A 241,354-nucleotide genomic window follows, 5' to 3' on the forward strand; every position below is an offset into this window, starting at 1 on the left:
CATGGAAAGTAGAAATGGCCCAAAGGAACTGTATACACACTTACTATGAGTTACCTGGAAAGTTAACCCCATCTCCCAACACATACCTACAACCTGACTTTTGTTTTTCACTCTTCTGTTACTCTGCCTGAAATTCTTCCAGTTAGAGATTCATTTGAGATTTTTAACTTTGTGTGTTAAAACATTTCTCTTAAGAGCATGTCCACTAATTTTCTACCACCTCCACCTCCCCAAAAACCCACTGATATTCATGGTCATACACTAAAGAACGTGCCTCTGACGAAGTCCAGCAGAGAAGATACAGCACACTGTGGAGCAAAACAAATCGGAAACTGGCAGACTGAGGAGGGCACAAAGAACAGTTTTCACTTTAACCTCATCAGCCCTGCCCCTGTGACACAGCTCTCTGCCAAGAGAAACCTTACAGCCTGCAGTTTCCCCAGGGAGGGGAGGGAGAAGATGTGAGGGAACACATGGCTCCCCTAGCCCTGCAGGATGCTGTCAGAGAGAACCCTCTTTCTAGTCCCACCCAGAATACTGAGATGTACTGCGCAGCCGGGGAGTGGACTGCACCTGGCCTGACAGCACCCAGGGCTCTCAGAGGGCAGTACAACCAACGTGGACCATGGAAACCACAGCATAGCCTCCATTAGGAATCTGCCCGTGAGCCACTAGAAGTGGCTTGCCCGCAGACCACCCCCACTGATGGTCCATGGTGCACACCACTCTCAGTGCCATATGTCATCCCACCCCGTGGCCTGCCACCAGCACACGAGGAGGGCAACACGAGTAAGCTTCTGGGAGTGGCTAGCGGACGTGTGCAGAAAGCAGTCCCGTTCTCCCGGACTGGGAGAGATCACACAGATTCAGTCAGCACTGCCCTAGAGAGAGCAAACAAAAGGGAGATTCACCACCCCGTGTGGCTTCACAGGATCAAGAAAAGGCCTTAAAGTTTGTATGACACTGTCTTGGAGTAGGAAACAAATAACGCCAACCATGGAGATGATTTAAAGCCTGAATGTGTCTGGATCTGAGCTATGTATTCACTGCAGACTCTGGCAAAAACGCTTTTTTTCTTTCACTGCTTCAATTCTCACCTAAGTATGATGAAGTGTTCAAACTTGCAGGAACTGCATCCTCTCTCTGGCTTCCAACTTGACTTAAGAAGAGGTAAGCTAATAATTTAGAAGCATGCTTCTTTCTGACTCCACGATCAGGCATGGAGGAAACGGACCAATCAAGAGTTGCCTTCTGCACAGGACCTGGCGGTATTATGAGGGAGAGAAAGAATCACGGCCATTGACACTGTGGGCTACGATACTAACCTTTGTTCAGATGGCTTTTTTTTTTTTAAAGCTTTTATTTATTTATTTGACAGAGATCACAAGTAGGCAGAGAGAGGGGAAGGGAAGCAGGCTCCCCAGTGAGCAGAGAGCCCGATGCGGGACTCGATCCCAGGACCCTGGGATCATGACCCGAGCCAAAGGCAGAGGCTTTAACCCACTGAGCCACCCAGGCGCCCCTGTTCAGATGTTTTTAAACTGAATTTAATCCAAAGACTTTCCCAGTAAGAAGAAGCCAGTTAGGGGCACTTGGGTGGCTCGGTCGGTTAAGTGGCTGCCTTCGGCTCAGGTCATGATCCCAGGATCTTGGGATCGAGCCCCACATCAGTCTCCCTGCTCAGCGGAGAGCCTGCTTCTCCCTCTGCCTCTGCCTGCTGCTCTGCTTACTTGTGCTATCTCTCTGTCAAATAAATAAAATCTTAAAAAAGAAAAAGCCAGTTAGCAAATAACTAACAACCATTAACTCCACTAAAAGTAACTACTCTCACTGTGCCAATTGCTGATTCTGTCCCTTGCTAGGAAGACTTCAAGAGGCCTTGAAAGGAGCCTACCATTGAGCAGGGGTGGGGGAATGAGGGAATTAAATATTTACTCAATTTGTTTCATTCCATTGATTTTTGTATAACACTAGAGAACTTTTTTAAAAAGAAGGTTGTGGTTAGCAACGTTTAATTCAGTTACGCATGAACAAGGGGCAGGGATGTTGGTAGCACATCATCTCTTCATTAGCCATTAGTCCAAATGCCTTTGTGCAATCTACTAATAATAGTAAAGGGGCTGATACATGCATATAAAAACTTTAACATATGTCTCAAAAAGAAAGATTTTCATTATAATGATAACAAAAGATCACAAGTCCAAGAATATATTGAATTATCTTTGAACAGAGTCTTATTAAGAGAGACATATAAGCAGAAGGAAGCAGTATGTTCTAAAATAATCAGATATATGCTTTGTGGGTTTTTTTCACAAATCAATTTATAAATTTATAAATCATAAAGCTTAAATGAAAATGAGTAAGTAGCAGTAGCAAAAAAAAAAAAAAGGCTACTACTTGATCATTGACATACTACCTACCATATTGTTATCTTTCTTTTTCTTTAAGATTTTATTTATTTGTCAGAGAGAAAGAGAGAGCACAAGCAGCAGGCGTGGCAGGCAGAAGGAGAAGCAGGCTCCCCGCTTAGCAAGGATCCCAGGAGCTTGGGATCATGACCTGAGCTGAAGGCAGACACTTAACCAATTGAGCCACCTAGGTGTCTCCATACCACTGGTTATTTTAAGAGATGCTGCCACTAAGCTCTGTTCCCTCTTCTGTGAGAGAAAAGCAGTTTTGGTAGGGCTAGAAGGGAGAGACTGGGTAAGGTTTAGGACAAAATGCACTTAAGGTACTAAGGAGCTCTAGGTAACTAAAGGTCCCATGAGGGCCCTGGGTAGTGTTCATACCAAGTAGGAGTGAGCCAAAGCCAAAAAGCTTATTTTGAAATTGTCTTAAAAATGCCTAGGAAAATGGGAAGAAGCTTTCTACTTCCTCCTAGTGATGCATACTTGTTTTCCTTAAATGTCCAAATTTAGGTTCCTGGTAAAGAAGCTCCTTTATACAAGTGCAAACCAACCATGTAGCAAAAACACAAACATACATAAACTATAATTTGTTGTCTGAGGTGGGAATGCTTTTGTTTTTAATTTCATGTCAAGGAGCTCCCTTATGCCTGTGTGTGCATACGTTTACGTGATTTTGCGGACACTAAGCAAAAGCTAGAGCCTCAATTTACTTTCCATATCTTGTCCTTTCTCTGATAAACCCATTCCTTAGCTTTCCCTCTCCCCATCCCTCTCCAGATGGTTAATACCTCTCATAAAAAGGGAGCTGGTATTATTATTTGGACTTGTTGCTTGATTGTACATTTACCCAAAGACGACAGAGTTTTAGATCTGAAGCAGGCATTTTACGTCTAGATGCAAAGAAAAGGCTAAAATAATTCATATCCAGCCATCTACAAGTAAATGGACAATAGTTGGGGCGAAGAGGAGCCATGAAAGGTACATCAGAAACAATGAATGCAGAGTTCTTACCCAGGGCTTGGTCCTCTACGTTCAGCTAACACTTAGGGAAATAGTGATTCAGCAATGCAATGGGTCTTACTAGCCACTTACAGAAAGGACCCTGCCATACCTTGACCTCTATTAGGAAGACCTCTCCCAGCGATTCAACTGACAGAGATGACCACATTTTTGGTTTGCGGGGCATTGGGTTAGGGTGTTTGTTTAAAAATTTATTTTTAGGTAATTGCTACACCTAGTGTGGGGCTCAAACTTAATAGCTCTGGGGGTCAAGGGTCACATGCTCTGCCGACTAAGCCAGCCAGGGGCCCCTTGGAGTGTTTTTTTAATCTATCTGTTACCTATCTATCTATGATTTTATTTATTTGAGAGAAAACAAGCAGGGAGAGGATTAGAGGGAGAAGCAGGCTCCCCACTGAGCAGGGACCCTGATGTGGGGCTCCATCACAGGACCCTAGGATCATAACCTGAGCCAAAGGCAGATGCTTAACTGAACCACCCAGGTGCCCCAGGGTGTTTGTTTTAATCAATCGTCTTTGAGATTTGGTAATGTATTCTTTTGTTTCCTCTGTTAATTTTTATCTCAAGGTTATGGGTTGTCTAATAGGTATTTGAATGCATCCTCTTCAATAAGAGAAGTATTATAAAGTATTAGATCTAGTTGGAATTACTATTATTATTATTATTATTATTATTATTATTATTTTTAAGAAAACTTCACTGGAGTTGTTGAGCTCTCTGGAACCTTTGATCCACCATTTATATCACCAGTTTTGTGGGAAGGGCATTTTAATTTCCACTTGCCCTTGAACTTTAGGAGACAACATACATAATTTGGAGAATGTATATTCATTTCAACAGAAGTGGTAAACTACTTTAATTTTTACTTAATGAAGTTTTATTAACTCTGGATTTTGATAGATGAAGAAAACAGATTTTTTGGTTTTAAATACCAAATTGCTTTTTTTTTCCCCCCTAGGATGTTAATACTGATACCAAGCTATGTATAATTTAATGAAATTTAGTTCCCTTTTATAACCTAAATGCTGCTATTAGTTTTCTTGGTGTTGAACATAATCCAAAGTAGAGTTGTCATTACTCAAGAGAAGAAGAGGAAAAAAAGAACTTACCCCAAGTCAGTTTTCAGTTATCTGAACATCTAGCTTGTGATCTCTCCTTCCTTTTCTTTATATTTTTAGCCATTTTAAATCCCCTCCTTCCCTCAGGTGGGGCCAGGAAAGAAACTGTGCGAAGTAAGTTCAAACCACTGCTAACATTTGACCAACAAGAGAAGACTTGTTTTTTAAAGATTTTTATTCATTTATTTGAGAGAGAGAGAGTATGAACAGAGGGGGGGGGAGAGGGAGAGGGAGAACAAGGCTCCTCACTGAGCAAGGAGCCCTATGTGGGACCTAACTCCAGGACCCTGGGATTATAATCTGAGCTGAAAGCAGATGCTTAACCCACTGAGCCACCCAGGCACTCAGGAAGGCTTGTTTTTTTAATTGAATTTCAGTTGTTGGTTGCGTTGTCTATCATAAAATTAAGAGCCTGCAAATATACAGGGTCTTCATTATGTCCTTAGAGCACTTTTAACAGATCATCAACATGGTCGCAATACCTCATAACTGCATTAAATGTGGGTATATCCTAGCATATATGAAATTGAGTAGAATATTCTTCACATCAAAACCACAATGAGATATCACCTCACACCAGTCAGAATGGCTAAAATTAACCAGTCAGGAAATGACAGATGCTGGTGAGGATGCAGAGAAAGGGGAACCCTCCTACACTGTTGGTGGGAATGCAAGTTGGTGCAACCACTCTGGAAAACAGCATGGAGGTTCCTCAAAATGTTGAAAATAGAACTACCCTATGACCCAGCAATTGCACTGCTGGGTATTTACCCTAAAGATACAAACGTAGTGATCTGAAGGGGCACGTGCACCCGAATGTTTATAGCAGCAATGTCTACAATAGCCAAACTATGGAAAGAACCTAGATGTCCATCAACAGACGAATGGATAAAGAAGATGTGGTATATATACACAATGGAATACTATGCAGCCATCAAAAGAAATGAAATCTTGCCATTTGCGATGACGTGGATGGAACTAGAGGGTATCATGCTTAGCGAAATAAGTCAATCGGAGAAAGACAACTATCATATGATCTCCCTGATATGAGGGATAGGAGATGCAACATGGGGGGTTAAGGGGATAGGAGAAGAGTAAATGAAATAAGATGGAATTGGGAGGGAGACAAACCATAAGTGACTCTTAATCTCACAAAACAAACTGAGGGTTGATGGGGGGAGGGGGGCTTGGGAGGGGGGTGGGATTATGGACACTGGGGAGGGTATGTGCTATGGTGAGTGCTGTGAAGTGTGTAAACCTGGTGATTCACAGACCTGTACCCCTGGGGATAAAAATATATGTTTATAAAAAATAAAATTAATAAAATTAAAAAAAAAAAACATTTTTCAAAAAAAAAAAAAAAAAAAGAATATTCTTCACATCCATTAAAATAAGCTACTATGAACCAGAAGGTAAAATGAGCTAGCTGGCTTGAGGTTTACGTTAGCTGTGACAAGAAAGTCAACTTACTTTTATTTATTTTTAAAGGTTTTATTTACGTATTGGAGGGAGAGAGAGAAGCAAACTCCCTGCCAAGCAGAGAGCCCATCACGAGGACCCTGGGATCATGACCTGAGCCAAAAGCAGACTGAGTGGCTTAATGGACAGAGCCCTCCAGGGATCCCAGTCAACTTGCTTTTTAATGTATACTGTTTTTCTCTCAAACTGACAACTTGAGTTATTCAAGTTTAAAACAGCAAAGCTATCACTGTGTGTTTTCTGTATCCCCCAGAGTGGTCCATGTTAGGAATTTTAACTGCCTTGGTTAGAATGGAGCCATTTGCACTTTTCCATTTCAAAGCCCTTTGGGGAAAAGTTGCAAAATAAGGGATAAAAAAGGTAGGCTTTTTTTTTTTTCTTTTAAAGATAACCAACATGCATTTTAAATCTGTTCTTGTTCTGCTTCTTCCTTTAAACAACTTTCCCTCCTCCCTCCCCCAACCCAATTCACCCCCACCTGCGCCCTTCACACACAATCTGGGCATCAGAAAATAGGTTCCAAACACAGGGAGAAAGGTCCAACTGCATCTTCCTGCTGAGCAGGCCTGGGGCCAGTATGAAAAAAGGCAGATAATGGGGAAATAGCAAAACTTCTAGAACTTAGCAGTCAGGGCTTTTGCTAAGCAAAGATCAGAGTCCCTGAACTTTACTTTCCTGGATTTGGTTTGATTCTTCAAACTCAAAACTGGGTTTTTTGAGGGCTTAGCAAGAAGCAGAGTGGCAGAAGTTAGCACTGTGAGGCAAGCCCTTCCACTCAGCGGGAGCCGAGGGCTTCAGAGGACCGCCTCTGGATGCTGGAGCAGGGAAAGGGACTTGGAACAGGAGTTAGGACTGAGAAAAAGTTGCGGCTGTATTCAGGTCTGTCCCTCTCGAAACACTGCAAGTGGGCTCAGTGGTTCCTGGAAATAAAGTACAAGGTATTTCATTAGTGTGTTTGGTAGAGAATTTGGAAGATTCACATTTGCCAATGTGAGAAGCTTATTACCTCAAGTCCTTAGCTAGTTCCCCAGAGTCACCTGACAAAGCAGATGGCAAGGTGACCCAACAGATTAGAGACGTCACTTTAGATGACAAACTGTGACAGCACCTGTGGTTCAGCCTCTCACAGGCAGCTCTGGGGTTTGGGGCTCTTGGGGGAAGAACATGAGAATTCATTGCTGTCCCCACTAGCTGCATTTCTTTTCATTTGACTCGTCACTTAAGTCTAGTCCAGGTCACAAATGGTTTGAGGTTTACTCCCAGCACATTCCTCCGTATAGGGAGACCTCGGGGAAGGATTAGATGAAATCTTAAAAAATCAGAAAACAAAGCCAAAAGAGATGGTTGCTCAGCAAAAGCAGAATTGTGACTGTGGAAAACATGGGAGGGAAGGACAGCAGGCATTGTGCTATTGGGGGGCAGGGGGAGTTGTGGCGTTAAAAGAAGCTGACACCCTCTGCGGTTGCTGTCTGAGAGCTCAGCTGAGATTTAAAAGGTCAAGGATCCAATTAAGGACATCAAAAACCCATGGTCATCACCAGTTAGTGGTCTGGTTCTCTAAGAGTAGTGTTAGAGTCGTTAGTTCCCAGCATTTTCCCAGAAATACGGAGGAAACAAATGAGGTTTTGTTTTGTGGTGATAGTAGAATGATAAAGTATGACTTTTTAAAGTGCCCAATAAGGCAGCTGGTATGATAGTAGCTGACAGAATTCTTAGGTTATTTCCATGCTTAGAATATAAGAGAAGTAGAGCCATCATGGTTGAGAAGCAGGGTTCCAGAGAATAATCCTCCTACTGTCAAGGTGGGTGAGATGTGGTATGGGAAGTACCTGGCCAATTGAAATGACCCGGAGTCTCAATTCCAGGCAAGGGCAGAAATAGTTTTAGAAAGCATTTTCATATGTTCATTTTCTTTGTTATTGAAAATATCCTGTAAAGATGTATAGTGCAGTTGGTATTACATATAATTTCCAGTTGAGTAAACTGGCCCAGAGAGATTGACTAACTTGTTTGAAGTTACACAGCTGAAAGAAGTAAAGCTGTCCTAGATGCCCTGTCTTCTCATCTCTAGTCTAGTGGATTCTCAACAAGACATCTAAGACTCTCAAAGTATTCTTGTGAATCAAATGGAGAAATGTGATGTAACTAGAACATTTAGGCTGCTTGCTAGCAATTTGAAGAACATTGATGAATGATGAATAAATCTGTGGCATCTGCAAAGAAAATCTTTATTGGCAAGCCACAGGGCTCTGTCTTTGGCCTTTGTCTCCTAAGCAATTTTATCTTCCACTTGAGTGAAGACAAAGATGATACACTTATTAAATCTGTGGATGCCATAAAGCAATGAGAATATTAGATGACAAAAAAGTAAAGTATCTTGGGATATAAAATATCTTGGTAGGATGAGGGTGGGGAAGGTGGACTAGACCCAAAAGGAGAGATTTAGTTAGATAAGTGAGAAATTCAGTATTTAGAGGGGGAAATATAAACATAGTTGGGGTAGGGGCTCCTGGTTGGTTCAGTAGTAAAGCATGTGACTCTTGGTCTTGGGGTTGTGAGCTCAAGCCCCATGCTGGGGGGTAGAGATTACTTAAACTGACAAACATAGGATAAGGAAGACATGGTTCCACAGTTGGGAAATGACCCAGGGGACAAACCTATTGTTGGTCATCAATGTGAGCAGACTTCCAGAAAGGTCCACAGACATTAGAAGTGGCACTGACAGAACATTGAAATAGTATACATGAGATAGACAAGGAAGTCTGAAAATGGCACTGCCTGATAGGAAAATTAGCAATAGTGTAGAGGTAACAGAGACTGGATGTCTCAAATTTGCCCAAACCACAACTACAGTATTGCTTCCAGTTCTGGGCACCACCCTTGGAGGAACCTGAGCTACCTGGAAGGTGTTCAGAAGATGATGATGAGGGTGATGACAATCTTCAAACCTCACCAGGGGTGGAAATAGTTTCCCAGGGGAAGAAAAGCATTCACTGAACAGAACTCATATTTTATCAGCTTAATTGAAACATAATTTATGTATAGTAAAGTACATCCATTTAGGGGCACCTGTGTGGTGCAGGGGAGTGAGTGTCTGTCTGACTTGGTTTTGGCTCAGGTCATAATCTCAGGGTCTTGAGATTGAGCCCCGTGTTGGGCTCCACGCTTGGTGCAGAGTCTGCTTGAGATTCTCTCTCACCTTCTTCCTCTGTTCCTCCCCACCCCCTCCACCCCCAGTCCCTCTCTCTCTTAAAAATAAACTAATTAATCTTTTTTCTTTTTCTTAAAGTACCTCCATTTAAAATATGTGGTTTGATGAGTTTTGACATTTGTATATACCCATGAAAGCACTAGCACATTAAAGATGGGAACATTTTCGTTACTCCCCAAAGGTTCTTCATACTTCTTTGTAGTTCATTATCTCTTTACCCCACGTCCAGGCAACCACTGATCTCCTTTCTGTCACTACAGGTTAATGAAGATTTTCTGGAATTTTATATAGTAAATAGAATAGAAAAGGACAACTCTTGTGACTGGCTTCTCTAACTCAGCATGAAGCTTTTGAGTTCATACATCTTGCTTATCTCTCAAGAGTTCACTGCTGAGTAGTATTCCCTTGTATGGATGTACCACATGTTTTGCTTCTGTTTGTGGACATGTGGGTTGTTTCCAGTTTTTGGCTATTATGAACAAAGCTGTTATGAACATTCATGTTACAAGTTTCTGTGGACAAATGTTTTCATTGCTTTTGGGTAGCTACCAGGAGTGGAATGGCTGCTTATATTGGACATACAGTTCCATTAGGAACTGAATGAATAAGAGAGGTTCCCAGATGCCATGGAGCTCATATTCTACTTAAGGGAAGGAGTCAGTAGAACATGTAAACAGGATAAGTTTAGAAAGTGATTACAGGGGCACCTGGGTGGCTCAGTGGGTTAAGCCTCTGCCTTCGGCTCAGGTCATGATCCCAGGGTCCTGGGATCGAGCCCCACATCAGGTTCTCTGCTCCGCGGGGAGCCTGCTTTCTCCTCTCTCTCTGCCTGCCTCTCTGCCTGCTTGTGATCTCTGTCTGTCAAATAAATAAATAAAATCTTAAAAAAAAAAAAAGAAAGTGATTACTGGTAAAAGGACAATAAAACAGAGTAGGTGAAGAGTGACTCAGAAGGATCTCTCTTAACTAGAACGACAAGAAAAGATCTCTCTGTAAAGGTGACACAGGAGTTGAACTGAGTTCTGAATGTTGGGGAGAAAGCAGTGTGAAGATCTGGGGGAGGGGCGCCTGGGTGGCTCAGTGGGTTGGGCCTCTGCCTTCGGCTCAGGTCATGATCCCAGGTCCTGGGTTCGAGCCCCACATCGGGCTTTCTGCTCAGCGGGGAGCCTGCTTCCTCCTCTCTCTCTGCCTGCCTCTCTGCCTGCCTCTCTGCCTACTTGTGATTTCTCTCTGTCAAATAAATAAATAAAAATCTTAAAAAAAAAATCTGGGGGAGTGCATTCCAGGAACTGGGACCTGCCAGCCCAAAGTCTTTGGGAAATGTAAGATGGATGAATTAAGGGTGTAATAGTTGTCTCCAGACACCTGGCAAATAATCAGGAAGAAAAGAGATTATACTTATTCTCTGAAATGTCAGTCATAAATATAACCAACGAGTGAATGTTAGATGGAAAAGAGTTTTGGTTTCGTCTAACCTTTTAATAGTGGGACATTGAGGGATTGGAAAATGATCAACTTCTAAGTTCTTTTTGGTGGTTGTTGAGTTTGTTTGTTTTTTTTACCTTTCTTTATAAACACATTTCCTACGAATGTGAATAACAACTACGACTAGATGGAACTGAAACCAAACTTGTGCCTTTGGTCTCTCAAAGCAAATTATTGAGGAAATACAAATCCAGATTATAAACAAACTGTAGTAATTTGCACTAATTTGTAAGGCAATTGATTTCTTTTTCCTATTAAGTCTGAGTTTAACAATAGGCACTCAGAAAACATTCAAGTATTCCTTGAAAGGCTGGGGTAGGAAAGATGTGTTCTCTTCCTTCAGTCAAATGACATCTTCTATAATCAGTGTATACAAAGCGTGAGCACATGTTAAAAATAAACATGAGGGGGATTCTTCAGCACTTACCTGCTTCTGTCCATTTAAAAGTAGTATCTGTCCATTTAAAAGTAGTAAGAGTCTTCCTTCTATTTCTATTTTTTGGAACAGTTTCAGGAGAATAGGAATTAGTTCTCTTTAAATGTTTGGTAGAATTCCCCCGGGAAGCCGTCTGGCCCTGGGCTTTTGTTTGTTTGGAGATTTTTGATGACTGTTTCAATCTCCTCACTGGTTATGGGTCATAACCAGTATGGTCATACCCGGGGGAATTCTACCAAACATTTAAAGAAGAACTAATTCCTATTCTCCTGAAACTGTTCCAAAAAATAGAAATAGAAGGAAAACTTCCAAACTCATTTGATGAAGCCAGCATCACCTTGATCCCAAAACCAGACAAGGATCCCAACAAAAAAGAGAACTACAGACCAATATCCTTGATGAACACAGATGCAAAAATTCTCGCCAAAATACTAGCCAATAGGATTCAACAGTACATTAAAAGGATTATTCACCACGACCAAGTGGGATTTATTCCAGGGCTGCAAGGTTGGTTCAACATCTGCAAATCAATCAATGTGATACAACACATTAATAAAAGAAAGAACAAGAACCATATGATACTCTCCATAGATGCTGAAAAAGCATTTGACAAAGTACAGCATCCCTTCCTGATCAAAACTCTTCAAAGTGTAGGGATAGAGGGCACATACCTCAATATTATCAAAGCCATCTATGAAAAACCCACCGCAAATATCATTCTCAATGGAGAAAAACTGAAAGCTTTTCCGCTAAGGTCAGGAACACGGCAGGGATGTCCGTTATCACCACTGCTATTCAACATAGTACTAGAAGTCCTAGCCTCAGCAATCAGACAATAAAGGAAATTAAAGGCATCCAAATCGGCAAAGAAGAAGTCAAACTATCACTCTTCGCAGATGATATGATACTATATGTGGAAAACCCAAAAGACTCCACTCCAAAACTGCTAGAACTTGTACAGGAATTCAGTCAAGTGTCAGGATATAAAATCAATGCACAGAAATCAGTTGCATTTCTCTACACCAACAACAAGACAGAAGAAAGAGAAATTAAGGAGTCCATCCCATTTACAATTGCACCCAAAACTATAAGATACCTAGGAATAAACCTAACCAAAGAGACTAAGAATCTATACTCAGAAAACTATAAAGTACTCATGAAAGAAATTGAGGAAGACACAAAGAAATGGAAAACTGTTCCATGCTCCTGGATTGGAAGAATAAATATTGTGAAAATGTCTATGCTACCTAAAGCAATCTACACATTTAATGCAATTCCTATCAAAGTACCATCCATTTTTTTTCAAAGAAATGGAACAAATAATCCTAAAATTTATATGGAACCAGAAAGACCTCGAATAGCCAAAAGAATATTGAAAAAGAAAGCCAAAGTTGGTGGCATCACAATTCCGGACTTCAAGCTCTATTACAAAGCTGTCATCATCAAGACAGCATGGTACTGGCACAAAAACAGACACATAGATCAATGGAACAGAATAGAGAGCCCAGAAATGGACCCTCAACTCTATGGTCAACTCATCTTCGACAAAGCAGGAAAGAATGTCCACTGGAAAAAAGACAGCCTCTTCAATAAATGGTGTTGGGAAAATTGGACAGCCACATGCAGAAAAATGAAATTGGATCATTTCCTTACACCACACACGAAAATAGACTCAAAATGGATGAAGGATCTCAATGTGAGAAAGGAATCCATCAAAATCCTCGAGGAGAACACAGGCAGCAACCTCTTCGACCTCAGCCGCAGCAACATCTTCCTAGGAACATCACCAAAGGCAAGGGAAGCAAGGGCAAAAACGAACTTTTGGGATTTTATCAAGATCAAAAGCTTTTGCACAGCAAAGGAAACAGTTAATAAAACCAAAAGACAACTGACAGAATGGGAGAAGATATTTGCAAATGACATATCAGATAAAGGGCTAGTGTCCAAAATCTATAAAGAATTTAGCAAACTCAACACCCAAAGAACAAATAATCCAATCAAGAAATGGGCAGAGGACATGAACAGACATTTCTGCAAAGAAGACATCCAGATGGCCAACAGACACATGAAAAAGTGCTCCATATCACTCGGCATCAGGGAAATACAAATCAAAACCACCATGAGATATCACCTCACACCAGTCAGAATGGCTAAAATTAACAAGTCAGGAAATGACAGATGCTGGCGAGGATGCGGAGAAAGGGGAACCCTCCTACACTGTTGGTGGGAATGCAAGCTGGTGCAACCACTCTGGAAAACAGCATGGAGGTTCCTCAAAATGTTGAAAATAGAACTACCCTATGACCCAGCAATTGCACTGCTGGGTATTTACCCTAAAGATACAAACGTAGTGATCCGAAGGGGCACGTGCACCCGAATGTTTATAGCAGCAATGTCTACAATAGCCAAACTATGGAAAGAACCTAGATGTCCATCAACAGACGAATGGATAAAGAAGAAGTGGTATATATACACAATGGAATACTATGCAGCCATCAAAAGAAAGGAAATCTTGCCATTTGCGACGACGTGGATGGAACTAGAGGGTATCATGCTTAGCGAAATAAGTCAATCGGAGAAAGACAACTATCATATGATCTCCCTGATATGAGGGAGAGGAGATGCAACATGGGGGGTTGAGGGGGTAGGAGAAGAGTAAATGAAACAAGATGGGATTGGGAGGGAGACAAACCATAAGTGACTCTTAATCTCACAAAACAAACTGAGGGTTGATGGGGGGAGGGGGTTGGGAGAGGGGGGTGGGGTTATGGATATTGGGGAGGGTATGTGCTATGGTAAAAAAAAAAAAAAAAAAAAGTAGTAAGAGTGATTTCAAATGATACCCACCAGGGTTTTAACCCAGATAAAACATGCAATTGTACAACTGGAAAGTGTGTTAGAGGACTAAGTTATATCATTAATTATAATTATTGTGCAATCTTAAGGACAATAAAGCAACAGAAAGAGGAGGAGGAGGAAAAGGAGGAAGAAGGAGAGAGAGAAGGAGAAGGAATAAACATCGCACCGTCAAGAAACTGCTGCTTTCGTTCTTCCATGATCTCCTTCAGCCCTTGCCTATAAGCTTCTGGAATTGCCAGGTCAGGCATAATTTTCATACTATAAAACTTCGTGGCATTTTAACTCAATAAAACATATCATTAATTAACAGTTTCTTATGTAAAAGAGTAGTATATGTAGGGTGATTAGCCGAGGAACTTATTGGCAGTTTTCATGCCATGGGAGGGGCACAAAATGGATAGGAGTGACACACAACTCCCCAAGAAGGGGTCCTCAAGCTGTTGTCTGTGGTTGCCTGTCACCTCCAGGGAATGTGGTGTGGGCTACTTTCTAGCCCTTGTCATCCTCAAGGTCCTCAATTTGTACCAGAAGACGGGTCATTTACTAGGAGCAGAGCATGGCTGTTCTTCATGAAGTTGTCAGGAAATATAATCTTTATTGAGATTTCATCATATTCACCCTTTCAACGTACGCCCCTCAATGGTTTTAGTGCATTTACAGAGTTGTGCAACCATCACCGCTATCTAATTCCAGAATGTTTTAATAACCCCAAGAAGATATCCCTTATCCATTAATAAGGGATTTCTTCTTGTGGTAATTAGCAGTCCATTAGCCGTCACTTCTCATTCTTTCCATCTCTGACTATTCTACTCTCTGTCTCTATGGATCTGCCTATTCTGGAAATCTCACATAAGTGGAATGATACAGCACGTGTCTTTTGTGATTGGCCTTTCACTTTGCATAAGGTTCATTCGTGTTATAGCATGTGTCTGTACTTTCCTCCTTTTTATGGCTGAATACTATTCCATTGTATGGATATACTAGTGAGTGTAATCTTGAACTCACTGTCATTCTGCATTTAGCAACAATAAGGTAGGCCCTTGGAAAATGGGTGAAATACTCAATATATTGTGAGGACAAACACTGGAATTGTGCTGTAAGGGCAAGCAATGAAATGAAAGCTATCTACTCAGGCTATCAAATATAGTCATAAATCACACATCTCTAAAAGTGTGATTCACTCAAACTTGCAAAAACAATATAAATTTTATATATAAAATGTATAATTGTTAGTTTTATTTCCCAGACAGAATTCAAAACCTTTTCCTCCCCACCCCAAATATTATTTACTACGAAATATTTGTTCTTGTTTTAAGTGGATTTCCTTTAATAAAACTTTTATTTCCAATTCTAGTTCTCTCCAATTTCAAGGACCCAAATGCTAACAGTGATTGTTTCTAGGTGGTGAGCTTATGAGTGATTTTAATTTCCTCTTTTCATTTGTCGCTGTTTCCCTCAATAGACATGCTTTGTATTTTGTAAATAAGAGGGGGAAGGAAAAAAAAATAGGCTGAGAGAAACAATTACGGAAGTTCTTCTGCAAGATGTGCAGTCTGTTTTCCCAGAGTGTATTCTTTGACTAAGCCAGAGGGTGGGTTGCATTTATTTTGGTATCCCAACCTGTGTTAAAGCGTATTCTAAGAATATCCTCATTTAAGTTGCTGCATTTATTGAAGGATATCATTGGGACTGTCATTTACTACATTGTAAAGGATCCTCTTTATAAACATCTGTAGGAGAAACATCTCTCTCTCTCTCTTTTTAAAGATTTTATTTATTTATTTGAGAGAGAGAGAGAGAGAACATGAGTGAGGGGAGGAGCAGAGGAAGACTCTCCCTCCCTCGGACTTCCTGCTGAGCAGGGAGTCCAAGGTGCTTGGGACTCAATCCTGGGACCCTGGGATCATGACCTGAGCCGAAGGCAGACAGTTAACTGACTGAGCCACCCAGGTATGCCTGTCATTAAGTGTCTTATGAGGGCACCTGGGTGGCTCAGTTTAAGTCTCCAATTCTTGATTTCAGCTCAGGTCATGATCTCAGGCTTGTGAGATCGAGGCCCGTGTCAGGCTCCGCGCTCAGTGCAGTCTGCTTGTCCCTCTCGCTCTGCTTCTCTTTGCTCTCTCTCTCTCAAAGAAATAAATCTTTTTAAAAAACTGTCTCTTATGGTTTGCCTCCCCCTCTCTCTTTCTCTCCTTTTTCCCCCTTCCCACATGTCATCTGTTTTGTTCCCTAAACTCCTCATATGAGTGAAATTATATGGTATTTGTCTTTCTCTTACTGGCTTATTTCGCTTAGAATAATACTCTCTAACTCCATCCATATATTTTTTAAAGATTTTATTTATTTATTTATTTGAGAGAGAGACAGTGAGAGAGAGCATGAGCGAGGAGAAGGTCAGAGGGAGAAGCAGACTCCTCACGGAGCTGGGAGCCCGACGCGGGACTCGATCCCTGGACTCCGGGATCACGACCTGAGCCGAAGGCAGTCATCCAACCAACTGAGCCACCCAGGCGTCCCTAACTCCATCCATATTGTTGCAAATGGTAAGATCTCATGTTTATGATGGCTGAGTAATCTCTCAATGCATATATAGGCAGTGGAATATTACATATAGATAATATATATACATATATATGTGTATATATATTGTGTATATATACTACATCTTTATCCATTCATTAGCTGATGGACACTTGGGCTCTTTCCATAGTTTGGTTATTGTTGATAATGCTGCTATAAACATCGGGTGCATGTACCCCCACAAATCTGTATATTTGTCTCCTTTCCATAAATACCTACTATTGCAATTGCTGGATTACAAGACAATTCTTTTTTTTTTTTTAAAAGATTTATTTATTTATTTATTTGACAGATCACAAGCAGGCAGAGAGGCAGGCAGAGAGAGAGAGAGAGAGAGGGAAGCAGGCTCCCTGCTGAGCAGAGAGCCCAATGTGGGGCTCGATCCCAGGACCCTGAGACCATGACCTGAGCTGAAAGCAGAGGCTTTAATCCACTGAACCACCCAGGCGCCCCGACAATTCTATTTTTAACTTTTTGAGGCACCTACATACTGTTTTACAGAGTGGCTACACCAGGTTGGATTCCTACCAACAGTGTAAGAGCGTTTCCCTTTCTCTGCATCCTTGCCAACCTCTGCTGTTTCCTGTGTTGTTAATTTTAGACCTTCTGACAGGTGTGAGGTGGTGTCTCATCATGGTTTTGATTGGTATTTCCCTGATGATGAGTGATGTTGAACATGTTTTCATGTGTTGGCCATCTGGATGTCTTTTGAAAAATGTCTATTCATGTCTTCTGCCCATTTCTTAACTGGATTATTTTTGTGTGTGTGTTGAGTTTGGTAAGTTCTTTATAGATTTTGGATTCTAATACTTTATCAGATATGTAGTTTGCAAATATCTTCTCCCATTCCATAGGCTGCTTTTTAGTTTTGTTGACAGTTTCCTTAGCTGTACAGAAGCTTTTTATCTTGATGAAGACCCAGTAGTTCATTTTTGCTTTTGTTTCCCTGCCTCTGGCAGTATGTCTGGTAAGAAGTTTCTATAGTCGTGATCAAAGAGGTTGCTGCCTCTGTTTTCCTCTAGTATTCTGATGGTTTCTTACCTCAGATTAAGGTCTTTTCAACCATTTTGAATTTATTTTTGTATCTGGTGTAAGAAAGTGGTCCACTTTCATTCTTCTGCATGTTGCTGTCCAGTTTTTCCAACACCATTTGTTGAAAAGGCTGTCTTTGGGTGCCTGGGTGGCTCAGTGGGTTAAGCCTCTGCCTTCGGCTCAGGTCATGATCTCAGGGTCCTGGGATCGAGTCCCGCATCGGGCTCTCTGCTCACTGCTTCCCCCTTTCTCTCTGCCTGCCTCTCTGCCTACTTGTGATTTCTCTCTCTGTGTGTCTAATAAGTAAATAAATCTTTAAAAAAAAAAAAAGAAAGAAAAGGCTGTCTTTTTCCAGTGGATTTTTTAAAAGATTTTATTTACTTATTTGACACACAGACAGAAATCACAAGTAGGCAGAGACGCAGGCAGAGAGAGAGGGGGAAGCAGGCTCTCTGCTGAGCAGACAGCCCGATGCGGGACTCGATTCCAGGACCCTGAGATCATGACCTGAGCTGAAGGCAGAGGCTTAACCCACTGAGCCGCCCAGGCACCCAAGTGGATATTTTTTCTTCTTTTGTTGAAGATTAGTTGACCATATAATTGTGGGTTCATTTCTGGGTTTTCTATTCTGTTCCATTGATCTATGTATGTTTTTGTGCTGATATCATACTGTCTTGATGACTACAGCTTTGTAATATAACTTGAATCCAGAATTGTGATACCTCCCGTTTTGCTTTCCTTTTTCAAGATTGCTTTGGCTATTCTATTTGGGGTCAGTTCACACATTTAAAGTGTATGGCCTTTATAATATTCACAGAGTTGTGCAACTATGACTGCAATCAATTTTATAAAAATTTTCATTGTCCCAAAAGAAATCACCTCCCTGGAGCCATTGACCTCCAACTTCTCTCTCCTTTGCCAGTTCTAGACAGCTACTAATCACTTTGCTTTCTATCAGTTTGCCTAATCTGGATGTTCCATATAAACAGCGATACAACACGTGATGTTTGTGACTGCCTCTTTCACTTCGCATAATGTTTCTGAGGTTCATCCACTCTGTACAATATATCTGTCCTTCATTAGTTTTTTTGTCAAATAACATTCAGTTGTATGGGTTTACCCCATTTTACTTATCTTCATTTGTTGATGAACATTTGGATTGTTTTCACCATTCAGCTATTGTGAACAATGTGGCTTTGAACATTCATGCACTTGTATTTGTTTGAATACCTGTTTTTAATTCTTTGGGTTCTATACCTAGGAGTGGGACAAATGAATGCTGATCATATGGTTATTTCTGTGTTTAACTTTTTATGACATCTCCAAACTATTTCCATAGCAGCTATACTATTTTATATTCCCACCAGCAATGAACAAGTGTTCCAATTTCCTACATTTCTTTCTTTTTTTTTTTTTTTAAAGATTTTATTTATTTATTTGACAGAGAGAGATCACAAGCAGGCAGAGAGGCAGGTAGAGAGAGAGGAGGAAGCAGGCTCCCTGCCGAGCAGAGAGCCCGATGTGGGGCTCGATCCCAGGACCCTGAGATCATGACCTGAGCCGAAGGCAGCGGCTTAACCCACTGAGCCACCCAGGCGCCCCAATTTCCTACATTTCCACCAACATATGTTATCTTCTGTTTTCTGAAAAGATTTATTTATTTGAGGGGGGGAGGGGCAGAGAGAGAGGGAGAAAAGCTCAAGTAGACTCCCTGCTGAGCGCAGAGCCCGACATAGGGCTTGATCCCACAACCCCAAGATCATGACCTGAGCTGAAACCAAGAGCCAGATGCTGAATGGACTGAGCCACCCATGTGCCCTCCATTTTTATTATAGCCATTCTAACAGATATGAAATGCTTCTTCTTTGTGTATTTTTGGGATGCTTTTTATTTCATCTGCCAACAAAAAGGGATACTTCTTTGTCAGTAAATAAGAGGTTGTCATAATGCTGTTTTTAGGCAGATTAGCTTTTCATTGTGATTTTGATTTGCATTTCCCTGATGACCAGTAACGTTAAGCATCATTTCATACACTTATGGATTTGTCTATCTTCCTTGGAGAAATGTCTGTTCAGATCCTTTCCTCATTTTTAAATTGGGTCATTTGTCTTTTTTTACTTAGCTATAAAGGTTTTTTGTTTTTTTTTTTAATATAGTCTAGATACACAAGTCCCTATTAGTACATGACTTGCAGATATTTTCTTGTATTCTGTGAGTTGTCTTTTAGTTTCTTAATGATGTCCTTTGAAGTACTAAAACTTTAAATTTTGATGAAGTCCAATTTATCAATTTTTTTCTTTTGTTATGTTTGGTGTCATATCTAAGAAACCATCATCTAGGGGTGCCTGGGTGGCTCAGTGGGTTAAAGCCTCTGCCTTTGGCTCAGGTCATGGTCTCAGGGTCCTGGGATCAAGACTCGCATTGGGCTCTCTGCTTAGCGGGGGAGCCTGCTTCCATCTTTCTCTCTGCCTGCCTCTCTGCCTGCTTGTGATCTCTCTCTCTGTCAGATAAATAAATAAATAATCTTAAAAAAATAATAAACATTGCTTTCTCAAAAGGCTTAAAAAAACAAAAAAAGCAGTGTGTAGAGCTTAGAGAGAAGGAACAGTGCATGCAAAGGCCCAGAGCCTGGAGCAAGGCTCATCTGTTACAGGAACTAGAGAAGGCCAGCCTGGCTGGAGGGTAGTGAGCAAGAGAGAATGGCAGCAGAGGGCAGTGAGCAAGAGAGAATGGCATCTAAGATTAGTGGGAAGCCAGATTATGTTCGGCTCTTTTAAGCAACTCTATTGGTTTGCTAGAGCTTGTAGGATACGTGTTTTGTTCCCTATATCACTAAGCAATTAACTCAGTTCTGAACTGTTTACCTGGAGTAAACACCACCAGATCCTACAGGTTCAGGGCTCAGTCCTATGAGACTGCCCAATCCCTTCATCCTCTAGATGCCAACTGCCAAAGTCCAAGTGGTCACCTGTGCTTCTGACCAACGTGACTATAGATCGGAGGTTTGAATGACCCCCTCCTTCGGTTCGATTAATTTAGAGTGGCTAGAGTGGCTCATAGAACTTAAAGAAACATTTTACTGACTAGAACACTGGTTGACCAGGAAAGCATATCACTCAGGAACAGTCAGATGGGAGAGATGTGTAGGGCAAGGTATGGGGGTAGGGCACGGAGAGTGCCTGCTGTCCGGGTGTTCCACTCTTCCCAAATCTCCACATGTTCATCAAACTGGAAGCTCTCTGAACATGGTCCTTTTGAGGTTTTATGTAGACTTCATTACTTAGGCACGATTGATTGAACCATTGGCTGTTGGCATCATTTTAACTTAATTACTTCTTTAAAGGCCTATCTTCAAATACAGTTACATTATGAAATACTGGGGTATTAAAACACAAGAAAACAGGCCCCAAATGGAATGCTTGTGCTAAGCCTCACATCACCAAACCAAGACTTAATTACAATTTCATCTCTCTCAGAAATGGAAATTTAGACCAATCAGGAATTGCCTGATCAGCACTAGTTAGGTGATTTGCTTGATAGGCACCCCCTCCCCTATTGCCATCCTCTAAAGGAAAGTAACCTTGTAACAACCAACTGCCTTAATGCCTAGTATAACCTCCTTGTTCCTGCTCCCTTGTGGCTATGAAAGTAATTTTGTGCAGCAACTCGGGATTCTTTTCTATCTTCTAGATTGGATGCTGCCCAATTTGAGTTGATTTTTGCTTATATAAACTCAAAAAAATTTTTTTTAAAGATTTTATTTATTTATTTGACAGAGAGAGATCACAAGTAGGCAGAGAGGCAGGCAGAGAGAGAGGTGGAGGCAGGCTCCTTGCGGAGCAGAGAGCCCAACGCGGGGCTCGATCCCAGGACCCTGGGATCACGACCTGAGCCGAAGGCAGCGGCTTAACCCACTGAGCCACCCAGGCGCCCCTATAAACTCAAAATTTTTAATATGCCTCAGCTTATCTCTTAACAGGGGGTTAGGGCTTCAACATATGAATTTTGGGGAGCACAGTTCAGTCCATGACAGCATAACTGTAAGGATTTCAGATTTGCACTTAAGAGCAGTGGAAAACCATTGAAGAGTTTGAGGCAGGGGCTATGCTGAAAGGGATGTAACAGATGGTTCTAGATAATAATTTTTTGCCAACAAAAGTGTTTTTTTTTGCTCAAGGCATCGATGTGTTCAGTCAAAAATGCAAACTGAATGGTTCTCCTGGCATAAGGTTCGGTGAATATGTGACAATGTTACAAGTGGCTAATGGGTATAATTTAGAGGTCTGCTGAGTGGAATTTAATAGTCTCAGGAAAGGCTATCATTTTACTGATGAAAAGGCATGTTCCTTTGCCCTATACTCTTTCTTCTTTTTCCTATCTTGGAAAAGGATACAATACCTGGAGATGCAGCAGCCATCTTGGAACCATGAGGATGAAGGTTTATGCCAAGGATATAGAGCAGGCACATAGAGGGAGCTTGGTTTTCAGATGACACCTTTGAGCAGCTATGTAAGGTCTAGTTAGACTCCCCCCTACACTTTTTGCTATGTGAGAACAATCCCCTGCTTGTTTAAACCACTGTGGTAGGAATTCCTGTTACAGCTGAATGCACTCCTGATACAGAGAGCTGGACCAGAAGAAGGAATGCCAGCGTGGAGGCCTGGACCAGAGTCTAGACCAGAGATAACAAGGACTTGGATTAGAATGGCAGACTGAGAGCAAAGTGGACAAATTCCAGATACGAGGTGCATTGCCTGAGCAGCCCCCATGTGGACACCAAGGATTTTCCTTTACTTATTCAGGGCCATGAGCCCAAACGTGCTTTATTTGGTCTTCTCTTAAAGTCTCATATCATGTGCAACCTCAGAAAACATTTTTGGTGCACCTATTTTGTGCTGCTCTTCTAGTTTTGAGGCATTTTTCCCTGGCTACTCAAACGTACATTGACCAATTCTTCCTGGGAAGTCAGTGGTTTTCAAACTTTATTCCATAATCCACAGTAGTAAATATATTTTCTATCATGGCCAGAACACACGTAACTGGAAAAAAAGAGATATATATATATAACTTTCTATCACACATACATACATATATGTGTATCATACATACATACATACATACATACAGATATATAGCTGAAAAAGAAGCTTTACAAAGCAATAATCAAAATATGTGCCACACACTCTATTCTATTAAATTAAAAAAAAAAAGATTCTGGTCATATACACCACCCACTAAATTTGCTTTCATGATCCAATGAGGAGTCAAGAATCATAGTTTGAAAACTTGATCTAAATTATTCATTCTTTACCACCTAATGACATCTCTTGCATTGGTATCTGACTTTTCATGCCACTGTCTTGTCTTACCATCTGAACCAAAACCTTGTTTTTGTCTCTGTCCGTCAAGAGCCAGGCAATATGGAATTTGTGGGCGCCTGGGTGGCTCAGCGGGTTAAGCCGCTGCCTTCGGCTCAGGTCATGATCTCGGGGTCCTGGGATCGAGTCCCGCATCGGGCTCTCTGCTCGGCAGGGAGCCTGCTTCCCTTCCTCTCTCTCTGCCTGCCTCTCTGCCTACTTGTGATCTCTGTCTGTCAGGTAAATAAATAGAATCTTAAAAAAAAAAAAAAAAAAAAAAGAGCCAGGCAATATGGGATTTGGGATCTCCTTGATACTATAAACATGATAAGCCATTCTTTCCATTTGTCAGGGGTTGGGTAGGGTATAGAATTTAAGGAAAACAGGAAAGTCTCGTTCCCAACAAATGCTTCGGGCTGCTGTCCACATTTCTCTTCATTAATCTCCCTCCGTTTAGGACTCAATATTGTGATTATATCAAACCTTGGATTTTTGGTGACTTTCAGAGTATTGAATGCATGGATTAGTTGGTTTGGTAAGGTGACGCACCCTAAATGGCTAGCAGGATAAAGCTGGGGCAGAAGGGTATTCCTCTAACTGGGAGACTTCAAGAAAACTAAGAGAAAAAGGCCGTGGCAAGGAGACAGGGGTGGGGACGTTTGTGGGCAAGTTTGTCACACTATCCTTGGAGTGGCCCATCTGTGCTTGAAGCATTGGAGCCACCAAAGGCTTGGGAGGTCTGGGGAGGTTTCCTGGAACATGTGTCCTTGCACAAGCTAGTGACCACGAGACAGAAAACAACCCTATTTCTTGAGCAAAGTTCACTCTTCCTGTCTCATTTTCTCTGTATTTACTGTCTTCATTTATTAACAGGAGACATGCCTGTCTCCTTGGCTTCTGAGTACCCCCACTCTGTGGGTGGGGAATGGAAATCTCAGACTTGGCATTCCGGGCTCACAGGAGCAAGACCTGGCAGGCAGGCTGTTGCTTCCTGTCCCTTTGGCTCAAGGGAGGGTCCAGCTGCTCTTGGGAGAGCCATCATTTGTTGCCTGCTAAGAAATTGCTTTTCCAATAAAAAGAACAAGGCAGCTTTAATTTGGCAATCTGGAAGAGGCTCTAAGATACACTGATGAGTGAAAAAAGTCAAGTGTAGACAGTGTGTATAATATGCTAGCTAACCTCAGGGGGAGAAGATGGGAGGATATGTATTAGTAAATGCATATTTGCATTTTTGTAGAATACCTCTGGAAGAATACACAGCAGGCTAGAGCTGGTCTGTTTGAGGAGAACTGGGTGACTGGGACATAGGCATGGGAGAGACTAATTTTTTATGTATATCCTTTCTGCATTTTGAATCTTTTACCACGTACATGTTTTAACCTATTCAAATAAATTATTTCCAATCAAAGCAATCTATGCAGCCTGAAAGTGATAGTTATGAAACATGTAAACATGTATGATAACACATTTATTTATTTATTTATTTATTTAAAGATTTTTATTTGTTTATTTCACAGACAGATCACAAGTAGGCAGAGAGGCAGGGAGAGAGAGAGAGAGAGAGAGAGAGAGAGGAGGAGGAGGCAGGCTCCCTGCTGAGCAGAGAGCCCGATGCGGGACTTGATCCCAGGACTCTGGGATCATGACCTGAGCCGAAGGCAGAGGCTTTAACCACTGAGCCACCCAGGCGCCCATGATAACACATTTAAAGTATCATTTTAAATTAACCATTATGTGTACGTATAAAACAAACAAAAGTAACAATAAGCAGACTCCCTGTGTATTTAGAAAAAGACTGAAAGGAGATACACCATAGGTTTAATGGGGGTTTCTGAAACTATAGGCATTTGCTCTTTTTTCCATTATTTCCAACTTTTCTTGTATCTTTTATTTTATAATGGCAAAAAAATAAACATTATTTATATATATATAAATATATATTATATTACTTATATATTATTGGTACGTCTGTACTTATTGACATTTTGTTACTTGTTTTATGGTTATAACTGAGCAAATAAATTGTTTTTCCTTGCAAGGTTGCAGCAACGAAGCTGTCCGAGGGCTGACCTGTCCCCATGGTCTTGACTTTCCTCGTGGCATGAAGGGTTCCACCTGGACTAGGAGGAGGCTGAGGTGAGAGGCAGAGGGCAGGGTCAAACAAAGAAAAAGACAGGAAGATTTCAGCTGCCTTCCGCCTGAGGGACTCTCTTCACCTTCATCACCTTGACCCAGTGTGGGAGAGTCAGGGGCTCCTGGCTCTCTACACACATACTTCTTAAATCTCTCTCCGTCAACAGTGCTCTCACTCCTAGGATCACTGACTTCTCTAAGTTCTTTGTAGTTCCTAGCTCATACTTTCCTACGTAACTTCTATACGTAGGCCTAGCAGTGTCTGCTTTGATTCTCCACCTCTGGGTGGGTCTCCACCTGTAGGTCTGTCCTTGCCTGTGCTAAAAGTCCTAGCTTCGATGGCCTCCTGTTACCACCTGCCTCCTAGGCACCTAGTACATTCAGTGGGTTTGAATAGTTCATGCAGCTCCCCCTCTCCCAACAACCCTACTGCCTGCCGTGTACTCTTCTTCTGTTAACAGCACTCTCACCCACCCAGGGGTCTCACGGCCCACCAGCTTTAAAGTCTCCCAGCCTTTTGTCCAAGCCATCATTTTATTTATTTATTTATTTTTGAATAGTTTATTTCTTTATTTGACACACACACACACACAGATCACAAGTAGTCAGAGAGGCAGGCTGAGAGAAAGGAGGAAGCAGGCTCCTCACTGAGCAGAGCCCGATGCAGACCTCGATCCCAGGACCCTGGGATCATGATGCGAGCCGAACGAAGGCAAAGGCTTTAACCCACTGAGCCACCCAGGCGCCCCATCATTTTCTTTTTTATTCATTTTTAATTTTTAAGTAGGCTCTATGCCCAACGTTGGGGCTTGAACTCATGAGATGAAGAGTCGCATGTTCTACCAACTGAGCCTTCCAGCACCCCATCCTATCCATCATTTCAAAATGAAAGTCTCACCAAGCAGCTCTCCTACTTAAATATTCCCAGCAGAGCTCCATCCACATAAAATCCAAATTTCTGGTGTGGTAAAACAGGTTCTTCAGAGTATGTTCCCAGCTTGCCTCTCTGGCCATGTCCCCTACCACTGCCTAAGTTATCCCAGCCTTCACCTTCTTAATGTTCCTTAAACAAAATACATTCTCTCCAGCTCTGTACATGCTGTTTCTAATACTTAGTGATCTCCTATTCAACCTCATAGAATTACCTGAATTATCACCTCCTCGCTGAAGCCTTCCCAGCTTCCCCAGGAGGTCTCTGCAATTCCCTTCTCTCTGTGCTTTGTCTAGGCCTTAACCCTTAATTCTTGCCACTACCCAAGAAAAAGCGTTGTGTAGTATTCTTTTCCATATCCCCCGAGCCTTCCCTGCAAAATGCCCAGCACACAGTAGGGGCTCAAAACCTTGAATGGATTAATAATAGGTTTGCATTTTTTCCGTATTGCTGGTATGTTATTCTGGTCCTCACATGTTGTCTAATCACTGCGTGAGACAGAGCTGTGGCCAAGAGAAGCCATTAGGAAACAAAAGTTTCCCTCACCAGTTTCTCTGGCTTTTCCCCTCAAGCACTTCCCCCTTATCTCTTCATCGGCAGACTGGTCAGTGTGGGTGGTGGTATGCATAATAAAACACCTATGCCTTTGATTTGATTCTGTTCTTAATTTTCATCCTCGTTCAACGCTGTTCTTTGTCAAGTTTTAATAAATAAGTGTGAATCCCCCTTGGCATCAGACAGCAAGTGGAGCAGGAGAACCGTGTTACGGAGGAAAGGGGAGTGTGAAAATTGTGCTGTAAGGGAGATGCCTATCAGACTCTTGGAAGAGAGCGGCCCACCCCCACCCTCTGGCTTTGATCTCCAGGGCTCCATTAGAACAAGGTATTAGCTTTAACCAGCTCTTTGTTTCTATGCCAGGAATGTATGCCAAGGGGTCCTACTTAGAAGTAATAAAAAATAACAACAACAAATTGTTGTCAGAGTCAGACACATCACTACCTTATGAGAAGGGCCCTTATCTAGCAGAGATAAGAGGCAGCAGCAACTTTGGCTGTGATCTAGAAAGGGGGGAGGAGGTAATCCCTGAGCTCCCCCTGGAGCCACAGCCCCTATGGACCAGAGAAGACCCAGACCCAGGGCTTCTCCAGGATGGCTGCTATCACCATTCCTCCTCAGTGGGAGACCATGGTGTAGGCAGGGTGGGGACCGTGGGGTGGGAGCCACCATCCCAGAAGTGAACAATGCCAGTATACAAAAGGGCACTCCCCATCTCTAATCACTCCTGGGGTCCTCACCTCCCCCGCCCCCACGCCCCCAGCGCACACACTCATGGTCAGAGGCATGTGCTCTTTGAGTCACCTTCTAATTCTGCTTCACTGTCTGTGGCAGGCTCAAGTACCAGGTTGCCATAGTGGTCCACTGTGCCACTGTGGTCCAATCTAACATATATTCTACACTTATCTCTACGCACATACATGGAGTGGGAGAGAGAAAATGAGAGTAATATTAATTTTTCTTAACCCAAGATAACCCTTCAGCAGACAAACCACACCGATGTCCAAAGAACATGTCTTTTCTAGCCCAGCAAAGACCAGCGCTGCTTGAGCTTCCTCTTTCATTCCTAAACATCTGACGATTCATCCCTTCTAACTACCTCCATTTCCTCATTACAAATCCTACTCATCTCTTTGTAGTGTGGCCCCTCCCCCATGTCTTTCCTGAGAAGACACCAAGACTCCTCAATCTTCTCAGACCCTATCCTGTTTTCCTCTGGGAGAATAGTAGTGCCAGTCACAGAACAAGGAGATCAGGGAAGACGGTCTCTCATTTATTGGCTGTGAAACCTTGGCCACCTTTGCCCCTTTTGGGCACATCTTCTCCCCCTCCCCTGCCTATCATCTAAGGAGTTGCCAAGGTTCCACTGAGTCCAGCTCCTTGGGATCTCTCCAGCCTCCACCAGCCCTCTTCATCCTCACTGCCCCAATAGAGCACAAAAGTGGGAGCGGCCATGCAGTTATCTGTCAATCCCAGCTTTAAACCACGACTTTCTTCCTGTCTGCATTAACATAGCATCGAGTTGCTATGACAATTATCACAAGCTGAGTGCCTTGAAACAACAGAAATGTATTGTCTCATAGTTCTGGAGGCTAGAAGTCCAAAATCAAGGTGTTGGCTGAATAGTTTCCTTTTAGAGGCTCTTAAGGAGGAACTGTTCCATGCCCTTCTCCCAGCTTCTGGTAGTTGCCAGCCTTCCTGGGCATTCCTTGGTTTGTAGACGCAACCCTCCAGTGTCCGCTGTTGTCTTCACAGGGCGCTCTCCTCCGTGTGTGTGGAGAGCTCTGTGTCTGTTTTCTCATAAAGACAACCGTCATTGGATTTAGGGCCCACTCTCCTGCAGTATGACTTCATCTTAACCAATTACATCTGCAAAGAGCCTATTTCCAAATATGGTCACGTTCTGAGGTTCCTGCGGACCCTGTTCATCCCAGTGCACACTTTTTCCAGCTGTTTCATCTCACTCCACCCACACTTTCTCTTTGTCCCCCAAGGGACCTCCAGTTTCACTGTCTCCCGACTTCTGTGTCAGTCTTCTGTTGACCTCCGACTTTTCCACGCAGATTTGACCGCACAGTTGATGACCTGAACCTCACTGCCCCTTCTTGCAACTTTCTGTTGCAAGAGTACTCTGTACTCTGCCTCCACGGGGACACACAGGCTTCTCTCACTTGCTGAAGGAAAGGCATCCCATGAGGACTCTGGGGGCAGCCAGATCTTCCGCACCAATCAGCAGTCTTCAGTGATTCTTGCAAAATCTCGCCTCTCTCCCCAAACCCCACCTGACTGACACTTCTTTGGTCTCAGAAATGGACTCCCCACTTCATTGAGAAAATTGAAACACGGAGCCTCAAGGACCTGTACAGCCCGCTCCCTCTCTGTTTTACCTACATTTTCAACTGATCTCACCTCCTCTCTCCATGTCATGCGGTGATCTGGCCCCTCTGCTCAGGCCAGTCCAGGCCCTTTACAGCCCCTCTGGGAGCTTGGGCCTTCAGCCATCCCAGCTCTCTCCCTCAGCCTACACCCCTGCTCAAGTCATGTGGGTCCAAGAACATGCACCCTCCTCTCTCCGATCCTCTTTCTCTCTAGTTAATGCCTTCTCTCTCTCTCTCTCTTCTCCGTATACCTCCCCCGACTCCCAGAGTCTCTCTCTCTCATTAGCTAAGCTGCTTGAATAATAGTGTCTGTGGTCTACACACGGCCTCCCTTCCCGTTTCCTCAGATGCCATTTGTTTCATGGAGTATCCCCAGGCCCCTCAGCAGGATGTGGTCACTCCTCCCTCCCTCCCTCCCTCCCTCCTCTGAAACCCAAAGCTCTGTTTGTCCCTGTCTTGTTTGGTGTCATCCTGCCTTCCAGATTCAGAGCAGGATGAGTGTTCCAGGCACTGGTTCACTCTTTGTGGCACACATAAATGCTATGAAGGCAGTTGGTTCTGGGCCACACTGTGTTCCTCTAGGCCCAGTTAAAATGTTCCTTTTCCTCTGTGTGGCCGGAGAAATGGAGTGGGCCTCATGGGCTGAGGGAGACAGAAACGAAACAGAACAAGTAAACACACCCCGTTTCCCAGGATGTCCTCCCTGGGGCTGCCACTGCTGCTGCCTTCCATGTGGTTACTTGGGCAGGGGAAGCAGGAAGGGGGCTGAGAAGGCCGCACTCCGGTTGGTGCCAATACTCCGCTTACCTTCCTTCTGACCTGAGGTACATGCGTGCAAGCTGGTACAGGAAGCATGCATTTCCCCTCACGTGCAGCTTTGTGGGCCCAGACTTTGCCAGCCCACCTGCAGAGCACAGCAGTGGGACACCCTCTTCTCTCCACATCCAGGTCTCTGCAGTATTCTCTGGGGCCATAGTCCCCACCGATCATTAAACACATACCACACACCACACGTGAGGCTCAGAGGTCCATGTCTCATATACCACTTCCTCTAGTCCTCACAGCAACCCAGTGAGGTAGGTACTCTTCCCATTTTACAGATGAGACATTAAGACATAAAGAGGTTAAGTAACTTGCCTAGAGTCCTGCCGTGGTTCGTGGCAGAACACTCCCCAAGCCCCTGCCTGGATGAGGCCAGAGCCCACTCTAGTATCAACTACTCCAGCCGGCCTTCTGTTCTCCGAAGGTCAGCCTTGTTCTCAATTTTCACCTGATCTCACACCTAATGTTTCGGGGTGCCCTTACAAGGTGTGAGCTGCCTGAAGGACACAATTCTGCCTCTTCCCCTGTGGCTCGCGGATGAGCTCTCTTCCATTACCCACCATAGAAAAATGAGGGGTGTAGGTGGAGGGGAGAGTGATTAAAAGGAGGGTGACAGATCTGAGCTCTTATGAGATTCTGTCCTACTTAACTAAGGACAGGATTGGGGCTATGTTCTTTCCATTTTCTTATCTCTAGAGCCCATGACTACGTGCTGAGTGAGGAAAGAAACTTTTACTCTTGATCAAAATCTACAAGCAGATGCATTTGCCTGGTGGTGAAAGGCATGGCGGGTGCCAATCCCCATCTTGACGCTCTCCCGCGGCATTATTGGAATACCCCGCAACAAGGCACAGCCCAGTAGTGCTCTGGGCTGGCGAAGTCTTTGAAGTCCCTTGTCAGAGACCGGGAGATGGTTTCGACATAGAGCAAGTTTTCATGAAGATTTAATGTGATAATTTGGATTAAAACCTGGCACGATCTACATTAAAAAGGAAGTGTTTAGTAAAGTAACAAAACATATGGGTGCCTGGGTGGCTCAGTTGGTTAAGCAGCTGCCTTTGGGTCAGGTCATGATCCCGGAGTCCTGGGATTGAGTCCCTCATTGGACTCCAGCTCCATGGGGAGTCTGCTTCTCCCTCTGACCTTCTCCCTTCTCATGCTCTCTTACTGTCTCTCAAATAAATAAATAAAAGTCTTTAAAAAAAAAAAAAAAAGAAGGTAACGAAACATAGTGACTTGGCTAATTTTCCAAAATGGTATCCAAATAAATGATGCAAGGGGATAGTGAGTATGTGTGCCACTGGGGCTGGCCATTTTACCTTCAGGTTCCTGCCACCTTACAGCTCTCTACTGTACTCAGAATAAAACTCAGCTGCCTCATCTGACCTGAGGCCCTTCTCTCTCTGCCTCCATGGTAGATCTCATCTCCTACCCTTTCCATCTCCAGACGCTGGATGGGGGAGCAGGCCAGAACATTTTGTCCAAGGAGCTCTGTGCATGCTTCAGGACTGATCTGAAGTGTCATCTCCTTCCCTGGCACCCAGCAGGATCCTTGTTTGTCTTTCCCTTTCTTTTTTTTTTTTTTTTAACACTAAGACTGCTTGACAAATAGAAGCGCAATAAATAGTTGTTGAACATATGTACAAGGGAATTGGACCATTGCCACTTTTCTTGGCTATTTTTTATTTTTGTTTTTATTTATTTTTAAAGTTTCTAGTATAATTAACATACAGTATTATATTAGTTTCAGGTGTACAATATAGTGGTTCAACAATTCTGTGTGTTACTCAGTACTCATAATGTTAAGTGTGTGCTTTTGATCTCCTTCATCTATTTTACCCGCTCCCCCCACCCACTTCCCTTCTGGTAACATCAGTTTGTTCTCTATGGTTAAGAATCTTTTTTTTTGTCTCTTTTTTTCTTTGTTCATTTGTTTTGTTTCTTAAATTCCCATATGAGTGAAATCAGGTATTTGTCTTTGTCTGATTGCTTTATTTCACTTAGCATTATACCCTTTAGATCCATCTATGTTGTTGCAAGTCATAAGATTTCATTCTTTTTTATGTCTGAGTAATATGTCTGAGTAATATGGCTGTATACACACACACACACACACCACATTTTCTGTACCCATTCATCTATCCATGGACATTTGGGTTGTTTCCATAATTTGTCTATTGTAAATAAATAAAGATACAATAAACATAGGGGTGCATATATCTTCTCAAATTAGTGTTTTTGTATTCTTTGGGTGACCCAACCATCCAAATGATAATAGAGGGGAAGGGTCATGCAAAGCAGAGAGGATGAAGTAAACTAGGGAAGGACCAGGTTCATGAGGCAGTGGAAGGTCCTTCTCTTCTGTCCAGGGAAGGGTGTGGAGGTGGGGCCAACTGCACGTCTTGCTGCGCTCAGGTGGAGGCCAAGCTACTGGTTTCATCAACCTGTTCTATTGTTTTTTATTTTTATTTTTATTTTATTTTTTTAGTTTCTATTTAATTTATTTCTGCTCTAATCTTTATTATTTTCTTCTTTCTGCTGGTTTTGGGTTTTGTTTGTTCTTTTTCTAACTCCTTTAGGCATGAGGTTAGGTTGTTTATTTGAGATTTTTCTTGTTTCTTGAAGTAGGCCTCCATTGTCATAAGCTTCCCTCTTAGAACTGCTTTTGCTGCATCCCAAAGATTTTAGACCATTGTGTTTTCATTTTCATTTTTCTCCACATAGTTTTTGATTTGCACTTTGATTTCCTGGTTGACCCATCCACTGTTTAGTAGCACATTATTTAACCTCCATATATTTGTGTTCTTTCCAGATTTTTCCTTGTGGTTGATTTCTAGTTTCATAGTGTTGTGGTTGGACAGGAAGGATGCTATGACTTCCATCTTTTTGAATATGTTGAGACTTGTTTTGTGGCCTAACGTGTGATCTATTCTGGAGAATGTTCCATGTACACTTGAAGAAAATGTGTATCCTGATGTTTGAGGATGGAATGTTCTGAATCTATCCGTTAGATCCATTTGGTCCAATGCGTCATTCAAAGTCACTGGTTCCTTGTTGATTTTCTGTTTGGATGATCTGTCCATTGATTTAAGTGGGGTGTTATTATATTACTATCAGTTACTTCCTTTATGTTTGTTATTAGCTGCTCTATGTGATTAGGTGCTCCTGTGTTGGTTGCATAAATATTTTTAATTGTTATATCTTCTTGTTAGGTTGTTCTCTTTATGGCTATAATGGAGTCCTTCTTTGTCTTTTTTTACAGTGTTTGTTTTAGTCTATTTTGTCTGATATAAGTATTGTTACCTTGGCTCTCTTTTCACTGCCATTTGCATGATAAATGCTTTTCCATTCCTTCACCTTCAATCTGCATGTTGTCTTTAGGTCTGAACTGAGTATCTCATAGGCAGCATATAGGTGGGTTTTGCTTTTTTTTTTTTTTTTTTTTTTTTCAGATAGTGTTGGTTTAATTTAATGAAATCTTTGTCACACAGTATTTTTAATAAAATGCCTTTTTTTTACATTTTTTTGTTTTGTTTTGTTTTATTTTTATTTTTTATAAACATATAATATATTTTTATCCCCAGGGGTACAGGTCTGTGAATCGCCAGGTTTACACACTTCGCAGCACTCACCATAGCACATACCCTCCCCAATGTGGGTTTTGCTTTTTATCCATTCCATCACCCTATGTCTTTTGATTGGAGTGCTTAGTCCATTTACATTCAAAGCAATTATTGGTAGGTCTGTACTTATTGCCATTTTGTTACTTGTTTTATGGTTATTTTTTATAGCTCTCTGTTACTTTCTTTTTTTTTTTTTTAAAGATTTTATTTATTTATTTGACAGAGAGAAATCACAAGTAGGCAGAGAGGCAGGCAGAGAGAGAGGAGGAAGCAGGCTCCCTGCTGAGCAGAAAGCCCAATGTGGGGCTTGAACCCAGGACCTGGGATCATGACCTGAGCCGAAGGCAGCGGCCTAACCCACTGAGCCACCCAGGCGCCCCTCTCTGTTACTTTCTTGTTCTTTTTTTCTCACAGTTTGCTGGCTTTCTTTAGTGATATACTTGGATTCTTTTCTCTTTATTTTTTGCATGTCTATTACTGATTTTTGATTATTACTGGATTTTTTTTTTTTTGGTTACCATTAGGTTTATGTTTATTATCTAATGAATAAAACAGTGTATATTAAGTTGATGGTCACTTAAGTTTGAACCCATTCTAAAAGCACTAAATTTTTACTCCTTTCCCCAGCATTTTAGGTATATGGTATTGTTCATCCTGTTAATTTGTGAATCCCTTGACTGATTTTTATAGATACACTTAATTCTACTGCTTTTATAGAGACACTTTAACTGTATAGATACACTTAATTCTACTGCTTTTGTGCTTTCTACTTTTCTTACTCCTGCATATAGTCTTGCAGTCAAAAAACCCTTTAACATTTCTTGCAGAGCTTATTTAGTGGTGATGAATTCCTTTAACTTTTGTTTGTTTGGGAAATTTTTTATCTCTTTTCTATTCTCAGTGATAGCATTGCTGGATAGAGTATTCTTGGTTGCAAGTTTTTTCTTTCAGCACTTTGAATATCCCATTTCATGCCCTTCTGGCCTGCAAAGTTTCCACTGAAAAATCAGTTGATGGCACTATTGGGTTTCCCTTGTATGTAACTATCTTTTTTCTCTTGGTGTTTTAAAAATTCTCTCTTTAACTCTCTCTCTCTCTTTTTTTTTTCTCCTGCCATTTCAATTACTATGTGTCTTGGTGTAGACTTCCTTGGGTTGATTTTTTTTTTTTTAAGATTTTATTTATTTATTTGACAGAGAGAGATCACAAGTAGACAAAGAGGCAGGCGGAGAGGGAGAGAGGGAAGCAGGCTCCCTGCTGAGCAAAGAGCCCGATGCGGGACTCGATCCCAGGACCCTGAGATCATGACCTGAGCCGAAGGCAGCGGCTTAACCCACTGAGCCACCCAGGCGCCCGCTTGGGTTGATTTTATTGAGAGATCTCTGTGCATCCTGGATCTGGATATTTGTTTTCTTCCCCAGATTCAGGAAGTTTTCAGCTATTATTTCTGCAAATACATTTTTTGCCTCCTTTCCTTCCTTTTCTCTTTCTGGGATCTCTAAAATGTGAATGTTATTACTCCTGATGGTGGTATTGAGTTTTCTTAATCTGTTTTCTATTTTTATGTTTTATTATTCCTTTCCCTCTCTCCTGTTCTTGATTACTTTCCATTACTGTATCTTCCAGGTTACTGATCCTTTCTTCTGCTTCCTCTAATCTACTCTTTATTCACGGTAGTGTACTTTAAATTTTAGTTATTAAGTTCTTTATCTCTGATCAATTCTTTTTTATCATTTTCTATCTCTTTGTTTAGGATCTCGCTGAGGTCCTCCATTCTTTTCTGAAGTCCTGTGAGTACTTTTATGACCATTATTTTAAATTCTCTATCAGGCGTATTACTTATCTTCTTTTCATTTAGCTCTCTTTCTGTTTCTGTGATTTTGTCCTGTTCTTTCATTTGAACATTCTTATGTCACCTCATTTTGTCTAACCCTGTGTCTGTTTTTCTGTGTTAGGAAAGTCAGCTGTGTCTCCTGCTCTCAAAAGTAGTGGCTTTATGATGAAAAGGTCCTATCGCGTCCTGCAGTGCAATGTCCCCTGTTCAGCAGAACCTGGTGCTTTAGAGGGGTCTCCTTTGTGTGCTGTATGCATCCTACTATTGTGGCTGAGCTGCATTTGCCTTCAGTCTAGTCATCTGCAATGGCTCTCTTTGCCTTGTGGGCAGGGTTTATTCCTTGTGTTGTATGTGTGTGTTATCTTCCTCTCTCCCTGGGGCAGGAGTCAATTTGGGATGATGCCAACCCTTGTTGGGGCATTTGCACACTTCCATGTTTGTGGGGCAGCTTTGGATGGACTCCTACCAGGAGTGTGGTGGAGGGGGAAGTCTACAGAGAATGCAGGGGCAGAATGTGCAATATTAGCAACGTTTGCACTGGTCAGCTATGAGAGGAGGCTGGTGCTGAACAGGGCTGGTACTGGGAGAGTGTGGGGGTGGGACACCCTGTTCGCAGAGAGTGTTGGTATTTGTGCTGTGCTGATATACACAGGTGTCCTTGTATCTGAGCTGGGTGTGAGGAGGGAAATGATGTTTGCCAACTCCTTTGTTCTTGGAGAAATCTCCCAAAGATCCCTGCTCCTCTAACACAGGCCCCCAGATTAGCAAACAAATCTCCCTCCCATACACCCCAGGCATCTCTCAAACCGCTGCTTCTGTGCTCTATCTCAGAAGAGTTGTTTGTTGTGCGATCTCTTTAAGGGTGGGGATTCAGTTTCCTATTGCCCTCTGATTGTCCCAGAGCCAAGCCTGCTGATTTTTAAATTTCCAAGTGTTAAGCCTCACTGATTGTAAGAACTCACAAAGTTAGGTCCCTCTGGCTTTCAGAGCCAAATGTTACAGCAGTTTGCCTTCCCAGTGTGGATCCCCCATGCTGGGGTAGGACCTGCTCCTCTCCCCTCTCTGTGGCCAGTAGGTTCTTCCCTCCTGTGAGAGTTCCATAGGTCCATTTGGCTCCTGACTATATCTCCACCCTTCTTACCCTTTTCAGTATGGCCTTCTCTCTCCATTTAGCTGTGAAGAGTGAATTTTGCCAGTCGTTGAGTCATATTATGGGTTATTTACACTGATGTGGATGTTATCCAGGTGTATCCATGGGATGAGGTGAGGCTAGGATCCTCCTATTGTGCCATCTTCCCCATAAGTTGACCATTGCCATGTTAGATGGGAAAGGTGCACCTTGTTTTCTTGGGGTCTTATCTGTCTTCAGGGCTGTTTTCAAGGTGAAACCATGCAAAGTTTTAAAATCTTGAGGTGACCTGGAAGTATGTAAAAAAAAATAGAAAAAAAAAAAAGACTTTCTGTTTGTGAGACTAATAGATAATTTCTTTTTTTTTTTTTAAGATTTTATTTATTTATTTGACAGACAGAGATCACAAGTAGGCAGAGAGGCAGGCAGAGAGAGAGAGAGAGGGAAGCAGGCTCCCTGCTGAGCAGAGAGCCCGATGCGGGACTCGATCCCAGGACCCCGAGACCATGACCCGAGCCGAAGGCAGCGGCTTAACCCACTGAGCCACCCAGGCGCCCCTAATAGATAATTTCTTGAACTCTTTTAGCAATCCTTAGACAAAATCCACTTCCTGATTCTGTGTGTTGATCTCACCTTGAGCACTAATTGCACATCAGCTTAGCTTGTGGTTTCCACCATTGTTTTCTGGGTTTCTTGACTTGTTACTTTCTGGGTTTCTAAATTTAACAAGGAAAACCTAGGTTTTTTTTTTTTTTTGTTGTTGTTGTTTTTAAATATATTTTTTTAAAGATTTTATTTATTTATTTGACAGAGAGAGATCACAAGTAGACAGAGAGGCAGGCAAAGAGAGAGAGAGAGAGAGAGGGAAGCAGGCTCCCTGCCGAGCAGAGAGCCCGACGCAGGACTCCATCCCAGGACCCTGAGATCATGACCTGAGCTGAAGGCAGCGGCTTAACCCACTGAGCCACCTAGGTGCCCAGGAAAACCTAGTTTCACAACTCTTTACTCCAATTAAAATTATTCTTCAATAGTAGTAAGATAAGGGACAAGAATTTGTATTATAATCCAGTTGCCAAACTTTTTTTTTTTCAAACTCTTTATAAGAGTTGGTCAGTTTTAAAAACAGGTAGACTGACCCATAGTGTCCCCTCACTTAGAGATTGAAAGCTAATGGCAAGGGTCCTGGCCAAAGAACAAAGGTAGGAGTTTTAGGGACTTCTGGGGAACTGAGGTTTGCCCCTGAGCATAATTAGGAAGAGTTGTTCCACAGGAGAGAAAAAAAATGAGTAGGAACCAGAAAGCTTTTCTAAGGGAAAAAAGAGTTAAGGAGAAAAGTGAATGTTTGCCAATCCTATGAAAACCGAAAATGGCACAGACCAGAGATATGAGGTCTTCTCTACTCATTCACCCCTTCATTTTCTCCTGCATTTACTCATCCATTCAATGAATGTTTGGTGCATCGTGCAGACACTAAACTAAGTCCCAGGAGATGAAAGGATGAATGAGTCCCAGTGCTTGACTTCGAATAGGTCACACCATTCACACTACATGACCAAATGATATGGTGTTTGTGACAGTGGCTTGTATATGACACAACACTAAAATGTGTTGGTTATCCTATCAATGCTTTATACAGTGACTGGCAAGGAGCAGATGCTCAAAAATGGTTGTTGAGTGAATGAAGAAAGCAGGGGATTGAAACAATAGCTCTGATATGTGAGAACTGGAGATTGTCATGGCTGGAAACTAAAAAGGGGATTGCGTGATTCAGAAAAACGCCAAACAGGGCTCCTTGATTATTCCCAAGACAGGGAACTCTGTGTTCTGATCCCTCCTCTTCTTATAACTATGTGACCTTGGGTGACTTAATCTTTCTGGGGTTGAGTCAGGGAGTGCAATCAAATATTAGACTACCACTTTTGATGTGCTTTATATGTGAATTGGGCTCCATCCTAAAGTTTGTTAAAGAAAGTAGCTAGAGTTAAAATAATACATTACTGATTCTCAGTTGCAAATCCCTTCAGAACTCATGGAAGAAAACAGATAAAACTGTTGAACAAACATTTCGTTTTCTGTGTAGGAATGTGGTCATCTCAAATGGGAACCACTGGTTAAATTATAACCTTACGCTGGTGCTTACGTTAGCTTCTGTCTTTCACCCGTTGACCTTCAGGAAGCTGCAATGAGGATTTAGTATGTAATTTGGACATTACTTAGCTAGTCAAGTTTTGAGACTTACTAGTTTTGAGAGATTTATAATTGTCCCAAATTAACTCCCTCAATTTTTTTTTTATTTTTTAAAAGATTTTTATTTATTTATTTGACAGAGAGAGGAAGACGGACGGAGAGGAAGGCAGAGAGAGAGAGAGAGAGGGAAGCAGGCTTCTTGCTGAGCAGAGAGCCCGATGTGGGGCTCGATCCCAGGACTCCGAGATCATGACCTGAGCCGAAGGCAGCGGCTTAACCCACTGAGCCACCCAGGCGCCCCTCCCTCAATTTTTTATATCATTAAGTGACCATTAGCGGATATAAATATAATAAATAGAAAGTTTTCAAAGGCTGTTTGACCATCAAAGCCCACATCATTCTTAATTTGTGCCAGATTAGGGAAGAACTCCCAGCATGAAATGTGGCCAGAAACCACAGTGCAGAGAAGTTTAACAGTTCTTCAGTTCCAGAATGAGTCAGAGAGGAGCCAAAATTTCATCTTACAATCTCATAAATGCTTTATGACTACAATTATTACTGGCAGCTATCAGGTGGAATAGGCATGCACTAACTACAATTGTGGAAATTGAGTAGTACTTCTAAGTTTTTCAACTAAGAGATCATTCAGACAGTAAATTTATCATAAGTGGTAAGGATCTATTTCCCATGAAAACATTTTGATATATTTCATTATATGATAAATAAGTGTTCACTACTGAAAAATGAGAAAATGTGGATAAACAAAACCCTCAAAATCCTATCCTGAAGGGAAAAACAAACATATACTTTTAAAAATAAAAGAAAGGAATTATGCTATTTGTAACTGGAAAGATATTCACAACATAAGATCAGAAGTCTAATTCATATTCCTGTGCTAGAACGAGCACCTGGAAAGGAGTGGAAGTAGAGGCTGACTTTTTTTTTTTAATATAAATTATAACTACATGGGGGTGCCTGGGTGGCTCAGCTGGTTAGGTATATGACTCTTGATTTTGGCTCAGGTCATGATCTTGAGGTCATGGGACTGAGCCCTATGTTGGCCATGGAGCTTGCTTAAGATTCTCTCTCTCCCTCTGCCCCTCTCCACCTCTTTAAAAAAATTATAAATACAAAGGAAAATGAAAACTTTGGAAAAAAAATACTGATCTTAAGGCACATTTTTAGTATGTCACTTCATATTATATTTGTATGGTGTTATTTGAGGCCAGAGAACTTGAGTTCCTATTTCTTGTGCTTACTCCTCAAAATGTTTTTTGAATTGTTTGCTCAGTGGTAATGTTCAGTGACCCACTCAATCTATTGAGTATAGTGGTCTTTATTATAATCAAGAACCTAGCATGGAAACCCTCCTACCCTCTTGGTGGGAATGCAAGCTGGTGCAGCCACTCTGGAAAACAGTATGGAGGTTCCTCAAAAAGTTGAAAATAGAGCTACCCTATGACCCAGCAATTGCACTACCGGGTATTTACCCTAAAGATATAAATATAGTGATCTGAAGGGGCACGTGCACTCCAATGTTTATAGCAGCAATGTCCACAATAGCCAAACTATGGAAAGAGCCTAGATGTCCATCAACAGATGAATGGATAAAGAAGATGATATACATACATATATATATATATATATATATATACGCAATGGAATATTATGCAGCCATCAAAAACCCCCAACTCTTGCCATTTGCAATGATGTAGATGAAACATGCAAGGTGGAATAAGTCAACCAGAGAAAGACAATTATCATATGATCTCACTGATGTGAGGAATTGGAGAAATAAGACAGAGGATCATAGGGGAAGGGAGGGGAAGAATGAAATAAGACTAAACCAGAGAGGGAGACAAACCATAAGAGACTCTTAATCTCATGAAACAAACTGAGGGTTGCTGGAGTGGAGGGAGGTGGGAGGGATGGAGTGACTGGGTGATGGACATTGGGGAGGGTATATGTTATGGTGAGTGCTGTGAGTTGTATAAAACTGATGAATCACAGACCTGTACCCCTGAAACAAATAATACATTATATGTTAATTAAAAAATAAAAATTAAATTAAAAAAAAAAAAAAAGATCCGAGCTTGCTAGGAATCAGCCTGGCATAGTGCTTTGTGGTCTTTGGTGTACTAATGAATGTTTGCTGAATAAATGAATATTTGTGTGTAAATAATGGTTTCAGTCATTTGAGAAGACAAGCCTAGGATGCTGAACTCATATAAAATTCATAGGTCTTATCTTAACAAACTTCAAAGCATTGTTTTCTTAAGAGACTTGATCGACCGATTTTAAGCTTTACTACAAAGCTGTGATCACCAAGACGGCATGGTACTGGCACAAAAACAGACACATAGACCAATGGAACAGAGTAGAGAGCCCAGATGTAGACTTGCAACTCTATGGTCAAATAATATTTGGCAAAGCAGGAAAAAATATACAGTGGAAAAAAGACAGTCTCTTCAATAAATGGTGCTGGAAAGATTGGATAGCTGTGTATAGAAGAATGAAACTTGACCATTCTCTTACACCATACACAAAGATAAACTTGCAATGAATAAAAGGCCTCAAGGTGAGGCAGGAATCTATCAAAATCATAGAGGAGAACATAGGCAGTAACCTCTTTGACATTGGCCACAGTAACTTCTTTCAAGACATGTCTCCAAAGGCAAAGGAAACAAGAGCGACAATGAACTTTTGGGACTTCATCAAGATCAAAATCTTCTGCACAGCAAAGGAAATAGTCAACAAAACAAAGAGGTAATCCACAGAATGGGAGAAGATATTTGCAAATGAAACTACAGACAAAGGGCTGATATCCAAGATCTATAGAGAAGAACTCAAACTCAACACAAAACAGATAACCATGTCAAAAAATGGGCAGAAGACATGAACAGACACTTCCTCAAAGAAGACATACAAATGGCTAACAGACACATTAAAAATATTCATCATCATTAGCCATCAGGGAGATTCCAATCAAAACCACATTGAGATACCACCTTACATGAGTTAGAATGGCCAAAATTAACAAGACAGTAAACAAGTGTTGGAGAGGTTGTGGAGAACGGGGAACCCTCTTACACTGTTGGTGGGAATACAAGTTGGTGCAGCCACTTTGGAAAACAGTGTGGAGATTTCTTAAGAAATTCAAAATAGAGCTACCGTATGACCGTGCAATTGTACTACTGGGCACCCCAAAGATACAGATGTAGTGAAAAGAAGGGCCATCTGTACCCCAGTGTCCACAGAGCAGCAATGTCCACAGTAGCCAAACTATGGAAAGAGCCAAGATGCCCTTCAACAGATGAATGGATAAAGAAGATGTGGTCTGTATATACAAGGGAGTATTATACCTCCATCAGAAAGGATGAATACCCAATTTTTGTATCAACCTGGATGGGACTGGAGGAGATTATGCTGAGTGAAATAAGTCAAGCAGAGAGAGAGTCAAGTATCATATGGTTTCACTTACTCTTGGAGCATAAGGAATAACATGGAGGGCATTAGGAGAAGGAAAGGAAAAGTGAATTGGGGGAATCGGAGGGGGAGACGAAGCATGAGAGACTGTGGACTCTGAGAAACAAACTGAGGGTTTTGGAAGGGAGGGGGGTGGGAGGATGGCTGAGCCTGGTGGTATTAAGGAGGGCACATACTGCATGGAGCACTGGGTATGGTGTATAAACAATAAATCTTGGAACACCGAAAAAAGATGAAATACAATTAAGATGTTTAAAAAAAAGACTTTATTTTTAAGTAATCTCTACACCCAATGTAGAGCTTGAGCTCACAACTCTGAGATTAAGAGTCTCATGCTTCATCAACTAGCCTGCCACTACCCCTAATGTGGGCATTCTTATATAGCATTGGTGGGAGTGTAAATTGGTGAAGTTGCTTTAGAAATTTAGCAGTGTCACAGACTTGTACCCCTGGGGCAGAAAATACATTATATGTTAATAAAAATGATTAATTAAAAAAATTCACCTTACTTAGATTTCTGACCCTATAGATATGTGCCTGTGGGTGATGTGTATCGTGTCTTGCCATAGGATTTAATGATCATTACAATGACTCACATTACTGAGCATTTATTTTGTGTCATTTACTCTGCTGAGACATTTATGTTCATTTCCCCCATTTAATCCTATTAAAAAATAAACTGAGTGAAAATAAATATCACTCAGTATTTAAAATAATTTAGCAATGTATTAAGAGCCTTAAAGTATTCATATGCTTTTGCCAGAAATCCCACATCTAGAACTTTATCCTAAAAAATTTTCAGAGGGCGCCTGGGTGGCTCAGTGGGTTAAAGCCTCTGCCTTCGGCTCAGGTCATGATCCCAGGTCCTAGGTTCGAGCCCCGCATCGGGCTTCTGCTCAGCAGGGAGCCTGCTTCCTCCTCCCTCTCTGCCTGCCTCTCTGACTACTTGTGATCTCTGCCTGTCAAATAAATAAATAAAATCTTAAAAAAAATTTTTCAGAGATGCAGACAAAAATTTGTGTGTAAGGATGTTTACTGGAGTATTATTTATAATAGTGAAAACCTGAAATAACTAAAATGTGCAGTAATAGGATATGATTAAATAAATTATAGTCCATCCCTATAGAACACTTTATAGCCACCAAACATCATATTTTTGAAGAATATTTTTTAAAGTTTTGTTTGTTTACTTTAGAGAGAGTTTGAGTGAACACAAGCAAGAGAGGGAGAGAGAATCTCAAGTAGAATCCATGCTAAGCATGGAGCCCGATGTGGAGCTTGATCCCACAACCCTGAGATCACATCCTGAGCTGAAGCCAAGAGTCAGTCACTCAACTAACTGGGCCACCCAGGTGACCCAAAGAATATTTAATAATATGGGAAATTATTTGTGATATGAGGGTTAAGTGAAGAAAATGCAGGATATAAAATTGTGCTTTATGATGTATATTAGTTTACTAGGATTTCCATAACAAAATATCGCAATCTGGGGTGGCCAAAAACCACAAAATTTTCTTACAGGTCTGGAAGCTAGAAGTCAAGATCAAGGTGTAAACAGGCTTGGTTTCTTTTGAGGCCATTCTCTTTGGCTGTCAAATGATTCCCTTCTCTTCTGTCTTCACATTGACCTTTTGTTGGTGTCTCTCATTGTATGTCCTAATCTCTTCTTAGAAAAACACCAGTTAGGGATGCCTGGGTATCCCAGTCGGTTAAGCTTCTCTGACACTTGGTTTCTGTTCAGGTCAAGATCTCAGGGTAGTGAGATTGAGCCCCACATTGGGCTCTGCACTCTGTTTGTAGTCTGCTTGGGCTTGTCTCTCTCCCTCTTCCTCTGCCCCTCCCATTCGTATTCTCTTCTCTCTCTCTCTAAAATAAACAAATAAATCTTAAAAAAAAAAAAAGAGGGGGTCCTGGGTGGTTTAGTTGGTTAAGTGTCTGCCTTTGGCTCAGGTCATGGTCTCCATGTTCTGGGATCAAGTTCTGTGTTGGGCTCCCTGCTCAGGGGGGAGTCTTTCTCTCTCTCTCTCTCTCTGCCCCTCCTGTGTTTACCCCCATTCGTGCTCTCTCTCTCCCTCAAATAAATAAATAAGTAAATAAAATCTTTAAAAAAGAAGTTTACCTATTAAAAAAAGAAAGAAAGAAAAATGCCAGTTAGGTTGTATTAGGGTCTGCTCTAATTACCTCATTCTAACTTAATTTCCTTTTTATAGATCCTATCTCCAAATAGTCATGTTTGAAGGTATTGGGGATTAGAGCTCCAACATATGAATTTTGAGGGGCACAATTTAGTCCACAAAGCTGTAATTCTGATTTATTGAAAAAATGCAGGGGGAAAAAAAAAAGACTAGAAGGACATAAAGTGGACCTCTGGCTTTGTGAGCAATGCTGAAAATTTTTAATATATGATAATTAGTAAATAGCTTTGCTGACACACAAATCTGAGTCACATGTAGTAAGAGCCCCTGTTTAGTAAGTGACTCTAGCTCCCCACTGGGCATCATCAACTCATCAGGCTTCTTTATGTTTCACTCATCATCTTGGATGTAGCAATTTTCATTAAGGGTCAAAAGAGTCTCTTAAAATTTTTTGGTTATGCTAAACCTATATATATATATATATTTTAAAGATTTTATTTATTTATTTGAGAGAGAGACAGTGAGAGAGAGCATGAGCAAGGAGAAGGTCAAAGGGAGAAGCAGACTCCCCATGGAGCTGGGAGCCCAATGCGGGACTCGATCCCGGGACTCCGGGATCATGACCTGAGCTGAAGGCAGTTGTCCAACCAACTGAGCCACCCAGGTGTCCCCTAAACCTATATTTTATAGAGGAAATATTCTAAAAGGAATTTATAGAACTGACAGAATCTCCTATAAGTACATAAATTATAAAAAAATTAAGGGTTAAGAGAGGTTATTTGAGTGGTACAATAATAAATTGTCTTAATTTCATTGTTTTTTTTTTTATGGTGTTTGCTATAATGAGCATGTATTACTTTTATAATTAGGAAACAAACTCATGTTGTTAAAAAAATGTTGAAAAATTTCTACTCCAAAGTGTGGGATGAGACTTGATATCCTCAATTTCATGCTTTGTGATTATTTAAAAGAAATTAAAAAAAAATTCTCTTCAATTTGGTTCAACAAATATTTGTTGTGCACCTATGTTGTGTTTGGTGCTGCAGGTGAAAGCTTCATGAGCTGATTTGACGTGTCTGAAAATTCTTACTCTAGTGAAGGAGATGGGAAATCACTGAATCAATGAATGCTTCCCAGAGGTGACTTCCATTTTAGAGTTGAGCCTTGAATGTCAAGTAAAATCTCACCATTCAGAAATGGGGAAAGGAAATAATTTCAAAAGCAGGGTCTGCAGGATGTCAGGCATAGAGGGGTTTATACCCGTTTTTTTAAAGGAGCTGGTTTTAAGCCTGGAGAATAGAGTTGGGGCAGAGATAGTCTAGAGGAAGAATTGGTAGAGGCAGAGATTTTGGCAGCAAGACATTTTGGTGGTCCATGTGAAATGATAAGAAATCATTAGGGAGCAGAGGGGGCCAGTCAGAAGACCTTCCGGAGCTGGAATTGGCAGGATTGTATTTGTGGGAACTAGGTGTAGGGGAGGGAGAGTCCTTCTACCCTTCAAGTTCCTCCAGCTGGAATAAGAATTCAATTTACATGAAAGAGATTAACAGGAGAAAGAAAGCTGTTTTATAATGTGGACATGGAGGCCGAATAATGAAATTGAAACCCAAAGAAATGACCAAGCCAGGCAGTTTTTACACATTTTAGACAAAGAGAGAATACATTTCCGAGGAATTTATAGGCTAAGGAAAACACATGTTTGGGATTTTTAATTAGAAAGGAATTCTAAGTGGAATTTGGGCTAAGGTAGTGGATTAGTAAAAAGTAACAAGGTTTTCTTTTATGGCTTCTCAACTTTAATGTCCCTATCTCTGGTAATAAGGATTTTAAAAAAATATTTATTTGTTTATTTTACTTCTTAGTATAGGGAGGATATTTTTCATATGGGAGATTTATTTCCTACTTTCAGGAAGACAGAGGGGGGTCTGAGTGTGCTTGTACCACTGTTTCCTAAGTAGCCTCAATTCAAAATAATCAATATGCCCTGGGGGTACATGTGGGAGCAACCTGCCCTAGACCCCTATCTAGGGTAGAGGTATATAAAGGAGAAGCCCTAGTTTATTAGCCTAGATTTGGGAGGATTAGGGGCATTCTAGGAGAGGAGGAGATGAGGGGATTTTTTTTTAAATCATTTTTTAAAATTTATTTTCAGCATAACAGTATTCATTGTTTTTTGTACCACACCCAGTGCTCCATGCAATCTGTGCCCTCTCTAATACCCACCACCTGGTTCCCCCAACCTCCCACCCCCCCACCTCTTCAAACCCTTCAGATTGTTTTTCAGAGTCCATAGTATCTCATTGTTCACCTCCCCTTCCAATTTCCCCCAACTCCCTTCTCCTAACTCCCCATGTCCTCCATGCTATTTGTTATGCTCCACAAATAAGTGAAACCATATGATAATTGACTCTCTCTGCTTGACTTATTTCACTCAGCATAATCTCTTCCAGTCCCGTCCATGTTGCTACAAAAGTTGGGTATTCATCCTTTCTGATGGAGGCATAATACTCCATAGTGTATATGGACCACATGTTCCTTATCCATTTGTCCGTTGAAGGGCATCTTGGTTCTTTCCACAGTTTGGCAACTGTGGCCATTGCTGCTATAAACATTGGGGTACAGATGGCCCTTCTTTTCACTACATCTGTATCTTTGGGGTAAATACCCAGTAGTGCTATTGCAGGGTCATAGGGAAGTTCTATTTTTAATTTCTTGAGGAATCTCCACACTGTTCTCCAAAGTGGATGCACCAACTTGCATTCCCACCAACAGTGTAAGAGGGTTCCCCTTTCTCCACATCCTCTCCAACACTTGTTGTTTACTGTCTTGTTGATTTTGGCTGTTCTAACTGGTGTAAGGTGATATCTCAATGTGGTTTTAATTTGAATCTCCCTGATGGCTAGTGATGATGAACATTTTTTCATGTGTCTGTTAGCCATTTGTATGTCTACATTGGAGAAGTGTCTGTTCATATCTTCTCCCCATTTTTTGATAGGATTATCTGTTTTGTGTGTGTTGAGTTTGAGGAGTTCTTTATAGATCCTGGATATCAATCTTTTGTCTGTAGTTTCATTTGCAAATATATTCTCCCATTCTGTGGGTTGCCTCTTTGTTTTCTTGACAATTGAGGGGATTTTTAAAAGAGGTGAGGAAGTGGAGGTCAGAGAGTTAATTCAGTGTCATTTATAAAGTGCAGTTTTAAGCATTAAAACCCTCATTTATCATTTGTATAAGTCAATGTTGAAGAATCTCTGTGCATGCATTTTTTTTTAAAGATTTTATTTATTTATTTGACAGAGAGAAATCACAAGTAGGCAGAGAAGCAGGCAGAGAGAGAGGAGGAAGCAGGCTCCCTGCTGAGCAGAAGTCCGATGCAGGGCTTGAACCCAGGACCTGGGATCATGACCTGAGCCGAAGGCAGCGGCTTAACCCACTGAGCCACCCAGGCGCCCTGTGCATGCATTTTTTTTTTTTAACATTTTATTTATGTATTTGACAGACAGAGATCACAAGTAGGCAGAGAGGCAGGCAGAGAGAGAGGAGGAAGCAAGCTCTCCACGGAGCAGAGAGCCCGATGCGGGGCTCGATTCCAGGACCCTGGGATCATGACCTGAGCCGAAGGCAGAGGCTTTAACCCACTGAGCCACCCAGGCGCCCCATTATGCATGCATTTTTAATCAAAGCATTCACAAAAAGATTTCTAGATCACATATCTGTGTATATGTATTTAGATTTGATTTTATTGTAGCATTTCCCAACTTCCTACCAAAGATTCCCAACATCCTACCAAACAATCACCATAATAGTACTATTCCTATCTTATGATTTGAACAATAGAGACAAATGATTATGTGTTAGAACTTGTCCATAGTTACTAAGGCAGTCCAAAGCTACTGTTGGCTACTAGATTTAGAACAGTAATTAAAATAGTAATTAAAATGGCATCAAAGCAGGTATTATGTGCCAGATTATATAGAACATAACTGGAAATCCATGACCACATAATTTAGTACTTTCATATTTAGTTTATTCAATTCTACTAGATGTTTCAGGAGCATTTATGTTGAACCGTACTAGATAGAGAATATTTTTTGGAGAGTGGAAAGTGTTAATATTTAGCTAAAAAATGAGACCCTCCTAAATAGGAAAGAATGACATTTCCGGCTAGAGTGAGGAGTCAAGTAAGGATATTTTATTTTTAAAAAAATTTTTAATTTTTAATTAACATATAATGTATTATTAGCCCCAGGGGTACAGGTCTGTGAATCGCCAGGTTTATACTTCACAGCACTCACCATAGCACATACCTTCCCCAATGTCCATAACCCAGCCACCCTCTCCCTACCCCCTTCCCCCCAGCAACCCTTTGTGAGATTAAGTCTCTTACGGCTTGTCTCCCTCCTATCCCATCTTGTTTCATTTATTCCTTTAAGTAAGGATATTTTAATAAATAGTTTATAAATAATAAGCTTAATATAAACTACAGATGAAAAGACCTAACTGCGAAGTTACTGCTGCCATTTAGAGTTAAAGAACAATTATATTGTTTTGTGTTTTATAAATTCTTTTATCTCATGATCACAAAATGTTTAATAAATAGGAACTCATTAAGGCATACCATTATTAGGAGGTAGTTATACATAAACAGTTCCATATTTTCAGATGGAGAAGGTTTTGAAACAAGAGGTCAATCCAATAATACGATGTGAGTTGGTGGCGGGTGTAGACATAGAAATAGAATGTACTTTCTCTTCACTGGCAAGTCTTTGCTTCATTGGCTTGGCTCCCTGTTCATCAGGGAGTCTGCTTCTCCCTCTGCTTCTCCCTCTGTGCCCCCTCACCCCCTGCCCATGCTCTCTTTCTCAAATAAATAAATAAAATCTTTTAAAAAAATTAGAAGTAAAAACTTTCTTGTAAAAAACATTGAGACAGGAAAATCTGATTCAAGTTTCCCCCTTTGCTTTAGAAAAAAAAATGCCAAACATAAACTTGCCAGATTTAATAATAAGATTTTAACCCAGAATCTAATTGGGGGCCCAGAATATCTTTTTAAAGAGCATCGAAACCTAAAATAACTTTTGATTTTTAATGCTTAAGGCACTTTATTATTATTATTTTTTAAAATTATTTAATTATTTTTATTTTTAAATTTTTAAAAAGATTTTTATTTATTTGACAGAGATCACATGTAGGCAGAGAGGCAGGCAGAGTGGGAGGAAGGGAGGCAGGCACCCCGCTGAGCAGTGAGCCCGATGCGTGGCTCGATCCCAGGATCCTGGGATCATGACCTGAGCTGAAGGCAGAGGCTTTATCACACTGAGTTACCCAGGCACCCCAGCACTTTATTATTTTTAAAATGTTTTGTTTGATTATTTCATTTCACATCATGAGATCTTCTTTTCTTTCACCAACTTAGAAATTTGAGAAAGGCAAAACAGTGGAGATGAAGGCAAAGCCGATCTGCGGCTTAACTATACTGGAAATTCTGTTTATATTGGTAATCTTCAGTATATGCCCTTCACTCAGACCATACTCTAGAGGAATAATTTGTCTTTGTGTAAATGAGCTAATAGTTCCAAGCAGATCAAGTTACTAATGAGAGAGAGATTTTGTATTAATTTTTTAAATTCAAGTATAATTGATATATAATATCCTACTGGTTTCAGGTGTGCATTGTAATGATTGAATATTAGTATGCATTATGAATGACCTCTACCATATGTCTTGTTACCATCTGTCACCATACAGTTATTATAATATTATTCCCTATGCTGTACATTACATCCCCATGGTTATATTATAACTGGAAGTTTGCACCTCTTAATGCCCCCTATACCTATATCACCCATTCTCCAACTCCTAACCTGTGCCCCACTCTGTAATTAATAGTATGTTTCTCCTATCTATGAGTCTGTTTCTGTTTTGTTTGTTATTTTTTATTTAGGTTCCACATAAATTAAAATAATAGAATAATATTCTTTGTCTGTGTGACTTATTTCACTTGGCACAATACCCTCTAGGTCCATCTATGTTGCAAATGGCAAGATTCATTCTTTTCCATGGCTGAGTAATATTCTATGACATGTATGTATGCATTCATCTACTGATGGACAGTTAGGTTGCTTCCATATCTTTTTTAAAATTTATTTTTTTATATATATTTTTAAAAGATTTTATTTATTTGTCAGAGAGAGAGAGAGAGAGAAAGCTAGAGAGAGAGAGAGAGAGAGAGAGAGAGCGCACAAGCAGGGGGAGCAGCAGGAAGAGGAAGAAGCAGGGAGCCCAATGTGGGACTTGATCCCAGGGCTCTGGGATCATGACCTGAGCCACCCAGCCATCCCTAGGTTGCTTCCATATCTTGACTATTGTAAATAATGTGCATTACATAGGGATGCATATATATCTCTTTGAATGTTTTTGTTTTCCTTGGATAAATACTTAGAAGTGAATTGCTAGATTGCATGATAGTTCTATTTAAAAAAAAATTTTTTTTGAGAAGCTTCCATACTGTTTTCCAGAGTGGCTGCACCAATTTATGTTCCCACCAATAGTGCACAGGGATTCCCTTTTCTCCACATCCTTGCCAACATCTGTTATTTCTTATGTTGTTGATTTTAGCAATTTTGACAGGTGTGAGATAATAGCTCATTGTGGTTTTGATTTGCATTTCCTTGATTAGTGATGTTGACCATGTTTCATTGTCTGTCGACCATCTGTATATCTTCATTGGAAAATGTATATTCAAGTCCTTTGCCCATTTTTATTTTTATTTTTATTTTTTTTAAGATTTTATTCATTTATTTGACAGAGAGAGAGATCATAAGCAGGCAGAGGCAGGCAGAGAGAGAGGAGGAAGCAGGCTCCCTGATGAGCAGAGAGCCCAATGCGGAGCTCCATCCCAGGACCCTGGGAACATGATCTGAGCCGAAGGCAGAGGCTTAACCCACTGAGCCACACAGATGTCCCCCTTTGCCCACTTTTAAATTGTTTTTTTTTTTTTTAATTTTTTAAAAGATTTTATTTATTTATTTGACAGAGGCACAGAGAGGGAAAAAACATAAGCAGGGGGAGTGGGAGAGGGAGAAGCAGGCCTCCCTCTCAGGGAGCCCAGCGTGGGGCTCGGTCCCAGGACCCTGGGATCATGACCTGAGCCGAAGGCAGACACTTAACAACTGAGCCTTTTAAAAAAATTTTAATGTGTATGAATTCTTTATATATTTTGGATATTAACCCCTTTGTGGATGTATGATTTGCAAATATCTTGTTCCACTCAGCAGGGTGCCTTTCATTTTGTTGATGGTTTATTTTGGTGTGCAAAGGTTTTCAGTTCAATGTGATTTTGTTTATTTTAGCTTTTGTTGCCTTGCCTGAGGAGACAGGTAAAAAAAATATATATTGTTAAAACTAATGTCAAAGAACTTACTGCCTATGTTTTCTTCTAGGAGTTTTATGATTTCAGGTGTTATATTTGAATCTTAAATCTATTTGAACTTATTTTTGTTTGTGGTATAAGATAGTGGTCCAGTTTTATTCTTTCGTATGTAGCTGTTCGGTTTTCCCAACACCATTTATTGAAAAGATTGTCTTTCCTCTCTTGTATATTCTTACCTCCTTTGTCATAGATTAGTTGACCCTATGTGCATGAGTTTATTTCTGGGATTTCTATTCTATTCTATTGATCTATGTGCTTGTTTTTGTGCCAGTATCCCACTATTTTGATTACTATAGCTTCATAGTATTGTTTGAAATTAGGGAGATTTGTGCTTCTTTTTTCAAGATTGCTTGGGCTATTCAGGATCTTTTGTGGCACCATACAAATTTTAGGATTATTTGTTCTAGTTCTATGAAAAATGTCATTGGTATTTTGATGGAGATTGCATTGAATCTGTAGTTTGCTTTGGGTAGTATTGTCATGTTAACAATATTATTTCTTCCTTTCCATGAACATGGAATATCTTTCCATTTATTTGTGTTGTAGAACTTATATTGGATTTTGTAAATGATGCCTTTTGTGAGTGGGGGAAAGTATAACTGGTGGAAAATAAATTTCTCTTTTAAGGAATAAGTAACATAATAGTTGAGGACAAGGATGTCTAAGCTCCCAAATTTCAATGTTTTCATATTTTAATTTCCTGACCTGATATATTTGTGATTAAATAAAAGTTATATTTATAAATATAAATATGTAAACATCCATTTAAATTGATTCCAATAAAGTGTTGGAATTGAGAAGTCACTAGAAGGAGTCATTGATGTCATCAATAGTAATAATAATGATAGTAACTACTAACATTTTTTTTTTTTAAAGATTTTATTTATTTATTTGTCATAGAGAGAGAAGCGAGAGTGAGCACAGGCAGACAGAGTGGCAGGCAGAGGCAGAGGGAGAAGCAGGCTCCCTGCCAAGCAAGGAGCCCGATGTGGGACTCGATCCCAGGACGCCGGGATCATGACCTGAGCCGAAGGCAGCTGCTTAACCAACTGAGCCACCCAGGCGTCCCTAACTACTAACATTTCATAAGAGTTTGCTGTGTGCCAGGCACTAAGTGGCTTGTCGGCATTAACTTTTAATCCTTTAAGTCTTAGTTATTCCTAAATCAATCCCTGTGAAAAATGTCAAACTTTAATCTGAAAATAAAGCATACCCTATAAGGCTTAGAAATAATGTTATATAGACTATATATATAACAATCATATATAAAGTGAAACTTAAAAATAAACTGTATTGGGATGCCTAGGTGGCTCAGTTGGTTAAGGGTCTACCTTGGGCTCAGGTTGTCATCCAGGGTCCTGGGATCGAGTCTGGCATCAGGCTTCTTGCTCAGCTGGGAGTCTGATTCTCCCTCTGCCTCTCTCTCTCTCTCTATTTCCCTCCCCTTCTCTCTAACAAATAAATAAAATCTTTTAAAAAATAAACTGTATCATGTTTAAAAATTGTTATGTACATGTATACATATTTTTACAAGAATGGGATCATGATACATAAACTTAAAAAATAAACTATAGGGGCTTCTGGCTGATTCAGTTGGTAGAGCATGTGACTCTTGATCTCAGGGTTGTAAATTCAAGCCCCATGTTGAGCCTAGAGCTTACTTAAAAAATAATTAAAGAGCAAATTTTATTTTTAGAACAGTTTTAGATTTATAGAAAAATTGCAAAGATAATAGAGTCCCCCACCTCTTTACCCAGTTTCTCCTATTATTAACATCTTAATTTATATTCCGCATTTGTTACAGTTAATGAGCCAATATTAATAATTTATTTTATTTTATTCAGATTTCCATATTTTTTACCTAATGTCCTTTTTCTGTTCCAGGATCATGTCTAGGATGCCACATTTCATTTAGTCCTCATGCTGTCTTTAGCTCCTCTTGGATCTGACAGTTTCTCAGACCTCCCTTATTTTTGATGACCTTAACAGTGTTAAGAAGTACTGGTCTGGTATTTTGCAGAATGTTCCTCAATTGGGACTTGTCTCATTTTTAAAAAAGGATTTTATTTATTTATTTGAGAGAGAGAGTGAGTGTGAGCATGAGCAGGAATAGGGGCAGAAGGAGAGGGAGAAGCAGACTCCTCGCTGAGAAGGGAGCTTGACATGGGGCTCCATCCCAGGACTCTGGGATGAGCTGAAGTCAGACTCTTAACCAACTGAGCCACCCAGGTCCCCCTAATTTTTTTTGAGAGAGAGAGGAAGAGAGAGAGCGCTCTCGTGCCTGAAGGAGCAGGGGAAGGGGCAGAGAGAATCTTAAGCAGGTTCCAAGCCCAGCACAGAGCCTGATCAGGCACTCAATCTCACAATCCTGAGATCACGATCTGAGCTGACATCAAGAGTTTGAGGCTTAATCAGCTGAGCCACCCAAGGGCCCTTGTCTAATTTTTTTTAACGATTAGACTGGGATTATGGGTTTTGAGAGGGAAGGCTTAATATACTTAATCATTTATTTTTAACAGTATTGACTCATGGATATATTTATTTTATATTATGTGTTATAATCCATACCCTTTTTTATGATGTGCTTTCTTTGCTAAATAAAAAAGTGGATAACTTTCAAAGTCAACAGAGGTAAACAACACAACCTCTAGAGATCGTGTAGTATGCATTTAATCAACCAGCCACTGACGCGTATCTTCGCTTCCACTTTTTCCTTATTTAACAATGCTGGTTTAACATCCTTGTGCATTCATTTTTGTGCACTTGTATGACTAATCTTATCCTAACTCCATCTCCAAGACACATTGTATTTGAGCTATGACCCCTGTTCTTCAAGCACACCCTGCTTTCCACAGCTTAGGCAATTTTCTGTACCTAGAATGCTCTTCCCCTATCTTTGCCCACTCAAGTTCCCTGTTTGATTCTGGGCTCAGCTCCATGGCCACTTGCTGTAGAAGCTCTTCTGCTGTATTTTGAAGAGAATTTTATGGTTTCATCTCACTTCTCTTTGTTGTATATGTATTATAATACCATCCGAGCCTCCTATTCTATCCCAGGATTTCCTATTATTTTATTAACAGGTAGAGGAAGAAATACCAACAATCACACTTATACTCCACCGTAGTACAAAATAACTAGTCTATTTTGACTCTGAAGTGGAGAATCTGAGTAGCTGAGAAATTTAGAAGTGAGCTCAATATTGCACGGCTATTTTTCCTTTCTTTCACATACATTGCTGCTGCATGCTTCAGGGAGACAGAAGAGTTGAATATACGTGCTCATTTTTGTTTAAAGTGAAAACAACTGTGCTGCAGTTTAAAAGTAATGTTTTCCAGCTGTCTGTCAAAAATGTTATCTGCATCTAACAAAATGGGCATCTTTAATGTGCCGGTATTTATAGGAAATTGTGTATGAAAGCAGGAGAAATGAAATAATTCAGTAAGTCCTCTTCTGACTGGTGGCATTACGTAGCTTATGTATTATAATTAGTAAGGAGAGGTGTATGCCAAAAAGCAAAACAAAAACAAAACAAAGACGCAATGTTAGTTTGGTTGTGAAGCTGTCAGTGAGCTAAGGCTAAAGAAGCTCCCGTGCTACTGTGTGATGACACACCCAGCCTGTACCTAGGAGGATTCGGGCCCCTTCCGTTAATACTTTGCGGCGATAACCTACACATCCGTGACCCCCCACGGGGTAGGAGGAGGCCTTGCCGCAGGCGCGCGCGCAGAGACCGCCACCCGCGGGCACCTGGGTCTTGGCTCCTCCGGGCGGCTGGGCCCCGCCTCTGCTCTCCTGAAGCCCAATCATCTGGAGAATCCGGGGCACGTCCCGCTCCGGCCACGCCCCCAGCCGGCGGGGCGGGGGGCGTCTTTAAGAGCCCGCTGGCGGGCCGCGGTCGCCGTGGGGGGTGCGGGGCTGTGGACAAGAGGCCCGAGTCCCGAGGCTGTGAAGTGCTCGCTCTCCTCCGCCTTCCTCCTCGCGGCAGCCTCCGCGCCCTGCGCCGCCGGCCCACCGGGGGTTCCACCGCCCTCGCCTCGGCCTCACCAGCCCGCCGGCTCGGCGCTCGGCAGCTCCTCCGCGAGCCCGCCGGCAACTCGCACCCCTCTCGCGCTCCCCTGGCGCCCGAGGGGGCCGCCTGGGGCCATGGTGCCCTTCCCCGAGGAGCCCGCCGCCGCGCGGGGGACGAGCGAGGCGCAGCCGCCGGGCGCTGCGCCCACCGTGGGGGTCGCTCCGCTGCCCGGCCCGGGACCCTCGGACGGCCCCGAGGCGTCCGTGGAGAAGGTGGAGGTAGAGCTGAGCGGGCCCGCGGGCGCTGAGCCCCCGCAGCCTCCCGAGGGCGGCTGGGGCTGGCTGGTGATGCTTGCCGCCATGTGGTGCAATGGGTCGGTGTTCGGCATCCAGAACGCCTGCGGGGTGCTCTTCGTGGCCATGCTGAAGACCTTCGGGTCCAAGGACGATGACAAGATGGTCTTCAAGACAGGTGAGGCGCGGAGCCCGCCGCGCCAGCCGGGAGTGGGGGGAGAGCGGGCACGGGGCCCCAGAGCGCACCCGGCGAGTGGAGCGTGTGTCGGCGCCCGCGTGTGCGCCTGGGTGGGTGCCTGTGTGCGCGAGGGTGTGAGAGGTGGGTCTGTCCCGCTGCGAACGCAGCCTGCCGCTCCGGGGGCCCCGGTGTGCCTGGCTTTGTATTGAATCCAGATGTGGGGACGGTGTGTTTGGAAACAAGTCGCAGAACTTACTTGCCCAGATCTAAGAGGAGGGTTTAAGCGTCTTCGGTATACTTCCCTCTTAATTTTTGAAAACAAACAGAGCCTTTCAAACCCAGCAACATCGCACTGGGATTTTTACGGTCTCCCATGTGGCCAAGACCGTTGGGTTTTCGTTCATCTGCCTCCAGGGCTGTCAAGAGGGTGTGTGTGTGTGTGTGTGTGTGTTGAGGGAGGCAGGGTTGGCGGGATTAAAGAGATTTATTCCAAGGTCACGGTGAGTTCCGAAGGGAGCCCTGGAAGAGTCAAGGTTTCATGTTTTTTTTTTTTTTTTTTTTGGGGGGGGGGGGTGCATTGTGTGCTAAATATAGAAAGCATAGGGGGCAGCCAGATCAGGGACTGGGAGGAGGAAGGTGAGGGGTTGCCCTTTCCTGTTATGTTCTTTGTCGTATTTAACCATATATGAGACTGGATGAAAAAGCGCAGACTCAACATTTTTTCCCCTCCAGAGCGTTATTATGTGATCTATTGACTGATAGGCAAAAAACAAGTCCAAGTGCCTTTGTATGAACTCTTCTACATACGTTATTTAATGGTAGCTTGCGATGCAGGTGTTACCAACCCTATTTAGGTGAGCAAACTGAAGGTAGGTAAAAATAGTGTCTTGGTGAATAGCAGAATGGAGATAGAACACACATCTTATGACTTAAAGGGCTAAGTGATTTCCATTACTAAATAAGGCTCCTCCCTGCCATTGGGGAAACTTTATATGATTGATATATATATTTTTTAACCTTAATATTCTGTTTTTACAGTGAATATTCCTTAGGTCTTTAGTGTACATGCAGGGAACATGCAAGACTGTTTTAACAAATTCTAAGGCAGAGGTAATGTTGGGAGTTTTAAAACCTTATATAAATTAGTGTTACATGTATCATTCTGCAGCTTGCTTTTCTTCTACTCTGCATTGTTTGCAGTTTATCCACAGAACACCTCAATTGGGCTGATAGCTTAAATTCTTACGTTTTAACTCAAGGTTTTCCATTGTATGGATGTATATTATACTTTACTAATGCATTCTCCCTTTAATAACCATTTAGATTACTTCCTGACTTAATAGCTGCAATGAATATGCTTGTACATTGTCTCTTTGCACATGTGATAATATACCATATTTAACCCGGAATTTCTGTTCCTTAAATAGCTCTTAAATTAACTGTGTTACACAGGTCACAGTGTTAGAAATGTAATGTCCTGTATTTATTTATTTTATTTATTTATTTATTTTTAAAAGATTTTATTTATTTATTTATTTGACAGACAGAGATCACAAGTAGTCAGAGAGGCAGGCAGAGAGAGAGGAGGAAGCAGGCTCCCCACTGAGCAGAGAGCCCGACGTGGGGCTTGATCCCAGGACCCTGGGATCATGACCGGAGCGGAAGGCAGAGGCTTTAACCCACTGAGCCACCCAGGCGCCCCTCCTGTATTTATTTTTAATGGAAGGCAGGTGTTATAAAGTTTAGCAGAATTGATATGCATATGCAGCATTGAGCAAAAATAATTTTTTTATATGAGCATTGGGCATCTGATAAGGAAAAGCTCAAGGAGGCAGAATTGATACTCAACATTTAAAAACTGGTTTCTTCAGCATTTAGCATATTCTTGCCTGGGTTTGCAGATTTTTAATGCAGTTGAAACAACAACAGTCTTTTGTTTACCAGTGTTCTTGCAAACTCAGGTGTGTAGTTCATTTGCTTTCTGTGGGTTTTTTCTCCTATCTTCATTTTATGAGAGTGACCGTGTGAGTGAGTGAGCAACTGCTGGGGAAAGACGGTAGTTTTGCCGGGGATCTGAGTTTTAACAGTGTTGAAGCCTCTACCTACTTTTCACAACCCCAGAGTTCTTGCTGGCGACAGTATCCCAGTACTGGCCAGGTGAGGGTGAGGGAGGGGACAGGAACCTGTTCTCTTGAATTTTTGGAATTCCACCTTGTCATGTTTGTGTATGTGTGGGTGTATATTGTATAGTAACACAGGTAAGCCAGTTAAATACTGAAGATCTTTGTGTTTATCTGCATGACTGTGGTGTATGGCTGTGCCCTTGCACAAAGGTACCCACCCAGAGCACAGTCCCTTGGTGACTGGGAACCAGCTTGTGCTCTGGGTGCCCGCCTGTGTACTTGTAATGGTTCTGTATAACACAGCAGCTAGATTGAACAGTGACTTTTACTTGGATGCTATGCTATACAGAGCTGACAATTGAAAAAATTTTAAGGTCTAAGGAAGAAAAAAGATTTAACCTTATCTGTAGAAAAAAAAAATGGTAACATGATTTTCTTTAAGCCAGTTAATACTGAGACCTGTCCCCCCACCCCCAACACACGTGTTTTATAAAGTCCATCCTTCACAGCAGACACTGAAGTGTTTGAGAAAACCTGAAGTCTGCCTGTTGAGGCTTTTTCATTTTGATATTCTGATGCTGAGTCATCCGTGATTAAACATATGCAGGCTTCAAGTACAGTGCCCAAAATATCTGAATTGTTTGAGGCTTTTATTTTTCAAAAAGTTTTGGTCCATTATCTGTTACCTTATTCGTGATTGGTAATCCCAGCATTAGCGACCACTTAATTTTGTTTTCCTGTTTTCATCGGCTTCTTCCTGGTGATGAGCCCAAGGATGCATAGGAAAGTAGTGGTGGAAAGTGAATCTAGGTTTCTAAATGATGGTTCACTTTTCTTGAGAACTAACTATGTGCCAGGCCCAGTGCAAAACACCTCTAGGCATTCCTATTTAAACTTTACTGCAACTCCATGATACAGGGTTAATTTAATATCTTTGCATATGTGGAAACTCCGGCTTACAGAGTAAGCAGTGGAGCCAGGATTCGACCTCGGGTTTATCTGACTCCAGAAACTGGGTTTTTAATGTTTGATCCTTTGCACTGGCATGTTAACATTCTGTTAATCCAGCTTTGTTTATTTTGTTGATTTAATTCAAGCATTAGGAATTGAGTACCATACCAGGAATTCTAGGATTAGAAAAGAAGTCTGAAAGACAAGGGTCCCTGTTTCTTGGTCTTCCTTTGCTGTCAACAAAGTATTGCCAATTGTTAATGTCTCACTGAAATAGGTTTTTGTAGAGGGAGTTCCAGTGAGAAACAAGATAATTTCAAATGGCATTCCGCAGAAGTATGGGGTTTCTTTTGAAGAACCACATTCCTTTAGACTGATCCATGGTAGGATGTTTCCAGACAGAACTGGAAAGGAGATTTTCTCAGGCTTACTTCTTTCAGGGCTATCTTTTTTAGTTTGAGAGAGCGCGCAAGAGAGAGCTCCCAGAGGGAGAGGGAGAAGGGGACTCAACCACTGAGTGGAGAACCCGATGCAGGGCTCCATCCCAGCGTGCCCGAATGGTGACCTCTGTGAAGGCAGAGGCTTAACTGACTGAGCCACCCAGGCGGCCTTCTTCAGGGCTATCTTAACTCTTCCAATGCAACTGATGATCTACCCAAAACTTCTCAGGAAAGTCCCTGAAGAAATTCATTCACACTAAGATATAGGTTAATTTATGCACCTTCATGTTACTCCTTATTCATTCTACAAAAGTTTACCAAGTTTCTGATACTCTCTGTGGTGGGCACTGGAGATGGTAACGGAGAGAAACAAGGTCAGCAGTTCCCAAGGATTTTTTGATCTGCTGTGGGATACAAATGAGTAAACAGAATATTTCCCTGAGGCCTTTGCGATTTAGCAGGACTAAATCTTATTTTAAAAAGCTGAAATTCTGGGGCGCCTGGGTGGCTCGGTGGTTAAAGCCTCTGCCTTCGGCTCAGGTCATGATCCCAGGGTCCTGGGATCGAGCCCCGCATCGGGCTCTCTGCTCAGCGGGGAGCCTGCTTCCTCCTCTCTCTCTCTGCCTGCCTCTCCGCCTGCCTCTCCGCCTACTTGTGATTTCTGTCTGTCAAATAAATAAATAAAATCTTAAAAAAAAAAAAAAAGCTGAAATTCTAAGGAAATTCCTGTGAACGGTGGGGGCTGGGAAGGCATTTGATGTTTGATAGCCTCTTTCTCTGTGGTAATAAAACTTACTTTGTGAATTTAGGACTCTGGAAAAGGGAAGCAAGCTGAGCTACAAGTTAGGCAGGAGAATGAAAAATGTTGAGTCCCTCACAGTCCCACTATGTTATCCTCGCTGCCAGAGATGGGATGCTCAGAACTGTGCCTCACAGTTCCTCTGCATCAGAGGGCACAGACAGAACTGGAGCGGTCTCTTTTCAGTTAATCTTTTACCTGTTCACATGTGTACAGGTAAACCAGATGCTTCTTTAACCGGAGTGGTATTTTCCCTTAGAAATCACAAGTGTGCTGGATATTGGAAAGCACATATTTAGTTCCTTCATGGAACTGATAAAGAATTAAGAGTTCTTTTATCTTCAGATACAGCGCTGTGGACGCTCTGGGATCTTATTAGGGTATTAATCTAGTTTACTTATCTGCTTTCTTCCTGGAGAAAGAAATAGTTTAATGGTATATTCACTTTTAAAATATGTTTATTTAAAACAAGTATGTTTTCAGAATCAGTGTTTAGGGTAGTTAATGATATCCTTTTGAAGATACTATGTCTTTGTGGTCCAGACTCTTGGTCAAGTAGACTCTTGTTTCTTTCAGTAATTTCCAAATTGTGTTCTTTAATAGCCTTTCTTTAAAGTGGAGGTCTGTGGTTAAAGATGTTTGGGAAATACTGCATGTTATCCTCCCTTCTTGGGTATTTAAAGTACAAATCAAGGTATTAAAATTCGGTAGTTTTAAAGAAAAGCAGATTATCAAACCAGTCCCCAAAGGGAGGCTCTCTGGCTATGATCTTTAATGCTACTCTGCCCTCCCATATGGCGGTGGATTGCTCTTCAGAGAGTTACAATCACGATGTAAGATTTTCAGTAACATTTAGGGAGCAGTGCATCTTGTAACATCTCTCAATATAGTTCTACTGGCACCTTTGAAACTTCAAGTCAGTTCATGCTCTTGAAGGTTTTAAAAAAAATAAAAAGTTTTCACGTTTACAGTTCTGCCGATATTTACATGCTATAGTTTTTTGCTACACCTAAACTTATAGGAGGTTGATTATAGTTCAGAACTGAACTGCTCGGTCTGGCCTTTGTGCTAAGGGTCCCTTTATGTGGGGGCGGGGGGTGGAGGGAGAGCTGCCTGGATAACTAATTATTTCTATATCCTAGGATGGTTTTTAGTCATGGTGTTTTGTTGAGCTGGTTATGGTGAATGAATAATCTGGTTCATGGTCTAATACATCTTTGACTCTAAGAAAATGTCTGTTATTTGCACTGGAAGAGGCTGAAAAACCAGGATAACTCACTTATGGCTGTTGTGCTTGAATCTCCTCTGTTCTCCTCCATCTTAAAACATCCAGTCTTATATTCCATGTAAATTTGCCTAGACTGCCTGTTACGGTAGGTCATTAGATCACAAAAGTGGTTTCAGGATTTTGGAATAAATAAAGAAATGAGTATGGTGTGAGCATTTTGTACTCCCATTTCCAGAATGTTTCTGAATTCAGAGCAAGATGGAACAGTGTGAGTAGGATATAATGAATTTTGATCAAATGCAATAATGAGTATTCCTGTGGTTTATCATGGAACTTTTATCAATAAAATTAACTGCTCAAAGAACAAAATCAGTCAAAAATAAAAATGTACCAGAACTACTTCAGGAGGGGTTTTGAGGTATCTTTTAGGATAAATTGTACTCTGAACTCCTGTTGTGATTTGTTGTTTCTTTTTGTACGGGTTCTTGTCGAATCCATATTGGAGTTCCTTGAGGCTTCATCCTAGGCCGAGTACTTGGCTTCACTTTTCTTAGCTTTCTTGGGTGTCCCACATACCCATTTCTCCAGCCACTCTGCTGGGGTTGTTATTTCCAAATTTCTTCTGTGTTCATGACCCCTGTTTATTGGATCTGGACAGTTCCATTTGGATACACAGGTATCTCATAATCAAAATGAATAAAGATAAAAATAAAGAGCCTTTTTTAGCCAACCCACACAATCCTCTTCTGCCACCAAAAACAGTAGCCACTTGCAAATAAACCTGCCCTTTCTTCTGAATTCTCTCCGTGTGTGACACCTCTGGTTGAATTCATCTTAATTTCTTATTTCTCCCTTTTCCTAATTTTGTTAAATTAGACAAAGTCCTTTTTACATTTATCTCCTTAATGCCTCATAAATCAATCCCCTTTCTTTCCTTTAGTGCTGTCTTAATTCATGCCTTCATTAATGCCTCAATTATTGTCATAATGCTTTAACTGATCTCCCTGTTCTCAGTTACACACTTGAGTGATTTCTCTAAAACATAGGATTATATCCTGTTTAGAGGGAGCAGTGATACTCATTACACTATACACCAGAGGCCTTCAAGTTCTGGTCCTTTCCTGATCCATTAGCATTGCCTCTCACCTCTCTATCTTGTTCTTTGTGCTCTGGCCAAGCTGAAAGCCTTGTACTTTTCAGAACTTACCCCGCTATCTCTTGCCTCTCACCTTTAGTGTGCCCCTCCTCTCTTCAGTGTGGTTGTTAATCCTTGGTAAGAGTCTGATGAAATTGTTGGCCATTTTAGTCTTTTTCTCACAGCCATGGGACAAAACAGTGATTTTATACAACTGTTGTTACATTTTTGATGCACTTGGAACATTGGGGGGGTGGCATGAATTCAAATGATTTACGAGTTATGATTAAAGTGGAAGACAGAGGGGTGCCTGGCTGGCTCAGTCAGTCAGAGGGGTGCCTGGCTGGCTCATCAAGCATGTGACTCTTGATCTCTGGTGGTGAGGTTGATCCCCATGTTGGAGTTAGAGATTACTTAAACAAAACAAAGCAAAAATACCCCCCAAAACAAGAAACAAAAACAAACTTGAAAGTGGAAGAGAGAGAACCTAATTGCAACCTATTCTAATCTACCATTCTGTGAATGGCATTTTTTTTTTTTTTTAAGATTTATTTATTTATTTGACAGAGAGAGACAGAGGGAGAGGGAACACAGCAGGGGGAATGGGAGAGAGAGAAGCAGGCTTCCTGCAAATCAGGGAGGCAGATGCGGGTCTGGATCCTAGGACTCTGGGATCATGACCTGAGCCTGAGGCAGACGGTTAACGACTGAGCCACCCAGGTGCCCCTCTGAATGGCATTTTAAAGGTAATTCATAGTTAAATGATAATTTGCATAGTCCTTTATCATAAATAGCTTTCATATGCATTCATACATATTCATACATTGTTTTTTAGAGTACTCTTGTAGTGTGCTGTTACCTCCATTTATAGATAACAAAGTTAGAACTTGTACAGTTTAGGGTTGTGGCACATAATATCACTCTATACATCTATTTTGTTGAATTTAAGAGCGTCTTTTCAGCTGGGTAAAAATTTGTACTTGTGTTAAAGTTGTCCTGAACTGTAGAACCCTGCCTTTTTTTTCTTCTCCCTTGAAACTATTTTCTGCATATTAACCTATATATTCTCTAGAACCTTAATAATATCTTTTACCCAAGTTATCAGAAATCCTGGGAAGTTGCTCTTGGAATAGAATTCTATTTAGAGTTATTACAGTCCAATTAGCGATCTGATCTCATATTCAAATTAAACAAACCTTAACAAAAACAAACTCCCAAACACTCCTTGAGCAGTTGGCTCACCACAGCTCTGAGCCCCAGCCTAGTGTGGTGCCACTCATGAACCGTGGTGTTTTTCTTGGCCGTGATTCCGAATGAGCAATTCCAGCACTCCTGAGGAGCTGTGCAAACCCACCACAAAAGAGGCAGCCCCTCTGAGCCTGGAGTGATGGAGGGAAGCAGTGCTTTCACATATACATGTACCAAATGTGTGTGAGCATACTTTTCTTTGCTAAGGTATCTTCAGTAACAGCAGAAATAACTCCCCACCTTGCCTATAGGACCTAGTGCTAAAGGAGCGGAGGAAATGACATGCCTTATTTCCAAGTTGAAGTCTTTTTTTCATTTTTCTTTTTAGTTATGGGGATACATGTGAACTAATGCACATGGACCAAAGCTGGGTTTCTGCTTAAATTAAGTCTGGAGAGGTGTATGGGTCTGAGAAGGCAGCATAGTTTCCCTCCACTGGGAGGAGCATCTCAGAAGTTCCAGAGAGGTCATTTAGTTTGGTTTTTTTTTTTTTTTTTTTAAGATTTTATTTATTTATTTGACAGAGTTCACAAGTAGGCAGAGAGGCAGGCAGAGAGAGAGGGGGAAGCAGGCTCCCTGCTGAAAAGAGAGCCCGACGAAGGGCTCGATCCCAGGACCCTGGGATCATGACCTGAGCTGAAGGCAGATGCCCAACTGACTGAGCCACCCAGGTGCTCCAAGGCACATTTAGTTTAAAAAAGCATAGTCAAGATTCTAATTTTGTATTTAAAAAACAAAATAATCCTGATTATTTTCATTATGCAACTAAAAGGAAAGTGGCAAAATCTTGGCTGGTGGATAAATACAGAAACATACCTTTATCTTCTGAATATTAGGGTTCTCACTTGAAGGGTTAGGTACCCTTGGAGGTGTGCATTAAAGTTTTCAAGGATTATGTGACCTCTGTGTTTATCAAGAGGGAACAAAGTTGATCAGAAATGCTGCTCTCCCATAGGAAGGAGAATCACTGACTAGAGCTTAAGCATCGGTCTGTTGTTCAGTTATTACTTTTTTTTTTTTTTTTTTTTTGCTAAAGACTAAATTACATCAACAGTGTTCTGTATGCATTCAGGGAGTTAAAATTTATTCTTGTGACCGACTTTGAATCCAAAACCAATTCTGAGCTAGGCTTTATAAAAGCAGAAAACCACTACTCATTTAAATGGAGATATTTCTTGACTCTTCTGAGTAGATTGGTTTTAATGCCGAAGTCTGGTGACTTTTTAATAGTAAAAATCTTTTCATCTTGGTTAATTATCCTTTTTATTAGTTTTGACTTCATGTTCCAGTTTTCAAATGGCAGCATCTCAAAGGATACACATTTGTCAATAGTTGTCTAAACAATGACATTCCACAAAGTTAATTGATGTTTTAGTGCAAATGGGGGCAGAACGTTGCCATTGTTCTATACTAATGTAACACTCAAATTCTGGCAGCAATACCCCCAACACCATAGTTCCCCTGAGTGCCGTGTTTTTAGATTGCTTACTTTCTGTTGGTTTATCTGTGGCTTCTAAGTTTTCCATGTTGAACAGGTGTTACTTTTATAATAAATTAATTTTAAAAATAATTCATGATTAGCATTAGAAATATTAACTTTCATGACTATAATAGTAAACTTGCCCTAAGAATAAGTTGTTTTGGAGGAATAAATGATAGATGTATAGAGTTTTAGCTGTGCGTGTTAGATTTTTGTCTCTTTCTACTCAGAGAAAAATGTTAATTATGGAATAGGTTGCAAATGGAAAGCCAAGGAATACCAAACTAACTCTTTTACTTTAAATTTATAACAGATACTTACACACAAATGTTCTTGCATATGTATAGATGTCATTAGTACAGAGCCACAGTCTCTTATCTGACACTCTTGGGGCCATATATCTTTGGGGTTCAGATTTTTTTGGACTTTAAAAAAGTAAACTGTGACATACATCTCAATTTTTTAACACCGTACAGGGGAATGTGAGGCGGCACCCTGTAATCAAATACATTGATATTTCTGCAGCAAAATCTATGGGTATTCAGAGCAAGTGGACAAATAAAGACTATAAATAGTCTCATGTCAGTTCAGATTATATTTTGCTTCCAAGTGGGTGTTGATACCATCTTATAAAAAACTTTTGTTTTCTGTTTCTCAGTGAACATTCTTTTTTTTTTTTTTAAGATTTTATTTATTTGATAGAGATCACAAGTAGGCAGAGAGGCAGACAGAGAGAGAGGAAGGGAAGTAGGCTCCCCACTGAGCAGAGAGCCCGATGCGGGGCTCGATCCCAGGAACCTGGGATCATGACCTGAGCCGAAGGCAGAGGCTTTAACCCACTGAGCCACCCAGGTGCCCCCTCAGTGAACATTCTTAAGGTACATTTTTCTACAGCACATAGTATACCTACTGCAGGTTTTCAGTAAGTGTGGCCTTCTGCCATACTGCTCTATCCTAGATTACTAACCAGGCCTCCTTTGCTGGATGTTTGAATTGCAGGCAGTGTTACGCAATATAAGTATCCTATCTGTATACATCTTTGAACAAAGAAATTGTTTTTTTCCTCCCTTGGATTGCTCCCTTGGGGTACATGTCCAAAAGTGAGATTACTGGTTCAAAGGGTATGAACAATTTTATAACACTTGTTACACATTGGCAGATTGTTCTTTAGAAAACTTAAAGCAGTTTACTGTGCGCCAGCAAATATGTTGGCTTCCTGAACACCCTAACAATGTTAAGTTTTATTTTTGTTAATATTTGCTAATTTGATAAGTGTCAATGCTATTTTTAAAAATTAACTTTAGGGGCGCCTGGGTGGCTCAGTGGGTTAAGCCGCTGCCTTCGGCTCAGGTCATGATCTCGGAGTCCTGGGATCGAGCCCCGCATCGGGCTCTCTGCTCTCTAGGGGAGCCTGCTTCCTCCTCTCTCTCTGCCTGCCTCTCTGCCTGCTTGTGATCTCTCTGTCAAATAAAAAAAAAAAGAAAAAATCTTAAAAATTAACTTTAAATTATATTTTGTCGCTTTTAGGGCTATGTGTTTTCCCAGGTTTTGAGCCCTTTAAAAACAGCAAAATGACCTGAATGGCCTGAATGCAATGACAATTGCATATTAAATCTGGAAATACAAGGGGACACATACCAGTGAATATGTTAGAGTAAATTTGTTACCACAAGTGGGAATACCAGGAAGACATGAGAGTATACTTGTTTTTAGATTCTCACCTGCCACACCTAGCAGGTAGGGCACACCCTTGTTCCCATTCCTCTGCTCTTAGCACAGGTGTTGATCAAGGCCTTCTTTTGGGGTTAAAAGTGGGAATGGAAATGAACCATCTGGAGACTCAGCTAGAAGGACTTCCTGACTCTTCAGGGTGACTCCTCATCCTTCAGAGGATCAAGTCTGCAAGAGCAGCCCTGTCTCATTCTGTGTGCTGTCGTCCTCCTCCGCCTCCTCCAGACCCAGCCAGTTCAGTTGAAAATAGCTTTAATTAATTAATTTGGGTGTACATGTACTTAAGAATGTTTTCCTTTTATTTATTTTTAAAAATTTTCATTTAATAAATTTTCATTTATTGAGCACAAACTATGTAGTAGGGTCGTGCAGGAAATGAATAAATTTGATGTATTCCATACACATGAGAGATTATGAGAGGAGGCAAAAACGTAAATAACTCTAAAGCAATATGCTATACCTGTTAAATGCAGTATGAATAAAATAGAGGGTTTTAGAGGAAGGCAAAATGACTCCTGAGCTGATCAGGCAAGGTTGCATGGAGATAGAGCTTTTGAGTTTGGCTTTAAAGTATCTGTAGACTTGGGACGCCTGGGTGGCTCAGTTGGTTAAGCAGCTGCTTTCGGCTCAGGTCATGATCCCAGAGTCCTGGGATCGAGTCCCACATCCGGCTCCTTGCTCAGCAGGGAGCCTGCTTCTCCCTCTGCCTCTGCCTGCCACTCTATCTGCCTGTGCTCACTCTTGCTCTCTCTCTCTCTCTGACAAATAAATAAATAAAATCTTTAAAAAATAAAGTATCTGTAGACTTGATTTCAGATTTCTCAGGAAGAGGTATTTCAGGTAGAATATGAGGCCCAGGCAAGGGCTAGGAAGGCAGCCTACTAATGGATGTTTTACTGTGCTTTATTCTATATTGTAACTTGTTTTATCTACCCAATAATTATGTGATAAAACTGCTATAATGATTGTCATGTTTTAGATAGGCAGCTAAGGCTAGTGAGCAGTGGGGGCTGGGTTTGTATCAGGACCCACTGGACTCTTTATGCCTGAGTACACACTGGACTTATTAAGTGAATGCAAGGGGTTTGGTTTGCCTATAGCCAGGATATGTGTGTAAGGAAAGTCACAGAAGGGAAGGCTGGAAAGGAATGGTGGAGCTAGGGAATGGAAGGTTTGTATGGTGAGTTAAGAAGTTTGGATGTGATTTAATAGAGAGGCAATGGGGAGATATTGAAGGGGTCTGAAGTAGTGCCTTAAAAAGATGTGACTGGGTTGCAGAGGGAAAGAAAGAGTGAGCTCCAATTATAAAGTTGTTGGGTGAGGTTTGAGGCACAGTAGTTGAAATGGGAAAGAGGGGACAGATGTGAAACACTTTAAAGGACTGCCTGAGGAAATTTTAGTAAATGTAGGGTGTGGACAGTGACGTGGAAGCAGAGATGATGCCTGCATCTGGAATCTGCATTTAAGACTTTTTGAACTGGGAGCCCCACATTTTCATTCCATACCGGCGCTACAGATTACATAGACAGCTGTGGATGGTGCCATTGTCAAGACCAGGGGCACAAGGAGGAGGAACTGATGGGGAAAGACTGACTCAGACCTTCGCCTGTTAAATGGCAGCAGGATATCATGGGATGATGTCAAGCAGGTAACTGGAAGCGCAAACCCGGAGCTTCAGAGTGAAGTGAAGCTGGAGATAGAGCTTTGGATGGAGCACGTGTCTTTAAGGGGAACATGACGTAGTAAGAGAAGCCTAGAGAAGCCTAGAAATTCTGTCTCAAGCAGACCTGGGGGTTGCTCCTAAGGAGTTTAGTTAGTGTCCACTGAAATCATCATATTTAAAAGTAACAAAACTTTGGGATGCCCGGGTGGCTTATTTGGTTAGAGGGTCTGTCTTCAACTCAGGCCATGATCCCAGGGTCCTGGATTCGAGTCCTGTATCGGGCTCACCGGCTGGGCAGAGAGCCTGCTTTTCCCTCTACCTGCTGCTCCCATTGTCTGTATTCTTTCTCTGTCTCTCTCTCTCTCTCTCTGACAAATAAATTCTTTTTAAAAAAATTTTTTTTAAAAAAAGAACAAAACTTCATTGCTTTGAAAATTCTAGCATTTAGAGTTCTCTTATTCAGATCTGCAACTTCCCAAAGGTCAGAATTGTATTATTATCATTGTCTTAAGTTTCCCAAAGTGTAGTCCTAAGACTTATTTTTTTCCCCTGTTGTCTCTAAGGCTATTGGCATTTACTCTTTCTTTGATCTGTGATGAATTAAGCCAGTCTTTAAGTCCTGTTTTCAAGATGTTCTAGACCAAGAGACTATGAGAATAGCTTAGAATAGTTCTAATCAATTTATGTATTTCAAATTTAAGTATAAAGTATTGACAGTGGTAGAAAACCCGTTCAACAGGCAGATGTTATCTTGTAGATCTGTCTTCACAGCTACTGAGTCAGCTACTTCATTTACAATTCATGATGAAAACAGCTCTTTTCAGCGTAGGCTCGCTTTTTAAAAAATTGTCTAGGGAAACTAGGAAACTAGTATAAATGAATTTAAGTTCTCTGACTAGGAGTAGGGTCGAATATTGCACAGTTTGTTAAGAAACAGGACTGACTCTTGCGATTCTGTCACACTAGACGTCTGAGGTTTGGCTGGGGAGGAGGAGGTGTCCTCCTGTGCTCGCTGGCTAGGAATGGAGTTGGGCCTCATTCGGGTGATAACCGGCCGTCCGGCTACACCCAGGTATATTTTGCCTTCATCTTGTGTCACATAGCATAGCAGCAAGACTCCAGCAAGATAATAGAAGGTCAGCGTACTTTCGGATGCATCCAGTGCCTCCAATAGGTCAAACAGTATTGTCATTGAGCAGCTGGCACGGAGCCCACACGTGGGCATGTGTGTTGACTCACGTGCTCTGCTGTAATCTCTCAGAACCCGGGTCCTGAATTGCTCTCTTGTGATTCAAGCCCAGCTGAAGGTGCTGGAAGTGCAGTGACCCTGGTGGAAGAACCTGTAAGCACAGGGGGCGGATGAAAGGGAACGGATAGTTGTGTAAGAAGAGGCTATCTGCCTTTTTGGATAAGACACTCTTACCTTTCCAGTAACTGTTCTGTTTTTAATGTCATTTGGCTTCATTTACAAGGTCTGTATTAAAGCTCATGTCTGCGTGGAAGCAGTCTTGTGACCGTGCTTGTCTCCTGTTGTGCTCCCGGGGATGAACTGAAATACGGCTTTGCTGACAAGTACATTTGGTATCTAGTGGTTATGGAGAGGGGAGGAAAAGGGAAGTCCGGCGAAAGCACTTTTCCCCCACAGTTTGATAAACAGAAGCCATGTAGTCTTGTAAATCCCATGGCAACACACCAGGCAGAAAAAAGACTTGCTAATAGCAAAGGTCAGGATTCACAAAAGAGCAATGTAGGTTTTTGGTATTGACTTCAAAACACAGTTTTCTGTAACTTCGCATTCATTTGTTACATGTATGCGGTTATAGTTTTGTATATATGGTAGTTGCTTTTCGTAACTTTGATCAGGAAACAGATGAGTCACTTAAATCAAAAGGCAGACCATTATTCTTTTTGGGAAAAAAAATGTAGTAAAAGTAATGCTTGATCCAATTAATCAGTCTTCTTCCTCTAATTCATCATGATAACTTCAGGTGTCTGGTGGCAACTGAGAATGGGTTATGGAAAAATGTCAAGCCATTGTAATCCCCATTATTTATGGTCACTTAAGAGGATAAATTAATCATTGGTCACTAATCTTTGGATAATTACTCTATTTAGTTGGAAATATCCTTAATTTTTTGGAAAGCAAGTCAGTGAGTTAGTAGAACTGTCAAAATTGATCAGCTTTTTAAAGCCTAATAATAAGTGAATGGAAGCTAGTTGCCTGCAACCCTTTCTCTCCTGCACTGTAGAATGATCATTCTAAAACTCTGGACAGTGAAAATGGAACAACAGGAAAATATATTAATATACTACCTTATGATTTTCGGGTGGGCATTCAGAGCCTGTTAGTTGAGGATTAACATAGTTGCCATAACAGGTAAAGTCTTGTGACCTGTGTATTTGGTTTTCGTTATTAGAATTAGGTAAGTTAATTACATTATAACATTGGCTTGGATATAGGTTGTTAGGAAGTGAGTCTTTTAGGGACAGCAATTCCGTTTACTTGTGCATTGAGTAAATATTTTGAAGGAGTCAGCTTGTTTAAGTATTGTATTAGATGCTAGGGATGGGGATGGGAATAAAAAAAGCTATACATTTCAGTCCCAAAGGAATAAAAAAAAAAAGGGAGGAGGAAGTCTTAGCCTTCTGTTTTTAGCATGGGTACAGTGCCTCAAATGCAGACTAGTATTCACTTTTTGGAGTTTGAGGTCATCATTCTTGAGGTTCCCAAAGAATCTTTCAGAGTAAGTGAGGTTGTTATGCAGATGGATTCAGCCATATTTCTTATTTATCACAATCAAAATAATGCCATTTTGATGATAAAATTCACCTGCATTTGTTACAAATTGTTGTTTTTATAAGGTTTCTGGAAACAAAACAGAATTTTGCTAAGTGTTGTTTCCAGTCACTAGAGAAGGATTTGTGTCATTAATGAGAAACCTAAGACTATATGTGGAACTGACTGACTAGAACCAAAATATAAGTTAGGACTTTAGAAAACAATTGCAGGTTTAGAAATCTTAATAAGGACACATTTTAGAAGGCTCATTTAAAAAAAAAAAGATTTATTTATTTTAGAGAGTGTGAGAGCATGGGAAAGGGGCGAAGGGAGAGAGAGAATCTCAAGCAGACTCTTCGGTGAGCACAGAACCCAAAGTGGGGCTCAGTCTCATGACCCTGAGATCATTACCTGAACCAAAATCAAGAGTCAGATGCTTAACCTACTGAGCCACACAGGTGCCCTGGCTCAGTTAATTTTTAAAATCCAACTTTATTGAGGGATAATTTAATATAAAATTTAGCAATCTTTAAGAAAGATTTATTTATTTATTTGACAGAGAGAGACACAGCGAGAGAGGGAACATAAGCAGGGGGAGGGACAAAGGGAGAAGCAGACTTCCTGCTGAGCAGAGAGCCCAATGTGGGGCTGAATTCCAGGACTGGGATCATGACCTGAGCTGAAGGCAGACTGTTAATGACTGAGCCCTAAATTCAGCAATTTTAAGGCTAGAATTTGATGAGTTCTGACAAATGCATACAGTCGTGAACCACCATCACAATCACAATTGAGCCTTTCCCTCACCCCCAAGATGTTCTCTTGTGTCTCTTTCCAGTCAGTCTTCCCTTTTACCCTGGCCCCTGGCCACTGCTGATGTGCTTTCTGTCACTGTGGTGTTGCCTGCCCTAAAATTTTGTATAAACAGACTCATACAGTATTGTTTCTTTGTCTCTTGTGCTCACTCAGCATGATGGTTTTGAAGATTCACCCATGTTGTCGCATATATTAGTAGTTCATTTCTTTTTATTGCTGTGTAGTGTTCCTTTGTATGCCTATACTACAATTTTTTATCCATTCACATCTTTTTAAAAAATATTTTATTTATTTGGGTGGGAGGGGGAGAGAGAGAGAGAGAGAGAGAGCAAGCACAAGCAGGGGGAGCAGCAGGCAGAGGGAGAAGCAGGCTCTCTGCTGAGCAGGGAATGGGATGCAGACTCAATCTCAGGACCCTGAGATCATGACCCAAGTGTAAGGCAGATACTTAAATGACTGAGCCACCCAGGTGTCCCTCCACTCACATCTCGATGGACGTTTGGGTTGTTTCTAGTTTTTGCCTGTTATGAATAGTGCTGTTTTGAACATTTATGTGTAGTTACCTATGTTTTCATGTCTCCTGTGCACCTTATTTTAATTTAAATCTTGTTCTGTATACTTATCTGTACTTTTAAATTTCACAAGAGGATGATATTTATTTTATTATTTTAATTAAAAGAAATTGTGATTGAAGGAGGAGGAGAAACAGTGAGTGGAGGACTCTGGAAAGACTAATTTTTCACTTGGGTAATTGGGTGATTGGTGGTATTCCCAATCAAGAGAGTCAAATATGGCTGAAATTTACTTTCTTTTTTTTTTTAAAGATTTATTTATTTTTTAGAGAGCGAGTAAGTGATTGTGAGTGGGTGTGCCAGAGCAGGGGAAGAGCAGAGGGAGAGAGAGAAGCAGACTCCCTGCTGAGTGTGGCGCCCAACCAGGACTCCATCCCAGACCCTGAAATCATAACCTGAGCCAAAATCAGGAGTTGGATGCTTAACTGACTGAGCCACCAAAGCACCCCTGAAATTTCCTATTTTTGAAAAAGACTGAAGAGGGCCTATTGAAATGAGTCTTGGGAAATCACTGATGACTTGGCTTGGTGGGTGGAGGTGAATGGGGCTTGATTAGTTTGTGGAGCAGTGAATGGGGAGTAGAGAAGGGGGTGCGGGGTGAGAAGTGATAAGAGGAGAAATAGGGTGGTAGCTAGAGGAGGATTAGCATCAGGGGAGGTTAATAATTAACTTTACAAAGGATGGGAGTAGCTTGAGGAGAGGGATCCCGCAGAGAGGGAGATGAAGTTACCGAGGGCTAACGAGTAGAAGAAGGGTCCTGAGCAAGTCAGTTAAGGAATCCAAGCACTGATGGTGGTGGTGGGGGGGGTTTGGCAGGGGTGCCACCGATTCAGGGCCTGGAGAGAAGACAGTAAAAACAGGAGCAGATGGAGGTAGGATTGCTGAGGATCAGGAAGCTGAGGGGGTATTTGTTTTCTCTGGGAAGTTATTTAAGTGTCACCTGTTGCGGTAGAGGAGCAGATCTGAAGAGAGTGGCAGAGGTTTGGGAGCTGAGTAGTGAGAAGAAAAAGGAATGATAACAGCTCTGAGAACTCAGCCAAGATTGGAAAAAGTGAATTTGTGGTGAAGCTGGTTTCTGAGATTGTGGCTTTTTCTCCACCCGGCCCCACCCCCGACCCCGACTGGCTCTGCAGCCTGATAAGTGCCCGGGAGGGTGAACTGAACAATTGATACAAAGTCAGAAGGATCAAAGCAAAGTAATTTTACATTTTTGTTCTGTTTTCAGCTCTATGCTGTGTGGCTCCCTCTTCTCTTTACCTTTTATACGCCTCATGTTTTTGGTGAAGTTGACCAAACATTTAACAACCAAATGTAGTTTTTTAAATTGTGATAAAATTTATGTAACATAAAATTGTACAGTTGAGTTGTATTAAGTATATTCACTATGTTGTGTACCCATCACTGTCCTACAATTTTAATTTGAGGCATGGCTTTGTAATTTCTTTTCCTCCCTTTCTATTACTCCTGATCTGTAAATTCAACATAGTCCTTTACTGGAGACAGCATTTGTATTTTTGAGATTGAGATATTCATAATAATAGGTACTGAGGTTAACTTTGGCAGGTGCCGTGCAAGGCCCAAATTGTGGCATTAGCTTTCTCAATATTTCGTTGTAATTACTTGTTAATGTCCATCTACCTTACTAGGCTTGTGAGGTCCGTGAGTGCAGAGGCTATCTGTCTGTGTCTTATTTACAGTTACATCTGTACTGCCTGGCTCAGTGCTTGGCACATAGTACGCATTCAGTGGAGTTTTTGAGCACATGAAAGTCCTTCACCGAAAGAATTTATTTCAGTTTAGTAAATTCTTTCTGAATGCTTCCTATAAAGTAGGCAAAACTTGTATTCACACTTTAATACAGATTATAGGGCATGCCACATTCCAATGTCTAGTTAATTAGTAGAAATCAAAAAGGGTTTATATTTGCAATTTCACCTTGGAAGGTATTAGAGAAGCTTGTGCATTAAACAAATGGTTGTACAGAATTGGCAGCAATAATCCCAAAGCTTGAAGGCTGTAGGTTAATTAGGATAACTTGACAGAAAGTGAGTTAATCAAATCTGAGAGTTGAAAGAATGTTCCAATAATTTATGTTCACACACACTTCAGGTATATCAGCAGGTAACAGGAACTTTAGTTGCAGAATAGTCCAAAACAGTGGAATGCCAGTGGATTTTACGGCTTGTGGTAATGTTTTGGAGAAAGAAAACCTATAAAATTGTTTGGGGCTGTTTGGTACTATTACTCTGTATGAAATAAAAAACACTAGAGTTTAAAATATTGTCTTCATTAAAGATAATGTATAGCTAATGTATTAAGAAACTAAGAATTATATTTTTATAGTTTCATTTATTAATGGATTCAGTAATACTTTTTATTTAAGAAATATGCACAAATATATGGGGATTTCTCTGTTAACTGGTATTAGATAAAAATCATTATTTCCACCAACTGGCTTATGTTTAAATGGATGTAAAGGGGCAAAAAACACATATAAGAATTAATTAGCAATATGATAACATATTTATAAGAATAATCACAATATGTCCTCTGATTCTGAAAGGTAAGGACTCTGTGTTTGTGTGTAGAAAACCCCACTGAGGTCCTTTTTAAAAAAAAAAAAAATCTGCCTCCAGTAAGGTATTTTGGATCCTATGGAAGGAATAAAGAAAAGCTAGTGGAGTTCTAGTTCTATTATTTTCTTACCCTTTTTTCACTCTCAATAAGCTGAAACTGGAGTTTGGTTTTAGGAACAGTAATGGAAATTTTCTTATGTACCATCAGCAAAATCTAATCCTGAGTGATTACTAAGGTTTTTCAGTGTGTGCGTGTCTGTGTGTGTGTGCATGCGTGTGTAGGAAGCAGACAGACCGACAAAAGACACAGGTCTTTGGAATGGACTTCTCCACTTAAGTAATAGAGCAGGCAGTGGGGGGAGAGGCGGCTGGGGGGGGGGGGAGGGGCAGGGAGGAGCCGAATCCCAGGAAAGGAAGCCTCAGGCTCCAGACTTGGTTGTGTAAGTGCTGCTCTGTTTCTTCCTCACTGAGGCCTGCTGGGTCCCCATACTGGTGTTCTGCCCGCTTTGTGTGGGGGAGAGAGGAGCCGGCTGTGTGAAGGTGGGATCTGGGGGTCTTAGTGCCTGCAAGGCTGACGGGAGCAGGTTGCATCTCCAGCTGGGCTCTGGGGCAACAGTAGCACAAACATCTAGGGAAGACATTCTCCTGTCATCATTTTTATTCCTGAGTCATCATGTTTACTTACTCAGATGTCTGGTGTTGCCAGTTACTCAGAAATCAAGCAAGCAACTTCTTCTGTTGGTCTTCTTTCCTTCCTTCTTTTCTTACTTCTGTCTTGTCTGTTACTCCTTTCCTTTATGTTACTCAAGCAGGCGCATTTAAACACAGAGGTTACCATTTCCACCAGCAAGCATTTCCTCCTTACCTCGTTGACTTCTAATCCTGCGGTGTGTGATGGTGAATTAAGACATTTAAAGATGTTGCATTCATGTAATAACATTGGTGAATCTCGAGAATATAGTACTGAGTGAAAATGTGAAGTTGTAGAATGGTTAATATGATATCATCTACATTTCATTTAAAAACGTGTAAAACTACTACATTTCGTAGAATCTAAAACACTATCAATGCTAAGATGCACCACTATTTTAATACACTGAATTTATTGATTGTAAGATACATCCTAATTTTATAGATATTTAATATGAGAAAATGCATCTTAGAATTGAAGAAATAAGGTAGGTAGATTTATTTTATTTTATTTTTTAAAGATTTTATTTATTTGACAGAGATCAGGAAAGAGCACAAGCAGGGGGAAGAGTGGAGGGAGAGGGAGAGGCAGACTTCCTGTTGATTGGGGAGCCCAAAGCAGGGCTCAACCCCAGGACCATGGGATCATGACCTGAGCTGAAGGCAGATACTTAACTATCTGAGCCACCCAGGTGCCAAGGAGATATATTTTATTAAAATGGACTTATATAATAAAAATATAAAAACATGCATAGAGGAGCACCTGGGTGGCTCAGCTGGTTAAGTGTCTACTTTCGTCTCAGGTCAGGATCCTGGGGTCCTGGAGTTGAGCCCCACATCAGGCTCTTTACTCAGCGGGGGAGCCTGTTTCTCCCTCTCCTTCTTCCCCCCCTTCTTGCTCTCTCCCACTCTCAAATAGTAAATAAAATCTTAAACAAAACCCATGCATAGAAATGATATATAGCCAATTCAGGATGTAGTTTTTGAAGGGAAGGATGTAGAGGAGGGCTACAAGGGACTTGAACCCTATAAATTATTTTCTAAAATCTAAAGCAAATATTGCAAGAAACTAAGATTAGACAAGGCTGGTTGGTGAATTCCTATACTTTTCTGTATGCTGTGTTTCATAATGAAAATTATATATTTAAAAGCTACGTAAAAAGCAAGTTGCAAACGTCTTTATATAGTGGATCCTATTTTATCTTCTAGCAATATTTGATTTTGTGTTCTTTCAGGCTTTTTTCTGTGTCTGTCATACCGTCGCAGGTTTTGTTGTTGCTGCTGCTGTTATGGGAAGGCTGGGACATGTTACATTTCCATTTTTCTGTATGAATTAAGAGACCTACTATGTGTTGTTTTAGTAATGATAAAAAGGGCAAAGTTTTTTTTTTTTTTTTAAGATTTTTATTTATTTATTTGACAGACAGAGATCACAATAGGCAGAGAGGCAGGCAGAGAGAGAGGAGGAAGCAGGCTCCCTGCTGAGCAGAGAACCGGATGCGGGGCTCGATCCCAGGACCCTGGGATCATGACCTGAGCCGAAGGCAGAGGCTTTAACCCACTGGCCACCCAGGCGCCCCGAAAGGGGCAAAGTTTTTAATGCTAAAGATGTCACAGAATGAATAGGATTGGCTGGCATTAGTTCTTGGTGTTAAGAAAATATTTCCATTTTTTGTTTCTTTGAAGCCATTTTTCAGGTTGCTCCCTTACTCTTTCTTAGTCATAAGATGTCTAGAGAGGTCAAGTCTTGAGAATATGAATTGTACAAATTGAACAAAAGTAAGTATGTCAAGACGGCTGGCTGGCTCAGCTGGTGGAGCATAAGCACTTGGTCTGGAAGTTGTGAGTTTCTAGTCCCATGTTGGGTATAGACCTTACTTAAAAAAAAATACTATCATGCCTAGAAATCTGATAGACTTTTAAAATAGGGTCATGAAGCTCATGAACTCCTTTTATCCTTTTACTGAAACCTAAAAAGTGTTTCAGTTTTGCCCTGCTACTACCAGATGAAAGGACTGCAGTAGGATGTTTGCTTGTTATGTCCCAAGCAGTGAGGAATCTAGGGGGTGAAAGGGATGTTGTTTGATCACATTACCTTTAAGGGTCCTTAACCTTCTACATCCATTAAAAAGGAATGTTTTTCATATCCTGTAATATTAGTATCACACTTAGGTATTTAATAGTCTTTATTGTTTGATTAAAATAAAATTTGGCAAGATCTGGAAAAAAAAAAAAGGTGCCAAATATAGTCATACCATTTGACCTGAAATCTCATTCCCTAGGGTCTTGCCTAATGACTCATGAGAAAGAAAAAGCTCTACGCATAAAGAGCTCCATTATACTATTACTGTAAAAAAGTAAACCTTCAGAGTCTATTTGAATGTTCCTAAATCCAGAAATGGCTTGATAAATGATGACAGTCTGTTTTATGGATTATATTACAACTATAAATGATAATGATTGCTATGTAGCAACATAGGAAATGTTTGGTGAAACGAGCAGATATACCGTGCTATGACTCTAGAAATGTACAAGAACATGAACAAAGATGAAGAGAATATGGAAAATCAAAAACAAAAAAATAGTTCTATTAAAATGGCAGAATTTTGAGTGGATTTCGCCCCTCACCATTTGTTTGAAAAAAAAAAAAAAAAGTACTTATTTTTGAGAGGGAGCCAGATCCTTTAAAGAAAAATTTGAATTTCTCTTTAAGAAAATGGCAGATGGTAGGTTGGAGGATACTAGAAAACTAAAAGTCGTGGCCCTTTTGAAGATAAAACTAAAACATTTTAAACCGAGTTTGCGTTTGCACTGCACATATTGATTATTTAATTTTGTCTTTTCAAAGTAAGTTGGCGTAGTGCAATTGTGTGGAAATCAGAATAATGAAGAGGATTGGTAAAAAGAAGTGGGAGGATCAAAGCCAATGTGACTAGCTTATTCTTTTGGACTACCAAATAAACCAAATTTTTGGACTGTCTGCTTTAGTCAATATTTGGTTATTTGCTTTGAAGCTATTTGTGTGCAATAATGCCATTAACATCCTCATGAGAGCTGCAGTCTGACGCTGAGAAGGTAGAATCATAACTAATTTTATCATTTATATAGAAACTGAACCTTTTGAATGACAACCGTTTCTTTTCTCTGTACGTCTTGTTTTTGATTTTTACATAACCATGGACTTCTAGTGACCAAAAAGTCCCATAATTAATTCGCAGTTAAATCATCTTGCCATCATAGGTAGACTGGGCCTGGTGATGACTGAAGAGAGGACAGAAGAGACTAATAGACTAAAAAAGTTTTAGACCTTCAGGGCCTTGCTAACCAGTTAATCCAGCTTCTTTGTTTTATAGGTAAATAAGTAAGTACCAGGGAGGCAGCAATGAACCTATATCTTAGGATTTCAAATCTAATGCCCTTTCTCTTGTACTGCAAGGAGAAGAGAAGGCAAAGGGAGAGCAGAGCCAAATTATTGACATTTTAGAGGCTACTTTTTCCAAAAGGACAGAACTATGGACTTGATGTTGTTATTGTCTTAAGATACAGTTTTTACAAAAACTAGCACCCCAAAACAAAAATAGGTAAAATACATGAACAGACAGTTCACCAAAGAAATATAATAAAAAACAAAGCAAACAAACAAAAAGAAATATAATAAACATGAAAAAATATGCAACATAATTGGATATAAGTAACAAATGTGCATTGCTACCTCAAGGTAAAAAATTTACTTACAAACTTCATTAAGACTATTGGCTTTATTATTATTTTTTTTAAAGATTTTATTTATTTATTTGACAGAGAGAGAGATCACAAGTAGACAGAGAGGCAGGCAGAGAGAGGGGAAGGGAAGCAGGCTCCCTGCTGAGCAGAGAGCCCGATGCGGGACTCGATCCCAGGACCCTGAGATCATGACCTGAGCTGAAGGCAGCGGCTTAACCCACTGAGCCACCCAGGCGCCCAAGACTATTGGCTTTAAAGGGCTTTTTGTTGGCAATCTAATTTTAGGAAATGTAATTATAATGGAAAAAACTGCAGTGCAAATGGTGAAAGATGAAGACAACCTGGTCAATAAATTTCATGAAAGCTATGGTAGCTTTAAACCTGTTTTTACTCATTCATTTGATCCTATCTGGCATCCATAGATGAATGACTGCAGGTGGTGTTTACAGACAGTGCACCACTGGGAAGGAAGCTGTGAAAAGCTCAAAGCAGTTGAGACTAAGTATTGGCACCTAATTTTCTTTTCCTTCTGTGCCCTGTGCAAAAAGAGGAGCTGGTTCAGATCTGACTAAAGGAATGCCCTCATCCCCATTCAGAAGATTACTGCAGGGTCCCAGGACAAGAAGGCCAGGGAAAGAGAATCCTCAAAATAGGAAAGGGGCCAAAGAAGTATAGTTACTGGAGAGTGCCCTGCTGAAGACAGGGTTTGCACTGTGCTGTAACTCTGTAACAGGTATGGTTCTGTGAAGCCAGGTAAGGGGACTGAGTGGCTTATCTGTCCTTGGTAACCATGTGCCACATCTCTGAACAGACCTTATCATCTGGCCTAAACCAGTCCAGGAGTTCTGATAATAGCTCCCCTCAAATCCCATTTGGAAGTAAGCAGGGTAAAAGTAATAAATGTTTGGTGTTGTTTTTTAATTAAATTCTGTATTTTAGAGGTGGGCCCAATCAGACCATACAGAAATGCCTCATTCTTTTTCATCTTCTGTAGCAACAGTGGGCAAATGGTCTTTGTAAAGGGCCACAGGGTAAATATTTTAGTGTAGGCCAAACGATCTCTTTCACAACTCCTCAGCTGTGCTGTTGTAGCGGAACAGCAGCCATATACAATGTGTAAATGAATACGTGAGACTGTGTTTCAATAAAACTTTATTAGACACTGACATTAAATTTTACGTAATAGTTTGTTGCGTGTTCTTCTTTTGATTTTTTTTTTTTCCCTCCTGCCCTTTGACTATGCAAAAACCATTTTTAGCTTTAGGGCTGTGTAAAAACACCCAGCAGGCCAGATTTGGTCTGTAGGCAATGGTTTGTTTATTGCTGCTCTATAGCAGCACTGCTAATAGAAATCTAATTTGAGTGGAAATAAAACAAGCCATTTACGTAAATCAAGATCTTCAAGTAGCCACATTTTAAAGAGTAGACACACAGGTAAAATTAATACTGTATTTTAATATATCTCAATGCTGGGGTGCCTGGGTGGCTCAGTGGGTTAAGCCGCTGCCTTCGGCTCGGGTCATGATCTCAGGGTGCTGGGATCGAGCCCCGCATCGGGCTCTCTGCTCGGCAGGGAGCCTGCTTCCTCCTCTCTCTCTGCCTGCCTCTCTGCCTGCTTGTGATCTCTCCTGTCAAATAAATAAATAAAATCTTTAAAAAAAATATATATATATATATATATATATATCTCAATGCTATTTCAATATGTAATCAATGTAACAAATTACTAGTGAGATATTCTACGTTCTTTTTTTTTCATATGAAATCTTTGAAATTCTTTGTGTTTTACTATATGTGCTGCCGAAGCGAGCACTCTTTGTGTTTTACATTTATAGCACATTCCAATTTAAATGCTTGATAATGATCTTGTATTTAGATTCCTTAAAATGTTCAGTTGGGAAAAATGGATTCACATACATAATTTGTTCCAAGCGGCTTAAAAATTTTCTGGGAACTGAATTGAATATTAGGTTTAAGTGCTCAGTATCTACTTCTATAGTGCAGCTCTGCAGTGTTCCACTGTATGGATGTCCCATAATTAACTGGTTCCTATTGATGGACCATAAATGGTTTCCAGTCTTTTGCTTTTACAATGTTATAATGAATATTTTTTGTACACACAAATTATTATTATTATTTTTAAGATTTTATTTATTTATTTGACAGAGATCACAAGTAGGCAGAGAGGCAGGCAGAGAGAGAGAGGGGAAAGCAGGCTCCCTGCTGAGCAGAGAGCCCGATGCAGGGCTCGATCCCAGGACCCCGAGATCATGACCTGAGCCGAAGGCGGAGGCTTAATGCACTGAGCCACCCAGATGCCCCTATACACACAAATTATTAACATATATTGGTACATTTGTAGATACATTCTTTTTTTTTTTTTAAAGATTTTATTTATTTATTTGACAGACAGAGATCACAAGTAGGCAGAGAAGCAGGCAGAGAGAGAGGGGGAAGCAGGCTCCCTGCTGAGCAGACAGCCTGATGCGGGGCTCGATCCCAGGACCCTGGGATCATGACCTGAGCTGAAGGCAGAGGCTTTAACCCACTGAGCCACCCAGGCACCCTGTAGATACATTCTTAAAGTGAAAGTTCTGGGTCAAAGTATATATACATTTTTTTCACTTTTTTTTTTTTTTTAAAGATTTTATTCGTTTATTTGTCAGAGAGAGAGAGAGAGAGCACAAACGAGGGAGCAGCAGGCAGAAGGAGAAGCAGGCTCCCTGCCAAGCTGGGAGCCCCATGTGGGACTCTATCCCCTGGGATCATGATCTGAGCAAAGGCAGACACTTAGCCGCCTGAGCCACCCAGGCATCCCTACATTTTTTCACTTTTAAAAACTTTAAAAAAAAAGATTTTAGTTCTATATTTGACAGAGAGACAGTGAAAGAGGGAACACAGTGGGGGAGTGGGAGAGGGAGAAGCAGGCTTCCTGCTGAGCAGGGAGCCTAATGTGGGGCTTGATCCCAGGACCCTGGGATCAAGACCTGAGCTGAAGGCAGCCACTTAATGACTAAGCCACCCAGGTGCCCCTGAAAGCTTTTTATTTGGCAATAAGATTGTGAGAATAAAGATAGTATAAAAATACCTGTAAACCCTTTATCACTTCCTAACATTTTTATTTCATTTGCATTACCATTTGTGCATACTTGTACACTCTTTCTGATGTGTGTGTGTGTGTGTGTGTACATACATGACATATATGTGAGAAAAAAAATTTTTCCCAAACCATTTAAGTTGGAAAAAAAAATAAGTCGCATATATTATGGCCTTTTCCTTCTAAATGCTTAAGTAATATTTCCTCAAAATATTCTCTTATATAACTACAATAAGTTATCAACTTCGGTAGATTGAGCATGGCTACAGTACGCTTTTTTAATATATATAATCCATATTCCAGTTTTGTCGTTTGACCCAATAATACCGTTTGGTCTATACTCTTTCTTTCTTTCTTTCTTTCTTTTTTTAAGATTTTTATTTACTTAGACAAAGAGAGAATGACCGGTGGGGAGGGGCAGAGGTTGTGGGGTAGGGGGAGAGAGAGAGAGAGAGAGAGGCAGACTGTTCGCTGAGCAGAAAGCCCGATGCAGGTTTTCGATCCCAGGACCTGGAGATCATGACCTGAGCTGAAGGCAGATGCTTAACAGGCTGAGCCACTCAGGTGCCCTGCTCTACACTTCTGATTTTAATAAAGATTACGATATTATCTCTATATTACCACTTTACGTTTCCGAAAGTAGTACTTGAGAATGCATTGTGCCCTCGACTTCAACACAATTATGTTCACAGTTTTTGGCACTCTGTTAGGGAAAGAATGGTATTTCATTATACCTTGCATTTCTCTTATTATGGTTGAGGATTTTCTCTTGTTTGTAAAGTTTCACTTATTTGTATTTCCTTTTAGTGAACTGTTGGGCTGGCGTTGGTGGTATAGTGGTGAGCATAGCTGCCTTCCTTTTAGTGAACTGTTATATCCTTTATTTTTCTACTGGGATGTTAGTTTTCTTTATAGATTAGCAGGAATTCCTAATTTATTGAGAATCTCAGCCATTTGTCAGCGGTATGAGTTGCAAATACTTTTGCCAGTTTGTTGTTTGTTTTTTGTTTTTGTTTATGGCATTTGTTGTTGCTGTTTGTTTCTATTTGGGGCATTTTGAAAGCATGATGCACTGGGGGGATGCACTGTGAGTATTTTGTACTTAGAGTTCAAAATCAAATCCACAAGTGTGCTTAGGATATCAGTAGAGCAGTAAGAAGGGAGGAGGCAGGCTTTCACCTCTCAGTATAAAGGGTGAGTAAACCAAATAAATTGGGACATACTGATTTTGGACTTCAATAACTATTACTACCTCATGGTTCCATGGCCGTTCACTCTGGCTCTCAAAAAAAACACAAGAAACAAACAAAAAAAACCCCCACACAAAAACCAGTTATGAATGTATTTAATGTTGTTTGGAACTTGATCATATCCAGGCCTTACCTAGGACTTGGGATTTTGGAAACTAAATAACATTGCATAGGAGACCTATGACCTTGCTGGTTTGGAGATTATGTTACTGGCAGGATTTCTGGTCTTTACTTTTATCATTTTGGATGTTTCCTTCAAATATTTTATGTATCCAAACACATAATTTTTATGGTAAAGGAATTTTTAAAAGCCAGTTAGGGGCAGTTTTTATTTATTTACTTATTTTTCAGGACTTTATTTATTTAAGAGAGAGAGCATAAGCATGAGTGGGGGGCAGGGAGGGGCAGAAGGAGATGCAGACTCCCCACTGAGCAGGGGGCCCAGTGTGGGCTCCACCCCAGGATCCTGGGATCATGACATGAGTAGAAGGCAAATGTTTAACTGACTGAGCCTCCCAGGTGCCCCAGGTGCAGTTTTTAAATATGAAGTTGGTTTAAACCATTAAGTAGTATTAATGGGGATAGCCATCATAGATACTAATTTAAAATATTTAGAAATATGAAAAACTTGCTCATAACTGTAATGCCTGCATCTATTTCTACAAAAGCTAATTTGCACATGTCTTCCTGTTAAAGAATCACATTGGTATTCAGACAAACATGCTGACATTGTTCTTCCAACATCCCTAGTTTGGGTCATGAAGAATTTTTTCCATTTCTTTTTTCTCTGTGTGTAATACTTTTTTCAAATTCTTAGATAAATAATCAAGACGTTTTCCTCTGGGTCTACTTATAAGTCATAGATATATGTCCTGTGTGAAAAGGGCTCATCAGTAGTGTTTAAAAATAAACATAAGCACCCAAAAATGGGTGGTGGAAGAGAGGTGGAAGTTGACTAATGTCAGTTTTCCTACATGTCACTGTTTTAGAGATTTAACTTGGTTTATGGACTAGTATAGAACCTGATAACTCTGGCAGCCTTTGCTGTTTCAAAATGTTCTTGTATAGTTTCTACACAATATAAATTTCACACCTTAAATGGAAGTAAAGTAAAATGTCATTTGGGATCTGTTATTGTGTGCCTATCTCTAGTCTAGAATTATTAAAAAGAAAAAGCAGACATGATGATTTTGGATTTGTATCTTAGATTTATCAGACATAATAACATTTCAAATTGCTATAAACCTTTCTTTTTTTCTTTTGATTTTATTTATTTGTCAGAGAGAGAGAGAGGCAGAAGCAGACAGAGGGAGATGCAGGCTCCCTCCTCAGCAGGGAGCCTGATGTGGAACTCGATCCCAGAACTCGGGGATCATGACTTGAGCCGAAGGCAGCTGCTTAACTGACTAAGTCACCCAGGCATCCCGCTATAAACCTTTTTCTTTTTCTTTCTTTCTTTTTTTTTTTTTTTTAGGAAGGTTAACTGTTTCTTTAGTTATCTTGTTGTGAACTGGTAATTAGTTTCCCGACTGGCACCTACCCATGGACCACTCACTTTAAGCATGGTTTCAGTGATTTTTTAACTTATGCTGGGCACCAACAGGTAGTAGAGATTATTTGACAGCCTTGTGACAAAGAAGATGAACATCATGTTATAGTGCTGATTTTTAGTACTTGAACAAGAGATTGGGGTTGTCTCAGTCACCGCAGAGTAGTTAATGTGTTTTGTTTGTTTGTTTGTTTGTTTTAAGAATTGGCAGTATCTTACGGTGTCAAGGTTATTTTTACTCTCTAGAACTTTGGTGTAAAATGAGGTACTCTGAAATAAAGCTTACTTTATGGGGAATACTTTTTAAAATGTGTGTGGATATGAGGCAAGTAGGAATTTTATTTCCCTAATGAAAAAATAGTGTTTTGTCAAATATTTCTGTTCATCTGTTTCTTTATTCATACATTCAAAATGTATTTGGAATGTTTATTACCAAGTGATTTTGGAATATACAATAAATATAACCTTCAGTTTAAAAATTTTTAAACATTTTAAGATTTTAATACATTTTATTTAATCCAATGTATCTAATATATTTCAACCTTAATTTAAAAAATTGAGATTTTTTTTTTGTACTAAGTCTTTTAAATCCAGTGCATATTTTACACTTAGACTCAATTCTGACTAGCCACTTTTCAAGTGCTCAATTACCACATGTGGCTAGTAGCTACTATACTGGACCATGTAACTCTAAAATTCCACTTCCATGAGTGTACCTGGCAATTCTCCATTAAACAGGTAGGGCCCATCAGACAGAGGTGTTACTATATATTTATTTTAAGCCTCTGTATTCCCAATCAAGGTCCTGAGAACAATTTTGAAGAAGAAAAGGCTTAGGAGGTTTTAGCCAGAGTGAGCACTCCCTTTATTTATTTATTTATTTTTTTAAAGATTTTATTTATTTATTTATTTGACAGAGAGAGAGCACAAGCAGGCAGAGAGGCAGGCAGAGAGAGAGGAGGAGGAAGCAGGCTCCCCGCTGAGCAGAGAGCCCGATGCGGGGCTCGATCCCAGGACCCTGAGATCATGACCTGAGCCGAAGGCAGCGGCCTAACCCACTGAGCCACCCAGGCACCCCTGAGCACTCCCTTTAAATGCCAGACCTAGACAATTAACCCTAAGTTGATCCCAAACTTGCTTTTAACAAGCACAGACCCACAGTGCCTCACAGTCAGACATGTACAATACAACTGGCTTCTTAAAACTCCAGGTTAAATGAGCCAAGATTCAAAATGACCTATAAAATATAGCACACATGCTTCCCGCCTGGTATTGGAGGATTGGAGGTAGCATGGCTACCCCATCGGCCTAGATTAGCTTAGTTCTTTGGCCACCAGCTTTATCAAGATTTTGTTGTGTTTCAAAGCACATGGTTTTTAGAAAAATTCTGTGTTACTCTATTTCCATTTAAAGCATAATTTCAAGAAGCTTTGTAGAAAGCTACAGATTAACCTCCTTCACCTTTGATTTTCATGTTACAGTAGAGAACACAGCAAGCCCAGCGTCCTGGGCATACAGCCCATGTAGTCATGCAGGACTCCATGCTCGGAAGGATCCTGTGATTGGTTTAATGCTTTGCAATCAGCATCTTGAAGTTCTTCATTTTATGTTTGATCTTGTTTTGTAAATGAAGTATGATGGGACAACGGAGCCTGTGCTGGAGGCCTTGGCTCATGTACAGTTCTGCCTTTCTACCTCCCTTGGCCCTGTTCTGCTTCCCTTTCCCAGCCACTGCCCCCGTCTGCTGCCACCCTTCACATGGAGCGGTAACCGGGTCATATTAGGGAGGAGGAGGCCCATGTTCTGCTGTTGCTCTCTAGCTTCTGCTGGGGCCTGGGCTTAGGGAGGCCCTAAGGCTTAGGGAGGGCTGGAGTCAGGGGCCCACATCTCATAGTGTTGTGGGGAGTGGGGAGTGCCAACCCCGCCCCAGGCTAGCAGCACAGTGGCACATTTGGTGGGCTGGTCCCTAGCTTACCCCCAGTCTAGGTATCTATGTCCAGGTGTGAAGGTTTAAAAATCTGTGGACAACCCTTGCCATGGATTCTGGTGGCTTGTCCATGGGCAGGGGAAATACTTGCTTTATTTGCCCTCAGTCTGGTAGGTGGTCTGAAGGGAAAACCCAGCAGCCATCAGGCCTGAGCATATACCTCAGCCCCCCTCCCCAGGCTCTTAAAGGTCTGAACTTTTCCCTTGAGTATTTTTGTGTCCAAAGGAGTGCTCCATTGGGTCGGCTAAATGCCTGGGCACTCTCTCCTATTCCTTCCAACCTTATTTTTTTTTTAAGATTTTATTTATTATTTGACAGACAGAGATCACAAGTAGGCAGAGAGGCAGGCAGAGAGAGAGGAAGGGAAGCAGGCTCGCTGCTGAGCAGAGAGCCTGATGCTGGACTCGATCCCAGGGACCTGGGATCATGACCTGAACTGAACTGAGCCACCCAGGTGTCCCCCTTCCAACCTTCTTGTGTCTAGCTTCAATTTGTCTCTTCTGGCTAGCTTGAGGTACCCCTCTGGGAGCAAGCTATGAACTGTAAATTGTGTAATTTCAGTGATTCTGCACGAGTTTAATGCGTTTTTTTTTTTTTTTTTTAATTTTATTTATTTATGTGACCGACAGAGATCACAAGGAGGCAGAGAGGCAGGCGGAGAGAGAGGGGGAAGCAGGCTCTCCACCGAGCAGAGAGCATGATGCGGGGCTCGATCCCAGGACCCTGAGATCATGACCTGAGCTGAAGGCAGAGGCTTAACCCACTGAGCCACCCAGGCGCCCCGAGTTTAATGCTCTTATATTTGCATTTAAGAGTAGCATTGCATAGCATAATGATAATGGCAAAATCCATGCTAATAATCACACATTTTAATTTTTCTTTTCTGTGATTGTACAGTGTCAGTGGCCTCTCTTAATATGTTTCAGATAGAAAGATAAGCTCTCTACAAGTTGGGTCATACAAATATACATGAAATCTGATGTGTGATAAACTGGACCTGTGAGGCTTTTTGGTCAGAAGAGTAATCTCACTCAGCTTATTATATTTTTACTATATACAGTATATTCTGACAGAACACATCTTTATTAAGCATGTGGTTTTTATGTGAACATGCAATGCCAGGAATGATCTCTGCTCTGAACTGAGTTTCTTTCCTGTCCCTATGCTTGTCCGCTTCCTAATCTCCGACTTCAGGAACCCATGGGTTTTTTGACTATGGCTTGCCCTTTATTTTTGCCTGTGAGTCCCCTGGCCTTGAAGACATGGCCCTTCATTCATTCATTCCTCTCACTGACAGCATCCTGTGTCTTGCTCTTGTTTGTCCTGAACTTGGACCTGACTCTGTCCTTGGGCTTTAGTCTAGTCTGCTTCTCATCATTCCCTAGAAACTCAGCTTGGCTCCATAGACAAGGAGATGCTTTGGGATTTTTTTTTTTTTTTTGATGCTTTGGGATTTTAAAGATGAAACCCAATAGGCTGTCAGAAAGGCATTCAGTTCTGGCAGGACTGGGTCACTGAGTTTCCAGGCAAGAGAAACTTTAATGCTTGGACCGTGCACCATCGAGAACTCCTTCCTCCACAGTGGGCTGGCTGGGGCAGAACTCTGGCCTTTTATCTCCCTGTGCTCTTTGAAGTGTCCAGGGCATGACTGAGATCCTTTAAGTGCAGGTTTTCCATGCCGACCTAGCACCTGGTTTAGGTAAGGACTCTCGTTACTCAGTTTTTATCAAGTTCTTATCACACTCTACACAACTCCTGCTTCCTTCTTCCCCAGAGAAAACTGGTGGGTTCTCTTTCAGGCTCTTGTACATGGCTGGAGGCCACCCTCAGTTGCCGGCTGTCACCCATCTCCTGGGAGAATGGTGGTGAGTGTAATCACTAGATGTTGCTGCTGGTATTTTATTTACCCCCAGCTCGTCATTACTGATTTGGAAAGTAAACATTGTCTCACCTGTTCATGGCATAATACTTTTATACTTCTTTTCACTCACATGTTGCTATTAACTTTCCTTCTGAGAAGATCAACATGGTCTTGGAGCCTAGTGTGATCAGGATCTTATTACTCCCCATGTATGTTTTTGTCATCAGGTGCTTCTTTGGACTCTAGCCCATACCTTCCACTTGTCACCATCCTGTCAGGCCGCTCTCTGCCTGGTTCTTAGTAACGTTGCTTTTGGAGTTTTATTTCTTCATCCTACTTACTTTTACCTTCCCTGTCAAATATAATTCTGTCACGAGCAAGTGGGCCTGATGAGCCTGGTGAAAGGGCCACAGCCCACCATGTTTTGATGCTTGCAAGGAAGTCTCTTCAGATTACTACAGCGTAAAAGAATCCTTTCCCTTTGCTTATTGGATCAATTATTTATTTACTTGTGTAATTCATGTGCATGCTCAGGGATGTGTTAGTGTAGCTCTAAGACTGTGGCTCCCTCTGGAGAAGGATCTGTGTCTGATACTAGCCTCCTTCCTCAGGGTCTAATGTAGTGACTGAAATCAGGGAGACCTGCTGGCTGAGGTACACTGCTCCTTCAGTTATTTAATTCACACTTTGAGCCGTGGATCCAGGAGGTAATCTTTGTCTGATTCTGCTGTTTTCCAATAGACTAATAACCAGTAAAAGTTCCTGAATATTCTAGTGTAGGTCTAAGGGGCAAATAGTAGTCTGAATTGGAGCCCCTCATCAGAGAGAGTTTTCCAAGGGTGCTGGATTTGAGTCTTTGTCCTCGTTCTGTCGAGGAGTCACTGCTGTGACTCTCAGCTTGAGGGGGGGTGTTTTCTCACCTAAAAACCTTCCTGAAGGAGGCACTGGTAGTTGTCAGTACAAGAGCAGTAGAGTTAGCATTATGTTACCATTAGGGAGACACTGGCTGAAATCCCACCCTCTTCTCCTTTTCCCCTTTCAACCTCCAAGAAGTCCCAGAGTTGGGGTCAGGACTGGATCAGAAGAAGCAGGAAAGTAGGACAGTCAGAGGTGGGCTCCAGTTCTCTACTCCAGGGCATGTTGAGAGGCTGCATGAAGAGCAAACCAAGCCCTCTGAGATCTGAAGAGAAAATTGCCCTAAATCCAAGATAATTTCATTTTAAGACCTAAGATGGAGGAGTTCTTGATTTTAAGTGGGCTTTTTAGTTGTCAATGGTAAGTAAACCTTGAGCGACGGGATTGGCCATAGAAATACAAAGGACCCCATGCTTTCAACTCTTCTTCAGTTAGGGCCTTTTATCTCTTTGTTCTGAACCTAATTATTTGGGTTGGTTGATGGCTGAGAAATGGACTTGTGTACTTCTAGTTTGGAAAAAATTAATTTTTAATTTTCCCCCAACAGAGTGCTTTTCTTTCACTGAATTCCTAAAATTTTATTCTGGCTTAGGTTATTGAATAGGAATGAGAGAGTATAGCAATTTTTAGTGTGATCTTTAATATGATGTAAAAATCTCTGAAAACTTGAAGTAGAAAATGTCCTTTATAGACTTTCTATAGGAAAAATAAATGTTTAGAAACTCTGCTTATCAAGAGTTTGTTTTTCCTACCTCTGCAATTTTATCCATTAATGACTATCAGAGTTCAAGTTCAGTTCATTGCACAGTATTTGGAAATTTTCCTCACTGTTAATTAAGAAGACTTTGAATCATAAGTACTGATGGCTAAGTGGCACATTCATTAAAGATAGTCATACTTTAACCTTAGTACATGTTATACTGGGAAGAGGAAATAAAGTTAGAAAAATATTTTATTAAAGTACCTTAAATTTTATTAATAAAACTAATTTTAACCCTGAGTTTCATTTTTGTTTCTAAATTCCTCAACTAGACCTAAATGGGTCATGAAATCTGCAGACTTATTTTAGTTCAAAGATCTTTTTGCTTCTATAACCACACTAAAAAGCATATCAGCATTAAAAGCAGTTTTATTAAATTATAGATAAGTTTTAGATCATCTCCAGGGCTAACGGGAGTAGTTTGAGGTGAATCTTTGTAGAAATGGTAGTACGCTTTGATAAATATATATGTGTAAGGAGTGGTTATCACTTACCTCCCATGAAATTTCTGGAAAAGGGGGGCACATTTACAGTAAGATGTTATGATTAAGACTTATTGAAAAACCTGGGGCACCTGGGTGGCTCAGTTGTTAGGTGTCTGCCTTTGGCTCAGGTCATGATCCCGGGGTCCTGAGATTGAGTCCTGCACTGGGCTCCTCACTCAGCGGGAAGCTGATTCTCCCTCTCCCATTCCCCCTACTTGTGTTCCCTCTCTTGCTGTGTCTCTGTCAAATAAATAAAAATAAAATCTTTAAAATATATATATTGACTATTGAAAAAGCTGTCTGACTTGATGAGTTCTCCAAAAACTACTCTCTCCATGTCTCATCAGACTGTTGTTGAAATCTCTTTGCTTCTGTTCAGTTTTTCCAGGCAGTCTGAATAATGAAGTGGAATTTCTTGGGTATTTCTGTGGTTAAATAAGTATTTCCTACAACTCTCTCTATTCTGAATATCAGTAAAACATTACATGTATACTGTATATTTGCTGTTAGAATTGCAGTCAGTTGCTCTATAACAAATGTAAAATCTGTTTACACTTTCTGATGTGTTTTTCCATAAATAACACCCCTAATCTTAACTTTACCAACATGTAGGATGGTGGTATTATTATTCTCCTCACTGTATAGGTGAGGAAACTGAGGCTCAGATTGACTAGATCAAACAGGAGTTACCTGAAAACTAGATCTTTGGACTCCAAACACGTGTTCCTTCTGCTACTCCATGCTGAATACTGTTGTATACTGATTTACATTATGAATTCTTAGTGAAGACAGTCACGGCAATTAGTAACTTGAATCAGTAGCGGCTATGTTTCAGACACAGGCATGTGTATATTTTATGGTAGCTGTTTATATGTATGTAATATTTGTCTTAAATGTCAGAATTAGAATCAGTAGTGACTTTTTAAAATTATTTATTTATTTAAAAATTTTATTTATTTTTAGAGACTGTGCACGGTGGGTGGAGAGGGGCAGAGGAAGAGGGAAAGAGAGAATCTCAAGCAGACTCCCCATTGAGCGCAGAGCCCCTTGTAGGGCTTGACCTCACAACTCTAAGATCGTGACCTGAGCAGAAATAAAGAGTTGGATGCTCAACTGACTGAGCCACCCAGGCACCCCAGTGGTGCCTTATTTTTGGATTTATAGTTGAGAATACTTACTATTTTAGTGGGAATTATGTTGAAGTCCTAGAGTAAGAGATGTTAAGATTTTGAAGACCATTCAAATCCATGTTCCAAATTGGGTGTTATCTCACTTTTGTTTTTTTTCATGTGATGCGTGAGGAGCCTATGTGCTGGTATTTGCTTATAAAGCTAAGGCTGACTTCACCAAGAGTATTTTCTTAGTGTTTATATGTCTTCTTTTTGGTGCGAATATTTTGGTTAGCTTCTTCCCATGCTTCTCATATTTGTGTAGTTGCAGCTGAAGGATTGATGGACATAGCATGCATTGACTTACACTGAAATATATCTAGAGTGTCAGATTTACGCTAGTACTACCAGCTGTGCCAGAGATGAAGTGTGAGATTAAAGAATTTTATTGCTTATTATTTTTTTTACCTAGGTAGATTCATGTTAGGCCGTCTGTGACTATTTTAGGATACTGTACTACATTGCATAGCTCTTCATACTTTTTAATCTGTTTTTTAGTTTTATCTTAATTTTTATTTATTTATTTTTAAAAGATTTTTTTAAATTTATTTATTCGACAGAGAGAGATCACAAGCAGTCAGAGAGGCAGGCAGAGAGAGAGGGAGAAGCAGGCTCCCTGCCGAGCAGAGAGCCCGATGCAGTGCTCAATCTCAGGACCCTGGGATCATGACCTGAGCCGAAGGCAGAGGCCCCAACCCACTGAGCCACCCAGGTGCCCCTAATCTGTTTTTTAATGTTTACTCCTCACAATAAACCTGTTAAGCCAAGTGAGATGACATGGTTGTTATCATATTACAAATGAAGAAATATGACTTAAAGTATAGCACCATGGTTAAGAATATAAGCTTTTGTATTTTTATATATTTTATGAATGAGACTGGAACTGTGGCCTTGCCAATACTACCGGAGTGACTTCATAACAAGTTACTCTTTCTAAGCCTTGGTATTCCAGTCTGTAAAATGGGGTATCTTGTAAGCTTGCTGGAGAGCTTAAATAAGAATAATGGGTAGACATGTTCAGAATCAATAAATATGAGGCAGCATTATCATCTTCAGAGGTTATTATTCATTTATTTAACTCAACAAAAATTGAGAGCCCCTTTCCTGTGCCAGTCACTGGGCTAGGCATCAGGTACTTGGTGGTGAACTAGACACATATGGTCCTTACTCTAATAGAATTTACGTTTTAGTGGTAGAAATGGCAAATGAGTCAATAAGAATTTCATGGAGTGACAAGAACTTTGAGGAAGGTAAAATGGGACAATGCTTAAAAGGGGCATTCTTTGTTGGGAAATCCTATTGGAGAAAGTAGCATTTGGTCTGAGACCCAAGTGGCCATAGCCATGTGTAGATCCGGGAAAACAGTTTTCCAGGAAGAGGAAGACAAATGCAAAGGCTGCGGGGCAGGCTGAGGGTGGCCCAGGACAGAAAGACGCCGTCCAGTATGGAGAGGCAGAGGGCTGGGTTGTGTAGGGTTTGTGAGCCAGGGACCAGAGCTTGGGTTTCTTGTAATTGTTGAGTTTTTGAGCAGGGGAGGGGTATGTTCAGTTTTGGGCAAGCATTAGGGAAGTGTTATGAAAGAAAGGAATAGATGAAACCTTTCTGTCTCCCTGTAGTTTAGAGTCTTCTGTGTCTGAAAAGAGCACATAGCACATCACAGAGAGCACGGCACCGGTTCCTGCTGGCGCACTCCTAATCTGATAATGGATACTATTTATCATGTATTCTCACAGCAGGCGTCTCTCAAGTGACATCATGGTTTTTATCGATGAAGCTGCTTCTCTACGAGTCTGAAGGGCATTGAGGGTGGAGACCGTTTGGGGGGAGCTGGTAGAAAGGCTGTTTCTGAGCACTGGCTCTGAAACCGAGGTTAGGAGGCAGGAGGGAAGCATAAAGCAAGACCCTGTTGTGCCTGGACAAGAGGGAAGCGGTTTCAGCTGTGGCTCGTTGCGGGGGCCCGGGTAGGTCTGCGCTGGCGGGGCCACGTGTCTCCCGGGCTCTGTGAGAAGCCAGGCAGTGCAGCCCAGATGCTGGCGCCTTGGTTCTGTAGCCCGAGACTGTTGGCAGTTTTCCCATCTCCTCTGAGGCCAAAAGGGGCAGCGACGATGTGTTTTCTTCTTAGGACAAGGTTCTCGTCCCTTGGGAGTTTATTTCTTTGAATCATTCCATCAGCTTAGCCACGATAATTGATCAGTTAACATAATCATATGTAATTATTATGGTGGCTAACATTTATTGAGTACTTACTAAGAGTTAGTTATAAGCTCTTTTACTTACTTTATTCTATTACTCCTTAAACCCTCTGAGGTAGGTGCTGCTAAACTTGCATTTTTACTGATGAGGAAAATGAGGCACAGAGAGGTTAAGTAATCTATGTGTGGTCCCAGAGCAGGTCACAGAAGCTCAGGGCTCAAAGCTGTGCTTAATTTTAGAGTAGACATGGTATTCTCAATTTCTTCATCACTCTTTTACATATTTAAGCTATTTACTGATTATTTAGTGGTCTGATAAGAGGGGGTGACCCTCTTCTACTGGAGAATGTAGCCTACTTGATGAAAATGATACCAGTTGGTTTTAAGGAAGTTAATTTCATAGCACCACACTGTAAACCTTTCTATTTTGAAGAATTTCACCTGCATACCATAAGAAGTGACATGCATTTAGGAAAGCTATCTTTTTTTTAAAAGCTTTTATTTGTTTATTTGACAGAGAGAGAGATCACAAGTAGGCAGAGGCAGGCAGAGAGAGAGAGAGGGAAGCAGGCTCCCCGCTAAGCAGGGAGCCTGATTCGGGGCTCGATCCCATGACCCCGAGATCATGACCCAGACCGAAGGCAGACACTTAACCATCTGAGCCATCCAGATGCCCCTAGGAAGGCTATTTATTAAGAAATTAATACCTCTTTTTCTTCAGAAGAGGATGTGTTGTCCCTTATAGAATGGGGCTTGCCAGTGACACATTGTGATTATTATCTCTTTAGTAGTTTTTTTCTTTTTGAAAGAGAGAGAGAGCAAGAGTGCATGCTTGAGCGGGCAGGGAGGGGTATCGAAGGGGCAGAGGGAGAGAATCTCCATGCTGGACGTGGAGCCTGCTGTGGGCTTGATCTCACAACCCTGAGATTCCGACCTGAACCGGAATCAAAAGTTGGATGCTGAGCTGACTGAGCCACCCAGGTGCCCCATGTTTAGTGGTTTTTAACTGCACAGACAATATAATAAAAAAAAAATTATAAATCAAGAAAAATCTTTACCTCAACAAATAAACTGTTTTTAACTTTTCATGTGTCCTTCCAGCTCTTGTTTATATATAATTTGTACATAGTTGTACAGTATTAATTTTTCACTTAATGTTATATTATAATGGGTTTTTAAGTTAGGCAGTCTCTCTAGTAAAGATGAGAAGACTGGAATATGAAAGGGTGTAAGGCGTTCATAATCAGTTGGGGACAGTGCCCACCAAGCAGCCACGTCAGGTTTGGAGCTGGCCTTGTAAGGAGCAGCTGTGTGTTTGGACCTTGGAAAGTCTTCATCTTTCCACCCAGTCTGTCAGCCTTCCAAGAAAGCCAGGGGAGAAATGGAAAAATACAGTGATTTGGAGCCCATGTGAAACTAACAAGCTGGTTGAGTTCAGTGTTGGAAGAGGAAAAACAGTCCCTACCTGATACGCACGTACTTTAGATGACGGCAAAACTTTAGTGGCTAGGGACTGCATTATAGTTTGTCGAAACCACCAGTATTTTGCTCTTTTCAGTGGCTTTAATAGTTACTTATTGGTTACAAATCTAAGTTTTATCAGAGTGGAACCACAGAGTACTTAACAACTATTATTGTAGTGATAAAGCTGGTATTTGTACTTAAGTTCAGTTTAATTCACAGTGGTTTTTAACTTGGAAATCTGTGTAACTGTAGACGAGCCACATGCCACATGTATTCAGAGACCCCCATGGTCCAACTCTAAACAAAAAGGGTGGAATCCCGTATTCACAATCTTTACTGATAGCCCCGCTATCTGAACTGGCCTTTTTCTCTTTGCTCCTGGATGTGACAAGAGGTAACTTGAGTGAAAGGCAATGGGACAAAGTAGAAATCCTGTTAAACCTGTTTGGAGAAGCCTGAGACAGTTCGTAGAGATACTTGTTTACTCTTTTCTCCTTTATAAAATAAGGAAAAGTCATTATTCATTATTCATTATTATAATTGATAATATTATCAAATTCATTATTATTATGATTTTTTGGCTCTTGCACATTTGATTTGATCTGATTGAAGTCCTCTTACATAGCAGATCTCTGGGAGATTTCCAAAATGAGAATTCCAAAGTCGGGTTTTAAAGATTTTTTTTTAAAAGATTATTTATTTATTTATTTGACAGAGAGAGAGAGAGAGAGCGAGAGAGAGCGAGCGAGAGATCACAAGTAGGGAGAGAGGCAGGCAGAGAGAGGGGGAAGCGGGCTCCCTGCTCAGCAGAGAGCCCAATGTGGGGCTCGATCCCAGCACCCTGGGATCATGACCTGAGCTGAAGGCAGAGGCTTCACCCACTGAGCCACCCAGGCACCCCCCAAAGTCGGGTTTTATTGTTAAGTTCAGGCCATTACAATTTAACGATGGCTGTAGTTGAGTTATGAACTGGGATATTTCATTATACGGCACATCATTTTATCCCAATGTATGGTTTACTTTGAAACATTTCTTTGTGTATTCTCTAAGATGTCCCCCACCCCGCCACTTTTGTCCTAACACAAAATTGAGGCCAGTGTCGGCCCTGAGTATGTATATAGGTCAGGGGGAATGCGTTCTAGATGAAATGCCACCGCAGTGGAGTTCGCACAGTTTGATTTCCGGGGCAGCCAGTCTTCCTGTTACATGCACATGAAGTCTTTCTTCTCTACTACGGAAACTTATTCATGTGACAGCCTTCAGTGAACCTGTTCACTGGCATATGGCCTTTTCCTTTGTGTTTACTTTTAAACAGTGACTAGAAAAAACCATTTTTTCACGAGCTGTTCTTTCTTTGGAGGCTGTTTTTGGAGGCTCTAGTTGAATGACTGCTGTTGTACTGTCCGCACCAGACATCCTGCTGTGTGCGCTGGAGAGGCCGTGTGGCTTGGTAGACACTACATCAGCCCTCGGGCAGGCTGCAGCCCCACCGGGCACGAGGGCTGCTCACGCTTTGCTGCCACTGTTTGTCTGGTAGCTCTGCTTCTGCACACACTCCCCGCTCGCCTCCCTGGGCCCCAGACTTGGGTTCCACTTAGCCATCGTCCGTCCTCGCACCTGCCCACCTCGGCTCTGACAGGATCCATGATGATAGTAAAGGACCTTTTCCCCGCAAGAGTCACCTGTTTTTTAACAGGGAGTGATGTGTAGCAGTTAAGAGCATGATCCAAACTGTCTGTGTCTGAATCCTGGCTGGGTTCCTTACCAGCTGTGCAATCTCAAGTAACTTACTCGACCTCCATGTGCCTTGGCTTCCTTAGGTGGAAAGGGTGTGCTTATGATGCCCTCCTCACAGGACTGTAAAGAGGGTTAAATGAGTTAATATTTATGAAACATTTAGGACTGTGTCTAGCATATGGTGAACATTATATAAACATAAAGCAAAATACTTTCTCCCTATTTATAAAAGAAATACGCTAACATAGAAAACTTGGAGAATTTTATATTCCTTAGTAAGACTTAGAATGGATAAATGGGTAGTCAGGATGGCAGAAGTGCACTGCAGGCAGAGAGGTGTGGGGTGACAAGGAGCCGAGACAGAATCTGGTCTTTGAACTCCTAGACTGGTTGTCTTATTCATCACGACGATTTGCTTATTTCTCCCAATTTCTAGATGTTTCTTCCACCTTTGATAAATTAATAAATTTGATATATTTGACAAATATATCTTAAGCGAGCTGGCCTTGAGCTAGTGCCTTACTTAACTAGCTCTGTGGCCTTTTGGAGAGTTACTTAATCTTTGCAAGCCTCAGTTTTCCTGCCAGTGAAATGGAGTCAGTACTCCCTGTCTGGCAAAGTTGCTGCGAGGATTAAATAACATATGTATGGACAGCCCTTGGCCCTACGCCTGGCCTACTGGAGTGTCATTTGGATGTTCCTTCCTCTTTCCCAGTTCTTTTGACCATATTGGAAGTAATGTATCTAGAAGGTCCTTAGTTGCCTGAGGGAGTGAGGATCCTGGAGAGTTGTATGGCTTGACTCACATCCTCCAAAAGCTGAATTCACATAGGAACAAAGTGAGCAAAATGACTCCACTTCACCCATACTTTATACCAAGTTAGTCAGATTTACACTGTCCACCAGGGTCACACATATTGTGACCTTCTGCGATGCTGTTTCCTTTTCCTTCTTTCTTTCACTGTGAAATATAACCTATAAGTAGAATGGTGTAAACAGCCCTATAAAAGATAATTATGAGCACCTCATGAAGAAACAGAACATTGCCAACCCAGAAGTACAAATGGAGTCCTACAAACTTCATGTCTAAAAACTGTTAAAATATTCTCTGTGCCTTGAAAAATAAAGCTTCCTAGTAACAAAATTAGGAAATATGTGAACTTATGGCTTTAACTGAATGTTAACAAAATATCAACGATGACTGAATTCAGTTATTATTTTATCTATCATTGTATTCTTTTGATTGACTTGTGATGTTTGGTTGAGTAATAAAATTTACTAAGTAGAATATATTCACAAATTAATTCTATAAAATTATTTGCCTTGGGGTGCCTGGGTGGCTCAGTCATTAAGCGTCTGCCTTCAGCTCAGGTCATGATTCAAAGGGTCCTGGGATTAAGCCCCACATCAGTCTCCCTGCTCAGTGGGTAGCCTGCTTCTCCCTCTCCCACTCCCCCTGCTTGTGTTCCCTCTCTTACTGTCTCTATCTCTGTCAAATAAATAAATAAAATCTTGAAAAAAAATTATTTGCCTTTATTTTAACAAAAAAGAACGCTATTATAATCAAGACATTTTGGTATATTAGTAACAAGATGTCACAATAATAATTTAAGGATTAAAAAATAAGGTAATTGTAATTGAACCATGATATTTGATACTTTGCAACAAAGATGCAAATTAAATATAAAAGTAAGAAACAAAATACATTGTGTGATTCCATTTATGGAAAAAATCTAGAAAATGCAAACTAATCTATAGTGACAGAAAATGAATCAGCAGTTGTTTGGGAAGGGGCAGGAGTGAGGAATTGTAATTGGGTATGAGGAAATTTTTAGAGGAATAGGAATATTCATGATCTTGATTGTAATAATGGTGTTTACACCTGCCAAAGCTTCTCATTGAGCCCTTTATATGCAGTTTATTACATAGCAAGTGGTCAGTGAAACTATAAAAAATTATTTTTTCCTAAATATGAAAAATTAAGATTAAAAAAGCAAGCAAAAAAAAAAAAAAAAGGCAAGCCAGGATAGAATAAAACTAAAGATGTTGGAACAACTGGATAGCCACATGAGGAAGAATGAAGTTGGATCCTTATGTCACATTATATACAAAACTTAATACAAATGGATCAAAGGGGCACCTGGGTGGTTCAGTCAGTTGAGCATCTGCCTTCAGCTCAGATCATGATCCCGTGGACCTGGGATCAAGTTGTGCATCAGGCTGCCTACTAAGTGGGGCATCCGCTTCTCCCTCTGCCCCTCCCACTTGTTCTGTTTCTCTCAAAAATAAATCAATAAGATCTATAAAAAATGGATCAAAGTCCTAAATATAAGAGCTAAAATTGTAAAACTCTGAAAAAAGCATAGGCATCTATCTTCATGACCTCAAATTAGGCAGTGATTTCTTAGATAGGACATCTGAAGCACAAGCAACAGAAGAAAAAATGGAATTTTTTCATCAAAATTTAAAAACTTCTTTTTCAAAGGACACTATCAAGAGGGTGAAAAGAAAACCCACAGAATGGGAGGAAATGTTTTGTAAATCATATATCTTAAAGGACTAGTGTCCAGAATATATAAAGAACTCTTACACCTCAACAGTAAAAAGACAAGGAATCAATTTAAAAATGGGCAATGGATTTGAATGGGGATTTCTCTTCATACATCACTGGTGAGAATTTAAAATGAGGTAGCCACTTTGGAAAACAGTCTCCCAGTTCTTCTCTAAGTTACTATATGACACAGCAGTTTCTACCCAGGAGAATTGAAAAGCTATGTGAATGGAGAACCTTGTGTACAAACATTCAGCATAGCTTTTATTCATAATAATCAAAAAGTAGGAAGAACCCAAATGTCCATCAACAAATGAATGGATGAACCAAAGATGGTATATCCATAAATAGAATATTACTTAGCCACAAAAAGGAACAAAGTACTCATACCTGTTATGAGGATGAACTTTGAAAATCTACTAAATAAAAGAAGCTGGACACAAAATGGAAACACATTTTGTACTTCCATTTATATAAAATGTCCAGAATAGGTAGTTTAGGTAGACAGGAGCTGGGTGGAGGGGGGAATAGGAGTAACTACTAATGGGTACAGAGTTCCTTTTTAGGGTGAAGAGAATGTTCTATAATTAGATAATGATGATTGCACAACTTCGTGAATTTACTAAACACCACTGACTTGTATATTTTAAAATGTCAAATTGTATGGTATGTGAATTAGATGTCATTAAAATAGCTACATGAGAAAAATCAAAGGGCAAAATACAGAAAATATTTGAATTTTAACTTTAAATACAAAGTATTTACAGCTGAGTTTGATTTTTTTTAAAAAGATTTTTTTAAAAGACTTTATTTATTTATTTGACAGAGATCACAAGTAGGCAGAGAGGCAGGCAGAGGGAGAGGGGGAAGCAGGCTCCCTGCTGAGCAGAGAGCCCGATGTGGGGCTCGATCCCAGTCGCCCCTTAAAAAAGATTTTATGTGACAAGTGGGAGGGGCACAGGGAGAGGCAGAGGGTCAAGCAGACTCCCCGGTGAGTTGGGAGCTCAATACGGGGCCCAATTCCAGGACCCTGTGATCATGACCTGAGCCGAAGTCAGATGCTTAACTGACTGAGCTACCCAGGTGCCCCTGAATTTGATGTATTTTTGAAATTTAATAAGTCTTATTAAATGGTTTTTATAAAATCAAAATTATTCTAAACATTTAGAGTCTATTAATTCCCAATATAAACAATCAGTGTCATGTTTCACTTGTTTTAGGTCCAATAATATATGTATGTATTTAAGAGTAATATGAAGTGTTTAATGCTGCAAAATGTTTTTCTCCATGTGTAATGGCTTTGAATTTCATGCTAATTAGTGAGTACCACCAGAACCATGAATTGGAATAGGAAGAAAAGCAAGAAAATGAATACCTAGCTCTAGTTGGAACTGAAACTTCATTGTGCAAGAATTCATTGCAATCATGTTCTCTTAGAAGAAGGATTTTATAAGTCAATTTTTTTTTCTTACCTAAGTGCTTTGCAGTGGCACAGCTAAAACTTGATGGTATTTAGATGAGAGCCTCTTTTGTTTTGTGGACATAGGAAACCGATATGGAGATGTGCTTCTCTGAGGCCTGAACAAGAGCACATGTTCAGAGTTAGAAGTCTCACTGTGTCAGTACTGAGTGTCCATGTGTTCTTTAATGAGATTTGTATGAGCATGTGCATCTGTGATCTGCAGAGGTCTTGGCAGGGGTCCCTCTTGTGGGGCTCTAATGGACTGCTTCTGATCATATCCTACCCTTCTTTAGGCCTTACTTGATCATTAGTCCACCTTTTCACTCTTTTACTTTCAGTAGATGTTTATTATTTAAATTTGATTTTAAGATTAAGCAGAATGGCAGAGATAGTTTGACTTGGCTAAGACCAATCTTTCCTCTTAAGCTATGGAAAGATCAGAACTTCTAAACACAGTAGAACAGAGCAAAGGATGAGTAGTCTTTGTATCCTTTTAAGTATTTTTTTTTCTCATCACCAATTCTACTTGTCTTTATAAATTTTTCATATAAAAGATGATCTGGGTCCTTCTAGGACAAACAGAAACTAAAAGAATTTGCCGTTACCAAATGAGCCCTACAAGAAATATTGAAAGGGGTCCTCTAAGCAAAGAGAGAGCCCAAAAGTAACATAGACCAGAAAGGAACAGAGACAATATACAGTAACAGTCACTTTACAGGCAATACAATGGCACTAAATTCATATCTTTCAGTAGTTACCCTGAACGTAAATGGGCTAAATGCCCCAATCAAAAGACACAAGGTATCAGATTGGTTAAAAAAAAACAAGACCCATCGATATGCTGTCTACAATAAACTCATTTTAGACCCAAAGACACCTCCAGATTTAAAGTGAGAGGGTGGAAAACCATTTACCATACTAATGGACATCAAAAGAAAGCTGGAGTGGCAATCCTTCTATCATATAAATTATATTTTTAAGCCAAAGACTATAATAAGAGATGAGGAAGGACACTATATCATACTCAAAGGGTCTGTCCAAAAAGAAGATCTAACAATTTTAAATACCTATGCCCTTAACATGGGAGAAGCCAATTATATAAACCACTTAATAACAAAATCAAAGAAACATATCAACAATAATAAAATAATAGGAGGGGACTTTAACACCCCTCTCACTGAAATGGACAGATCATCTAAGCAAAAGACCAACAAGGAAATAAGGGCTCTAAATGACACACTGGACCAGCTGGATATCACAGATATATTCAGAGCATTCCATCCCAAAGCAACAGAATACACATTTTTCTCTAGTGCACATGGAACATTCTCCAGAATAGATCATGTCCTGGGTCACAAATCAGGTCTCAACCAATCCCAAAAGATTGGGATCATTCAGTGCATGTTTTTGGACCACAGTGTTGTGAAACTTAAACTTAATCACAAAAGAAAAGTTGGAAAGAACTCAAATACACGGAGGCTAAGGAACATCCTACTAAAGAATAAATGGGTCAACCAGGAAATTAAAGGAGAAATAAAAAAAATTCTTGGAAACAAATGAAAATGAAAACAGAACTGTTCAAAATCATTGGGATGCAGCAAAGGTGGTCCTAAGAGGAAAGTATATAGCAGAAGAAGCCTTTATCAAGAAACAAGAAAGGTCTCAAGGATACAACCTAACCTTACGTCTAAAGGAGCTAGAGAAAGAACAGCAGATAAAACCTGAACCCAGCAGGAGAAGAGAAATAATAAAGATCAGAGCAGAAAATCAATGAAATAGAAATCAAAAGAACAGTAGAACAGATCAATGAAGCTAGGAGCTGGTTCTTTGAAAGATTAATAAGATTGACAAACCCCTGGCTAGACTTATCAAAAAGAAAAGAGCAAGGACCCAAATAAATAAAATCATGAATGAAAGAGGAGAGATCACAGCCAATATCAAAGAAATAAAAACAATTAAAGTAACATATTATGAACAACTATATGCCAATAAATTAGGCAATCTGGGAGAAATAGATGCATTCCTAGTTACATATAAACTACCAAAACTGAACCAGGAAGAAATAGAAAACCTGAACAGACCCATAACCAGCAAGGAAATTGAAGCAGTAATCAAAAATCTGCCAGCAAACAAGAACCCAGGGCCAACTAGCTTCCCAAGGGAATTCTACCAAACACTTAAGGAAGAATTAATACCTATTCTGAAACTGTTCCAAAAAATAAAAATGGAAGGAAAACTTCCAACCTCGGGCTAGCAGTACCTTGATCCCAAAATCAGACAAAGACCCCATCAAAAAGAAGAAGTACAGACCAGTATCCCTGATGAGCATGGATGCAAAAATTCTCACCAAAATACTAGTGAATAGGATTTAACAGTACATTAAAAGGATCATTCACCATGACCAAGTGGGATTTATTCCTGGACTGCAAGGTTGGTTCAACATCTGCAAATCAATCAATGTGATACACTACATTAATAAAAGAAAGAGCGGCTCCTGGGTGGCTCAGTGGGTTAAACCTCTGCCTTCGGCTCAGGTCATGATCTCAGGGTCCTGGGATTGAGCCCTGCATTGGGCTCTGCTCAGCAGGGAGCCTGATTTCCCTTCCCCCTCTGTTTGCCTCACTTCCTACTTGTGACTTCTCTCTCTGTCACATCAATCAATCAATCTTTAAAAGAAATAAAGAACAAGAACCATATGATACTCTCAATAGATGCAGAAAAAGCATTTGACAAAATACAACATCCTTTCTTGATCAAAACTCTTCACAGTGTAGGGATAGAAGGTACATACCTCAATATCATCAAAACCATCTATGAAAACCCCACAGCGAATATCATTTTCAATGGGGGAAAACTGAGAGCTTTTCCCCTAAGGTCAGGAACATGGCAGGGATGGCCACTATAACCACTGCTGTTCAACATAGTACTAGAAATCCTAGCTTCAGCAATCAGTCAACAAAAAGAAAAGGCATCTGAATCAGCAAAGAAATTGTCAAATTCTCACTCTTTGCAGATGATATGATACTTTCTGTGGAAAACCCAAAAGACTTCACCCCAAAACTTCTAGAACTCATACAGGAATTCAGTAAAGTGGCAGGATGTAAAATCCATGCACAGAAATCAGTTGCATTTCTGTACAGCAACAAAAAGACAGAAGAAAGCCCATTTACAATTGCACCCAAAACCATATGATACCTAGGAATAAATCTAACCAAAGAGGCAAAGAATCTGTACTCAGAAAACTATAGAATACTCATGAAATAAATTGAGGAAAACCCAAAGAAATGGAAAATGTTCCATGCTCATGGATTGGAAGAAAAATATTGTGAAATTGTCTATGCTACCTAGAGCAATCTACATATTTAATGCAATCCCTATAAAAATACCATCTTTTTCACAGAATGGAACAAATAATCCTAAAATTTGTGTGTAACCAGGAAAAGACCCCAAATAGCCAGAAGAATGTTGAAAAAGAAAAGCAAAGCTGATGGTGTCACAATTCTGGACTTCATTCTCTTACAAAGCTGTAATCATCAAGACAGTATGGTACTGGCACGAAAACAGATACATAGATCAATGGAACAGAAATGGACCTTCAACTCTGGTCAGCTAATCTTCGACAGAGCAGGAGAGAATGTGCAATAGAATTTAGACAGTCTCTTCAAAATATGGTATTGGGAAAATGGGACAGCCATGTGCAGAAGCATGAAACTGGACCATTTCCTTATACCACACACAAAAATAGACTCAAAATGGATGAAAGACCTCAGTGTGAGACAGGAATCCTTCAAAATCCCTGAGGAGAACACAGGCAGCAACCTCTTTGACCTCAGCTGCAGCAACTTCTTCCTAGACACATTGCCAAAGGCAAGGGAAGCAAGGGCAAAAATGAACTATTGGGACTTTATCAAGATAAAAAACTTTGCACAGCAAAGGAAACAGTCAACAAAACCAAAAGACAACTGAAGAATAGGAGAAGATCTTTGCAAATGACTTACCAGATAAAAGACTAGTACTGAAAATCTATAAAGAACTTATCAAACTCAATACCCAAAGAACAAATAATCCGATCAAGAAATGGACAGAAGAGGGGCACCTGGGTGGCTCAGTGGGTGAAAGCCTCTGCCTTTGGCTCAGGTCACGATCCCAGGGTCCTGAGATCTAGCCCTGCATTGGACTCTCTGCTCAGCGGGACACTTGCTTCCCTTCCTCTCTCTCTCTGCCTGCCTCTCTGCCTACTTGTGATCTCTGTCTGTCAAATAAATAAATAAAAATCTTTAAAAATAATGGACAGAAGACTGAACAGACATTTCTGCAAAGAAGGCATCCAAATGGACAACAGACACATGAAATCACTCAGCATCAGGGAAGTACAAACCAAAACCACAATGAGATACCACCTCACACCAGTCAGAATGGCTAAAATTAACAAGTCAGGAAACGACAGGTGTTGGTGAGGATGCAGAGAAAGGGGAACCATCCTACACTGTTGGTGGGAATGCAAGCTGGTGCGGCCACTCTGGAAAACAGTATGGTGGTTCCTCAAAAAGTTGAAAATAGAGCTACCTTACAACCCAGCAATTGCACTACTGGGTATTTACCCTGAAGATACAAATGTAGTGATCTGAAGGGGCATGTGCACCCCAATATTTATAGCATCAATGTCCACAATAGCCAAACTGTGGAAAGAGCCTAGATGTCCAATGACAGATGAATGGATAAAGAAGGCACGCATGCACGCATACACACACACAGAGGAATATTATACAGCCATCAAAAACAGAAATCTTGCCTTTTGCAACGACTGACATTGATGGAACTAGAGGGTATTATGCTAAGCGAAATAATTCAATCAGAGAAAGACAATTATCATATGATCTCACTGATACGTGGAATTTGCGAAACAAGGCAGAGGATCATAGAGGAAGAGAGGAAAAAAAGAAACAAGATGAAACCAGAGAAGGAGACAAACCATAAGAGACTCTCAATCTCAGGAAACAAACTGAGGGGAGAGGGGTGGGAGGGAGGGGGTGACTGGGTGATTGCCACTGGGGAGGGTGTATGCCATGGTGAGTGCTGTGAATTGTGTAAGACTGATGAATCACAGACCTGTACCCCTGAAACAAATAATACATTATATGTTAATTAAAAAAATGAAAAATAAAAATAAAAAATGATCTAGGTCCTAACTCCAGTGAGGGAGGAATGTGGGTGAGATCCCTGGCTTGCAACCCAGCCATATATGCAGTTTGTGGTTTATCTTGGCAGTTTAACTTCTCTCATAATTTCCTGCCATTCAGTAGTAAATAACACCCTGGCAGGATTACCTGTGGCTAGGAATGTTCTTATCAGAGCATCTTTGTTTGTTTGGTACTTAGGGCAGGGCAAGGAGGCGTTTGATTCATCAAGACAGAAATCCATCTGTTAGGTACAAACTTGTGTAGGCTGATGCTTTCTTAGAATATCAAGACTTATTTGTACCTGATAGTTTTAGGAGGAGGTCCTTTGTGTTTCTCCAAAAGGTTGGCTGTAGCCCTTTAAAAAAACTGGATTCTTGTTGGATAGTGTGTAGTGGCTAAGAACATGGCCTCCAGACTGTCTGGGTTTTCTTCCTCCACTCTGTATCTTGCCTTGGGCAAGTTGTTTAACCATTCTTCGCCTCAGTTTCCCCCTTTATACAAGGATAGTAAGAGTGCTTCAGTCAGGGTTGTTGTTAGGATTAAATGAGTTATGCGTATAAAGCAGGTTCCTGGCACACAGTAAGCATTAATAAATGTTACTTTAGCACAGAACTCTATAGGAAATGTATACAAAGTTCTGGGCTACCAAAGAAGTGATGGTTTGAGATTAACTGGAAATTTTACCTTAGAGTTTATCCTAGACCTATCTAAATTACTTGTACTCAGGTAAACCCCTTTGAAAGGAGTAAACAGGTCGGTCTTCCCGTTTGAAGGGAATGGGGATATTGTAGCTGTTTAGAATGACCTTTGTTACTCAGTTCTGTGTGGTCTAATATTCCTTTTTACCTTTTAAAATAACACGTTGGGGCGCCTGGGTGGCTCAGTGGGTTAAAGCCTCTGCCTTTAGCTCAGGTCATGATCCCAGGGTCTTGGGGTCGAGCTCCACGTCGGGCTCTCTGCTCAGCGGAGAGCCTGCTTCCTCCTCTCTCTCTCTCTCTCTGCCTGCCTCTCTGCCTGCTTGTGATCTCTATCTGTCAAATAAATAAATTAAAAAAAAAATAAAATAACACATGTTGCTTAATACTATTAAGTATTAAATAGCAAGATAAAGCTTTATAATTTCAAATTCTCCCAGTTCTCAAAAGAGACTTTTTTGAAATAATTGTCTTCCTCTACCTATCCTGACCTGTTATTTATCTTCCTTTGCAGAACTGACACTATTCCTAGTCAGGACTGCTCTCTGGTTTGCTTTATGGCAATGACTTTAACCTTCCATTTCCCCTTCACATTGCATATATTCTTCTTGTTAAAGGAAGGATAGTTGTCTTTATGTTTTCCAGGGTTAGATGTTCTGGCAAGTTAGTAACTGGAGTAGGTTTTTAGCTCCAATGAAACCAGTTTCCAAACATAAGGCTATTTCTTTTTAATCTAATTAAATTTATTTATTTCAGAGAGAGAGAACACGAGCAGGGGAACAGAGGGAGAGGCAGAGGGAGAAGTAGGCTCCCCACTGAGCAGGGAACCCAATGCGGGTGTGGGCTGAACAAGGGAATCATGATAATGAGCCAAAGGCAGACCCTTAACTGACTGAGCAACCAAGGTGCCCGCTAGCACAAGACGGTTTCTTGTTACCCCTTCAACCGCCCCATCAGGACAGCTGTGTGTGTGTGTGTGTTTTTTTTTTTTTTAAAGATTTTATTTATTTATTTGAGAGAGAGAGAGAGAGAGAGAGACGAGAAGGGGGAGGGTCAAAGGGAGAAGCAGATTCTCCACTGAGCAGGGAGCCCAACGTGGGACTTGATCCTGGGACTCCAAGATCATGACCTGAGCCGAAGGCAGTCGCTTAGCCAACTGAGCCACCCAGGTGTCCCAGGACAGCTGTGTTTTGACTGGGCTTAGGGAATCTACCCTTTTCTGACGAATTTCTGATGAAATCTGACCCACAGATTTCATCTTTTCCTAGGAATTTGGATCAGAGTTGTCAAATCTTGAGCCAGGCCCTATCACCGTTGTGACCCTCCTATTCCCAGTGGTATCTTCTCAGTTTAGGATGTCTGCTGGGTAGTTTAACTGTTATTCCATCATAATAGGGTCATACGATTTTTAAAAGCAGACTGGATAGGTACCCTGATTAATTCTAACAGACTTCGGTATCAATTTTCTTAAATATAGTTATGGTTATTAGTTACATATGTAGAGAGTGTAAGACTTCTATAAAATCCTGATAAAAAGTAACATTGCCTTAACCCACTCCCCCTCACCCTGGTTGCTGTTTTCCAAAGGCACTGCTTTCAACTTGCTTAATAGTTTCTTGTGGTTAAAAAAAAAATTCTATAGAATATGGCTGTATTTTGACTTTTCAAACTTATCTGCAGACTTCCTTCTATGGAGGATGAAGATACGATTCATACTACTGTTTTTCTCATCCTCTTAATATTACAATTTGTGGTTAGATTTTTTCAAAGTCAATATAGCCTAGTGGTTAAGAGTGAGGGCTTTCAGCTCAAGTTCCAGCCTGATCTCCCACTAGATTTGTGTGATTTTTAGCAGGTTTTTAAATCTCCATATCTCCGTGTTCTCAGGAGTAACCTACCTCATGGGATTGCTGTGGCTATTAAATGACTGACTATATGTGAAACATGTAGAGTGTCCGGCACATGGTGAGTTTTAAGTAAATTCCAGCTGTCATCGTCATCAATATCATTATGATCTCTGGCCGCCTGATACCTCCCTCTGCATTTAAAGGACAGGGCTGGTGTGGCAGTTCCAAGTGGGCTGTAAATCTCTCCTGCAGGCTTTGCTTTGTAAGTTATATCATGGATGATCAGAAAATTTGGACCTCTTGAGGACAGGCCACTACTAAGCATTGAGGCTCAGAAGGGGCTGACTGGGCATCTTCAGTTTCTCCCACCAAGGCATCTTCCCCAGGAGTAGTTGCTGAGGGGGAGGAGACAGGCCTTGTCTCTGCTGGGAAGTCCCAGAACGGAAACAAAAGGCTAGGGAACTGGGAAAGTTCCTTGTGGCAAGTCTCTACTGGTGCATTATTAGGACAGATGTTTTGTCCTGTGGGTGCATATTTGTGATCTCCGCAACAGAAGTGCTTACTCACTGTGTTGCTTTTTGAAACTGGTAACATGTAGGTATGCTCCCAAGAAAATACATAAATATGTTAAATTTTTTTGTTTTGTTTTACCAATCCCATCCATCAGGTGATCTCTAGTATTATCCAAAACCAACAACAGTAGGTAGTGGTTGAGGTAGTCTGAGGCTTATTTGTACTTCCCTAACAATAATTTGTTTAAAATACAGATATTGACGGGGCGCCTGGGTGGATCAGTGGGTTAAAGCCTCTGCCTTCGGCTCAGGTCATGATCCCAGGGTCCTGGGATCGAGCCCCGCATCGGGCTCTCTGCTCCGTGAGGAGCCTGCTTCCTCCTCTCTCTCTGCCTGCCTCTCTGCCTGCTTGTGATCTCTGTCTGACAATTAAATAAATAAAATCTTAAAAAAACAAAAACAAAAACAAAATACAGAGACTGAGAAAGTGCCCCAGGTATGGAAACTTTTGAAAGAGAATTTAGTATGAAGCAACTGTTGCTTTAATATTAAGCAATGATTCCAGTTATTCCTGAGGACCAGTTTTGGAAGAAGAAACGTGCCTTACATTCAGGCATATTGAGAAGTTGCTGGCATTTTCAAATAAACTCATCTTTCCTTTTTCCTACACTCTCCCAAACCATTCATTTTCCTTATTCTTAGACTCTGCCTCTGCCTCCTCTTCACTTTGTCGCCTCGCCAGATCTCTTAAGAGTCAACCTTATTGCTATTCTCTTTTATTTATTTATTTTATAACCAATCAAGCTAAGTTCTGTTGATTCCACCACCCACATCCAGTCTGTCCCTTTGGGTCCCCTGCTGCTTCTGAGTTCAGACCAGTGTCGTTTGCCACTTGTAACAGCCTGCAGCTCCCTCCCTCCCACGCTCCCCCGAAGAGTCCGCTCTCTGAACTGTTCGCAGAGTGGAGTTTCTAGAATACCATTTGATCTTGTAATTCCCAGCTTAACCCTTGTTAATGATGACTCCTTAACATGTAATTATGAACTCTGTATTTCTTAGAACAACAGACACACCTGTACTGTGATTCTGGCTGTACCTTCTGACAACCGCAATATCATATCTATTAATATAGATATTACTTTTGTACATGCCGCTCCCTCTACATGGAATGTTTTTGCCTCTTTTCCCCAGTCCTTGCCTGATGAAGGCCTGTTTGTTCATCCTTTAAGATGGTTTGGGTGTTACCCTGAAGAAAGAGTATCTGACAGCTCTTTCCCACCTGGGGTGGGTCCCCCTTCTACGTGGTGCCAATATATGGTTCATACCTTGGTCAGTTACCACGCTGTATACTGCTCTGTCCTTGTCTGTCTGTCTCTCTTGATTATGAGCTTCTTGAGATTAGGAACTTGAGATCCCCAGTGCCCAGAAGAGTCTGTGACTCAATACGTATTTATTGCACGAATAAAGCTGTATAACCCCTTCTCATTCATATTTGTCCATTTAATTTCCTGGACTCCGTATGTAAAACACTATATATATTTTTCTCCATTAAATTTGATTTTGTTGCTTTCAGTCCTCTCTCTCTTTTTTTTTCTTTTCTTTTCAAGATTTACTTATTTATTTATTTGACAGAGAAAGGGATCACAAGCAGGCAGAGAGACAGGCAGAGAAAGAGAGAGAGGAGGAAGCAGGCTCCCTGCCAAGCAGAGAGCCCGATGCGGGACTTGATCCCAGGACCCTGAGATCATGACCTGAGCTGAAAGCAGAGGCCCAACCCACTGAGTCACCCAGGCGCCCACTTTCAGTCTTCTCTTGATACTGATTTCAAGTGTAGATTTTGCCAGCAGATACCAGCCATTCTCCCTAGCTTTTTGTCCCCCAGTGGAAGGGCAGCTCCTTGAGGGCAGGCGTTTGTATCGGTTTCATTCACTGCTCCATCTGCTCAGCATCTAAAACAGCAACAGTATATGCTCTACAGGCCTTAGATAAATATTGAATGAATGAATGTGTCACATACAAATCTGATTGATGGAACTTAGGTTTCCTTTCATGTCTTACCTTAATTATGCTCTTTTCAACATTTTATTAGAGATGACTTAAAAAAAATTAAGTTACATAGGACTCAGTTCTGTGAATCTTACAGGAGAATAGGTTATACTGAGAAATTCAAGACGTCTTAATGAATCAGAACTATTTCATTGTGCGAGAAGCAAGGAAATATAGAAATTGTTGATGCTATGCTGTAAGTAGTTTTAGCTGTACATGAAGGAACTGTCTTCTGGCTTTTCAGAGGTCATGCTGCTGCAGTAAGGGAGGTACATCTTACGATGGACAAAGGAAGTAGATGCAGCCTTCTTTGAGAAAGGCAGAGTGATCTAACGTTATATATCCAGCAGTAACTTCCTTCTCAAGGATTGAATGTCTCTATTCATTCATTTGATACCTTTTTGATTACCTACTATAATAATATGGAGAATGGAAGGGGGAAAGCATATGTAATGTATGGTGGTGGCGTTTAAGAAATTGAAACTTGGATTGGGGCACCTGGGTGGCTCAGTGGGTTAAGCCTCTGCCTTCGGCTCAGGTCATGATCCCAGGGTGCTGGGATCGAGCCCCACATCAGGCTCCAGAGAGCCTGCTTCTCCTTCTCTCTACCTGCCTCTCTGCCTACTTGTGATCTTTCTCTCTGTCAAATAAATAAATAAAAATCTTAAAAAAAAAGAAAAAAAAAAAAAAAAAAAAAAAAAGAAAAAAGAAAAAAAAAGAAATTGAAACTTGGAGGGGTGCCTGGGTGGCTCAGTGGGTTAAGCCTCTGCCTTCAGCTTGGGTCATGATCTCAGAGTCCTGGGATTGAGCTCTGCATCAGGTTCTCTACTCCATGGGGAGCCTGCTTCCCCTCCTCTCTCTGCCTGCTTTTCTGCCTACTTGTGTTCTCTGTCAAATAGATAAATAAAAAAATCTTAAAAATAAAAAAAAAGAAATTGAGACTTGGTGAGACAAAATTGTGTGTGTGTGTAAAGTCAATGCACAGGGTAAAGAACCCTGGGTCGGAGGCAGTGAGTGGCCCCAACTGTAAGTGCTGCAGAAGCAAAGGAGAGAGAGAACACTGAAGTTGGATAAGATTGGTTCTAACATGTTCTTCCACATAAGCATTTTTATGGATCCTTATTATCCTGTTGAAGGGTTACTAACTTGTTCTCTTGCTTTAAAATGTTCCCTAGCTTAGGTGCACAGACGAGAGCTTATAAAGGCAGTATTGTCATTTACAAGAGGTGAAGGAATGGATGGAGCAGAGCTTTAGACCGGTCAGTTTGGGGTGTAAATCTAGAGGCTTCCACTTAAATAGCTGAGTACCCTTAGCCAGATCACTTAATCCCTGAACTTTGACCATTTCAGACACGGTAATACAGGGATATGTCTATATTCTGGGGTTGCTTCAAAGATTGAACCAAGTTGTGTATATAAAGTGCCCCACATTTTGTCTGCCACATGGTAGGTACTCACTAAATGTTAGTTTTCCTTACTCCCTACGAAGACAAGATGCTTGTCCTGAGTATATTTTGTGTTCCTACTGATGGTTACTAGGTATGATTTTAATTCTTAGTGTAACCACTACCTGTATAGTTCTTGTGGTCAAAAAAAAGAGATAAAAGTTCACCAATGGTGGGGCGCCTGGGTGGCTCAGTGGGTTAAAGCCGCTGCCTTCGGCTCAGGTCATGGTCCCAGGGTCCTGGGATCGAGCCCCACGTCGGGCTCTCTGCTCACCAGGGAGCCTGCTTCCTCCCCTCTCTCTGCCTGCCTCTCTGCCTACTTGTGATCTCTGTCTGTAAAATGAATAAATAAAATCTTTAAAAAAAAAAAAAAGTTCACCATGCTGGTGAAGAAATACACAGAAATGGGTGTAGAGAAAACGGATATTTGATGGGGATCTAATTAGAAAAGTATTTTTCTTGATGGCCTAGAATTTAAAATTATGCCATTAGTAGCCTATAAGAAAATGATGTTCGGGGAAAGAATGGTTGTTTATTTTTATTTTTATTTATTTATTTATTTATTTTTTGTATTTTGGAGAATATTTTTCAATATCTTCTATAAGAATGTAGTAAAAAAAATTTCCTCTTAACCAAGTTGCTCACCGTAGGCCATTAATCCTGTCACTATGGCCAGGTTTAAACAACTATAGCAATAATAGGATTATGTGTGTATTAATTTATGCTACCTCATTCCACGAAGGATTTGAGGTGGTTTTCAGAAGCATGGAACATTACACAAATAAAATGGTAAGATAGGAATAGAAAATAAGAAATCGGGAACATTGAAAATACATGGTGGGTGGTTAAGACTGGGGAAAAATAGTAACCAATTAATACGTAAACCATTAAGGGCCTGTATTGTTATAATGCAATAACAAAAATGACTCTAGACTTCCTGGCAACCAGAATGAAAGGGAGGCAAGATGGAGGTGGTTAAAGAGGAGAAAATTTACTATTACTCAAGCAAGTGAAGGGTTTCCTAACCCTTAGCTTCTTGTAGGAAGCACTGAGGACTGAAGGAAAGAATGTTGGCATTACCTTTATGGTGGATGTAATAATGGATTTCATTGGGCAGTTTCTCTCTCAATGACAGCTGAGGCTGTGACATCAAGAGACAACTCTGAAAGCAGTGCTTCCAGGGGCCAGTGTGGTCTGACCGAGTTCACAGGTTCCAGGTCTGGCCTCATCTAAGGGTAATGTGGAGATACACTGCACAATTTCCCCATCTTCAAATGCCATTGCTTTCAACAGGGCTTTTGACAAGAGCTATCCGGGAGTTTAGGACTTGTACTGTGGGTGTTTTATTTTGAATTACACTGGATTCATCTCCTTCTCAAGATCAGACTAGCGGACTGTCAGGTCAGCATCCTCTCATGGAGATTGAGAAGCCTAAGCAGACTCACAGTTAGCTGTGTGACTAGCACACTGCCTTATGGATGTGGGCTGCGGGGTTTTATCTTCTACTTTGAACGATGGCGAGGTTAGAAAATGATCGTTATTTTTTCTTTTTAAAGATTTTATTTAAGAGAGAGTGAGCAAGAGAACACAAGCAGGGAGGAGACAGAGAAGCATGGGGCTCAGCAGGGAGCTTGATCTCAGGAGCCTGAGATCGTGACCTGAGCCAAAGTCTGATGCTTAACTGACGGATCCACCGAGGCGCCCCAAATGTTTGTTACTCTTAGTGTGAGTTTCAGTAAGTTGGAGGGAGGACTTTGCATTAGAGGCTAGAATTGTCCACCTAAGTTAAGAGTAGAAAGAAAAAACCCCACAAACTCAACTCTCTGTATACTACACTTTGAATTTCTGAGAGCTGTAAATTACAGATGACCCCTGGGGACCCAGCAGCTGATCCGAGTATGATGTACTGCGAATTATTTAACCCTGGAACTCATTACTTTTCTTTTCTTTTCTTTCTTTCTTTTTTTTTTTTTTTTGGAGAAGTACATGATACACGATTCCAGAAATCTCTGTAGTTGTTAGAGCCATGTTACGTCAGTTCACCGCTTCCCAAGTGAAGTAAATGGCTACAGAGGAGTGTCAGTGTTGAGCCGCCTCACCACTCCTGAGTCCCAGGTTTCTGAGCCGTTGTCTGCAGCCATGAGCAACTTTGTCCATTTTACCTCAGTGGTCTGTACAAGTGTTACTAGTTTGTTTTTTTTTTTTTTTTTACTGCTCCAGTCAATGAAAGGGAAACTTTATTGAGGCCCCAGGACCTTGGGGTTCGGGCAGGAGGCCGCCTTGCGGGCAAAGGAAGAGCCGGTGGAGGGGCCTTATTTGACCTTCTTTTTGGGGCGCAGGTTGTTGGTGTGGCCGCACTTCTTCTTGCGGCAGTTGACGGCGCGGGGGTGCAGGCGAGCATAGCACTTGCGGCAGATCATCTTGTCGCAGTTGTATTCTGGGCCAGCTGGCGGAGCGAAGGCTCGATGATGCCACCCCGGAGGCGAAGCACCAAGTGCAGGGTGGACTCTTTCTGGATATTGTAATCTGACAGAGTGCGGCCATCTTCCAGCTGTTTGCCCGCAAAAATCAGACGCTGCTGGTCAGGGGGTATGCCCTCCTTGTCTTGGATTTTGGCTTTGACATTCTCAATGGTGTCACTGGGCTCAACCTCGAGGGTGATGGTCTTGCCCGTCAGGGTCTTCACGAAGATCTGCATCTCTGCGTCTGCTGGCGCGAATCCGCAAGGCCGCCGCCACCAAACCGCTCGGCCACCTCGTTGAAGAGAAAGCAAGTGTTACTAGTTTTTATGTATGCCTTGACCTGGAAATTTTGGGACGTGAACATTTGGATGCTCATCCAAAGTGAAATGTCGCTTTAAAGTTCTTCATTTACCAAATCTTGATATTACCAAATAGAATAGTTATTTGGAGAATTGATTTCCTCTTAAAGCATAAGTTCATTTCTCCTTTTACTTGTGTAGCTTTCTGAGGTAAAATACAGGAAATTCTGAGATTTTTCACTGTGGGAGTGGAAGCAAAGGAGAAGGCTGGGATGATTTATGTGATAATGGATTAGTGTTGTAGGAATTGATATGTATTTGTTTAATATAGATCTGAATGGTTATGTACAGGAAGTACTTATAGAAATATGTATATACAGGGGTTGATGTACATACATGCATTACCTAGCTCTGTGACCTGAGAGGGCCTAGAAGCCTAGAAACAAGCGCATTAAGCACCCACGTCTTGATTTTGAATACCATTCTCTAAAAGGAACCAGGGCTCCTTACAGAAGTGGCTGCTTCTAGGATATATAAGATGATCCTGGAGCATCTTACAGTACCTGAAAGCCAGGAAGTGCTCAAAAAACAAAGCAAAATCCACCAAAAAACCCTCCTCCACAATATTTGGGGTATGTCAAAGGGTTACAGGAGCCAACTGAAAGAGTTCCCCATGGCCAACAAAATAAATAAGGTAGTATTGGATTATAAATCAAAGTGTGAAATAAATACCTACTGATCCATACTGATATAAATGATTGAGCAAATAAGTAAATGTAAGAGAATAGACAAATCTTCTGTGCAGGAGAATTCCACATACTTTTTGGAGATAGATACTTTGTCCTCAAGGAAGTACAGCATAATTCCCTTCTTAAGTGTGGGTTGTGCTTGGTGACTTCCAAGAATGCAGTATGAGAAAGGGGGAAAGAAGGTAAACTTTACAGTGGAGAGAGCTGACAAATACTAACTCGTCCAGGTGACCAAGGTTAATATCAAAAGTGATAAATCATACTGTGATACTATGTATTCTTTTTTTAAAAGATTTTATTTATTTGACAGACAGAGATCACCAAGTAGGCAGAGAGGCAGGCAGAGAGAGAGCAAGGGAAGCAGGTGCCCCGCTGAGCAGAGCCTGATGCAGGGCTCGATCTGAGGGCCCTAGGATCATGACTTGAGGCGAAGGCAGAGGCTTTAACCCACTGAGCCACCCGGATGCCCCATATGTATTCTCTTTTTAAAGATTTTATTTATTTATTTGAGAGAGAACGAGAGAGAGCGAGCACGTGCGAGTGCTCAAGCATGAGGGGTGTGGTCAGAGGGAGAAACAGACTCCCTGCTGAGCTGGGAGCCTGATGTGGGACTCCATCCCGGGACTCCAGGATCATGACCTGAGGCAAAGGCAGTTGCTTAACTTTAGGCTGAGCCACCCAGGTGCCCAATACTATGTATTCTTTTTTTTTTTTTTTCCCTTTTTTTTTTTTTTTAAGATTTTTTTATTTATTTATTTGTTAGAGAGAGATTATGAGCACAGGCAGACAGAGTGGTAGGCAGAGGCAGAGGGAGAAGCAGGCTCCCAGCTGAGCAAGGAGCCCGATGTGGGACTTGATCCCAGGACGCTGGGATCATGACCTGAGCCGAAGGCAGCCGCTTAACCAACTGAGCCACCCAGGCGTCCCAATACTATGTATTCTTGATACGATGCGATGAACTGGCACTTTACTTCTGTGCTCTTCCTTCCAAAAAAACTCGTACGTGTAGTCTAATCGTGAGAAAAATATCAGACAAATCCCAGTTGAGGGAGAGTCTACAAAATACCTGACTAGTACTCCCTGATACTGTCAGGGTCTTGAAAACAAAAGTTAGACAAGCTGTCAGTCAGGAGGAGCCTAAGGAGACAGGATGCCTAAGTATAATGTGGTATCCTGGAACAGAAAAATGGCATTAAGTAAAAAGTAATGAAATAGGAATAAAGTATGGACTTTGTATAGACTGAATAATGTATCAATGCATTAATTGTGACAAGTGTACCATACTAATGTAAGATATTAGTAATAGGTGAAACTGGATGTGGAGTATATGGGCACCCTGTGTTGTTTTCACAATTTTTCTATAAATCTAACACTATTCTAAAAAGCTTACTTTTAAAAAAAATTAGAGGAGACAAGGGTGACTGGGTGGCTCATTCGGTTGAGCATCTGACTCTTGGTTTTGGCCCAGGTCATGATCTCAGGGCCATGGGATCAAGCCCTGTGTGGGGCTCACTGCTGAGTGGGGAGTCTGCTTCTCCTCCTTCTTTTCCCTCTCCCCCTCCCCACTCATGCTCCCTTATTCACTCCCTCTATAAATCTTTAAAAAATAAATGAGAAAGTAGAGAAGTCTCAAGTTTTTAATCTTACTGTTGAGATAAGACATGCGTATTTTTGAGAATGTGGTTTCCAAGGGTTGTAAATACTAGTTAGCTCCACAGTATCAGCAAAACCATAAAATACAACCTCAAACTACTTGTAGTTTTAAGGCAGATCTATGCTACAGCACGTGTTAAAACTACACTCTTGGGGCGCCTGGGTGGCTCAGTGGGTTAAAGCCTCTGCCTTCGGCTCAGGTCATGATTCCAGGGTCCTGGGATCGAGCTCCGCATCGGGCTCTCTGCTCAGCGGGGAGCCTGCTTCCCTCTCTCTCTCTGCCTCCCTCTCTGCCTGCTTGTGATCTCTCTCTGTCAAATAAATAAATAAAATCTTTAAAAAAACAAAAACAAAAACAAAAAAAAACTACACTCCTAACTGCCAGCACCTGTGAACTTAAAATGCTTCCCCCCTCCCAAAGTCTTTCTCATCTGTAAGCACCGTGAAATGGCTGTAGAGAAGTGATGCCTCCATCACTTCCGGATAATAGCTCTTCTAATGTTATTTGATATATTTTTAATTCAATGTTTTAAATATTTATTTAAATATATATTTGATGTTTTAAAAGAACTACTAATGATGTGAAGAGAAGCTTTAATTCCAGAGCAGTGGAATATATGGGATTTTGAAGATTTCAATTTTGCCAGAATAGTCTGTCAATTTACTGTAAGCTTTACAAGTAAAAGGAGTTTGAAATTGTTTTCCTTATGTTAGTCCTTTTTAAAAAAAAATTTTTTTTTTAAATTTATTTTAGTGAGAGAGATGGGAGGGACAGATGGAGAGGGAGAGAGAATCTCAAGCAGACTCCACACTGAGCCCGGAGACCTACATGGGCCAAGAGATCATGACCTGAGCTAAAACCCAAGAGTTGACTGCTCAACCCACTGTGCCAACCAGGTGCCCCATGTGTTAGCTCTTTTTAATAAAGTTATTCTACCTCCTCTGGTATTCTAGAGGAATACTTGTGAGGAACATTTTGAGGATCTGAAAACTAACTTTATCTTTCTTTCTTTTTCTTTTTCTTTTTTTTTTTTTTTAAAAGATTTTATTTATTTATTTGACAGACAGAGATCACAAGTAGGCAGAGAGGCAGGCAGAGAGAGAGGGGTAAGCAGGCTCCCCGCTGAGCAGAGAGCCCAACACGGAACTCGATCCCAGGACCCTGAGACCATGACCTGAGCCGAAGGCAGAGGCTTAACCCACTGAGCCACCCAGGTGCCCCTAACTTTATCTTTCTTTATTCAATATTTCAAACAAACAGAAAAATGTAGAGAATAATACAACAAATGCATATTCTATATAACTACTACTCAGCACTCAGATTCTAATAATTTCTCTCTCTCTTTTTTTAAAGATTTTATTTATTTGAGAGAGATCACAAGTAGGCAGAGAAGCAGGCAGAGAGATAGGAGGAAGCAGGCTCCCTACTGAGCAGAGAGCCTGATGTGGGGCTTGATCCCAGGACCCTGGGATCATGACCTGAGCCGAAGACAGAGGCTTTAACCCATTGAGCCACCCAGGTGCCCCTATTTTCTCTTTTTTAAAACGTAAAGTATTAGACTCAATTTTAGTTACCTGGTACCTGTTCTTCATTTCTAATCTTCATCTATGCCTTCCCAGAGGTAATCACTTTGCTGAACTTGCTTTTATTATTCCTGTCATGTTTTATACTATTACTACATGTGTGAATCTATATGCCATTGGGTATTAACACCAACATTTCTTTATTCTAATGCTGATGGGCATTTAGGTTGTTACCTTTTTTTTTTTTTTTTAAACCATTACAACGCTTCAGTGAACATTTTTATTCATGTCTTCTTATGCACATGTATAAAATTTCTCTGGAGTACATAGCTGGGAGTGGAATTGCTAGAATGTGGAGTATGCATGTCCTTGGCTTTCCTAGATGTTGCCAAATTGCTATTCACAATGGTTATTAGTATGCATAGGAGTTCCCATTTTCCGATAGCCTCACTAAAACTTGGTATGGTCAGACTTCTTATTTGTTGCCAAATTATGGTCTGTTATTATTCTTTTAATTTGCATTTTTCTGATTACTAATGAGCATCTTTGTAAAAGTCAACTGGCTTTTGGGTTTTCCTTTCTGTATATTTCCTCTGAACTCTTTTGCCCATTTTCCTATTGGATTGTCTTTTTTTCTATTGGTTTATAACCTATCTTTATAAATGTAAGATGATAATAATTTACTACTTACATGCCCTGCAGTGATGTCCCATCCTGTGGCTCATCTCTTTTGGTTTGGTTCTAGTGTCCTTTTTTGCATAGGAATTGTAATTTTTATCCGTATTTTTCTTCATGGTTTGTGCCTGTGTCTGGAAATACTTTTCTCTCATGAGTTCAAGATATTTTGGGGGCAGTGGGGGTGGGGGGGTGCCAAGGTAGCTCAGTTGGTTAAATGTCTGCCTTAGGCTCAGTCATGATCCTGGAGCCCCAGGATCGAGCCCCATGTCTGGCTCCCTGCTCAGCAGGGAGTCTGTTTCTCCCTCTCCCTTTGCCCCTCCTCCTGCTCCTTCTCTCTCTTTCTCACTGACTCTCAAATAAATAAATAAAATCTTAAAAAAAATTTTTCATATTGATGTTGTAATTTGAAATAAAAAGTTTCCTCAGTGTATTGAATTTTTGTATTTCTGTGGCTATTTTTTCATATGCAGAATTTCTAATCAATACTCTTTTTTTAATGCACTTTCCTGTGTTTTATTTTTGCGTGTTTCATAGTTGTTTTTTTTTTTTAAATGAAAATACTGTTTTATTTTTTGTAAGTTCTAAACATACCCATTTTGGAGTGGGGTCACTCCAAATTAGTTTCATCTGGAGTGACTGTATTTGCTAATTGGTGATTTGTTGGCATTTTTTGTTAGCATGTAACTGGCTTCAGTTTTTTGGAATTTAAGTTTACAGAATCATTCTGGCTGGGAGGTATATTGTTTTGTTTGATTACCCTCTCTACCTAATGGGTCTTCTACCAGGCTCCCTAAATTCCCAGTTTACAGCGAGGTCTTTTAAGCTTCTTGTTCCATAGTAACACTAAAAAACCTCGCAGACCAGCCAGAGAGCCAATTGAGACCTTGTATTAGGCCTACTCAGGAGTCTAAGGCTGTAGCCTCCCTTCCCCTAGATTCTAAATCTTTAATCTGGATAGAAATCACCTTATTCCCATTCAGCTCACTCGTGCCTCCCGTCTCCTTTATGCAAGGTGTGGGGGGCATTCCAGCTCTGGCCTTTGTCAGTGGGCTTGGCTTTCTTCTGTCTCATAGGGAGTGCTTTCAGTCCTCTTAACAATGGCCAATGCCTGCTTCCAGCCCTGGACTCCAGAAAGCAGGCCCAACTTAGCCCATCCCTTTTTGCAGGTAGTCTGTGGCCCATGACTAGGTCTTTTTTGTATCATTTATTTATATATATATAATATATGCATAATATATTAGTATATATATTAAGTGATATATATACTGTTTACATCATTACTTTATGTTTGGAACAGAGGATGATGCCTAGAACTGTGAATTCACTGTGCCATCTTGATTGAGGTCTGGATTTTGTCTTAATTTAGCTAGATTGTGAGCTTCTCCAGGAAGGGATAACTTTTTAGCAACTTCAAACATGATGCCTGGCTGTGGGTGCATGGTGGGTGTTTTTTAATGAAGGATTCTTGGGCTTGTCTTCCTTATTTAAAATTTTTTTTTAAAAGATTTTATTTATTTGAGAGAGAATGAGAACACACAGTGGGAGGAACGGCAGAGGGAGAGGAAGAGCAGGGAGCCTGAAAAGGGGCTCAGTCCCAGGACCCTGGGATCATGACCTGAGCCAAAAGCAGACGCTTAACTGACTGAGCCACCCAGGCACCATGAGTGTGTCGATTAGTGTTTCCAACTTGGATATTTAGTTTGAATCCCACCATAGTTATATAACCTTGGCAAGTTGCCTAGGACCCCTAATCTCACATCCCGCCTCCCCCCCATTTTAAAATGAAGGTAATACCTCACAGGATTGCCTGAGGAGCGAATGACAATTCTGTGCATGTACTTTCCGTGGATTAGGAGACATTCCAGGAATGTTCTCTTTTCCATCTGTCTCAACCCCACCCTCACTGGTGATTAACACTTTTCCTGGCATTTGTTGTTGGATATAGTGTTCTATAAGTATCAGGTTAAAATGGTTTATAGTGTCCTCAGACTTTTATATTTTAGTGATTTTTTTGGTCGTCTTATTTCTGCTACTGAGACAGATGTGCTAAATATACAGCTGTGATTGTGGGTTTGTCTAGTTCTGTTGGTTTTATGTGTTTGTTTTTTATGACATCTGTTTTTTTGCTGTTGTTGAAATCTTCCATATAGGTTCACTTCTTAATCAGCATTATGGAGGTATAATGGATATGTAATAAACTGCATATTTAAAGTATATAATTGGATGAGTTTTGTCATATGTATATACCAGTGAAACCATTACTACAGTCAAGCTAATGAACATAACCATCACCCTCAAAGGTTTTTTTGTGCCCCTTGGTAATCCCTCTTCTAGCTCTTCCATCCTCCAGGTAAACACTGATGTGCTTCCTGTCACTATAGAGTAATTCGTATTTTTTGGAATTCTGTATAAATTGAATCATACTTTATGTCCTTTTTCAATCTTTTTTCATTGAATGTGATTATTTTGGTATTCGTCATGTATTTATCAGGAATTCACTCCTTTTTATGTTGCTGGGTTGTATTCCATTATATGAATGCACCTTATAGTAGCTTATTTCTTAACACTTAGATTCTTTCTAGTTTTTGACTATTAGAAATCAGCTATAAATGTCTGTATGCGAGTTTTTGTATACTTGTTTTTCTTAGGTAAATACCTAGGAGTGGAATGGCTGGGTCATATGGTAGGGGTAGTTTAACTTAAAAAAATCCTAAACTGATTTCCAAAGTGATTGAACAATTTTATATTCCTAGTAGGAGTGTGTGATGGTTTCAGTTGCTCTGTGTCCTCCCCAGCACTTGTATGATTAGTTCTTTTCATTTTTGTCATTCTGATCCCCTTGATTATAGCCAAAAGGCCAAGAAGTGATCATTTTAGCCATTCTAATAGATGTGTGTGGTTTTTTCATTGTTTTTTATTTTTTATTTTTTTTTTAAATTTTTTTAAAGATTTTATTTATTTATTCAACAGACAGAGATCACAAATAGGCAGAGAGGCAGGCAGAGAGAGAGAGAGAGGAGGAAGCAGGCTCTCTGCTAAACAGAGAGCCGGATATGGGGCCCGATCCCAGGACTCTAGGATCATGACCTGAGCCGAAGGCAGAGGCTTTAAACCACTGAGCCACCCAGGCACCCCCTCATTGTTTTTTAAATTTACATTTCCCTTATGGCTAATGATATTGAATGTCTTTTCATATGCATATTTTCCATTTACATATCTTTTTTGTCAAGTGATTTTTCAGATCTTTTACCAATTTTTTAGTTGGGTTGCATGCTTTTTATCGAATTTTAAGAATTCTTTATATAATCTAGATATTAAGTTCTTTATTAGATATATAATTTGCAGATCTTTCTGCCCAGTTTGTGTGTTGTCTTTTCATCCTCTTAACAATGTCTTTCCATACCAGATAAAGGGGTAGTATCCAAAAATTTACAAAGAACTTCTCAAACTCCACACCCAAAGAACAAATAATCCAATCAGGAAATGGGCAGAAGACATGAACAAACACATGAAAAAATGTTCAACATCACCCAGCATCAGGGAAACACAAATCAAAACAATGAGATACCACCTCACACCAGTCAGAATGGCTAAAACTGACAAGTCAGGAAATGACAGATGTAAGGATGCAGAGAAAGGGGAACCCTCTTACAATGCTGGTGGGAATGCAAGTTGGTGCAGCCACTCTGGAAAACAGGATAGAGGTTCCTCAAAAGTTTGAAGATAGAGCTACCCTATAACCCAGAAATTGCACTACGGGGTATTTATCCCAAAGATACAAATGTAGTGATCTGAAGGGATGTGCACCCCATGTTTATAGCAGCAATGTCTACAATAGCCAAACTATGGAAAGAGTCCAGAAGTCCATTGACAAATGAATGGATAAAGAAGATGTATGTATGTATGTATATGTGTATGTGTATGTATGTGTATATGCTATTCAGTCATCAAATGCTACTCAGTCATCAAAAAAAAAAAGAAAAAAGAAAAAAATTTTTGCCATTTGCAACGATGTGGATAGAACTAGAGGATGTTATGCTAAGTGAAATAAGTCCATTAAAAAAAGACAACTATTATATGATCTCATATGTGGAATTTAAGAAACAAGGCAGAGGATCATAGGGGAAGAGAGGAAAAAATAAAACAAGATGAAATCAAAGAGGGAGACAAACCATAAGAGACTCTTGAGCATAGGAAACAGAGGGTTGCTGGAGGGGAGAAGGCTTGGGGAGAGGGGTAACTGGGTGATGGACATTAAGGAGGGAATGTAATGTAATGAGCACTGGATATTATATAAGACTGATGAACCACTGACCTCTGCATCTGAAACCAATAATAAATGGTAATTGAATTCAAATAAATAAATTTTTAAAAAAGTATCTTTTGGGGCACCTGGGTGGCTCATTGGGTTAAACCTCTGCCTTCGGCTCAGGTCATGATCTCAGGGTCCTGGGATCAAGCTCCGCATCGGGCGCTCTGCTTGGCAGGGAGCCTGCTTCTCCCTACCCCTCTGCCTGCCTCTCTGCCTACTTGTGATCTTTCTCTCTCTTTGTCAAATAAGTAAATAAAATCTTTTTTTTAAAAAGTGTCTTTCAAAGAGAAGTTCTTAGTTTTGATGACATTTACTTTATGGATTGTTTTTAATATTGTATTTAGGAAATCTTTGCCTAACCCAAGGCCACAAAGATTTTCTCCAATGTTTTCTTCTAGAAGTTTCATAGTTTTCAGCTTCACATTTAAGTTTTATCTATTTTGAGATAATTTTAAAATATGGTATAAAGGAGGGACCAAATTTTATTGCTTTCTGTATTACTGAAGCTCTGTTATTGAGTGTATATAAGTTTATCATTATTATATCTTCCTGATGCATTGACATTTTTATCATTATAAAATATCCCTCTTTGTTTCTAGTAATACTTCTTTTCTTAGTCTGTTTTGTCTAAAATGAGTAGAGCCACTCCAGCCTTTTTAGGGTTATTTACATGGGGTAATTTTTCCCCATCTTTTTATTTTCAATTGACTTGTATATTTGTATTTAAAAGCATCTCTTTATTTTATTTTATTTTATTTAGATTTTTATTTATTTATTTGACATAGAGAGCACAGCAGAGGGAGCAGCAGGAAGAGGGAGAGGGAGAAGCAGGCTCCCCACTGAGCAGGGAACCTGATGTGGGTCTTCCCAGGACTCTGGGATCATGACCTGAGCTGAAGGCAGCTGCTTTAACTGATTGAGCCACTCAGGTGTCTCTAAAAGCATCTTTTTAAACAGGATATAATTGGTTCTTGTTTTTTAAAATCTAGTCAGATCATCTTTGCCATTTGGTTAGAGTCTTTTGTCTACTTCTATTTAATGTAATTGCTGATATGGCAGTATACAGGTCTGGCATTTTGCTATTTGTTTTCTATTTGTCTCATCTGTTTTTGTTCTTCTGTTCCTTCTCTTCTGCCTTCCTTTGCATTAATCAAACAATTTTAGTAATTTATTTTAATTTTTCTGTTGGCTGTTTAGCTATATATCTTTGCATTATTTTTTTAATGCTTTCTCTGGGGATTATAATATGCATCTTTAAGCTACCCAAATGCATCTTAAGTTAATACAGAATTGCTTCAGATAGAATATAGGAAACTTGCAATAGTATATAATATTTATTTCCATTTTTAGTGCTGTTGTTATCATATACTATCTCTATATACAGTGTTATAACTTGCTTTAAACAGTCCCATAAGTTTTTGTAAAGAAATTATGCAGAAAAAGCATGTATATGTGTATTTCAGTCCTTCCTTTGTACCCAGGTTGCCAGCTGGTATCATTTCCCTTCATCCTGAAACACTTCCTTTAATATTTCTTGTAGGGGAGGGCGCCTGGGTGGCTCAGTGGGTTGAGCCTCTGCCTTCGGCTCAGGTCATGATCTCAGGGTCCTGGGATCGAGGCCCGCATCGGGCTCTCTGCTCAGCAGTGAGCCTGCTTCCTCCTCTCTCTGCCTGCCTCTCTGCCTACTTGTAATCTCTCTCTCTCTCTCTCTCTCTCTGTCAAATGAAAAAATCTTTAAAAAAAAATTTCTTGTAGGGGAAATCTCCTAGTGACAAATTCTTTGTTTTTATTACCCAAAAATGTTCTTATTTTGTTTTCTTTTTTTTTTTTTTTTTTGGTTTTCATTTTTTGAAGGATAGTTTAGCTGGATATAGAATCCATGGTTGATAGTTTTTTGTCTTTCAGCACACTGAATATGACAGTTCCATTGTCTTTTGTCCTCCGTTATTTCTCATGAGTCACCAACGGATAATGGTATCATTGTTTTCCTTGGATATAATAGGCCATTTTTTTCTTTTGTTGCTTTCAAAATTTTGTCTTTATCTTTGGCATTGTGAAGTTTCTGATGTGCCTAGGAGTGATTTGCTTAAGGAGGTTCTTTGAGTGTCTTAGATCTATAAGTTAATGTTTTTCACAAAATATGTGATTTTTGTGGGTTCATTACTTCTTCATATATGTTTTTGAGCAGACTCCTCCCTGAGCACAGAGTACAACACAGGGCTCAGTCTTACAACCCTGAGATCATGACCCGAGCCAAAATCAAGTGTTGGAAGCTTAACTGATTGAGCCACCTAAGTGTCCCAAAAGCAAAAAACTTAAAAACCACTCCTCATTGGAAATATAACTACCAAATAAATTTAGGGTGGCAATGAAATGGTCAAGTACAGTCTACTCATTCTTGAATTTTTATGTGGCTGCCAGACAGCTCTATGCCCCAAGAGTCATTGGGCTTTGTTAAATAATATTTTATATTTTAATCTCAGTTTTGTTTAGTATTGTTGCATTGTTTAGTATTGTTGCATCTAAAGCTATTAGACCAATGTTGAAATATTACAGAACAAAGATATCTTTTTTCTTTTTTTTTAAGATTTTATTTATTTATTTGACAGAGATCACAAGTAGGCAGAGAGGCAGGCAGAGAGAGAGGGGGAGGCAGGCTACCTGCTGAGCAGAAAGCCTGATGCGGGGCCCGATCCCAGAACCCCGGGATCACAACCCGAGCCGAAGGCAGAGGCTTTAACCCACTTAGCCACCGAGGCACCCCCAGAACAAAGATATCTTGAAAGAGGCCAAGATCAAGTGGAAATGTGGGTTGGGGCTACTGAAAAAGGGCAAAAGAGTATCAACCTTAAACTAGCCATAGTAGTTCTTCCCTTTGAGTATTTTAAATTGTAAACACTTTGCCCTTGCAGTCATTTATACCTGCATAATTATAACACCTTTATTTTACTTAATATGCAGGAAGGCCTTATTTTTTTATTTTATTTTTTTTTAAGATTATTTATTTATTTATTTGATAGACAGAGACCACAAGTAGGCAGAGAGGCAGAGAGAGAGGGGGAAGCAGGCTCCCCGCTGAGCAGAGAGCCCCATGTGGGGCTCGATCCCGGGACCCTGAGACCATGACCTGAGCCGAAGGCAGAGGCTTAACCCACTGAGCCACCCAGGTGCCCCTTCTTTTTTATTTTTTAAAGATTTTGTTTATTTACTTGAGAGAGCGAGAGCATGAGAGGGGGGAGGGGCAGAGGGAGAGGACACAGAGCTCAGTCTCAGGACCCTGAGATCATAACCTGAGCTGAAGACAGATGCTTAACTGACTGAGCCAGCCAGGTGCCCGTACAGGAAAATCTTCTTATATATTAAACCCAACACTTCCTTTGAGTGATGTGCATTCTCCTTTGGCCATATACCGAGAGCTGGGATTGATTCTCGGTATGGAGTAGGAAATAAAGGATCTGAATGGGAAAATTGGAAAGCTTCCTGTTTTTGTTTTTGTTTTTTGTTTTTTTTTGTATTGGACAAAACAGACTTTATTCTTTTTATTTTTTTTAATTTAGTGTGGTATATTTATTTCAATAGATTCTTATACAGAAGTGGTTCTCAAAATGTGATCCATGGATCTTTGAAGGTCCTCAGATATTTGTAGGGAATCCACAAGATCAAAACACTTTCCATAATAATACTGAAACATTATTCACACCATTTTCCTTGTGTTGACATTTGCCCTCACGGTACAAAAGTAATGGTTGGTAAAACTGTTGGGCAGGGGCACCTGGGTGGCTCAGTGGGTTAAAGCCTCTGCTTTAGGCTCAGGTCATGATCTCAGGGTCCTGGGACCAAGGCCCGCATTGGGCTCTCTGCTCTTCAGAGAGAGCCTGCTTCCTCCTCTCTCTCTCTGCCTGCCTCTCTGCCTACTTGTGATCTCTGTCTGTCAAATAAATAAATAAAAACTTAAAAAAAAAAAAAAACACCCGTTGGTCATGAAAACATAGCAATTAGTGACCTCAAACTATATAAATAGTCATTAGTCATTGTGTTCTTTACTGCCACACATTTTCAGTGTGAAAAAAATCCATTATACTAAAGAATATTCCTGTTAAAGCTACAATTATTTCATTAAATGTCTACCCTGTAATGCCCCTCTTTTTTAGTTTTTAATTTTTTTTAAATTAACGTACAATGTATTCTTTGTTTCAAGGGGACATGTCTGTGATTCTTAAGTCCTTCATAATACACAGCACTCACCAACAGATACTGCTCCCTCAACATACATCATTCAGCCACCCCAACCCTCCCACCCCCCTCCACTCCAGTAGCCCTCAGTTTGTTTCCTGAGACCAAGCATCCTTACAGGTTTGTCTCCTTCTCTGGTTTCATCTTATTTCATTTTTCCCTCTCTTCTCCTCTCTTCCCCTATGCTCCTCTGACTTGTTTCTCAAATTTCAAACATCAGTGATATCCTATGATAACAGTCTTTCTCTGATTGAATTATTTTGCTTAGTTAGCATAATACCCTCTAATTCCAACCATGTTGTTGCAAATGGTAAGATTTCATTTTTTGATGGCTATGTAATATTCCTCTGTGTGTGTGTGTGTTTACCACATCTTCTTCATCTATTTCTCTGTTGATGGATCTATGTTCTGTCCATAGTTTGGCTATTGTGGACATTGCTGCTATAAACATTCATGGCCATTTGCCCCTTTTGATCACTACATTTGTATTTTTAGGGTAAATATCCTGTAGAGTGATTGCTGGGTTGTCAGGTAGTTCTATTTTCAAATTTTGAGGAACCTCCATACTGTTTTCCAGAGTGGCTGCACCAGCTTGCATACCCACCAACAGTGTAGGAGGGTTCCCCTTTCTCTGCATCCTTGCCAACATCTGTCATTTCCTGACTGGTTAATTTTAGCCATTCTGACTGGTGTGAGGTGGTATCTCGTTGTGGTTTTGATTTGTATTTCCCTGATGCCAAGTGATATTGAGCACTTTTTTATGTGTCTGTTGGCCATCTGGATGTCTTCTTTGCAGAAATGTCTGTTCATGTCCTCTGCCCATTTCTTGATTAGATTATTTGTTCTTTGGGTGTTGAGTTTGATAAGTTCTTCACAGATTTTTGATACTAGCCCTTTATTTGATATATCATTTGCAAGTATCTTCTCCCATTCTGTCAGTTGTCTTTTGGTTTTGTAGACTGTTTCCTTTGCTGTGCAGAAGCTTTTGATCTTGATGAAGTCCCAATAGTTCATTTTCGTTTTTGCTTCCCTTGCCTTTGGAGATGTGTCTAGCAAGAAATTGCTATAGCTGAAGTCCAAGAGGTTGCTGCCTGTGTTCTCCTCTAGGATTTGGATTCCTGTCTCACACTGAGGTCTTTCATCCATTTTGAGTCTATTTTTGTGTATGGTGTCAGGAAATGGTCCAGCTTCATTCTTATGCATGTTGCTGTCTAATTTTCCCAACACCATTTGTTGAAGAGACGGTCTTTTTTCCATTGGATATTCTTTCCTGCTTTGTCGAAGAGGAGTTGACTTCTGCATGGATACCTGACATTCAGATTCTAACACCGCTGTGTCATTATCACCACACTGATGCATCACAGTTAGGCCGTTCAAGTGCTGTTCAGAATCACCTGAGGGAGGCAGATTTTGTAAAGGTGAAATGTTTTTCACACTCTGTAAATTTTCTACTTCTTGATGTTTAAATGTTAACTGGTGGTGATTCGGTGGTGTTTCACATGAGTATGAAGTCTGACAAACAAGCGTAGTTTTTGCAGATGCTTTATCTTGCGCAGAAGATGGTATCTTTACTTGTTCTTTAGGAGAATCGTTCTGTTTTACTCCAGTAAATTTAGGAAACATTTCTGATTCAGAATCACTGCTGCTGCCCGAGGAGCGTGAATCACTGCTGCTGCTTACCGTCTCTGATGAGCTGCTAGTGCTGCTGCTGCTGCTTTCACTCAATCGGGAACCTCTTCCAACAGCCCTGGATGACTGGGTTTTCTCAGGTTTTGCTTGACATTTTCTTGAATTTAACTGATTGTTGACATCTAGTAACCGCTTTTCCAACTCCTGTTTTTTCTGTGAATGAAATTCTTCTTTGGACTTCGTTATTTTCTTACCCTGAGGTTTTATCGGTCTTTTTCTCCTTAGACTTGCCACAACGTACTTTTCCAGTTCTCTCAGTGTTGATGCTTTCAGTGTTTCAAAGTCTATCTCTATCTCATCAGGGTTGGAATTTCTCAGAGAAGGCTCTCTTGATTGTATTATATGAACTACTCGCCCAAGTTTATCTCCAGGGAGTTTGTTTATATCCAAACTTAACTGCCTTTTCTCATCATAGTTCATAGGCTTAGCATTATCCTCATCTTCAGGTTTCAGAGCAAACACCTGTTTCCTCTTCTTTGGCTGATTGCTTTTGGACTTCTCCTTTAATTTCACTTGATTAAACTTTTTTCTTAGATTTTCATCTCTGTTATTAGCCTTTTCTTTCTTCTTTTCCCTTTTAGACTTACTCTTTTTCTTTAGCTTACAGAAAGGTACTTGGGAGAGAACCTGTAGCTGTTGATGAACAGCTCTCAGCTGCTCCTGAAGCTTTGCAAGACGCTGAACTCGTTCATCTTAGAATCCCCAGAAGAGTTACCTTCAGAGGAAGCTTCACTACTGCTTTCTCTACCAAGGATTTTTGTGGTGTCTGTTCTTGTGTAGCAGACAGGCATACTCTCCACAGGTTCATCTGGGATTTTTGCAAAATGCATTTCAAAAACATCCTGGAGCATTCTTGCCATTGTTACTACTTCATGATCTGGAGGATTGTATCTGTAGCAATTCATGAACATTAATCTAACATCTGCAGCAAATTCATATGCATCTTTATATTCTTGGTTGTCCATCTTCCCCTTAATAGTTCCAAGATCCATTGGATTTTTCACAATATCATAGTAGTTATGGAGCCCCAAAGCATTAACATCAACAGGGTTATAAAAGGGCCATGCATAGGACAAGTGTTTCTTTGCAAGCATTTCTTTAAGAATCTCACTACAGTGCCTTAACTGTTCGGTCACTTTAACATTCTTTACAACTTTACACTGTTGCTGAGAATCTGGCAAAACAGTCTTCAGCACATTCTCTTTTATAGGTGGCATTTTCAATGACTTCTTTTCTGCAAGCATTGGGGAAGATTCACCACTTGCTTTAACTACTGAAGCTGTAGGAGTTGTGGTATCTGCTTTCCTCTTCACACCCCTCGTAACTTGGGCCACTGTTTGTGAGGTCAAGTTGAATGGAGTACCTTGTGCCATGTTTGAAGGAGAAACTGATGTCTCAGGAAATACAGAGGGAATCGCTTGTGGCTTAAATACTTGTTCTAGTGCTGTGGGGGATTGTTTTTCTTTAACAGAAGGAACTGTCATGTTATGTTGAATGCCTTTCTTTATTCTTTCCTTGCCACCCACAATGTGTTCTTCTTGTGGCATCTAAGATAATTTCTGCCTAAACAACTTCTCTAGAGCTTGTGCCATAAGAACAATGTCATCTCCAGGCTTGTTGGATAAATAACAATTTGAGAACTTTATGTTGAAGTCTGCTATACATTCTGAAGCCTTCACATAATATTTATGTTCTGAGCGCTTTTTAATTGTATTTAAATCCATTGGGGTCTTTATAATGGTGTAATAATCTGGCAACTTTAGTTTCACAGCATCCACAGGCTGCTGAAAAGGCCGGGAAAAACTGTGCTTCCATAAAAGCCTTCAAGACAACTTTTTGTAGATACTGGAGTTGATTTGTCAATCACCCATTTTTTTTAGTATTTATATATTCTGGTGGTGGAGGGTTAACTAGAGCTGTTTGTCGACTTGACAGAGACATTGTCAATGGGATCAAATCCTGATATTACAATGTTGCCTATAAATACATGTCCTCTTTCTATGTAAGTACTAAGAGTTGTTTCATTATGTATGCCTTAGTTCTGGATGATTTAAGGTATTTCAAACTTTCATAGTATTTCTTCTGGCTTTCTAAAATACAAATTGTGGTCTTAGCAGGAAAAGTCTGTAAGTTTCTGGGCAGCAAGGCATGCTCGGGGATGGCCTCCCCAACTGCCTCACCGGTCGCATGGTGTTGATAGGGGAGGGGAGAAGAGGGAAAAAACGGTTCCTTCCCGCTCAGCGTCGCACCGAGGACCCGGATCCCACAGCAGTAGTCCACGCAGAGGCTGTGTCGCATTGGGTGAAAAGGGCCTTATCTGATCATCCCTGCCAGCTTGCACCAGATGAAGGGTGCGAGGCAGCAGTTGTTAACCGACCGTCGCAGCCAGCTCTCGTGCTAATGGCGGCAGCCAGCTTCCTGGTATTTTTGAAAAAGATTTCTCATCATGGCCTTTCTTGGATATCTCTCTCTATAATATCACACACACATATATACAAACACATTCTAAAGACTTTATTATACATTTTTTGACATCTGTATCTCTTAAGGCATTTATCACATTCTATGTGGTGTTCTTTTTTTATTTATTTATTTTTTAAGATTTTATTTATTTATTTGACAGAGAGATCACAAGTAGGCAGAAAGGCAGGCAGAGAGAGAGAGAGGAGGAAGCAGGCTCCCCGCTGAGCAGAGAGCCTGATGAGGGGCTTGATCCCAGGACCCTGAGATCATGACCTGAGCTGAAGGCAGAGGTTTTAACCCACTGAGCCACCCAGGCGCCCCTCTATGTGGTGTTCTGATTGGACTTCTGTTTGCATATATGTTACTAGACTGAAAATTATTGAAAGGTAGAGAAATCTCTTAGTTGTTTCTGTATTCTCAACAGCCTAGGATAGTGCCTTGAAGGTAGTAGGCACTTTTAATAGGAAGGGAGAGAATGTTGTATTCTATAATTTAAATAGCACCTCTTACATTGAAAAAGATTTGTTTTCTCAACAATAATAGGAAACCTTGTGCATGTATTTGGTTGAATTCCATCGAGGGACTGGGCTAGTTTGCATTATTTATTTATTTATTTTTATGTTATGTTTTGTTACGTTAGTCACCATACAGTACTTCATTAGTTTTTGATGTAGTGTTTCGTGATTTATTGTTTGCACATTTTTAAAAAAATTTGTTTATTTGACAGGGAGAGATCACAAGTAGGCAGAGAGGCAGGCAGAGAGAAAGGGGGAAGCAGGCTCCCTGTTGAGCAGAGACCCTGATGCAGGGACCCTGAGATCATGACCTGAGATCATGATCTGAGCCAAAGGCAGAGGCTTAACTCACTGAGCCACCCAGGTGCCCCTGCACATTTTTTTAAATAAAAATTTAGAAATGAAATCTTGCCATTTGCGACGACGTGGATCGAACTAGAGGGTATCATGCTTAGCGAAATAAGTCAATCGGAGAAAGACAACTATCATATGATCTCCCTGATATGAGGGAGAGGAGATGCAACATGGGGGGTTGAGGGGGTAGGAGAAGAATAAATGAAACAAGATGGGATTGGGAGGGAGAGAAACCATAAGTGACTCTTAATCTCACAAAACAAACTGAGGGTTGATGGGGGGAGGGGGGCTGGGAGGGGGGGGTGGGGTTATGGATATTGGGGAGGGTATGTGCTATGGTGAGTGCTGTGAAGTGTGTAAACCTGGCGATTCGCAGACCTGTACCCCTGGGGATAAAAATATATGTTTTTAAGATTAAAAAAAAAAATTTTACCATGCTCAGTACAGTGACTGTGTACTTCAGTTTCTCAGTTGTTAAATGAACTTAATAAGAGGACCTACCTATAATGTTTTGGGGATTAAATGAGATCATCTCTGAGTATGCAAATATATTACCTCAAAATTTTATTGAGTTTTTATTAATAATCACAGACTTGGCAGGGGTGAAAGGTGATAGTAGTCTTTCATATTTATAATGTGTATCATAATCATAAGACCTTGCATTCTCTGGGTTGTCATGTTAAAACGTTATAAAAGCTAGAAGTTTTATAGGTCAACAATGGCAAGTAATTATTCATTCAGGAATTAGTTTCTTCTTGAATTTGATCAGAAGATGGACCTAACCTAATCTGTTGCTGATTATCATAACAGAATGTGCTGTTGGGATTTTAGCCAAGGCACTAAAGTACAATAGAGTGAAATTCAAAAGTGACCTATTTCAAGAACAAGTTAGAGGCTCTAAAAGCCGTAAGAAGTACACTTACAGGTCAAGCAAGAACATTTTGTGAATATTCTTTCAGAAAATTACACTGTGGCTTCTTCTTAGCATATGGGAGAAGTAGGAGTGCATGCTTTCTCACTTGGTATCAAGTGAGGGGAACTTGAAAGGGACCATTTAGAGATTTGAAGAGTTCTCTTCAGTGAGGGGATGCAGAGGACTGGGGTCTGAATCCCCTGAGAAATCCAAGGAGAAAACTAAAACTGGGTAGCTGCTCCCGTAGGCAGAGCTGTCCAAGAGGTGTCTGTGTTGGAGTTTGTCTACACTCCCACATTTGTCAGGGCAAAGCAACATGAATGTTTCCTGTACATCAGAGGCCGGCCTCATGGAAGAGAGGGGCGGTCTGGAGCTGTTTTGATTCCTGCCCAGATACACTGCCTATAAGGACAATGAAGCTCCAATAGTTGGTCTTTTAGGTGACAGCAAGAAAGCCAGGAGGAAAATGAATTATCCTTGTCAGTGGAGCTACAGCCAGAAGGTCTCTGAGGTGAGACTCTGGAGAACCCACAAAAGTACATCTGAGAAAAAAGAGTCAGCTTCAAACGTGATCAGACAGGTCTTCGGGCAGGACCACTTACAATGGAATCTGCCTTCCTTGTCCCAGCTTCTCTCTTTCCCATACCTACTTAAGAGAGTATGGCAGCTAGGGAAGGGGAGAAGAGGTCAGGAAAAGAGACAAAGCTGGGGTTGGGAAAAAAAATAGGTGTTAGACCCTCTTTGAGGATCAGCAAACAGACTCAGGGGGAGTGAATTGCCTAAGGATATATTGTAGTTATACGGTCAGGGGATTTGGACCTAATCTGTTTGTTGTTTAGCCACATTTACTTGGGTTCCATTCTTTTTTTTTATACTTTTTAAGAAGAATTTATAAACTTAATATCTTATGAGATCACTCATTTCTTTGGCAGAAAGTTGCCCTAATTTGTATTCAGTATTAATTTCTCTCTTTTTTTTTCTTTTTGGTTCCCTTTTGTTTTAGTTTTTACAGAGTCAGGACAGGAAATTATGACTTCTGATTCTTAAGTTTTTGTGTGTGTGTGTGTGTGTGATGATAACATACTTTCAGAAAAAAAGGAAAAAAGAATGTATGTGTGGTTTCATAAATAAAGTGACACCCAGAAACTATTATCCAGGTCAACAAATAGACTACCTATGTATGTCTTGCTTCTCTTAGCACAAGAACTAAGCCCAGACGCTAGTAGGCAGATGTTCAGTTCTTAACTACTGAGTCCCAATGATTATAATTCTGTTTCTTCCCCCTAAGCGTTAGCCACTATCCTGACTTCCACTGGTCACCATTTCTTCAGTTTGACCACATAGGCATGCATTCCTAAATATATCTCATTTAAAAAAAAAAAAGTAGAAGTTGCCTAAAACCGTAGATAACAGGTTAGATATTAATAGTGTTTGTGTCCTAGAAGAATGATTTAAGAAAACAAACTTTTCAAGAATTCAATTAAACACAAATATTGGCTGTGCTAGTTATAATTAGTACTGGCAAGTCATTTGAGCTGTAATTCAGATTTGCTTCTGATTTATTCCAACTCTCTCCATTCCAAAAAGTAATACATTTTTTGCACTAATATTGTTCTAAATATGCATTATATCCTATGGGATAAGTACAAATGCCATTTGCCATATCATAATGTCCCTTTTGTCCCTCTTTTACAGCATGGGTAAGTTCTCTGTCCATGGGAATGATTTTCTTTTGCTGCCCAATAGCCAGTGTCTTCACAGACATGTTTGGTTGTCGGAAGACAGCTGTTGTGGGTGCCGCTGTTGGATTCATTGGACTCATGTCCAGTTCTTTTGTAAGGTAAGGACTTGGTTCTTCATGCTGCTTTTCAAGAGCTGTTAGTTACCACAGAGTTGTTCCTTCAGAAACTTTGCTGTTTATGAGGAAAAAATCCTCCTTTTCATTGCATAAGCTTTAAGCAGTATGACTTAAACAGTGTTATCCGGAGTAGCAAATCAGAGCTTCGTAATTTGAAAGCTTTTACTTGCAGCGCTCTCATATTTTTCATTCAATTGTGTTTTTAATCCGCTGATCAGAAGCTACGAAGCCTTCAGAGGAGCAAGGGGAGATGTGATATAAATTCCAGGGGTCGAACCCACTTTCCTGTAGTTCAGGTTCTGCCTTCTTAGGAAAGCCTTCTCTAGCAGCTCTAGGTCATATCTATTTCCTGCTCGGAATCCTTTTTACACACACAATTGTTACTGACTTACACTGCACTTCAGTTGTCAGACTTCAACAGTTGGAACGAGCTGTTACTGAGGTGAAAATTTAGAAGTGAGAGAGACTCAGGAGCAGTGAAAATGCCATCGTTTATGCTGATGTGCTGTACTCTGTGGGGGAGATACGAAGCTAGTATCGCCCAGCATTTAGTATTTAAAATAGTGTGCAAGAAAGTGTTTCCGATTTATATCCATGGCTCTCTAGGTTTCCACCTGACAGCTTTACAGTATTGTGGAATAATTGTTCGGATATAGATGTTCGTGATGATACTGTTCTCAGTACTATTTTTAGTATATGTTTTGAAAAAGGCAGAGAAATGTATAATCTAGGTTTTTCCCTTAAAATTGTTAAATAAAAATAAGTTAGCCTTTAAGAAATAAGTAGCAGTTATCTGGAAAACTGCTGTTATGTGGAAAAACTGAGGAAGAATGAATGAAGTATTATTTATATTTTGTTCTATGTTATTATTTGTTTCACTAAGCAGATTATAAGCAGGGCGTTTGCACATTTTAAATTTTTTTTTTTTTTTACCAAGTAACTGGAACATATGGTTGCTAAATAATGTTATGGAATAGAGAGGAGATTCAGGAAAGGGTGATCAGAGCGAGGTAAAATTAATTTGGGAAAGCTCAGGGGTGACTCTTGGGCCTCTTTTGGAGATTGTTTTAGCTGTGGGTGACTAGCGGGGGAAGGGCATCCTGGAGAGAGGATTGCCAACCTGCCTTGATTTGATCAGATTCTAGCGTTCCTTATGATTACCTTAGCATATTGCTAGACTAGTATTATTGTTCAAAATTTAATTATTAACCAACTTTATCTGTGTTGGTTTCTAATAAATAATTTGCCTTTACTACTGTTATATAGCCTTTTGAATAGACTTTTCAAAAGAAAAAACTTATAGTTTTCTTTTACTCCTTACCTTAATTGTTGCAAAGAATGTAATAATACAGTCCTTTACATTCATTAAGAGATGTATAATTAACTTATTTTTGGTTAAACTATAAAATTCATAATCCTTTATTATTCTTTTGAAGTCTTTATGCCCTTAAAACTTACAAGGTGGGATCACTAATAACACACTTCACTTAGTCTTTCTGCAATCAGAATATAATTTCTTGTTATCTTGCACAACACTGAGAACAGTGCAGTACAGGGCGAAGGTTGGTCTACAGCCCTTAGGCCAACAAAAATGAGGTACAACTGCTTCTCTGTGCAAATGTTTCTGACCTAACTTTGGGGAGAAAATGTCAAATGCAGCTTTTCCTTTGAATAGATTGCTTAGTAAGTGCCTGGGAAATCTCAGTAAAATAATGAATTTCCATTGTAAAATGATAATTGTTCAAAACTTTTTTTGAGATGAGGTTTTTTGCTAGTCAGGTTAATCACTGTCAGTGTTACTGAAGCCCTTCCTGGCCCTGTCCTTCCTGAGTTGTGGAGAGCACAGTGGTTCTTACCGAGTGCTGCGTGGTCACCTGAAATCCGTGGAAAGAGGAAGAGGAACAAAATCACAGATGGTCTTCCTGGTCATTTTTTCATATACTTGAGGCATTTTATTATCCATTCAGGGTGAATTAAAATATTTTCAGTGTCCTATTCTTGATGTATTAAGTTTTTCACCTCTTTTTTGGTAAGTCTTTATTTGTATAAAATATTTTGATGAACTACAACGCCCTTTCCTATGAGGTTTTGTTCTACCAAGCCCTCACTACGAATAATGAAAGCACTCTTCATCTTTTTCATATTTACACAGCTCCATCGAGCCTCTGTACCTTACCTATGGAGTCATATTTGCCTGTGGCTGCTCCTTTGCCTACCAGCCCTCCTTGGTCATTTTGGGACACTATTTCAAGAAGCGCCTTGGCCTGGTGAACGGCATTGTCACCGCCGGCAGCAGCATCTTCACAATTTTACTGCCTTTCCTCTTAAGGCTTCTGACTGACAGCGTGGGCCTCTTCTACACACTGAGGGTCCTCTGCATCTTCATGTTTGTCCTCTTTCTGGCTAGCTTTACTTACCGACCTCTTGTTCCAAATGCCAAAGATAAAGAGAGTGGAACCAAAGGAGGCAACAGATTCTCCCTCTTTTCCAGGAGGAAGTTTAGTCCTCCAAAAAAAATTTTCAATTTTGCCATCTTCAAGGTGACAGCTTATGCAGTTTGGGCAGCTGGAATACCACTTGCACTTTTTGGATACTTTGTGCCTTATGTTCACTTGGTGAGTATGCTTCTTTGGCTTTGCTGGTAATGGATATCGTGATTTCATACTGGAAAAGTTCTTAGAAGAGCAAGAGAGATCACATTGAACTTGGCCTTAAACATTATCCTGGCTGTAATTCAGCGACTCTTGAAATTCAGGGTCCCTTAAGACAAGGTCAACACACCCGTCAGATCATTAAATAGAAGGTACGCTTCGTGGTGTGCTTTGGTATTTTAAAAATTGCCAAACCTAAATAAACAGAAACAACTTTAAAAAATTAAAAAAAAAAAGAGGAAGGCTTAAATACTAGAACAAATGTCGTCGATACAGAAACTTAATAGGTCACATTTTCTTTAAGTAGCTTATAAATCATAATCAGGGACAAAGATGGTGCAATGATTTTGCCAACATCAGTAAATTATTTTTTGATAAAAAGGTACAGAAATTAGGTAAATTGTAAAAGCCAATGGGCTTGACACAAAGAAGCATTACATCTACTTGTAGGATACTTCTGGGAGAATGGGAGTTCCTTTCAGAGGATTATTGAAGTGAGAGAATTGTTAGCAAATTCCAAATGTGGGGAGAACAAGATTTCACAGGAAATTAAGAATTCAAGGGCTCAAACAATTTATATTATTTACGTCTATCTCAGAGGCAAATTTAAGCCTCTTTATACTGATGCAAGAATTAGCAGTATCTGAAGTATTGGCCCCCGGCAAAATTTGCTCAAAGTGCTTATTATGTTTCTTCCTTTTTTTCTTACTGTTGTGGCTAAAAATGTATTTACAGTTCTATTTTTGGACATTCATGCAATTTTTCTTTAAAGTTTTGGTGGAAGTTGGTAACAGCTCAGGGAATTCTGGGCTCAAGGAGTCTGCTAGTAAACTATGTCATCAACTCTTGGTGGGTTCCTATGCTGAATTCAGAAAGGAATTAAGTCAAGGAAACAGGAAGAGAAATGGTAAACAGTCCTGGATCTAAGAATAATTTTGATTTCTCAATTCCTCTTATTATCATTTTGCCACAAGTGTTGAAGAAGCCACTGGGATGACCAAAGGGAGGCAGGGAGAAGGACTAATTTTTAGTACTCTGAGTCACTTGGCATTTTGCAGAGACTGAGGTACTAGGTAAAATGACCTAGTATGCAACCCCTGTCACATATGCAGTATGTGATTACATCTTGACCTAATAGTCCATTTTCGCGCTTTTAGGAAGGCATATCTAAACCATCTGAAGCTATTTTTTGTTAGAATATAGATCCATTGTGGAAGAGTTTCCTTTATCAACTATCTTTTCTGTAGCTTCTATGGTTAAAACATTTGTGGTGTCCTCAAAATGAGAAGATTTTTAAAAAAATTCTTCTTTGGTACTACAAAGTGAGCATATGCAGAGAACTCAATATCTCAGTTTTGTTACTACCAGACATTTACCTAAGGACAAGTGGTAGGTGACAGTGTAGTCATTTCTGGTAACATATTTATAATCTGTAAAATAATTTCACATACATTATTATTATTATTATTATTATTATTTAAAGATTTTATTTATTTGACAGAGAGAGATCACAAGTAGGCAGAGAGACAGGCAGAGAGAGAGGAGGAAGCAGGCTCCCTGCTGAGCAGAGAGCCCGATGTGGGGCTCGATCCCAGGACCCTGGGATCATGACCTGAGCCGAAAGCAGAGGCTTTAACCCACTGAGCCACCCAGGCGCCCCTCACATACATTATTTTATCTGACCTTCAGAAAAAACCTGTGAAGCGGGCAAACTAAACAGTATTAGCTCACATTGTGCAGGCTGGAAGACAGATGAATCATTAGCAAAGATGTTAAGTGACTTCCCGTTCCCATTCAGAGATGTTAAATGAAATGAGTATGCCTAAGGAAATTTAATAAATATGTTCTTGGTTGTTGTCTTCTTAAAGTAAATCAGATTTCGTGATGAGGGATGATTAGTTTGTCATCAGGAGGCTGTAAATCAGATAGTACACAGAACAATAAGGTCTCTGTTAATGCTGATAAAGCCAGGTTTTTTTTCTGCTTTCCCTCCTTCCAGGCGTGTTTTCTTACAAATGTGTTGCTCTTTTTCATTTGTGATTTTCTCTTTGTCAAAAGAGAGGAAAACACCAGACAGTTAAATGCCATGTGGGCTGTTTTAATCTTGTGTTTGATGGGTGCACGGAGTTTGTCACTGTGCTGTAAATTAAGGTTTGGATTGTGGATACCTACTTAATCCAGGGTTCATGGATCCAGGCTTCCCCTTAGAGGAGGAAAAGGAGTCTCCCGTCATCTTTCCAAACACAAGTAGATGATGTTCAATTCGTATTAAACCCTTTATTGGGTGTTGAAGGGAATACACATGGGAGGTATAAGAAACTGTCAAAGGAGCATGAAATCTAGTAAATGTTACAATAAAAGCTGTTATAGCTGGTAATTTTTACATATGTTATCTTATTTAATCTTCACAACATTGAAGTACTTATAACATCTTCATTTCACTGATGAAAAGACTGAGGAACTGAAAGATTTAAAAACTTGCCCAGGGTCACAGAAATAGTGACTGGTAATTATTGATGTGGCACTTTTATTCCAGAAGCAGTGTTGTATCTTGGGTAAAGGTAAGGGCTCTGCAGTAAGACAGATCTGGGTTTTGTTCCTGACTAGTTGCATGATCTTGAATAACATCTGTGAGAATCAGTTTCTTCATCTATAAAATAGGGATAAACCCAATTTTGTAGCATTGATGTAAGGATTAGAGAAAATGTATGTAAAGCACTATCCAGTTCTGGTATAAAAATGAGAGTTAAAGACCATGTGATTTCCAATTGAGTGGTTTTTAAGTGAGGGCTATAAAAGATTCAAAGGAAAAAGATGATATCCATTTGGAAAAATGGTTAGTAAAAGCTTCACAGGATTTGAGTTGGGCCTTGAGCACAAGATTTGGTGTTAAATTCAGATTCTTAATCAACTAGGGAGCAGTTTATCTAGGTCTTTGAAGATTCAGAAGTACAGTGAAATGATTAAGTAAAAAAATTCTAAGATTTTGGCCTGTTAGACTATACATGATGATTTGAGAGAGAATATGTATGCTTTGTGTCAGTCTTGCTCTTAAAGCCCGGTTGGAGGTCTTATATTTTCCAAGTTGACTTTTTAAAGATGAAGTATCATGTTGCTTCCTGAAAGCTGTCAAATGATCTCTCTTTTAGGCCTGCCCATTTCTTAATCTCCATTGCAAGGGTACAAATCTTATAGATGAGTTTAGGTGAAGCTTAACTTTCTAAATAAACATTGTTGGTGGCAACTGCTTCAGTTTTTATTATTTGCCCCTTTTGGCTCACAGTTGTTTTGCTTTGTTTCTGGGCTACATATTTATGGCTTCTCCTTATCCCATTTTTCTTCATTTGTTCTTAGAAGCATAACGCTCTTTCATTTTTCCTCCTCCCTTTCCATCACCCCCTGGTGTCTTTGCTGGTTCCTTTTTCACCCTGGCCCTTAATATCATTGTGTCCTAGGGCTTCTCCCTAGTCTTTGTATCTACTCATCCCACCCAGTGGTTTCATCCAGTCTCCTGAGTTCAGACATTGTATATATGCCAGTGACTCTGAATTTGTACTTCTCACCCAGACCTCTTTCCTAAATTCTCTACCAGACTTTTAGAACCACCCACCTACTTAATATCTCTACTTGCATGACTGCTAGGTGTTTCAGATTTAACATGTCCAACCCTGAAGTCTTACCCCTTCACAAGCCTGCTCTGCCCCCAGCCGTGTCTATCTCAGGAGATGGCAATGTCATCCTTCTTAGTGATCAGGCCCAAAACCTTGGCTTCACCTTGGCTTCACCTTGGCTCTTCTTTTTTCATCCACACTCCTGATTCAGTCTGGAAATTCTGGTGGTTCTCCTTTCAAAATATATTCAGGATCCACCCTTCTTTCATCATTCTCACTACTGCCCCATAGACCAGGCCACCATCATCCCTTGCCCAGATCCCTGAATTTACACATGTAGCTGGTCTCCCTGCTAACGTCCCTGCTCACTGCAGTTCTCTACACAGAGGCCACCAGTGTTCTTTCAACACATAAGTCACTCTGCTCAAAATCCTTCGTTGGCTCTCCATTTTTCTGAGAGTAAAAACTCCGGTCTGTAAGGTACTCCATCATTTGGCCCCTCTTCCCTGTCTGATCTCATCTTCTGTCTTTGCCTCCCTTGCTCACTCTGCTTCTGCCACACTGCCCTGTTTGCTAGTCATCTTTTTTTTTTTTTTTTAAAGATTTTACTTTTAAGTAGTCTCTACACCCAGTGTGGGCCTTGAACCCCACAACCCCATGATCAAGAGTTGCGTGCTCCTTTGACTAAGCCAGCCAGGCACCCTGTTACTCACCTTTTAATGAGGCATACCTTGACCACTTGGTTAAAACTCCCTTCTTTCTTCTTCCCTCCACAGCATTCCCAAACCCCTACACTGCTTTTTCTTTTCTTTTTCCGTAGCACCTAATACCTCATAACATAGTACATAATTTATTTTTTATGATTATTATTTGCTATCTGTATGTATATCTCTGCTAGGATATAAGCCTTGTTGGCTAAGGATCTTTTTGTTTTGTTCAGTGAGAGATCCCAAACACCTAGCACAATGCCTAGTGCACAGCGTGCCCTCAAGTATTTGTTCAATGACTGTATTATGGGTAAGTCTAAAACAACTCTATTAAGCAATTTCATTTTCTCGCCATTTCAGTCTTTAAAATTCTCTCTTTGATGCCATAATGATTTTTTACATTTTATACGTCTCTCACATAGGACCTGATGGTTTTCGTAGTCATTAAACAGTGAATAACTCAAACTCGGCAAACCTCAGAATAATTAACACTAATGCCATCTGTTAATGGAGTAAAGAACTGATGTATTTTGCTTTGACCCACACCTTTATATGCATATGTTGAAATTGTCACTTGATAGAAGTAGAAGAAATTTCTCTCTGTCACTATTGTAAGTGTATGAAAGGAGGAAATAGGAACGCTTGGTGGCCATCCCCGTTAATTAGGAGAGCTATATAGTTGGTGTCTGCCCTACTGTGTAGCAACTGAAAATCTCAAAGAGCCTTGGGTGGAGTGTGTTAGAGTAGGGTGGGGTTCAGGAACCATACTCTGAACAAAAGTCTGGTTTGGTAGGCACAGGGGTACCTCAGATGACAATGATAATGTAACTTTTATCAGTGACATGCAGTGCTCCATCCTCAATACGAGAGTGGGTATATATTTTTAATTACTTTCCCATTTCTCCATCACTACTCACTTTGAAAAGCAGCTATTGAGTACCTTTGTTCTTTGACTCCAGAACATATGGTAGTTGGGTTGAATTTTAGTTTTTAAGCTTTAGACCCATGTAGTTCTCTAGCAAAGAGAAGATAACTGACTTGTGTTGTAATCTGCAATGTATGTTTATTAGCCTGTTTTCAGAAACTCCACGATAAGACAGGAATGTGTCATTTTTGTGTCAGGAAGTGATTGTTCTTAAAAGAAACTTTGATCTGGTAGAAAGACCCATTTATCTGATGCTGTGATTAAAGACCCAGTCATTCGCCCGCTGACAGGGCAATTAAATGGACACCGAGTCCAGTTGTAACTGGGAATGAACAAGTTATATTTTAAAACTAGAAACGAGGGACGCCTGGGTGGCTCAGTTGGTTAAGCGGCTGCCTTCGGCTCAGGTCATGGTCCCAGCGTCCTGGGATCGAGTCCCATATCGGGTTCCTTGCTCGGCAGGGAACCTGCTTCTCCCTCTGTCTCTGCCTGCCTCTCTGCCTACTTGTGATCTCTCTCTCTCTCTCTGACAAATAAATAAATAAATAAAATCTTTAAAAAGAAAAAAAAACTAGAAACGAAATTTTGAGACAAACATGCCAATGTTTGTCTCAAAATGAGGCATGTGGTACCTCACGAGACCTTTTATGGCTTTGATTTATGCCACATGCTCTCATGGGTCAGTACAGGGATGTCCCTGTTTGACCTCACTGGTCAGGGCCTTCTTGTTCATATTGTGAAACCAGGAATCTACTCCGAGCCAGAGCTCAGGGCGTTGAGCCATGCAAATGGGAAAAGTGTACACGTTTTCATCAATCTGTGGCTTCCTCAGAGGGAGAGTCAGGTAACATTTGTCAAAAATCTATAATATGTCAAAAAATGTATAATATGTCAAAAAATGTATAATATGTCAAGCATTTTCACAAAGTTTCATGTAACCATCACAAGAATGAGTGTATCAAGCATAATAAGTAACTACAAACATAAGGCTAAGGAAATGATTCTGCTAAATTATGCCTATTCAAGGTCACTCACTGAGTTATGCTCAGAGCTGAGATTTGAACACAGGAGTTGGACTCTGAGTCTCATGTTCTTTTTATGAAAGAGTCCGCTGTGCCTTCATCAAGTCACCTCACAGATGGAGTGCTGCCTGTTTCCCTTCCATTCTCAGAACTAGGGAAAGAGACAGTGCTGGACCCTCCCAGCCCTCAGAGCCTGCTGCACAGCCATGGTGGGGTGGGGGGACTGTGGAAGAGATGGGCTTCTGTTCTAATGTAATGCGAGTGAGAAGATGTCATGTAACCATATTTCCAGCCTCTTCATCTCCTCTTCTGATTTCTAGCACATTGTGAATGTGAGAAAACTGAATCACTTTTCACAATCTGTGACAAGCAGAACATGACATATACATAGTCTTAGGTTAGGTTTTGATTTCTATGCTAAACATAAAGCATGGCAGAAGAAAAAAAGGACAAATGTAAAAATTTATAGCAAGATCTGTCATATATTTGGTTAACATAAGAAATTATAGGAAAAATGGGAAAAAATAAATTGCTTATATTTTAGAGTTATATATAAACTGAGGCCACTGATAGGTCATTAGTGTCCTGAGAAGGCCCTAAAGAGTCCTTGTGTTGGAAAGCTGTTCCTTCTCTCTTGTCAATGCGTAAATTTCACCAGGTTTCTGTTTTGTTTTGTTTTTGTTTGTTAAAATATACTTTTGAATAACTTCAAAATTTAACTGTTAAATGGATATTTGCTTATCCCTCAACTGCTTGGCTTAGTATCAAATTAAAGTTTGTTGAGGTTTGAGGAACCTAAATCAGCTGGTAAGTGTCCCATTGTGATTTTTATATCATTAAAAAGTAAGTTACTATGATAGAAGACGAAAGGAATAGAAATCTGAATTTGAAGAATCTTCCCTTAGGCTATACTTGGACATTGGCCTTCCGCCATATTTATCAGGTGGTTGTGACAGCTGGAGAGTGTTGTCTGATCCACTGAGAGTACTTGTCTGCTGGTTTAACCTTACCTCCATGTTCTGGAGCGTCTTTTTGGAGAAGGCTTTGCAGACACTAGCCCCACAGATTACGGAGCATAAGAGGAAACAGGCCTGAGTTACATAAGTGCACTGCAGGGCAGAGTCTCTAGCACCCAAAGAACATTTGAGGGCTGCACATCTCTTACGTATTAGCGCCCAGACTGCCCGTGCCACTGTCTGTTTTTCCTTGTGCTTTTCCTGCTTTCTGTTCCAATTACTTGTATCTAGCTTTCTACCTTCCTCTACCCATTGACAGCTCACCTGTAATCAGGACGTTTATATTTCCTTATAACAAGTTGGAGAAAAGCTCATTTAATGGTAGGTGATGCCTACCATTTGGAGGCAGAATCGCAAACATGGACAGCTGCTGTGAGGTTATGCCATCTGGCTGTGTCTGCATCCGTGTCAAATGGAACGGATTCACTCCTGGAGTAGAGGGCGAGAGCAAGTGCAGCCTCCCGAGCTCCGAGCAGAGTTTCCGATTCTGCCCGGACGGTCCTCATACCCACACAAGGGTTTGTTTTAAACTACCAATTGCTTTTAAACAGATGTAACATTTATTGACTTCCCATATTTTTATTAGCGCTCAGTTTACAAGGAGCTCCCACAAACATTATCCTTCACTGGCGTCTCAGGGCCACACTGCGAGATCGGTGTGATGCGAGGCTCCTACCTGGGGTAGTCGGGGCTTGAGCCTGGCTCCTCTTAAGAGTGTGGCTTTTAAATAAAATATTTACATACCTGCAAAGATATAGCAGTAATTTAGGAGTCGAAAGGGATTATATAGGTGATTTAACTGCACTTCTTAAAATTAGACTAGTAAAGGAACCAAGGCACGGAAGAGATAAGTTGCTTGCCAGACGTCACATAGTTAAAAAAGCAGCAGAACGAGCATAACATCTGTGAAGATCCATGGAAGATAAATGGAAGCTTATCATAGCCTAAAATGTCAACATGTACATAGTAGAAACAGAATTTTTAGAAGAACGAAATAGTTTTCTCAGGTTATGTAACCCTAGTCAACTCCTAGGACTCCTTTCCCAGTCAGGGGTTGTGCCATTCTGACACATTCCAGTTCTTCAGACATGCCAATAGCAGTTATACTGGCTTTGTCCTCTTTCTTTTGTGAACCTGTTTAGAGCTCAGGGTCAAGGTTGTTCTGTCCCTGAGAATGCAGGCCTCCTAGTAGGATCCTTGTAAACCAAAGGTGGTTGTGTGTTGGGCCAGAACTGGGCTGCTGGGCTGATCTCTCCTGCTGCATTTATCACAGATCACGGTAAGGTTCTGACAGGGGAAAAGGGTTGAGGTCCATTAAATATCCCCAGCCTTGGGCAGGATGGTTGCCATGCTTTGGAAATATTTTAAAATTGACTTATGACAGAATTGTATAGCCTGAAGAATTTCCCTGTCAGTCTTACTTGCTCTATAATCAGATTAAACCCAAGATGGAGTTAACATTAAAATTTTGTTTTTACTCTAGAGGCTAAACACTGGAGACTAAATATGAGGGGCTAACGGTTTCATTTTTTCCCTTCTTTTTCTTCTTGGTTTTGGTTTATTATCCTAGTTATGTTGATTGTTACTTTGACATTTATTAGCTAATGCAGAATGTTATGGTACTTTGCAGAATAAAGCATAATCACATTGTTTTTTCACCAAATTTTCTAATTTAAGTACAGTTGACCCTTGAAAATGCAGGGGTTGGGGCACTGGACCCCCATGCAGTCAGAAGCCTGCAGATAACTTTTGACTTCTTCAGACTTAAATACTAATAGCCTACTGTTGACAGGAAGCCTTGCTGATAATAAATAGTTGGTTAAGACATATTTTGTATATCATATATATATATATATATATATATATATATATATCATATACTGTATTCTTACAGTAAAGTAAGCTAGAGAAAATAAAATGTTAAGTTTAAAAGAGAGGGTCGCCTGGCTGGTTTAGTTGGTAGAGCATGTGACTTTTGATCTTGGGATTCTGAGTTCAAGCTGGGTATAGAGATTGTTGGGTATAGAGATTGCTTAATAAATGGCAGTTTAAAAAACAGTATAAGAAAATACATTTACAGTACTCTACTGTATTCATTGAAAAAAAATCTGCTTATAAGTAGACCCACCCAGTTCAAACCCATGTTGTTCAAGGGTCAAGTGTAATTTTTATTTTATTTTTTCTATTTTTCGTATAAAAATAGGCTTATAAATTCCTTTGACATGAGGATATTTCTTTGTATAGTGGATTAATTTAAATATCAGGATTCATCCATTGAGATTCACTGTGTTGCTTATATACACATGTATAACACCTACATACATGGCTTGCAGGGGTTTTTTTGTTGTTATGTGGTCTGGAATTGTTTCATTCATTTATTCATTTCATTTCATTCATTTTCCTTTCCCAGTGAACTTCCAAAAAGGATACGAAAAGTATTTATTTCACACAGACATCTTTTTAAATCTCTACACCCAATGTGGGGCTTGAACTCACAACCACAAGATCAAGAGTCATATATTTTACCAACTGAGCCAGCCCAGGCACCCCACACACATAAACATTTATTATTATTATTATTATTAATTTCGTGTCAAGGTTAGAATTTAGTGATTCATCAGTTCATATAGCACTTAGTACTCAATACATCTCCTTAATGCCCATCCCCCCACCCAACTCCCCTCCAGCAACCCTTAGTTTGGTTCATACATTTTTTAAAAGATTTTATTTATTTATTTGAGAGAATGAGTGAGCATAGAGAGCATGGGTGGGGGTGGAGGGGCAGAGGGCGAAGGAGAAGCAGGCTGATATGAGGCTTAATGTGGGGACCTTGGGATCATGACCAGCTGAAGGTAGATGCTTAACCAACTGAGCCAACCAGGAGCCACTGTTTCGTACATTTTTGATTCAATTCTCCCAGCAAACTTCTATGAGGAAAGCAGCACTAATACTGAACAGATTAAGAACATTGAGGATTGGAGAGGTTTTATTTTGCTTGAGTGGTAGGGCTGTCACTAGAATTAGAATGGGTTATTCCCATTATTCTGATGTTTTTTTTTGTTGCATGTGTGTGTCTTCCTCTAATGATAACTCACTTGAACAGATTCGAGCATTCTTTCATTTGACAAATATTCACTGAGCACCTGCTGGGTGCCATTAGCATTGTAGGTGTAGGGATGCAGTGGTGAGAACAGATAAAATCTCTGCTCTCACAGAGCCTGATAAACAAGTAAACCAGGTAGTTTTCAAACAGTGATATTTTCTTTGAAGAAAATAAAACGCAGTGGATGGTGATGGTGGGAGGTCACTTCAGTTTGGGAAGTCAGGGACAACCTCTTTGAGGAGATGACAGTAAGTGTGCGGCCCTATTGGTGGAGGACAGAATTAGAAATGTGGAAAATACTAAAAATAAGACTGCTTCCTATTGCCCTTGAGAGGCCTATGACAGAGAATCTTTCTCGTTTCTATCTATAAGGCCAGCCAACAGTTGATGAATTTTTTTATCCAACTTATTTTTATCTGGTGTATTGGAATCTGCATGTTGAAAATTTAAAAATTCTTGGATCGAGCCCAAACATTGCCTTTTTTTTTTTTCCAGATACTTTACTTACTAGTTACAGTTTCTAAAAATACACTGCTCTTCCTCCGTTCTCATGTGGTTATTATGTTAATGATTAGACCTCCCCTCTCCTTCACCTTACCCACTTTTTTCAGATTTTTTCCAGTAGTGCTTTTCTTGCTTTTCTAACCTTGCATTTATTTTCCTGCAGATCTCAACATCTGCTGCAATTTGACTACTCAGGTTAGTGAAAATTTGCCCATTTATGAGTTTTGTGCCGCAGGCAGTAGTCACCAGTATTCTCCTACTTCAGATGAATAAGGATCCTTACTTCTGGCCACTTACAATTCAAAATGGTGGATGTTAAATAGCTACTGAACACTCATCAGAACAAGCTAGTTGGGGTTTTTTTGTTTTGTGAGGGTTTTTTTTTCCCCTTTCAAAGTGTAATATACTAACGTAGGAACTTGATAGGATAGGACAGAATACATAAGAAGCCTAGAAAACTGATCATTTGCAGATAAGTAAGCTAAAACAGAGCTGCTGCTTTTAGTAAGGCAGTAAGTTGTCATGCATTCCAAATTGTATTTAGTTAGACAAAAATAAGTATTTGTAGAATTCAGCAGTAGCTTTCAGAAGTGATACATGGTTTATGCAGTCATGAAAATTATCCCCAGAATGTAGGCTCCAAACTCCTAAGAGATTTTGAATTTATGGGAGAGAAAGAAATCGACAGACATCTTTTTAACTTCAATTGGAAACCAGCAATAGCATCTTTTTGTCAGGCTCTTAAACTCTATAATGAATTCAATGTAAGTATGGGAAAGGCTGGTGAAAACTGTGGCTTTTTCTACAAAATATATTGGGGGGTTTTGTGTGGGAATTTTCTTTACACCTCAGGAAATGGCAAAGAATAAAGGGGTAAAGTAGACTGGATGCATCAAAGGGCAGGGGCAGAGCCCCCTTTCCTTTGCCCCATCTCTAGCACCTGACCTGTGTGTGGCGCTCAAAATATTTTGGGGCCAGTTCACCCTGGGTTGTGGATTGGCTGAATTGCTGAACTATGTGTTCTACTAATTTCTCTACTTGTGACTACTTCTCATTCTAATAGCACTTTATGTTCTTTAAGTTCTTTTTTTCTTTTGATCTTCAGTGTAATAGACCTTGAAGGTGTAACAGTTTTCTCTCACTCTTACAGGGAAAGACATTAGTTGGTTTGGAGACTTTTCTCTGGTCACACACAAACACAATGTAAGGGTATGGTTAAATAATAGAAATAAAATACCTTGTCTAGTTTCAGTGTGGAGCAATTTAAAGATAGGGAAATCCAGTGGTAAGAGGTACATAGTGTTGAGCTGAGATGTACCTCCTATGCCTTGTCCCTTCTCCTAGCTGCTTCCAGAAGATTCAGATGACTGAGGATGACCACAGCCCAGCAACAGCTGGCCATGCCTCTCTTGACCCTTGCATCCATCTGTGGAGTTTAAAATATCATCATATATTGATGATTGAATTTATGAAACATTTTAATAGCCTCAACGTAAATTAAGTGTGCCTATGCTTACTTAATTGTGTCTCTATGTACATGAACACATGGTTTTCTTTTCTATGTTTCTTACTCTTCAGGGGCCGCCTCAGGGACTTTCCACAGTTCGTTGCCAGGTGTTGCTTTGTTCCTGCACTTCAGCTTGCAGGACACTGAATCCTGGGGTCAGGATTATTGATCCTAGTGTCCCTGTCCCCCCTTTCCTTGTGAGGTGCTTTCTGAGCTCTGCAGCACGTTTACCTTCACAGCAACCCTGTCACTTATCTAGAGCAGTGTGTCAGGCCCAGGACCTCCTTTTCTCTCCTGAAATAAAATACCTGGATCATGAAAACTAACTATATACATAATTTAATGAAAATAATGCCTTTATAGAAGGAGAAGAAATAAAATAAGCAATTTTTCATTAAATCACATGTATTTTAAAAGTTGATGTGGGGTGTTCCAGTCGGATGGGGGGCATCCCAATTGGGTGGGGGCTGGTGGCACAGGTGTGAAAGCATTCACCCAAAGCAGAACAAAGGAGATAGAAGGTTCCTGAATACACTGCAAGTGAGCAGCGGGCAGGACAGCAGAGGAGGGACTGTCTGTAATGAGGCAGTGGTGAGGAGCCAGAGTTATAAGGCAGAGTGAGGGAATATGGGAACATATGGAATTTTCCCTTTTTTGGTAATCTTAGGACTGTGCCTGGTTGTAATGGTCAGTGAGGGCCTATGGCAATTTCAAAGTGGGTCACTTAATGAGCCTGTTTGAGTCAGCTCGATGGTTGGTGGTCACTGTGGGCCCTTTTGCCTTGCTTAGGTTTCTATTGCTCAAGCCTGTTGCCTAAAAGTGGCCTCGTATCCCCCTGCTGACAGAGCGACAATGACAGATCTTTGGCTTTTGGCGGGGAGGTCTCATCTTCAGGAGCTTCTCACTGTTGAATGAGGGGCATAGAGATGTCCTTAGCTATGGGACAGTATTGGTCAGTTGGGAATTTATATGTAGGAATTTTAAAAGACAGAGGCAGCCAAATCCAAGCTGAACAGCATGTATGAATCTCCCTGAGCAGAAAAGATCATCTGTCAGCTCAAAGTTATGACAGTAAAGGAATCTTAACACTGGGTGGAGAGACATCAGAAAAGACATCAAAGTAGTAGTAGTAGTAGTAGTAGTAGTAGTGATATTGTTATTATGGGAAAGAGAAGCCCAAATAAAAGACCTTTGAGAGTTGATGAAAATCTTCCTCTAGTCCAGGAGTTTAACCTATTAAAGGAGAGAGGATTGTTTAAAGCACCAATCTGAATATTCATGCCTTCTGGTAACCCTGTCACATTTTCATGGTAATCTGGAGAATATACATAACATTTTGTTTTAATAGAGCATAGGTTTCTCCTTGAGCTGCAGCAGGATATCAAGGGCCATTTGGTTTCAGAGGGCCACGTTTCGAATTTGTAAGTACCTGCATGTGGTATAGTTAAAGGTGGCCGTTCTATGCTTGACCAAAGCCTCTACTTGGAATTTTACATCAATAGAGGTGGCTCCTAGGACAAATACGGCTACGGGATAAAACCATCAAGAAGCTCTCTTTGAGGTATAGGCTTAACAAATAGCTTAATATGAAGAATCACTGGCAAGTGGGAGCAGACTTGTCTGGGGATGTGGGCATCCCCAAGGATATCATCCAATATAAGTGGATAGATAAGGAAAGTGGGGCCATTTGTTATCTCCACAAGTCCATAGTTAACTGCATGGAGTGGGGTATACTTCAGCTTTTAAGGAGTGATTTTGTCCTCCCAGCCACACAGGATTGGTCAAAGTGATAGTTGAGTTATACAGTTGTTGGGGAATCCATCCCATTTTCCAGTTGTTCAAATAATCATATGCCCACTGGGTCCTGTTATTATCCCCACCCACAGAATAACAAGCATGAAGATTGTCTGTACATAAGCTACTGTGGCAATTTCTCTAAAGTTTACCTCAGGTTGTCTAGATTAGGCAAACAACAAACATTTAAAAACAGTTAATTGGGGGTGCCTGGGTGGCTCAGTTGGTTAGGTGTCTGATACTTGATTTCAGCTCAAGTCATGATCTCAGGGTTGTGAGACCAAGGCCCACATAGGACTCCATGCTGGGCATGGAGCCTGCTTTAGATTCTCTTTCTCCTTCCCTCTGCTCCCACAATAAAAAATAAAGACAGTTTATCAAAGCTAGAATCTAATCCATAAGGATGCATTACTGAAACATAATTTTTCTCTCTGAATTCACCCTTATTTCCAGATAACTAAATCAAGACTAATTCATTTATTTGTTTGAAGTTTTATTTATCTCTACACCCGGCATGGAGCTTGAACTCATGACCACAAGATCGCATGCTCCAATAACTGAGCCAGCCAGACACGCTAAGACTAATTTGTTTGTAAAACAAGTCCAGTTTTAACTCACTTGGCCTAACTGGAAATATAAATCAAAACCACAATGAAATGCCACCTCACACCAGTCAGAATGGCTAAAATTAAGTCAGGAAGTAACACATGTTGGCAAGGATATGGAGAAAAGGGAACCCTCTTATGCTGTTGGTGGGAATGCAAACTGGTGCAGCCACTCTGGAAGACAGTATGGAGGTTCCTCAAAAAGTTGTAAGTAGAGCTGTCCTATGACACAGCAATCGCACTACTGGGTATTTGCCCTAAAGATACAGATGTAGTGACCCAAAGGGGCACCTGCACCCCAATGTTTATAGCAGCAATGTCCACAATAGCCAAACTATGGAAAGAGTCCAAAAGTCCATCAGCAGTTGAATGGATAAAGAAGATGTGGTATATATATATATATATTGGAATATTAGCCATGAAAAAATGAAGTCTTGACATTTGCAACAACATGGATAGAACGGGAAGGTATTATGCTAAGCAAAATAAGTCCATCAGAGAAAGACAATTATATGATCTCACTGATATGTGGAACTTAAGAAACAATACAGGATCATAAGAGAGGAAAAAAATAAGATGAAATCAGAAAGGGAGACAAACCATAAGAGATTCTTTTTTTTTTTTTTTAAGATTTTATTTATTTATTTGTCAGAGAGAGAGAGAGAGAGCGAGCACAGGCAGACAGAGTGGCAGGCAGAGGCAGAGGGAGAAGCAGGCTCCCCACAGAACAAGGAGTCCGATGTGGGACTTGATCCCAGGACGCTGGGATCACGACCTGAGCCGAAGGCAGCCGCTTAACCAACTGAGCCACCCAGGCGTCCCAAGAAATTCTTAATCATAGGAAGCAAACTGAGGGTTGCTGGAGAGGAGGTAGGGGGATGGGGTAACTGGGTGCTGGACATTAAGGAGGGCAGTGATATAATGAGCACTGGGTATTATATAAGACTGATGAATCACTGACCTCTACCTCTGAAACTATTAATACATTATATGTTAATTCAATTTATTTATTTATTTTTAAGATTTTATTTATTTATTTGACAGAGATCACAAGTAGGCAGAGAGGCAGACAGAGAGAGAGGGAAGTAGGCGCCCCGCTGAGCAGAGAGCCCGATGCGGGACTCAGTCCCAGGACCCCGGGATCATGACCCGAGCTGAAGGCAGAGGCTTAACCCACTGAGCCACCCAGGCGCCCCTGTTAATTCAATTTAAATTTAAAAAATTAGATAGATACATACAAAAAAATCCCAAACAAACTTGGCCTAATTATTTACATAAACTCAGTAAGAATAGTGATTGATCAAATAGATCCTTTAAATCCAGTTTTGCTGGAACTTTTTATAAGGAATCTCTAGATTGAACTCATAATAGAATTTCTAGGCCAGAAGCCACGCCAAATACGTGCTATTAGACATATGTGCCTGCAGTAACTGTAGATTTGGGAGAATTCCTCTTCTTGAGGTTCCCAAAATATCCTGAGGTTTCTGCATCTGCCAGGAAGTGACATTCTTAACTCACCTGGTAAAGCTTCCGGGAACTCTGTAAGCAAGGTATCCAGCCAACATTTCCATCGGGCTTTATGGCTCCGTGGTGTCAGCCTTATTCCTTAAAGCTGTTTGGTCATATTGGAGGCTGTGTATGTCTCTCTCAAATGTGACATTCTAGTCAAAGCCTTGGTAAAATAACCAATGTTTCCAGTGGTGTCCTGTTACAAGGAGAACAGATTCTTACTGATCTTATGCAAATAACTATAATTGCCATGAGAGGAAGAATACTGAGTGAGAATTTTGGAATTTCAGAAAGTTCAGGTGGGGAGAAAAAAGGTTTCCATTTGTTCACAAGGGAATGCTTTATCAAACCTCTGTAAGTCATACATATTTTAAGAGAAAATTTCCTTAATCTGGAAGAGCAAACATTAGAGAATCAGCAATGTTTTAAACAAGATACTCTAAAACTATAATCATCTTCCTGAATTCACTTAGTCCCATGTGACTAATTCTTCTTCAGTTGGAGTGCAGCTTTTTTTGGCTGGTTCTGGAAATTCTTACCCATTTTAATTTTATTATTTTAAAGACCTCACAAACCTCTCTTTGTCAAAAGTCTTTTTTATGAATCTCCTTGAAGACAAAACTCATTTTGCAAGAGCAACAGAACAACTATAAATGACCAAAAAAAAAAAAAAAAACAAAAAACCCACAAAACCCTCAGAAATGGACATGGTTGAAGATCTGATATGAGAGTTCATTATAACGCAGCAGACCAGGAAATCGGTTATTTCTGTGACACCTAGCATTTTAATAATTAGAATGTCAAGTGATGACCCTATACTAAAACATTTTGAAACTTCAGGGATTTCATATAATTTCTAAATTCTGGATTAAGTTAACATACCGAATAAATAAGCTCAGTCAAAAAGATTTCATTTAGAATTTGAATCTTGGGAATTTTGCCTAAAAAAAACCCTCAAAGTTATAAAGCGCCTGCCTAAATAGGATTACAGATCATTACAGCACTTAAAACTTATTTACCCAAGGTGGCAATGAGAGATTCCAAAGGCAAAAAGAGGGTTACACAGTTGTTAGCCAAACTTAGCTCCTTTAATATTGAGAAGTTTTAGTTTTCTTAAGTAACTAAAGACCCAACAAAGACAAAACAGAAACTTTGGTTTTCTGGGCAGATACAGAGAAAACAAAAACAAACTCTTCCATTTTCTTATCAAGAGCAGACTTAATCCAAGAAAACTGTCTTTTTAATTTTTTAAAGATATTATTTATTTGACAGCACAAGCAGGGGGAGTGGGAGCAGAGAAGGAGAAGCAGACTCCCCACTGAGCAGGGATCCCAATGTGGGGCTCAATGCCAGGAGCCTGGGATCACGACCTGAGCTGAAGGCAAATGCTTAACCGACTGAGCCACCCAGGCGGCCCCAAAATTCCTTTTAAAAAATTGTTTTAGAGTTTGCACATGCATGTGGGGGCAGGGGTAGAGTGGAAGGGGGTAGAGGGAGGGAGAGAGAGAGAGAAAAGCAGACTCCCCACTGAGTGAGGAGCATGACGTGGGGCTCCATCTCACAACCCTGAGACCATGACCTAGTCAAAATCAGAGTTGGATGCTTAACCAACTCAGCCCCCAGGCGTCCCAAAATTCTTTACTAAAGCTTTCCCTTCATAGGACATTCTTCCAATAAGGCACAAAGCATGTTTTTCTACAGACCCAGGTATCTTTAGTTTCTCTGCAATGAGAAGCCAAAAGCATAAACCTATATTTAGTAATCAATACTTTAATGTTTTATCTTATTTGGAAATGACGTCACTGTCCAATGATTTCATTTCAAGCAAAACTTGAAAGTTTCAGGTTACCACAGACTTTGAAAGCTATACACAGGGTCAGATGGGCCATGAAACTGAGCAAGATAAATTCTACAGTTTTTGTGGAGGTCAGGATTTTGGGGACAATGCCGTGAAGCCTTGTGCCTACTAGACCTCCGACCATTTGGAAGTGTTCCAGCAAAAGAGGCCAAGTTAGAAAATAGTATTACAAGAAAGGGTTCTGTGGAGGAGCCACACCTCTTGATCTTGATCTGTACTGAGGCCAGGAAATGTTATGTAAAAAGACGAAATGTTTTTCCTCAGGCTTTGGGGGTCAAATTTGTAATTTGTTCCAGTATTTTTTTTCCTCCCAGAAGTATGCTTTCTTTTTCTTTATGTTTAACTTTTAATTTTTTAAATTAACATAAAGTGTATTATTTGTTTCAGGGGTATAGGTCTGTAGATTTGTTCCAGTGTTAAAGAATACAGCCCAAGAGTGAGTCCAAAGGAAAGGGGAGGCTTGTCCCAGAGTGGGAAAGACTGCCGCCAATTTCCAAAGAGCTGTCCCACCAAAAGGAATGAAACTGACTTCTTTCTTTCTTTCTTTTTTTTTTTTTTAAAGATTTTATTTATTTATTTGACACAAAGAGAAAGATCACAAGTAGGTGGAGAGAGGGGGAAGCAGGCTCCCTCCTGGGGCTTGATCTCAGGACCCTGACCATGACCTGAGCTGAAGGCAGAGGCTTAACCCTCTGAGCCACTCAGGTGCCCCAAGACTCTGACTTCTGGTCACAGTTTCAGTCAGGGCTTCCACTGACCTGAAAAATATGGGACCTTATGCAGGGCAACTGACCCTTCTGGGGCAACCCACCAAGGAGAAGGTCATGGGCGAATGGCAGTTGCAATCCTTGCTGGGGTGTCCCCTGCAACAGGGAAGGCCGGACACATGGTTGGCAGGGTTGGAAAAAGAAGGGAGAGAACTCACCCCTCAGATGTGTGGAAATGTGTTTTCCTATAGGTCAAGATGGCAGCTGGATCTGCCAGAACAAAGGGAAAAAGGGAAGCAAGGTAGCTGAGAGTCAACCAGTCTCAAGAAAGGGTCCCAACTGAGTCTCTAAGGTGTGCCCCTTCACCCTAGATGAGCTGTAGATGGAGTGGGAGGGGAGCAGGAAGGGGTCCTTCACCCTCACAGGCATGGGCAGTCCAACCTGTCTGCCCTCAGACCTTTAGACCGCAACAGGGAGCCATTTTGGTCAGAGACATTCAGTTGTCTAAGGAGTACTAGGGTTGGTTGCCAAAGGGCTGAAAAGGGAGAGGGAGGGGAGGATCCCTCACCCTTTCAGGCAAGGATGGTCTGGTGTGATCCCCATGGGGCTTCAGATCCTCACCAAAGAGTAAGTTTGGTCAGAGGTTATGAGAGTCAGGTCCGTTGAGGGAAAGTCCCAAGAAGTTCCTGGAGAATCTGGAGAGAGTCTAGAGCTGACAGAGGGTCTCCATACTGGCCACCAAATGTGGGGCATTCCAGCTGGGTGGGGGCCGGTGGCACAGGTGTGTGAGAATTCACAGGTGTGAGAGAACAAAGGAGATAGAAATTTGTTGAATACAGTGCAAAGGAGGAGTGGGCAGGACAGCAAAGGAGGGAATGTTTTCTGACAAGGTGGTCGTGGTTCACCAGTTATAGGGCAGAGTGAAGGATTGTGGGAACTTATTTTCCTTTTTTGGTAATCTTGCTTGTGCTTGGTTGTAATGGTCAGTTAGGGCCTAATGGCTGTTTCAAGGTGGGTCACTTAATGAGCTTGTTTGGGTCAGCTCGGTGGTCGGTGGTCACTGTGAACCCTTTTGCCTTGCTCAGGTTTCTATTGCTCAAGCCTGTTGCCTAAAAGCAACCTCTAGCGTTAATGCTTGGGCTACATGCTAACAACATGGAAGAAACTTGAAGACATTATGCTGAGTGAAATAAGCCATAGAAGGTCAAATATCGAGGTATCCAGAGTAGTCACATTCATAGAAACAAGGTAGAATGGTGGTTGCCAGGGGTTTGGGGAAATTTCATGGAAACAGTGTTTCAGTCTGGAAAATGAGAATGTTCTGGGGATGGATGGTGGTGATGGCAGCACAGGGTAAGTGTATTTAATACCACAGCAACTATACACTTAAAAAAATGGTTAAAATGGTAAATACTAGGTGATACAAGTTTTATTTAAAAAATTTTAAAAAGGTAATACTTGGGCACAACCGTATTAGAAAGATTAAAATGCCCTCCACAAATTTCCAAAACACCCCTGAGGGGATGTTACTGGCCAAATTGTGAACGAACGTGCAGTATTGGTTTCAGATCAGAAAACTGATGTCCAAGATCTGAAAATCAGTAAGGGGTAGAGCTCATAATTCAGCTCCAAAGATTTTTTTCCCCCTGCTATGCCTGGGCCTTCCAGCTCTCAATCACAAAAGTTTTCTCTCTGCTGTGCTGGCATCCTTAATCTAGACCACTCAGGCTTTCCATTTTCTTATCTGTCCTCCTCTAGCAGTGTGGTCTTTTTCTTCCTGAAACTTTAAAACCACGAAACAGAACTGCACATATTTAAAATAATTTCTTAGGAAAGGGTAATAAAGGAAAAGAAAAAGCTGGGGGTAGACAATCTCAGAAATATATGGAAATGACATTAGTGGAAGGAAAACTGATCTAGGCCCAATTCTAACCATTTTTCATCATCATTCAAATAAAAAAATTATTTTTAACTCGATGTGATACTATGGAGTTGGTTAGCAATTAGATAATTCTTAGAATTGATAGAGAAGACTCATCACTGTATGCCTTTACAAAGCTGGGAGGAGAGGGGGCACCTCCCCTTTTCTAAACACAGGCAAACATGAAAACCCATGATATCTCAGAAGAGCTTTCATCACAGACAGGAATCCACGCCTGCAGGGCTGCTGTGGCCGGGGTGTATTTTCAGAGTGCTCTTTGAAGTATTAGTCACACAGGCGGGTTTTGGACTGGGGCTGAGCCCTCTGCAGCCATGTTACCAGAGGGCAGATGGTCTAACTCCTTCACAGGCAGACACTCTTGTTTTTATTTTTGTTTTTATTTTTTTATCTTTTAAAGATTTTATTTATTTATTTGACAGAGAGAGATCACAAGTAGAGAGGCAGGCAGAGAGAGAGAGAGAGGGAAGCAGACTCCCTGCTGAGCAGAGAGCCCGATGCGGGACTCGATCCCAGGACCCTGAGATCATGACCTGAGCCGAAGGCAGCAGCTTAACCCACTGAGCCACCCAGGCGCCCCTTTATTTTTGTTTTTAATAAGATGGATGGGCAGAGGCAGAGGGAGAGAATCCCAAGTAGGCTCCACACCTAGTATGGAGGGCTTGAGCTCATAACCCCGAGATCATGACCTGAACTTAAATCAAGAATCAGGCCTGACCCCCAGACAGACACTGTCTTAATTCTCAGTGCATTGTGTTCATCCAAATTAGCTGGGAACCAAGGGTCTGAAAGAGCACCGAGTCTGTGCCAGGAATGAGACGCCAAGAAGGAGACTGTTTTGAATTAAATTTAGGTTTAGGTGGAATTAATAAATGTAAATAAACTCAACAGATTAAATATCTTTCATTGCTCAGGAAGGACTAGAACAGTTTTTGATAATTTGCGAGCTATCTGGCATAGAAATTGTCAGGGTCACTAAACTTCAAGTTACTCCGAAACCCTAGCGATTTATTTTCTCTCTGAAGTTGAAGTCCATCTCCTAAAATTCAGGATTATTTGAACTGGCATCAAAATCCAAAACTGGATTTGACTGATCGTTCCTTAGAACATTTTGCCAAATCTAGAGCTGATCTAATGAATGCTGTGTCAAGGATGGACTATTTATGTTTTTTGTTTTGCCTTTTTTTTTTTTTTAATCTCAGAGAAATTATTTTTTTTTTAAAGGCAAAATAAGTGCTTTAAAGAAATTTTAGAATGAGAAGATGTTTTTAAAATCAGATTAGGGTTTTTTGAGCCATCAGCCATTTTTCTTCCTTCTGAACTCTTCTGTGTGTTGGTGCTCCTTTTGCTCCTTGGTGGCTGTTAAGTAACCGTCACTCAGAAACTCTTCCTCTATTTTCTCAGTCCTGACCTTTATGTATCTTAGCAGAGTGCCACCTGTGATTACTGACACCGCAGAAGCCCACTGTGATGAAATGGAAAGATGGGCTGTTTAAGAAAACCAACAGAGCCCACTCCCTGTGCCTCCGGAAATCCTGTCAGGCCAGAGGTCTGCTCCCGACCTCGTCAGCTGCTGAGGAGGCAGTTGGTACCTGCTCCGCAGGTGTGGTGCTGAGAGAAACATCTTGGTAGGAAGAGACACTGGGATGCCTGAAGATGGCAGTTCGTAAAAATGTTGGTAGGCAAAGAATTGTATGTTTGTGTGAAGCGTACTTCAAGCAGATCTTAGCGCTGTTTTATTCTCAAAGCACAGTTGATCAAATTTAACAAGCTAAAACAACATTTGAGGCTGATCTAATCAAGGAATATCTTTTAATAACCATCCGTTGTATTTCAATATTATTTTGAGATAAAGGACTTAATTTTATGTTTCCGAGTCAGTGAGTTTAGTTTTTTTCCACCTTTGATCACGTCAGTGGGCTTGCTGGTGCACAGTGCACATGTAAAAAAAAAAAAAACTTTCTAAGTGAAGGCCCCACTTGTTTTAATTTACTTCCTTTTCTTAGCAGAAACAGAGATAGAGAAAACACAGTTGCTTAAAAAAGACAGGGGGGAAAAAAAACAGACCAAGCCCTATTTCCTATTCAGATTTCTATTCATCTTACTGTGAAGTCAAAGGGTAGTGTAAAGTTTTGATTTACAACAAATTCTAAGATTATCCATTAACTCCTCTAGCAGGCTTTCTGTTCCCTTTCTAATTTTTAAAGGGGCCAGGCTCTTTTCTTTGAGTTTGTCTTTAAAGAAGTATATTTTCAGCAGACCGGTCTCTTAGAGGGATGGAATAGCTTTTCAAATGTTGGATGGAGGTGTCAGAAACTAAATTGCATGCAAGTGACAGGCACCAGGCAAAAGCCGCTCGTCTCTGGGGCGAAGAGCAAGTGGCTAGAAGCGCTTTGAACTCCGAATCCTTGTTGGAAAGTAGGGAGCTGCAGAAATCGTTGTTATAAAACCCCTGAAAATATTGTGCAGCGTTAATGCCCCATTTTTGGGTGTAACACGTACCATAAGAGAGGCAGGTTTCTTCTAGGGACAGAATGAGTGCCTGTTGTCCAGTTTGCTGTTGTGGACGTGAAGAAGAAGGGCGGAAGTTCAGGGAGTCAGAATCCTCCCAGGCAAGGACAGATAAGGCTGCGTTACCAGAATCTGCTTGTCTCTCAAAGGCCACAGTAACTGCAACAGCCTCGGGTGACAAATACTGTTGCTTTTTCCCAGCGAGTTCTGCAGAGGCAGCCGAAGCTCTGGTAGCACCCGTGCCGGCCGTGCTCTGTTGGGGCGGTTTCTGTCTTGCTTTCCCGGCCTCCCGACATTACTGCCTTTTGGGGTTTTTTTTTAGCACTCTGAACTTGACTCAGCAGCTGTTGCCGCACGTCCAGCATCAGAAATAGTTATCTTGAAGTGTCTCCTAGTTCCTCTTCTTTAACTGTTCCCCAAAGATACACAGTCCAACCTCTATGTACAAAAGTTTGATCATCTTCTTTATGTAATAAGTTACATAATGTTAAATAGAAGACATTAAGCAAAGGTCACCCATCCCCTTCAAAAGTTGGAGACAAGGACAGTTGAGGCTAAAGACCATTATGGCATTGGCCAAGTCACACACTTCCAGAAAACAGCAGTAGGTAATTATCAGACCTTTTTTTTTTTTTTAGATTTTATTTATTTATTTGACAGAGATCACAAGTAGGCAGAGAGGCAGGCAGAGAGAGGAGGAAGCAGGCTCCCCGCTGAGCAGAGAGCCCAATGCAGGACTCGATCTCAGGACCCTGGGATCATGACCTGAGTTGAAGGCAGAGGCTTAACCCACTGAGCCACCCAGGTGCCCCTAATTATCAGACCTTTTTGATCAATGGCTTCCTTGCTTTGCTGGTATGTACCACCACTGGGTTTCGAGGGTTTCTGCAAATAAGGTGCTGTAGAGTTCCCTCCTATTGGGTATTCTTCTGTTGTGCAACTATTTGTCAAGGAGAAGCTTGAGTTTCTACTGCACTTAACGTCAGCTTTATTGGAGCTGGTTTTATACTATGGCCACCCATTTAGTTTCCTTCATGGTTGACTAAAAGCCAGAGGACTCAGCCTGGATTCTTCCTGGAAGAACACTAGGTCTGATGTCTCCCTGTGTCTGGCACCATGGCTCCTCCGCAGGGGAGAGGTGGAGAGGGGAGAGAAGCCAACCCAGCAAGATGACTTTCTTGGGCTCCTTCCCCAGCCTCTCAAAAAGGAATCTGCCTCTGAGCTCCAGTGAGGGGAGAGGGACCCGTCCCTTCAGCTGGCTGGTCAGAAACATGTCATCTGCAGATATAGGTTGAATCACCATTTACTTGAAGTGGGAATGGTTGGGAGGAAGGGAAAACTGTGAACTACTTTGTCTTTTTTTTTTCTTTCACCCATGGGGTAGAATGAGCAGATATTTAGGGATATGAGTTCTTGGTTACTTTGGGTAACAAAACAGTAAATAGGGTTTCACACAATCCAAAAATAGCTTTTATGGTTAACAAAAGTTCTTGCTCAAATGATGAAAAATGTTTCAGGAGTAGAGAGTATTCAAAGTGTCAGTGAGGTTTTGGTCATCTGTGAGAGGAGTAAACACGTGTTTGGAGACAGAAATAAAAGACTGACTCCTGCGTGGAGGGCACGCACACATTCAGATAAAGTCTGCTTGAAACAGCTGCGCTACAGAATGGTGGTCTTCCTTTTGCACTAGTGGATCTGTTTTGAGCTCTGTATTTAGATTAGGGGTGTCTGTGTGGCTCAGTCAGTGGACTGGTCCTGTTCATGATCTCATGGTCCCGCGATCAAGCCCTGCCTTGGGCTCTGCACTCAGTGGGGAGTTTGCTTGAGTGTGTCTCTCTCTCCCTCCTTTCTCTCTCTCTAAAATAAATCTTTAAGAAAATGCTCATTTAAAAAAAGTGAGATTTAAGGGGCGCCTGGTGGCTCAGTCAGTTGAGCCTCTGACTCTTGATTTGGGTTTAGGTCAAGATCTCAGAGTCGTGGGATCGAACTCCATGCTGTGCTCTACGTGGATCCTGCTTAGGATTTTCTCTCTCTCTCTCCCTTTCTCTCTCTCGCTCTTGCTCTCTACCTCTTCCCCTCGCCCTGCTCACCCCCTCCCTCAACAAAAAGGTTAAAATATGTTAGATCAAATATGGAAACATCTGTCCAATATTTTCATGTTCTTATCCATGTAACTCGTTATTAGACATATCAGTTTTGCCCAATATTCATGCTTTCTGCTACAGTGCATGTCCATCTCCAGAGGCTGAGACGTAGGCAGAGACTCATAAAATAGTCTGCGGCAATCATGGGAGGCCCAGGCTGTAAGGAGAAAACACCAGATCTTCTGGGTACTGGTACCTCAGTGAGGAAGGATCTCTCGGACCCAGAGATCCAGTATCCCTAGATTCCGTTCTCCAGGCCCTCAAATTCCCTCACTTACTGACCAGAGAAACTTTTTTAGCTTGCGGATTTTATCTGCTGGTGGGGAGGAGGTATTAGAAGCTGAAGTTCTTGTTTTATTTTAATAGCAACAATAGCAATAAATTTCAATGAAATAACACCCCTTATAGTTGAGGAACTAAGTTTCCACTTAAGTGTAGTTTGAATTTACCAAACTTACCAACTTTCAAAAGGCCCCAAATATTTCACCTTAGTATTCCATTTAGGATTATAAAGTAGGGCAAGGGGAGAAACCAAGCACTAATAAAAGATGATAGCACTTTGGCAGGCAGGTGTTCTTAGTTTTATCAAAAGAATGGCTAGTGAATTTAGTTTTCTTGAATACTGAAGAATGTCTTTTAAAAAGTTATAATAGATCCTTTGGGTACTTACTGAAGTAGATTAATACATTAAGTCTGGATTCAAATTCCAAAATAATGCTGGTGAATACACATAATTATATCCCACCTGCCTTAAGTCAGGGTATTTATTTTCTTCAGAATGAGCTGGAATCCATTTTTCCACTTTGTCTAACTAATTTCACTTCATGGGGGGTGATAAGGGCCCAGAGAAATAAGCCAGTTAGAGGTTACCTTTATCAACAGCTCTCTCCTCTGTGCAGCCCCAAGTGGATTTCTTAGACCAGCACCATTCAATAGAAATGCAATGCAAGCTGCGTATGTAATTTATAATTTTCTTGTTTCCAAATCTTAAAAAATTGTATGAAGGTAGTAACTAAGACAGGCAAAATATTTCAGCTTGGAGTCAGTTTTTAAATTATTGAGGTATTTTACATGCTTTCTTTTCAGTAAGTCTTCCCAATTGGTCGTGTGTTTTGTACTTACTAGCTCCTTTCTCGGGGCTCAGTAGTCCCCACATGGCTAGTAGCTACCATATCGGGCAGCACAGTGTTAGCGCGCCGGGTACCAGGAGGCAGCTGGAGGGGAGGCTGTGGCAGCAAAGCAGGAAGGCTTTCATCTGTCCAACCAGGAGTCGGAGCTTTACCCTGAAGACTGTGGGAGCCAGCAAAGGATCTTAGGCCGAGAAGTGTTTTAATCTTGAACTTAATCTGGTGGTCTTAGAGCAGAGAGATTCAGGAGTGGGTCCTCAAGCCAGAAGCATGCTCGAAGACTGTTGTTGTCTAAGTGAGGAGTGATAGGAACCTAAACTGTGGCACCCCTCTCTCGGGTCCCCTCCCTCTCAGGAGCTTTGTACTATCACTTTACCATTCCTCAATTAAAAAAATAAAATAAAAAATAAAAACAAAAAGGAACCTAAACTAAAGTGTGTCTGAGAAGGGTAGGAGGTAAAATCATCAGAATTTAGGGGTGACTCCTGGATCTTAGGGGATGGAGAGAGAGTAATCTAGGATGGTCATTCAGTTTCTCCCTGTGGTTATTGGGACAACAGTAGTAGTGTTGCCAGAAACGAAGGGAGGCCAGGTTGGGAGGGGGAGAGGAGTTCAGAATGGGGCAGGTGGATAGGTCTCGTTTGACATGTAAGAGTTTACACAAGAGAATATGTAGCTTTAGAAGCTAGAAAGGCTGGGTAGGAACATTCAGTACTTAAGGTGCCAATGAAAACATTAGGCAGTAACAAGAAGTGGATGTAAGACAGAGGTGATCACGGGACAGCTTTATAGAAAAGGTGGGATTTGAGCAGAGTCTTAAAGAATGGGTGGGATTCCGAAAGTCAAAGAGGACACAAGAGGTAGCGGAAATGTAGAGAGGTAAGAAGAGTCCGAGACGCGTTTAAGCGATGCTGAATAAACCTGTCCTGCTGGGCACATGGGATTCAGGCTAAGATCAAAGCCAGCCTAATGCAGTTTGCAGACATGTTCTGTTTGGCCTGCATGGGGTTGGATCCTGCCGGATTCTAAATTTAAGGTAGGTGCCAACATTTCAACAAAAAATTTCTGACTTTCTTTTAAAATAAAAGGGGGCTGGGAGATAGACTTGGCAACGTATAGAAACAATCAACTCCCTCTCTCTGACAAGCCTGTTTCACTCCTTAGTGCTACTTGCCTGAGACCTTTAGACATCTGCATTTTCTGCTTTTCAGTGGAGGGTCAGCAGGTAATAAGGGCACAAAGATAGACTGGTGAGAGGTTATGAAGGGCTTTTAATACCAAAGTAAACAATACAAACATAGGCAGTGGGCAACTGATGAATGAGGGATTGATGAGATAAAAGGATTGTTCTGGACCAATGTGAAAATGCAAAAGTTGGGGACGGGAGTTACCAGTTTTGAAAAGGAAAAGGCAGATGCACTGGTGTTGGCCTCTCCAAGTGAGCATAAAAATACAAAATGGAAGTCTCTTAAGGGGATGGCATTCATTCATCCCTGAAGGCTCCTGGGACCACCTGGAAACACTGGGCCGTTGAACTTGCTGGGGTAATTTGCTTTGCAGGCTTCTGGAATTCAGGCCAAAGTTTGGTGTAGGGAACAGTAAGTCTGATTGTTTCAAACAATTGTTTGGATTTGTGAAAACATCTCTGTGGTTTCAGAGAAAGCAGTAGGAGGACAGACATGCTTTTTCTCCTGTGAGCACAGATGCTCATTGAGAGAATGGAAGTGCTAAGAGAGGGTGACACTTTGGGGCTGTGGAGCAGAGCTTATGCTGGTGGGTGCCGAGTTGCGTGTTTTGTCACCCAAGATAGCACCTGCCTGGTCACACTGCCTTTTAAAACATTGTCAGGGCATCTGGGTGGCTCTGCTTTGCTCTCTCTCTGTCAAACAAATAAATAAATCTTAAAAAAAAAAACAACCCCAACACATTGTCAGGTGGCCATTTCATAGTCACTGTTCTAGGCACACTGTCAATTAAGGGAAAGGGTCCTTTTAAAAAACCCTAAAATTAATTTTTTTTTTTAAAGATTTTATTTATTTGAGAGAGAGAGACAGAGATAGCGAGAGAGAGTACAAGCCAGAAGGAGGGGGAAAAGCAGGCTCCTGCTAAGCAGGGAGCCCACTGTGGGGCTGGATCCCAGGACCCTGGGATCATGACCTGAGCCAAAGGCAGACGCTTGACCCACTGAGCCACCCAGGCGCCCCCTAAAATTAATATCTTATCATTATTAACTGTGTCAGGCACTATTCTAAGTTCTTTACATAGATACTTTATTTTAATCCTCAAAACCACCCTCCTGAGGTTTGTTGCTATCTCCATATTATAGACAAGGTAATTGAGGACCTGGAGGTTAAGAACTTATTCAGAGTCACAAGGCTGATAAGGCATGGACCCTAGACTTGAACCCAAGCAGTCTTTCTAAGAGGGTTTTCTCCTAACCGCTGTGTTCAACTGCTTCTGTGTCTCTGTCTGTTCTGGTGCTGCACGGACAGGCAGATTCACAGCCAGGGACCCTTACGCTTTTATCCTGGAAGCTCCAGGATAGCTTATTTCAGGGGTGGCCGTTTGGTTCAGGTTCTCCGAGAAGATGTGAAACTGCCTTAAACCGCCTTTAAGGAGAGCACATGATGGCGTCCTTAGGTGACCCTGACAGAGCAAGGTTGTCCGGCATGTTCAAAGTCTGTTCTCTTCCGTGAGCTAATGGCTTAGTTTTAACTTAGAAAATGCGTATTGGGAGGTGCCTGGGTGGCTCAGTGGGTTAAGGCCTCTGCCTTTGGCTCAGGTCATGATCCCGGCCCCACATCGGGCTCTCTGCTTGGCAGGAAGCCTGCTTCCTCCTCTCTCTCTGCCTGCCTCTCTGCCTACTTGTGATCTCCGTCTGTCAAATAAATAAATAAAATCTTAAAAAAAAAAATGCATGTTGGTAACCCATTTTTGAATAAAGCCCTCTTGTGAGGTTTCTTGTTTCTTTTATGCAAGCTAAATCACGTTAGCCTTGTCTTCCTATGTTCTGATGAAAAATTAGCACAGAAGAAATTTTATGAATATTTGGATTTGGAAGGGGGTGAGAGTCTATAACATTGTGGAGACACAAAGGCATTTTGTGTCAAAACTTGCCAATTTTTCCTACCATATTTAGTGTCGCTTTTTTCTCTTTGGCCCACAGATGAAATATGTGAACGAGAGATTTCAAGATGGAAAAAACAAAGAGGTGGTTCTCATGTGCATCGGTATCACTTCAGGAGTCGGACGGCTGCTCTTCGGCCGGATTGCAGATTATGTGCCTGGTGTGAAGAAGGTGTATCTTCAGGTACTTTTCTTAAGCTGCTTTGTCCCCGACAAAATTATCTTTATCCTCTCATGTCTCGTTATACGTATTTATTTACTTAAATTCTTCTGTAAAAATGACAACTTTTTTCTGGAACCTAACTTTTTTTTTTTTTTTTAAAGATTTTATTTATTTATTTGAAAGAGATCACAAGTAGGCAAGAGAGGCAGGCAGAGACGGGGCGGCGGGTGGGAGGCGGGCTCCCTGCTAGGCCAAGAGCCTGATGTGGGGCTCGATCCCAGGACCCTGAGATCATGACCTGAGGTGAAGGCAGAGGCTTTAACCCACTGAGCCACCTAGGCGCCCTCTGGAACCTAACTTCTACCAGCAGTTTTTCAGAGGGCAAAATCGCTAAGGAGTTTTGGGTTTTCAACATGGGACACTGACGATCAAACAACAATCTTATTTGTTTTGTCATGGAACTCTACCAAATCCAAGTGGTTTTTGCCCATTACTTTTTCTAAGAAGAATGTTTTATTTTTGGCACAGTTCTCATAGTCATGTGCCTTTTGCAATATCTTGTGAAATTCAGGGGTGTGTATTTCTTTTGAACTTCTTTATTGCTCATTGCCTCCTGGGCGTCGAGGGGTGTGCACAAAACTAATGCTAATTCCAAGATTATACTGACACTCATTTGACAAGTGCTTAAATAACTCCTCCATGCTGGACACTGTGCTAAATGCTGCAGAAGAAGCATGAAACAGGACCTGGGCCCTCAGTTAGTAGCTAATGGTCTCGTGGGGAGACAGATAAAACAGTGTTACGGCGCATTAGAATAGTGACTGTTCTAGAAGGTGCCGTAGAAACATGGGCATGGGACATCTGAGTCGCTAGCGAGGATTCCTGGCTAGTGGGGTGTTCCGAAGTGAGTGGCAGTCAGATAAGGCAGAGAAGTGTGTTCCAAGCAGACAAAACCCCGTGGGCAGACAGGGGGAGGTGTGACACGGTATATTATGTCTGGGAAACTGAGTGAAAGGGGAGATAAAGGGGATAAAGAGAGCGTGTAGACGGGCTGAAGGGAGACGCAGGAGGCAGGTGAGGAAGAGGATGACCACTGTCCAGACATCTACCAGGAGCCATGAGAAGGTTTTAACCAAGGAAGCGACATGGCCTGAGTTGTATTTTATTAAGCTTAATCCAGCGAAGAGTGGAATGAAGTGGAGGTGGGGCAGGGGTTCCAACAGCCCCGGAAGGCTGCGGGTCATATAGCTGCCTTTCTGTGACGTGGCCTGAATAGTCAGGCCACAGAAATAGAAAGCGGATTCGTGGTTGCTGGGGCCAGGGTAGGAGGCACTGGGGAGTAAGTGCTACAGGGTATGGGGACTCTTTCTGGAGTGGTAGAAATATTCTAAAATTAGGCAGTAGTGATGGTGGTACAACTTTGTTAACTAAAACCCACACAGTATTGACTTTAAAGGGGCGAATTTTATGGTAGGTGATTTTATTATCTCAATAAGGCTGTTTAAAAAAAGCGGAGGCAGGGGGACTGGCTGGAGACTATTGAAGTCATCGAAGCAGGAGGAGCCAAGGCAGAAGCATTGCAATAAAGCGGTGTGTACCGGGACCCTGGGGGTGATGGAGCCCCCTCCGCGGGGTCTGAGGTTTGTGGTTCTAGTCACAGACTGGATGGTTGTGCTGCTTCATTAAGATCAATGATTCAGTAACAGAGTAAGATGCTGAGTTCATTTTTGCCATTTTAAATTTGTGCTGCTTGTGGGAAGGCTGGGTTTGGAGCTCCTGAGAGAGTCAAGAGACCTGTGGGACTTCGGCATTCGCGGGCTGTATGCGGGAGTGGCGGCCGGGGTGTGCAGCGGGGAGTGGAAGGAGTGGCCGGATTGGTGGCAAAGAAACAGGGCGCAGAGTGTTTTCAAGACCGGAGGGCTCGGCAGTGTCAGTGGCTAGGGAGAGGACAGGCACGTCAAAGACTGAAAGGTTTTTGGCACCTTGGGTGGCTCAGTTGGTTAAGCAACTGCCTTCGGCTCAGGTCATGGTCCCAGAGTCCTGGAATCGAGTCCTGCCTCGGACTCCCAGCTCCATGGGGAGTCTGCTTCTCCCTCTGACTTTCCCCCTCTCATGCTCTCTCTCTCAAATAAATAAATAAAATCTTTAAAAAAAAAAAGACTAAAAGGTTTTCATTGGATTTAGCAACAGAGTTTCAGCGCAGTAGCAGGTGCTAAAGAATGATCAGAATCACTGAATAAATGGCCATGTAGACTACTTTGCCTAGAAGCTTGGCTGTGAAGGGAAGGTGAAGTCTGGGGTGGGGGGCAGTTTGGGAGTAGGGAGTAGTGAGCGTGTCTCCTCACCGTATAGATGGGAGGCAGTATTTGAACCGGGCCTTAAGTGGGATTTGGATGTAGGAAAATGATTGGAAAAAGCATTTATTACAGATAAAATAACTTTCATTAAGTGATTTGAAATAACAGCAGCTGCCATTTATTATTATCATGTGGCAGACAACCCACGTGCAGTCTCTGGTACTCCTAACCCCAACCGTTTGAGGACGGTATTGGAGGTGTGAACCCTGAGGAGCAGGGAGGCGGCCTCACTGTGGGTGGCTGTGTGTGGCTCCCTTCTGCTGTCTGCAGAAAGGAGTCTGGTCACGTGGTGGAAGGAAGCGTCCGTAGCTGGTAGAGTGCTCCTTTTGAAAGCATTTACTGTATTATGATCAGTCTTTCATTAGGACCTTTTCTGTGGACATGCTTGTAGAACAGTTGGTCTTATTCTCGAGGGTCAAGGGAACCCTCTAATGGACACTTGCTACATTACAGACTCTCCACTTCTTTCATTCTTTCCAACGATTGTGTCTACTGTGCTCCAGCCTAGACCCGGGCGGGGCGATACACACAAGACACGCATGGCCCCTGAGTTCCTGGAGCAATACTGGGGGCAGGAAAAAGGAAGAGCTCAAGAAGATAGGGAGTGACATGGCAAGAGTTTGGGAAACTAGGAAGGGCCACATTATATAGGACCTTAAAAGCCAAATGAAGAAATTTTACTTGAAGTGTAGTGAGTCTTTGCTAGAGAATGACATGGTTTCATTTCACATTTTTAAAAAAGATGTATTTATTTGAGGGTGGGGGAGACGGAGAGGGGAAGAATCTCAAGCAGACACCCCAGTGAGCATGGAGCCTGACACAGGGCTCGATCTCATGACTCTGAGATCATGAGCTGAGCTGAAATCAAGAGTCAGGTGCCCCTGATTTCACACTTTATTTTTTATTTTATTTTTTTAAAGATTTTCTTTCTGTATTTGAGAGAGAGAGCATGAGCCAGGAGAGGGACAGAGGAAGAAGCAGGCTCCTGGCTAAGCAGGGAGCCTGACCTAGGACTCGATCCCAGGACCCTGGGATCATGATCTGAGCTGAAGGCAGACGCTCAACTGACTGAGCCACCCAGGCACCCCCTGATTTCACATTTTAAAGTCACTGCGGTTGTATGTGGAGGAGAGATTCCTGAGATGGAAGCAGTAATGCATTCTCCACAGTAGTGTCTGCCGAGTCGCAGGTGAGCGGACTGCATTTCGGAGAGGCCTGTGAAGGAGAAGGAAGGCGTTCAGTGTGTGCTGTGGCTCCTGGCCTCGCTCCTTTATATCACTCCCCTCCTCTGTCTCTCCTTTTCCTTGGCTTCCCTGCCCAACTCCCAACCGTTCAGTTTGGTTTTTGCATGGCAAGCGGTCCCCGTGACCCGCCGAGGGCCAGCTGGCCCCCCGCCTGAACGCAGGGCCCATTCCCGCCCAGGGCACGGGTGTGTCCACGGCCAGCAGGCTTCGTGGGCCCCGCCCCTGAGGGAATGAGCACTCATTCCGCAGCTCGGTCCACGTGCGCAGGCAGCGGCCTGCACGGCACGTCCCCCCCACCCGGGGCTCCCACGGGCCTCGCTCGTCCAAGGCAGGGCTCTTGAAGCGCACGGCCACGAGCCCAGCGGACGTTTCCCTCAGACACCGTGCGGGACGCTAGGCAGGGCCCCTCGCTCGGCGCAGGACCGAGGACCCTGGCCCTGGCGGCATCGCTCACCCACTGCGACGCCGCGGAAAGGTGCGAGGAGCGAGCGAAGGAGGCCACCTCTCCTCCAGCGCCACGACAGCTGACCCTTTGCCCAGCTCCACGTCCGGTCAGGGCACAGCGCCGGACTGGGATCCGTGCTCCCGGGGCTTGCCCTGCCCTTGCCTGGGTCCAGGCTCGCAAGGACGGCTCTCGAGCGCCCCCACCCTCCCACGGGGCTTCGGGCCATCTGGTCCACCAGGCATCTCGGCTGTTCTTTGCCGCCACCAACTCCAGCTCTGCCTCTTTGCTTTTCGCCCTTTCTTTCCCTCGCTGGCTGGCGACCTCTTGGCCTGGCCTGTGAGATCTGGAAGGCTCCCGCTGCTCACCTTCCTTACCTTCTCGTCATGGGTGGGGCAGACATACCCGCTCCCTGCTTTTGTCCGTTATAGTCCGGCCTCACCGGGCTGTGACCGTTCTCGTCCTCCCCGTCTCCTAGCAGCTGGGCACGGAACACACTGCACAACCTCCCCGTGGTCTGATTTCTGGTCACGATCATCTTGGGTCTGGGAGGCTGCAGAGCAGAAAAGCACAGGCTCTGGAGTGGGACATGAGTTTATCCCCAGTTCTTGACACCAGCTATCTCCAGAAGCGGCCGAGGGCTGCGGTAAGGAGTCACGGTGACAACCATGTAAAGCATCTCCCCAGAGCGGATGATTAATAAACCCTTCCTTTGATTATGTTTTAATATTCTATCAAATACTGAAGCAGATCCTGATTTGGAACAGGTCTCAAGAAAGGAGACCTTGGTTATCCTGAACTAGAGATCTTTGCTTATAATTTTTTTGAAGTTATCCGTACACCCAACGTGGGGCTCGAACTCACAACCCTGAGTCGCACGCGCCACCAAGTGAGCCGGCCAGGCACCCCGGAGACCTCTGCTTAAAGACAGACTCCTCACCTCCTGGTTCGGCAGTCTCACACCTCCGCTTCAGAGTTCTGAATGTAAACTCCGTCAGGGTCCTGGTTTCGTGTTTTCAGCTTAACCACTCTAAATGCCGAGCAAAGACATGACTGAACTGCATCATACAGAATAATAACGGTTAAAGGCTTTCTGCTCGGGGCTCCTAGCTGGAAACGTCTGGAAACTTCATATAGAATAAATTCGTAGGAGCAACAGTTGACTCTAACTGGGGCCAGTTGTGTGTCTGCCTCTGAAAATGCCCACTGCTTATCAGGTGCAGCTCATTTTTCTTCTGGAACTATACTTAGATTTTTGAGCAAAACTTAAACTGACATTTCTCCAAGAATGTTCTTTTAGTGGTAGAAATAGGGAAAGATAATAGGAAAAAAAAAAGGGAAAGAAAGACCCACCCCAATTTTTTTGTTAAGTATGTAAACAAACTCAAGCAAGGTGTTCTGTAATAGAACCTATAATACTGTGACAGAAGATATTTCCTTGGGTGATTTTAAGAAAACAAAAGCAAGAAAGACACCTCAACCGTCAATGCTTTATTAAATGTCAGTGCCAGAGGCTAGCAGAGAATTAGGGACCTCTGAATACGTCATTTAGGGGCGCTTGGGAGACTCAGTTAAGCCATCTGCCTTAGGCTCAGGTCATCATCATACCAGGAGTCCTGGAATTAAGCCCTGCACCTGGCTCCCTGCTCCTCGGAAAGCCGGCTTCTCCCTCTCCCACTCCCCCTGCTTGTGTTCCCTCTCTCTCTCTGTCTCTCTGTCAAATAAATGACATCTTGAAAAAAAAAGAATACCTCATTTAAATCTAACCAGAGCTGCTGTGCTGGAGGAGGGAAAGAAGTTTGTAGTAACACTAGATTTATTTATCTTTCAAACAGGAGCCCAGTATTTACAAATCAATATTTGATGTATGGATCAGTATTTACTTGGGGAAATGATGAAGTACAGAAACTCCCCTATGAACAGTTCTCTAGCTATTTTCTGAGAGATGGTAAAGGATAAATGTGTAAATGCCAATGAACTCAATTCCTAACAAAAAACCAAGAAACTTTACTTTTAAATAACAATTTCTATTTATTAAAACTTAACAGTTTTGAGTAACAATAGTTATTGTCAAGTACTTGAAAAAGGGAGAATATAGTTAGTATAGTTTGAACTGTGAACTCGTACTTAGGTGAAGTATTAAGAAACTGTTAAGTTCAAATATATAGTAATATATACATAAATTTGAAACGTTCATTTTTGTTTGTTTGTTTTGTTTTTTTTTTAAGAGAGGTGGGGAGGGGCAGAGGGAGAGGGAAAAAGAGAACCTTAAGCGGACTTCAAGCCCAGTGCAGGTCCCAACACAGGGCTGGATCTCATGACCCTGAGATCATAACCTGAGCCAAAATCAAGAGTCAGATGCTTAACTGACTGAGCTGCCTAGACACTCCTACTAAATTTGAAACCTTTTTTTTTTTTTTTAGATTTTATTTATTTATTTGACAGAGAAAGATCACAAGTAGGCAGAGAGGCAGGCAGAGAGAGAGAGAAGCAGGCTCATGACCTGAGCGGAAGGTCAGTGGCTTAACCCACTGAGCCCCCAGGCACCCCTAAACTTGAAACTCTTAAGTGAATTATTTTTTACAAAACAAAAGAACAAAAGAACAAAAATTAGAAGGGGCCAAAAATGTATAGAAAAATCAGGATAACCACCAGAAGTAAAGGGTCTTAAATTTGAGAAAAACATTCATATATTGAGCACAATTGATTTGGTGTGCTTAGACTTTCAATAATTTGCTCTGGTTCTCTTATCTTGGGAGAGATTTTTACTGAACAAAATAGAAAAGGACAGGAAGTATACTCAAAGAAAAAAATATTCTTGAAAGCAAACCTAGGGATGCCTGGGTGGCTCAGTTGATTAAGTGCCTGCTTTTGGCTCGGGTCGTGGTCCCAGGGTCCTGGGATCCATTCCCGCATCGGGCTTAGCGGGGAGTCTGCTTCTCTCTCTGCCTGCTCTGCCTGCTGCTCCCCCTGCTTGTGCTCTTTCTCTGAAAAATGAATAAATCTTTATTAAAAAAAAAAGAAGAAAGCAAACCTCATATAGTTACAGTGGCATGGTTGGGAACGTTTAGTCGGTGGCTTGACCAGTTAAATTCATTGAATGTGGCCCCATAGTGTCCAGAAATTTTATTCTAGATTCTCTGGAGTTTGTGATAATAGATAAGTTATGACTTTCCATGTTTATCTCCTTTTATGTTTGTAGGCAGAGTTAAAAATATATATATAATTAAGACTATTAAAGTGTGGTTAGGTTATCAATGATAATAATCCTGAAATCTTTATGTACTTGTGAATTTCAAACTGAAAGTTCCCCCAATAATGGGTCCGTGATTAAAGGAGCGAGACTGATACAAAGTGAAGGTCAAGCAAAGCTTTATTTCACACCAAGCATCAAGAATCAAACAGAACGTTCGGGGCTGCGCCTCTTACAGAGAGGGTGACACCCCCCGCCTTACCTACTAACTTCTAAAGGGCAAGGGCCAAGTGGTTGGGCCTGGCCACACACAGGCGGCCAATGAGATTGTAACACACAGAGAAAGCTGCACAGCCATGCTAGGTCACACACGGGTGGCCAACTGAATTACAATTTACCCTAGTAGATATTTGAACTAGCCTACCACCTTGGTCAGAACTGGTGCCAAAAGGCAGGGCCCATACTCCTTGGTAGCCAAGGGGACAGTATGTGCCCCCACTGATTGGATGTCTCCACCTGGCCTGACCCACCCTTGTATTTGGGCTTTGTTACCTGGGACTGGTTTCCTGGGCTTGCTTTTAAGTAAGTTCCGGGGTAGGGGGGGTAGGGGGGCATGGTCAGTTTAAGTTTTACTGAATAAACAACAAAATCACTGTTTAACCCAAGATGGAATCCCTCTGGCTAAATAGGCCCTTACAAAACTACTTTCTACATTTTATTTTTAGATCTTTTTCTGTAGATGGGAAATATTGGGAAGCCTTTTTTTTTTTTTTTAACTTGTTCAGGGTCACAGAGAGCTGGAACCTGGTCTTGTTCCTCTGAACCTTAGTTCTTTGCAACCTACCAGGCTGCAAGCCCACTAATTACCCATGCAGAGAAATTATGCATGTGTTTTCATTGAATTGGGTTGGAGGAAGTGTTCAAGTAGAAAATAAAAGGGAACACCTGGGTGGCTCCTCCGGTTAAGTTTCTGCTTTCTGCTCCTGTCATGAGCACCCGGCAGGCTCCCTGCTCAGCGGGGAGCCTGCTTCTCCCTTTTCTTCTCCTTCTGCCCCTCCCCTGCTCTTGCCTGCTCTCTCTCACAAATGAGTAAATAAAATCTTTAACAAAGAAGGAGGGGGAAAAAAAAAAACCAGGAGAATGGGAGATGGTGTTCTTTAGAAAAAGTGAAGTGCCAGACTTAATTTTCAAATAACTAACTCAGAGTCTTAAACTATTATACCATAAAGTCCTGTTTTAATAGTGAAGAAGAAAAATGCACTCAGCTGTATGGTATGATGGTACCAAAAAGAGACCTAACCTGGAGTCTGCCCCTTGCTTCAAGAGCATGTTTCTTACCGTGGGGTCCGCGGACCACTTGCATTACGATCCGCTGGAGAACTTGGTACAACTGCGGCGCCTCCTCCTGCGTCGGTCCACGCGCTGGGCCCTGCCTGCAGCTCCGCAGGCAACCCGGCCACGGAGGAGCTTGTGCACGGCTGCCCTGAGCTGAGTGACTTTGCTTGGTGGGCCGGAGGTGGGAAAAGCGGAATAGAAGATGGAACCCAGATGGCTGCTTTATATGGTCTCTCCCTTCCTCCCAGCCCCCTCGTCGTGGGAGGTACCCCCAGGAAGAGTTCTGCCTGCTTGCTGCTCCCGCCTGCGCAGATCAGGGGTTCCCGGGTGGGCATATGTAGACATGTTACTAAAAGTCTCCCAGCATCATTCTGCATCTGTAAAATGGGCATCACATTAGTACCCACTTCATGAAGTTGTTAGGAGATCACTAGCTAACATGCTTGGAACGATGCCTGACATTTATTTATTTATTTATTTGACAGAGGCAGGCAGAGAGAGAAGAGGAAGTAGGCTCCCACTGAGCAGGAAGCCTGATTCGGGGCTCAGTCCCAGGACCCTGGGATCATGACCTGAGCCGAAGGCAGAGGCTTTAACCCACTGAGCCACCCAGGCACCCCAACAGTGCCTGGCATTTAATAAACACTAAGTAAATGATCCTGCTATCCTATGCATATTTCTAAAAAGGCTGATGCTGGGACGCCTGGGTGGCTCAGTTGGTTAAGCAGCTGCCTTCGGCTCAGGTCATGATCCCAGCGTCCTGGGATCGAGTCCCACATCGGGCTCCTTGCTTGGCAGGGAGCCTGCTTCTCCCTCTGCCTCTGCCTGCCACTCTGTCTGCCTGTGCTCACTCTCGCTTCTCTCTCTATGACAAATTTAAAAAAAAAAAAATCTTTAAAAAGGCTGATGCTTTTTGAAACATTTCTTCTGCTGACTGGTGAACTGTCCAGTTTCATTTAGTTCTTTGTCTAAAATTGCCTGCTCCCTTTTGTGTACCCACCGTACTTGGAATATGCAACTATGGAATATCTAGAACACTCGATGTGCAGTCGTTTTCCATGTTCATCCCCCCACAACCGAAGGGTAAGGAACCAGGGTTTATTCACGTGGCACTGTATACAGCACAGAGCACAGAAGCTACCCAGTGGCAGGCGAAATCAAGTGTTTGGTTCTGTTAACTACTCTACCATTAAATGAAAGTGTTTCATGGCTCAGAATATTTCTCAGCCTTAAGTCTGTGCTTAAACAGGGTATATCTGTGCTGTATCACCAGAAGACAGTGTTTGAAAATATCATTAAATAATCACATTAATTTACATTATCAAATAAAATTGGATTACATAATTTAGCTCTTAGGATGTTCTAGTAGAATATGTTTATATTTTCATTTGCATATTATACATATTTCCTATGATAGTCAAAACTTAATTGGAATTTGAATAATCGAAATTCAGTACATATTTATGTAATACATAGCAAATCATAGATACTTATTTTAATCTCACTTGGTCTGAATATTTGGAATATGTCTGGAATATTGGCAGGCAACGTATTCTAAATTATTTAAATGTCTAAACCTTACGTCATTCTAGTCCCCAAGCTGGAAGCTGTGTGATGTGAAGTACTAAAGCTTGCTGGCATATTTTCCTTTTGTAGAGGACTAACGCTAATAGGGTATATATAACTTCAAAATCAGATGTTTGATGAATGAATTTGAGCTGATTCTCAAAGAACAAATATTTATTGAGTATCAACCAGGTGTAAGATTTTTTTTTTTTTAAGATTGATTGATTGATTGATTTGACAGATCACAAGTAGGCAGAGAGGCAGGCAGAGAGAAAGGGGGAAGCAGGCTCCCTGCTGAGCAGAGCACCCGATACGGGGCTCGATCCCAGGACCACCGGGCTCATGACTTGAGCTGAAAGCAGAGACTTTAACCCACTGAGTCACCCAGTTGCCCCATCAACCAGGTGTAAGATTCTTAAACCTTAGATTATCTACTCCAAATATGACTTTTGTACAGATTCTGACTTCAAAGAACTTACAGGCTGAAGGGGAAAGTAAGTAATAAAAATACTTATTTTACTCTTGTTCCTTTATGGAAATTTTGAGAAAGTGCTAGGGGAACTTAGGGGAGATGATTATGGGAGTTGATTATATATATAAAATCAAGGTGAATTGGGCCAGGGAGGCAACTAACCAATAGTTGGGCAAAAGTACTAAACATGTTGCTTGGTGATTGTAACATTCACTTTTCCTGAGAACAGAGTTGACATTGTGCTGTCTTGTCCTAGGTAATCTCCTTTCTCTTCATTGGTCTGATGTCCATGATGATTCCCCTATGTAGGGTCTTTGGGGCCCTCATTGCTGTCTGTCTCATCTTGGGTCTCTTCGATGGATGCTTCATTTCCATTATGGCCCCCATTGCCTTTGAGTTAGTTGGTGCCCAGGATGTTTCTCAAGCAATTGGATTTCTACTTGGATTCATGTCTCTACCCATGACTGTGGGCCCACCTATTGCAGGTAAATATGATGATTCTTCAGTAATTTACTATATGGAAAATATGATTTTTTGGTTGCCGGTCTTTTGCTTTTGTGTGTGCCTTACTGATAACAAATTTTTAATAAGACCAGCCTTGGATGACGTGTTGAAAAAGTTTGCTGAGGAGTTCCTCTTATCCTTATTGATACAAAACACACTCTATAAAATGTCCAATTGTAAGCTTCTGGGCTTTAAGCTTTCACAATGCCTATATTTCATTTAGTATATGTTTTGGGGAAATGGAAACACAGTTGCTTTTTAAAAAGAGATGAAGATTCTAAAAGATTTCTAAATATGTACGCTTTGTGTAAGAGATCATATCCCCGCCAGAAATAATTAATGGAAAATAGCATTTAGTGGAAACAACTGAAGTGTCCATCAGTAGATGGATACACAGAATGTGTATAGCTATATAATAGGATAGCATTCAGCCATAAAAAGGAAGTATTGTACCAATCAATACATGCCACCAGGGGGACGAACCTTGTGACCATTATGCAAAGTGAAAGAAGCCAAATACAAAAGGTCACACACTGTCAGATTTTATTTACATGAAATGTGCAGAAGAGGTAACTCCATAGAGGCAGAGAGCAAATTGGTGGTTTCCAGGGGCGGGAAGGAAGGGGAATTAGGGAATAACTAACTGCTTAATGGGTATGGCATTTCCTTCTGGTGTGATAAAAATATTTTGGGACTAGATAGAGGTGGTGGTTTTACAACATTGTGAATATGGTAAATGCCACAGAAATGGTTAATTTTATGTTCTATGAATTTTACCTTTAGAAATCTTCTGAATAGTATAAAGGTGCCTTGTGTTCAATATAACTTGGGTGCCCATGTGAATTATTAGGTTATGATTCGATAAAACTAGGATAAAGTTGAATTGTATGTATTGTCATCTGTGTCTCGCCTGTGAGTGGCCCAGCGAAAGCTCACTCTCCTATCCAGAACCACTCATATCTAGCAACTTTGCCAACTGGGAACGTAGTCATGAATAAGCAAACAATCACTAAAGGTCTCAGTTTCCCTGCAGGAGGACCCTCCAGCCCTTCCCCTGTCCCCCAGATAATACACGACTTCCACTATTTTTACACCTCACAAGCTTGGATTTTTAGGGTTTCCAAGTCTACAGCAGATTATAAGCAGCACTTTGGTAGGAATGCTGTTTGCAACTAGAAATAACTGAGAACAGACCAGTAACGGGAGATAACCGGAAACTTTCAAAGTAGGCCAAATAGGCAGCCACTGGCAGCTGAAAGCTCTTGGCTCACCAGGAGGTTCTGAGGGGTCACAGTATGACAGTCAGACATGATAATTAGTGCTCAGAAGGAGGAAAGGTATAGTTATACACAGAATATTCTGATTCAGAAGATAGGAAAATTGTATCTGCATATTGTTGTATCTGTATATTGTTGTACAATATACATTTCTAATTTCTAATACAATATCTAAAATTGTATCTGTATATTTTAGGTTTCTGTCTAGAATAAATGTACATTTTTTTTTAAGATTTTATTTATTTATTTGAGAGAGAGACAGTGAGAGAGAGCATGAGCGAGGAGAAGGTCAGAGAGAGAAGCAGACTCCCCATGGAGCTGGGAGCCCGATGCGGGACTCGATCCCGGGACTCCCAGGATCATGACCTGAGCCGAAGGCAGTCGTCCAACCAACTGAGCCACCCAGGCGTCCCAAATGTTCAGTTTGTAACTTTTTAAAGTTTGGATGTATAGAGAGAGAAATAGGAAATATAAGAACTGGTTATTTGGGGGGCTTTTTTACTTACAGTATTTAAAAATGCAAGGGTATGGATGTGAAATTATGTAAATTCAAACGCTTATGAATCAAATCATTGTTGAACAAAAGATTTGTTGCCGTGTAATTATTGTCTTGTATGTACATTTTTTTAATGTGTCAGTACTTAATGGACAAATTCTCGGCAGTTTATTTCAAAAAGTTAGATACTCAATTCATTGTGTTCCTTGGACATTTCGGATAACTGATGTTTTATTTTAAAAGCGACAAAAGTTTAAAAACACTAAGATAACTTTTAAAATCTGGGTTTTGCAGGGCACATGGCTGGCTCAGTTGGTAGAGCCTGTGACTCTTGATCTCAGGGTAGGGTGTTTGATCCCCATGTTGGGTATAGAGATTACTTAAGAAATAAAATCTTTAAAAAAAAATCTGGATTTTTCTAGAGAAATTAGAAATAAGGAGTATTCTGCAGTCACATGCTCTACCACTGAGCTATACCCCCAGAAATAAGGAGTATTCTGAATGAGAGTTTTCAGAAGCAGGGCCCAAGGAGCTATCAGACTGCCAAATGTTTTACTCCCATGTGCTGAAATATATTTAACAATCTAACTTTTTCATCTTAACTCTCAGATCTATAATTTTTCATGATTTTGAATTCTAATTTTATTTATCTTTTTAAAGATTTTATTTATTTATTTGAGGGAGGGGGGGGAGAGAGAGAGAGCGAGCGAGCGAGCATAAGCAGGGGAGCGGGGAGGAGCAGAGGCTGAGGGAGAAGCAGATTCCCCGCTGAGCCAGGATCCTGATGTGGGGCTTGATCTTGGGACCATAGGATCATGACCTGAGCCAAAGGCAGATGCTTAACTGACAGAGCCACCGAGGCGCCCCTTGAATCCTAATTTTAAATACCTTTATGTTATTTCATAAGCAAGTAGGCCCAAGAAAGTTTGCAATACAGACATTGTGGGATATGTGTGTATGAGAGAAGTTTCAGGCTGGTGGTTTATCCACCTTCCCCTGAAATAAGGACCATTATACCCTGGGTCACAGTACCCCAAAGGCCTCGGAACGGTTTTGAAAAAGCCAAAGCTTGGTTACAAATATTTTTTTCCATGTAATATCTTGGTACGCAAACCCAAAGACCTGTAGTCTGTGGCAAGATTAAAGATCTGAGATCTTTTTTCCTTTCTCATATCAGAAAAGGTTTATACTTCAGACCCATTTTTTTTTAAAGATTTTATTTATTTATTTGACAGAGAGAAAGAGAGATCACAAGTAGGCAGAGAGGCAGGCAGAGAGAGAGAGAGAGGGAAGCAGACTCCCCGTTCAGCAGAGAGCCTGATGTGGGGCTCGACCCCAGGACCCTGAGATCATGACCTGAGCTGAAGGCAGAGGCTTAACCCACTGAGCCACCCAGGCGCCCTTCAGACCCATTTTCTAAGAAATGTATGATTGATCTGAGACCCCTAGGAGCCACCCTTGTTCTCTCTCAGTGACAGTTTTTTCCCTTCCCAGGGTTACTTCGTGACAAGCTGGGCTCCTATGATGTGGCATTCTACCTCTCTGGAATCCCTCCCCTTATTGGAGGTGCTGTCCTTTGTTCTATTCCCTGGATCCATAGTAAGAAGCAAAGAGAGATTGATAAAACCACTGCAGGAGAAAAGATGGAGAAAATGTTGGAGAATCAGAACTCTCTGCTGTCAAGCTCATCCGGAATCTTTAAGAAAGAATCTGACTCTGTTATTTAATGTCTTACATACCTCCACCAGACTGAACTTGCTTTCAGAAGTTTAAGCAAGTTTTCCTTTTATATAAATTGCAAATTTCTTATTTTTTTAATTACATACTAGGAATAGCACAATAATGAGGAACTAGAACCCTTATTACTACAAGAACCATTTTCTGCCACTGAATAGCTAGCTGTCTGGCATTTCCTGAGTGTGCGGGCAGAGACTCTGGTATATGAAAACTTACGTCGGAAAGTCAAGTATTGTGAGCATTGATGCTATTTCAGTAAAAAGCAACTCTGGAAACTGTGAATGCTAATACGCTTGTACAAATATTTAAAAATACCTCAAGCTATAATGAAAGGGTTGCAATTTGGTTAGGACTGGAAATATTGTCTATTGTCTCACGTGATGTTTTTAATTCCGGTATCTCTGTTTTAATTTTTTCTGCTACTGGGAAACTTTTTACAAGATTGAAGCCTGGATTCTAGGTAATGTTAGATCTACCTAAACCTCAAGTCTGTGTTAAAGCTGCTTGCCTGCTGTTAAATAAGATCTGAAATTAAGTTATTTCGCCTTGATCCGGTGTCCAGGGAGCTTCCAGGAGCAGATGGTAGCACCGTGTTCAGATTCGTGCACGACACAGAAGGGATCCTGGTCATAAGGGCAGAGCAATTCGGGAAGCAGGCATTTCTTCCTCCTCCATTTGTTCCCTTTCGGTTTGCAGTGTGTTTTACTTAAGTAGCCAGAAACCCCCAAATTTCTGAACTTGTTTAAAGTGTAACAATAAAGTGAAATAGAATGAATGAAAGAGATTCTGACCATTTCACGTAGAATTTTTCTGACTTTGGGATTTGTTAGCACTAGGACGTGACATTTCCACAGAGTCCTACTGAGCATGTTATCAAGTTGGCAGTTTCAGGTACAAATGGGGAAAAAAAATCTTTGTATTTATGCAGAAAATATTTCTGATAGAAACAGTTGCTCAAATTCATTTATAAAATCAATAGGTCTTGAAAGATTAAAAGCACTTATAAAGAGAATTTCTGGCAAAATTTGCACTCGTTGGTATTTATCCCAGCACACTCCCCATTAACATTCCCAGATTTTTCTATTTATGCAAAGACACTTGCATAAATGTATTATTTTTAATATTTAATTTTAATTTTTAAGATTTTTTAAATTTAAATTTAAATTTAATTTTTAATTTTAATATTTAAAAGTATTAATGTTTTAAAGACCTAAAATTAAAACCAAAGTCATGCCATGACCCATACTCATCCACAAAAATAAAACTCATCTACAAAAAATAGGAATACTTTCCTCATCCTGAATGTTTCTTATTTATGTCTTTGAAAGTTAATATGCAAAGTATATTTAAGTCCTAAGTATAAATGTGTATTAGAGCTTCCTCAAATGTAGCTTGTTAACTTGGGAAGAATGCTGTCTTTTCTAAAGCACCTCCAGGATCCATCTGTTTTGAACTTCTCTGTAAGGACAGAGACTTAATCTCTTATCTTCCTACTTTTTCTTCCAGCATCTAATCTTTCTTTGTCTTTAGCTGAAACCTGAAGAACATAAGGATTTGTAGTTGTGGATGGGGGGTGGGCAGGCCACATAGGGGGCTAGAGGGAAGTGAGGTGGTTAATAAAACAGCTAGAAAACCCAGAATTTGAAAGTAGGAATGCTAAATGTACAATTTATTTTTAATAGGATTTTAAATGATTTTTGATTGTGAAGACATTCAGCAGTTTACTATGACATACACATGGTTGTAACTTTTAGTACCTCTGTATTTCATATTTAGGAAACTTGGGTAATTTGTCTTTTTGGAAGGTTATGTTGCTTAAAAAACAACTATATTTTGACCGTTCTGCCCTTTCATATTCTTATTTTAAGTTTTTAGAAAATGACTTAGGGGGCACCTGGGTGGCTCAGTCAATTAAGTGACAAACTCTTGATTTCATCTCAGGGTCATGAATTCAAGCCCCGCATCAGGCTCCGTGCTGGGCGTGAGTCTGCTTGAGATTTTCTCTCTCCCTCTGCCCCTTGCCACCCAACCACCCGTGCTCTAAAAAAAAAAAAAAAAAGAAAGAAAAAGAAAAAAAGGCTTAGAAATGACAATATATTATTGGGTTCTTTATTTATTCATGCCTAGTTATATAAAAATGTGCTTCCTCATTATTAACAGTGCTTTTGAGATCAGAAAAGTATACAACTAAGACCAATCATCAAACCTGCCATTATAAAAAAGTTTTTTTAATAGTTTTAGCATACACTCCTAAGACTTGTCCCTACCCCTGCCGATTTTACAGAAAGAATTCTAAAAGAGAAAATTAACTCGGTAGAGACCTCCAAAATGTTTCCCCTTTCAAAATTTGACTGATTTTAGAAAGGGAAAAAAAAAAAAGTAATCTGAAACTCAAAGGTTAGTTTCCATAACAAAAGAGCAAAGTGGGGCGCCGGGATGGCTCGGTTGGTTAAGCCTCAGGACTCTTGATCTCAGCTCAGGTAGTGATCTCTCAGGGTTGTGAGTAGTAATGTGGAGCCTACTTAAGAAAAAAAAAAAAAGCGAAGTAGCTGAAGTATTTATAGTAAAACCTAGATCTCAGAATATTGTGTTCATGTATAAAATTACACATATGCAGTTTTCAGTCAGATGGAATGAATTAAACAGTCCTATGACACTGAAAAATCTCTCCTATAATAGACTGTTATGGACAGTTCTTTGCTGTAATAACATAAAGTTAAAAAGTACAAAAGATGCTAAATTCTATAAAATTATATTTCATAACATGTTTGGTACAAAAAGCTCTAGAAGTCTTGAAGTTCTGCAAACTTAGAAATGACAAATACCAATATTCATAAGGATTTGTGTTTTAGAACAAGAAACGTTACCCTAATCTTTCCAGGTAAATCCTTTCTAATTTCTGAACCGTGTTAACTTTATTGCAAGAGAGTGACCTGGAGGGCCTAAATGTTTTTGTTCAATCCATGCAATTGAGAGGAAAACAGTAGAGTCAGAACTCTGCTTTCTATCTCATCATCCTGATTCTCAGAGAGAATCAGCAAATTCTCACATTCAGAAGGTTCTAGCATTTGAGGCCAACAATATAAGGGGAATAATTATTCCTCCTTAAAGAGACTCTGAATCAGACACCCATGGATCTTCCAGAAACATTTCAGTTAAAGCAGTAGATACTCTTGGTATCCATCCATTTCAGTAATAATAAACCACCTAGATTGATACTTTACTCAAAATTTATCAATTTCTTTGATCACAGTTGCAATCCATTGTCTGCAGTCCTACTAAGAGACTTGTAATGTCCACTCGAGGTTGCACAGGCTTGCATTAGGCTTCAAATTCTAGTCAGAAACAGAAGCAAGACTTCATTTGTACTTCCGGATCCACAGTACTTTTTTCTATGTGTTTGCAGAAGATCCCGTGGGCTCTGCCCAAGGATGAAGCAAACCGTAACTCTGTTAGCTTCAACTTTCTACACTTTTAAAAAAATTTTATTAACATATAATGTATTGCTTGCTTCAGGGGTACAGGTCTGTGAATCATCAGTCTTACACAATTCACAGCACTCACCGTAGCCCATACCCTCCCCAACGTCCATCACCTAGTCACTCCATCCCTTCCCTCCCCTCCAGCAACCCTAGTTCGTTTCCTGAAATTAAGAGTCTCATGGTTTGTCTCCCTCCCCGGTCCCATCTTGTTTCATTTTTTTCCCTCCCTTCCCCCCACGACCCCTGTCCTGCCTCTCAAATTCCTATCAGAGAGATCTTATGATAATTGTCTTTCTCTGACTCATTTCACTCAGCATAATACCCTCTAGTTCCATCCACATCATTGCAAATGGCAAGATTTTTGTGGGTTTTGACGGTTACATAGTATTCCTTAAAGTAAATGTACAATTAGTTGTAAAGTAAACACAGGTTTGTTTTTACTTCTGGTAATTCTAATCCTTTTAACTGCACTGAAGAATATTTTAATTTTTACCTTTGTTATTTATAAACCACTTTATGTCCAGATGACTGTTGCTGTTAAATCAAGAGAAAACTGAATAGAAAATGCAGTGAACAGGGGCAGGCCACGTCCAGCGTGGGTGGCACCGAGGGGGGTTCCCGGTAGTGCACTTTCCCGTTCTTTCTTACACTCTGCTTGCTTTTCCTGTTTTCTTTCTCCTTATCATTCTTTTTCTCTTTACTTCCCTCGTGCTTCAAAAACCTGCTGAGGAGTTCATTAACCTCCTTGCTTAGTTCTACTGGCTGCTTAGCAGCCCTACTTACTGGTACCTATGGCTTCAGAGAATGGAAGCCCATGCCACGTCATGTAACCTGGTGAATGGCTTGCTCTCAGCCTTGAACTAAAGAGTTCTATTGGTCTACACTGAAAACATTAATTATGTGATTAAAATCTGGGAAGGAAGTTCATATGACTAGCATCTTTTGTGCTAATATCTAGAACTTAAATGTTTAATGCTTTCAGAGAAAAGACTGTCAAATTCTTAACATGAGAATTTTCAGAGGGCATACTTTTTTACTTTGATTTTCATATTCTATTAAAGTTTTGCTAGATCTTAGCCTGAGAGCACGTTGTGGAGGATGCTTTGGAACGTAGCGTGCCCCTCACATGTGGTTCTTAATGAATCTGTGTTAGACTTTATGGTGAATGGTGTTAGAGTAAACTCCCAGAGTCTAGAGACACAAGTGGAAAGGAGAAGTTAATTAGCTCCAATTAAAAAATATGTTAACAATTTAAGTTTTAAACTCCTTAGGAAATTTCGAACACTGAAATCTTCATTGTTGCTGGCATAAACGTTAAGGAGCAATTTTTGTGTTAGGCTGCAAATTATTGCTTTTGCCAATGTGTGAAAAGGAGAAGGAAGTGACGTGTTCTTATTTTACATTTATATTCTTTAATTTGAAAGGCAAGTAGTATCTTAGCTAAGAGAAAAGAATCATCGTAGTTTAACTCTTAAAAACAAAATTCTTACCTTGTTACTAAAACAGAACAAGTGTGCCATTGGTAATGGTGATGTGGAGTAATGTGGAGTAAGAACACAGCAGAGAAGGCAGCCTTGCCAGTCTACTTGACTGACAATCATTAATTCTGCTCGGGTTACACTTACTGATTTTTGTTGATACTTAGGGGTAATCTGGAGCTGAGTTTGAGCATGGTTCCTGGGACAAAGATGAACAAGGCGGAGAGCAACAACAGACAGCTCGTGGGCTCACTGTAATTTTATAATCACAGCCTTTTTTATCAGTTTATTTATTGGCAGACACTAATGCTTTGTTTTATAAATACGCTATAGAGTGATGAGTTACAATCTCAGAAATAAAGGGCCAAATGCCCACAGCAAATGTGAAACCTGAAGACAACAATCCCAATTCCTAACCTTACATAAGTGTGGACTTAACCAGATGACTTTAGATGACTCCTCTCGAGACAATAAAGATCCATGAAACAATTCATTGCCCCATCTTTGAGTCACTCAAAGAAACCCTAAAACTTGGGATCTAGTTTACTTAGCTTGCCCTTTAAAAAATTATCAACTTTTCAATAATAAACATTAATCATCTTGATCTCTGTACCTTCAAGGAACTCTCCCACGGTACTATTTTCCTGACATACAATATAGGAGGCTACCTCATTTACAAAACAGAAGATTTCAATTTTTTGTTAGTGTGTTAGACATTGGGAATGAAATAAAACCTTTCTAAGTACTTGATCATGACAGGCCACCTACCTCAGCTTTCAGTGTCCAACTAAAAGCCCAGCTTAATCGAGTCGTGCTTAATCAGAAAGGAGCTAGTAGTGACTCTGAGATTAAAAGGCAAGGGAGTGCAAGGAATACCGAGGCCAAACTATCAGTAAAACTGCTTAGGTACTTTGTTCTGAGAAGTGGATATAAGAGGAACAAAAACAGAGTATTAACAAATGTGGCCTGTGGATAATGGGAAACAGGAAAACTGAAGAAATTTGTGACCCGTATAGAAAAATGAACACTTAGCGAAATGTTTCACCGGTAGCTTTTCAAACTACAGTGGCGGCTTAACAAAGTCTTATTTTCATTTGTGTTTTCTTTGGCACAGAAATGCGTACTCGCTGACAACAGATTACATGCTTGTGCCTTAACCATATAACTTACACCTTACATTCCTGCAGGAGGCACCCCTTTCCTAGCAGAACAGGGATCGTGGCAATGAACTTTTGTCTCACTGGAGTTTTACAAAAATGCTGTCGCTGAGTGTGGCAGTAGTGTAGGAGCCAACCCACAAGTTCCCAGTCTAATCAAAGATGTTTCTGGCCTTTCAGTATGAGTGCTATAAGAAGAGTATTCTGGAGTTGAATGTCACTAACCATGTGTGTGGTAGGAACTATCAGTATAAAATAACTTTCGGAAATCTAATGAAATCTGTGACACAATTTTGGAGCCTCTGGTACGTGACTTTTATTCTTTACTAAATAATACTTTTTAGTCTCTGTCCATTTTTAGAAGAGTGCATTTGTTAAATATGTTAAGTGTGGGTAAGCACACAAAGCCTTTTCTGTGAGGATCTTCCCTAAATGTAGTCTTCTGTAGTATACGCTAATATACTAGAAGGTTAATGGGTCACAGTATCTTTCATAATTCAGTCTATATTGGAGGAGTACTTCAGGGTCTGAGGGCTTCACGAGTGCTATTTTTTGAACCGCACACAATGAGCAGACTATATATTTGGTGCCTTTCTTCCTACCAAAGAAAAATTAGGTTAAAATTGGTGCTAAAGGTCATGTTCATTTCAAAATTATTTTTTCTTTAAAAAAAAAAAATATATATATATATATATATATCACAACAGGAAATGTGTAGGTCCAGCAATATTATGCATGTTATATTCTGTATATACAGCTAAAGGAAAAAAAAACCTCACCTAAAAAGCAATTGAGTTCTGATACCTACTTAGAGGTATATAATTTTCATTAACATGTAAGGCTTTAAAGTACAAAACTGAAAAGAAAATGATCACCAAATGAAAACTTAGTAATGAATATACCCTGAAGGTAATAACTTGGAGGAAAAAGTCCCATACAATGTTATATGTCCGTTATATCTCCATTAAAACATAAAAATAAAATAGTTGAAATAACATAAAACTTAAAAACTCCCTTGTCAATGTTTCTAGCACAAAGTTAGCTACTCAAAGTAGTCTTTAAGGGTGTATAGAAAAAAGTTTTATATATATTTTATTGTATATATATATTTATATGTTACAAAAAGCTTTCTAATGAGCTTGTTAAAGTGGATACTTTAAGCTATTTTTCAGGCTAAAATTAGAGTTAGGGGAGTCATCAGTCTTAAAACTTGGATAATGAGTTACATAAATTCTCACCAAAAGTATCATTGTTCATCTTTCAGATTTAACATAAAGACTTAAAGTAGTAAAGAATACATCTGGGTCAGTGTGAGCAAATCTCAGACCTATGATTTATTCCACGTTCTTAGTATCGTGGTTGTAGCCTACAAGATGACACCCACCTAAAATGCCACATGGGTCTCTGAGTCTTAAGGTCTCCTGAGTGGGATTCTGATGAAGTGAGTATAACAGGTTTTTATTTAACCCTGCTTTTATAGACTTCCTGAACTCTAGGAGGATTTTATAAATATAAATCGGAAAATGATACACTCTAGGAAATTAGGAAAATCATACATTTAGAATCTACCAGAGTATACGGGATTCTCTGTGAACTAATGATAACTCCTAACTAACCACTGTTAACCTGGGTTATGTGTGGAAGGGAGAATGGGGGCTTGTTCATGAGGAGTCACTGTACAGTAAGAGGAAATACCCCTTTACTAACTTCTGGATTGACTTAATTTATGTGGTTTGAGAACTGTAAGATTCCAAAGGCACTGTGCTGTAATGCTGGATAAATTTGCGTTTTGTCCGTTTGTTCTCCTACCAGTTTCTTTTAGCCTGAAAATGGTAGCTACAACAAACAGAACCCTACAGTATTAAGAGAGAGCGTGGATATTTTAAGTATCTCTTCATATAATATGACATTTTTCATATCAACTTATTCTAATGTTTATCTGAAAGGCAATTTCAAATTATGTGCATATTTTCAAAGTTAGAAAAACATGCTATATCTTAGACATCAAAACCAAATTATGCCAAGTGCACGCTGTACACCGCGGTGAGGCTCTGCTTCCCTGCCTACACGGATGCCATTTTTGGTACAACAGTTGCTTAAATAGAGATCACGATGTGAAATAATTATGCTGGGTTTGATCAGTATGCAGCGTTTTAGTACTTGCATTTAAAAAATGTTTTTTTTTCTTTCCAAAGAGTGTAATTTATAATTGGTTTTTTATAATGTGCAATTTCATATAGATAACCAAAACCTTTTTAATGGAAAGAGCTTTGTAATCATTTGGAGAATAAAATCATTTTACTGTGGAACAATGTGGTATTCTCAGTAAATACAATTAAAAACTGTTAGCAAATTTCTGTAAGGCTTTGTGATTATATTTATGGAATTCCCTGGGGAGATGAGGGAAGGAAAAATTACTGAAGTGAAAGAAACCACCTGTGTTGAATGAAAGCAAAATCAGCTGTGTGCCTTTTAAGCTGCACACATGTATTCCAAATGTGCTTGGGTATTGTTACCTCTGCTGGGCGGGTGACGGGGAGAGAAATTATCCCAAAGCATGGGAGAGTCCAAAAGCGATTTCTATCTGAACCTCTTCTTTATAGATTGATTTACATTACTGTTTTGCTTATACTGATTAAATTTCTTGCATTCCGCTGCTACCTGGGACCTCTGACTCTCTGACATTTCAGGGGATGATGCAGAAGCGGGCTGGCATTTGGGTGGATGCCCACTGCGAGAAAAACGGACTCCGCAGTCAGAGGATGTTTATTACTGGATGTGCCCTGACCACAGAGCAAATCATCATTTTCACTGAATGTTGCTGAAGAGATCTTATACATTAAACTCAAGAATATGGAATTGTGCTATATCGTTTATCCCAATAATTATTCATTTATTTTTAAAAAGATTTTATTTGGGGCGCCTGGGTGGCTCAGTGGATTAAGCCTCTGCCTTTGGCTCAGGTCATGATCTCAGGGTCCTGGGATCGAGCCCCGCATCGGGCTCTCTGCTTGGCAGTGAGCCTGCTTCCTCCTCTCTCTGCCTGCCTCTCTGCCTACTTGTGATCTCTCTCTCTCTCTCTCTGTCAAATAAATAAATAAAAATCTTTAAAAAAAAAAAGATTTTATTTATTTGAGAGAGAGGATGAGTGGAGGTGGGAGGGGCAGTGCAGAGGCAGAGGGAGAAGCAGGCTCCTGGCCAAACAGAGAACCCCATATGGGGTTCGATTGCAGGACTCTGGGATCATACCCCGAGCTGAAGGCAGATGCTTAACCGACTGAGCCACCCAGGTGCCCCAACTCCAATAATTATTTACATGCCTGGGCATAGGTGCAAAAATATAGGGGCCCCTGGAGGGCTTTTGAGAAAACCAGGAGAGAATGGATATGAGAAATTGTTACTGATCCTAAGCGGGATAAAATTCACTCTCCTGGGAAAATAATTTTTATAGGAAAAAAAGGAATTCTAATGTATACAGGAAGCCAAATTTTTCTAGAGACATAGCTCAAATAATTACAGTATCGGACTTAACATAGAAAGTTCTCAAATCTCCAACTAACAAATCTAAATGAGTTCTTTTTTTAAATGCTTGAGTCGCAAGTCGTTTTGAACTCTTTCAGGTACGGCAAGCTCACTAACCCTACCCCAAATAGTGGTTTCCTCCTAGCTGGGCCCTTTGCTTCCCACAGTCACACCATTCAGCTTAACCATGCATCCTTGTCTCCAGCATCTATGAGCCTCCCTGGTCACTCTTGGACTTCTGACAGTTACTCCAGCAAACGGCTTTTGGTCCAATGTTCAATGTTCATGGGGAGCAACTTTATTTCCACTCACACTCAACAGCAACACCTGGGACCTTGTCATCTCTGCAAATGGCTCCATCTTTGAAATCTTTAATATCATCCCTCTCTTACCGTGACTTATGATCACTTTATTCCCTCTTTCTCACTTCCACTTGGCCTGCCCTTCAACTCTGAGCTCTTCTTCCTGTTGGCTCCATCCCTCACAATCCGCACTCCCTCTCAGCATCCCAGATCTGTTCTCTCTCAACTCTGTTCCCTACCCTTACTCCTGGGATCGAAAAAAAATCCAAATAGCTCTCTGAATATTTAGCTCACTAGTTGCCCCTACATCTCCCACCCTGCAAATTAAACACTTCCAGCTTCCTTAAGCAGATCGTTTCCATCAGCATAAATACACGCTTTTATTTCTCCCATCTTGGTGGGGAAAAGACCTCTTTTAAAAAACCCATGTGCCCCCTGCAGCTACTGTCTCGTTTCTTTCCATCCATTTAGAAACGGCCAAAAGGAAAAAGACTTTGAAAAAATTTCTACTCACTCTTCAATTTTATCTCCTATTCTCTTTGAGCGTCTGAGGATTTTGCCCCTACCACTCTGCTGAAACTGCCCTTCTCAAGGTCACCACTGACCACCATGTCGCTAAATCAAGCCGTCATTTTTCAGTCCTCATTTTATTTGAATGATCAGGAGTGGTACAATGGGCATCAATTTCTGATCCCTGAATCAGGCTTCCCGTGCAACACACCTACCTGGCTTTCCCCCTTCCTTGCTAGCCACTCCATTTCAGGCTCCCAGCTCTAAACACGGAGAGTGCATCCCAGCTTCTCTAAGCTACCTCCACGCTCCCCCACGCAGTGGCCGCCCCAGCTCCTGAGTGGACTTGCTACCTACATCAGCCGTGGAGCACACGCCTCACCCTTTGACTCCAGACCCTTAGATCCAACTGCCAACCCAGCACCTCTAAACTGAACGACCAAAGAATCTCCCAATTTAACATATCCCAAACCAAGTTCCCAAGATTCCCCCCCAAATTTGCTTCTTTTGCAGCTCTCCTTGTTCCGGTGAATGGCAACTTTATTTTTCTGGTTGTGTGGACCAAACACCTTTGAGTTATCCTCACCCCCTCTCTCCTACTCTCGCACACACTGCTGGCCTGCCAGCAAGTCCCATGGGCTCTACCTCCGAAATATGTCCAGAGCTGGCACGTTTCACTACTGCCACCTGCTACCACGCTGACTCGCGCCATCAGGGTCTCTTTTGTCCTTTGTTCCCTTCCCTTGCTTCCCCCTCTGTTCTCTACAGAACAGCCAGCATGACCCAGTCACAACGTGGCAGGCAAAGCCAGTCCTCTGCTCAGAACCTTCCTGAGGCTACCTCAGAGAAAGCCGAGAAGCCAATGCTACACTAAGCATTAACTAACTCGAATTAAAAAAAAAAATTAAGTTAAAAATAAATAAAAATAGAAACAATGACTTGGAAGGAAGGAAGGAACAAAGAGAAAGAAGAAAAAGAAGCTGAAGTCGTGCCATGATTGGCAAAGCTCCCCTCGTTCTGGCACCTGTCATGTCTGTGTGTGTGTCCTGCTCTCTCCTCCTGAGCCACCTGCCTCCTTGCACCGCACCCTCACACTGCAGCCCCTTGCCCCGGCTGCTCGGCCCCCAGCTATACACCTGGATTGCTCCGTCATGTCCCTTAGGGCTTTGCTGAAAAGTCTTCTCAATGAGGCCTCCCCTGCCCTTTAAAATTGAATCTCCCCTCCCTGACCCTTCCCTGTCCTGCTCCCCGAGGTAACTTTTTTTCTCTTTAGCTGGTGGTGGGGGGTAGGGTGGCCTGGGGGTATGTGAAGTCTGGGACAGGTGAGCAGCGGAAGCCACCCTCTGCGGCGCAAGTGAGCTGAGGCTGGGTGTGGGGGGGAGTAGATGTGCAAATCGAGTTAGGGGGCTATTGTCAGCCCGAGGCCTGGAGTCCGCTTCTGGGAGGACCAAGTGAAGGTGGTTACTGGGCCCAGGCAAGGTCTGTGACATTGTGATAGACAAGGGACTAGGCACAGCTCTGGCAGAGCACCCCTAGAGGGAACAACTCCTCTCCCCTTACCCTCATGACCCGTGCCATCAGGGTCTCTGCAACGAGGGCAAGAGAGAGCAAAATGAAGCCCTGGACAACCAGACGCCCCCTTCCTCTGACCATGTCCCTCCTGCGCCCCCTACTGAGAGGTTTAACCGTGTGCTCTTCTGAACCTCTTCACCTACGGGAGAATTTACTTCCTTTTGTGATTAAATATTGAGAAGCTCAGATGTCCAGTACATGCCAGTATAGTACTTGATCTAACAGCCACAAACGTAACGCATTCTAAGAGAATCTGTGGACAAAGTCAGAAAATCTCACCCCTAAAATGGAAGGGGGACATTCACGGTTTGAAACTGGTGAGAATGGAGCTGATACGGATAGGAGTAGCTATTTGTGCAAATCGTCTGTGGAAGTAACGTGCTACAGTAACAATTTATAAAGATACTGTTGATAAGACTAGGGCACAATCCAGATCTCAGACAGATCTAGGTCATCTCCCTGAAAGGAAAGATAGAAACTTTAAATCCTTACAATCAGGGCTAAACTTTCAGAAGACTTGGAATGCAGAAGTCAAGTGTATTTTTAAAAAGAGCATCAGAGGACAAGAATTTGTCACTATATTCCCAACACTTCTAGGATTCTGATTTTGCTACTACAGCCAAAAAATAAGCCTGATCATGGAAAATGGCAATTTATCTGCTTCTAAAGTTCTAAGGATATATATAAATTCCTTCTCCTCAATGTTTTGCTCTAAAAGATAAATTTGAAATATAGTGGTCAACAAACTTTTTCTGTAAAGGGCCAGATGGTAAATATTTTAGACTTTTCTGGTCATGAAGTCTCTGTCACTGCTACTCAATTCGGTCACTGTAGTGCAAAACTAGACCATAGATAATGTGCAGATAAATATGTGTGGCTGTGTTCCAATAAACCTTTATTTACAAAAACAGGTTGTGGGCGGATATGGCCTGTGGGCTTTAGTTTTCTGACCACTAACTAACCTATCATTTGATGTCTAGATTGGCCCAACTAACCAACTCACTGGGAAGGGGTGCCCTGGGAACACTAGACACAGGTTTGCAGATCCACGTCTTTGGGTCTGGTCATATCAGTTAGTTTTCTAGAAGCTGACCAGCTCTGGATGAACTAACAGTTGAGTTCATAACCTTGGAAAGTTGTTCTCTGAAAGACCGGACCTTGGGGTCTAGTGTGAACAGCTCATCTGTCTCATTCATTATTCTCTCTCTCTCTCAAACTCTCTTCCTCTTTTCACCATCTCTAAATGACAGCACCCATATACTGATTTTTATCTTTATTATTAATAGGATTTAATATGTTCTGCTAGCCAAATAGGGCTTTTATTTTAGGTTTAATAGTTGGTCTATATTTAAAACACTTGAGTACAAAAGAAAATCTTCAGTTATAACAATCCAGGTGTTACCATGAAGAGTTGTTACCTGCACTAAAACCCCAAAACATTATGAAAGATATTATTTTTTGCCATCTCAGGCTGCCATAACTAAATACCACAGACTGGGTGTCTGAAACGACAGGAATTTATTTTTCACAGGTCCAAGATCAAGGTACTGACTAATTCAGTTCCTTGGGAAGGTGTTCTTCTGGCTTTCAGAGAGTTGCCTTTTCTGTGTCCTCACAAGAGAGCTCACTGGCTCTGGTCTCTCTTCCTCCTCTTCTTCTTCTTCTTTTCTTTTTTTTTTTAAATTTTATTTATTTATTTGACAGAGAGAGATCACAAGTAGGCAAAGGAGCAGGCAGAGAGAGAGGAGGAAGCAGGCTCCTTGCTGAGAAGAGAGTCTGATGTGGGGCTTGATCCCAGGACCCTGGGATCATGACCTAGAGCCGAAGGCAGAGGCTTAACCCACTGAGCCACCCAGGTGCCCCTCTCTTTCTCTTCTTATAAGGACACTAATCCCTTCCATGGGGCCCTACCCTCACAACCTCATCTAAACCTAATTACCTCCCAAACAGCCTCCCTCCAAACACCAGCACATGAGGGGTCCGGGCAACAATATAACTTTGCAGGGCGGGGATAACTGTCCAGAGCTGATTATTTGTTTCCTTCTGAAATCACCTTCAAAGAAGCCAGGCAAGAGTTGAAAACCTAACCAGGGGCTCCAATAAACTGTTACTGAGTAATGCTTTCGAGTCTACAACTCATGTTCCCTAATTGTCCAGGAACATAGTCGTACCATAAGCTACTTGCGGTACCTGGCATTATATAAACCAGGTAGAGGCTGGGCATCAGGAAGATGCTATTTTGGCAGGTGAGGCCCGTGGCCGGGCCTTACCTCCTCATTCTTGTGGCCTCCCAAGCCCTGTGCTTTGACTTCTCAGCTCAGCTCCTGTTCTTCACTGGGCTCTTTTGCTGAATGACTCAGTTTGACTCATTCTCATGGATTTTGACTATCTCAGCTCCCTTCGCTGGGCTCTCAACAAGTCCACCCACTGAAATAATAGATACAAAGCATTTCCGTGTCAAGCTGGTGGGCGATTGAGCTGACCCTACCCCCCCCCCCCCAAGAGCTGGGTGAGGTGGGCATTTTCCACTGTACAGGATTTCTCTCTCAGAAGAAACCTCAAAGTTAGATTTCAGTTCTTAGGGCCGTATTTTTCGCATCATTTGGGCCTTCCCTGTATCAAGATTAGAACCAATGGGTGGTGTGGGGTGAGACAGGGAGCAGTTTAGCCCACTTAAAATCTCCTTTAGTTGCTTACCCTTGGCCACTCTAAATAAAGCTACAATTGAAGTAAAAATAGTTTATCTTGAATACGAGTCCCCTAACTCTCCCACCTTCTGACCAGATGGTCATCTTATACCTTCATCTATAGAAATTCTGAAGCTACCATCCAGCACGCATGCACAGAAGAAAACACACACTCACACACACACACACACACACACACACACACACACACACACACACACGATCATGGGAATTGTTGCCTCCATACCTACCCTTCTGTTCCGACCAAGCCACTCTAGTGCAAATGCAGTGATCACTTCACTAATTGGTGGAATAAAACCACCGAAGTTATTTCTGTTTCTCTAGATTCTTCTACTCCAGTTCAACCGGCCAGTTCTGTCTGCTGATGTTCTTAGTCCTCTGCTTTCATCATGATACTGTTACTACTCACAAACCCGTCATAGCTTCCTAAAGTCAAAAGACTAGGTCTTCAGTTTGGTTTTCAAAGTTCTTCACAGACGCTCCCTGGTGGTCTAGTGGTTAGGATTCAGCGCTCTCAAAGTTCTTCACAAATGCCTTTCCAGACTTACTTTTTACCACTTAGTTAAAGTGGGCAACTCATTATTTTTAACTCCACATTGGAGTTAAAACTCCAAAGCAAATTTTCCTTCTGCCCTTCAGGTACTCCATCCACTTTGATTTCTTGGTGCAAATTCCCAAGCTTTTTCTGCCTTAATATTTCAATTTGACATATTTTGAATAATTTGTTTACCTCCGACTTTATTAAATTCCTTCTTCACTGACCTAGGGTTCGCTCTCAATTCTTCCTTGATGTCTACAATGGAACTTTTCAATGACTCTTTTAGATCCTAGTTTTGGTTACAAGAATTTTGTTAAAGAATTATTAAAACACAGCTCTCTCCCTGCTCTCTTTCCTGCTCCTCTCTAGTGAATTCTTCCAACACAATCGGAAAATCCTTAACCTAAGGCCCACACAACCAGAAACCCTGCTTGCTCTCTCATTTTCTACCAACCTTCCCTTCACCCATGCTGCTCCAGCTATGCCTGCCTTTTTATTTCTAGAACACACCGAGCTCACTCCGGCTACTGGATCCTTGTAGATCTGTTCTTCCTGGCATGCTCTTCCTGCCTGGCTGGTTCCCTCACTTCAGTTAGGGCTCGGTTCAAATGTCACTCACAGACGCCTTCCCCAACACTATTTTAATTTCCCTCACTTGCTGCCCCCTTTGTTCTGCTTTATTTTTCTCTATGGTACTGATCACTATAGACACATTACAAATGCATTTGTTCATTTTCTACCTTGTCCACGAGGGCAAGAACTTTTGTCTGCTTTTTTCACTGTTAGATCTCTGCCTGGCACAGACTGGGTATTTAATAATTATTTAATGAGTAAATCGATGAACGGGTGGGCTTTTATATAGTTTGCATAGAAATTTAAAAAAAAAAAAACAAAAAAACCCAACCTGCTACTGGTGTTTGTTCCTAGTTTAGCAACATACCAGTCCCTGTCATTGTGGGGATTTCTGCAGAGGTGTTGGTCTTCTCCCAAGCAGAGGGTGGCAAGCGCAGTATTAGATGGCAGGGATTAACCCAGAACAGCTTGGCTCCTGAGCAGAGCAGAGTGGCATCCAGCCCTGGGTCGGTGGCTGCCTCCAGCGGAGGAAGGATGTATCTCTTACAGATACATCTGTATTTTTTTTTTAATATGGACGACTCCAATTGCTCCCGCAGCACTTAGTACTTTAAGAAATGTTAGTCTATTTTTTTTTTTTAAGATTTTATTTATTTGTCATAGAGAGAGAAGCGAGAGCGAGCACCGGCAGACAGAGTAGAGTGGCAGAAAGAGGCAGAGGGAGAAGCAGGCTCCCTGCCAAGCAAGGAGCCCGATGTGGGACTCGATCCCAGGACGCTGGGATCATGACCTGAGCCAAAGGCAGCCGCTTAACCAACTGAGCCACCCAGGCGTCCCTGTTAGTCTATCTCTATTTGAATCTACAGTGGCCCATCTCTCACTCTGGGTTGCTTTATTTTTATTCTCTTGATAAGTCGATTTTGGCTTCTAACAGTACAGTAAGCCAAAGATCTTATCTTATCAAAACAGCATAGGAGGCCTTATGATGGCAGATCAAAGGGTCCTATAGTCTTGAATGTTACCATGAATCCAGTTAAAGGAAATTCTAAGTTTCTATTTTTTTAAAAAAGGAAATTTGGGGCACCTGGGTGGCTCAGTGGGTTAAGCCTCTGCCTTCCGCTCAGGTCATGATCTCAGGGTCCTGGGATCGAGCCCCGTATCGGGCTCTCTGCTTGGCAGGGAGCCTGCTTCCCCCCTCTCTCTCTGCTTGCCTGTCTGCCTGCTTGTGATCTCTCTCTGTCAAATAAATAAATAAAGTCTTTAAAAAAAAAAGCATTCATTCAACCTTTAAAAACAAGCAAAAAAAGGAAATTTAAAAATCAGTAAGTTTTAATTTTATTTTTCAAAAAAAGATTTTATTTATTTGAGAGAGTGGGGAGTGGCAGCAGAGGGAGAAGCAGACTCCCCACTGAGCAAGGAGCCTGATGCAGGACTCAATCCCAGGACCCCAAGATCGTCACCCAAGTGAAGGCAGATACTTATCCACATGAGCCACCTAGGTGTCCCTAAGTTTTAATTTTTAATGAGATAAAAAAATTCCACCAGACGCCCATGTCAGATACTTTCAGTACTACTTTGAACTTTTCAAAGCACATAGTGCAAACAAAAGTTATCTTACTGAGGGGGCGCCTGGGTTCAGTGGTTGAGCTGGGACTCTTGGTTTCTGCTCAGGTTGTGATGTCTGGGCTGTGGAATCGAGCCCCTATGTCCCTGAGTCAGCCTCCAAGCTCAACGGGGAGTCGGCTCGAGATTCTCTCCCTCTTCCTCGGTTCCTCCCCGGCTCACACACTCGCAAATAAATTCTTAAAAAAAAAAAAAAAAAAAGGCTCTATTTATTTTCAACTGAAAGAAAATGGCACCTCAACATTTTATTTCTCCTGAATTGTCTCACACAAAAAATTTATCCTCACTATTAGCCTAAAGAGAAACCTGAACAAAACAGTACCCTATTTTCATCACACCTTTTTTCTTAAAAGGTGGTGAGTGACCTCTGGAGGCAATTGGACAAACTATCCTGCTGCTTTCAGGAGTGAAGTGGGGAGAATTAGAAAGTAGATCCTTTCATTTAGAGGTTTTTTGTTTTGGGGTTTTTTTTGCAAGTTTAATCAGGATGAATTAAAGCCTTTAACTAAAATTAGTTAACTGAATTGAACCTCAATTCAGTTTAATAATATTTATTAAGTATGTAATACAATGCTACAAGGGAGATAGAGACATAAAACTTTGGGGTTACAATCCACCAGGAAATGAAAGATAAGTGCTAAAATATTTATAATACAAGCTAGAATGTGTAAGAAAATTGAGCAGTGGCACAACTACACATGAATTCAGATTTTTGGTAAGGGTGACCAGAGAAAGTCTACTACATTCAACAAACATTTCCTGAAGACCCACTTTGCGCCAGGCACTATGCTAAAGGATAAACAAGACACGGTGCCTTCCCTTCAATACTCTGAGTATGGTAGGGAAGATGACACATAAACAGGAACATTCTGGATGAAACAGTAGGTGGACTATTAGTATTACGGAGAGGAGGGTCAGGAAAGGCTGGCTAGAGGAGGTAACAGCTAAGTGGATTCTTTTTCTTTTCTTTCCTTTAAAAAAAAGATTTTATTTATTTATTTCAAGAGAGAGCATGAGCTGGGGGAAGGGCGAAGGGGAGGGCAAGGGGGAGAATCTCCAGTGACTCCATGCTGAGCGGCCTTGGGTCTCCCCACGGGGGCTCCATCCCATGATCCTGAGATCATGACCTGAGCCAAAACCAAGAGTCGGACCCTCAACTGACAGCCACCCAGGCGCACCACACCTAAGCAGATTCTTTTTTTTTTAAATAATATTTTTATTTTTTATAAACATATAATGTATTATTAGCCCCACGGGTACAGGTCTGTATGTACACATACCCTCCCCAATATCCATACCTAAGCGGATTCTTAAAGGTGGGAATAGTTCTGGTATAGCTTTGGCATCATAAGGCTACTTCTGTCCATCTCTCCCGCTAATCACAACTAAAAACTCATGACAAAATACAGACAACGACTGCCCGAGGACTCTGAAAAAGTACAAGACTGTGAAGGGGAGGCACAACTTGGAAAAGGAACCCGTCAGGGGATGGGTTTCCTGGCCTTTTCCCCTCTTGTCGTTTCTGTCCTAAGGAGAGACCCCATGTGGGAACTGTTTGGCTGCATGAGTAGCTAACTCTGTGACAGAAACTCTGTCTCTCCATCCAGGGATACCGAGGGCAGGTCCAGTGAACTGAGAAGAGGGGCCTCTGTGAGTTGGAAAGTGAGCAGGGAGGAAGGAGAGGACAGGGTCACCAAAGGGGTTTCCTAATTTTGTGTAGGAACCACTGTCAGTCTTGGGTTCACTGCTGACTTGCACTTGTCTGCAGGAGCCCCAAAGCAGCACAGCACAGCAAAGCCTTTGACAACCAGCAGTTAATCATGGGCCAACTCTCAGTCCAACCCCTGAGTGGTACATGCTCAGGACAGACCCAGAGCAACAGAGCAGAGGCTTTGAAAACTGAACTGAGATTGAAACCAACAACTACAGAAGGCGATGCAAAACCTGTAATGTGAACCCCACCCGGGCGCTTGCCTGCTTAAACATACATTCTCCAGAGGAGGATTTTCACAGGATCCGGGGCAGCACCACGTTAACGGTCACTATGTTCAAGAGGCGAGAGGAAAGGGCCTGTGTAAAAATTAATAGGAGGAAACTTTGCTTAAAATGACGGCAGGAGGCCAGCAGGGGGAGCTCTCGTGCTCTTGCTGCTCGTGGTCACCTGCCGCTCTCACAGCAGGAGACATTCGTTGCTCTGGAGCAAGCTGGGTACTGCTTCTAAATACTACCTTACTCTCCTAGCAGGAAGAGAGGCTTTCCTCCTCCTCTGGCAGCAGCCCCGTCAGTGAGAGACTGTCACAACTCAGCCATGAAAAGCCACTATACTTTGAATTCCCACTTCACCCCAATGGACTTTTGTTTGTAGCAGTTCTCCCAACTTCCCCCCTCTCTTCCATAAAAGAGTCATCCTTCCCTTTGTTCTCTAGACTTCTGATGGTTTTGCCATAGCTTGCGGTCCTGGACTGCAATTTTCTGTTCTTCCCAAATAAATCCATTTTTGCTGTTAAAATAACTGGCTGTTTTATTTTTAAGGTTAACACCTGTCAGACAAAGAACCAGGAAACTGTGGCCAAATCCTGAGGGAAGAGACAATCAACAAAACAACTCTGAGATAACACAGGTGTGGGAATATTCAGACGAAGACTCTAAATCAGCTTCTACGTGTTGCAGGAGGTAAAGATAAACACAGGTGAGATAAATGTAAAGAAAGACATTTTCCGCAGAGAAGCAAAGCATGAAAGAAACCCCCACGTAGAAATTTTGAACTGATCAGTATCTGAAAGAAACGAGTTCACGGGATAGGTGTAATAGCACAACGGAGATGATGAAAGAAAGCGGCCCTGAACTTGAAGATAGATAAGTTAACAGAAATTACCTACAGAGCAGAATGGGATAAAATGCTGGGAAAAAGAACACAGGAGCATCACGGACCTGTGCAACAGCATCAGAAGGTCTAACGTACAAGTCACTAGAGTCCCAGAAAAACAGGTGGAAGAGGTTGAGAAAAATTATGCGAAAAAGTAATGGCTAGAAATTTCCCAAATTTGGTGAAACTTCCAGAAGACTAGAGTGGAGAAAACCAATTAGGAACTTAGGGGAATAGTTTTGGTGAGAAGTTATAAAGTTCTAAAAGTAGTCTGTGATAATAGCATAGAGAGCTGGTTCCAGAAATATCTATGGAGGTAAAGTTGGCAGGACTTGGTGAGGAGAAAGAAAGAAGCATAAAGACAGGATCTCACGGTCCTTACAAAGATAGCCGGGTGGGTGGTGATATCCGCATGGAGTATCACAGAAGAGGGGCAAATTTATTTAGGAAAAAAAAAGAGCTTGGTTTTAGGCAATAAAGATGAAATACTGTGAAGCTTGACTTCCTACAGAGTATTTTTGCTTATATTAAATCTCAGTGAGCAAGTCGGAGGTGTGTCGCTCGACAACTCCTCCATGGAGGACGCTACAAAATCCTTTGCAACCTGCCTCTCCTACAACCTTCTCTTCAATATATATGCCTTTCGTTTCAACCACATCAGACTTTTCTCAAAGAGGCCTTCCCTGATCCTGAAATCGAAAACAGGTTCTCTTAAATCACAGCGCCTATGCTTTCTGAGATAAACTGGGAAAGGCTCCAGGACCAAATGGATGGGGCTGGAGAGATGGGCTGGAAAGGAAACGAGGAGGAGCTTTAGGTTTGTAGTGAGGGTAAAAGTCATCCGGCGCAACAGCACATTTCCGAAAGACGGTAAAAAATATTCACACGTCTTGAGGCCGTGATCTGGTCAAAGAGCAAAAGGGAACAAAAAGCCGGAACTGGGTAAAGAAGACGAGGCTTCCTTCTCCACTGGCACACCTTTACTCGGGGATCCTGGAAACCCGCGTCCTGCTCGTTTCTGACAACGGTATCACTCGCCGGGACTGGAGCCAGAGTGTGCTTGAAACCTCGGCTGTGGGTCCGGACTCTTGAGTTACTGTTACACTATGTACAGCCCCCGATTCGCTGACTGACCCTGGGCACCTTGCTACTTATTCTCTCTGACTTAATCCTGCGATCTGTAAAACGAGGATAACCCGGACCTTGGAGTGTCGTTCGGAGGATTCATGAACACCCATGAACGCTCACATAGGAAGTTCAACAAATGCGGCCGAGTGACAGATGGACACAGCTCAAAGGAGCGAGGGCAGCAATTCTAGAAAGCTGCACAGGGGACAGACCACTGGGCTCCCTTTGCCCTGCGAGGAGACCCGGGGAGCGGGTGCAAAGCCAGACCCTGCCAGTCCTGGCCCGCTTTTTCGCCCGCAACCGCGTGGCTTCGTCTTACCTCACGCCCCCGCGGGGCCCAGGCTGCAGCTTCAGCTCACTCCGCCACGCGGCGCCCGCTCGCTGGGCTTCTGTGGGCTCAGCTGTGTGTGATGCGACGGCCCGGGCGCCACGTCCGGTCTCCCAGGCAACCACAGAAACTTCCGGTTTGCGAGCGGCCGCGGTTGGCGAGAGGCCACATTTCCGCCACGTGACCCCCTCCGGCACCTCGCGGGCTGAAGGGCTGGCGTCACCGGCCTGCAACACCCGGCGTGTCCCGAAGTTCGACTTCCCCGCCCCGACGAGGGGCAGGTCCTGGGGAAGTGGCTGCCGAGGGGACGGCCGGGCCTGGAGGGGCGGGGCCGGGGCTTGGCTCCCGGTTCCCGAGGCTCCGCTGAGAAGCCGGGCGGCGGCAAGACCGCTTCTCCTCAGCCGCCGAACTGGAGTTGGAGGTGGAACTCCGTGGGGCCGGGGCCCCGGCTGCCGGGCAGCGGCTCCTCGGGGCCCAGGCCGCGGCGGAGAATGAGGCGGAGGCGGTGGCGGGTTCCAGGCGGGGCCGCCAGGCTGGAAGCATCCTGCGCTGGTTCATCACCGTGATCCTGTGTGCTGCTTTCCTGGGGCTGGTGAGAGCCGGGGCTGGAATCCTCCCAGGCCGGGGCCTGAGCAGGCGTCCTGCAGAGAACGCCGACTTCTGAGTTCGAGTCTCACCTCGGCCACTTGCAAACTGCGTGACCTTGGGCGCGTTCATCTGCCCCCAACCTTAGTTTCCTAATCGGAAAAATGGGCACACTGCTAATGTTCTAATGTTGGAGGGTTATTGTCAAGTGCGAAATTGATTTTCCTAGTATATTTGTCAGCTCCAGCAAACCTTCCTACTTCTGCGTGGGGTGGGGAGTAGATGCAAGGGGGTATTGCCAGGTCTATAGGCCCTGCCCCTCACGAGTCCACGCAGACCCCAGATTATTACACAAAGCTGCTTTTCTGGTATTTCCTCTTCCTTGTCTGACCAAGTTCAACCAACCCCTTACCTTTGCAGAAGGGGGAAATAGACCCAGACAGGGAAAATGACTTCCGGACCACACAGCTGGTTTTTCTCCTTTTCTTTTTCTTTCTTTCTTTCTTTTTTTTTTTTAAGATTTTATTCATTCATTTGACAGACAGAGATCACAAGTAGGCAGAGAGGCAGGAAGACAGAGAGGAAGGGAAGCAGGCTCCCTGCTGAGCAAGAGAGCCCAGATGTGGGGCTCCATCCCAGGACCCTGAGATCATGACCACAGCCGAAGGCAAAGGCTTTAACCCACTGAGCCACCCAGGCGCCCCCACACAGCTGGTTTTAAGTGGTGGAGGCAGGAATAATGTGTTTCTTATTCTGCCCACAATCCTATGTAAAACAAACCTTTACATCTTTCAGTGTTAGATTCGAGCAAACTACAAGACTAGAAGAGCCTTTTGACAAACCCCTTGGCTGTCCCACGAGTCCCTAATTTCTGGAGATCCTCTCACCACTTGTAGAGACTTGCGATCTTGGGGGTTTGGTAGGGTGAGTCAGTCCCTCTGAGGAGAGTCACTTCTCAGTCCTCTGAGAAAGTCACTTAGCGTCTTTCGCTTGAGTGACAATGGATTCCTAGAGTATTTTGATTTGAAAAAAAGAAAAATCATTGCAGATGCTTCTTGAGCCCTCACCTGTGCCAGGTCCTGTTTTAAGTGCTTTGCAATCAGCAAGGAATTGGATTGGAGATGGAGCTCAGCCTTCCCTCCATGTACCAGTGCTCACTCTGCCCTTAGTCTGGGACTGCTCTGGCTTGGGCAGGATGCAAACCTGTATTTTGAGCAGAGCAGTCCAATTAGAATGAATTATTCTTGAAGCATGGACCCATTAGAAATATCCAATAAATATTTTTAAGTGTCCAACAAGTATTCTCTGATGGCTTGGGGTTTTCTTTGAAGAGAAATACAGATTTAGAAACATTTGAATTGTCTATTTCCTGTGTACTTTGGTGTGTCAGAAGAAGGATACCATGTGCATCCAGAAATATTGCTGTTTTGACAGCATCAGAAAACAGGAATGCTGTTTTGATAATTTAAATTTTTAAGCTGGTTTGATAATTTAAATTTTTAACATCCAAATTCCTGTGTTATTTGTGCATATAGTATATTTCAAACTGCACAAAACTATTTCAAAAATGATTTTAATGTTACATTTCACTGTTATACAAGAGTTTTGTGGTATTGTTCAATAAAGAAACAAAATTGCAGCAGAGCGCCAAAAAAAATTAAAAAATTTTTTTAACTTGAGAGTCGTAAAACTAGAAAACCAGTAGGATTTGACACAGCAAATACAATATCCTATAGTTCTAGGAGTCCTAGTACTGTCATCCTGAATTTTTCCTGACTGTGAGATTTAAAGTGATTGCCTACATTTCACTGAAATCCCTTCCACCCTTTTCATTTTTTAATTTAATTTTTCAGAGGTGGGGGAGGGGCAGAGAGAGAAAGGGACAGAAAGAATCTCAAGCAGGCTCCAAGCCCAGCGTGGAGCTCGATCTCAAAACCCTGAGGTCAGGACGGAGCTGAAATCAGAAAGAGTTGGCTTCTCAACAGGCAGCCACCCAGGCACCCCTCCTCCTCCCTTTTTAATGAAAAAAGTGAAAAAAGTGAAAAAAGCTACCACACAGATAAACACTTTTTTTTTTTTTTAAGATTTTTTATTTATTTGTTTGACAGACAGAGATCACAAGTAGGCAGAGAGGCAGGCAGAGAGGAAGGGAAGCAGGCTTCCTCCTGAGCAGAGAGCCTGATGCCAGGACCCTGAGGTCATAACCTGAGCCGAAGGCAAAGGCTTTAACCCACTGAGCCACCCAGGCACCCCAGATAAACACTATCTTAATGATTATAAATAAAAGATTTTGTCTTTCTAAATTTCAGGGAATGAGTGTTGCAATACTGGGACCTACATTTCAAGATTTGGCAACAAACGTGAACCGCAATATAAGCAGTCTTTCTCTGATTTTCGTGGGCCGTGCCTTTGGATTTTTGAGTGGCTCAGTGATTGGTGGAGTTCTTCTTGACATTTTGAATCATTTTCTACTTTTGGGTAAGTGAAGACCAATTTTAGCTTTTTATGGCTACTTTCAAGGAATTTACAGTTTGTTTTTAAATGTGAAACATACTATGGTTGACAACTCAAATGGGTAGTGTTCTGGTGTCCTCAGTGGAAATCGGGTTTCCTTGGTGCCTGTTTTCATCTCAGCAGTTACCGGGAGTCTGTGTGGGGCTGCTCTGGAAATTTAGATTAGCCCTAGAATGTGTTACAATCTTTAGCCTTCCTGACCATCACTGTAATTTAGGCACCCCCCCCCCATCATGTACTAGTTGTCCAAAGAACTCTGCTTGTCAGGGTTTAGGGCACATCTTCTGGGGCCAATGAACATAGGCTAGAATGAATTCCTTGAACCTGCCCATTCTAGGCCCTGAACTGAGGGGAAGTACTGGGGGGCCAAATGACGTAGGCTAGATTTTTGTAGCTGCCCCATGTTTATGATTCCTCCAGACTTCTCTACCTCGCCCTTCAAATAGATGGCAAAGCTTTTAACTTCCTCTTTTTTGAAGAGATAGACACGTTTAAAAAAATCTGGATTAAAGTGATAAAACTGCTTTGGAAGTAAGAGGAATTAATATATTGTTGTTGTTGAATAAATGAATAATTGCTCAGATTTCCAAAGTGGGTTGAGAACATATCACTCTCTTGTATTTCCCTCCCTATTCCCAAGCTAAATTACTTAATACATTTCTACTACAAACTATCATAGCTGCATTTTATTTTTTTTCTTTTTAATTTTTTACCTCATACCTAAAAGTCTCCTTTTATTTATTTATTTTTTGATGTATTTATTTTGATTAAAAGTCTTTTTTTTTTAACTATTTATTTGACAGACAGATCACAAGTAAGCAGAGAGGCAGGCAGAGAGAGAGGGAGGCAGGCTCCCCACTGAGCAGAGAACCCTATGTGGGGCTCGATCCCAGAACCCCACGATCATGACCTGAGCTGAAGGCAGAGGCTTTAACCCACTGAGCCACCAAGGTGCCCCAAAAGTCTCTTTTTAAAATAGGAAATATCTAAATATATTTGAGTTGTCAGTTTTGCTCTAAAACTTTGCCCTGTAGTATATGGTTTGATTATCAGCAGTGCTAGAAATGTACTTGTGTTAGATTAGCTTATATTTTATAGTCCGTAAAGATTATGAAAGCTTGTAAAGGAAATAACCGTTTATAGCCGCTGAACCTCTCATCTACTTACTATTACCCAATTGTAATTTGACCTACCTTGCACTAATGGGAGTTTTTATGATGTCGACTTGATTCATGACTCTGTGAATATTGCTTCTTATAGCTGACTTTTACCTTTCTTCTCAGGGGTGTCAATGTTGACTACCACAGTTGGTCTTTATCTTGTTCCGTTTTGTAAGACAGCAGTATTACTGATTGTCATGATGTCCGTCTTTGGTGTCTCAGCTGGCATTCTGGATACAGGTCAGTGAGCCCTGCAGGGTCTTCTCTGGGAGTAGGACTTCCTACTGGAAAAAGTAGAGCAGATGACATCAAATTTTCATTTGCATTGTAAAATGACACCGACCTACTGAATTACTCATGGGATCACCCAGTCAGAACCACCCTCTGGCAACTACTCTTCCTGCCAAGTAGGGTGCCTGGTTTTGAGTAAATTTAAAGAATTCTGTTCAGTGAGGGATTATTGGCTTGCAGTATCCAAACAGGAATGGGTCCCCCATGTGGGTAATTATGGTGCAGGTGAGTGGGTTTTCATTTTGGGATAGAACTTGATCAATGTAGTGTGGGAGGAATTGATGGCTTAATAGGTTAAACTAACTTTGGAACCATGTTTGGCTGAAGAATCATAGAAGCAGCTATCCAATTTAAAAAGCACGCTGCCTTTTGAACTAAGAGAAACCTGTGCTGTGTGTTTTTTTCCTTCTCTCTCTCTTTTTTTTTTCCCCCCTCGCAAAAAGCCCCTGTCTTTCTACAGGAGATCCTCTCCATGTGTCTTTTTTTTTTTTTTAAGATTTTATTTATTTATTTGACAGACAGAGATCACAAGTAGGCAGAGAGGCAGGCAGAGAGAGGAGGAAGCAGGCTCCTCGCCGAGCAGAGAGCCTGATGCGGGGCTCGATCCCAGGACCCTGGGATCATGACCCGAGCCGAAGGCAGAGGCTTTAACCCACTGAGCCACCCAGGCGCCCCTCCATGTGTCTTTTTATCTTTTAAAACCTACTAAACAATATACTTAGTATTTGTCCACCCCTAAGACCAGCTCTCTTCTTCCCCTGCTTTATTGTCACCTGATAGAGTGGGGATATTTTATACTTTAGGCTTGGTTTGGTTGTGAAATTATGGGGTAAGTTGTATGTTTATCTGCAAATATGTTAAAGAGAAAGAAAACACACTTAATGCTTCTTGCCTTTCGCCTTTGTTTCCTGTAATGGGCCCAGCAGAATCCTACAGTGTTCAGGTTTCTGAACGTGTGTTTTGCATCTGCTATATACATAAATAATTTTCCTCCACAGGTTATTTGGTAATTTGGCCATTATCTGATTATAACATATGTATTTAAAATGTTTATAAATAAATAAATATCCATCTCTTTTCCACCCTCCCTACCCCCTGCCAGCCTCGTGTGAGAACTGTCTTGTAAAACGCCTTGGGCCAATGTGCCTGGCTCTAGGAAGTAGTGGTTTACTAGCTTGTAGAATCACATTTGTATGTGATTTTTTCCCAAAGCTCAGAGTTCTCCCATGGTGGTAGGTTAGAGTCCTTTAATCATAAAATCGACCAAGTTGCCACATTGGATAACTGAGAATACCTTAATCCTTGTGCCATGTAAAACAGACCCCTCTTCCTTAGAGTAATGAACTATTTTTTGCTAAGTTACTATGATTAAATAATTTTCCTCATCTTTCATTGGTAGGTGGTAACGTCCTAATCTTGGCTATTTGGGGGGACAGAGGAGCCCCCCATATGCAGGCCTTACACTTCAGTTTTGCCTTGGGTGCCTTTTTGGCTCCCTTGCTGGCTAAGTTGGCACTGGGCACGACGGTGTCTGCTGAGAACCGCACAGAGGCTGACTCAAGCCATTCTGCCCTCAACCAGTCATCTGAAGCTGACTCAGAATCTGTCCTCGGAGTACCCGACAATATGAATCTGCTGTGGGCGTATGCTCTTATCGGTACTTACGTCTTTGTAGTTGCTATCTTTTTTTTGGCTCTGTTTTTAAAGAAAAGCTCAAGGCAGGAAAAAGCAAAAACATCTGCTCAGAGGTCTCGAAGAGCTAAATACCACAATGCCCTTCTCTGTCTCCTTTTTCTGTTCTTCTTTTTTTATGTCGGAGCTGAGGTCACATACGGCTCTTATGTTTTTTCATTTGCGACCACCCACGCTGGCATGAAAGAAAGTGAAGCGGCTGGGTTGAACTCCATCTTCTGGGGGACCTTTGCAGCCTGCAGGGGCCTCGCAATCTTTTTTGCTACGTGTTTACAACCTGGAACCATGATTGTGTTAAGCAACATGGGCAGCCTGGCATCGTCCTTACTGCTGGTGCTTTTCGACAAGAGCCCGGTTTGCCTCTGGATAGCGACTTCAGTGTATGGGGCCTCCATGGCAACCACATTTCCCAGTGGCGTTTCTTGGATTGAGCAGTACACCACCATCCACGGGAAATCTGCAGCGTTTTTTGTCGTCGGTGCCGCCCTGGGAGAAATGGCTATTCCTGCAATAATTGGAATTCTTCAAGGAGAGTACCCTGATTTGCCTGTGGTTTTATACACCTGTTTGGGGGCATCGATAGCCACCACTGTTTTATTTCCCGTGCTCTATAAATTAGCCACCGCACCTCTCCATCCGCAGCGAAAAGGGCACAGAAAAAGCGAGGACCAGAAAGCTTTGCTGTCTAGTTCTGAGCTAAATGACTATGAGGATGACAATGAAGAAGAGGAGGCAGAAAAATGGAATGAAATGGATTTTGAAGTGATTGAAATGAATGATACAATGAGGAATTCTGTAATAGAGACATCTAGAAGTATTTTGACGGAGCCCTTAGCTGAAGTCTCCAGTCAGTCCCACCCCAGCGCAGTGGTGTTGCAGTCCCCTGTGAATCACCTTGCAAGAAACCAGGCAAAAAGGGACTAACACCTGGAGAAGATGGATTATTCTGACCTCCTTGAATAATCTCCAGTTCTCATGAAGCCAGGCAGAGCAGAGCATTAACAGATTATCAGCATACTTTGGGGAATCAAAATTTCTAGGTCAGAGTATAGCAAATGCTACAAAGTTTTGAAAGGTTCTGTAATTCCAGAATTTTCCATAAAGAACAAATGGTCTCGTATGGCAGGATCTTCTTGTGAGGCTAGTGTTTGGCATGTGCCTGATTAGGTAATGTTCTACGGTCTCTACCCCTCAGAGCACACAAAGAAGGTGTTTGTAGTTGAGAAGTTGGGTGCTGTTCTAATAGAACGAAACCATCTAGTAGGTGAATCGATTAGCAGAGCAAGTGGTCAGTCATCAGTATTCTACCAGGGAAGTAGAGGATTGTTGTTTCACAAAAGAGCAACTTTGAAAACGGACAGACATTTTTTATTAATTGCTTTGCCCTCCCTGTAGTGTTGCACGGGAGAATGCTGATGCTTCGTTTGATTTCTGGTTTCTATGAGGAGAACACAGACAGAACCTTAGAGACCTCGCTTCATGACTGCTGCTTATAGTTTTCTGGCTCTATGCTCAGTCCCTTCACTTAAGTAGGCCTGGTTTATCTGTCTCCTGATACATAATTCTATTAGTGACAATGAGATGATTTTCAAACCAGGAATCCATCAGTTTCGAAGTTTGTACAAGAAAAAAAAAGTAAAAAAAAAAATTCGTGCAAGGTGTCTGTTAGAAATTAACATAAGTGCCATCCACTCTTCATTTCAAATGAGAAGTGAAACAAAGTGATAGTTTTGAGAATACTACTGGTTATGAATACATGTCAATTTAAGAGACTCTGTGTTTAATAATTACCCGCGAAACACATTTTTCAGTACTGTGTTCCATCAGTTCTGAGATGCACCTTTTTTTCACATTTGTAACAGCTCTGAAATCAGAATAGGTCTTTTAAAGCCCATGGTCACTTAACATTTTGTGACAAAATTTAATTGACAGTTATCCACATACATTTACAAAATAATGTTGCATGTTACAATCGGCATCTTACAGTACTTCATTCAATTATGGAGATTTTACTATTTTTACAGATATTTTTAAAAAGTTATTTTTATATGCTGATTTTTTTGATGTTCAGGTGGGATTTGGAGATGGAATGTTCCGACTTTAAAAGTTGTTTGAGAGTTACTGTGTTAGTAGTGGGGTCTACCTTAGTAACGAAGTCTGGGTCTGGGCCTTGCTCTTACAGGATTTGCTCCTCATTGAGTCTGGCTGGTAATCACACTGTAGGCACTGTCAACCAGGCTGCCAGTGTCATTTACAAAGAGATGTATTTGGAATATTTCTGTCACACACACCCCCCCAACCCCTCACACAGGGTTCTTCTTTTCTGAGTTTGAAGTACCTGGGAAATGAAAATAATGATTAGAAAGGGGCTTGGTGGCATAGGATTCCGGAATCACAAAGGGTACTTCATATGAATGTGGCAAAGCTGGTGCGAGCTCTCGTTTGATGAATGACTAGCACTGATGACAGCTTGTGTTTACTTGTCTTTACCATGTTTTATGGTGAATAATGTTTCATTTCTACCTGCTTGCAATATGTTTGCTTTCTCTTGTTTATCTGATTTCTGCGAATTTGCCTTTGTTTTTTTCTTGAGTGAAATACCGTATCGTTTTCGACCACTGCCCATTCACCTTCAATACCTTCCACAGTGTGGGTTTGTATATGACCTAACAATTTTGGAGAGGGCTGGTGGAGAAATTAATAGGAAAAAGTGTATTCTTCTTGCGCCTTTTGTATTGTACTTTTCTCTTAGCTACGCCTTGGAGACCACCTGTATTCCATTTACTGCTTTTTCTCAGGTTGTTGGAATTTAGACAGTGGATGCTCTTTGGCAGCTGGGAAGCTTGCTAGAACAGGGATTCTGTCTGCAGCGTCTGCATTTAAGGGGTAGAAGATGCAGCTCAGGGAGAGAAGGATGGTAAGAAGAACATGGCAGAAAATTTGGAAATCCACACTGGAAAATCCACTAGCGTTCCACAAACCAAAATGTGAATGGCCAATATGAGATTGTAGGTGCTGTTAAAGTTTGACGTATTTCCATATTGGAAGGATAAGACTTCGTACAATTCCAAGAATTAGCATTCATTCTAATAATCAGTCCTTAGATAAGTGTCTGCTGATATACAAGAACCAATACTGAAGTTTTCTATTGCTGAATAACAGATTGAGCAGTTTACAACATTATTTTTGTTTATTAGGCTCCATGCCCAGTGTGGAGCCGAACGTGGGGCTTAGAACCGTGAGATTGAGACCTGAGCTGAGATGAAGAGTTGGTTGTCTAACCGAACAACAGAGACTTTTTTGTCTCACAGTTTCTTGAGTCAGAAATTTGGGTGCAATTTCACTGGGTCCTCTGCTCAGGGTCTTGTGGGGCTGCAGTCAAGCTTGCTTCTTTTTGGAGCTTAGGGTTCCCTTCTAGGGCCATGTATGTGGTTGACATTATTCATGCTGTGGTAGGCTCAGGTCCCCATTTTTTTACTGGCTGTGAGCTGCCTCCAGTCCCAATTCCTAGAACCTCCCATAGTTCTTTGCCAGGCAGCCCTCTGGTAGATCTCTCACAACATGGCAGCCCATTTCCTCAAAGCCAGCAGGAGAATCTCTCACCCGAGTCGGCTAAGCTGAAGTCTTCTTTAACATGATGTAATCACAGGAGTGGCATCCCATCACCTTTGCCATATGCTCTTGGCTAGCAGCAAGTAATGGGTTCTACCCAAACTCAAGGGAAGAGACTAGTACAGAGATGTAATTCACTGGGGGGTCACCTTAGAGTATGTTTGCTACACTCTGACACTCGCAAAACCAAGGTTCAAGAGAACTAAAAAGTTTGGGCTGGGGACAAGAAGCCCTTAGCAGTCATCGAAAGTGATTATAGGTACCAAACTGAGTGAGCTAGTGTGGGTGTGGAAGGCTCCCCAAAGGCCAAGGCCAGTGGATCTGATGGAGGAGTTTCTTTCTGTGGTGGGGCAGTGGATGGGCTAACTCGGAATTAAGCCTTTTTTCCCTCTTGACATTTTATGTTCTTTTCCGCTGTGCTTTTAACTTGCTTAAATGCAGCTTCCTATGAGAGAAATAAGTAAATTTCAGTTTAGTTATATTTTCATAGTAAAGTCCAAGAACACTTGGAGAGCATCTTTCATTTACTCTTATGTTTCATAGAAAAATCCTTTTAAAAAATCTGTTTTTGTCATAAAAGTAATGAAGGTATAAAAACAGCTGGAAGATTAGAGAAGTACATAAAAATATAAGGGACAAGTATAAGTAATTTATGCAAAGCTTTTATTTATTTTTTGAAGTAAGCTCTGTACCCAATGTGGGGCTCAAACTCCTGACCCTCAAGATCAGGAATAGTATGCTCCATCAGCTGAGCCAGCCAGGCGCCCCTGGATAGGTATTTTATAATTCTAAACACATAGAAAAGTTCTTAACATTTCTCATCAACATAATTTCCTGGGTAAAGGAGTAAAAAAAAAAAATTCCCTCCTATCAGATAAAGTTTCTGAAACAGCTTGAATTTTGTGTCCAGAGTGCACTGCCACTGCAGCTGGTGGACTGGTTATTAGTTTGAAGAACTATAACTTCTTAAAAAAAAAAAAAAAGCAGGGGGCGCCTGGGTGGCTTAGTGGGTTAAGCCTCTGCCTTCGGCTCAGGTCATGATCCCAGAGTGTAGGGATTGATCCCAGCATCAGGCTCCCTGCTCAGTGGGGAGTCTGCTACTCCCTCTTCCACTCCCCCTGCTTGTGTTCCCTCTCTCGCTGTCTCTCTCTGTGTCAAATAAATAAAATCTTAAAAAAAAAAAAAAAAAGAAGGTAAAGAAACCTAATTGATCAGTGGAGTAACTCTCCTGAAAACTGTGAGAGCCCTGGGTTACATGTGAAATGATTTCATTTCAGGTAGAATCATTGAATAATCAGGATAGCTTTCTTATAACCATAACTTTTGGTTTACCATAGCACTGTATCACTCCTGCCACTTTAAAATTATTACTAAAATAGAGCTTAAAGTTTTGTGGTTTTTTTTTTAAAGATTTTATTTATTTATTTGACAGAGATCACAAGTAGACAGAGAGGCAGGCAGAGAGAGAGGGAAGCAGGCTCCCTGCTGAGCAGAGAGCCCAATGCGGGCCTCGATCCCAGGACCCTGAGATCATGACCTGAGCCGAAGGCAGCAGCTTAACCCACTGAGCCACCCAGGCGCCCGAGCTTAAAGTTTTTAATGGAAGTAGATAACGTTCTTCTGGCATACCTTGTATCAGTGTCTGTGAAGTGCCACTTGTTTTCTTCATAGTGCTGTGAATGTGTTTGGATATGTGAACTCACGGATATTATGTGTATTTCATATTTTCCTATACTGTGGGGGTACAGTTGGGGTAGAGGTGGTAGAGAAGGGATACAAAAAAAGCTTAAGGTATGGTTCCAAGCTTGTTAGAAATGGTCCTTTTTTTAGTTGAAATGTTTATCACAACTATTATAGATTTACATGCAGTTGTACATAGTGTTTTTGTTTTTTCTAAATCTCTGAGTGAGAGCTACTTGCTCAATCTGGAGGGTAGAGAACTAGGCCAGTGCTTCTCATACATTAATGTGTGTTTGAATTCTTGTTAAAATATAGATTCTAATTCGGTAGTGCCTGGGATAGGGGCTGGGAGTCTACATTTCTAATAAGCTCTTACCTGATGGGGAGCTATTGGCCCATGGACTAGGCACATTTTGGGTAGCAAGATTCACTTTTTGAGAGGGTCAAATTCTTTGCTACTTTTGGGAATTCAGTTTGTTTTGTTTTAGCTCTTCTGAATCTGATCCTAAATCTATAGGAGTCTGTGGTTCCCACGTGCCCCCTCCTCTCTCTTACACCCAAACCCTAGGACACTATTCAGAGTTTTCTTCAGTCCTTTCCATTTACTGCATTGGCTCTTGAATATTTATTTATTATGTCTGTTGAATGTCTCCTACTTGGCAGTCTCTGTGAGAGGTGTTATGTTACACTGGTGAAAAGATCAGAAGTTTCCTACCTCCGTGGAACCTACCCTCTAAAGCAGGACTGTCCAATAGAATTTCCCACAATGATGGGAACATTTTATACCTGCACTGCCCAGTAGCCACTGGTCACATGTGGTGAACTGAGCCCTTGAAATATGGTTAATACACAGAAAATGGACTTTAAAAAAAAAAGATTTTATTTATTTATTTGACAGAGATCACAGGTAGGCAGAGAGGCAGGCAGAGAGAGTGAGAGGGAAGCAGGCTCCCTGCTGAGCAGAGAGCCTGATGCGGGACTCAATCACAGGACCTTGAGATCATGACCTGAGCCGAAATCAGGGGCTTAACCCACTGAGCCACCCGGGTGCCCTGAAAATGAACTTTTAATTTAAATATCTACACTAGCTGGTGACTGTCATATTGGATAGCACAGGTCTACCAGAAGAAACCAGGAATCAAACAATCACCCAGCATGTTTCCAGGAAGGCTCTATTTTCTGTTAGACTAGAAATTTTCAAGTATCTGGGGTCAGAAAGGTTGGGCTAGCTTCTCAAATGTTATGATATAAATTATCATGGCACTTAAGGAAAGGGCTGGTTTTACTTGGTCTTGATGGTAGAAAATTGTGCTTAGTCATCTGGAAGAGAAGGTTTGTTTTTCCTAGTGTGTCAAGGAAGCAAACCAAGGCTGGTCACATTGTTTATCAGGAGGATTTAAGCTCTTTGCCTTTATGCACTTTGGCCGGTTGGCATGGAGCAAGGTTGCACTTGGATTTTTATTTAGCTATAAATAGTTTCATATTTAATGAGTTAAAATCTTATAACATTACATTTTTGCAAAGAGAATTTTCCTATATTTTCCAGTATTATTTGGTGGTTGTCATAATTATGTGTTCTCGTGGCCTATACTTATGCCTTGTTCATTTCTTTCAATCCTTGCAGGAAAGATCCACTAGGTTCTTGCACTATGGCTGTTAATTCTTATGTATTATCTACCTTTTGGCTTATATTTTTAATTGTAGAAACCTTTTGTGTCTGGTCTCTGGCTTTATGGCAACTTGCTTTAGATGTGTTTGGTTATGTCAGTTAATGGATGGCCTGGACAAGTGTTAAAGTTGTTTAATGACATGAGTGACTTAAGGCTATGGGCTTATTTACTTATTTACTTATTTGACAGAGCGAGAGAGCACAAGCAGGGGGTACAGTGGGGAAAGAGAAGGAGAAGCAGACTCCTTGCTGGGCAAGGGAGCCCAACGCGGGGCTCGATCCCCCGACCCTGGGATCATGACCTGAGCCGAAGGCAGAGGCCTATGCATCTGAGCCACCCAAGCGCCCCAGGCTTTTTAGCTACTGAGCAACTTGTGAGGTTACAAGGTGCTTTTAAAAGTTATTTTTAGGGATTCCCCGGGTGGCTCAGTCCGTTAAGCGTCTGCCTTCCGCTCAGGTCATGATCTTGGGATCCTGAGATTGAGTTCTGCATCCGGCTCCTTGCTCAGCAGGGAGCCTGCTTCTTCCTCTGCCTCTGTCCCTGCTGGTGTACTCCCTCCCTCCCTCCCTCCCTCTCTCTCTCTGACAAATAAATAAAATCTTAAAAAACAAAACAATTATTTTTAATTGTGATAAAATAGACATAACATGAAATTTACCATCTCAACTATTTTTAAATGTATAAATTCAGCAGCATTGAACACATTCCCATTTTGTGCAACCATCACAGCCATCATCCACAAAACTAAAACTGTCACCCATTAAATACTGCGACTTCCCATTCCACCCTCCTACCAGCCCTGACAATGATCAGTCTCCTTTCTGTCTCTACAAATTGCCCTACTCTAAGTACTTCATATAAATGGTACTACACAGTGTTTGTCCTATACCTGGCTTATTTCACTTTGCATGTTGTAGTGTGTGTCACAGTTTCCTTTGTAGGGCTGAGTAATAGTCTTTGGAATGCCTGCTTTTTTTTTTTTATCCATTTACCTGCTATGGATACTTGGGTGGCTTCCACCTTTTGGCAATTGTGACTAACGCTGCCATGAAAATTGATGTCCACGTATCTGTTTGCATTTCGGCTTTCATTGGTTTTGGGTATCCCCCACAAGAGTGATTGCTGGATCATATGTTCTGTTTTTAATTTTTTGGGGTGCTTTCATTATTGGACTTAGATAATATTAATCAGTTTTCCCAAAAGAAACCAGGTATAGGAAGAGGCCAGAGGAGCCCATGCTTTTGTTAGTATTAGTTCAAACCTTAGGCAGACTTTTAGCCCATTTTAATCGACTTAGTATCATCCATATACTGAGTAGATGAAAGGTTTATCAGACATCTACCTCAAAGTTTGCTTACAGTTTTTATTCATCATTGAGCAAGTGTTGGAGAATTTACTTTGTTTGAAATCCTACTTGAAATGAAACCAAACCTGCGCCAGTTGGAGGTTGCCCTTCTAGACAGCTTTTCAATCAGTTTTGATCTGGAGGGGCTTAACAAGGTGGGGATGGCCTCGGAGATTGATTACATCTGTACTTAAGACCACTCACATCTTACATGGCTTTGTACAATGTAAAAGCTTGCTTGAATAAAATATTGATATAAATAAATATTGATGTTGGTTTAAGATCAAATTGGTGTTTCATTTCATGGGTGCTTAAAAATGGATCTGGCATCTCTCCAGAAATTAGTCAAGAATATTCCTAGATTTTAGATTGTGGGTGTTCTAATGTGTATGTGGTAGTTGTATTGGGTTCCTAAAGTGTGAATAGTGTATTATTTTCGCTGCACGTGGGTATTTTAGAAATGACATCTAACATCTTTGATGATGTCTAACATTTGTGCCCGTTTGGTTTCTCTTATGTTTATGATCCAATTTCTAAATTTACGTGTCCGCTGAAGAAGCTTTTGCTAGCTGGATATTTTAGTATTTTACTTGAATAATAATTCCCTAAGTAAGATGATTACAGTTATGTCTTTGTTTCAGAATGGAGAAGAAGTTTTCAAAATTGCATGTTAAGGAGAAACTGGGGTGTTTCTCCTTGCTTCCCTTCTATACAGAACCTGCAGCTGAAGACCTGCTGTTAGCGACCACAGCCCTTTTTGTCTTGTTTGAAACAATTGTCGGGAGAATCTGGTTAAATGCTTCTAACTCGGAGCATGGTCCACGTGTGCAGCAACCTCTCCACCCCCTTCGCACTTTACTGGAGTCTCAGGGAAAGATTTTTAAAGTGGGAGGAAACTAAATGGCACCCTGTCTCCTGTCTTATCTGAGCAGTTAGTAATGACACCGTAGGTGTCCTTATTTGACTGCTGCCATCTCTGCTTTCAGTGATCTAAGTTTACAGCCATGCACCTTGCTCTGGGCTGGGATCTTCTTGTACCTTTGCATGATGCCAGGGACTCATGCTTGGCTTTTTCTGGCTCCTCCTAAAAACAGAAACCTAGACGCATTGGCACTGAGCCAGATGTGATGGGATTTCAAGTATTGCTGACTAATATCCAGGGGTCCCCCCATGCTTTCCCTGAGGAAGCAGGGGCTGGGTGTCTGGTTACACTCCTGCTTCAACTTCCATGGGTTTGGCTGGGCCTGAGAGCAGGCTGAAGGACGTCTGCTCCTCAGTGTTCCCTGGGCAGGAAGGCTGAGGGGAAGGCACTCTGGTTTACAAGGACGCAGACATGAGGATTGGCTGGGGCTCCTGCTACCACCCACTGGAAAAGAGAATGGTTTTGGGAACGGAATTTTTCTTTTTGCTCACTCTAGCAACCGTTTCATTCTCTCTTTTGGCAAACTTGATTGGACCCTATAGAACCCATGATAAACCTCATGTGTGGTGTGATGGGTAAGTGTGGGACCCGGAGTCTTATCAGCCCGAATTGGAGTTTTGACCCTGGCACCTATTACCTTGGTCACACTCCTTAATCTCTTGGCCTCTATTTTCTTTCATGGGGTAGGCAGTGAGACTTCAATGAAATAATGTTTGTAAAGCACCTAGCATATTTTATCATACATCATACATACATTTACAGGCTGAATCGTGTTGCTACCCCTTCCCCCATCCCTATGTTGAAGTCCTAGCCTCTAGTAGCCCAGCCTGAATATTTGGAGAGAGGGTTTTTAAGAGGCAGTTAAGCTAAAATGAGGTCATTAAGGTGGGTCCTAATCCAACCCGACTGGTATCCTTATAAGAGGAGGAAATTTGGACACAGACCGGCACAGAGGGAAGATCAAGTGAAGACACAGGGAGAAGACGGCCATCTACAAGCCAAGGGGAGAGGCCACAGAGGAAACCAGCCCTCCAATGCCTTGCCCTCAGACTTCTAGCTTCTAGAATCCTGGGGAAGATTTCTGTTGTTTAAGCCACCCAGTCTGTGGTACTTCGTTTTGGCAGCCTTAGCAAAGGACAAAATAAAGTGGCCACACATGGGAAATTTTAATCATGAAGTACTATTTACTAACTTAGTAAAAGAGACCATTAACAAAAGGGAAATAATAAGAGTTTTTAATAACTGTGGTTGGGAAGGCCAGGAGGGACACCCTGACTAAGCTAATAAGGTTATGGGTCACAAGAACATTTAGTTGTCCCAACACATCAGTAAGAAGACCTGAGGCTGAGGGGCGCCCGGCTGGTTCTGTTGGTTAAGTGGCCAACTCTTTTTTTTTTTAATTAACATATAATATATTAATTGTTTCAGGGGGTAGAGGTCTGTGATTCATCACTCTTAGACAATTCACAACATTCCCTATAGCACATCCCCTCCCCAATGTCCATCACGCCGCCACCCCACTCCCTACCTCCCTCCACTCCAGCAACCCTCAGTTTGTTTCCTGGGATTAAGAGTCTCTTGGGGCGCCTGGGTGGCTCAGTGGGTTGAGCCGCTGCCTTCAGCTCAGGTCATGATCTCAGAGTCCTGGGATCGAGCCCCGCATCGGGCTCTCTGCTCAGCAGGGAGCCTGCTTCCTCCTCTCTCTCTGCCTGCCTCTCTGCCTGCTTGTGATCTGTCAAATAAATAAATAAAATGTTTAAAAAAAAAAAAAAGTCTCTTATGGTTTGTCTCCCTCCCATTCCCATCTTGTTTCATTTTTCCCTCCCTTCCCCCAAAGACCCCCCACCCTGCCTCTCAAATTCATCATATCAGAGAGATCATATAATTGTCTTTCTCTGATTGACTTATTTAAGCATCCAGTTCTTGATTTCGGCTTTGGTCTTGATCTCAGGATCCCGGGATCTCAACCCTGCATCAGGCTTCTTGCCCTGAAGGGCTTCTTGAGATCCTCTCCCTCTGCCCTTTGTCCCTTCCCCCACTTGCACGCGCGTGCACACACACACACACACACACTCTCTCTCTCTCTCTCTCACTCTCTCTGTCTCTCTTATAAATAAATCTTAAAACAAAAAAACAACCCAGGAAGAAGAAGAAAATGAGTGGCTGGGAGTTCACACAGCTCGCCTGGGGAGCTCTCTGCTTGGGTACTGTGCAGAGGACAGACTTCTTGGACCCAACCAAATAGCTAAGATAAATGGAGCGCACTAGCAACAGAAGAGTGAGAAACAGCAAGAGCGCATAATTGTTTTTAATGGATATTATATGTGTGCAGTAATACAATCAGATCATACAAAGGTAAATTAAAAAGTAGATCTCTTTCACCCTTAACTCCAACCCCCATTAAAGCAACCATTCTTATTGTCATTTCTGTGCATCTTCTAGAGATGTCTGTGGATCTACAAAGAAGGGTTTATATGTTTATGTACATATATAAAATAAATATAAATTAATATATTCTTTTTATTGAGAAATAATTGATATTTAATACTGTATTAGTTTTAGGTGTACACCATAATGATTTGGTATATGTATGCATTGTAAAATGATCACCACTAAAGGTTTAGGTAACATCCATCACCACATAGTTAGAAAATTTTTTCATGTAGTGAAAACTTTTAAGATTTATGTTTTTTTTTTAAGATTTACTGTCTTAACAACTTTCAAATATATAATACAGTATAGTCAACAATACTATACATCCCCATGACATTCTAACTAGACATGTGTACATTTTAATACCCCTTCACTCATTTTGCACACCCCCTACCCATCACCTCTGATAACCATCAATCTGTTGTCTGTATCTATGAGTTCAGGTTTGTTTCTTCAACTTTTTTAATTAAAAAAATTTTTGGATTCCACATATAAGCGATTTATCATACAGTATAGGCCTTTTCCTGTCTGACTTATTTCACTTACCATAATGCCTCAAGTTCCAATGATGTATCCTATGGCAGAATTTACTTATTTTTATGGCTAATAATCCTGTGTGTATGTGTGTGTGTATCACATTTTCTTTATCCATTTATTGTCAGTGGACATTTTCCATGTCTTGACTGTTGTACATTTTCTAGTTCCTTGAGTTATAAATTTAGGTTGGTAGAGATCTTTGTTGTTTTTTAATGTAGTTATTTATTGCTATGAACTTCCCTATTAAAACAACTTTGGTTCCATCATTAGTTTTGGTATATTGTATTTCCATTTTCATTTGTCTCAAGGTATTTTAAAATTTCTCTTTTGATTTCTTCTCTGACTCATTGTTCAGTAGCATGTTGTATAATCTCAACATATTTGTGAATTTTCTATTTCCTTCCTGTAATCAATTTCTAGTTTTATACCATTGTTGTCAGAATAGACACTTGACAAGAAGTCAGTCTTTTAAAAATTTATGAAGACTTGTTGTGGCCTAATATCTATGCTGGGGAATGTTCCGTGTGCATTTAAGAAGAATGTGTATTCTGGGGCGCCTGGGTGGCTCAGTGGGTTAAGCCTCTGCCTTCGGCTCAGGTCATGATCTCAGGGTCCTGGGATCGAGCCCCGCATCGGGCTCTCTGCTCAGCAGTGAGCCTGCTTCCTCCTCTCTCTGCCTGCCTCTCTGCCTACTTGTGATCTCTCTCTCTCTGTCAAATAAATAAATAAAATCTTTAAAAAAAAAAAAAGAAGAATGTGTATTCTGCTGATTTTGGGTGGAATATTCTATAAATGTTGTATGGTCACGAGTCATTAAAGGCCAGTGTTTCCTTATGGATTTTCTCTCTGCATGATATAACCATTGATGGAAGTGGGTAATGAAGTTACTACTATTTTTTTATTGCTCTCCATTTCTCATGTTAGGTCTTTTAATATTTGCTTTATATATTTAGGCGCATGTATGTTGGGTACATAATATTTACAAACGTTACATCCTTGGTTTGACCCCTTTATCATTATATAGCGGTCTTTGTTTTTTATTAGAGACTTTGTCTTAAAGCCTATTTTGTCTGATGCAAGTATAGCTATCCCAGCTTTATTTTGGTTTCCATTTGCATGGAATATCTCTTTCAGCCATTTCACTTTCAATTTGTGTGTGTCCTTAAAGTTGAGGGAGTCTCTTGTAGGCAGCATATCATTGGGTCTGATTTTTTAATCCATTCATCCACTTTGTGTGTGTGTGTGTGTGTGTGTGTGTGTGTGTATTTAAGTATGCTCCATACCCAGTGTGGGGCTTAAATTCACAACCCTGAGATCAAGACTTGCATGCTGTAGTGACCAAGCCAGCCAGGTGCTGCCCCCCTGCCCCGATTTTGTGTATTTTGATTGGATATTTTAGTTCATTTACATTTAAAGTAGTTATTGCGGGGGCGCCTGGGTGGCTCAGGGGGTTAAAGCCTCTGCCTTCGGCTCAGGTCATGATCCCAGGGTCCTGGGATAGAGCCCTGCATCAGGCTTTCTGCTCAGCAGGGAGCCTGCTTCCCCCACTCTCTCTCTGCCTGCCTCTCTCCCTACTTGTGATCTCTGTCTGTCAAATAAATAAATAAAATCTTTAAAAAAAATAAAGTAGTTATTGGTAGGTATGTACTTATTGCAGTTTTGTTAATTGTTCTCTATTTTGTAATTCCTTTGTCTCTTTCCTTGCTTTGTGATTTGATGATTTTCTGTAGTGGTAGCCTTAGATTCCTTTCTTTTTTAAAATTTTTATTTTTTTAAATTGTGTTCAATTAGCCAAGATCATTAGTTTTTGATGTAGTGTTCAACGATTCATCAGTTCAGTATAACATCCCTATTAAAGTGCCCATCACCACACTCCTTTCTTTTTTTAAACGATTTTATTTATTTGAGAGAGAGGAGGGGGAGGAACAGAGGAAGAGGGAGAGGCAGAGAATCTCAGCAGACTCTACGCTGTGTGGAGAACCCTACATGGGGCCCAAGATCATGAGCTGAGCCGAAACCAAGAGTCATAAGCCTAACTGATGGAAACACCAGGCACCCCAGATTCCTTTATCTTTTGCATATCTAAAATTTGGCTTGTGATTACCATGAAGCTTACATAAAACACCTTATATTTGTAACAGCCTATTTAAAATCGATAACTTAAGTTTGCATATTATTTTATTTTTTGACATTTTTATTTTAATTACCTAGTGCTCATCACAAGTGCACTCCTTAATCCCCATCACCTTTTTTACCCATCCTCCCCCCAACCTCCCCTCTGGTAATGAACACTTTGTTCTCTATAGTGAAGAGTCTGCTTCTGGTTTGTCTTTCTCTCTTTTTCCTTCCCTTGGCTCATTTATTTTGTTTAAGTTCCACCTATGAGTGAAATCATATGTTATTTGTCTTTCTCTGACTGACTTATTTCATTTAGCAGTATACTATAGCTCCATCCACGTTGTTGCAAATGGCAAGATTTCATTCTTTTTGATGACTGAGTAATATTCCATTGTGTATATATACCACTTCTTTATCCATTCATCAGTTGATGGGCACTGGAGTTGCTTCGATATCTTGGCTATTATAAATAATGCCACTATAAGCATAGAAGTACATGTATCCCTTTGAATTAGTGTTTTTATATTCTTTGGGTACATATCCAGTTGTGGGCCTGCTGGGTCATGGGTAGTTCTATTTTTAACTTTTTGAGGAACCTCCATGTGGTGGTGCAGCCACAGTGGCTGCACCAGTTTGCATTCCTACCAGCAGTGTGGGAGGGTTCCTTTATCTCCATATGCTCTCCAGTAACTGTTGTTTCTTGTGTTGTTGATTTTAGCCATTCTGACAGCTATGAGGTGATACCTCATTATATATATATATATATATATTTTTTTTTATTTATTTTATTATTTTATTTATTTTATTTTATTTATTTATTTGACAGAGAGAGAGATTACAAGTAGGCAGAGAGGCAGAGCAGAGAGAGGGGAAGCAGGCTCCCTGATGAGCAGAGAGCCCAATGCGGGGCTTGATCCCAGGACTCTGAGATCATGACCTGAGCTGAAGGCAGAGGCTTTAACCCGCTGAGCTACCCAGGTGCCCCCTCTCATTGTATATATATTTAAGGTGAGCAGCAAAGCAAAGTTTTTTGAGCGATAGTAAAGTTTATTGAGTGATGGTACAAAGCTCCCAAAGAGGGAGGGAATCTGAGATGGTTGCCCCTTATTGTCATTTTGATTTGTATTTCCCTGCTGATACATGATGTTGAGCATCTTTTCATGTGTCTGTTGGCCATCAGGATGTCTTCTTTGGAGAAATGTCTGTTCATGTGTTCTGTGCATTTTTTAATTGCTTTGTTTGGTTTTTGGTTGTTGAGTTGTATTAGTTCTTTATAAATTTGGATACTAACCCTTGATGGTGTCATTTACAAATATCTTCTTCCATTGTGTAGGTTGCCTCTTAGTTTTGTTATTGTTTCCTTTGCTGTGCAGAAGGTTTTTCTTTTGATGTAGTTCCAGTAGTTTATTTTTGCTTTTGTTCCTTTTGCCTCAGAGGATCAATCTAGAATAAAATTGCTATTGCTGATGTCAGAAAAAATACTGCCTGTGCTCTCTTTTAGGAATTTTATGGTTTCAGGTTTTACAATTAGGTCTTTAATGTTTATGGTGTAAAAAAGTGGTCCAGTTTCATTCTTTTGCATGTTGCTGTCCAGTTTCTCCATTGTTGAAGATACTGTCTTTTTTCCATTGGATATTCTTTCCTGCTTTGTCAAAAATTCACTATATAGTTGTGGGTTTATTTCTGAGCTTTCTATTCTTTTTCTTTTTCCTTTTCTTTTTTTAAAGATTTTATTTTATTTGATTTTTTTAAAAGATTTTATTTATTTGACAGAGAGAGAGAGAGAGAGAGAGAGATCACAAGTAGGCAGAGAGGCAGGCAGAGAGAGGAGGAAGCAGGCTCACTGCTGAGCAGAGAGCCCAATGCGGGGCTCGATCCCAGGACCCTGAGATCATGACCTGAGCCGAAGGCAGAGGCTTAACCCACTGAGCCACCCAGGTGCCCCAAAGATTTTATTTTATTTGAGAGAGAGAGACAGCCCATAAGCAGGGGGAGGAGCAGAGGGAGAAGCAGGCAGAAGCTTAACTGACTGAGCCACCTAGGCACCCTGGGTTTTCTCTTCTGTTCCATTAATCTTTGTGTCTGTTTTTGTGCCAGTACCATACTGTTTTGATTACTACAGCTTTGTAATATAACTTGAAGTCTGGGATTGTAATATCTCCAGCTTTGCTTTTCGTTATCTTTCTTTCTTTTTTATTTTTTTAAGGTTTCAAGTTTTTATTTAAACTCTAGTTAGTTAACATATAGTGTAATACTCAGTTCAGGAGTAGAATTTAGTGATTCATCACTTACATATAACACCCACTGATCATTGCAATAAGTGCCCTCCTTAACACCCAGTTCCCTGAATTTCTTTTTCAAGATAGCTTTGGTTATTCAGGGTCTTTTGTGGTTCCATAGGATTATTTCTTCTAGTTCTATGAAAAGTGTTGTTGGTATTTTGATAGGGATTTTATTAATTGCATTAATCTATAGTGTAGATTGCTTTGGGTAGTATAGACCTTTTAACAGTATTCTTCCAATCCATGATCACGGACTGTCTTTCTATATCTTTATGTCACCTTCTGTTTTTTTCATTATTTTATAGTTTTCAGAGTACAGGTCTTTCCTGTCTTTGGTTAGGCTTATTCCTAGGTATCTTTTGATTTTTGGTCCAATTGTAATTGGGATTGTTTTCTTAATTTCTATTTTTGGTCCTTCATTTTTAGTGTATAGAAATGCAGTGGATTTCTGTATACTGATTTTGTATTCTGTGACTTTACTGAATTCATTTATCAGTTCTTGCAATCTTTTGATGGAGTCTTTTGGGTTTTCTATATATAGTGTCATGTCATCTGCAAAGTAAGAGTTTTACTTCTTCCCTACCGATTTGGATGCCTTTTTATTTCATTTTGTTATCTGATTGCTGTGGCTGGAACTTCCAGTACTCTGTTGAATTAAAGTGATGAGTGTGGACATCCCTGTCTCATTCCTGACCTTAGGGAAAGGGCTTTCCGTTTCCCTATTTCAGTTCCCCATTATGGATTAGGTTAGCTGTGGGCTTTTCATAGACGGCCTTTGTTATGTTTGAGGTATGTTTCATCTAAACCTACTTTTGTTGAGGCTTTTTTTTTTTTTTTTTTTAACCAAGAATGGATGTTGTCCTTTGCCAAACGCCTTTTCTGGATCTATGGAAATGATCAAATGGTTCTCATTGTGATATATCATTGTTTGATTTGCAAATATTGAACCACCCTTGCAACCCAGGAATAAATCCTACTTGATTGTGGTGAATTATTTTTTATGTGTATTGTTGGATTTGGTTTGCTAATACTTCGTGGAGGATTTTTGAGTCTATATTCACCAGAGATATTGGCCTAGAGTTGTCTTTTTTTGTAGTGTCTTTAGCTGGTTTTGGTATCAGAGTAATGCTGGCCTTATAGAATGCTTTTGGAAGCTTTCCTTCATCTTCTTTTTTTTTAGAATAGTTTGAGAAAAGTAGGCCTTAACTCTTTAAATATTTGTTAGAATTTGCCTGTGAAGCCATCTGGTCCTGGACTTTAGTTTGATGGGAGTTTTTTTTTTTTTTTTTTTTTAAAGATTTTATTTATTTATTTGACAGACAGAGATCACAAGTAGACAGAGAGGCAGGCAGAGAGAGAGAGGGAAGCAGGCTCCCTGCTGAGCAGAGAGCCCGATGTGGGACTCGATCCCAGGACCCTGAGATCATGACCTGAGCCGAAGGCAGCGGCTTAACCCACTGAGCCACTCAGGCGCCCCTGATGGGAGTTTTTTGATTACTGATTCAATTTCTTTGCTGGTAATTGGCCTGTTTAAATTTTCTATTTTTTCCTGTTTCAGTTTTGATAGGTTATATATTTCTAAGAATTTATCCACTTCTTCTAGGCTGTCCAATTTCTTGGCATATAGTTCTTCCTAATACTCTTGTAATTGTATTTCTGTGATATTTGTTGTTATTTCTCCTCTCTCATTTGTGATTTTATTTATTTGGAGCCTTCCTTTTTTTCCTTGATACGTCTGTCTAGAGGTTTATCAGTTTTATTGATTTTTTTTCCCCAACGAACCAGCTTCTGCTTTCATTGATCTCTTCTATTGGCTTTTTAAAGTGCTGTATCATTTATTTCTGCTGTATTATTATCTCCCTCCCTTTGCTGGTATTAGGTTTTGCTTGTTGTTCTTTGCCTAACTCCTTTAGATGTAAGGTTGGGTTGTTTATTTGAGATTTTTCTTGTTTCTTGAGGTAGGCCTGTATTGCTATAAATCTCCCTCTCAGAACTACTTTTGCTGCATCTTAAAGAACTTAAACTGTTCTGTTTTCATTTTCATGTACTTTTTAATTTCTTCTTTTATTTCCTGTTTGGCCCAGTTATTGTTTAGTAGGATGTTATTTAACCTTCATATATTTGCAGTCTTTCCAGATTTTTTTCTTGTGGTTGACCTCTAGCTTCATAGTGTTGTGGTCAAAAAAGGTGCATGGTCTTCTTGAATTTGCTTGTTTTGTGGCCTAATATGTGATCTATTCTGAAGAATGTTCTGTGTGCACTTGAAAAGAATGTGTATTCTGCTGTTTTAAAATGGAATGTTCTGAATATATCTGTTAAATCCATGTGGTCTAGTGTGTCATTCAAAGACATTGTTTCTTTATTGATTTTCTGTTTAGATGATCTGTCCATTGCTATACATGGGTTGTTTAAGTCCCCTACTATTATTGTATTACTATTGATTAGTTCCTCTATGTTGTTATTAACTATTTTATGTATTTGGGTGCCCCTATGTTGGGTCCATAAATATTTACGATTATTATATCTTCTTGTTGGAATATCCCTTTTATTATTATACAGTGTCCTTCTTTGTCTTTTGTTATAGTCTTTGTTGTTGTCTATTTTGTCTGATATAAGTATAGATACTCTAGCTTTTTTTAGACATCTGTTTACATGATAGTTGTTTCTCCATTCCATCACTTTCAATCTGCAGGTGTCTTTAGATCTAAGATGAGTCTCTGGTAGGCAGCATATAGATAGGTCTTATTTTTTTATCCATTTTGTCAGCCTTTAATCCACTTAAATTCCAAGTTACCGATAGATATTTTATTGCCATGTATTACATTTTTGGTGGTTGCTTTTGAAGATTTTTTCTGATCCTGTCTTTCTTGCTTTCATGGTATGCTGGTTTTCTTTAGTGATATATTTGGATTTCTTTCTCTTTATTTATTCTTTGGATATTTATTAGTAGTTTTTGATTTATAGTTACCATTCGTTTGTATATAACATCTTCTGCATATAGTAGTCTATGTTAAGTTGATGGTCACTTAATTTTGAACTCATTTTTTACTCTTCTCCTCTCCGCGTTTTAGGTATATTGTGTTATATTTTACATCCTTTTTTTTTTTTTTTTTTTTTTTTTTGGTGACTTCCTTGACTCATTCTTTCTTTCTTTATTTTTTTTGGTAGAAATATTCATTTTTACTGCTTTTTGTTTCCTACCTTCAAACTGTTATTTTGGTCTTTCCTTTCTACTCAAAGACTTCCTTTAATATTTCTTGAAGGGCTGGTTTAGTGATCATGAAATTTTATTTGTCTGGGATACTCTTTATTTCTCCTTCTGCTCTGAATGATAGCCTTGCTGGATAGAGTATTCTTGGCTTCAAGATTTCCTCTTTCAGCACTTCGAATATATCATGCCATTCTCTTCTGGTTTGGGAAGCTTCTGCTGAAAAATCCCCTGATAGCCTTATAGGATTTCCTTTGTATATAACTGCCTTCTTTTGTTTTGCTGCTTTTAATATTTTTTTGTTATCACTGTATTTTGCCATTTTATTTTATTTTATAGATTTAATGTATTTATTTGACAGAGAGAGAGAGAGAGAGAGTGAGTACAAGCAGGGGGAGTGGCAAGGAGAGGGAACAGGCTCCTGCAGAGCAGGAAGCCCTATGTGGAGCTTGATCCCAGGGCCCTGGGATCATGACCTGAGCTGAAGGCAAACGTTTAACCAACTGAGCTACCCAGGTGCCCCATATTTTGCCATTTTAAATAATATGTCTTGGTGTGGATTTGCTTTCATTGATTTTGTTGGGGGTTCTCTGCCTCCTAGATCTGGATATCTGTTTCCTGCCCCAGATTTATTCTTCAAATAAATTTTCTGCTCCCTTCTCTGTCTCTTCTTCTGGGACTCCCATAATACAAACGTTATTATGTTTGATGGAGTCACTGAATTCCCTAAGTCTAATCTCCTTTTGCATAATTCTTTTTTTCTCTCTTTTATTCAGCTTGATTACTTTCCATTACTCTGGCTTCTAAGTCATTAATTGGTTCTTCTTCCAGGCTGTTCATCCCTTCAGCGTGTTTCTTATTTCATTTATTGAGTCCTTTATTTCTGCTATATTATTTCTTATCTCTGTGTTACTCGTCTCACTGATGTACTTTATTCTTTTCTCAAGTCCAGTGAATATTCTTATTATCATTGCTTTAAATTCTCCATCAGGCATGTTTCTTATTTCTGTTTCACTTTCATCTCCGGCTGTGGCCTTGCCCTGTTCTTTCATTTGGGACAAATTTCTTTGTCTCCTCATTTTCCCTAAGTTTCTGTGCCTGTTTTTTTGTGTTAGAAAATTCAGCTATGTCTCCTGTTCTTGAGTGTAATGGCTTTGTGAAGAAGAAATTCTGTAGTGCCCTGCATTGTAATGTCTCTCATTCCCCAGGCCCTGGCACTTCTGGGAGTGTCTCTAATGTGTGCTGTGTGCTCTCTGCTATTGTGTCCTGGATGCTTTATCCTTCGGGCCAGTCATCTGCAGAGGCTCTCTTTGTCTGCTGTGAACAGTGTTTGGTCCTTGGCCTGAATGTGGTGAATTTTAACTAGGTGTGCTCTGGTCTGCTTGTGAAATGAGCCCAGTGGCCACTGCCACTGGAACTAAAGCCTCTCAAAACTCCTGGGTTAGGAGATGCAGTGTGGGCAGGGGTTTGGGTTGGTCTTCTTGGGGAGGGGCCCACTGTGGGGGGACTGAGGTAAGCATGACTGAAAAGGGTGGTTTTTCTTGAGTGCAGCAGGGTGGGGCTTGGTGTAAGCAAAATAGGTAGTGAGTGTTGACCCTCCCTGCCCTGGTTCCCATAGGTAGCTCTGTTTATGCTGAGGGGCAGGGGAGGGAAATAGCGGCTATTAGTCCCTTTGTTCTCAGAGGGATCTCACTTTGAGTGCTCCCTCTCTGGGACTGCACTGAGATTAGCAACTAAACCCCACACTCTGTGCCTCAGACACTCATCAGATTGCTGATTCCATGCTCTATGTCCATGGGCTGTTTGCCCAGCCTTTTCTCCAAGAGCAGCCCTAATGTCCTCCAAGCTCTCCCAGAGCCAAGCATGCTGACCTTTAAAACTCCAGGCCTTAGCCCCCCATGAGTTGCAAGAGCTCATGAAATCTGTGCTCTCTTGCTTTCTAAGCCAATTGCTATGGGCATTCATTTTTCCCATGCACCTACCTATGTGCTAGACTGTCTCTTGCCCTTTTCCATGACTGTGGCTTCCTCCCACTATGGTGGCCACAGTCCATTTCTTTCCCAAGCTGCATCCCCACACCTACTACCTTCTTTGATGTGGACTCTTCTCTACCTTTAGTTGTGGCATTTGTTCTGCCAATCTTCAGATCAGTTGCGGGGGGGTATTTAGGATGATTTGATAGTAATCAAGTTGTATTTGTGGGTCAAGGTGAGCCAAGGTCCTCCTACTTTGCCACCATCTTCCTATAGTCTCATCTGAATGCATTTTAGAGCTCTATATTTTTACTCTCCCCACCCCACATTTTGTTTTTGATGTCACAATTTAAATCTTGTGTATCCAGTAACAAATTATTATAATTATGATGTTTTGTTACATAGTTATAGTTATTAGTATTAGTTATGTAGTATTATTTTTACTATTTTTGTCTTTTAACCTTCATAACTAGATTTACAAGTGATTAACCCATCAGCACCACAATATTAGATTATTCTGAATTTAACTATATATTTATCTTTACTACTGAAATTTATACTTTCATATATATTTCCTCTTACTAATTAGTACCCCTCATTTTGGCTTAAATCCCTTTAACATTTTCTTGGAAGTTTGTCTAGTGGCACTGACTCCTTTGGCTTTTGCTTATCTGGATGACTTTATCTCTCATTCACTTCTGAAGGACTTTGCTGGGTATAGTATTCTTATATGGCAGTTTTTTCCTTTAAGAACTTTGAATTTGTCATGCCACTCCCTTCTGTCCTGCAAAGTCTGTCCTAAAAAATCTACTGATAGTATTAGTGGCATGTCCTTATACATAACAAGTTTTTCTCTTGCTGCTTTTACGATCCTCTCCTCTTTTTAAAATTTTGACAGTTTAATTATAATGTGTCTTGGTGTGGGGTCTATTTGAGTTCATCTTACTTGGAACTCTCTGGGATTCCTGGCTCTGGATATTTGTTCCCTTCTCCAGGTTAAGGATGTTTTCAGACATTATTTCTTCAAATGAGTTTTCTACTCCTTTTTCTCTCTCTTCTCTTTCTGGGACTCCTCTACTGCAAATATTGTTCCTGTTGATGTTTTTCCATAAGTCTCTTAAACTATCTTCCCTGTTTCTCATTCTTTTTCCTTTCTGCTACTCTGATTGATTGAGTGCACTGCCATGTCTTTAAAGAACTCATTGATCCTTTATTCAGTTTCACCTAGCCTGTTATTGAACCCCACTAAGTGTATTTTTCAGTTGAATTATTGTATTCTTCAGCTTTGTGACTTGTGTTTGGTACTTTCTTATATTTTATATCTTTTTGTTGAAATTATCTCTTTGTTCATTCATTGTTCTCTTAACCTTGGTGAACATCTTTATGGCTGTTATTTTAACTCTATGAGGTAAATCACTTATCTGTGTTTCATTAAGGTATTTTTCTGGGGTTTTTGTCTTATTCTGTTGTTAGTAAAATTTCCCCTGATTTTCCATTGTCCTTGACTCTCTGTATTGGTTTCTAGATGAAACAACCATCTCTTCTTAACTTAAAGGAGTCATCTCCTACAGGAGATGAACTTTATCCTTTGTTCAACCCTTCCTAGCTCTTGGTTGTCTCTCAATTAATCTATGGTGTTGTATTAGTTTCAGGTGTACAATATAATGATTCAGCAATTCTGTACATTAGTCAGTGCTTATCACAAAAGATGTAAACTTAATCCCCTTCACCAGTTTGTTCCCCTCTGGTAACCAGCAGTTTGCTCAGTATATATGAGTCTGTTTTTAAAAAAAGTTTTTATTTATTTATTTGAAAGAGAAAGCACAAGCAGGAAGAGTGGCAGGCAGAGGGAGAAGGAGAAGCAGGCTCCCCACAGAGCAGGGAAAATGATGCACGTCTTGATCCCAAGAAGCCTGTGATCATGACTGGAGCCAAAGGCAAATGCTTCACCAACTGAGCCACCAGGCACCCTCAAGAGCCTGTTTTTTTCCCCCCCTCCTTTCTTTGTTCCTAAATTCTGCATATAAGCAAAATCATATAGTATTTGTCTTTCTGTGACTTATTTCACTTAGCATTATACCCTCTACATCCATCCACGTTGCAAATGGCAAGATTTTGTCCTTTTTTTTTTTTAATGGCTGAATAATATTCTATTGGATACTTGGCCTACTTCTGTAAATTGGCTATTGTAAATATGCTGCAATAAAATTGGGTGCGTATAGCTTTTTGAACTAGTGTGTTCATATTCATTGGATAAATACCCAGTAGTGGAATTACTGAATTATACAGTAATTCTGTTTTTAACTTTTTGAGGAACCTCCAAACTGTTTTCCACAGTGGCTGCACCAACATTCCCACCAACAGTGCATGAGGACTCCTTTTTTCTCCACATCCTTGCCAGCACTTGTTGTTTCTTGTGTTTTTGATTTTAGCCATTCTGACAGATGTGTGGTGATAGCTCATTGTGGTTTGGATTTGTATTTCCCTGATGATTAGTGATGTTGAGCATCTTTCCATGTATCTGTTGGCTATCTGGATGTCTTCCTTGGAGAAATGTCTGTTCATGTTTTCTGCCCATTTTTATTTTTATTTTCAAATTTTTAAATTTAAAACATTTTTAAAATTTAATTTCAATTAATTAACATGTACTGTATTATTCCAGGGGGCTTCTGCCCTTCTTTAATTGGATTATTTGTTTTTTAGGTGTTGAGTTGTATAAGTTCTTTATAAATTTAGATACTGACTTTTAAAAAATTAACATATATTATTTGCTTCAGGGGTACAGGTCTGTGAATCAGTCATCAGTCATCAGTCATCAGTCTTACAAAATTCACAGCACTCATCATAGCACATACCCTCCCCAATGTCCATAAACCAGGCGCCCTATCCCTTCCCGCCCCAGCAACCCTCAGTTTGTTTGCTGAGATTAAGAGTCTCTTATGATTTTTCTCCCTCCCGATCCCATCTTATTTCATTTTTTCCCTCCTACCTCCTGGGACCCCCCGCCCTGCCTCTCAAATTCCTCATATCAGAGAGATCATATGATAATTATCTTTCTCTGATTGACTTATTTTACTTAGCATCATACCCTCTACTTCCATACACATTGTTGCAAATGGCAAGATTTTGTGGGCTTTTTGATGGCTGCATAGTATCCCAGTGTGTGTGTGTGTATATATATATATATATATGCACACTGCATAGTATCACACTGCACATAGTATACACACTGCGCATATATATATACATATATATATGTATATATATATATATATATATATATATATATATATACATACACACACACACACACACACACACACACACACACACACACACACTGCATAGTATCATAGGCTGAATAGTATCCCAGTGTGTGTGTGTGTGTGTGTACCACATCTTCTTTATCCATTCATCTGTTGATGGACATCTAGGTTCTCTCCATCGTTTGGCTATCGTGGACATTGCTGCTATAAACATTGAGGTGCTTGTGCCCCTTCGGATCACTACATTTGTATCTTTAGGGTAAATACCCAGTAGTGTAATTGCTGGGTCATAAGGTAGCTCTATTTTCAACTTTTTGAGGAACCTCCATACTGTTTTCCAGAGTGGCTGCACCAGCTTGCATTCCCACCAACAGTGTAGAGGGGTTCCCCTTTCTCCACATCCTCACCAACATCTGTCATTTCCTGACTTGTTAATTTTAGCCATTCTGACTGGTATGAGGTGGTATCTCACTGTGGTTTTGATTTGTATTTCCCTGATGCCAAGTGATGTTGAGCACTTTTACATGTGTCTGTTGTCTATTTGGATATCTTCTCTGCAGAAATGTCTGTTCATATCTTCTGTCCTTTTCTTGATTGGATTATTTGTTCTTTGGTTGTTGAGTTTGATAAGTTCTCTATAGATTTTGGATAGTAGCCCTTTATCTGATATGTCATTTGCAAAGATCTTCTCCCATTCTGTCGTAGTCTTTTGGTCTTGTTGACTGTTTCCTTTGCTATGTGAAAGCTTTTGATCTTGAGGAAGTCCCAATAGTTCATTTTTGCCCTTGCTTCCCTTGCCTGTGATGATGTTTCTAGGAAGAGGTTTTTGTGGCTGAGGTCAAAGAGGTTGCTGCCTGTGTTCTCAAGGATTTTGATGGATTCCTCTCACACTGAGGTCTTTCATCCATTTTGAGTCTACTTTTGTGTGTGGTGTAAGGAAATGGTCCAGTTTCATTCTTCTGCATGTGGTTGTCCAATTTTCCCAATACCATTTGTTGAAGAGGCTGCCTTTTTTCCATTGGACATTCTTTTCTGCTTTGTCAAAGATTAGTTGACCGAGAGTTGAAGGTCCATTTCTGGGCTCTCTATTCTGTTCCATTGATCTGTGTGTCTGTTTTTGTGCCAGTAACATACTGTCTTGATGATGACAGCTTTGTAATAGAGCTTGATGTCTGGAATTGTGATGCTGCCATCTTTGGTTTTCTTTTTCAACATTTCTCCAGCTATTTGAGGTCTTTTCTGGTTCCATATAAATTTTAGGATTGTTTCATTTCTTTGAAAAAAATTGATGGTATTTTGATAAGCATTGCATTAAATGTGTAGATTGCTTTAGGTAGCATAGACATTTTCACAATATTTGTTCTTCCAATCCATGACCATGGAATGTTTTTCCATTTCTTTTTTTTCTTCAATTTATTTCATGAGTACATATTCTTTGCCTCTTTGGTTAGGTTTATTCCTAGGTATCTTAAGGTTTGGGGTGCAATTATAAATGGGATTGATTCCTTAATATCTCTTTCTTCTGTCTTGCTGTTGGTGTATAGAAATGCAACTGATTTCTGGACATTGATTTTATATCCTGACACTTTACTGAATTCCTGTGTGAATTCTAGCAGTTTTGGAGTGGAGTCTTTTGGGTTTTCCATATAAAGTATCATATCATCTGCAAAGAGTGAGAGTTTGACTTCTTCTTTGCCAATTTGATGCCTTTAATTTCTTTTTATTGTCTGATTGCTGAGGCTAGGACTTGTAGTATTATGTTGCATAGCAGTGGTGACAGTGGACATCCCTGCCGTGTTCCTGACCTTAGGAGAAAACTCTCAGTTTTTTCCCCATTGATAATGATATTCGCTGTGGGTTTTCATAGATGGCTTTGATGGTATTGAGGTATATACCCTCTATCTCTACACTTTGAAGAGTTTTGATCAACAAAGGATGCTGTACTTTGTCAAATGCTTTTCAGTGTCTATTGAGAGTATCATATGGTTCTTATTCTTTCTTTTATTAATGTGTTTTATCACATTGATTGATTTTTTAGTAATAAATCCCACTTTGTCATGGTGGATAATCCTTTTAATGTACTGTTGGATCCTATTGGCTAGTATTTTGGTGAGAATTTTTGCATCCATGTTCATCAAGGATATTGTTCTGTAATTCTCCTTGTTGATGGGGTTTTTGTTTGGTTTTGGGATTAAGGTAATGCTGGCCTCATAAAATGAGTTTGGAAGTTTTCCTTCCATTTCTATTTTTTGGAACAGTTTCAGGAGAATAGGTATTACTTCGTCTCTAAGTGTTTGGTAGAATTCCCTGGGGAAGCTGTCTGGTCCTGGGCTCTTGTTTGTTGGGAGAATTTGATGATATCTCCTTACTAGTTATGGGTTTGTTCAGGCTTTCTATTTCTTCCTGGTTCAGTTTTGGTAGTTTATATGTCTCTAGGAATGCATCCATTTCTTCTAGGTTGTCAAATTTGCTGGTGTATAGTTGTTCATAATATGTTTTTTTTTTTTTTAAGATTTTATTTTTTGACATAGAGACACAGCGAGAGAGGGAACACAAGCAGGGGGCATGGGAGAGGAAAAGGCAGACTCCACACAGGGCAGGGAGCCTGACATGGGGCTCGATCCCAGGACCCTGGGATCATGGCCTGAGCCAAAGGCAGATGCTCAATGACTGAGCCACCCAGACACCCCTCATAATATGTCCTTATAATTGTATTTCTGTGGTGTTGGTTGTGATCTCTCCTCTTTCATTTGTGATTTTATTAATTTGGGTCCTTTCTTTTTTTGATAAGTCTGGCCAGGGGTTTATCAATCTTCTTAATTCTTTCAAAGAACCAGCTCCTGGTTTCGTTGATTTGTTCTACTGTTCTTTTTCATTTCTATTTCATTGATTTCTGCTCTGAAATGTATGATTTCTCTTCTCCTGATAGGTTTACGCTTTCTTTGCTGCTCATTCTCTAGCTCCTTTAGGTGTAAGGTTAGGTTGTGTAATTGAGACCTTTCTTGTTTCCTGAGAAAGACTTGTATTGCTATATACTTTCCTCTCAGGACCATGTTTGCTGTGTCCCAAAGATTTTGAACAGTTGTGTTTTCATTTTCATTTGTTTCCATGAATTTTTAAATTTCTCCTTTAATTTCCTGGTTGACCCATTCATTCTTTA

The 241,354-nt window shown here is 41.0% G+C and overlaps 4 protein-coding genes across 5 annotated transcripts; 2 read left to right on the forward strand and 2 right to left on the reverse strand.

Annotated features, from left to right (window-relative positions):
- The first annotated feature begins 55,495 nt into the window (after positions 1-55,495).
- Positions 55,496-187,530, forward strand: SLC16A10 (solute carrier family 16 member 10). Of its 2 annotated transcripts, XR_007128224.1 has the most exons (7): positions 55,496-56,110; positions 137,805-137,949; positions 140,120-140,582; positions 170,374-170,517; positions 181,362-181,590; positions 184,877-186,822; positions 186,874-187,530. XR_007128224.1 is itself a non-coding variant. In XM_047734513.1 (6 exons), the coding sequence occupies exons 1-6, from the start codon at positions 55,774-55,776 to the stop codon at positions 185,107-185,109; spliced, it is 1,551 nt and encodes a 516-aa protein (XP_047590469.1). In that variant the 5' UTR covers positions 55,496-55,773; the 3' UTR covers positions 185,110-187,530. The 2 variants fall into 2 exon arrangements, 1 of the variants encoding a protein (XP_047590469.1); XM_047734513.1 differs by having other exon boundaries at positions 184,877-187,530.
- LOC125102899 (ubiquitin-60S ribosomal protein L40-like) lies at positions 116,481-117,038 on the reverse strand. The gene is given in 2 exon segments (XM_047734515.1): positions 116,481-116,702; positions 116,705-117,038. Coding segments are annotated over 2 exon segments (384 nt in total). The 5' UTR covers positions 116,964-117,038; the 3' UTR covers positions 116,481-116,577.
- Positions 118,902-133,705, reverse strand: LOC125102556 (bromodomain testis-specific protein-like). Its single transcript, XM_047733869.1, is given in 3 exon segments — positions 118,902-118,948; positions 131,450-132,559; positions 132,562-133,705. Coding segments are annotated over 3 exon segments (2,007 nt in total). The 5' UTR covers positions 133,412-133,705.
- Positions 187,531-207,366: 19,836 nt separating the features above from the next.
- Positions 207,367-215,681, forward strand: MFSD4B (major facilitator superfamily domain containing 4B). The gene is made up of 4 exons (XM_047734514.1): positions 207,367-207,498; positions 209,801-209,969; positions 211,289-211,405; positions 212,856-215,681. Exons 2-4 carry the CDS (start codon positions 209,804-209,806, stop codon positions 214,070-214,072), a joined length of 1,500 nt encoding a protein of 499 aa, XP_047590470.1. The 5' UTR covers positions 207,367-207,498; positions 209,801-209,803; the 3' UTR covers positions 214,073-215,681.
- The last annotated feature ends 25,673 nt before the right edge of the window (positions 215,682-241,354 follow it).

The sequence above is a fragment of the Lutra lutra genome, chromosome 6 (assembly GCF_902655055.1).
Source record: "Lutra lutra chromosome 6, mLutLut1.2, whole genome shotgun sequence".
Classification (NCBI taxonomy): Eukaryota; Metazoa; Chordata; class Mammalia; order Carnivora; family Mustelidae; genus Lutra; species Lutra lutra.

Excerpts from the sequence above, each read along its gene's own strand:
- SLC16A10 (XM_047734513.1), top strand. The coding sequence starts at position 55,774 with ATGGTGCCCTTCCCCGAGGAGCCCGCCGCCGCGCGGGGGACGAGCGAG. Across the intron at positions 170,518-181,361 it reads TGAAGAAGGTGTATCTTCAG|GTAATCTCCTTTCTCTTCAT; the intron begins GTACTTTTCTTA and ends GTCTTGTCCTAG. Across the intron at positions 181,591-184,876 it reads TGTGGGCCCACCTATTGCAG|GGTTACTTCGTGACAAGCTG; the intron begins GTAAATATGATG and ends TTCCCTTCCCAG.
- MFSD4B (XM_047734514.1), top strand. The coding sequence starts at position 209,804 with ATGAGTGTTGCAATACTGGGACCTACATTTCAAGATTTGGCAACAAAC. Across the intron at positions 209,970-211,288 it reads GAATCATTTTCTACTTTTGG|GGGTGTCAATGTTGACTACC; the intron begins GTAAGTGAAGAC and ends CTTTCTTCTCAG. Across the intron at positions 211,406-212,855 it reads AGCTGGCATTCTGGATACAG|GTGGTAACGTCCTAATCTTG; the intron begins GTCAGTGAGCCC and ends TTTCATTGGTAG.